The following is a 288358-nucleotide window of genomic DNA, read 5'->3' on the forward strand; positions in this document are numbered from 1 at the left end:
GGATAAGGCTCTATGTTCAAGACTAAACTGATTTTCTTTTTCGATTTGTGATTGGAAAACCAGGGATTGTTCTCCTTTCCCTTGGCTTCCCGTTTTACTACCTCCTTTTAACTCTTGATAAGCTTTATCGATCCTGTCTCCAATACTTCCTTTATTAAAGTTCTCTTCTAAGGTCACTCTAGATTGTCCTGGCATTGCCTCCGTTAACCCCATCACATTGTTGGACTTGGTTCCATTAACTCCTCTTGAATGAGGTTAATTTCATGCTCCCGCTGTCTCCTCTTGCGCTCTAATTCTTTATCTAATTCTCTTCATTTTCTCACTTCCCATCTATCTCTCTCTTCTTCTTGTCTTATCTCTTCTCTCTTTATCCCTGCTCTCCTTACTTCCTCTTCCTTTCCTCTCTGTATTCTTTGATCCATTCATTTCTGTGCTTCCTCCTCTTCTCTTTTCTTTTCTTGTCTGTATCGTTCTTCCATTGCTCTCTGCCTATTGTCATGCTTTCTTTGCTCCTCTGCCTGTTCTTTCTTTTGTTGTCTACTCTTTCTTTTGCTTTCATCTTCCTTCAATCACTTTTCTCGTTCTCTGTCCTTTCTATCTTGCTTGTCCTTGTCTTCCTTTTGCCTTACTTCTGCGAGGCTTTTCCCATCTAGCTTAAGTAATATCTATCCTCCAATCAATTTGTTCTGTACAAGCGTTACCTCGTAATTGTTATCCTTCTCTCCCTTCCATCTTGTGATTTCTCTTTCTAATTCTGTCATTATGTTTGATCGCTCGCTCTTCTCTTCTTTGTCTTTTATGATCTAAAAGATCTCTTCCCTTCTCCTACTCTCATTTGGACTATCATCACTGCGATAAGCGGGTGTTTCGTATATCAGATTCCTATACCTATTCCTATACAGATTCTGTCCTACCTATTGACGAGGAGTGTTCAAACAAAGATCGTCAAGAAAAGGAGTATATACGCTCTACGCTGAGTGTCCCGTTGAATTTCAAAGTGTCTATTGTTGTGAATAACTGATGGGAGCAAGGGGTGAAGAGTTGCAGAGCCGGAGGAATGAGTGGTTTATCAGAAGGGGGGGCACAGATCAACAAGGATTGCGGAAATGTCTGGAATAATTATCTGAAATGTCTGACATGGCTCCAGGAGCCAGAGAGACCTGTTAAAATCCAGTTACTTTCAGGTTTTTCTCTGTTTTTAAGGGTGATGGCACTATGGGTGTTGGCACAAATGGGAACTGGAGCTGTGCACTTCGCATTGCTGATCTGGCTCGAGGTACATCAGCACTCTTATTGACAACTACCTCCAGCCTGGTGAGGTGTGTGCCATCTCACTACACTGCATGTGCCTGTTTTCATTGTTCCCCAGAGAAATGTGATAATTGCAGCCCAACACCTGAAGCCACATCTCTGCCAATTGTGTCCTCTGTGCCCCTTGTGTCCCTTGTTTCATCAAATGTGGACAACCTATTGACTCTGCCTGGACGTGAAGAAGTGGAATAGTTGAATCAGACTAAAAGGTCAAACTACAAATCTTCAGCATGTACAGAAGCCCCGATTAACTTTTCAGAATATAGATTGTTCAGTGGAACCGAGATGGTGTTTTCTTCTCTTTTGGCCCCAATTGTTCAAGCTATTGCTAATGCAAAGTGGCTTCAGGTCACTCACTATGGGCTTTTACTGTTTATGAACTCTTCAGAATCAGCTTTCAGTGCCATAAAGGAAGAACTGCAGTGCTTGAGGCTCATGGCCCTGCAAAACAGGTACACCATTGGCCTCCTGACAGCTATGGAGAGGGGCGTTTGATAAAAGATAGGGGGCATGTGCTGCACCTTTGTGCCCTTAAAGATTCTGAAAATGGAACTCTGCCAAAGACAATCGCTGCATTGCATAAGCTTAAGGTGGTCATGGAGAAAGAAGCAGAAATCACAAAATACCCTTGGTTGGACTCTCCTTTCTCTTGGATACCTGTGAAGATCCTCATGCTAATTTTTGTCCTTCTGCTTATTATTTTTTGTACTTGGAAAATCCTCTTACAATGTTGTTCTGCTAATATACCTAAATCAGCTGCCATGATGATTGTGAAACTGTCCAAGGATAGGACCACTGCCATTTAATATCACATGGGTACTCAGAGTGAGTTAGAAGTGGATTCAGGGTTGGTTGGGATTTCTGGTGTTGTTCTATCTCTTCCACCAAATTGGGATGACTGCTTGGAACAGTGGGTAGATTGCAGAAATGGTGGGGGGACGAGTTGGGTTTGTTCAACTGAGCAGTATGTCCATTGTGTGACTAGCATGGGAGATGGTGGCAGGGTCTTGATTCGCAGAAGAAATGTTTTAGAAAGATTAGGAATTGGTTCATTAGTTAATGAATTTACTTAAGGGAAGAATGTAGGGGTGGTTGATAATGGTTTCAATGGGAAAGAAGGGTTTTGTGTTGAATGTGCCATATTGTTGACTGGGGTACACGTGATATTAGTGTGATGTTGCGATTTAGTATATATTTAGTGCAGTTGATAAGAATGGTATGAGTGTTACTATTAGTGTTATTTTGTGTGTAGTTGATACATTTTATATGTGCACACATGTAGCAGCATAATGACAAGTCTGCAGATACAGTGTGAATATAATGTAGCTATATTCAGTGCAAAATAGCACTTAAAGATGGGAAGCAAGGAGCTTCATATGAGACTCAGTAGTCTTGCACACATATATATATATATATATATACATATATATATATATATATATAATTTTCTTTATTGTTATGTTTATAGCTCAAAAGAGCTTTATCATAACACTTACAATTAGAATGTATGATAAATGTAGTTATACAGAATAGCTAAAACAAATACAATACAAAAATACAAAAGTAGAGTACAATTATACAATTGATCAGGCATGTCAATAAGATACACACATTAATTCATTGTATTTACAAATTCAGATGCTAATGCAAGGAAAAAGAGGGCAGTCACCTTAATGGCTAAAGCAGTACCGTAACAGCGTAAAGTGCAAAAATACAATTAATGTGCAAAAATACAATTAAAATGCATAGTAGCAATTTAACAAAGTTTGCAATATACAGTTTAAGTTAGTAAACCAGACCACCTCTTCATCTTTGCCCAACTTTGCCTATCATAAGAATGGCCCTCCAGATTTTTAAAAAGAGCCATATGCATGATTTTATGCCCAGAATTCAGGCAGTAATGCCAGAAAGAATCAGTCTTAATGTTGTTATAATCGGACACAGAAGGACCAAGCATCTTAATTTATAAGGGTCCATGCTGCCTCCCAGTCAGAATATGCTGTGCAGTCTCAAGAGTGCCCATACCACCACACAAACGGCAGATCATTTTTTCTTTAGGAATGCCAAGTTCAGATCCAATGGAACATAGTACTGGCAATTTGCCAATACATAGCAAAAGAACATACCTTTGCAACTCTGGAGAGGGGGAGAGTTTGACATATCCTTGGGCTTTCATGAAGCTATGTGACAAAGAGTTGATAATGGGACCATAACTATTGAGTGTAGAGAGATGAATGCAATTGGCACACCAATCCCATTGGGCCAACTTAACTGATAATTTCTTTGTCAAACATATAAATGATCATCCCAATGTGGGCTCCAGCCATTTGAATTAAAACTAGCTAGACTCAAGGCTGCCATGGTCATACAAGTACTACCAAGTGGCAGCTGTCCCAACAGATTTAAGAGGGGACAGATTTGAGATTTAGGAGCCTTAAGTAATAGCAAGTTTCTTCGGGGGGGCGTGGCTACGAGGGCCATGTAGGAGGACGTGATCTGGAGGAGCTCCCGAGATCCTGAAATGATCCGGGCGTAAAAGTGCGCAACGATGGGCCGACGACTGCTGAAAATACACATGTCGGTGTGTGAATGATTGGGCCACGCTTAGTGAACTTTTGAAAGGTGTAGGAAGAACGGCGGCAGAGATCTGTGCGGAAAGGATAAGGAGCGCCGGAGACAAAAGACGACACAAAAGGGCCGACCAATGTCCGGAACAAAGGAAGGAGCAGGCCGCACGGTGATCGAGTGAAAGAGGTGTACTGGGTGCGCAGTTGTCATTTGTGCAGAACATAGGTTCTCTGGGTCATGTCGAATAGAACGGTGAGGCCGAAGGCGAAACAGCCCACCCTGGACGACTTTGCTAAGAATTCCCCTGGTCAAGACAATACCACGAGCAAGGATAAGCCGCCTGCAGGCAGCATGACGACAACGGGCGCTAACCAAGAAGTCCTAGCTGCGATTGCAGACCTAAAGGCGGCCTGGGAATTTAAACTCGAATTAGCCGTCACTGAACTGAAAACGGCACTGGACCTTAAGGTCGGAGAGGTGCAGGAGGATGTTAATCTACTCCGACAGGACGTCAGGGCCTTGGCGGAGCGCACGGAGTCCCTTGAGAAGGAAGTTAGCCCGAATACCGCAGATTGTGCCTTCCATAAGGCCGAATTGCATGCCCTGATACAGAGTGTGGGCAACTTGGAGAGCAGAGCGGAGGAGGCGGAAGGACGCGCCCAACGAAACAACATCCGCATCGTGGGGCTGCCGGAGGGATTGGAGGGCCACGATCCCACAGAGTTTATTGAGTCCATGCTACTGCAAGAGATACCCGGAGGAGCCCTATCTCAAGGGTTTGCGGTGGAAAGGGCACATAGAGCTCTAACAAGGAGGGCGCCGCCAGGAAACCCGCCTAGGCCGGTGATAGCCAAAATTCTTAATTACCGGGACCGGGAGAGGATATTGGAACACTTCCGCAAGGGAGGAACGGTTACACGAGGAGCGGCAAACATCACGGCCTACCCGGACTATACCCTGTCTGTGCAGTGTAGCCGCATGAACTTTGGGACGGTAAAGAGGAGACTGAGAGAGGCGGGCCACAAATACATGTTACTGGATCCGGCAAAATTGAAAGTTATACATAAACACAAAACTTTGTTTTTTGAGACCCCGGAGGATGCCATGGGATGGCTCGATGCGCAGGGATGTCCCCAGGAGTCAGAAGTTCGGACGGAGAGAGAGCACGGAAGAGATAAATAATGCACGAGGAAGGTGCCACAAGATGGCGCGGCACGGACCCGTGGGACTTGAATATAGTCATTTGCACAGCCTTCAGTAGAGAAGGTCAGACTATTGCACTAGATGTTATGAGCACTGTAATTATTATTGAAGTAATGGGAGCCTTACAGAGCGGATCTCTTTACCCCACAATAATCTTAGCTAAGTGGCCATTAGGGCGACTTCACCCTACTGAGCTCTGTGCATTGTTTGGTGCTTGCAGGGCTAGATGTGGGGGTGCCTGAGTTCCGAGTACGGAGCTGGGCAGCAGTTGGGGTGTGTGGTGTTGGGGAAGGGACGGGTGGAGGGAGGGGAGGGAAGTTGGGAATTTGTTGTGTACATAGTTATGGATAGTTTGAGCTGGTACAAGAAGCTACAAGTAAAGATGGAGAGCTGTATCTGTATCACGTGGGCAAGGGGGATTCGCTACACAGAAGGCAAGAAGACACTCAGGAGCCATGGGGGACCTTAAGATCGTAACATGGAATGTCAGGGGACTCAACAGTTACTTAAAGAGAAACAAAATCATGATGTACTTGAAAAGACAGAAGATTGATATTGCGCTGTTGCAGGAAACACAATTGACCCGGCAAAAACTGGAACTGGTGGGGAAGAAGTGGAGAGGTACTGTAGTAGGCTCTCCGTATTCTGCCTATGCTAGGGGAGTGCTGGTCTGGGTGGCACCGCACGTTCCGCTCCAACTTACACAAGAAGTGGTGGACACGGAGGGGAGGTTGGTCATATTAAAGGCTTTGGTGGAGAATAGAGAGGTGTGCATTATAAATACGTATGCCTCCAACCAAAATACTGCAGCATATTTTAGAACCCTGTGTACTCATCTGGGCGCGTGTATGGGAGGAGCGGTTATCTGGGGAGGGGATTTCAACTGCGTGCTCAACCCAAAGGCAGACAGGTCTGATGATAAGATTGATAGGCCCACCCCAGCAGCCAGGGTATTGCAGACATTACTAGACGACTTCGGGTTGGCAGACGTTTGGAGGCTGAAACACCCTAATGAAACACAGTACTCGCATTACTCAGCTCCGCAACAACTGCACACGAGACTTGATTACTTTTTTGCCACGGCAGATGTGGTGATAGAGACCACCCAAATAGACTATAGAGCGAGGGTCCTGTCAGACCACTCGCCTCTGGTTCTGAGTTGGCAGTACCGCCGCCCCAGGGCGCGGATATCGACATGGCGCCTCCGGGCGGAGGCGCTCCGGGACCCGGTCTTCAGGGAAGATATCAGGGATGCAATCACACAGTACTTTGAGATAAACACAGGCAGCGTGGACTCAGCATGCACGCTCTGGGAAGCCTTTAAGGTGGTATTGCGGGGTGCTGCTATTGCTAAATCAAAAGGCCTACAGGGTGGGGTCCTAACGGAGCTAGAGGAAGCGGAAGAGAAACTGGAACGGGAAAGCAACAGGGCTGGAGGGGATGCAGAACTTGTACTCAAACTACAGCAGAGGTGTGAAGAGCTTTGGGAAAGGCTCTGCAACCTTAACTATAAGAAGTATGTTGAGAGGCAACATGCAGGTGGGGATAAAACTGGCCGCTTGTTGGCGTGGTTATATAAGAGCGAAACCCCCAGGCCCCCGATTAGGACAATAACTAGAGAAGACGGGGAGGTGGTTGACACCCAAGAGGGAGTCAACGAGGCATTCTTAGACTATTATAGGACATTATATGAGGACAGAAGAGGGAACAATCGAGAGGAGATTAGATAAACTCTAAAAGACATGGAATTACCTAAGATTAGTGCTGAAGAAAGGGAGGAGCTGGATGCACCGATTACCTTAGTGGAATTGGAGGAGGTAGTAAAGCAGCTACCCACCTGTAAAACCCCGGGCGTGGACGGATTCCCTGGCGAGTTTTATAAAACATATAGAGAGGAAGTACTCCCCCCTATGCTAGAGATGCTCAATGAGTCTTTTGAGATGGGCCGACTGCCGGAATCGCTTAGAGAAGCGTTAATTGTGCCGCTCCTATAGGCCTTTGTCAATGTTGAACCAGGATAGCAAGATATTGACGGCGGTCCTGGCCAATAGGCTGCGTAGAGTTATTAGCAAACTGATACACCCGGACCAGACAGGTTATGTCCCCAGCAGAAATATAACCCACAACCATAGGCAACTCCACCGGGTGATTGAAGAGGGAAACAGGAGCAAGGGGGAAATGGTGGTGGTGTCCCTAGATGCAGTCAAAGCTTTTGACTCAGTGAGGTGGCCATGGTTGCTGGAGGCCCTGGAAGAATACGGGATGGGGCCGGGCTATGTTAGGTGGGCAGAATTACTATACAGTGAACCACTGGCCAGGGTGCGCACAGGATCGGTGATATCTGAGAGATGGCAACTCAGTAGGAGCACCAGACAAGGGTGCCCCTGGTCCCTGATGTTATACATTCTAGCCCTGGAGCCCCTGGCAGTGTACCTCAGACAACAATATGACATGGTTGGTATTGAGGTGGGGGGAGAGAAACATCTAATATCCTTGTATGCTGATGATTTACTACTATACTTGAAATATCCGGAGGAAAATCTTCAATATATTCTAGAGGTTATGGAAAGGTATGCAGAACTGTCCGCAATAGCGGTGAACCCCCAAAAATAGAGCATGTTCCCATTGGGGAGCTACAGAGGAGCCCCTCTGGAGCGGTTGCCGGTGTTGTCCATACCATGGGCGGTTGATTCCTTCCGCTACCTTGGAATAGATGTATACCATACGGTGGAGGAGGAGCACTTGCATAATACCGTGGTGGCTGTGTGAAAAATCCGAACAAGTATGAAGTTTTGGGAGAAGTGACTGCTGGCGATGATGGGACGGGGGGCGATGCTCAAAATGGTGGTCCTGCCCAGGCTGTTACATTTCTTCAGTAATATAGCATACTTGATACCCAAAAAGTTTTTTGTCAAACTGAATAGCATGTGCAGAGACTTCCTATGCCATTGCACTCGCAATAGAGTGGCGCTATGGAAGCTGCAGAACTTCCATGATAGAGGGGGCATTAAGCTGCCATATTTTGAGGCCTATTATGTAGCTGGTCAGTTGCAATATGTAACTAAATGGCTTTCTGATGAGGTAACTCCTGAATTTAGGCTGTTTGGACAGGACTGCACTCCATTTTACTTAAAGGAGATTATCTGGGTGCCTAAACTTGAAATGAAAGAATGCCCGGGTATGCTGTTGCTTGGGTGGAAGATGTGGCATAGAGTATGCCGACTGATGGAGAACCCGTACCCGTGTTCCCCACAGGTACCGCTAGTCGCCTTGGCTGGGGGAGACAACCAACTCAGAATGATAATCAGGACCTATTGGGAATCGGTCGGGCTGGTCACATTGGGAGATGTATGGCAAGAGGGGATCTTTAAGGATTTCGAAGAACTGGGAGAAGAGGCAGGCTTGCACAGAGGCCAATATGTCACGTATCTTAGGCTAGTGCAGATTATTCGTAAAACCTGGCCAGAGACTGCACTGGCGGAGGAGCCAGACGTCATAATGGGAACAATATATGACATATCAGAAGGAGGGCACAAGATCTCTAGATTGTATGAGATGGTGATGACCCGGGTGGGGAAGGATTTGACTCATTTGAGGCTTGCCTGGGAAGCGGAGGTGGGGGCACAGATGACCGATGGGATGTGGGAGCGTGCTATGGGATACCACAAGAGGGTGTCCAGAAACGCCAGATTGCAGCAGATACAGTTATACATAACGCATAGAGCCTATATGACCCCAAAGAGAATATCTAAGTTTGTAAACGCAGGAAGGCAAGCATGCCCAAAATGCGATGAAGAAGACGCTGACATGACACACATGTTCTGGTCTTGCCCAGTGATTGAAGGTTTTTGGGGGGAGGTGGCACAAAAACTAGCAGATAAAGGGTTCACGCTCAACATAGATACGGCCTGGGCCTGCCTGTTGGGAGGGTTTCCCAGACCACGGAATACTAAACATGTTGGGAAATTGAGGGACCTGGCGTATGTGCTTGCAAAAAGAAGGATTGCCATGGGCTGGAAGCAGTGCCACAGGCCACCGGTTGAGGTATGGTGGCGGGATTTGCAGAAATGGGCAGAGGCTGAAACGGCAGTATGGCAGGAGGCATGTAGCAAGTGCGGGGAAGAAGAAGTGGGTAACCTGATGGCATGGAGAGTGTTAATAACAGGACTGTTTGGCACAATAATGGATTCTGCAGCTTCGGAAGGAAGCGATACCCGGCCACACGCAGCAGATACAGAACGAGAAACGCAAACAAGCTCTTGAGGGGGGAGGGATTTGGGGAGCAGTAATGTGCATTAATTGATGTTCACGAGTCTGTTGTAAATAATGCTGCAAGTTTGGTTTGTATTGTTTATTTGTTTTCAAAATAATAAAAACTTAAAAAAGAAAAAAGTAATAGCAAGTTTCTTCTTTTACAGGCCATAGTAGCCAGCAAAATGAGCCCCAATTCTAGTCGCATCATTCCGACCGGGACCCCATGTGCAAGCCCCAACATTTTGCTCCAGAATCTACCCTCAACAACATTTAGCCAGCAGTAGTCCTGCATGCCTATAGCATCCAGACCATACAACACAGATGTGCCAAATCATTGTTTGCATAGTGTCAGAATCCCTTGAAAACTGAAACCAGATGACGCTTTAACACATCTATGGAGCATGTTCATCTTAGTCATAGCCTTCCTTTTCCTGGCTTCAACAAGACCAGAATAGTGATGTGTGGTTGTAAATTTGATAAAACTGTTGACTTTTTCTATAACATTCCCATTGATAACCAGAGCGGGTACCTTGACCCGATTATGAGGAAAGAACATGACCCTAGCTTTGTCATAGTTCAAAACCAGGTCATGTTCATTAGAGAAATTCAACAGTGCCTCCCTATATCTTTTCATATATATATATATATATATATATATATATATATATATATATATATATATATATATTCAGTGAAAAAACTTTGTTAAAGGGACGTTATGGTTCAAAGTAAAACCGAAAGACCCCTGAAATTCGGCAGTTATGGTAAGATAAGCAACCATAACTCGCGCCACCGTGCACTGCTAACACTAACACCCAGGACATCAAAGATGACATTACAAATGTCATTGATGACATCACTGATTTCCCCTCCACAATGAATTACAATTATGTCTGGATGTTCCTCTATCTTCAAAGTTGCACAGAGAGGTAGCAAGTCCAGCCACTTCATTCCACGTACTACATGCCAGTGCACTTCCACATGTGGGAACCCAAGATCTATAGATACTCCACAGCTTTCTGCATGCACCTTCAACCAATGTATCCACGAGTCTCCCAAAATCTGCACAATCTGTTTTTTGAAACACTCAGCCATAGCTATCTGTTCTTCTCTCACCAAAAAGAATATCAGAGAAAACATCTCCTAGCACAACACACTCACTAAACTTTACTGACCAATCCCTTGCTACATTCAATCTCATTTGCATGCCTCCCCACCCCAAATTCCCCGGATGTAATACGTGTTGTCCTGGAACTACCGCCATGTCTGCGAACGTATCGTAACATGGACAGCCCTTCTACCATTTCCACTTCACTCTCTGTGCCATTCCCTCATTGGATGTAGCTAAGAAATCACATGACCATCCACCAATCAAATCCACGACCTCTACATGTAACTGCATCATCATAGATCAGCACTGCAAATGTACGGTGAATCTCTCGGACTATAAGTCTCATACCATTGGCAAGCACGATCTACGAGAAATACTAGACAAATCTCCAAGATTTCTACTTGCAGCTTCGTCCATATCCATATGCATGAACACAAACTACAGGTATGCATATTTTCTATACAGTACATGAACACATTTTCTAACCAACTTATACCTTGTATAATCTGTAAAATGAATCTACAATCATTTTTTCATTATCCTAAAATGAGCTGTGACTTACAAACCTTTATACCGTTTAATTTCTTCGGACACACACACACACACGCAAATAATGTTAAACTAATCTTTTTCAAATAAAATATATAGACTACATATAATCAAACAAAATTACATGCACACTCTATGATCAAATCTCAAAGAATAATATTTGTATAAACACATATTTGGTTTTACTTTTTTTAGTTTATATAATTACTTACATTTATATAGGACAAGCAGGCTATGACATTCACTCACTATTACATGGAAAAGCAGGCTATGACATGGACTCACTATTACATGGAAAAGCTTAGTTGCAGGAATAGTGGTATACAGTGGTACATTATGAATTTAACAAGCCATAGTGAAGATATTTTCTTTCCTACAGTTAGTCATAAAATAGTTTTTAAGGAAGGCGCTGAGCATTTCAATTTAAAAAATCTATGTCTAAATTGAAAAGAGTGCTATATACAAACCAAATTACTAATTTCCTTCTTTTACAATTGCAGTGAAGACCATTCTCCTGAAAAGAAGCAGCCGAATTGGAACTACAAAGAACAACTAAGAAGCAAAATGCTCATTTTAGAAAAAAAGTAAGTAGAATGTTACCATAATATTTGAATTATTACTCACACTGTAAGGTTAATTCATGCTATTTCTGTGCCTAAAAATAGAGATTCTGCACCATTCGGACCAAAAATCCCCCCGTCTTAAACAGTGATTTACTGGCAGAATGGCCCACAAATTCCTATTTTTCGACACACAAATTACGCAACTCAGCCGCTAGAATTTAGATGTTGTAGAAAAAACAACTGTTTTAATTGTATAGCTTTAGATAGACTATTTATACTTCTCCACACCACTAGCTTACTTTTTTCTGTCATCTGAACCCCAGTTTAGTAACACATTAATTCAAGAATAGCCATCCCTACTAGTTGTACTTCCCAATGCACAATCACACACCATTAGATACATCTTTATCACCTTACTCAAACACTCATGCACACACCACACATGCATTGCAGAACACCCCAACCCATACCTTCTGTATTTTTTTCAACAGACCTTAAAGAATGCCCACCAAAAAGCAACTCCGTAGAAAGGGACGCAGAAGTAGAGCAAATGAAAAGAAAAGTCTCCAACATAAACATCCATCTATAGCAGAATTTGTAAAAAAAAGTTGAAACACAACAGCTAATACAGTCATGTAGTGAAACAGAAGAAGTTTCTAGTACAAAAACATTCCCTCCTCTATCAAAAAGTAAAACAACCCAAAAAACAATTAACAGAAAATCAACTATCACTACAAATAAAACTTCTTCTATAAATCTTGATATAGTACAAAGTAAGCGTACCAAGAAAAGTATTTTAGCCAAAATGTTCCGTCACAAAGTCCTTCAAAATCTTATGAAAACAGGAGAGAAACCAGGTTCAAGACTTCAAACCTATCGTAGGAAAGTAAACTTAGAAGCGTTGATAGACAGTGCACTTCTTCTCAAAACAAAGTTATTTATTTTAGTGTTAAACATAATGAAACCACTAACAAAACTAATAACTAAATTACAAAAAAGACTTCTCAATAAACGAAATGTCAAAAGAAATAACTTCTTAAATATCTGTGGAGGTGAATGGAGTCACACTACAACCACAGAACCATACTTTAAGGAAGAAGCCTACAAACAAAAGCAAACAAATACAATTGCCATAGATAGCAGTGGTCGTGGTTATGAAAAAGTTAATAATACCATAATGGAACAAGAAGAACTCCTTACAAAAATATGCCCTGAAAATGTAGATTTACCCCTCCATTCAATTGAATCAGAACATCTAGTGTACAAATGGCCATGCACGTCAATGTATAACATTCCCAAAAAAAAAAAAAATTCAAGTCTTTACGCCAATTCCTCAATCAATATGTGAAAAGCAAAGACAAAATCAAAATTAAACTACTGCAAAATATGGATGCTTGTCCAATACGCAAGTACACAGGACTACAAGGACATTCCTTGGCCTGCATTACAGGACCTACTTGCAAAACACCCTTCCATGATATCAAAAGGATATCAACACATCATGCAAGTATAAGAAATCTAGTTTATAAACTGTACTATGCTAAAAGTCCTTCTTTAGTACTAGCCAATTTAAATAACATTCTTCTACATGGTACAGCAAAAGACCTCCTAGAAGAAATCGACTATATCCAGACAAAATATTTTGGAAGTGAAACCCACTTACAAGATGAATTAGCTGTCAACCAACTTCGTAACAATTCTGCACATGGCAACCTTTCACTACAGACATACAAAAAAGAAATACTAAAATTTGAAAGTACTTCAGCTGAAGTACCAAACCACGTGTGTGTATGTTGCAGCAGAACGTTATATAAAAGTAGCACAAAAACTATAGACCTATCATACAAAATAGAAGACAATGAAGATTCTAAATGGTTTTAATTAGCTCTCGACCTTATAGCAGAAAACAAATACGAAATAACTGACCCCATAATACTTTGTAGTTACTGCACTACAAAACTTGACAACAACCAAACTCCTTCACGTGCTATCACAAATAACTTGGAATTGTATCCACTACCAAAACCCCTTCAACAACTTAATTTATATGAGAGCATCATAATTCAAACAGTGCACCCATTTCAAGCAATAATACGCCTTCAACCAAAAACTGCAAAATTACCTCCCTCTGAATTAGTGAAAGGTATTCGTGGAAAAGTACTGTATTTACCATTAGATCTAAAAGAAAATGTGCACACTCTTGGAGTGCAACGTCTAATGCAGCAATCTTTAATTATCTTGGTAAATGGAGTACCTACAAAAGACAAAAAAAATTGGCAACAACTGGTAGATTTAAATAAAGTTAGAGAAGCCCTGCAATATCTTAAAGAGAACAATGAATATTACAAAGAAGTTAATATTGAAGAAAACGTGCAAGATACAAGTGAAATAATTGAACATACACAAGAAGCTGGTCAATTTGAGCTCCTAGATCCTGCTACAATATCAAACACTTTAGACCATTATACAATTCATCCATTGCACTCCAATGACACCATAGATTTACCAAATGCGTCAAACAAAAGGATCACCAATCAGCATATGGGAAAAAAGTATACAAGCACATGCTTTTCCTCTACTCTTTCCTACTGGCAAAGGAGGAAGATACGATGATAGACCTATTCAAATAGCAGCATCAGAATATCGCTCATTACGAATGTATTCTGAAGATCCCAGATTTCGACAAAATGTGGAATACATATTCCGCCTACTCTCTGAAAGTGAACTAGCAACTTTATGTTACGGAGTTGCACACATTAAAATCAGGATCAAACTTTCAAAATATGACAGCTACACAATTATTACAAAAACTTCAACAAAAAGATGAGGCTTTACAAGCAAATCTTACAAATCTATTAGCAAATATGCGTGGTATTAAAGAGTACTGGTTTTGACGTCATGGAAATGTACGTTGTATGATCAGAAACCTTGGCCCACCCACTTGGTTTGTTACATTAAGTTGCGCAGAATATGCATGGGAAGATTTACATGCTTTCCTACGCATATCAAACGAAAACAAAACAAACATAGATATACTAACACCTGGAGAACTTTGTTCACAGGATCCTGTTAATGTTTCACGATATTTTCACCATCGCTTCATTGCTATGCTAAATTTTATTTGTAACAAAACTGTTCCTCCCCTTGGAGAAGTGCAACACTTCTTTTGGAGAAAAGAATACCAAGCCAGAGGAGCACCACATATCCACATGCTTTTATGCATTAAAGATGCTCCTAAATTTGGTCAAGACAGTGATGCCACTGTTTTACAGTTTATTGAAAAATATGTCACTTGTGAAATTCCATCAGAATCCACAAATAGTGATCTTCATGCAAAAATGTTACAATTCCAAAGACACAAATGTGGCAAATATTGTCGTTGCAAATACAAAAACAAAGGGAAATACTACACCAAATGCCGATTTGGTTTCCCTAGACCAGTCACAAATACAGGTCAAGTGAACAACCTCATGTCTTCAGTTAGACATAGGGCCTCATTACACGGATGGCGGTATTAGCACATGGAGCAAGGTGCTATTAGCACCTTGGTCTGTGCCGGTAAAATACCGGCACCGCCTTGGTGGAAGGGGGAATTACCGCCCCATTCCAAGGTTGGCAGGGCGGTAATTCCCCCTTCCACCACTGCCCTTCCCCATTCCCATTTTTGCCCCATAGGGCATAATGGGAATGGGGAAGGTGCTAATTACGGCACCGCAATTTTACGACGCCGTAATTAGCACCAAGGTCCCTTAGCGGGTTGGTTTTTAACGCCTGCAAAAAGCAGGCGTTAAAGCACCAACCCGCTAAGGGACCTCGTAGTAAGGCGGTAATGGTTAACGGTTACCGTTACCATTAACGGTGACCGGTGACCATTACCGCCATCCGTGTAATGAGGCCCATAGTGTTAAAGGTAAGTCACCTAAAAATACATATTGCATAAAAAGAAAAGAAGAAAAATATATCAATGATTACAATGCAATCATTGCCTACTTATGGAATGCAAACATAGACGTGCAGTACATTGCAGACAATTCTACTGCAGTTGCACGATATGTCACAGCATACTTAACCAAATCAGAAAAGACAGAGCTCCAAGACCTCTGGAATGACCTGTCATCAGATAAAACAGTGTCTCAGAAATTATACAGCTTGGGCATAAAAATGCTGTCCCATAGAGAATGTGGATCCTATGAAGCAGCTGATTGCATTGTATGGTAAATCTGCAAATATAGTATGGCTAAGTCTTGGTCCAGCTAAATCTAGAAAAAGAGTTCTAAAATCATACGAAGATATAGAAACAATAGCCAAACATGATGCCACTTTAAAAAACAATTTATTGGACACATACTACCCAAACAGGAGTACCACTTTGGAAACCATGAGTCTATACCACATAGCCCAAAACTACACATACAAAAATAATATAAAACCTGATGAACAAAACTGTAAATACAAAGTGACAAACTGTGAAGGCAGCTTAGTAAAACTCACCAAACCAAATTTAATGAATCATATAAAATTGTCATTAAAAACTCAACATAAAGAAGTATATTACATGTCCCTGCTACAACTCTTTAAACCATGGAGAAAAGAAGAAGAAATACTAGATAACTATGACTCATATGAAGACACTTTCAAAGCAAATGAAAGCATTATAACTGATGTAAACTTTGCACAGTACAAAACAATGTTGCACAATGAACAGCAACACGAAGAAGAACTCCAGGCCCAACTAGATAAGGACACTCCTGACAGTAGTCAACCATCTGTCACAGGAAGCCAAGAACCACTGGGAGACCCACTAATAACAAATGAGGCAGAATTAGCTGTGATAGAAGTACAAAACACCATGTGTCAGTATGAAGATAAAGAAGACTTAACTATACTAGAATCAAAGCTAAACAATGAGCAACATAGCATTTTTCAAGAAGTAACAAAAGAAATTGCACATGGTGTACAACATGAAAACAAAGAATGCACCTGTCAAAATTACAAACCTATACTATTGTATGTCAGTGGTGAAGCTGGTTCTGGCAAAACATTCCTAATCAAAATCATCAGTAAGTTCCTTCAACAATTCTCAAACAACAACCTGTCAGCTATTGTCACTGCCCCCACAGGTTTAGCTGCCTACAACATAGGTGGTGTCACTTTACACAGATTACTACTCCTGCCAGTAGAACACCAAAACAAATTAGATTATTACAAACTTTCTGCAGAATCTGCAATGGAACTACGCAGAGTATTAAAACAAATGAAAATGCTACTAATAGATGAAGTAAGCATGGTGTCCAACCTAATGTTGGCTTTGATTCACCTCAGATTACAGGAAGTACTCAAAACAAACTATGAAGAGCTCTTTGCAGGAAAACACATTATTGTTTTCGGAGATCTTCTTCAATTGACACCTGTAAAAGGTGAGCCTATTTTTAAAACATTAGGACACAAACTCTGCCGTAAAACTGTTGGCAGCATTGGAAATGTCAACCTTTGGCAACATTTCCAATACAGAGAATTAACACAAAACATGCGCCAATCTGCAAATCTCACTTATGCCAACATCTTAAAAAGTATCAGAGTTGGTATACTTTCTAGATAAGCAGAAGCAATATTGAAAACCTGGCACATTCATGCACTTTATGGTGATAATACATGTGCTACCGATGTTATGGAACAATTAGCCCACAACAATGTCAATTGTATGGCCTTAATGGCAACTCTTGCAAGCTGTTTCAAATTCAATGAAATCATGTTAAGCAAAGAAATGCAACCAATAATGGAAATTAGCGCCACAGACAAACTAGATGTACATGGAATGACACTACCCATGTGTGACCAAGCCACAGCAAGACTAAACAGTTTAGAAAAATCAATCTCAAACACAGCAGGCTTGGAAAAGATATTAAAATGATCCTTAAACTGCAGAGTAATGCTGAAACATAACCTTGACGTAGACCAAGGACTAGTTAATGGAGCACTGGGTACAGTTGTTGGCTTTCAAACATACCCACGTGACAAAAAAATTCAGTTTGTCAATATTCTCTTTGACAAACTTTCAGAAGTTAAAAGGATAGGACGCTCAGCAGCTCGATTCCTTCTCTTCAAAGACATGTATGTATGCAGAGAACAATTTTCTCTAACTCTTGCATACGCAGTCACCATTCATAAATCACAAGGTCTTACCTTAGACAAAGCAATGATAGACATTGGTAACACAGTCTTTAAAGAAGGCATGAGCTACGTAGCACTATCACGCTTACGTACACTTGAAGGTCTATTTCTAATCAACTTTGATGCAAGTAAAATAAACGCTGATATTCCTTGCATTTTAGAATACAATAGACTTCATTCACTATACTCCCCCCCATCTACAAACATATCCTGTTCCACAAAAAGGAACATGTTTTAAAAGAAAACTAAATCAAACAGAAATCCAACAGGATGTCACTGCAAATCCTCCAAAAAGAGTAAAAGAAACTAAAACTTCATCAAGTACCACAATCATAAAAGAATCAATTAGGGAAAGTAAACCAGGTACTTCTTCAAAGAAGGAAGACAAACTCCAAAAAAAGCAGTCAGATACAGAACTACATGGTCCATTTAAACTCTCAAATATAGTTGGTATAAGTTGCTACGCAAATGTAGCAATGAATATTCTATTTCAATTACCACCAATTGTTGAGAACATTTACTTACACAGTGCAGACCCATTGTGTTTGCAAATGTTATTACTTCACAGAAATGCAGCAAACAATCCTGACAACATGTATAGGGCCTCATTACACGGATGGCGGTAGGTATTTAACGTTCCCGGTAATGGAATACCGGTAACGTTAAATGCCCATGCGGATTACGACCCGGCTCACCGCCATTAGCGGCACCGCTAATTATGGTGCCACTAATAGCGGTCAGTCCGCGTGCGCGCGACCCTCCAACCCGTAAATACCGACATGCCGCTAATAGCACACCATCACAAGGCTAGTGCACACGGCAATAGCGCTATGGTAAATACCCCAAAACCCCTTACCGGCATGGCGGCAATACCGCCATCGCGAACCACCCGTTAAAAGAACTAAGCAGTGTCAACACCTGCCACAGGTGGCCAAAATCAGCACAGGTGGAGGCAATGGAGACTGTGGCTGCTCAAAAGAAGCACACCAGACCCCTTCCCACACCCCTTCCCACACCAAGATGGTTCCAATACTGGCAGCATTACATGGCCTGGAGGACCTGATTGCAGCGCTGCAGCTACAACAACAGGCTGCACAGAGGAGAGGCAGGAAGAGGAGGAGGGCCAGACATGCACAGCAAGCACCACCACGCCACCTAATCATACCACAGAGGCACCCACCAATTCCCCGGATCAGAGCCAGTCCAGTTAACCTAACACCTGAGCAGATACACACCCTGTACTTTCTGGACCGGGACACCATCACCAGTATCGTGGACATGATACACAACGACATTGTGAGCCTCATAGATATCCAAACTGCCATCCCCCCTCTACTCAAGGTGGTGACAGTGCTGCACTTCCTGGCCACAGGAACCTACCAGCATACAGTGGGGCAGATGCATGGCATCTCCCAACCAGTATTCTCACGCATACTGAACCAGGTACTCGATGCCCTCCTGAAGCATGCACCCGAACACATATCCATGCCACGGACTGCCCAGGAGATTGCAAACACCAAAGTTGGCTTCTATTCACTGGCAGGCATCCCAAGTTGCATTGGGGTCATCGACATGTGGAATTGGTTGTCCCACATCACAATGAAGTAGTCTACCGAAACAGGAAGCAATTCCACTCCATCAATGTCCAAATGGTATGTGACGCAAACAAGATAATCACACATTGATGTGCCCGATTTCCAGGATCTACCCATGATTCCATGGTCCTGCGGAACTCAACTATCCCCCGCTACATGGAGCGACAAATGGGACAACGTTCATGGCTACTTGGTGAGTTCCAGGCCAAGCACATGGCAGTGTGATTGGAGGGGATAGATAGATACTCCAACTGGGTGTGCATGGGGGGGGGATAGATACTCCAACTGGGTGTGCATGGGGGGATAGATACTCCAACTGGGTGTGCATGGGGGGGGGGTAGATACTCCAACTGGGTGTGCATGGGGGGGGGGATAGATACTCCAACTGGGTGTGCATGGGGGGGGGAGATAGATACTCCAACTGGGTGTGCATGGGGGGAGATAGATACTCCAACTGGGTGTGCATGGGGGGGAGATAGATACTCCAACTGGTTGTAGCCTGTAGTCCGTCGCCCAAATGCACATACAGATGTACGCTAATGGGCATGTGTGAGGGCAGCAACGTCCTTGGGATGAACTGACATGCAAGTATATGCCACACGACACAGCTGACAATCCAAATCTAGTCACATCAAACATCAATCCTCATCCACATTGCACGACACTCCACGCCATGAAATACACAAACATCATCCATGCCATCAACATATTCATGCAGCATTCCTACAGCACAACATCAACAATGCATTGTGCCCTTGGATGCATGCAAAGGGATACCCCCTAGCTATGGCAATGCACCACAAACCCATGCCACCACTGAAGTGTTGCCTCTCAGCATGGCAAAAGCAATGTCGGAAGGACATACACCACCAGTGTGGTACCAAATGTGCCTGCCCACAGGGACACCAATGACCTGGCCTCACCCAGGACATGGCAGTCACTGTTGGAGGCATCAATGGGACATGTCTACTTGCATGCTTGCGCTCACCTTTGCACAAAGCAGTCACACAGACCATATTCATTGATGCAGTTGAATGTGTACATGAATCACAATGATAGGCCAAAGTATGTGACATGAACAGGCCACACATGTGTCAAAAAGTAACAGGAACCCATTCCTCCCCCCATGTAGGTGATGAAGGCTATCCCCTGAAGAGGTGGCTCCTCACACCTGTACAGAACCCACAGAACAGGCACGAAGAAGAATACAATCATGCACATACCCGTACCTGCCTCGTCATCGAGCAGACTTTTGGACTTCTGAAGTCACGGTTTAGGTGCATTAGCAGGTCTGGTGGCGCCCTCCTGTATGGCCATGAGAAGGTGGCAAAGATCACCACGGCATGTGTCATGCTGCACAATATGTGTATGAGACGGAATGTGCCACTGCCCCCTGATGTGATGTTGAAATGGAGGCACCTGATGAGGATGATGACGGGGATGAGGATGGAGGTGAAGGGGATGCAGGTCATGCAAGAGGGGATGGCCAGGAGGGACGTGCTGTGATACAGCATTTGATCAACCAAATATTCTGAGTAACATGTAGTCATACTGTCACCTGTATATGGCTGGTGATGCACTGGTGTCTGTTTGTTAGCTCACAATGGACCTTGGCATCAATAAATTGATCATACTCAATGAAGGAGTCAAGGCCTGTGTTTTGCTCAAACAACAGTGTATTAACAGAAACAGAAAAATGTGCAAGTCCCCAACCATCCCGCCACCCTTCCCCCCACCCCCCACAACTGTCCCATCACACCCTTCCCCCCACCCCCCACAACTGTCCCATCACACCCTTCCCCCCACCCCCCACAACTGTCCCTCATGAGTCTCCAACAATGTATGTGTCCAGGCATGCACAGAGGTCAATGGACATTCACGCCCTATTGTACATTGCCAGGGCCAGCATTTGGGGGCTGGCTGGAGGTGCGCCTGGTGGTGCGCGAAGAGAGTCTGATTGGGCTTGTCTGCCGCAAACTGGTGGTCGAAGAGGTGGCAGACTGTCCTGGTGGAAATTGGCGCTCCATTGCATCTGCGATGCGTGTTAGCACCTCCCGGACGCGTATCAGCTCCCCACACAGCCTGTCTGTGCACGACTCCATTCCCTCCCTGGAGTGCCTGGATGTCTCCCCGAGGTCAGCCCTGAGACGGACAACCTCCTCCACATGTTGACCTACGAGGTCTGTGAGAGCCTGCTGGCGCTGGATGACGCTGGCCAGGTCATGGGCAGTGGCGGCCTGTGGTGGTGTGCCTGCTGCGCATCCTGATGCTGGCTGGTGTGCAGATGCCACCTCTGGGGGGCTACTGAAGGCCTCCATGGACTCGTGAACAGTGACGTGCGAGCCAGGTGTGTGTAGGGGTGATTGCTCGGGGGTTACAGCAGGGCTTGTTGTGTGAATAGGCAGATCGAGATCTGTGGGCTCATCCCCGTCGGACAATGGGGCAATGGCTGCCGCCTCCCCTGCCGAACTGGCAGCAGCTGAGGGTGGACCCTCGGTGGCAGTGATTTGGGGGGGGAGTGGACCTCCAGAGGCGGGGCAGTAGGGTTTTGCTTGGCACTGGCAGTGGCGCACAGGAGTTGTTTTGGACGCTGCAATAGGGGCCTTGGCCTTTTTCCACTTGATGTTGTTGGTGCATCCTCGCTGGGCTGTGGCCTTTTCTTCTTTTGCACAGGGGGTGCCTGGGATGCTCCCTCGCTGTCTGTATGCGACCCTGTCGGGGACAAGAAAGGGGATGTCATTGGTTATGGTCGCATGTACTCAATGCAGGCTACATCATGAATTAATTTGGGGCCGTTTGAACTTCATTGTGGAGGAAGCAGGTGAGGTGTCATTTCAGTGCCTCATCCATGCAGTGTTGTGTGTGGCACTTGGCTCTGTTGATGTATGCATGTGTGTGTGTTGGGGTCTGGCGCTGACATGCGCAGGGTGGGATGCATGTGTGGATGCCGGGCCATTCATGCAGTGATCCAGGGCTGCCATATGTGGGGACTTGTACATTCACATTGCATGCTTGCATCAGTGCACTTACCTCCATCAGAAGTGTCTGGCACGCCGTGCTCCATCCTCCCGACTCCCTCAATACATTCTACCCCGATGAGGTTTGCGCATGTCTCCTCCCACTCCTTCAACTTGATTGGTGACCCTGATCCTCCAGCGGTGGCAGTCTTGTGGCTCTCGGCCAGGATCATCCTGACCCAGAGTCTCAGGTCGTCCCATCGTTTTCTGGACTCGCGTACAGTGCGCGTGCTGGTGCCTACAGCACTCACTTTTGTTGCCACTTCGGCCCAGATTGCTTTCTTCTTTAGGAGGGTCTCCCGCCGCATGTCATTTGCGAAGACCACTTCTGCATTGTCCGCTAAGGTCTGAGTCAGCATCACTAACTCCTCAGTGGAGAACTTCTCCTTTCACTGGCGGTCTGTGTTTTTTTTTAGTGCCTTGGGCATGGCAACAATGTAGCAATGGATCTCAGGCAGCAAGGTAACACAAACAGGTCCAGGGGGCAGAGGATGGCAATGGATTGTGTTTTTAAAGATGGCCGCTGTGCTCTTTCCCGTTCCTGTGCGATGATGCTATTTCCGGTTCCGGTATTTAACGGTCACCGCTATTAGCGGTGGCCGCTATTTGCACGATGCGTCAAGGCGGAGTTGCTATCTGCACTGTCGTGGATGGCGGTAAGTTACTTTTGGGGGAGATTAGCGGAAAGGCTGGAGGGGCATTACCGGCATGGCGCAAAGCTTGTGTCCGCGTACTCGTAATGGTACGCTATTAGCGCCCTCCTACGAGGGCGGACACGTTAAGGCCGCCATGCCGGTAATTTGCGGATTTTACCGCACAACGTGTAATGAGGCCCATAGTGTTTATGGGATAAGACAAGAATTGGACTACTGTGCTGGAATGGTGAAATTCACTATAAACTCACAGGAAGATCCACAAGAATTTCTAATGTACTTACTACAAGTACTGGAAAACAAAAACATGCCTATAAATGAAATCTTCCAGATTTCAAACATGTGGAAACATACATGCACTCTCTGCAACAATGTGACACAAGAACAAATCCCCAATGAGTGCTTTGTGTATATATCAATACCTAATTGTGAATCCGTTCCATTTCAGCAACTTGTAAAAAATGCAAACCACAGTAGATTATGTTCCACCTGCAATTCAGATAATCGCTCCACGTTAGTAATACAAACACATAGTAAATACGTAATACTAATGCTTCTACGTTACAATGTAGATGGTACCAAAAACAACTGCAAGCTGACTGGATTCACACATGGTCAAATATCACTTGGTAGGAAAACCTTCACAACAATAGGTATCATCTACCACGCAGGAGCCACAACCAACTCAGGACACTAGACTGCATATATAAAAAAGAAATGTGGATGGTTTAAATGTAATGATAGTACCGTTACTCTAAAGCAGAGATTACCAGCAAATCTTACAAACGCTTATTTAATGTTCTTAAAACCAAAATTTGATAACTAAACTGTACTTAAACCTTAAGTACACTTGTAGTAAAAAAAATATAAACTGTCACAATATTCCAAAAGCTATCTAACTGCCCAAAGATGCTACAACAACTAAACAGATAAATTAGGACTACTCAAATAAATAAAAAAATAGACAGTTAGAATACGCCAATTGGTATCTAACTGTCCCAAAATTTAGAAATATTCAAACAGATAAATCAATACCACGAAATTATATAAAATAAATAAACAGTTAGAATACGCCTACTGGTATCTAACTGCTCCAAAACTGTACAATATCCAAACAAATACCTAATATCTTACTGCTCCCAAAAACTGGAACAATCCAATGTATAAAGCATTAGCCAGAAACAACAAGTAAACACAACAAGTAAACACTGAAAACAAACAAACAACTAAAGTGTAGCATAACAGAAAAAGTTTTTTTTTTTTAATCCAACATGGATTTTTTTTCTCCCACAGACCCAATGATTTTAGCAACAAACACAGAAACTGAGCAAATTGCACAGTACCCTCGTTTGTCATCGAATAAATATGAGGGTAAAAAAAAAAGAAAAAATGTTGATTGTACAATGTAATAACTCTTTATAAAATACTAATACTAACATGCTAGTTTCTTTTATCACAGAAATGAACAAGAAAAACATGGACTCCCGTTACTAAACCAAATAGTAAGTATAACATCATAAATACAACCATCGCAGCATATCACACCCATACTGGCTTATAACATTGTTCCTTATAAATTTGTTTTTGACCCAAAGTTATAAGCCACTCTGAGTGTGATATGCTGCGGTGCTTCTGGCCAGGGCATGCGCTCTTGGGTGCATGGCATATGACTGTGATATGCTGCAGAGCTTCTGGCCAGGGCATAGACTCTTGGGTGCATGGCATTTGACTATGTCACACCCATAGATTCAAGCATTGCAACCATTTTAATGTCCGCGGACACAAGGAAGGTCCTAGAACACATTCAACTTGCCAGAGGACAATACGGACAGCGTCCTCAAGACACCCCCATTTTCTTTGTGTACAAACATTTCAGGACAACACGAGTGTTCTTAGAACACTTTCAGCTTGCCAACGACCAATACACACAACGTCTCCAGGACACCCCCTGCTAACATTCCAAGACCCCACAAGTGTTCTTAGAACACTTTCAACTTCACACCGAATACATTCTGTTTATTTACGAACATTCCAGAACAGCCGTGTTGTCCACAGACAAATCGAACACAACAAAAGCGTCTAGCACATAAAAAAAAATACATTGAACTCATACTCCCCCACCCTCCTGAAACACTCTTACACACCAACACACGCCACTAAATACAATTTTTAATTCAAGTTTCACCTCGCTGTCCGCGGTCGTCCGCGAATGCAAGATGGCGGGTGCCACCGAAAATCTGACGCGCTCCACGCCGTTCAATCAACAAAAACACGTCGGATGTCCGCGGACATCACGCAAGCCGCTTGGCCAATCGGGGTGCTGTCTGCGGAGCGAACAGGGAAGTCCGTCCACAAAGCGAACACAGATATCACTAATTTTTGTGCCTTACATTTTGGTCATTTTTTTAAAAACCGCTGGACGGATTTACACCAAATTTGCAAAAGCACGCTTTCTGGACCAAGCCGCCGCTCCTGCCGCAAATTTGGTGTAAATCCGTCCAGCGGTTCGGGCTGTTGTCATGCGCAAAGTTTTTTTCCCATTATGTCTATAGGAAAAAACAAAAGTTTTGGGACCCCACTATAACTTTGCCCCCCCTGGACCAAACCTCTCCAAACTTTGCAAAAAAATTCAGAGTGGGCCATATACTTTTTTTGCAAATTTTGGTGAGGATTCGTCCAGAGGGAGCGAAGTTATAAGCAACCCAAAAAGTGCTCTTCCTATGGAAACACCAACTTAACCATAACTACATAACTACACTGTAGTGGCTGTGTAGTTATGGTTAAGTTGCTGTTTCTATAGGAAGAGCACTTCTTTGAGATTTTATGTTTTACCACATCGCTTTCTATATCATTTTGCACATTCTTTTGGTCTTTTTTGAAATCAAGAGATGTAATTTTTTCCTTACTTGCCCCTTCACTTTGGTTTCATAACTGAATTACCATCTTTCTGTATAGTTGTCTTTTTTTTAACCTTAAGGCGGGTGCAAATTCTCGGCGTTTGTATGCTGTCACTAGATTGACCCATGGTCAACGCTAATATTTCCTTAAAATGTCATGTAATGACCACTTCGATTTGTGTATTACTTTCCACATTCTATTGTCTTTTTTGAAATTGTTTGCTAAAGGTTGGATATTGACAATCATTTTCTCTTACATTTTCCAACTAACTACATCCTCCCGTACTGTGCGTGCCATGGATTCCAGATGCCGAGTGATGGCTTCTTTGGACGGCAGATGCTACTGCTCGTGACCGGCTGCCTGTCCGTCACAATTGTGTGGGATGATCGCCCAGGCCCCCTTTGTCCATACGCTGAACTGGCCATTAGGGGTAACATAACATCTTTTATGGTGGTGTAGGCCGAAGGTCATGGCAACGTCTTGTAAATCACTGTACGAACAAAGCGGGTGCTTAAACGCATACGCATACTTTGTGTATGGGAAGAAAACAACGTGTGCCTCACCATTAACATTTTCAATGACGCTCATAGAAACATTATTACAATTTCATTGCAAATGGGATTAGTCTGATGGTCTCGGACAGTTTATTGTGAAATAAAACTACTTTACAAATTCTACAATGTTAACATTTTCTTTTAAAAATCAATGTATCATTTTGAAATTTAAGGTGCTACATTGTACGTTGCTGTATGTTCATTTTCAGGTTCTGCGTCATGGCACGTAGGTGCTTATGGGCACATTTGGCTACGGTGGAGAGGAACGTCATCCAAAAAAGGTGTACAATATCATTAGGGTTGGTTATGTGCCAAGATATGGGAGTGTTTCCGTATTACACAAGTGTTGTGATGTCGTTAAAAAACCTAGTAGTACATGCTTATTGACTGCAGGGTTGGCTGCAGCTATGGGGAGTGGGCAGAATCTCGGGGTCATGGTATACGCACATGATCCGCACAATGTGGCTACTGGCCTTGACCAGAAGGGGGATAAGATAGGATTACAGTGGCCATGTCCACCTGGGACTGGCTTTGTGATAAAGTTGTTCAACATTACGATACAATTGAAAGGGAAGAAAAAAAAATCTTGTGGTAATATGTTAACAGGGTTTCCTTTTTGCATTTTGCAGGCTGCCATGGAAAGCGAAGAGGGGCCCTGAATGGAAGCACTGTTTTCCCTTTCTATGGTGGCCATCTTGGAAAGGGATTTTTTTTGGCGTCCCGGATTGGAACCAAAAATCCTCCTTTTTCAGCAGCGCACATTACTCCTTTGCAACTCTACATTGTTAATGCCAATCAATATCCATTTTAGGGGTGGAAGTGTCCTTTACAGAGAAATATAAAGTACATGGAGTCTATGGCTTTTTAAAAAAAAAATGTTTAAACTGTGAAAGGTGGTTCTTAAAGTAACGTTTAATTTGTGTACGGATGGCTTTTTTCTTTGGCAGCACAGCTCAGAAGGAAAGATGCGGACGGAAATGAGCAAAGAGGCACCAAACAGTAATATGGGTGGTTAGGTGGACGGGCCAAAATGTTGTGCGTGTGTTATTTATAAGCTAGGGGCACTGTTTCTCATGCTCCCTCAGTATAGCAGCGATGCTGTTTCTTGGGGAGGAGAGATGGCCTTAGCTCATGTCGTTTTCAGATGAATAGTATTTTGCTAAAAATATTCACTGTGTACTGCATTGGTAATGGCTGCACACAAATAGGTGTTGGAGCTGTGCAAGGGAAATGTTGAAGGTGAAAGTTCCTACATCACTAAAAAATGTCTTTCCACACTATCCACGAGCCATCCATCTCATTGTTAAGTGTGTACAGATTCTCGGACACGTCACTATGTGTTACGCTCACCTGGTATCCATGGGGACGCCACCCAGCCAGTTGGTCGTTGGTGCCCTTCCCAATGATTCCCTGGTGTGGTCTCGGTGTCGATGGGATTCCGCCTGGAAATGAAGACTATATTAGGACTGGGCTACCAAGGTAAGTTTTCCCCCACCTCCCTTGTGTTTCCAGCCCCTCCAGGCTCTCTTCTTACCTGGTTGTGGGCTCCGCATCCTGCTCTCTGGGCAGGGGCGCGTTGTCTTTTGTGGGCACGGGCGGTCCAGTTACTTCACTGACTGCTGCCCTTGTAGTGGCTTTCAGGTAGGTCTTATTGCGATCGATGGTGTCGTATTTCTTGCATGCCTTTTCTCTGTTCTAAATGTCTCTTTTTTTAACTCCCTAGGAGCGCAGAGTGTCCGCTTGGAGAACTGGATATGCTGGTTCTCACTGGGAGATGATGGCACGCTATAGCGCTATGATGCGGTAAGGAGGCGCTTTGCGTAGCGCAGCAATGTCTTGTCCTCATTGACCTGTGCTTTTCTCTTTTCTTAGGTCGCAGTGAGTTCCCAGTGCAGATGGAATTCCGGAGCTATGCTGGCCAAAAAGCAACCATCCAGGTAAGTCTTTAAGCGCTTTGTGGTTGTAATGTCTCCACTACCTCCTTTAATGATGTCTTTCTCCTTTTCTCAGGTCCTTCGATCCGGGCGGTGAACTCCACCAACAGAGCTCTCCAAGAGCTGCGAGCAGTGAAGGATGATGAATGCAGGTAAGATTCTGCTGCTAACGATGTTCTTGGTTTTTCTACAGGTCCGGAATTCACCAGGCTCGTGAGAAAGCTGGACACGGTGAGCGTCACGTTGCTTGTAGCAAAGTAACGCAAAGCGTGTTGTCTTGTTCGGGTGTGGTTTAAATAGCCACTGTAAAGTAGTCCAGGTAAAGTAGTCCCTAGGCCACCACACCCAAAACACTAGACCGCATAGCTTGGTTCTAGGAATCAAGCTATGTGGATGCCTCCATGTTGGCTGAAAGCCTAAATAAAGTAGTTCATCAAGCAAATGTCTTTCCTTACTGATGAGCCTGGTGCCAAAGGCACCAGTACTGGCCCCAAGAGGGCCTGAGAAGTGGATGCCAGGCCTTATTAGTGATCCGAGCCCTGATTCCACCTGGCCAATGGGCTTGCCAGTGGGGATCAGGGCTGAGGGTCGTGACACCATGCTGTGCGCCATCATGTGGTCATGTGGCATTGTCCACAAGGTGTGCAATGAAGTCAGATGTTCGTTTACATTATGGTTACGTGGCACTACTAGACACTTATAAAATTCTGTAAAAAAGTGTTGTTGCAGGGATGTAACGGTTAATGGGCGCTACCACCTTGCACTGCTAAGACTAACACCCAGGTCATCAAACATGACATCACAAATGTCATTGATGACATCACTGATGACATCACATGTGTAGCTCCCTCTTTTTTCTTTTACTGACATATCTGTACTAACTGTTACATGTAAGTTTGATGTTACAAACTTATATGATGTTTACTGCCTCCATTGTAGTTGGCCAAGTCAGACAGCAATGTATTTGCACCAAAGAATCTTCGTGAACTGATATTTCATGTGCCTTACAAACGGTTTTTGAAACATAACCTTATCAAATGGTATATTTTGCAAACTTTCACTCCCTGCATTATTACTGAATGTTCCCTTTAGCTCAAGGGCAAAAAACAATTGACCCTTATGGTTCAGTTGGATGTGTGGGCCTACTGAGCTTGCAACCAAAAAAGCAAAGCAAGTGACCTTCACTCAGAATGCAAATACATTCTTACTTTGCAACAACATATGAGAATCCATTCACGAGAACCGCTACTCCCATACACTTGCAGAACCGCTGTTTCCATCAAACAGTGCAGGTGGCTGGCTCAGATTGTGGCCAAGTCAGACAGCAATGTATTTGCACCAAAGAATCTTCGTGAACTGATATTTCATGTGCCTTACAAACGGTTTTTGAAACATAACCTTATCAAATGGTATATTTTGCAAACTTTCACTCCCTGCATTATTACTGAATTTTCCCTTTAGCTCAAGGGCAAAAAACAATTGACCCTTATGGTTCAGTTGGATGTGTGGGCCTACTGAGCTTGCAACCAAAAAAGCAAAGCAAGTGACCTTCACTCAGAATGCAAATACATTCTTACTTTGCAACAACATATGAGAATCCATTCACGAGAACCGCTACTCCCATACACTTGCAGAACCGCTGTTTCCATCAAACAGTGCAGGTGGCTGGCTCAGATTTCAAACTCTAGGACGCCAGTCTGACTGCAATATTATTCTAAATACATTGTAACACAGACGCGGTAATTCTTCGCTGCATATTGAGCACCAACTTCCAATTTACCGTATGACTTTGGTGACAAGAAAACACCACTTTTTGACTTCCTGCTGCCACATCCCATCCCAGCCTCATTAACGCTCACCTTTCGAAACAGTACTTCACAGGTGTAACAAGTGCAATGGTGTCTTGTTTTATATGTGTTACCGGCGATGTCCACATACACCAAAACACGAACGAAAGATGGCGGGCACATCGAAACAATCTGACGGACTTCACGCTGTTCCACAACCAATCAGTGAAGGCAATCCACTACGGATTAGCCAATCGATTTCTTGTCCGCAGAGCGAACAGGGTAGTGTGACCGCGGTGTGGACATAGATATCACTAATTTTTAGAGACATACTTTTTGGTCATTTCAAAGAAAACGACTGGACGTATTGTCACCAAATTTACAAAAGCACACTTTCGGGACCAAGCTCTTGCCCCTGCCGCATATTGGGTGAAAATTCGTCCAGCGGCTTGGGCTGTAGGCGTGCGCAAAGTTTCCCCCATTCAGTCTATGGAACAAAAGACGTTTTGGGACCCCCCCCCCTATAACTTTTCCCCCACTGGACCAAACATCACCAAACTTTACAAATTTTGGTGATGATTCATCCAAAATCGCCCAAAAAGTGCTCTTCCTATCAAAACAGAAACTTAACCATAACTACACAGCCACTACGGTGGCTGTGTAACATATTTATACCAAAAATATATTGCACCATCCACTACAGTCAAACACTTCCACTGACTGATTAGTTTGATAGCAGAATAAATGCCCAAGCACACTAGACCAAACTTGGTTATAAAACATGTAAGTCGTTCATTTGTTATAACACAAGCATCCTATAGACAGTAAAAATCATTGCATTAGTCTTCATACAGACCAGGTCAAACATAAAACTCACCCCACTGGGTGGAGACTGCCACGCGTTCCGCTCTGCTAATGAGCTTCGTCAGGCTTGTTCTCATCCATATTGCTGCTGTCTCGCGTTTGTTTTAAAGGAAGTAGGTGCAAATGCGCGACCGCGTACGCCCATTCACTCCATATGGGTCATGTGACCAACTGTCAGCTACTCAAGCCATCCTGCCTGAACTCTATGATCCGATGAACTTGGAGTTCCGCCATCTTTACAGAGTAAATTCTGGATAATATATTCACAAATTTAAATGGTGAACAGGGCCAGTTACGGTCGTGCGATCCGCACCTCTTCCTTAATGTCAAACAATATTTTTTTGCGAGAGAACTGCACTAATGTGCAAAATACAATTCATACTGGGCTACGTGGAATCGAATTAAAATTCGGATCCATGTGCCAAGTCGCTGCCAGATGACACAAGTTCTATAAGCAGATAAAGAACTGCAGCAGTTTCTCCTGAATTGTCATAATAGACTCCAAAGCACTTCTCTATTGTTTTTCACACTGCCAGTGCAGTTATGTACAACAATTACTAGTTCATCTAATCCACATCCTTAAAATGCTAGTGCCTGTTTGATAATATTCAAACACTTCCTATGGCCATACATATATTCTGAAAAGTGACAGAGCTCTATACATGTTAAATCTTATTTATCAAAAAGTGCACACTTGTCTTATTTAAAGTGTTATTACCTGATATCATGTTATGTATGCTTGTTGGATCAGATGATGAGCTAAAACCAATTCAGGGAATTACATCCTCAACCATTCCAGACAAGTTTGTGTGCTGCAACCCACAGTCCCAACTATAATAACTGGGATTTTAGGATTCAGCAACTATTCTTCACCTTTTATCGCCAAAGCCAACATTTGTACAAATACACAAAATTCATGTTGTTGAAAGTGAATAGAGTTAAAACCAAATAGTTAGACTATACATATGTTGTATTGAAAAACATTCAAAAGTTCTTCGGTCAAAATAGTTTTTTCTCAGTTTCTTAAAATTCAAATCCTTGACAGTTACTAACTAAATCTTATTCATGTAGGAAAACGTACATTTCAGAATCCATGTTGAGTCCATCAGGTTTTAGTGAGTCTAATTTGCATATTAATTTAGCTTCTAGCTTCTAGCTTCTGGCTTCTAGCTGACACAACCTGAGTTCTCTATTGCCTATCCTTTGATGTTGGGGAACATGTGCCAACCCAACAAAAGACATCTCTTTGACATTGTTCTTATGTTTTTCTTCAAAATTCAGGGGCAATGAATATGTTTGGTCTTTAATTTTGATCGCCCTGTAGTTTTGTAAAATATGCAGTTTTAAGGGTCCTATTGTGGGTCCAATATAGTGCAACCCGCAACTACATGTGACTGCATATACCATATATTTCGTAATGCATGTAATCCTGTTTATACTTCCAAGTTAAGCCTTTGCAATTTACAAAAGGTGTCTTAGAGACATGATCGCACATTTTGCAATTGCCACACTTGCTAAAGCCTACGTTTGGGCTCTTACCTTGAAACCAGCTTGGTACATTTATTTCAGTTCCAACTGCGCTGGGTGGCAAAATATTTTTAAGGTAGGTGCTCTACGAAACATTACACAAGATCTTTCACTCAACACTTACTGAAGTCATTATCAGTAGTTAGTACTTTCCAATGCTTTTGCATTATGGACTTGATCTGGTTTGCCTGATGATTAAATCCTGTAATGAACCTGATTACCACATCTTTAGGTTTTTTAACTGGGTTAAACAGGTCCATTCTGTTCACTTTTTCTGCCTTGTCAAAGCATTCTGCTACTGTATTTTTGGCATAGCCCCAGTAGTAAATATTCTACCAATCAGTTTGGCTTCAGTCTGGAAATCATTTTCTGAGCTACATATAAGTTTTGCTCTTAAAAACTCTCCATATGCTATCGATTTTTAAGGGACATGGGATGGTGGCTATTAGCATGTAGCATGGAGTTGGAGCTGGTTTTCTTTCTATAAAGACTTGATATGAGGGTGTTGTTTTCCACTTGAAATTGAATATCTAGAAAGAATAATTCTTGTTTACTGATGGTACTGGTTAGTTCCAGATTGAGCATATTGTTGTTAAGAACTGTAATGTATTGTAACAGTAATTGCTCAGTATCATCCCATATTATGAATATATCATCAATAAACCTGTGCCAAACTATTCTATGTTTGGTAAAAGATTCCAACTCCTCTCTCCAGGCTATATTAATTTCCCACCAACCCATGCATAAGTTTGCATAGGTGGGTGCCATGCTCGAGCCCATGGCTTTCCCCTGGGTTTGCCTAAATAAGTTATCCTCATATAGAAAATAATTATTCTCAAGACAGAATTGAAGCATGTCGAGGAGCATTTGATTATGCTTTCGATAACTAACAGATCTACCTTCAAGGATGTGCTTACAAGCTTTCACACCATAATGATGTCCTATAGATGTGTAAAGTGAGGTAACATCCAAGGAAACCAAGAAATAGTTTGGTTTCCAATTAATGTTTCTTAACTTGGTTAGTAGATCAGAAGTGTCCCAAATATAGGAATTGAGACTGAGAACAAATGGCTGAAAAAAATTATCTAGAAATGTTGACGTATTTTCGAGTCTACTTCCAATGGACAAGACTATTGTACACCCTGGCGGATCCACTAGCCTCTTGTGGTTCTTAGGATTAAAGTATATAATAGGTGTAATAGGATATTCTTATCTACTTTTTCATAACATAATGTGTTATACGCAAACTAAAAACAATAAAACAAAACATTTACTTACAGAGTTAATTTTCTCCAAAAGTATTTTCTAGGCACATGTTGGGGCATTAGGGAAACAGTATCATTTTTTCTGGAAAAATATATTTTTCTGTGGTGTGACGTCACGTGTCACATTGCTGGTCAGCTCTCACCCTCCTTTGTGGTCTGTTCACCTCTTTTTCTGGCCTCTCTTTGTCCGACATGGGGGCCATGCCTCTAAGTCTTTTACATCACATATATGCACACATGCCTTTTTTCCTCGTACTTTTACAGAGGAGTGGGTTGCATACAGGACAGAGCATGGGCAATCAAATCGTGGTGTATGCCACTTGTGGATAAAGTTCTGCACATACCCAAATGCATATTTTGGGTATGCATATGCCAAATCCCAGGGAAAGGTTGTAGGGGTGGTATTACAGCATTTACATCTCCAATTCCCTCTCTGCTGCAGTTGGTTGCTTCTTGCCCCACCACCGCTCCTGGATCTGTCAAGATATTAATTTCAAACATTTATTCATGGCAGTTAGGTAATCATGCATCTCATTTCTGAACACTGTCCCAGAACTAACTTCACCCAATCGAGCATGTGTGGGAGGAGCAATGGGGACATGCATTCTTCTACCTGTCACTATTTCGTGAGGCGTGAGGTGGTGATCTGAACCTGGCTGATTGTGTAAGTCAAAGAGAGCCGGGGGAAGGCAGTACAGCCACCATTTATTTAAAATGTCTCACAATTTTGCAATGGGTTCCTTCAAAACGCTGTTCATATGTTCCACAATGCTGTTGGCCTGAAGATGATAGGGACAGCAATGCAGTTCATCTGCAAAGTGTGGTCTGTTATCTGACCGCAGCACTTCACATACTTCACATCAGGGAAACACCTCATGTACAAGGAACTTAGCAGCCGACTTGGCGTCTGCATTGAACATGTTGTTGTTTCTGTCCAGCATGAAAAGGGGCATGCCACCACTATCAAGTATTGGTATCAATTACAACTTTGAAGCATATTGACATATATATACAGATATTTTTTGGCATGCTGAGCAATTTATGATGACATTCACAATGTGCCCATGAAGGTTAGGAACAAACCATTCCTCAGAAAGGGTTGCTGGAAGACACTCCTTGTGGTGTGTGCTGGGTAGGGCATCTGTTCTAACGCTAATGCAAGTAACCGAGAGGCATTAGCGGCTTTCCCGTACTGTATTGTCACCACACCTGGTCAGTGGGGGACAATGAACACCCTCTATTTATCAACACGTTTTGTTCATCTGGTGGTGTGCGTCCCTGTAGCTCAATTAATTGTGTCACTAGTAATGCATTATAGCTCTCATCATCATGTTGTGCTCTATTTTATGTGTAGTAGGTTCGTTCTAGAATTTGTAAAACATATGCTGCCCTTGTTGCTTCTGTATCTGTTGCTTTGTTACCACAGGAAATCAAAACTGTGCCATTAGTATTGGCGGCACATTTCACCACAGCAGCCACCGTTGGGTATACCAGCACCTCGATCAATCTTTCTAATAATGCAGCATGCTGTAATGGAGTGCCATCTGCGTGCTGAAAACCCCTCCTTTTCCACTGTGACAATCCTGAATGTACTTTAGATGTCACATAGACCAAATCTGAATAAATCATCACTGCTTGGTTCTCATGTTGTTCAAATGCAATTATCATTTGCACTAACTCTGCCGCTTGTTCTGGAAAATGTCCTGGGAACCTAGCTCTTTCCAATGCCTCAAAATCATCACCTTTCTTTTTTATCACTGATGCACCTGTATGCCTCAAACCTGTGCTCTGATCTATAGTTAATGACCCGTCAACGAAGAACACCTCTCCCCCTCTAGTGAAATCTCCTTAATTTGGGGATGTGATCGTATTTGTCAATGTGGTGCAATCATGGACCCACTCTCCTTCCTGAACTAGTTCAGCAATAAATGTCACAGGGTTCACTATGCAGCCCCTAATAATTTTAATCGCTGGGTTGGACAATATAACCTCACATCCAGATGTCAGCTGGGTGTTGAGTGGGGATTTTGACTTGTCAAGAATGGCAAAAAGAGCATTTTTGCATACATTGTGACAGAACAGCCTATTGTTACTGTGGGACACTTTTCTATTGCAAACGCCGCTGCAGCTAGCGCTTGCTCACATGGGTCATGTCCTCCCATCACGGGATCCAGAATCCCACAGTAATATACTAATAGTTTGTGTCCCATTGAAGTCTTTGGCATGAGCATTGCTGTCATCACATAACCATTTGAATTGGGGGAACAAATAACATTCTTCTTTGCAATCTGGTACTCCCAACACGGGAGCTTTACTTATTGCTTTTTTCAATTTGTCAAATGCATCTACGCTCTCACTTGTTCACAATATGGACCTGCTTTCTTTCTGTGCTTCTTTTAGTCCTTTCAAGTGGGGCCGAACATATGTGCTATAATCAAAGCTGCAGACACAGCAGTAGTTACATAGCCCCAAAAATTGCTGCAATTCTTTTACTGTCTCTGTTCGGAGCATAACACTTATTGCCTCTGCTCTTTCAGGTGTCATATTTCTCCCTTCTTTTGATATTAATTGGCCAAAATAAAGTATAATACTGCAATTTCTCCTCGTCCACTTTGTATCCCTTTTCAGCAAAGGGTCAATGATGTTAGAGTCTGTCCTGCACTTGTCTATTGTGGAGCTACACATTTTCAAGTCATCTACATATTGTATAATGGCAATGGGGGTCTGCAAGTTACCCAAGTCCATTTGCAGCACCCTATTAAACACACTAGAAGATTCACAGTACCCCGTTGGAGTCTTGTGTGTTGTAGTCTGGTCGATAAACAGGTAGACACTGTCAAATACTTTGAGTCTTTGTGGAAGGGGATGGAAAAGAAAGTGTTCTTCAAATCAATCACTGTAAAATGTTTGGCAGTAGGTGGTATGTTACACAAAATGGTTGCCAGAATGGGCACAACTGGAAATTCTGCCTCCATTATGTTATTTAAATGGTGCAGATCATAAATAAGTCTCCATGACCAAACCTTTCAGTTTTATCACAGGGTACACAGTCATGTTACATGGGGATTCAGACAGTACCTTTTCATCAGGGCGACAATGGTTTCGTAGATGCCTTTGTCTGCCTCTCTAAACTTTGGATACTGTTTTACTCAGCACAAAAACCTTCCTTTATTCAATGTTTTGTTTTCTGCTCCAATACCTTTCAACAATGCTTTCAACAATCCTACATCAAAAAGGCTGCTTGTCCGTAATTCACTGGGTACTTTTTCCAAGTTTTCTTGTAAAAAGGATGATACCCTTTTTACCAATGATGTTATCTGGCATGTTTCCTTGTATTGTACCTGCAACTAGCATGGAATGCAGATGTCTAAAAATAATGTCATCATCTGTGTCACTGTCTTCAAATAAGTAATCATGCGTCACGTCACTTAGTCGCCGTGCTGAGTCAATTGCTATCACTGTGTGCCAACAAACACCTTTGTCATCCGTCCCATGTATTACTCTGTCCTCTCGCACCACTGCTGCTTCTAGCTATATCATAATAACCTCTCCTTCTGCTTGTCAGGTACTGTCAGGTGGGAGTGACATATTCTTTACATACAGTATCATATACTCATTTACATTGGGTCAGGGGAGACACATATTTAGTATAGAAAGGTTTTAGGAAGTTATTATGGGTTATATTTTTAAACAGCCAATTTTGCCCTTAACCCTCATTGCAGTCTATGGAGATTGCCCCAAGCCAAGATGGAGGTTCTCAGTCTAAATTCTGATTGGCTGGAGATTGTTTATAGGGAGGACAATGAACATTCTAAACTGCCTTTCATCGTCCTTGCCCAGCTGAGAGGTTGTGCGCCTTGTAGCTCCTGCTTACTTTGTCAAGGGTGACAAGTTTCTAGCAGTTGAGCGGAAGATCTGAAAGTACAACAGGAGTCGTGTTTGGATTTTGGTGGAGACACAGGACAGGAGTCAGAAATCTACCAATTTTCTGAGAAAAGAAGTTTTCAAGTCTCATTCACAAGATAAGTGACTTTTCAGTTTTGTTGAACTCTGTTAAAAGGTTATATTTATCTAAGGGATTGAAATCGCAAATCTGTAACTAAAAAGATTGAAGCGCGTACGTTTGTTTTTATCGCTATGTGTCAAATCAAACTAGCGCGTGAGTTTTTTGTCTGTTACTTTGAGCCCGCGCGTGTGTCTCTGCGCGTGAGAGTGAAGCGCAAGCGTGTACTTTGGACTCGCGTTTACTGTTCGTTTACGCAAGGGTTTTTTTTGCGTGATAAAATAAGCGCGTGTGTTATTTGCGCGTGTACTTATTTATTCGTGAGTTGGACTTTAGCGCGAGTGCGTTTTACCCGCGAATTGAATTGTCAGCGCGTGTAATTTTTATTGGGTCTTGGACTTTAGCGCGAGTGCGTTTTACCCGCGAATTGAATTGTCAGCGCGTGTGCATATTTCCCGCGATCTGGAGGAAAGCGTGTGTAATTTTTATCCCGTCTTGGACTTTAACGCAAGTGCGTTTTACCCGCGAATTGAATTGTCAGCGCGTGTGAGTATTTCCCGCGACTTGGAGGAAAGCGCGTGTAATTTTTATCGCTTCTTGGACTTTAGCGCAAGTGCGTTTTTTCCCGCAAACTTGATTGTTAGCGCGTGTGCGTATTTCCCGCGATTTGGAGAAAAATCGCGTGTGATTTTTCTTCCCGCGGTTTCTGGCTTTCCACGTGAAGATTCCATCGCAAGTAAAATTCGTTCCTGAGAAAAAGACACTCTACAGAGAAAATATTAAAAACAAATACAAGAACTTAAAAGAACTTCCTAAATCTTACTTGAAGACCTTGTTCAAGAATCTTAGAGTTGAGCAGACTAACTACAACAACGTTAAATTACATTCATGGACCTACTGAGAAGGCTGAATTATCTATAAGATTCTGGTCCACAAGTAAGGAAGTCTTGTCTGCTTTTCACTTCTCTGGGCATTCTGAAGAGAAGTACCAGGTATGGTTTTTAAACTATTTTGGTAAAGGATTTAGAGTTTAAGGTTAGTATAGTAACCCATGAGTAATGAGGTATATTGCATGTTTATGTTTTAACTACAGGTGAAGAACCAGCGGGTTGATAGCTTCCAGCCTGGTGTTTGTTTCTTTGTCCCTTCCCCCTTTCCCCTGAAAGTGAGGTAAACTGAGCAGTTATATTTATGTCAGCTCAGAGTGCCACATTTTGGGTGGATTGTCGGGGGTTCAGCAGCTTCTGCAGACACCAGGTTCTCAGCATGACACTGCTGCATCCGTGGGCACAAAGCTCTTACTCTATCCCTAATGTCGCATCACCTGTATGATAGCAGCTTGTCTCCCCACTCATCTTTTTTGTCCTCCCTCTCCCCCACAGCACTATCTGAAATGTCATCAGGCCTAGTAGGATATTTGATTGTTTTGTTCTTCTTCCTGTCCACCCCCCTCCTGTTGTTAAATTCCGGCACTAACAAAATTGTCGTCAGGCCTAGGACGGTAGCCGCGTGTCTGTTCCAATTGTCCTTCCGACCCCCCTCCGCTCCTTATCAGGTCAAAAGCTCTTGCACTATCTGAAATGTCGCCAGGATGAGTACAATTGTTAATTTCACATTCTGAATGTATCAAGGACTAGTAAGAATGTCACTGTATGTTCCTTTGTTCCCTCCCTGCCTTGAAGTGCTTTGAACACATTGTGTATAGGTGCTATATAAATAAACAATCAATCAATCATCACCTCTGCTCTGAATAGAAACTCTGCAGGCAAGTGCAACAATATGTCTCTTATGAGCCCATCTAACAACACCTGTACTCCATTAAAGAATACTTCTGCAGTCAACTGTGCTCCTCTCAGTTCCCTTTGGCCATAAAATGCTTGTATGAATTCCTTTGCATTTATATAATGACTATTTGGTGTCAAATACATTATTTATTTCTCAATAAATTAATTTGTCATATTCAGTTTGCTCCTTAAATCCCTCCCATATATTCACTGGTGTCTTTCAGGAATATAACAATAGTGCAGCCAACATATGCTCACCTACTGTTATGGGAAGTTGTTTTGTAAATGGAAACCTTCTCATAGCCCCTGAGAATTCTTGCATGTCCGTCACATTTTCCGACAGTGGAAACCTCCCTTCCTTGACACAAGATATTGTTCCCCTAGTAGCTACTAAATAGTAAAATGTTCTGTCTCCTATTCTCACACCGACCTGGGGTTCCCCATCCAGACAGGGAGTTTCTAATAGTACTGGGTGCATTAAGCCACTCTCTGGGCTGTCCCATTGTGTGCACATGCTCATCTCCGCCCCGTAAAATGATTCCCTCCCACAAATGTCACTCCCCCGACTCTGGACACTAGTATTTGTGGCACAATGTTCCTGTCCCACTGTGCAAACTGCTGTGTTTGCTTTTGTGATGCGTTAGATGGCTGTTTTGTTTGTGGTTGCTGTATCTGGGATATAGATACTTGTGGCTGTTGCTACGATATCTGCTGCTGTGGCTTTGTTGTGTATTGCGGTACTTGTTGTGCCTGTGGCTGCTCATTATCCATTAGGAAATTATTGTAGTTATCTGTAATCAAATGTGCTGTGCTCTTGCTGCAATTTTGTTGTGTCATAGGTGTTGCATACTGGAGGGTATATAGGTCCCCCTTGTGGGCCATACTGCTGCATTATTGTTCTGCAACTGCATGTCTGTGAATAATGCCCCATTCTTCCACATGTCCCGCATTGCTTCCCAAATCCTATGGGACCCCCACATCATGGTCTCATGCCATCAAATCCACTTCTGAATCCAGTACCAAACCCATACCTTCTTTCTTTCTGCACATACCTCCTCCCCCTGGGGGTAATAATTACTATCCCCTGTTGCTTCAAAATATACACTGGTACCTGGCTGCGGTACCATAGACCTTCTTGCCCATGCTACTTGTGATGCTGGAAATGCATTGGAGGGACATGGCCTCCCTGTCCCTGTCCTGTAGTCCTTTTTCATTTGTGTTCTGTATTGTTATCTGGCCAGGAGTTCATGTGGGACTCCTAGCAGTGCAGCTCTTCCTGTTTTTGGTTTGGCTTACTGACCCATGGGATACCCTTATGGCCCTGTTCACCTAGTGTATGTTTTTGGGCATCTGTGTGTGGCTCACAGAGCAAGGTATGGGCTGGTGGCAGCTCCATGCTGAATTTGATGGTGCTCTGACTATCCCCAATTTTGGGATACCCAGGCCCTGCCATTGGAATCAGTTGATTCCTGATAGGAAACAAGATGGCCCCTGTGGCCCCTTGCTTTCTATTGCCTATTACCTTGTTTCCCAAAGTCCTGGGAATCCCTGACGCTGTCCCTTACCCCTGACTGGCTGTTGAGTGGAAGTTCCATATATGGTGTTGTTGTGAAGTCCAGGCCAGACTGGAAGGAGCCTTCCCAGTGACTGTATGTTGTGGGTACACCCTCTGGGTGGGACCTGGGTGCATGGAGTGTGTGACCATCCCATCCTCCTCTCTCGCCTGGCACAGATCGGGATATCTGGCTCTGTTCTTACCTGGTTTACCTCTTTTCTTTCAGATCGCACACAGACCCTTGCTATGCCACCATTTCTTTCTTCCTCTTGTCCCCTCACTTGTGGTGTCCTTCAGGGATGCTCTCTTTCGCTGATTTTGTTTAATATTTACATTTGGACTTTGGTTTGTCTCATCCGCTCTTATGGGCTTAATTGTTACTCTTATATGGATGATACGCAAATCCTGATCCGTTTGGAACAGGATCAAACTGAGGTTTCAGCCTGCCTCCATGACTGCCTAGAAGCAGTCGGGATTTGGACGGACCAGAATTGGCTTAAGTTAAATGGTGATAAGACGGAGGTACTGTTGGTGGGTTGTCCCCCCAACCCCTTACTGTGGATTCCCGCCTTCTGGCCCTCCTCCCTCGGTCCTTTACCTGATCCAGTTAGCAAAGTACAGAACCTTGGGGTTATTCTTTCTGCCTCCTTATCTATGTCTAACCAGGTGACGGCCGTCTGGCAGTCCGCCTATCATCAGATCAGGGTCCTTAAGAGGATCCTGCCTATGATCCCGGAAGCCGCCCGCCCTTCTGTGGTGGCTGCGCTAGTCCTCCCATGGTTGGATTATTGTAACTCTCTGTATTTGTCACAACCAATCGGTCTTATACACCGACTCCAGCGCATGCAGAACCTCGCAGTTAGGTTAGCCACTGGCTCTCCCTATGGTGCCCACATTTCACCAGTGCTTCGCCAACTTCACTGGCTTCCAGTGGCTCAGCGAATTCACTTTAAGTCTTTGTGTATCGTCCATCGGGCAATCCACGGCCAAGGAGCTGAATTTCTTCAGTCTATGTTTTCCCGATACACGCCGGTTCGGGATCTCTGCTCTGCCACCACCAATCTACTCATCGTTCCAAGATTCAACTGGGAAAGGGTTGGTGGCAGAGCCTTCTCCATTGCCGCGGCCCAACTTTGGAACAATCTCCCTCTGCTACTTAAAGCCACTTCTAACCATTTGAGCTTCAGAAGAGCTTTGAAAACTAATCTTTTCTAGTCCCTAGCTCCTTCACTAGCTTCTCCCTGACCTAGCAGTCTTCCTCTCCAGCGACATGATGCCTTTGGGCGACTGTGCGCTTTATAAGTTGAAATAACATAACAAACATAACCAATATGCACTTCTTATTGTGGATGTCTGGTTTCTAGTATGAAACACAATGACTGAGACAGCCCTGCCGGAAACTGGTATAAATGCAGTGTGTAGTGTTGAATGGCTGGGTACTTGTCCCAATACACATTCCTTGTTGTGAGTTTCTGAGAGGGAGGATAATTGCCTGAATGCAATATATGCCTTAATTGGCTGACTGACTGCTGAATGCCCTTCTGAGTGATTGCTTGCCTGAGTGTGACTCAGCAGAATGAATGAGAGATAAACTAGTATATCTGGGGGCCTCTCACTACTAGAATTTGTTCAGTAGCTGAAGTTGAAACTGATGCTTGATCTCGACAACCAAGCCTGAAGAAGAAGGTTGACTGCCGTCTCCCTTCACAGAAATCTGAAAGCCGCTGTGACATTGAGACTGATCCAAGAGAGGACCTGGTTAGACGCCCTCTTCCCATGCTCCAAGGGACCATCGAGCACCGCTAACCTTCGCCGAAGCTCCCTGGAAGTCAGAACCACGACAGGCTTCTGACCGGAGACAGGGACCGCCGAGGAGAACGAAGATAAGCACCGGACATTCCGTCCACTGTCTTCGACCAAGGTTCCCAAGTTTGCTATAACCGCTGGAGGCCCGTCGAAGCCGTGTTGCCCAGAAGCGGGGACCGCTTGACGCTGTGCCATCGACGACTGGAGCCGCAACACTCCATTTGCTTAAGACTTTTGATTCACGGACGCGCTCGCCCGCACCGCCACCGGCCTTATCCCGCCAGAGAAGGCCAGGCTGTCAACGCGCCGAGGAGCATCTGCCGGTGGGTTTCCTGCCACCCAAAGGCAGTAGAGACGCAGGATGACTCGATGCCCTTGCTGGACCACAGTTCTTCACAAACTCTTTACGGTCCTGAACTATCGACATAGAGGTGCCCAGCACGCCTCTTCCTTGCAGGACGTCTTAGCTCTATCGTCGACGAGCACCGATGGGACCGAAGCCGCCGCCTTGATGCCGAGTTCACTTTCTTCTAGCGATCTTGACGATCCGTGGCTCCTGCTTTAAAGGGAGCCGCTCAAGAAGGATCATCAAACTCTGCTATTCCAAGTTCATTGGGGTGGTAGAAACATTGTGGAAGGTAATAAGACTCACTGAACAATATATGGACTGGGCTTGTGATATATCTTTATTTTTACAGGTTGCGCAGGTGGGAAGATCGCTACACAGGACTGTGTCTAGTGGTAGGGGCCAGTATTCTGCCAATTGTTCTAACCAACTGCTTTCCTCTTATATCTATTATTGGTTACCTTTATTAAGTGATTTGTGTGACATTTAACCAGAGTACAGTTAATGCACTTTAATGAAATCTGATAATAATTGTGGTACCACTTAGAACTGTATACATTTGCCATTGTAGATTTACCGAGCACAAAGTGAGTTATTGTGATTGTGTATATAACCTTGAACCTTAATTACATAAAGGCTGTGTTTTAACTAATACAGTGTGTGGCCATTCCTTTGTGGGGGCTTGGGGACTATACTATACTTAAGAACCAGCCTGCATCACCTCCTGAGAAGCTAGGCTGGAGAACCTTGGCAGGGGTCCTCTGTGCCTCTCCTCTACCAAATAGAGAGGAGTACAGACACCCCCCTCCAGTCTTTACACTACTCCCCCAACATTTGTGAACATTGCCCACTCTAACAATATCATTGAAAATTTATTTTGCACTAATGTTGCTTACTCCTTCTGCCTCAACTTAATTCCTTTCCTTTTCCTGTTTCATTCAGCAACAATGAACTATGTTCAGTTAAATTTCAGGCCATGGTTTTACCACAATCCCCACTATCTTCTTTAAGTGTTGTTTTTTCATGTCTTTGAGGATACCCTGACATAAGAGGTGATAAAACACAGGTATATTTTTGTCTCAGTTCTCCTTTATCTCCTGTAGATTGTCTGGGTCCTCATTTATCCCCATTTTGTGTGGCACTTGAAATGTTTCATAGTGAAAGGAATGCAATGTGTTTTGTGAATATGTGTGTGTTTAATGACATTTGTAGAATGCATGTTCAATGCACGGTTTTATATTGCTGATGTTTTGGTTGCTGTTTACATTTCTATTATTTAAATATTGTTATGTGCAGCAGACATACCACATGATTGCAGTTATTTTTGTATAGTATTGTGATTATTGTACTCGTGGTGTGAACGTCTGAAGTGTATGGCCCCTTGCGGAGGAAACCATTCAATAGCAGATATGAACAGTTAAGACATTACAGAGGTGAATCTATGAGCTGTCCCGCTATTCCAAAAGCCTCTTCCTATGCCTGAGGAAGTAATTACAAAAGTTTCAAAATTAAGGACTTTGTTGTTTTTTTTTGGAGCAACACGTTTCATACTGCCATTGGTGAATACAGTAAAAGAAAACTGAATGTGTACTTTAAATATAAACAAATGTTTTTATTACAATGGTAATGTTATTGTAAGTACCAGTACATAAGATATGTTGATGTAATCTGTTGAAATACATGTTAGCAATTATGTTTTACTGTGTTTGAGAGTGTTAAAGTGTTTGTTTGATGTAATAATAAAATATTTTGTGCACATTACATGTTTGCGCTTATTAAATGTAGGACATTACTACTTACATTTTATGTATTATATTAATTTCCTTTGTAACTGTTTACAGTTTGTTATACACTTTTTTGGCTGTATGGGTTCAAGTGTTATATTGAATGTTTTTATGTTTTTGGGTGAGGTATGGTTACCATGATATTTTATTTTAATACAACATATTTGTAATTTTCTTCCCAAAAAACACTATGTTGTTACCTTGATGTTTTTATTTCTACTGGTTGTAGACGTTACATTTTTTGTTGGCTTAATCTTGACACTTGTAATTTTTTAATAATTTGAAGATTTTTTTAAAGGGTTAAATGGTATTTTTGAACATAGTTACAGTATTGTTTATAAGAATTAACTGGATTGGTTGTGACATTATGAATATGTTCAATTTATTTTATGTGCAACAGATTAGGCACTGACTAACCATGTGGTCACAATTAGTCTGTGTAGTGAGGAATTAGATTTGTTCAAACATTACAGAAGAAATGTGAAGGTCTGCAAGTTGATATTTATGAAGAAAGGGTTTTGATGTTTTAAATGTTTTGTGAACATAATAAAAGTGATGATGGCTAGAAACAAGTGTTGAATCTGTAAAGAAAGTTGCAATGAAAAACGAAGTTTAACATGCCCCGAGACAACAGAATGTTGATATCTTGAAGAAAAATGATATGACAATACAATGCTCCTCCTGAGTGCAATTATTTTGATATGTATTGAATCCCAGTGTAAGACAGCAGTGTATCAGACCCCAGTGTTTGATGATTTTGGCATATATTTTTATTGCCATTACTGTACAATATAAATGTTTTACATTCATGTGTGTGGTATCATACAAAAGATTATCTTTTAAATATGACATGTTGTTATTTAATTTGTATGACGGCCTCCTCATCACCCCTTACAGCGTCTCTGACCCCCAATGTTAATAAGATCATTTAAAAAGTAATTAAAAGAGTGACATTTTATTTTGATAAAATTTCAATTGTGCATATTTAATGTTCTTGAACATTTAAAAATATACCAATTAAACTTTATTGTTATAACGCAAATACTTTTTTCTACTTGTTCATAATTGCTCTGGGTATGATATGAACATTTCTGAAATTGAGCAAGTATTGTTACATTTATAATTACAGTAACATGAACTTTGAAATTAAATTTAGTCAACGGTTTAGTGTTATTTTGTGTTTTTAACTGTGGGCCTTGTGAATCTTTTTTTATGGTAATTCCATTAAAATGACATTTAAACCATGAATAATTTTGCCTTATATATGTTATATAATGGCCACTGGTTGTGTTTCCACTGTGATAAATTGTTTCTGTTTTGTAATGAGTTCCACAAATAGACACTTGAGAATGGGTATCATTTGTTTATCTCCAGTAATATAAGAACAAGCCAGTTTGAGCAATGTGTAACTTGAAGAATATTGTCATTATTAATATGTTGAAGCTGGCAAGACATTACAAGACATGCACTCCCAGTGTAAGACAGCGGTGTACCTGAATGGTACCGTTCTGGTCCAAGGCCCTCAGGTCAACCTCCTCCTCTTTGATAGACGCTTCCCACGCCTTCCCTGCCTTCTTCTGTGTCCTTGGCTTCCCCCTCTGCCACCTCTCTGGTGCCCTAATCCTCCTCCTTGGCTAACTTTCCCTCCTCCTCTGGCCACCCTCAGGCTCCTTCTACACTTCCACAGGGAGTACCTCTGATTTGTACACCTCCCCAGAAGTCTTTCAAGGGTGGCAAACTTCTCCACATTGCCACTCTCTTCCGTCTCCTAGAAGAACTCGACCTTGATGTCCTTGGTCTCACTGAGACATGGTTCACGGCCATCTCTGTCACAAGCTTTGACACTCTTCTCCCTGATGGCTACAAGATCCTCTCTGCGTCCAGATCCAACTGTTCTGGTTGGAGTGTAGCCTTGATCTTCCTGGAGTGGATTTCTGCCTCTATCATTCCTGTGCAGGCCTACTCATCCTTCAAATGCCTTGTCTGCAGGCTTTCTCGCTCTCCTGGCCACTCTCTCTCCGTGTCTACTATCAATTGACCACCATGTCCTATCACCTCCTTTCTCTCCGATTGGGCGGACCTCTCCTCCTCCCTCCTGGCCTTGACCGCTAAACACCTCCTCTTTGGAGACTTCAACATGCACCTGGATGCTTCCAGCCCCTCCACTGGACTCTTTCGCAACCTCTGCAACTCTCTCTTTCGATCTATTCTTCCCTCTGGCCCAACACACCCTGCAGGGCACGCTCTGGATGTTCTGATCTCCTTAGACCTCCCCCTCTCAATCCCTTACACCACTCCTCTCTCCTGGAGTGACCACTTTCTCCTCTCATCTCTCTCTCTCTCTCTACCCCTCAAGCCAGGCCTACCCCCACACTGCCACCTACCTTCTCGGTCATCGACCCATGTAGCGTGTGTCAGTTGAGACTTTCGCCGCCACTTTCTCTCCCCACCTGCACCTCTGTCTGACTCACATCCTGACACAGCCCTTTCCATGCTTCACTTTGCTATCTTTGATACTCTTGATGTACATGCCCCTGTCACGAGGATTCGCTTGAAGCCCATAGCCAAGTGCAACTCCTGGTATGACTAAGACCTCGTCACCCTTAAACGCAAGTGTACGGTGGCTGAGAGGAAATGGCTGGCATCTTGTGCATCCTCTGACAAACTGGCCTGCCCCAAAGGCAATACCGACTCTCTGTCCTCACTAAGAAGAGAGCTCACATGCAAGCCCGCATCTCTGTAGAATCTAACAACTCGGCCAAACTCTTTCAAATCTGCAAGGAGCTGGCCAATCCTGCTGCAGTCTCTACCTCTCCTGTCCCCTTCCAGGCCATCTGCATGGCCCTGGCTTCCCACTTGATCTAAAAAACCCAGGACATCCTGTCCACCCTCTCGTCCTCTCCTCCTCCCTCTACTCTCTTCTCTACATCCTGAAATCCCCATGACATGGTTTCTAGACAAGTTCAATCTATTAAAGTCTCATCAAAACAGGTTCTTCCCTGTTCTTCTGAAACTATCAAGGACCATATTGACACCCTCGCTCCAGCCTTGGCGGACTTCTGCAATCACTCTTTCACCACTGGAATGTTCCCTTCCCCCTGAAGCACTCTCTTGTGCACCCTCTTCAAGAAACGATCAGCTGAACCCTCTTGTCCAGCTACCTATCGCCCGATCTCCATCACTCCTTTCCTGGGCAAACTCTTGGAAAGGCTGGCCCTCTCCAAGCTTAATCTTCACACTGAATCTGTTGGTCGTTTCCATGACTATCAGTCTGGCTTCAGAGCAGCCAGAAGCATCCGTGAAGACCTGCTCTCTAACCTTGATGCTAATCACCCTCTGTCCTCATCTTACTTGATCTCCCTTCTGCCTTTGACATGGTCAACCATGCCATCCTGCTCAACCAGCTCCATGATAACCTGGGTATCCCTGATCAGGCTCTGGCCTGGCTGACCTTTTTCCTCACAGACCAACTTTCCCAAGTCCAACTTGGGTCCTTCCTCTCCTCTGTCTCATTCTCTACCTGTGGTGTTCACCGGGGTCTAACCATTCTCACTGGCTGTTCAACCAATACCTGGCACCTCTCGCCCACCGCATTGCTGCTCTCTGCTCCAACTATCAATGCTATGCGGATGACATTCAGCTCACTTTCAGGCTCCCCTCTCCCTCCTCTTCTCCCTCTCTCATCCTGGATTGTATTTCTGCAATCCAGGAGTGATGTGCCACCAATGAACTCTGCCTTAATGCCAATAAGACTGTGATACTCCTAATGGGTACACCTGCACCTTCCTTTCCTGTCACTCTCTGGCAGGACTCCCTTGGCCCTCTTCCTGCTCCCACCTGTGAGGCTAAGGATCTCGGGGTCAACTTTGAATCCACCCTCTCCTTCTCACTTCACATCTCTGACATCTCTAAGAAGTCAAATTACCAACTGCACCTCCCCAAAGGTATTCTTGCTTTCCTCACCTTCCCCCAGAAACTCTAGAGCTCTGGTTCTCTCTAGGCTGGACTATTGCAGGAGCCTGTTTTTAAATCTGCCTGCCTCTACTCGCTGTCCTCTACAACTCATCCAGACCAGGACTGCAAGACTTGTCCTTGGCCTCAAGCCCAGGGATCGTATCTCTCCAGCCCTGAATTGTCTCCATTGTTTCCCAGTGGCTGCAAGGATCATGTTCAAAACCCTCTGCATTGCCCACAAGGACTTCTGGGGCCTGGGACCGAAATACCTCCAACTCTCTTGAGAAATATCTTCCCACTCAAGCTCTTTTCTCCTCCAGCTCCAACTCCATGAGGGTCAGCCGCTTCTCCAAGCAACGAGTTGGGGGCAGATCTCTTTCTTTGAATGGCTCCTCCCTGTGGAACAGCATTCCTGCCTCTCTGAAACTTGAGCAGAACCATCTCCATTTCCAGAAGCACCTCTAGTCCTTCCTCTTTGCTTCTTCCTTCCCTATTCCTCTCCCCTGCTGATCTCCTGTCTGATAATGCACTGGTCAACTGGCTATCCTCTGAATTACGGCCCAGGTCCCTGCCCACCCAGTTGCACACCTGCACTGCCTCCTTCCAGCCCCTGCACTTGGGCCTGTATCTGCAAATCCTACAGTCCCCTTACCTGCATTAATGAACATCTGTTGTCTGCACTTTTATCCCTCGCACTTGCCTCCTGCTGGCCTCACTACTTGATATTTCGAAGCAATGTCTGGCACTTGCCCTTCTTCCCCTGCCCCAGGCACATTTCCCCTCCCCTCTCCCATGTACTTGAGCAACCTCAATGTCACTTGGCCTAGTAAGATCATTGTCTTTGTCCTCCCTCTGTTTCCCGAGCCTTTCCTTGTTGTGCCTTGAAACACTTGTGTATAGGCGCGTTATAAATGTCATATCACATCACTAATTTCTATATACAAGACAGCCACCTTATATCATCAAGGAAACCATGTGGAAATCCAACCTTACAGATAATACTGAAGAGGTTGATTCTATCGAACGATGGCCTAATCCTGAAAAGGGCGAATGTCATACGGTTGTTTCATCATATACCAGCCCTGAGACTCCTGACCTCGGACGATCAAACCACAATTGAATTCCCGGAAGAAGACAGAACGGACCGGGTGATTTTACACCTGTCAAGTCAACTCATCAAACATCTATTAATAAAAAATTAGACCTATGAGATTCAACATAAGAGTCCCTAGTGGGAGGAGTCAAACAACTAGAGAATCTGCCTCAAGAAAACTGGACCTACCCCACAATAGGAAAGGGGAGTTAAACATACGGAGAGAGAGGACAACCACCAAAATCTCTGAGGAGAGAGCTGGTCAGGAGTGTGACCGTAAGGACTCGCCAATTGATGCCCCAAGGAAACAGACAAAAGAGGCGGAAGGTTCAGAACAAAACTGGAAATGGTTAGCGGGGTTACTAGCTCTGAAAATGAACAAAAATTAACAACAAGAGTATAACGAAACCCCTCTTGTATTAGCTAGTTGAAACACAAGGGGGTTCTCCCACCTTTTTCTTAAGGAAGATCTACTAACAAGGAAATATGACATAATTTGTTTGCAAGAAACATGGTTGAGAGAGCCACCCATACTGGAGGGATACACTGTTCATCTAAATCCAGCGCCAAAAGGCACTCGGGGAAGACCCATGTCGGGCCTCCTAATTGCAATAAGGAACACCTTCCATCTATCATTCCTGGAGATGAGTAACATCCACCACACTTAAAGGCTTTGATCGGCAGGATAAGTGTTGGACCGCTTAACGATTCAAAAACACTAGCCATCATGAACATATATTGGAGCCCCGCTAACAAGAAGCCGAACGATCTCCCAGAACAGGTGGTTGACTGGGTGGATATTTCGAAGGAGAAATGGAAAGATCCCCACTTTCTAATATGCAGCGATTTAAATGCCCATTGTTGTCTAGCTGATGGCTACGAGACTGAAGAAGAGCCATTAAGAACTTCAGCCACAAGGAAAAGGGGTCTTCAATGGAGAAAAGCCATCTCATCGAGAAACATCTATATCTTAACTGATAACATCAGCGGTACAAGGACATCCAGCAACACATGGAGGCGTAAGAAGGGGAGGTCAGACCATTGATTATATCTGTGCATCTGAAAACCTGAAGAAGGTAGTCCAGAGCCTGGTCATTGAAGTAAAGCTGCAAAGTGATCACAACCTGTTGAAACTAAGCAGTTTTTTCTCAACGCAAATGCCTGAACGTAGTTATACCACGGACCATGAGGTAACCCTGGGCAGGAATCGACGAAGGATCTGCAACGCTCAATTGGTAGCCCTAACAGGCAAACTAAATGAAGCAACACGGGCCTCGCAGACCAACAGAGCATCAGAAACCCTGCACTCCACCACCCTTTTTAAATAATTCAAATGCAAGAAGGCGACCAGAAACAAACCGGGATTTAAACATCAGCACACCTTCGACTTGGCTACTTGGGAGAAAAAGAAAATCATCATCCACCAGATATATGCGTTAAAAAAAGAAGGTATCGCCTTATCATCAATTAAAATAGCAAAACTAAGGCAACACTACAAGAACTGGCGGAAGCATCGGGTAAAGGATATTCTGAGGCAAGATGCCAAAACCATGCTACACCTGATCAGATCCAAGAACACGTCTGAGATCTGGTCTATCATCAATACCCTGGACACTCCTTCAGGAGGCATTAGTTTCCAACACGATTGCCGCAGCAACCTGGATTTCATACTTTTCTAAATTCTTTGGCCCAGACACGCCTCAACGTCCACTTCTCCAAGGGGCAAACAGTTCATGGGTTGAATTAGGCATAGATTTTGAGTCAATCAAGGATGCAATCAAGAAATTAAACAACTCAAGAGTGCCCGGGCCAGATGGGCTAACCAACGCCATGCTGAAGTCTAACCCAGCACTATGGTCCAAGTTTCTAATGTCCCTTTTCATGCACATCATGGGAAGATGAGAACTACCATTATCCTCAAAAAAAGCTGCAACCATACCGATCTATAAAAAAGGAAAGAGTACAGATCCTAGAAACTACCATCCCATAGCATTGCTTGACGTTGTAGGAAAGGCATTCTCCTCTCTGGTCTTGAAGACTTTGGGGAAATGGAGCACTGAAACCAACCACAGGGATCCATGGCAGGCCGGGTTTATCAAGGGAGTCGGAACACCTCTGAACATCTTCCTCATGAATATCCTTAAAGCCCAGGCAGAAAGAAACAAAGGACAGAACATCTACATGGACTTTATTGATCTGACGGCAGCTTTTGATACAGTTGATCGCCCATGATTATGGACAAAATTGCATCAGTGGGGTTGCCCGTCTAACACACTAGAAGTGATACAGGATTTCCACTCAGGAACCTCAACGAGAATAAGAATAGACAGATCTGGCATGTTGACAAAGGAGATCCAAACCAACAGAGGGCTGAAACAGGGCTGCCCACTAGCCCCTGATCTTTTCAACTTGTTAATCTTGGACGTTGGCGATGCCTTTATCAACATCAGGTGCTTCCTGCCAAAGATCAGAGGGGTGAAGATACGTCTGCTCTACACCAATGACGTGGTCTTGGTATGCCAGACCTCAATGTGTTTGCAGCGCCAATTGAAGGCCCTTCAAAATTATGTGGAGTCAAACGGCCTCAACATAAATCCAAATAAATCAAGGATCATGGCTTTGGTGTAGGCCCAGAAAGCCGATGCAGGAGAGGCAACATTTGGCCCCTAAGGGGCAAGAAAATCCCCCAGGTCACATCAGGCGTATGCCTGAATATGAGTAGAAGCGATTTACCAAGGTTAGATCTTCTCAAATCAAAGGCGAGAAACCTATCAAACCAAGGCAGATTGCTTTTGAAAAGTTTCTGCGGTTTCTCAATAAACCCGCTCATCGCTTTCTATCGTATGAAAGCACTTCCTATTTTAACATATGGAACAGAAACTGTTTTTTTGTTTGATGCTAAAAGCTGGTCTGCCATCTAGGGGACATTTTGGAAGTGAGTACTGCGGGTTCCAAAAATCACTCCCATTCAGGTGCTCCGAATGGAGCTAGACCTAACCTCAATGAAGACCACGGTAACGTGGAAAGTACTAGCACTGTACAGAAAATGTTTGGAAGCGCCACAGAAAGGAGGCTTTGCAGAAGTAAGGGAAGCACTGTCCTGCAACAGTGATGTTACTTTATCAGAGTGGCAAACAATTTGTCAAGCGATCATAGTTGACCTAGGGCAAACTGACCAGACCCTACGTGAGAATCCTGATAATATCAAAAAGACTGGATCGACACACAAGACGAGAGGCAGCAATTGAAATTCTACGGGAAACCATTTAATGAAGCAAGGAAGTTGAATGTCCTGCTGAAGTACCTTGTTCAATTCCCAAACTGGTTCTAAAGGAACCAATTTACTTACTCCAACTGCGGAAACATTGAGTCGCCACAGAAATAGTCTGTCCAACGCCATGTTCAGACTGTGTGAGAACCAGTCCTCAACTGAGTCACTAAAACACTTGGTCCTATTTTGTCCAGCTACGGAGGAGAAAAGAACTAGCCTAATGATATAGAATTTATGGACAAATATGGCTGGAGTTCAACAGAAGAATGGTGGCAGGAACTGTTGTCAGGAAACCAAATCCAACTGAATTGCCTTGGTGAAATTAGTTTTAGAAATGTTTAGAAGAATCGATGAACTTAACCCTAATGAACAAAACCCTAACTGAGTAACGATGTTGACATGAAAGAACGTATATCTCATATGAAGTGGTAAAAAGGTTTGCTATATTTTAGAACCAAATAAAGGCAATAAATAAATAAAAATATATATACATATTTATTTCCTTATAGTTTTATAAACATCTATTCCAGCTGCAATTAATATGTGAAATATTGACATTGATAATTCATAAGGATCTTGTTGATTTTTTAGTGATATAAGTTTTATTTAATCTTGTTTTGTATTTGTACATGTATTAAAGTACAACTATTTGCTCTGCAGTATTATTATTAATCTCTTCAATATTTGATTGTACTGATAAAGATTTTCCCTTCTATTTTTAGTTTGTTCTATTATTGGTCCAACCTTTAACAGCATATGTGAATTCATGAGAATGGTGTCACACTCGAATTATAGTTTTTTTAAAGCTACATTTGCATAGCTATTGTAGGAGTTAGGTAGGAGTTACAGACTCTGAATTTCAAGCAGGGCAGAATTTTATCATACACTCAAGACTCTTGCAAACAAGGTATGATAGTGTTCGAGTCTCTGGTGTGAGTCTAGTGTGAGACAGTGCTGTGAATTCATACAAAACATAAATGGGTTTGAATTCAGTATTACAAATGCTATAGCACCACACCATGGTATAACATGGACTGAGCTGCAATGAAGTTTATCACTAACAATTACTTACCACAAACACCCTAATCTAGTAATTTTTAACACATTACTAATATTAAAAGCATCTCAGTCCATAGTTCATTGGTTGAAATCATTGATGCAAACCAGTGATGCAAACTGGTCATCTTCATGGGAATGCAGGCACAGGCTGCTCAATGTTGCTTGGAAAAAAACTTTAAAAAGCTGCTTTGGCAATGGGGATGTAAGCGTGGAATTTGCTGTTTGAAATAGTTCATTGTTTTAAGCTTCTAGCGCAGGAAGGAAAATGTTTCAAACATACCATCCACTCGCTGAGCTGAATTCTGCGCAAAGGGGAAAGGAGCCAAACACGTGGTGGCATCTTGGAACTTTCCAGAAGGTGTGGCTTACATCTGAGGTGTCTGATTGGCAGGGGACCACTCGGATGGAGATAGTGCGCGGTAAAAATATCCTTTAACATTAACATTAACATAAACATTAACTTTAACATTAACATGTGACATCACTGTGAGAGGCATTGTGTGCCTTCTGTAGGGAGATAAACCTTGAAAGGAGGAATGTTGGAAGAGTTTAAAAAGGTGCAATCAGAGAAAGGCAGGGTCTTCTTTGCCTGCTGCGATAGAGGAAGGAGGGTGGAAGAGAGAGAGGACACAGACCAAACTGCCCGCGAATACCCCGCGCAGTGATATTCAAACTGTGGGGCGCGGCCCCACAGGGTCCACGGCTGCATCCCTGCAGAGCCGTGATAGGCCAGCATTAACTCTAATAAAAAAAAGAACAAGAAATTATCTTTTTTTTATTTAGATTGGAAGAAATGGCAGGGGCGGCTCACATGGTCGGGCAGAAGCATGAAACTGTCTCAGACACCAATTAAAAAGTGGCCCACAGTTGTAAATGGATATTCATTCTTTTAGTCACAGACTGTTTGAATAGTACCCAAGGGGGTGCTTTGTGTAAAAATGTAAGTAAATTGTGATATTTAAAGAATATTTATTCAGCAACAATGGTCAAAATTACTAACTGCTCAATGGTCAAAATCTAACTGCATAGTGAAGTAACTCATCAAACTGGCCCAGATTGGCCAAAAAGGTGGTCCATTTTAAATGGCCAACACTAGCATTTTGCATTTTTGATACATGCATTGCCCTATTGCCCTATAGGCCAGTCTGAGCCTGCCGGCTCATCCCTTATGGCAAGGGGGTGCAAACCCAGTGGCCCCCTCACCCATTATGGAGGTGTTAAGGAACCAGCCCAGTGAAACAATGAGCACTCCCTCAGCTTTCACTCCCTCAGCTGCTTTTTCCAGCTGAGGGAGTGCTCCTGGGCTGGCTAAACTGTCAAAGGGAAATACTATATCCCTTTGACAGTTCTGTTCAGTGCCTCAGCTGCACATGCTCACTGAGCCATGCAAGACTGGGGCGTTTTGCTTCGCCTGCATTGCATAGCTCATTGAAAATGCTGGCTGGGGCACTGCATGTCTGTATGTGCGAGGGGGAGCTCCTGCGCCTCCGCACACATACGGACATAACAGCCTTGTGCGGGGCGTTTCAGCACCCACGCGTATGTCCCTGCAGAGGGTATATTTATGTTCATTTTTTTAAATCTAAACATGTGTATGGATGCGTGTATGCTTGTGTTATGAATGAGTGTAGGGTGATGAATGCTTGTATGAATGATAGAGTGATTGCTGTATGAATGTGTATGTGTGTTAGTTTGTTTTGGTCCATTGATCTGATTTTGGCAAGTGGTGGATAGTGGGGGAATGAGGGTTGTACAACAAAGGCATTTTAAAAATGCCTAAATGACTGTGTTGCACAATCCCCCTACCCACCTGCCAAAATCTGCTCTCCTTATAGGGCACTGTGAAGCCCAGGGAACAGGGATGGTATTTTTTGATGGACATCTATCATAGATGTCCGGTAAAAATGTCATGCCTGCCCCCTGGGCACCCCAGCACCAATTGTAAACTGTTTAGCTATAAAAATCACGGCGGAATCCCCCCTCCTCCTGATTCCCCCTTGATTGGTTCAGGCTCCCTCACTGTGCTTGGTCGCTTAGGAAAATAGTTATGCCCCACCACTTCAAAAATTCAAAAGCCGCCACTGGCCCTCTGACTGTGTTGGGAACGAGATGGGGGAGCCCAAGGACTGTGGTGGGAACAGGATGGGCGGGAACCATGGGATAGTGGTGGGAGCAGGGTGGGGAAAGCGCATGGTGTGTGATGGGGTGGGGAGAGCCCAGGGACTGGTAGGAGTGGGATGAGGGAACCCAGCGACTGTGATGGGAGCAGGTGGGGGATCCCAGGGACTATACTGGGAGTAGGGTGTGGAGACAGCACGCAATAGTGATGACAGACTGGGGGGATAGCTCAGCGGCAACGTGCTCGCCTTAGAAGCAAAACAACACGAAGCAACACCGGTTCGATCCCTGGGTTCACGCTTAGAAACCTCTGGGTATTTAGCATGTTATAAATAACCTGTCATACCATACATACTGTCCATTTGGCATTTTGGGGGGTCCTGACCTGCCCAAAGTTTGCTCCGGGGTCCCAGCCAAAAAAGTTTAAAGACCACTGCTCTAGTGCATGTAGCGCGTGTGTCACGTTGCTTCCTGCGCAAAAGGGAGCGTCCCAGTACACGCTGCAGACCCTCCCCAAAAAACTGTGCCTCCACATTTACAAGCATTATCTCAGCCAATAGAGAGATATTTCTCAATTGATAAATAAGGAAATGAAGGATTAGTGATACGAGGATGACAAGAGAAGGAATGATCCCCAACAGATCTTAAAGTACATACAGAAAAAATGGGATAAGGAACTCACAGCCAGCAACAGAGTCCTTATAGTAGCAACATCCAGTGTACCCTGCACGGGACAATGGCGGGAGTAGGTGTTCCTCCTCCTCCACCATTCTTGGCTGAACCTGGCACATCCCCAATTAGGTGGGACAGGTGTAAAAGAACATTTGAAAAGTACATGCTCGCAATGGGTGGAGACAAATGTGTGCCAGCAAGGAAGCAAGCCTTGTTACTTCACAACCTGGGAACCGAATTGCACAGTGTGTTTGATGGGTTGCCAGACCTGGAGGGCATAGGTGCTGGTGACATCAATGACTTCACTGTGGCAATTAAGAAGTTGCAAGATCACTATGAGCTGGAAAAGAATGTGACTTTTGAATGCCACACATTTTTCCAGCGGCATCAAGAGCCACTGGAGCCAGTGACGAGCTACACAGTTCTCCTTCGCATGCGCAGTCACACTTACGAGTTTGGTTCTTTAATACATTCCCTGATCAGAGGCCTACTCGTGAGGTGCACCAGCAATATCAAGGTTCAGGAAAAGCTGTTAACAAAAGACCTCTCTCTAGAACAGGTGGTAGAACTGACCCGCAGTACGGAACACACAGCTCATTATAAGAGAAATATGAAGATCAAGCTACCCAACAATGAGCTGTGGGTTGTAAGGAATAGGAAAACTAATGAGCCCAGTAGGGAAGTAAGATGCGCGTCTAAGCAAGTGCTGTTTGGACAAGTGCTGTTGTGGCTGTTGGACCGCCCCACTGTTCGTGCTGGAATTTTTTTTTACTTTTGTGATCTGAATTGTATGGCTCCACCCACATTACCCGGCACCCCTATATCATCTGCAGATCGCGTCCATTTGCCTACGCGTGTTTGAGCAAGTACCGTTTGGACAAGTGCTGTTGTGGCGGTTGGACCGTCCTGCTGTCCGTGCTGGAAAATAATGACCTTTTGTGACCTTAATTGTATGGCTCTGCCCACATTACCCGAAACCCCTATATCATCTCCAGGCCGTACGCATTTGCAAGCGTGTGTCTGATCAAGTGCTGTTTGGACAAGTCCTGTTGTGGCTTTTGGACCGCCCCATTGTTCGTGCTGGAATAAATGTACTTTGGTGACCTGAATTGTTTGGCTGCACCCACATTACCCAGCACCTCTATATCATCTTCAGATTTCGCGCATTTAAAAGTGCGCGTTTGAGCAAGTGCTGTTTCGACAAATGCTGTTGTGGCTGTTGGAACTCAAACTTTCAGATCAGACATTTGTAATTACTGGCCGAACAAAATAACCGTCCCTCAGTAGTGGAACCGCCCACAGCTATCGTTTTGTTAGCCTCAGAATCCAGGACAGCTGAAGTTCACACCTTAGCTCAGACTATCACTGATCTTTCCACTCCTCCCAACTCAACAATTGAAGTGGGTTACATTGAACGTTCCTCACGTGAGGTAGGTGAATGCATAGAAATTCTTTGTCAGTCTCAGACGATATTATCATCACAAACCTGTCATGGCGCAAGCCTATCCCTTCCATATTGCTACTTACTCATCTCGACCCTCTTAATGCCTTGCATGTTTGACTCTCATCACTCGCCCCCTGATGACAATTACACTCTGTGCCTCACCCATTGGTGCAGCTGCATTGTCACAGTCTCCAATTATGTTCCAGCAGTCTGAACACAATCCCTCTACACTTTCCATTTCATTTGCCAATCCAACCCCCAGAAAACAGTTCCCTCCAAGGCATCCAATGCATTCTTGTGAAAACAGAATCATGCATGTGGAACAAACTCTTGCGGCCATGTTGATGTCGATTACAAAGTTATCCGAAATCTTGGATAACAAGATATGCTTGCAACCACACCTGCTCGTGCAACTTCTACAATCTAAGACAACACAACTAAATATTGGAGTAGGAAACCTTTTAAATACTATTTCCTCACATCTGACGAGCACAAACCCTTCCCTCATAAGCGAACAAGTTGCACCTTCAAACCCAATAGAAGCCGACCTCATTATCATTGAGGAGTAATCCCACAGTGGAAAATACTATATAGCCCCTATATGCCCGGCTGAGATAATAACAGAAATCTCCACTGACTAACTACTTCAGCTGGAGGCAAACACTAAACCTACTTTTAATATATTTGCCCAACCAAGGAAAATAAAAGTGGGTAACGCTAATAAATATGCCAAAAAACAAAGAATTTGAAGACGGTGACTCTTCAAGTGGAACCATCTTCTAAACAGTTCATAAAAGCATTATCATTGCCTAAAAAGGCTTCACAAGCAGCGTCCTTATGGTCATCAAAAAATATGCTACAATATCTAAACATGTGATGACTACATCTACTCCCAGTCAAGATCTAAACTATGAACTGAAAGTATGAGTCCCCAAATATGTAAATCAATACTCCCCACTGGAGTCAATAATGGACACACCCCAGGAGGGAATGAGACCAAGACCAAGTGCGGCCGAAAGTGAAAGTAAAGTTTATCTAAAACCAAAATTGGGCAAGCAGAGAACTCTGCAAACTCTGAGAGCGCTCTGCCCAAACATCAGAAAATGCACATTATATTCCAAATCACGTCATCTATGACGTGTGCTATAGGGGATACATAGAAGTGTGGTCTTTGGATGAAGGGGACTGCACTGTATCCATGCTGTAGGGGTGGTGCATCTGGATTGGCTGGCATAGAACTGGTTACTTTGTGGGGCACGTGGGTCAGCTGGGCTCATCTGGGTGCGGTGCAGGGTCAGGAGACATCCAACTCGTGATGATGTAGACTATCTGACATTTGCCCTTGTGGCCACACATACTTTGACCATTATTTATACATCTTGACATATAAGAATTGTATTACTGGATGTTTGACCTGGACGATAAAAGTGAGACTACATAGGTCCAGGTGCTTAAGCTATTCACAATATTTAATTGACACATTTATCAAACACTCTCTTAGATCCCATGAGAGGATGGTTTATTGTTTGTTAGTGTAAAGAGAATATATTGCCACACATGGGATTAAAAGTTTGGGGTGGGCTGGGGTGGCACACAGGTGAGGGGCATGCAACTGTTACATCTAAAGGCTTTTGGGTGAAGGGGCTTGTAGTCTACATTTCTTCAAACAGAGATTGTGGGTGTAAGGCAGGTTTGTGGAGATATCGTGTGTCAGGGGCAGGGGGGTGGATACTCAATGCGGGCTCAGCCGAAGCGTGAGAGGTTACATTTGTTTAATCCGGTCATCAGTAAGACAAGGACCTTTGACCATCATACCATCATGAGGGGGATAATGGTGGGGGCTGAGTGTGCACTTTTGTGCGCAGCGCTGCTGGAGAGGGGAGAGGAGGCCTTGTGGCTTGTTGAGTTTGGCCCAGTTTGATTAGTGGGATTATAGGTGGACCATTGGAATAAAGTAAAAATATGTTATTGCCACTTCATTTACAACTAGTAATAAGCAGGCTCTGATTACATTGTGGGCTATGCCTTCACATTTACCGTGGTCATTGTGCTGCAGAATGGCTCCATTTACATTAGCCTTGTGGTTTCACTGTTTATATATACGCATGAGAATCTTATACTATTTTTATACATTTTGCGAGTATACATAATATTGAAAAACCGGTGAGCATGCAGACCAGACAATTTGCACCATAACAAACGAGTATCCTAGTGTTTCATACATTTGCGAGGATCTTGGGTAGGGAACTATGTGTATAGGACACCAACATGTAGATCATAATATCCTTTTAATTGCAATTGAGTTAGACACGTTAGTTAATGATCGTTCTGTTATATCTCATAGAAACAGCCCCTTATACACTAACACAGGAGGGGATTTATAGCTTTTGCAGGGGGGATTAACATTCTGGTTGAACTAACAACTAAGAACTCGGCCAAACTCTTTAAAATCTGCAAGGAGCTGGCCAATCCTGCTGCAGTCTCTACCTCTCCTGCCCTTCCCCAGGCCATCCTGTTCGCACTTCATCTCGAAACCCAGGACATCCTGTCCAGGGATGCCATTTAGGGTCGCCAGAGGTCGCAACTGCGACCTCTGAGGTCTCCCTTGCGACCTCTAAAGAAAATGAAAAAAAACGTTTTTGTTTTTTTAATGCAAGCTCCTGGGCTGTGGCCAGCACCATGTGGCTCTTTACTTCTGGAGTGGCAGGCTTTCTTGTTTAGGCCCCTTAAAATAAGAACAGGAGTGCCACAAGTCTAACACTTTCAGCACTGACCCTCAATAAGAAAGAATAGGAATACCAAATAACGTGTCTTTCTGGAATTCTATACAATAATTGCTACAGTAATTATAAAGATTTATTTCAGGCACACTTCAGGGGTGAGTCACTGATTTAGTCTGTTCTTAAATGCCTCAACTCAGCCTTTCATCCTTCTGAGGTTGATAAATGAGTACCAATACAGGTTGGGTGATATTGGGTGGATATTTTTTCTATATAAAGCGCTTAAGCGTAAGTGCTATATAATAACACATCATTATCATTTGGTCATGGACGTCTGCTTGCATTCACAGTTATTTGGTAATATGGGCCTATACGCACTGATATTACCGATACATTTAGCGATCCATTTTTATATGAAATGTACATCACAATATAGTGATATCGTAACCATATTTTCTGTAGTGTACAATGCTATCTGATGCCACTTCCTGTTTTATCAACGGGTGAAAGGTTGTGTTCCATCGCTTCCCGCGATATCACTTGGGGGTGGGGTCAAATGACATCACTTTCTGTGATGTTATTAGGGGGCCAAGAGTCGTGTGATGTCACTAACGCTACCACTGGCATTTTGGTGAAGTGACATCCCTGATCCTGTCCACCCTCTCGTCCTCTCCTCCTCCCTCTATCTCTTCTCTACCCCTGGCCTCCCTGCAGCCACCTCATCTCCTCCCTTCTCTGCCTTTCTTCTGTTTACCCATGACAAGGTTTCTAGACAAGTCCAATCTATTAAAGTCTCTTCAAAACAGGTTCTTCCCTGTTCCTCCAAGCCTATCAAGAACCATATTGACACTCTCGCTATAGCCTAGGCCGACTTCTGCAATCACTCTTTCACCACTGGTGTGTTCCCTTCCCCCTGAAGCACTCTCTTGTGCATCCTCTTCTCAAGAAACCCTCAGCTGACCCCTCCTGTCCAGCTAACTATCGCCCGATCTCCATCACTCCTTTCCTGCACAAACTCTTGGAAAGGCCGTCCCTCTCCAAACGTAATCTACACACTGAATCTGTTGGTTGTCTCCATGACCATCAGTCTGGCTTCAGAGCAGCCAGAAGCACGGAAACTGCTTTCCTGAGCATCCTTGAAGACCTGCTCTCTAACCTTGATGCTAATCACCCCTCTGTCCTCATTTACTTGATCTCTCTTCTGCCTTTGACATGGTCAACCATACCATCCTGCTCAACCAGTTCCGTGATAACCTGGGTATCACTAATCAGGCTCTGGCCTGGCTGACCTCTTTCCTCTCAGACGGACTTTACCAAGTCCAACTTGGGTCCTTCCTCTCCTCTGTCTCATTCTCTACTTGTGATGTTCCCCAGGGGTCTAACCTTTCTCCCTGGCTGTTCAACCAATACCTGGCACCTCTCGCCCACCGCATTGCTGCTCTCTGCTCCAACTTTCAATGCTATGCAGATGACTCTCAGTTCAATTTCATGCTCCCCTCTGCCTCCTCTTCTCCCTATCTTATCCCAGATTGTCTGTCTGCAATCCAGAAGTGGTGTGCCGCCAATGAACTCTACCTTAATGCCAGTACGACTGAGATCCTCCTCATGGGCACACCTGCACCTTCCTTTCCTGTCACTCTATGGCTGGCCTCCCTTGGCCCTCTTCCTGCTCCCACCAGTGAGGCTAAGAATCTTGGGGTCATCTTTGACTCCACACTCTCCTTCTCTCTTCATATCTCTGATATCTCTAAGAAGTCAAATTACCAACTGCACGTCGCCAGAGGTATTCTTCCTTTCCTCACCTTCCCCCAGAAACTCACTGTCTCCAGAGCTCTGGTTCTCTCTAGACTGGACTACTGCAAAGGCCTCTTTTTAAATCTGCCTGCCTCTACTCTCCGTCCTCTACAACTCATTCAGAACAGTACTGCAAGACGAGTCCTTGGCCTCAAGCCTAGGGATCGTATCTCTCCAGCCTTGAATTCTCTCCTTTGGCTCCCAGTGGCTGCAAGGATCAAGTTCAAGACCCTCTACATTGTACACAAAGCCTTCTGGGGCCTGGGACCAAGATACCTACAACTCTCTCTTGAGAAATACCTTCTTACTCAAGCTCTTCACTCCTCCACCTCCAACACATTGAGGGTCAGCCGCTTCTCCAAGCAATTAGTTGGGTGCTGATCTCTTTCTTTAGCTGGCTCCCCCCTCTGGAACAGCATCCCTGCCTCTCTGAAACTTGAGCTGAACCATCTCCGGTTCCTGAAGCACCACAAGTCCTTCCTCTTTGCTTCTGCCTTCTCTCTTTCTCTCTCCTGCTGATCTCCTGTCTGATACTGCACTGGTCAACTGGCTACCCTATGAATTCGGGTCCAGGTCCCTGCCCGCCCAGTTGCACACCTGCACTGCCTCCTGGCAACCCTGCACTTGGGTCTGTATCTGCAAACCCTACAGTACCCTTACCTGCACTTATCGACACCTGTTGTCTGCATTTTAACCCTCACACTTGCCACCTGCTGGCTGCACAACTTGATGTTTTGAAGTCATGTCTGGCACTTGCCCTTCCTCCCCCTCCCCTGGCACTTTTCCCCTACCCTCTCCCATGTACTTGTGCGACCTCAATGTCACTTGGCCTAGTAAGATCATTGTCTTTGTCCTCCCTCTTTTTCCCCTCCCTTTACTCGTCGTGCCTTGAAATACTTGTGTATAGGCGCGTTATAAATGTCATATCATATCACTAATTTATATATACATATTTATTTCCTTATAGTTTTATAAACATTTATTCCAGCTGCAATTAATATTTGATCTATTGCCATTGATAATTCACAAGGATCTTATTAATTTTTATTGAAATAAGTGTGATTTAATCTTTTTTGTATTTGTAAAAGTATTTAAGTACAACAATGTGCTCTGCAGTATTATTATTAATCTCTTCAATAATTCACTACACTGATAAAAATGTTCACTTCCATTTTTAATTTGTTCTATTATTGGTCCAACCTTTAACAGCATATGTGAATTCATGAGAATGGTGTCACACTCGAATTATAGTTTTTTAAAGCTACATTTGCATAGCTATTGTAGGAGTTATGTAGGATTTACAGACTCTGAATTTCAAGCAGGGCAGAATTTTATCAAACACTCAAGACTCTTGCAAACAAGGTATGATAGTGTGCGAGTCTCTGGTGTGAGTCTGGTGTGAAACAGTGCTGTGAATTCATACAAAACAAAAATGGGTTTGAATTCAGCATTACAAATGCTGTTTGAAAAAGTTAATTGTTTAAAGCATTTAGCGCAGGAAAGAAAATGTTTCAATTAGCCCATCCGCTCACTGAGCTGAATTCTGTGCAAAGGTGAAAGGAGCCAAACACGTGGTGGCATCCACTAACTTTCCAGAAGGTTTGGCTTCCAGGGGAGGTGTCTGATTGGCATATGACATCACTGTGAGAGGCAGGGACATTGTGTGCCTTCTGTAGGGAGATATACCTTGAAAGGAGGAGTGTTTGAAGAGTTTAAAAAAAGGTGCAATCAGAGAAAGGCAGGGTCTTCTTTGCCTGCTGCGATAGAGGAAGGAGGGTGGAAGAGAGAGAGGACACAGACCAAACTGCCTGTGACTGAGGCCTTTCCTGCTGAAAAAGAAAGAGGATGCGCTGAGGGCGAGACATCTGAGCCTATCCTTTGATGGTTTTGCAAACTCTTCAGACATTTTTAGGTGAGCATCCAGTACTAAGAGAGGGGGGTGCACGTGTGACTGCCAAAAATGACACTGATCATTCAGAAAGGGTCAGATAGGCATCATGGAAGCTATTTCATGTTCCGCATTTTTCTGTGCTAAGTCAGCTGTCTGTAAAAAGAAATAAGCTGGCAAGAGCAGTGGCTATCTCAAGCTTCTGATATATAAATGTGTGTGTTCTGCCAAGATTAGAATAGGAAAGAGCCGCAATAGTCTCACTAGGCAGACAGAGGGACTTGTGATGTGAGAGGCAAGGGAAAATCATTACTTCGATGTTTTCATCTCACTTTCTCGGTTATAACAATTACATATTGTATGTATTTATGTGCACATTATTCTGATATGCAGACAGTTTAAAGTATCTTATAAAACAACTAAGAATGTGCATGGCTGTTTATTGGTGAAATGTTTATTTTGGAATGTGTAGATACCAGTGCTTGGTAGAACTGTTATAAATCTAGCGCTATGTCAAAATCTGAGTTTTCTCTCCATGAGGTCCCAGACAAGGTAAGGGTTATTGTAGACTGTTTCCCCATGTTGTAAACACATCATTTTTCAGATGGCCTGGTAAGTCTTTTCTGAATCTTTAAATTGAACCACCAATGCAATGCAGATAAGGTAGAACAAAGAACACCTAGCATAACACTAAGCCTGGTTTTTGTTTTCAGTTTACGATCCCAGTATAAGAATAACATTGGGTGGTCCTTTGTCCTTAGGGCTCACAAAATATACCTGACACTATTCACTGCAAATTTGGGATTACTTAAAGTATGTGTTTTTGAACGTTTATTGGTGTCTTTACTTTTGGTTTCCAGTTTAGTATGAATAGTTTTTCTACTTTTAAGACAATGAAGTTTACTTTGATGTAAAAGTGTTCAGGTTGGTACGTCAATTGTCGGTAAATGGTTTCCATACAATAAACACTGTCTGTCATATCTTTTCTATATGGACAATCAGCAGTTATTTTTACTATATCCAAGTTTATTAAAAATAAGCCTTTTTAAAGTTTTTGCACTATCTAAAGCTAAATTGTTTTTTCCATCTGTATAAACTTTGGATCTATATCGACTATTTTAGTATCTAAACTTAGTCCTTAAAATATGTGTATTGATAATGCATATGATGGAGCTATTGGAATTTTTTTAGGCATTTTAAAATTTTAAAAGATGAAATCACACTGTAACTATTTCTATTTGTTGATGTTCAATAACTAGGTTCTTGCAAGGTTTTGTAAATTGCACTATTTAGCCCATAGCTTCATTAACTAATCCTTCTTCTACATTCACTTTCTTTTTTAAAAATAATTATTAGATTTAAATAAAACAAACATTTAAACAACTTTCAAGGCTAGGATTTTTGGAAACATAATGCTGTAACATTTTTAATATTTTAGTGGCATTGTGTTGGATCGTTTTAGCTAATGCAAACTGTTCTACTTTGTTCACTGCTTATAGTGAAATAACTTACATTTTCTTTACATATCGTCACATATCATTGAGAATTAGATGTATTACAGTCTGCAAAAGTGGACATACGACATACATGTTCTTCCTTCTTATAATTTTTCTGCACTAACTTGATTTCCCTACAGTTGTTGAATTGGTCATTTTTGCAAAGGTTTACAGACTTTTCAGTTAGTTAAAAATTCCTGCACATTCATCCACTAAAAATATTGGTAATTCGACCAAGGCAAAAGAGAAACTGTTCAGATTTGACTGGATCCAAACGAGAATGAGGTGTTTGTCATACAAAGACTTTGAAATGTTAGTCTTTGAACATAAAAGTCGTGGAGTATTAGCTCCATACTTAAATCAATCCCCTTCTCCGCAATTAAGATCAACTATTTTACGGCTGCGATTTAATCTTTTTGCAACTCAAGATGTTTTGGCTAGAAAGAAGTTGTTGCCGGTAAATAAAAATTATTGCACTTTCTGTGAGATTGTGGGGGTTAAAGAAACACTCCAACACATCTCTGATTGTCCAGCGCTAACTGAACTTAGAATGAAATACTTTGAATCTCATTTATCCTATTTCAGTGAACCCCTGAAACTCGGTGGTCGATATTACTATCCACCAATTCAATAAGCATTCACATTGCCACTCATAATTATTTGGAGGCTATTATGTTAAAACTTAAGTGTGTGTCGCCCATGATATAGAGCTACAAATATGACGACTATTAAATCCTGCAGTTGTCTGTAAGCATTGGAAAAGTTAACTTGTGATGGGCCTACCTTCAATTTATGAAAGATTGTCATGCCAAAGAATGATGAGACATATTTTATGCATTAATGTCAAAATGGCATTGTGAGTCTGAATTATATTTATGTTTTCAGTTCTGTACCTGATATTTTAAAACCTGCCTTTAGTTAAGTCTCTCATATGTTAGGCCCTTCCAAATCATTCCTAACTGATTTAGATATTTTATGGTTTTATTTTACTTATTTGAATTAATTGTTAATCTTATTATACTTTTAAGAAAATGTACTTGAACCTTGTTTGATTTTTTGTTTATACATCTTTATAATTGAATTTGTTTGAATATTGAAAAAGTTGTTTATTCAACTACATTCAATAAAGAATAATAAAAATAAAAATATTATTTATTTCCATTACAAATGGCTCTAAGGGAGAGAAGTGCCTATGTTTATCAGAACCACCCTTGCTAGTTCCGAGAGTCATCTTCACCCATTACACCATTGACAGCTATGTGAAAATGCTCGAAACAGTATTGCCTGGAAGGAGATCCCCTAGCTGAGTGTTTAGAGCATGGCTTTACAAGTGGAAAGACTGCTGGTTTAATTCCACACATTGGCATGAACACACTCCAATGTCTACAGAGGACTGTACCATGGAAAATAAAAAGTTTTGTTTATTATTGTTATAAAACATTGGGCTTCATTATAAGTATGCCGGTCTGGAAACAACGGTGCCGGTAAGCTTACCAGGAACATTGTTTCTGGACTGGCATACTACAGGTCTGCCTGTCGGAGCCGCTGTGCCTGACAGGTTGGCCACAGCAGCCACGTTAGGCAGACCGTCACGGATATAACAGCACTGTTAACAACAGTGCCAGTGCTTTTGTGTTCCCCATTCCCATAGAGTTCTATGGGAATGGGGAATTACAATTTACCGGCTCCTGACGTTCCGGGCTGCCGTGGTTGTAAACCCCCGGTGGCACCGGGAAGTCAGGTGCCTGTAACTCATTCTGAGTCTAGCAGCAACCCGACGGTAGCACCGGCAGGGTTACCGCTGGACTCAAAATAAGGCCTGTTGCTCTGTATATTTACTTCCATTACAAATGGCTCTGTGAGAGAAGCACCTATGTTAATCTGAACCACCATTGCTAGTTACCAGTGCCATCTTCACCCATTACACCTTTGACAGCTATGTAATAATGTTAAAGCAGTGCTTCCTGAAGAGAGAAGCCCCGACTGAGTGGTTAGAACATGGGTTGAAGAAAGAATGTAAATGTTGCAGATTCAAGTCCACCCACTGGTTTGGAAATATTCAAATGTTTACATAGCTCTGTACAAGGTGAGTAAAAAGGGAACATTTTTGATTGTTATAAAATATTGTTTTGTATACTTAATTCTATTACAAATGGCTCTGATTGAGAGAAGTCACAATGCTCAAAGCAGTGTTTTATGAAAGGAGACCTCTTAGCTGAGTAGTTAGAGCATGGTTTTATAAGTGTAAAAGGTAACAACTCCAAGACCATATATTGGCTTGAAAATACTTAGAGGGTTAAACAATATAAACAATACTGTACACTTGGAGGGAAAAGGCAATGTCTAGTTTTTAATGTTATTTACTGTTATAAAATATTGTTTTATACTTTTATTGCCATTACAAATGGCTCTGAGTGAGCAAAGTGCCTATGTTTATCTGAACCACCATTGCTAGTTCCCAGAGGAACCTTCACCCATTACACCTTTGATAGCTATGTCATAATGCTTGTAGCCGTGGTCTCTAAAGGGAGACCCACACGCTGAGTGGCTAGAGGATCGGCGTACAGGTGCGAAGGTTGTAGATTCAAATTCACAAATTGGTTAGAAAATAGGCAAAAGGTTCAATAGCCCTGGACACTGGGAGGGAAAAGGTAGCATGTTTAGCTTTTACTGGTATAAAATATTGTTTTATACATTTATTTACATTACAAAAAGCTCTGAAAGAGAGAATCGCCTATGTTGAACTAAACCACCATTGCTAGTTCCCAGAGGCATCTTCACCCATTACACCTTTGACAGCTATGTCGTAACCCTAATAGCAGTGCTTTCTGAGAACTGCCCCCTGCTCTAGCAGAGTGGTAGAGCATGGGTTTACAAATGAAAAGGTTGCAGGTTTGCATCCGCACATTGGCTTGACATATTCAAATGGTTAAACAGCACTGTACAAAAGGAGGGTAAAGGTCACATTTTTAGTTCAATGTTTTTACCTGTTATAAAATATTGTTCATTTACTTCCATTACTAATGGCTCTGAGTGAGGGAAGTACCCGTGTATCTGAACCGCCATTGCTAGTTCCCAGAGGCATCTTCACCCATTACGCCTGTAATAGCTATGTCATAATGTCAAAGCAACACTCTTAAGTGGAAGATTGACTAGCCTAGTGGTTAGAACATGGGTTTGTAAGTGTAAAGATTGCAAGTTCAAAACCACATATTGGTTTGAGAATACTCAAACAGTTAAACAGCACTGTACAAGAGAAGGGGAGTGTGATGTTTTTAATGGTTTATACTGTTAAAAAATATTGTTTTATTTATTTATTTCCATTAGAAATGCCTCTGAGTGAGAGAAATGTCTATGTTTATCTAAACCACCAATGCTAGTCCCAAGTGGTATCTTCACTCCCGCCCCTACAGGCCCCCCTCCCACTGTTCAGGCTCTCAATCTATGGAGTCCTCAGCTGGCAAGATCAGCCAATCATGTTGGACCCAAGAAAGCGGCATCAAAGATTAATCTCATCTGAGTTTTAAAGTATGTATTACTTGCATCATGTCTGTGGACACAGGCCGCAGGCACGGCCACCCATCCATGCACTATAGAATGCAGCTATGGCTATGCAAATCCAATCTAGCATATCACATCGCCGTCACAATGGCTCAGCGGGAGAGAAGCCACAATGCTGAAAGCAATGCTTTCTGAAGAAAGAGACCTTAGCTGACTGGTCAGAGCATGGGTTAACAAACATAAAGGTGCACGTCCAAGACTACACATTGGCTGAAAACTCTCATATGGTTAAATAGCACTGTACAGTGGGAACAAAAGGGTAACATTTCTATTTGTATTTGTTTTTACTGTTATAAAACATTGTTTGATACATTTATTTCCATTGTGAGTGGCTCTGAGTGAGAGAAGTGCCTAGATTTATCTGATCCCCCTTGCCAATTCCCAAGCATCTTCACCCATTAGACCTTTCACAGCTGTGTCATACTGCTCGAAGCTGTAGCTTTTGAAGAGTAACCCCCTAGCTGAGTGGGTAGAGCATGGCTTTACAAGTGGAAAACTTGAAGGTTCGGTTTCTTGCATTTGCTGGAAAATGCTCATATGACCAGTGTGTAGTTTTAATGTTTATTTACTGTATTCTTTTATATATGTACTTCCATCACAAATGGCTCTGAGAGAGAGGAGCGGCTATGTTTATCTAAACAGCTACTGCTAGTTCCCAGAGACTTCTTCACCTAATACTCCTTTGACAGCAATGTCATAATGCTTAAAGCAGTGATTTCTGGCGAGATACCTCCTGGCAGAATGGTTAGAGCATGGATTTACCAGTCGAATAGGTGTAGGTGCAAGTTGGTATGTCTGTATTCTGTAATGTGTGACCATGTCTATTTCAGTTCTTGAATTGTACTTGTTTGAATTATAGCCAGTTGTAATGTGAGCCAGCAGCTGGAGTGCTGCACTCTTTGGGCTGCTAATAACATTCTTTTCTTACCCCACTGTGGCTTCTTATCAATGGTGATAAGGATCCAAGCTCCATGAAAGGGGGAGGCAGAGAACGTAGAGCAGCCCACAGAGTCCCCTTCTTGTTACTGGCATCAGCAGCTGCTGGTGTCTGCTGTCCCGGGACTTCGTAGCAGGGAAGACGGTGTCCCTGAGCCCACCTCAAAGTGAGAGGGGCCAGAAGAGGGCCTAAGAGTGGTCTGAACCGGGTGGCAAGGAGCGGCACCTGCCCCGTGGGACTTGTCCCAGCGATGACCATTCTGCGCTGCTTCCCAAAATACAGTAGAGGAAAGGACCCTCTAGTGCATGTATCTCGTGTGTCACGTTGCTTCCTGCGCAAAAGGGAGCCCCCCAGTAAACGCTGCAGACCTTCTCCAAACAACAGTGCCTCCACATTTACAAGAATTATCTCAGCCAATAGAGAGATATTTCTCAATTGATAAATAAGGAAATGAACGTTAGTGATACGAGGATGACAAGAAAAGGAATGATCCTCGACAGATTTTAAAGTACATACAGAAATAAAAGGGATTAGGAACTCACGGCCAGCAAGAGAGTCCTTATAGTAGCAACATCCAGTGTACCCTGCACGGGACAATGGCGGGAGTAGGTGTTCCTCCTCCTCCACCATTCTTGGCTGAACCTGGCACATCCCCAATTAGGTGGGACAGGTGTAAAAGAACATTTGAAAGTATATGCTCGCAATGGGTGGAGACAAATGTGTGCCAGCAAGGAAGCAAGCCTTGTTACTTCACAACCTGGGAACCGAATTGCACAGTGTGTTTGATGGGTTGCCAGACCTGGAGGGCATAGGTGCTCGTCACATCAATGACTTCACTGTGGCAATTAAGAAGTTGCAAGATCACTATGAGCTGAAAAAGAATGTGACTTTTGAATGCCACACATTTTTCCAGCGGCGTCAAGATCCACTGGAGCCAGTGACGAGCTACACAGTTCTCCTTCGCATGCGCAGTCACACTTGCGAGTTTGGTTCTTTAGTACATTCCCTGATCAGAGGCCAACTCGTGAGGTGCACCAGCAATATCAAGGTTCAGGAAAAGCTGTTAACAAAAGACCTCTCTCTAGAACAGGTGGTAGAACTGACCCGCAGTACGGAACACACAGCTTATTATAAGAGAAATGTGAAGATCAAGCTACCCAACAATGAGGTGTGGGTTGTGAGGAATAGGAAAACTAATGAGCCCAGTAGGGAAGTAAGATGCGCGTCTGAGCAAGTGCTGTTTGGACAAGTGCTGTTGTGGCTGTTGGACGGACCCGCTGTACGTGCTGGAAAATAATGACCTTTTGTTACCTTAATTGTATGGTTCTGCCCACATTACCCAGCAGCCCTATATTATGTGCGGGCAGCACGCATTTGCAATTGCGTGTCTGAGCAAGTGCTGTTTGGACAAGTCCAGTTGTGGCTTTTCGACCGCCCCACTGTTCGTGCTGGAAATTTTTTTACTTTTGTGACCTGAATTGTATGGCTTCACCCACATTACCCAGCACCCCTATATCATCTGCAGATCGCGTGCATTTGCCTACGCGTGTTTGAGCAAGTGCTGTTTGGAAAAGTGCTGTTGTGGCTGTTGGACCGCCCCACTGTTCGTGCTGGAAATTTTTTTACTTTTGTGACCTGAATTGTATGGCTCCACCCACATTACCCGGCACCCCTATATCATCTGCAGATCGCGTGCATTTGCCTACGCGTGTTTGAGCAAGTGCCGTTTGGACAAGTGCTGTTGTGGCGGTTGGACCGTCCTGCTGTCCGTGCTGGAAAATAATGACCTTTTGGTATGAACTCACAAAAAGACTTTTAAAGGACTTCATTACCAAACAGACAGGAGTCTCTATATAATATTGCTCATCACGCTAATATCATTTATTTTATTTTAGTGACCTTAATTGTATGCTCCACCCACATTACCCAGAACCCCTATATCATCTGCAGTCTGCGCACATTTGCACGTGCACGTTTGAGAAAGTGCTGTTTGGACAAGTGCTGTTGTGGCTGTTGGACCATCCCGCTGTCCATGCTGGAAAGAATTACCTTTTCGTATGAGCGCACAAATAGACTTTTAAAGGACTTTATTACCAAGTAGACAGGAGTCTCTATATAATAACGCTCATCACGCTAATATCATTTATTTTATTTTTATTTTAGTGACCTTAATTGTATGGCTCCACCCACATTACCCAGAACCCCTATATCATCTGCAGGCCGCGCGCATTTGCGCGTGCGCCTTTGAGCAAGTGCTGTTTGGACAAGTGCTGTTGTGACTGTTGCGCGGGTAAGCGTGATGTGAGAAACCGGAGTGGTACTTGATGTTTTATGTTTTATGTTTAATGATTAATGTTCCACTTTTATTTATGAATTCATTTTTAGTTCCAATCTTCCTTGTGTGCTCTGGATACTCTTTTCCTGGATTTTATAGCAGACTGTACACAATTTCCAATACTGTCTTCATTGTGCACACTATGGTTGGCTCCCGGGCATCGTGACTAACTTTATAGCTCCGCGATAGCATGGCTATGGCTGCAAATATCTATACGTTAAAGATCTTGATGCCAGCCAAAAAGGGTTATGTGTTGCTGCCTGAACAGCCTAAATGCACGCCCGTCAGAACTCCAGACAATCGGGGCGCATTAAAAAACAGAGCTGTTACGTCGCGCTGTCGAACTCAAACTTTCACAGCCTGTAACTACTGTGTGGTCCAACAAAATAACCGTCCCTCCGTAGTGGAACCGCCCACAGCTATCGTTTTGTTAGCCTTAGAATCCACGACAGCTGAAGATCACAACTTTAATCAAACTATCACTGATCTTTCCACTCCTCCCAACTCTATAATTGAAGTGGGTTAGAGTGAACCTTCCTCACATGAGGTAGGTGAATGCATAGACATTCGTTGCGACTCTCAGCCATTATTATCACCACAAACCTGTACTGGCGCAAACCCATCCCTTCCCATATTGCTACTTATTGATCCCGACCCTCATAATGAAGCAGTTCCCTGCATGTTTGACTCTCATCACTCTCTCCCTGATCACAATTACACCCTGTCGCTCACCCACTGGTACAGCTGCGTTGCCACAGTCTCCAATCATGTTCCAGCAGTCGGAACACAATTTCTCTACACTTTCCATTTCATTTGCCAATCCAACTCCCAGAAAACAGTTCCCTCCAAGGCATCCAATGCATTCTTGAGAAAACAGAATCATGCGTTTGGAGCAAACTCTTGCGGCCATGTTGATGTCGATTACAAAGTTATATGAAATCCTGGATAACAAGATCAACTCACAACCACACCTGCTCGTGTAACTTCTACAATCTAAGACAACACAACTAAATATTGTTGGGGGAAACCTTTTAAATACGACTTCCTGACATCTGACGAGTACAAACTCTTCCCTCATAAGTGAACAAGTTTCACCTTCAAATCCAATATAAACCGACCTCATTATCGTTGAGGAGTGTGCCACAGTGGAAAATACTATATAGCCCCTATATGATATGATATGATATGATATGATATGGTATTTGTAACGCGCCTATACACAGGTGTTTCAAGGCGCGACGAGGCAGGGAGGGGAGGAACAAGGGGAGACAGACAACGATCCTACTAGGCCAGGTGTCATTCAGATCGCGCAAGTGCAGGGGTGGGGGAGGGGGAAAAGTGCAAGGGGAAGGGGAGGGGGGGAAGTGCAGTACAAGGTAAGTGGCGTAAAGTAATAAGTAAATAGGGCCAGCTGGTGGCAAGTGCAAGGTAAGTGCAGAACAAGTGCTGGGGAGGGGGGGGCTGTAGGGATACAGAGACAGTCCCGCAGTGCAGAGGGGTTCCAGGCACCAGTGCAAGTGGAGAGTGGCTGGGCCCAGGGCCGAGGCCCTTTAGAGAGGTCCAGTTGCAGGATCAGTGCAGTTTCAGTGAAGAATATTAGCTGTTTAGCAGGGGAGAGGGAGAGAGAAAGCAGAAGCAAAGAGGAAGGTTTTGAGGTGCTTCCGGAACCGGAGATGGTTCTCCTCGAGTTTCAGGGAGGCAGGAAGGCTGTTCCAGAGGGAGGCCCCTGCCGCGGAGAGAGATCTACCCCCAGCTCGTTGCTTCGAGAAGCGGCTGACCCTGAGGGAGTTGGAGGCGGATGAGCGAAGGGCTCGGGAAGGAAGATATTTGGGAAGAGAGAGTTGAAGGTATTTAGGACCCCGGCCCCAGAAGGCCTTGTGGACAATGCAGAGGGTTTTGAACTTTATCCTCGCAGCCAATGGGAGCCCGGCTGAGATAATAACAGAAATCTCCATGGACTAACTACTTCAGCTGGAGGCAAACACTAAACCTACTTTTAATATATTTGCCCAACCAGGGAAAATAAAAGTGGCTAACGCTAAAAAATATGCCAAAAAACAAAGAATATGAAGACTGCGAATCTTCAAGTGGGAACATCTTCTAAACAGTTCATAAAAGCATGATCATTGCCTAAAAAGGCTTCACAAGCAGCGTCCTTATCGGTCATCCAAAAATATGCTACAATATCTAAAAATGTGATGACGACACTTACTCCCAGTCAAAATCTAAGCTATGAACCATTAGATCAGCTGTTACAGGAAGTCAATATCCAAAATAACTTGATGATGAAGCCGGATGCTCATGTGGTCAGCTCCTCTGTGATTATGCAGCCATTATCCATTGAAGCTGGCAACGATCAACAAGACGCGATGCTCACTTTAGAACAACGCAGACTTTCTAGCATCAAATCAAATGAAAGAGGGCCCACTATGTCGCTACTTACATCTTCCTTAGCATCATCCAATGAAATTATAGACTTTCACAACTTTCCTCCTATGACCGTAGACCAATGAAGGGAAGAAATTGATAAATATGTAAGAATCTTCTTTAAATCCACTTCAACTGGTCAGCAGCAGAGGCAAATGAAAAATATTGTTCAGGAATCCTGAATTGCAAAGTCTCAGCCCTTGTCTGCACCGATTGTTCATACACCCAGAATATCAATGGACCCTAAATTGACTTTTCATGACTCTAAGCTTGATGTCAAATCAGTCTGCCCTCTACATTGCCATCAACTGATTATCGAATGCAGATCCAGCCCTTATCCAACATATGACCTGAATAGGTCTTGTATACTCAACATCTTTGGGGACATACCTACAGTGGAGGATCTCACCACGACAGACATTTATCTAGTGGGATTTCTGCATGATATAGACCTTTCGGAATCCAGAATATGGATTCCATCCGGAATTGTATTGAATGCCATCTGGCAGCCAAAGATGGCACTATATGATTTGGGCTTCCAAGTAAGGCAAGAAAAGCCAGTCCCAAAACCAGTGGAAGGCATTACAGATAAAAAGATAGCAACGCTCTATGTCCCCAAACAAAGATCACATGCTCACAGAATCAGCCAAGAGTAATGTACTCTTTATATCCTACCTTGAAGAAGACCCGTCTCCATGCCCCTTGACTTACTGCAAACAGTTAGCAATACCAGAAATGTGCAATCATGCTCTATAGTCTTGCCTCTTCGAACACCCAAGGACTTAACTTTTTTGTATTTGTATGATGCAACAATGGACCCGGAGTCATGATGGCGTGGACATGACATTGAATGAACAAACAAACAAACAAACAAACATGTAAACACATAGGCAAAAGGTCAAAAACCAGCAGGGGATCAGGAGCAGGTCAGTGCAAAGATTAAACAGACATCCAAGTTTTTAACTTTTTTTTTAAAAGGCTTGAGTTTCAGTTCGAGTCTGAGGTCGAGTTCGAGGCTGTGCCAGGCCGCAGGAGCTGCTGCAGCAAAGGCTCCCTTTTGTGCCTTTTTTGATCTACTCCGAGGGATGACCAGCATTTTAGCCATATTAGATCTGAGAGTTCCGGTGGGGGGTTTAAACATGATCAGTTATCTCAGATGGCAAGGCAGGGTCCCTTGTAAACACTTGAAGGTGATCATAAGGTGGCAATAACAAATTCTCGCCTCTATGGGAGCCAGTGCAGGGCTCTTCTCGCAGCTGAGACATGATCATGTCTTGCTAGGCCAATTACCACCCTTACGGCCCCATTTTGAATCACCTGAAGGTGGTTGGTATTGGCTTGGCTAATGCCTGTCAAAAGACTACAGCAGTAGACCATTTTAGCACCTACTATGGCTCTCGCTAGGGTTTCTGCATTGGCCTGAGAGAAAAGAGGACGCATCCAAGTGAAGAGTCTAAGATAGTAATTGCTCCAGAAACCACCCTCCCCACACGGGCCTTCATGGAAAGGTGCTGGTCTAGGGTAACCCTGAGGGATTTCACCTTCTTGAGTGTGTTAAACTTCACATCACCAAGTTGAAAGCTCCCATATGCTGGATCTAACTCAGAGAGTGAGCTAGAGGACCCTACAATCATGAGCTTGGTCTTAGACCTTTTAAGAGCCAGACCGTTCGCAGCCATCCAATTGTCTATGCATGTATAGGCTTTGTTCAGCCTGGCTTCATCTACTGCGTGGGAGCCTCCCAGCGGGATGATACACTGATTATTATCCAATCCACAAATTTGGTGAACAAAATCCCTTCCTGCTCCAACATGGCATATAACGGGGCAGTGAAAATGTTGTGGAAACAGGGAGAGAGAATAGCTCCCTGTGGAACTTCATATTTAATCGGCATTACAGCTGCTTCTGCAGTTTCTGAGCAAACACAGCTTACCCTGTTATGGAGGAATGAGGCAAACCAACGAGAAGCTGCTCAAGAGAAGAAGGCTACTTCTTCGAGCCTGGAGACCAACCGAGTGTGGTCTACCAGGTCGAAATCGGTAGAAGGATCTAGAAGCATGAGCATGGAGGCAAGGCCTTTATCAATGCATGAGAGAAGCCTGGATTTAAGCTCCAGCAGTGCTGTGACCGGCTCTGAAACCCCATTGTTGGCAGTTGAGAAAAGAAGAATTGTTGAGATGAAGGGATACCTGTTTATAAGCGACCCTGTCCAGGAGCTTCAACAAAAATGCGGTATTCGTGATGGGCCTAATATTCAATGGGTTTTCCTCCGGTAGGTCGGGTTTTTTTTGTAGCGGAGTCGCCCAAGATCATCCAACGACATCTATTGGGAACATCTGGTGCAGAACTGAATAAATACGATATTGTCAGTTTACAAGAAACTTTGCTTTCAACTCAGCCAGTTTGGGATGGCTACGATATGGTGGTTACCAGCTGTAACACAGGCTAAGGGAAGACCCATGCCAGGACTTTTAACTGCAACCAGAAAAGCTGTAGAGCTACATTTGGAGAGTTGGGCTGGACCAACTATATTTACACAACTTGTAAAGATTAAGTAGCAAACTCAAATCTTTGCTTTGGTCATCATTTACTGGAAACGTCCAGCCATTAAGGATAACATCTTTTTTTGAAACATGAGTGATATCTTGGACTTGATTGCATCTGGCATTACAGTCACCTACGTGGTATTAGTGGGTGAATTAAATATCCACTGCTTTCCAAAGAAGGGGACTTTACCTTCCCCATTGGTCAAACGCTGGATTAAACTAATGAAATAACGCTCCTTGGTTATGGCTAATGGCTCCCTGTTAGGAGATATACCCCCTCTATGCAACTGGAGACGGGCGAATTAAGAAGCGAAAATTGATTGCATGTTCATTGATGGTGCTCTGTTTGCAGCTAGCTGCTGAAACTTTTTGAATTATTCCACAAAAGGACAGTGATCATGAGCTTACAACACTTACATGGTCATGTGATTCTAAATCCTCTATTCCACTGCCCCCTCTTCACTGCAATCTGAGGATTCATGGTGGCAGAAATGGCTTCCATTGGTCACCGCAACAATATCCGAGGAAAAGAGACTCCATGTTGCAGCCTTACAACTTTTTGAGGAACGTTCCTCCCACATATTCAAGCCAATACACAAGCATAGACATGTCCATTACGCTGTGTTGCAAAATAGGAAGACAGCGCATCGTAAAGCAAAAAGACAAGCCTCGTGCCTATCACCTGAGTCGAAGGTCCAGATGATAAGGTCTCTAAATACACAATATAAGAATTGGCTGATTGCTCACAAGGCTATTCTCCTTCAGAAAGATGGAAAACTCATGTTGAGAACGTTCGAATCCAAAAATTCAACACAAACCTGGAAACTACTGCATGAAGCAAACCACGTTAAATAGGTGCCAATACAGATTAATGCAGTTTCGGAGTGTACAAGGAATGAATACTACTCAGATCTCTATGCACCTGTGGATTACGAGGTGTCTTCCATCAGCAGCTATGCGAAAATAACTTTCAACATTTATTTTGATCTTGACGATATTAAGAACTATATTGCCAAATTAAGTTCGTCAAGAGCACCAGGGCCAGATGGTGATCAAAGCACAAGCTACCCCTCCTTCCTGTGGAAATGAATTATAATCCTGATGTTTAGAAAGGGGGATTGTCTTCAGCCTAGCAACTATCGCCCCATGAAGCTCTTGGATGCCACCAGTGAGTTATTTGCCTGCTCATCCTCAGAGAGTTTAACTCGTGGATACGAGAACAAAACCTTCAAGATCCATTCCAGACAGGCTTTACTTCTGGATTGGGTGCATCTATACATCTCACAGCCATGAGTGCCATAAAGGCCCATTATAATCCGACCAATCAGCCACTTTACATGGCCTTTGTAGGTTTCAAGTCAGCTTTTGTCTTGATATCTAAACATTTATTAAAAAGCAAACTTTCACAAGCTGCCTGTCCATCATCATTTTTGACTCTGATAGCACACTTGCATTCAGAAACCACAGTCCAAATCCATTTGACATTGGCTGGTGATTTGTCTCAACCAATAAGGACTTATAGAGGACTAAGCAAGGTTGTGTCCAGAAATCGTCCCTTTTTAATTGCTATATTTCAGATATAGGATCACATTTCCAAAAAGTAATATCTGACCCCCCAAAGCTAGGCACATATCCGGTACCATGGCTATTTTATGCCGACAATCTCGTCCTTCTAACCAAGACCCCAAAGGACTTCAGAATCTGTTATCTGCACTTGAACTTTACACTTTTGACAATCTTCTCACAATGAACACTGAAAAGACCAACATTTTGCAATGTAATATGAAACGGCTGAATTGTAGATATATACGACATTGGGTTCTGCATGGTACTAGAGTTGAGGTAACTAATACATACCTTTATCTGGGTCTCAATATTAACAACCATAGTACTGACCATCCATACAATGTGGAACTCGAGAGTAAAATGCTCTGGAGTACATCGCAGGCACGCATAATCCACAGTAGATATGGTAAACACTTATTCAGCCGTAATTATCTTCTATAAACAGAAGGTTGTGCCAACGACCCTGTACGGTGCAGCATCCAAATCTGAACTGTACTAGACCCGAATAGAGGGTTCCTTTTGGAAGACTGTATTAATACTACAGGCACAACCAATGTGTATCATTAGACATGAGCTGGGCTTATAGCACATATGCATGGAAGCTTTGTTGCCTTTATAGAAAATGACAGATTGACTTCAAGTCAAGAACTACATTGAACATCTTATCATCATATTTGGCCACTTCAGATCATCACTTTGTAACCAAATGGAAAAAATGTATAACGGATATCTGTAACGCTCACCTGATTCCCGCAAAGGCGCCGGTCTTGACTGGGTGAATGCCGTATCTTCAAAGGTGATGTGTAACACACGGCTGGCTCTTTAGGCTGGACCTCTGTGCACTGTATGTATGACTCGAAGAGTAAGATGTCTGCAGATAGAAAATATGGGATTAATGAACTGGGGTTATTGGGTGCCTCTCTCCTCTTCCCTTTCTCTTCTCCTGTAGAACCCCAAAGGTTAACACCCTCACCTTAGGTAAGTGAACGCCGAGCTCTCCATCTGCCTCGGGGCAAGGTGCCGTAACCAGTTTCTTCACTGGATAAGGGTGCAGGCCTCTTGACCTCAGAGGACTGCTGTCCGTCGTTAACTGCACGAACGGTAAGTTCTGGGCACTTCAAATGTCTTAAAAGTCTTTTGTAATGATATCTCTTGTTTTGCAGGGTTCCGGCAATGGCAGATGGCGGGCTGATGAGAGTTGAGGATCGAACCCGCGTGAGGAATAGAAGCGCCTGGAAGCACGTAAGTAAGCGCTTGTAGCCTGCTTCACGATGCGCACTAACTGTCCCTTTTATCTTGCAGGTACAAGTTCAGAGCTTTAGAGAAGCTGAAGGGTTCTGGAATACCCACTGGATTCGGCGTGGGAAGGAGTAATGGCACGTGAGTAATAAAGTTGCCCAATGTCTTTAAACGCACCTTCTTTTGTCTTTCAGATGCGGGATGCAGCGCCGAAGGCCTCCGGAGCGTGCGAAGAGCTGGTAAGCTTTTGTCTTTCAGATGCCGGAATGCAGTGCGAAGACCTCCGGAGCATGCGAAGAGTAGGTAAGCCTTTGTCTTTCAGATGCCGGAATGCAGCGTGAGGCGTTGGTGACAGCTGATGGACCAGGTAAGAGATGCGCTGCCACTGAAGACCTTAGTGCTAACCTGTTCTTTCTTTGTCTTTACAGGTGCTGCTGAAGACTGGATTCCAGGATGGTAAGCCTTTGTTCCCTTAGGCCCAGGATCAGAAGACACGATGAGCGTTCTGCTGCAGAGAATGCAGAATAACGCAAAGCAAGATTCATCCATCGGGTGTGGTTTAAATAGCCTCCTGTAGTGCTTAGGTGTCTCCTTCCACAGCCACGCCTAGGTAAGAAAAGAGTTCCTGCTTTCCAGAAGAGTTCCAGTGTTCTGAACCTAGGGAGTGGCTCCTGCCCCATCCAACAGGAAAAGTAGTCCCAAACAGAAGAGGATCAGGGGTTCAACTGGCAGGTAAGTAAGCAGCATGGTCTGCTGCAGGTAAGTCCACCCAAGCATTATGAGCCCGGCGCTTCCAGCGCTGGGACTGGGCATCTTTATGAGCCTGGTGCCACTGGCGCCAGGACAGGGTCCAAAAGGTCCCAATTGGGACTGGCTGGCACTCGGAACCGGGGTTATGGGTCTGCTTCCAAGGGAGTCGGGCAAGTCCTGATCTTTTGGAAGCAGAGATCATGACAGCACCCCCCCTCAAGGCCCCTCCCAAACCGGGCTTCTCTGGGGGTTTTGGCTTGTTAGGAAATGTTCGATGAAATCTTTTGATTAGATGAGGCGCGTGGACATATTCTGCAGGTTCCCAGGATCTTTCTTGGGGACCGTAGCCTTTCTAGTCAATCAGGTAAAATAGTTTAGATTTGGAGATCTTGGAATCCAGGATGCTTTTAACTTCAAATTCGAGTTCTCCATCAACTAGAATAGGTTTTGGAGATGTAGTTAGTCGGGTTTGAGGTTGCACAGGTTTTAATAGAGAGACGTGGAAGACCGGATGTATCTTCATGTGAGGGGGCAAGTCCAACTTGACCGCTACTGGATTTACTATGGTAGTGATGGAATAGGGACCAAGGTATCTTGGGTTGAATGTGCGTGGTCCTTTTAGAGGTAGAAATTTGGTGGATAACCAGACTTGATCTCCTACTTGATATTGGGGTGCTTCCTTCCGATGTTGGTCGGCTCATTTCTTGTATTGTTCTTTAGCCCTTTGAAGGTGAGAAACGGCTTCCTTCAAGGCTTGGGTGATTGTAGAATGCAGGTGGTCTACTGCTGGTGTTCCAAGATCTTGGAGTGGATCCAACTCTGAGGTTCGAGGGTGACTACCGTATAAAAGAAAAAACGGGGTCTTCCCAGTTCCCGAGTGGACAGAGTTATTGTAGGCATATTCGGCTATCCAAAGGACATCTTTCCAAGTTTTTTCAGTTTGTTGTAGCATGCAGCGCAAATACTGTTCCAGAGTTTGATTGGTCCTCTCGGTTTGTCCGTCGGTTTGAGGGTGGTGGCTGGTCGAAAGTCCCACATCAATTTGAGCCGACCGACAGCAACTTCGCCAAAAATGAGAAATAAATTGACTACCTCGATCCGAAATTAGAACTGAAGGAAAACCGTGCAGTCGGACGATGTTTTTGAGAAATCCTCGGGCCAGAGTTGCTGCTGTTGGTAAGCCTTTGAGTGGAATGAAATGCGCCATCTTGGAGAATAGGTCCACGATTACTAGGATTGTATTGTATCCGGAGCATGGGGGTAGATCGGTGATGAAGTCCATAGAAAGCGTATGCCAAGGGCGAGGCGGGATGTCAATAGGGCGTAAGAGGCCGGCTGGTTTTTCCTTTTGACTCTTGTTTTGGGCGCATACTCCACAGGACATTATAAAGTCTCTGATATCTTTTTTCCAAGACGGCCACCAGAAGTAGCGCTTGATCTTTTCCGAGGTCTTGGTCATACCAGGATGTCCTTCCATTAAAGAATCGTGCTAACAAGAGATTACCTTTTTCTGTAAATCTGTGCTGGGCAGGTATAACCGTTCTTGGAAATATAATAGGTTGTCCTTCACCGTAAAGTCCTTTCCCTGCAGATGCCAATTCTGTATGTCTGCTGGAGTTACCAGTAGCCTGGCTTTATCCTTAACTTCCTCTATGGATTGTGTGGCGATTACACTTAGAATTCTTTGTTCGGAAATGATAGGTACAGGTTTAGGATTGATCAAATGTTCTTCCACTCCCATCCGAGAAAGGGCATCAGCTTTACCGTTTTTTGTACCAGGTCGATAGGTAATTATGAAGTCAAACTCGGCAAAGAATAGTGCCCAACGGAGTTGCCTAGAGGAGTGAGCTTTTGCGGTTTTCAAATATTGCAGGTTTCGGTGATCTGTAATCACAGTAACGGTGTGTCGGACCCCCAGAAGATAATGCCGCCAAGCCTTAAAGGCAGACTTGATAGCTAGAAGTTCCTTATCAGTAATAGTGTAATTGATTTCAGGAGGCGAGAATTTGCGGGACCAAAATGCCACGGGATGCAACTGATTGGTTACTGGGTCCTTTTGTGATAGAACTGCCCCCATGGCAAGGCTCGAAGCATCAGTTTCAACGATGTAGGGGAGTTCTGGCCGAGGATGTTTTAAGATCGGTGCAGAGATAAATCTAGATCGGTGTTTTAAGATCGGTGCAGAGATAAATCTATGTCTGCTGGAGTTACCAGTTGCCTGGCTTTATCCTTAACTTCCTCTATGGATTGTGTGGCGATTACACTTAGAATTCTTTGTTCGGGAATGATAGGTACAGGTTTAGGATTGATCAAATGTTCTTCCACTCCCATCCGAGAAAGGGCATCAGCTTTACCGTTTTTTGTACCAGGTCGATAGGTAATTATGAAGTCAAACTCGGCAAAGAATAGTGCCCAACGGAGTTGCCTAGAGGATTGAGCTTTTGCGGTTTTCAAATATTGCAGGTTTCGGTGATCTGTAATCACAGTAACGGTGTGTCAGGCCCCCAGAAGATAATGCCGCCAAGCCTTAAAGGCGGACTTGATAGCTAGAAGTTCCTTATCAGTAAAAGTGTAATTGATTTCAGGAGGCGAGAATTTGCAGGACCAAAATGCCACGGGATGCAACTGATTGGTTACTGGGTCCTTTTGTGATAGAACTGCCCCCATGGCAAGGCTCGAAGCATCAGTTTCAACGATGTAGGGGAGTTCTGGGCGAGGATATTTTAAGATCGGTGCAGAGATAAATCTAGTCTTCAAATTCTGGAAAGATTGTTCCGCCTCGGGAGACCATTGAAAACGTTTGTTTTTCTTTAACAAGGCGGTGATGGGCTGGACTATTCGAGAGAATTCGGGGATAAACCTGCGGTAAAAGTTAGCGAAGCCTAACATGCTTTGAACACCTTTTACGGAGGATGGCGATGGCCATTTGAGAATTGCATCGACCTTCTTTGAATCCATACGCACTCCGCTAGGTGATAATATGAATCCCAATAATTCAACTTACACAAAAACACATTTTTCCAACTTAGCGAAAAGTTTGTGTTGACGCAATCTCTCGAGGACCATTTTCACGTGTTTCCGATGTTCAGTTTCCGATGAAGAATAAACGAGGATGTCATTAATGTAAACACACACATCTATGAGCTCTCTGAGGACATCGTTCATAAAATATTGATGCCGGGGCATTGCAAAGTCCGAAGGGCATGACCTGATATTCAAATAGCCCATACTTGGTGCGGAAGGCCGTCTTCCATTCATCGCCCTCTTTTACTCGTACCAAGTGGTAGGCTCCTCTAAGATCCAGCTTTGTATATATGCATGCTTTTCTGACTTGGTCCAGGAGTTCAGGGATCAAAGGTAACGGATATCAATTCTTAACGGTGATCTGGTTCAGGGCGCGATAATCTATACAAGTTCTAAGGTCCCCTTCTTTTTTTGGAACGAAGAACAAAGCTGAGGAAGCAGGGGACTTGGAAGGACGAATAAACCCATTTGCTAGGTATTGATCCAGGTATTGTCGGAGGTGAAGATTCTCAGGCTCGGTGAGGGCATAAATTCTTCTACAAGGAGGAGTAGATCCAGGTATCAGGTCTATCTGGCAGTCATAAGACCTATGAGGAGGTAGAGAGTTAGCCTGATCCTTCCGGAAAACATCTTGGAATTCTAGGTATTCAGGAGGTAACTGAGGAGCCTCCGAGGAAATTGCTGCCAGTGCAACACCAGGTCGAGGGTGACAAGTAGAGACACATTCTGGAAACTGAACCGTTCTTGCTCGCCAATCGATCTGAGGATTGTGCTTCTCTAACCAAGGAATTCCTAGAATAATCTGGAACTGAGGGGCCTTTATCACATCGAACACGATCTTCTCATGGTGTCCATCTTGACTTACTAGCGTCACTTCTTGGGTAGTATGCGTTACTGGTCCGGAGGCTATCTCCGTACCATCAACCGTAGTAATGACGTCCTTTACAGCCTTTGGACAAAGAGTCAGATTCATCCTCAAAACCATTTCATGATCCACATAATTGCCAATGGCACCGCTGTCGACGTAAGCTTCAATCGCATGTAATCGATCCGGATGTTCAGGGCTAATGAGGACCATAGGTATCACGAAATGCGAGGTCACGGAACTGGTTTTAACGCTCGGCAAGAGGACCTCTATTCTTGTCGGGCGAGGTCGTTTCCCTGCTCAGAGTTTGTGACCCTGGTAACTGCAGCTCCTACTGCCTTCTTGGCTGGTTTCACCGGACAGTCTCGAAGAAAGTGCCCCGAGTTTCTGCAATAGAGGCATAATTGCAGCTGTTTTCTCCTTTCCCGCTCCTTTTGTGTTAGTGGTCCTTTCAGGCCCCCTATTTGCATGGGTTCCCTGGAGTCTACTCCTTTGGTAGGAGTTGGTGGTTTGGAAAATACTCGAGCATCAAACTTGGAACGATCGGCCTTCCTGTTCTGCAGTCTGTGGTCAATTTGAACGACTAAGTCAATATAGTCCGAACAGTCTTGCGGGGGATTCACTACTTGGGCTAACACATCTTTGAGCTCTCCACGTAGACCTCTATAAAACAGCGTAATCCTTTTGTCTTCAGGCCATCGAGTTTCCACTATCAGTCTGTTGAAAGACGCAATATAAGCCAAAAGGTCTTGATTACCCTGTCGCAATGAAAGGAGCTCATTGTCCAAGGCCTGCCCCTGTGAATGTCTTGCAAACAGTTTTTCCATACTGAGCTGAAAAGCTTGAAAATCATGGAGAACCGGATCATCTTGATTAACTAGAGGGATCGACCAGTCTGCCGCATTGCCACTAAGGTACGAAAGCACGAAAGCTACCTTAGCTTGATCAGTTGGAAAGGCTGCTGGCCGGCATAAGAAGTGCAACCGGCACTGATTAATAAATACTGCAAACCTCTTTGGGTCACCAGAAAATCGTTCGGGCGGAACCAGAGGTACATTCCCAGGTAGGTTGATCTGCACTCGGTTCGTAGAGGATGTTGAAGGAAGATTTGCCCCTGATGTGGGTAACGGAGTTTGTCCGGCTTGTGACTGTAGCAATTGTCTAGCGAGATCGTCTGTTCGCTCCTTGGAAATAATCAGTTCCCTTCTTAGAGCATTCGTTTCCTGACGGGCTGCATGCACTTCTGCTCTTAGTTCCCCAAGTAACTGGGCTAGCTGGTCGGTATCCGAGGTTTCCATAGCGCCTGGGTGGGAGTTTTGCGATAGGCTTTGCGTTCTGTAACGCTCACTTGATTCCCGCAGAGGCGCCGGTCTTGACTGGGTGAATGCCGTATCTTCAAAGGTGATGTGTAACACACGGTTGGCTCTTTGGGCTGGACCTCTGTGCACTGTATGTCTGACTCGAAGAGTAAGATGTCTGCAGATAGAAAATATGGGATTAATGAACTGGGGTTATTGGGTGCCTCTCTCCTCTTCCCTTTCTCTTCTCCTGTAGAACCCCAAAGGTTAACACCCTCACCTTAGGTAAGTGAACGCCGAGCTCTCCATCTGCCTCGGGGCAGGGTGCCGTAACCAGTTTCTTCACTGGATAAGGGTGCAGGCCTCTTGACCTCAGAGGACTGCTGTCCGTCGTTAACTGCACGAACGGTAAGTTCTGGGCACTTCAAATGTCTTAAAAGTCTTTTGTAATGATATCTCTTGTTTTGCAGGGTTCCGGCGATGGCAGATGGCGGGCTGATGAGAGTTGAGGATCGAACCCGCGTGAGGAATAGAAGCGCCTGGAAGCACGTGAGTAAGCGCTTGTAGCCTGCTTCACGATGCGCACTAACTGTCCCTTTTATCTTGCAGGTACAAGTTCGGAGCTTTAGAGAAGCTGAAGGGTGCTGGAATACCCACTGGATTCGGCGTGGGAAGAAGTAATGGCACGTGAGTAATAAAGTTGCCCAATGTCTTTAAACGCACCTTCTTTTGTCTTTCAGATGCGGGATGCAGCGCCGAAGGCCTCCGCAGCGTGCGAAGAGCTGGTAAGCTTTTGTCTTTCAGATGCCGGAATGCAGTGCGAAGACCTCCGGAGCATGCGAAGAGTAGGTAAGCCTTTGTCTTTCAGATGCCGGAATGCAGCGCGAGGCGTTGGTGACAGCCGATGGACCAGGTAAGAGATGCGCTGCCACTGAAGACCGTAGTGCTAACCTGTTCTTTCTTTGTCTTTACAGGTGCTGCTGAAGACTGGATTCCAGGATGGTAAGCCTTTGTTCCCTTAGGCCCAGGATCAGAAGACACGATGAGCGTTCTGCTGCAGAGAATGCAGAATAACGCAAAGCAAGATTCATCCATCGGGTGTGGTTTAAATAGCCTCCTGTAGTGCTTAGGTGTCTCCTTCCACAGCCACGCCTAGGTAAGAATCCCAAGAATTCAACTTCAGTCACGTTGAAAACACATTTTTCCAACTTAGCGAAAAGTTTGTGTTGACGCAATCTCTCGAGGACCATTTTCACGTGTTTCCGATGTTCAGTTTCCGATGAAGAATAAACGAGGATGTCGTCAATGTAAACAACAACACACACATCTATGAGCTCTCTGAGGACATCGTTCATAAAATATTGAAAGGCGGCCGGGGCATTGCAAAGTCCGAAGGGCATGACCTGATATTCCAATAGCCCATACTTGGTGCGGAAGGCCGTCTTCCATTCATCGCCTTCTTTTACTCGTACCAAGTGGTAGGCTCCTCTAAGATCCAGCTTTGTATATATGCATGCTTTTCTGACTTGGTCCAGGAGTTCAGGGATCAAAGGTAACGGATATCTATTCTTAACGGTGATCTGGTTCAGGGCGCGATAATCTATACAAGTTCTAAGGTCCCCTTCTTTTTTTGGAACGAAGAACAAAGCTGAGGAAGCAGGGGACTTGGAAGGACGAATAAACCCATTCGCTAGGTATTGATCCAGGTATTGTCGGAGGTGAAGATTCTCAGGCTCGGTGAGGGCATAAAATCTACTACAAGGAGGAGTAGATCCAGGTATCAGGTCTATCTGGCAGTCATAAGACCTATGAGGAGGTAGAGAGTTAGCCTGATCCTTCCGGAAAACATCTTGGAATTCTAGGTATTCAGGAGGTAACTGAGGAGCCTCCGAGGAAATTGCTGCCAGTGCAACACCAGGTCGAGGGTGACAAGTAGAGACACATTCTGGAAACTGAACCGTTCTTGCTCGCCAATCGATCTGAGGATTGTGCTTCTCTAACCAAGGAATTCCTAGAATAATCTGGAACTGAGGGGCCTTGATCACATCGAACACGATCTTCTCATGGTGTCCATCTTGACTTACTAGCGTCACTTCTTGGGTAGTATGCGTTAATGGTCCGGAGGCTATCTCCGTACCATCCACCGTAGTAATGACATCCTTTACAGCCTTTGGACAAAGAGTCAGATTCATCCTCAAAACCATTTCATGATCCACATAATTGCCGATGGCACCGCTGTCGACGTAAGCTTCAATCGCATGTAATCGATCCGGATGTTCAGGGCTAATGAGGACCATAGGTATCACGAAATGCGAGGTCACGGAACTGGTTTTAACGCTCGGCAAGAGGACCTCTATTCTTGTCAGGCGAGGTCGTTTCCCTGCTCAGAGTTTGTGACCCTGGTAACTGCAGCTCCTACTGCCTTCTTCGCTGGTTTCACCGGACAGTCTCGAAGAAAGTGCCCCGAGTTTCCGCAATAGAGGCATAATTGCAGCTGTTTTCTCCTTTCCCGCTCCTTTTGTGTTAGTGGTCCTTTCAGGCCCCCTATTTGCATGGGTTCCCCGGAGTCTACTCCTTTGGTAGGAGTTGGTGGTTTGGAAAATACTCGAGCATCAAACTTGGAACGATCGGCCTTCCTGTTCTGCAGTCTGTGGTCAATTTGAACGACTAAATCAATATAGTCCGAACAGTCTTGTGGGGGATTCACTACTTGGGCTAACACATCTTTGAGCTCTCCACGTAGACCTCTATAAAACAGCGTAATCCTTTTGTCTTCAGGCCATCGAGTTTCCACTATCAGTCTGTTGAAAGACGCAATATAAGCCAAAAGGTCTTGATTACCCTGTCGCAATGAAAGGAGCTCATTGTCCAAGGCCTGCCCCTGTGAATGTCTTGCAAACAGTTTTTCCATACTGAGCTGAAAAGCTTGAAAATCATGGAGAACCGGATCATCTTGACTAACTAGAGGGAGCGACCAGTCTGCCGCATTGCCACTAAGGTACGAAAGCACGAAAGCTACCTTAGCTTGATCAGTTGGAAAGGCTGCTGGCCGGCATAAGAAGTGCAACCGGCACTGATTAATAAATACTGCAAACCTCTTTGGGTCACCAGAAAATCGTTCGGGCGGAGCCAGAGGTACATTCCCAGGTAGGTTGATCTGCACTGGGTTCGTAGAGGATGTTGAAGGAAGATTTGCCCCTGATGCGGGTAACGGAGTTTGTCCGGCTTGTGACTGTAGCAATTGTCTAGCGAGATCGTCTGTTCGCTCCTTGGAAATAATCAGTTCCCTTCTTAGAGCATTCGTTTCCTGACGGGCTGCATGCACTTCTGCTCTTAGTTCCCCAAGTAACTGGGCTAGCTGGTCGGTATCCGAGGTTTCCATAGCGCCTGGGTGGGAGTTTTGCGATAGGCTTTGCGTTCTGTAACGCTCACCTGATTCCCGCAGAGGCGCCGGTCTTGACTGGGTGAATGCCGTATCTTCAAAGGTGATGTGTAACACACGGTTGGCTCTTTGGGCTGGACCTCTGTGCACTGTATGTCTGACTCGAAGAGTGAGATGTCTGCAGATAGAAAATATGGGATTAATGAACTGGGGTTATTGGGTGCCTCTCTCCTCTTCCCTTTCTCTTCTCCTGTAGAACCCCAAAGGTTAACACCCTCACCTTAGGTAAGTGAACGCTGAGCTCTCCATCTGCCTCGGGCAGGGTGCCGTAACCAGTTTCTTCACTGGATAAGGGTGCAGGCCTCTTGACCTCAGAGGACTGCTGTCCGTCGTTAACTGCACGAACGGTAAGTTCTGGGCACTTCAAATGTCTTAAAAGTCTTTTGTAATGATATCTCTTGTTTTGCAGGGTTCCGGCGATGGCAGATGGCGGGCTGATGAGAGTTGAGGATCCAACCCGCGTGAGGAATAGAAGCGCCTGGAAGCACGTAAGTAAGCGCTTGTAGCCTGCTTCACGATGCGCACTAACTGTCCCTTTTATCTTGCAGGTACAAGTTCGGAGCTTTAGAGAAGCTGAAGGGTGCTGGAATACCCACTGGATTCGGCGTGGGAAGGAGTAATGGCACGTGAGTAATAAAGTTGCCCAATGTCTTTAAACGCACCTTCTTTTGTCTTTCAGATGCGGGATGCAGCGCCGAAGGCCTCCGGAGCGTGCGAAGAGCTGGTAAGCTTTTGTCTTTCAGATGCCGGAATGCAGTGCGAAGACCTCCGGAGCATGCGAAGAGTAGGTAAGCCTTTGTTTTTCAGATGCCGGAATGCAGCGCGAGGCGTTGGTGACAGCCGATGGACCAGGTAAGAGATGCGCTGCCACTGAAGACCGTAGTGCTAACCTGTTCTTTCTTTGTCTTTACAGGTGCTGCTGAAGACTGGATTCCAGGATGGTAAGCCTTTGTTCCCTTAGGCCCAGGATCAGAAGACACGATGAGCGTTCTGCTGCAGAGAATGCAGAATAACGCAAAGCAAGATTCATCCATCGGGTGTGGTTTAAATAGCCTCCTGTAGTGCTTAGGTGTCTCCTTCCACAGCCACGCCTAGGTAAGAAAAGAGTTCCTGCTTTCCAGAAGAGTTCCAGTGTTCTGAACCTAGGGAGTTCTGGAGGCTCCTGCCCCATCCAACAGGAAAAGTAGTCCCAAACAGAAGAGGATCAGGGGTTCAACTGGCAGGTAAGTAAGCAGCATGGTCTGCTGCAGGTAAGTCCACCCAAGCATTATGAGCCCGGCGCTTCCAGCGCTGGGACTGGGCATCTTTATGAGCCTGGTGCCACTGGCGCCAGGACAGGGTCCAAAAGGTCCCAATTGGGACTGGCTGGCACTCGGAACCGGGGTTATGGGTCTGCTTCCAAGGGAGTCGGGCAAGTCCTGATCTTTTGGAAGCAGAGATCATGACAATATCATAACAAATGCAAATTTTGTCCCCAAACCTTTGGTCGGCAATCCAACCCGAGAAAAGAAAAAAATATTGCAAAGTGATTGGATACCCACCAGAAAACTGTGTCTTACTTACGCATAATTTGCCAATAATTGTCATAGGTTAAAAAAAAACATGGAGTTCCAGAATCTTATTTAGTTAAACTTCCTTCTCCAAAATTGAGAATGGCTTATTTGCGCTTTCGCTTAAATTTATGCCACACAAAAGGGAACTAAGAATATTTTCTCATAACATAATGTGGAATGAATTATTCATCACCACTCAGAATGCCTTGAGAACTGCAATTGTCAGATTTTTGAACTCATTGAATCTTTGTTGACTTGATTGAATTGGTAACTCAATTACCTCTTTATAACTTATATTGTAAAAACGTAATGGTCTTCAGTTGAAGAATTGTGTTCATGAGGATAGGGCAAATGCACTTAATCATTTTTATTAATCAATTTTATTTGATATGTTCTTTAAATTATCCTTTTATTTTTTATATGAATTTGTTACTTGGATTTCGTATTAATATAATTGTTGAAAGGTTGATGATTTTGTTTCTTGTTACTCAACCAAATCAATAAAAAAATAAAAAAAGATGCTTCAAGTGTGGCACTAACAGACATCTTTCCTCACACATATTCTGTCTGGCCCGGAATGTTATCTGTGCAAAATGCAAGCATAAGAGTCACTTTGCTCGAGTTTGTAAGGAACGAGCAGTGAAAGCTATGGAGCAAGCCCCCCCATCCACCAGAGTAGAACAAGAGGTGGCACAGCCGTCCCAGGCAGAGGCTAGGGGAAATAACGCTCAACAAGAAGTATCACAGCTATCTCAAACAGAGAGCAAGGGAAGCTGTGTCAGACATGTGTTCGAAATCTCCACACTTAATTGAGGAAAGATAGGATCTTTGGTTAGTTAACCGACAATAGGAGAAAGATCACAATGAAAGTAGATGGTGGGCCTCATTACGACCCAGGCGGTAAGTTACCGCCTGGGCCGTGACTTTACCACCATGGCGTAAACTACGTTTACGCCATGGTGGTTGGCGGACTTACCGCCCCATTCCGACCTTGGCGGGGCGGTAAGTCCCCAATCCCCATTTACCCTTCCCCATTCCCATTTTTGCCCCATAGGGCATAATGGGAGTGGGGAAGGCGTTAATTACGCCACCGTAAATTACCGTGGCGTAATTAACTCCATGGTCCCTTAGCGCCATGGATTTTAACACCTGCTAAAAGCAGGTGTTAAATCCGCCATGGCGCTAAGGGACCTCGTACTCAGGCGGTAAGGGTCGGCGCTGTTTACGCCGTCGTAAAACCCTTACCGCCTGAGTCGTAATGAGGCCCAGTGTCTCCCCTTGGACCATTACCTCTGGTGAGACATTCACGAATATTCTTGGTGGCAGAGTACAGGATCCTTTGGAACACAACATTCATCCTCATGGTTATGGGCAAGTAGAAATAGAGATGCTGGGGAAATTGTGCACTGCCGTAGAGTACAAAGGGAGGTGCTCTACAGCTGAAGTGATTCTGGCAAGGAAAGGTTTGTCCCTGGTGGGTTGGGACAAACAGGCAAGTCTAGGAATTCACATCCAAGCTAATTTGGAGGAGCTGGTATCTATCACACAGGTTCAAGATGAAATGGCCGTTACATTTCCGAAAGTATTCTCTGAGGAACTGGGAAATTTAAGGGATTTTGAACATCTTATTAGGCTGAAACAGAATGCCACTCCAGTGGTACACAAAGTTTGCCTGGTTCCCCACAACCTACAAGAGCAGTTGAGGGATGAACTTGATGGGCTTCTTCAGATAGTTGTGATTGAATGAGTGGAGGGAACAGAGTGGTTGTTTCCAGTGGTATTGTTTTCAAAAGCAAATGGCAATCTGAGGCTCAGCATAGAAATCAGGGATCTCAACAGAAATAACCTAGTGAACCCTTATCCCCTACCAGTTATCTCAGGGGTTTTGCCTCTGTTGGGAGATTCCATACTTTTACAATAATTGACCTTTTTTTGGCTTGCCATCAAGTTCCCTTGGCGCAAGAATGCCAAAAACTGACATCCTTTGTCAGACCCGAAGGAACTTTTGAATGCCGTAGAATGCCTTTCGGACTGGCACCGGCAGCTGCCGTGTTTCATCGAGTGATGGGAAAAGTTCTCAAAGGCATGAAGAAAGTCATAGTGTTCCAAGATGACGTGGTAATTCATGCTAGTTCTTAGTTTTGTTGAGGAGCATGACATGGTACTAAGAGAGGTGTTGTGCAGGTTGAAATGAGCTTGCTTTACCATCGAGAGGAGCGAATCTAAAATGGGTGTGCAAAGTTTGGAGTAGTTGGGTCGTTGTGTTTCTGCTGAAGGTAATGTACCGAAGCATAGTTTGTTTGAGGAGATTAGCTTAGCCCCTGATCCCAAAGATCAAGAGCAATTGCGTTCATTCTTGGGATTAGACAAAAACTGTCATACATTTGTGGAGAATGTTGCTGTGCTGTTGACACCTCTTAGATCATTAGTGAAAAGTGGTGCGAGGTGCATGTGGTTAAATACATGCAAGGAGGCCTTTGAGAAGATTAAGAAAAGTATTGCCAATGCCCCGGTTCAGGGAAATCTTTGCCCCATGAGTATAACCTTCCTTGCTGTTGATGCCAGGATTTTAGGTCAAGGTGCCTCCTTGACTCAGAGTGACAGCAAGGGGGAAGAACAGGTTTTGATGTTTGCCTCCAGACAGTTAAGGGGTGCAGTGGGAAACTATACTGTAGTTGAGAGAAAGGTAACGCCTGTTAATTGGGCAATTTTACATTTTAAATTCTTTTTGTGGGGCCAGCACTTTATTGTAAGGTCAGACCACACACCACATGTGCAGATGATGGCTAGTATGGGGTGGAGAAATGGCTCTCCCAGGATTTCAAAATGGTTGTTGGGTCTTCAAGGATATGCTGTTTGTGTGTGCTATTTGCCTGGCATAAGGAATTTTCGAGCAGATTGTTTATCTAGGTTGCCTGTTGGTTCTTCTGATCAATGAGAATGCAACAAGGGAGAAGTTTTTGTTGTGGCAAGCATTGAGAGAGGAGCAATAAGTAAGGAAGAATGGGAACCTGCAGTTGTACAGGATGAAGTGTTCAGTGTGATTGTTGAATGGATTGTTATTGGATGTCCCAACTGAGATGTGTTGGACAAGAAGTTCGAATTTTACTTTGAGATAAAAAATGAACTATCCTTAGTGGGAACGAGGGTGAGAAGAGGTACCAAATGTGTCCCTCCAGAGGATGTTCGAGGGAAGCTAATATAGCTGGCCTATTAAGGTCACTAGGTTGTTAACAGCACAAAAAGGAGGTTGTGCCAGAACTATTGATGGCCTACCATGTATGGGGCTAGTGGGAGAGTGCGTAAAAGGTTTGATGAGCGACAAAAGCAAGATGGTGCGTGATGCGCCTCTAATTCCTGTGACGATTCCGGATCAACCATGCCAGAAAATTGCTGTGGATGTGATGGGGCCAATTCAAGGACTAGGTGATGATTTTAAGTACTTGCTTGTTCTTGTAGACTACCATTCGAAATGGGTGGCGTGGGAAGTCGCAAGAGAGGCAACAACCCCTGAATTGATTAGGTTTTTGGAGAATGTTTTCCGAGAGAGATTTCCCAAACTGCTAGTTACTACCAGTAGAGTCCAGTTCGTTTCTGAGTTGATGAAGACGTTTTTGAAGGAATATTCTATCACATGTGCACACAGCCTTGTACCATCCTAGGACACATGGATTAGTGGAACGGGTCAACAGGTTTATTAAGGGTGGTATGCAATTGGTCCTGAGGTCTGCTTACCCTGGCGGACTGTCTTGAGGCAGATGGTTTGAGGGTACTGCACTATGCCTCACATAGCAACGAAGGTGTCCCTTTTTGTTTTTTTGAAGGGTCATGAGATGGGGAACATATTATGCCCTTGGTGGCTGGTATCAGCCATAGCAGTTTGTGTGCACTATGAAGAGATCATGAGAGTGGTGGAAAAGGGGCAAGAGTACTGTAAGAGCATTTCTGATGATTGTCATGGAGTGAAAGGATGTGCATGGGCTGTTGGTGATATGTTGTTGTTAAATAATCTCAGCTTGGGACAGAAATGTCTTGAAAGCAGGTTTTTGGGCCAAAATGATTACTGTGGTGAGGGGTGGACTAATGGTAAACAACATGGGTGTAATTCTAGGGGGGACAGGGGTGTTTGGCCCCTAACTTTCATTGCACACCATCTTTCCCCCATTCATTTGTCTGGGGCACCTTTCCTTCCTATGTCTTGTCCCCCCCAACATTTTCAGCAAAGTTACTCCACTGTTATACAATTACTGGACTTAGTACACACTTATCTGCTCACAGTGTCTTATGTACAATACCACTCTTATCCCCTTTTGCTGTGTCTCAAAATACATTGATGATTTCACATCACAAAATAGTTGTACTCACACACACGCATTGCACTTCTGAAAAACTCAACTCCCATGAGTAATTTACCTTATGTTTTGCCGCACATGGTAATATGAATTACTGCCTATAGTAAAATCAGCTTACTCCCCCTGCCCCCATTTGTACCTCAGTCTATGTGCCAACACAATAATTGAAACACATAATATGAACACTGAATCTAACTTGTTTTTCGGGTTTGTGGCTTTATAAAATGTTAACATTCAGAAAATTACCAAACAGTTGCATTATGCTGTTCTCCTTTACAGTGGCTTATACTTGAAAATTCACTTCATTAGAGAACTTTTACCCATTAATTAGCTTTTCTAATAATAAACTTCAATTACACATTTATTACTGCCTGGCTAATGCACTGTCTGATGTAACCTTGAATGTTTCTCTCTCAATTCTTGGCAGCTATGAGTTTCTTGTCTTGACAAAAAACTGCTTTATAAATAGGAATCCAGGTAAAATATAGATTGTGAATTACTTTAAGAAAACAAATGTATTCTATCTTACAAGAGCCAGTACAATATTTCTCTCATACAATTCGCTCTCCTCAATTTACTGCATAATTACCTAGATCTGTTGGCGATTTTCCCTGATGCAGCTTGGCAGTGACCCAGGGTAATTTACAGATAAGGTCGCTTGAGACTTTGCATCCCTTCTAAGGATTGCTAACCCAGGAGAGAGACAGCCTCAGCCCACCAACAGTCAGCCCAGAAACCATCCTTTTGCTCCCTCCATCAGTGGGTGCAAGAATGCCAGCCCTCTCTGCCTCAAACCTTTTTCACAAAACCCTGTGTCACTAAAAGAAAACACCTCCCCTTGACAAGATCATAACACTAAAATTGCATGTGATTTCCTCTGTGCCTTTCTCATTGTGCAAACTGCATTGCTGAAGAGAAAATGAAACATCTTTCCTACGTTTCGTGCTCCAATACAATGGGCCTCATTACGACCCTGGCGCTCCCGGAATGAAGGGGGCCGGTCCGGTACCGGTCCCCTTCATTACGGGAGCGCCGATTACAAGGTTTCCTTTGCGGGACCCGGATCAGACGCCTGGTAAAACCAGGCGTCCTTTCCGGGTCCTGCAAGGGGAAGAGGGAGGTAATAACGGGCCCGATGTAATCTGCCTGTTATTACCTCCCTCCCCATTCCCATTGAGCCCTATGGGGGCTAAAATGGGAATGGGGAATGGTTCCTGCAAGGAGGAATTACTGGGTCCTCCTATGTCAGAATGACCCGGTTATTCCTCATTGCAGGAACCCGATATTGGAGCCCGGTTTGGAGGCAGCCATGGTGCTAATAGCACCATAGCTACCTCCAAACTCGCAATGAGGCCCAATGCCATGCCTTGAGGAGAACGGATCTCACCTTCCACATCTTACAACAGAGCTCAGATTCAGCCTGCATGTTTAAAGTTTATTTTTCTTTCCAGACCATCATACATTTCCATCAACCTGCATCCATTTTTATATAATGGACCAATTTGCACTAAATGTTATTATGGGAATCTGTTACATGTTACATGGGTAGGGTAAATTAGTATTTAGTTTCAGGTTAGTTCCATTTTTTTAGTGAAACTCAGCCTATTACAATAGCATCGTGGATTTTCTAGCATGTGTTCTGTGCCTTGGCATCTATTTAGATTCAGCCTGATTCTTATACCTTGGTCCGTCTATGTGTCCCACACCCTTGGCCCTATTCAAACCCTGTCTAAAATGTGGATGTTGAAATGCGGAGCTCACATCCCTCCTACAGGCCAGAACAAGCTCAAGGGTGAGAAGGTTTGTGGGTCACTTTTGAGGATTTTGTGCAATGTTAATGTGGTATTGAGTTTCGATTTTGACTATGCAATTTGATTTTGCTGAACAATGTTCCATTTCAATTGTTATGCACTATTGGTCACTGTTTTGTGTGTTTTTATTGTTTTCGTGTGTGCCAATCGTTACAGCCTCTGTACCTTGATTATTTGTTTTTTCTCATACCAGTTTCTTCCTTACATTTTTGGGTTTCTTCTATGTGGTTTCTCATTTAGGTGGGAGGATATGTTATGCCTGTATTCTGTACTGTGTGACCGTGTCTAATTTGAGTTCTGGAATTCTGCCTTTTCTGAATTTCGAGCCAGGTGTAATGTGAGCCAGCAGCTGAAATGCTGCGCTCTGCGGGCTGCTAAAAGGCATTCTTCCTACCCCACTGTGGCCTCTTGTCACAAGTCCATACATTGACTTGAAATTACCTAAATCACTACAGAGCACTGTACACTGGGAGGTAAAATGTTTTGTTTTTGATTGTTATAAAATATTGTTTTATATACGTATATTTACATTACAAATGACTCTGAGTAAGAGATGATAATAAACACATTTTATTACAATACCTTCATTTAATAGGTTGCTGGTATGGGGTTTAAAATCCACTATTCAGCCGAAAGCACCATTAACTAATCATTATTCTACATTAACATTTGTTTTAAAAATAATTCTTCCATTAATAAACATTAAACAACTATCAAGGCCAGTATTTCTGTACAAAGAATGTTGTAACTCTTCTAATCATTAAGGGCTTGATTCATGGAAGTGTTTTATAATGGTGCAATCCCATAGGAACATGTTCTGTGAATTAGTGTGATTTTGCTGTATCGTTTGTTAATGCATACTGTTCTACTTTGTCCACTGCTTGTAGCGAAATAATGTTATTTGTTTTGCCTAGTGTTTGATAATTTGCATGTGTCACAGTCTGATAAAGTGGACATTACATTTTTTTTTTCTTTTTGTACTAATACACTATACAATTCATCTGCACGTACATCTTTCCCATACAAATGTTGAATTTGCCATTTTTGTCATTTTTTTACAACCTTTTCTGTTAGTTTTCCAATTCTTATTTAAGTAGATTTCCGAATTCAACATCTTCACTTTGTTCCATATATTCTATTAAAGTGTTTGGTAATGTTAAGTATTCTGTTAAAGTATTCTTTAAAGTGTCTTAGAAAAACTCCATGAATTTATATGACCTATACTTCCAATTGTTTCTTAAACACACTTGTAATTCCCTGGTATAATTTATACTCTCAGTGCTTTTCTTCATGTGGGCTCTGCACCCACTTTCAAACGTAATATCTTCTTGGGTCTGCTTTATCTAATTCTGTATCTGCCTGGTAGACTATCCTGCCAGGGATTTTATTAAATGTCTACTGCGTACACTGACATTTATGAAAGTTTCTTACTTTTCCTCTGTTTTTCCATTAAATGAAATGTTCATAGATTCTTTCTCTTTCAAATGCCTTATTTGCTTTCCTTACAATTATTTGTCTTTGGCACGTCTATCAATAGGCCCCGGTGTCCCCAGTTCCCTTCTGGGGAATCACTGGTTCTGCTGGCATGCATCGTTCCTCTTGCGGTAAGCTGGAGGCAGTCATTTGGCGTTTCTCCCTCTCTCGCCACCTTTGTCCAGCAGCTTCTTCCTCTCCCGTAGTTCCTGCTGGGACCTCCTGCTTCATGTCAGGCTCTAGTAAGGTCAAATCTGCCGCTCTGCACCTGCAGATACCCAGGATCACTTTGTTGGCTTCTGGCATTCTGGCAACGTGTATTTTCCCATGGTCAGCTTTCCTCTGCTTCCACTCTGAGCTGCACGGCTCCACAGAACACTTTGTAGCCCCACGGTCTTCCGGTCTCCACTCAAAGAAGCAGCTTTCTCACTTCAGCAGTATGCTCCAGTCAACTGTTGCTGCTTTTTAAATCTCCTGACTATAGGTACCTGCTCTCAACAACTAGAGCACAGCTTGTGTTCTTGGTCTTTTCCGCTCTGCATCACTCGATTCATCTTCTTCATCCCAGTATTCTCGCAGTTATGGGACTGAAATTCCATTATTGATTTTTTACATGGAAAGTCTGGGTAAGTGTTTCAGAAGTCTTTAAGTGCAAGTTAGTTCTGAATAACTTGCAGGCAGAGTCCGCGGAGATATCATCATGAGTTTTGGGGGGTAAGTCAGATCATGATGGTTCACATACAGATGTCTTTAGTACCTTTCCTAGGGGGATGAGGGGATGTGTACAATATGCAGTTAAGGCATGGGGTACGCATGGGCTATCCTCAAGAGAGCAAGGGGAATACCATGCCTTGTCCAATGGTGTGCTGCTACTACCCCAGAGGTTGTCCCCACATGTGATCCCCCATCAAATAGCCACCCCCAAATTCAGGATCAGGTAGCTGCTCCTATCTCCTGGCCAAATGGGGAGAGGCTACGACTGGGGAAGAAGTGATGACACCATTAAATTCATCACCGTAGGTTTAAACACTCATAAAGATGAATTTCATGTAAAGGCTGGTGGTCATAACAAAATCATGTTATACTCTGTGTTGGCCATTTCATTTTGAAACTAGTTATTCTATACTATGTTATCTTGTTTCATTGCATCAAGTACATCGTGGATTGTTCATTGTGGTTCATTCTCTTGTAGCGCTTGCCAAGAGGAGTCGATTGCATTTGTATTTGTATATTAGGTTGGTTCTTGACTATCTTTTGATATGATATGATGGGTTATTTAGAACATCCTTAAACCCAGAGGTTTCGAAGTGCAGACCCGGGATCGAACCTGTGTTGCTCCGTGTCGTCTTGCTTCCAAGGCAAGCAAGCACGTTGCCCCTGAGCTATAGCTAGCTCGGTTTCAAATACACACACCCTGGATGCTCTCATCTAAACGGACCTCCCACTCTCCAACCCTCTTGCTACCCTTCTCTCCTTGTCCGATCACTCTCTCCTTTCTTCCCACATTGACCTCCCCAGTCCCCTGATGATGCCTTTGGCCACACTGCCAGCCTCCTTCTACTTCATTTGACTGATAAAGTGTGTGTCAGTCACTGAATTTTCCTCTCCCCCCCTGCTTCTTTTGACTCTCCTTCTGACACTGTTCTAGCCAATCTCCACCTTTCTATCTCTAACACTCTGTACATCCTTGCCCCTGTCATGAGGATCTGCATGAAGCCAGCCTCCAAATGCAACTATTGATATGACTCTGGCTTTGCAGCTTAGAAATGAAAGTGCAAAGCTCCAGAATGGAAATGGCAGGCATCTAGCTCATCCTCTTATAAACTGACTTGCCGCCTACTCCAAAGGCAATACGGTCTCGCCATCTGCTCCAAGATGAGGGCTCATTTCCAAGCCTGCATTTCTAAGTGTCACCAATAACACGGCTGTATTTTTTAAAATCTGCAAGGAACTCGCCAATACTACTGTAGTCTCCTCCGCTCTTCCTCCTCCCGCTGCAGTGCACTGGCTGCCCACTTCTCCTCAAACGCTGGACATCCTGTCCTCTATGTTATCAGTTTACTCCTCCACCCCCACTTTCTCTTGACTCACTCCGCCCCCTTAATCTCCTCTTTCTCTCCCATTGCTCTAGATTCAATCTCTAGAGTTGTCTGCTTGATCAAAGTCTCCTCTAAACTGGTGTTTCCCTGCTCCTCAGAACCATCAAGGACAACTTTGCTACTCTCCCCCAGCCTTCACTGACCTCCGCAATCACTTCCTTGCCACTGGCACTTTGCCACAATCCCTTAGGCACTCTCTTGTGCACCCCCTCCTAAAAAAGCCATCTGCTGACCCTTCTTGCCTGTCTATCGCCCTATCTCTATCACCCCTTTCTTGGGCAAACTCATGGAGAATCTGGTCATCTCCCAATTGACCCTTCACAACAAAATGGCTGGCTGCCTCCATGACCACCTGTCTGGTTTCATGGCATCCAGAGGCATGGAAACTGATCTCCTGAACACCTGCGATGGCCTTCTCTCTAACCTGGACTAAAACACTCCTTCTGTTCTGATCCTCCTCGATCTTTCTTCTGCCTTTGACACAGTCAACCACTCCATCCCAATAAAGTGTCTCCATGATACCCTAGGCATCACTGAACGGACACTGGTATGGCTGACATCCTTCCTTTTAAATAGGACCTCCAAAGTGCAACTCGGTCCCTTTCTCTCCTCCACTTCTCTCTACTGTAAGGAAGACATAAGGAAGACATAAGAGACACTAGTGATCACACTTCAAGGGTGTTTATTGAACTGTATAAGTGGGTGATATAAACACCTAATCTAAGCCTAAGGGCCTCATTACACGTTAACCCTTACCACCTGATTAAGAGGTCCCTTTGCGGGTTGGAGGCTTTTTGCAGGCGTTAAAACCCAAACCGCAAAGGGACCAGGGAGCTAATTACGGTACCGCAATTTGCGGTGCCGTAATTAGCACCTTCCCCATTCCCATTATGCACTATGGGGCAAAAATGGGAATGGGGAAGGGCAATGGGGGAAGGGGGAATTACTGCCCCACCAACCTGGGAATAGAGCGGTAATTCCCCTTTCGTCCAAGGCGGTGCCGGTATTTTACCGGCATGGACCAAGGTGCTAATAGCACCTTGGTCCACCGCTGTCCGTGTAATGACGCCCTAAATCTAAGATGGGAGCAAGCTATGAACATCAAACAATAATACAGTCCTAGTGGAGTCTAGTAAAACATAAAGGGCCTATACTAAAAAACTGATTGCCAATCCTTACTACAAAAGTGTGGATAATGTTCACAAGAAAATTACGAGTGTTCACAAAATTATAGGTCGGGATGCTAAGGCCAGGGTCTCCCTTCCCCATGTTTTTAGAATTGGACAAGGCGAGACTCTTGAGCACAACACACTCCTGGGCTTATCTGGCACAAGATTACAGTTCTTTTCCCAATATCAGGGCCTTCTGTGTCCAAGTCTCTTTCATGCAAAGTCTCTTGTTTTAGAGGGCCTGATATGCTATAAACAATAAAACAAAAAGGCCCTTCTTTTAATCTTCACATCGGGTGACTACTCTTTGCCCTTGAATCCCCCTCAGCTGGTCTCTGATCCCACTCTCATCGATAGCCTCCCCTAGTATTGTTCAGAGCAACAACTTCACTGTGGCCATCCCCCAGTCGGGTTCACGCTTATCATCCCAAGATTTATGGGTTTGTCACTATTCACCCCATTACGTAGGCATTTCTCAGCTGGGTTCACCTTTGCCCTATCATACTGTACACTTTGTTTTCTTACAAATGCAGGATTCACTTTCTCCTGGCATGTCTTCATCGGGTTCACACTTTCCATGGTTCACAATTTCACAAGCTCATCAGAAAGCTGGTGTTCCCTTCCCCTAGCTTTCTCTCGCATCCCTCTGTCGGGTTCACACTTGCCACATTTCCCAGTTCAACAAAAAGTCATTCAAGACCCCTTAGGTTATTTCCTTTTACCTAAGTCTGGGTCTCAGCCCCCAGTCAGGCTTTCCCATGAGCCCCAGTCAGGCTTCAATTTACTTCCACTACATGTCAAAGACTTTCGACTGTACAGGGGATTTCACTTGACCCTTGTATGACCACTTTGACACCTAACGTCTACCTCCCCTAAGGCCTCTTGGTAATTTGTTGTTTCCACAATTTTAGCCTTACGTCATTCTCCTTGTTCAGGAGAGGGTTGCCAGTCAGAGTCCTTCGAATGAGCACCCACGCGGCACTCGACAACTCTATTTCTGGTACCAATTTCACTCACAAAAGACCTCTGCCTATTATCTTCTTTCTTCACATACAATGTTGCCACTGCAACCTTCAGTCTAACACAGTACGGTCCACTATCAGTTTCTTCCGACTCATCGGCTGTGCTGAACTCATTGGTGTTTCTGTTGCCGCTGGAGTCAAGGACGGTACCACAATGGCATCCGCTTCTCCCCACCCTGGCTATCAGTGGGGAGGGTCCCATGTACCGCTGACATTCGTCACACCACTCGCCTGCTGTGATTCCTGTTCTTATGTTTCTTTTCTCAGAGGCTTTGAGGGTTTGGGTTGAAAAGGGCAAATTAATTCCCTCTCAGTCATCCTTTCAGATCTCTCCGCCTTTCTCCTCTGTTTGAACTACAGTCCCAGAATGGCTGCTTTCTTGTGTCTTTGGCCACTCAATGGGTGCTCTCGTGCTCCGCCTTTTATCCCTGTGGGGTCTGGTATGTGTGGTTATCGGCAATTGCGTGACACTGCCTGACCCTTGGGTTGGGACATGTCAGGTAAACGGCTCTGGTGTTAGTCCATTGTCATTCACAATGCAAGAATGTATTCAATTCGGAAAAAGGGGGGTAGAGTTTCTAAATATCCTACAGGGTTGGATGGGGAAAAGGTGTCATAAGGAAGGGGATATCACGTCTCACCCTTTGGTGTCCCACTTACACTCCCCAAACACCCCTCATCCAGGTGATCGTCCCGCACTGGTCCACCCCCAGGAACAGGATCCAATAGCGATGTCTGTGTCCTGGCCACCTGGATGACAGATCCCCAGAGACTAGCAAGTGAGGCGGCTTCATGTTTCTCACACTACCTGTGGCATCCCTCAGGGCTGTATCCTATTGCCATGGCTCTTAGACATTGAACTGGCCCCTTTGGAAGGCCATGGGCCTCATTACGAGATTGGTGGTAGTCATGGCGCTATTTGCGCCATGACTGCCACCAATAACGGGACCGAGTCCAGTGTGGGGCAATGGGGACTTACCGGTCTAGTCTGACCCTGGCGGGACCGGTAAGTCCCCATTGCACCAACCATTCCCCATTCCCATTCGAGCCGCCATAGGGCTCAATGAGAATGGGGAGGGTGCAAATAATGGGCTCGCGAATGTCAAGCCCGTTATTTGCACCCTGGTCCCTTAGCGGGACACATAAGAGACGTGTGGTCTGACCACAGGTTCCTTACGGTCCCCGCCAAGGGACCTCGGAATAGGGTGGTAGGGGATTACCGGCACCAGTCTCCTTTCCGGTGCCCAGTATCCCCTACCACCTGACTCGTAATGAGGCCTCATATATCCACTTTCTCTCCTCACTTCCAATGTTATGCAGACAACACACAACTATACTTCAAGGTGCCATACTCTACCTCATGCTCTTCTCTCATAACTTACTGACTGCTATTCAGACATGGTGCTCAGCCAATGATCTCTGCCTTAATGCCAGTAAGACAGAGATCCTTCTCATTCAGATTACTCCCCCCCCCCACTCGATTGCTCCTTGCCCCCTGCCCCCTACTCTCTGGACAGCCTCCTTGGGTGTCTTGCCCTATCCCACTTCTAAGGCAAAAAACCTTTGGATCATCTTTGATTCCTCTCTCTCTTGCTCCCCACACATTATGATCCTTGCCAAGAAGTCCAACTTTCAGCTCCACCGCCACAGGGGCATTCTTCCTTTCCTCACCTCCCACAAACTCAATGTGTCCAGAGCCCTGGTTCTCTCTATGCCGGGCTACTGCTACAGCCTCTTCCTCGATCTACTTCTTTCCTCCCTTTGACCCCTTCATCTAATCCAGAATAGGAGATCAAGATTTATCCTTGGACTCAAACCCAAGGACTGCATCCCTCCAGCCCTGAAATCGCTCTTCTGGCTCCTGGTGACCACACAGATCAAATGCAAGACCCTCTGCATCATCCACAAGGCTGTCTGGGGCATGGGACCTCTCTGCATCCTGCTTTCCCTCCCTAAATACATCCTTGCCAGAGTCCTTTGGTCCTCTGGCTCCAACTCTCTGCAGGTCAAACGTTTCTCCAAGCAGAGTGGTAGGTAGACTGTGTTCCTCTGTGGGTTGCTCTCTCTGGAGCAGCCTCCCTGCCCCCCCAGTATTTAGCCGGATCTTCTTCGGTTCCGGAAACTTCTCAAGACTTTCCTTTTCTCATCTTCCTTCCCGCTAATGTTTCCCTCTGCCACTGCAACTAGGGCCTGGTCCATTCAGAGTCACACAGGGACCAGACCACCCCCTACCAGTACCCCCACCATCCCTCGCCGCACTGGCCTTTGGGCTCCCTTTCCCGAACTAGCCCTGAACCTGGTCCACCCTGTCCACTGCCCTCATCCTCTCTTCCCCCTCTCTCCCCTCGCAGTTGCTGTCCTGGTCCCCCCAGCAGTTTCTCACCCCTGCACTTCTCCCTCTACTCCCCCCTGCATTTACCACCTTGCCTTGCACTTGCACGGTAGGATTGACACAAGGCCAATATAATCATTTTTTGTTGTTCTACTTTCCTCCTTTTAAACAGAGCAAAGCTTTACTTTAAAACAAATGTGCTTAACTTAATACCACGCACACCCTCACTTCAGCGGATGACATGAAAATAGCCCTGGCACACGGAAAGCCTTGTTGTGTGGCAAGGTGCCATTAGTGGGACTGACTCGGGTTTTTGCAGAGTACATTATTGTTTAGGATTTCCAACTGGTTCAGCTGAAAGTACTGTTGGTAAGATCCCCCAGAATGTTATGCACTTCCCAACTGGGGCTCTGATCAATGACATCAAGAGATGCCTGTAATTACCCCTAACCTATCAAAGTGAGAATTGCATTCACTTCCTACTTCTGACCCCTCATACCACGACCGTGTGTGCAGATGAGATGAAATGTCCTAGTCCCCCTGACATGAGTAAATGAATGTTAAATTGGCCTGATGTTTTATAATTTACGTACAAAGGTATACGTATGATTTATGATTTATGAACCTGTGTTGCTCTGTGTTGTCTTGGTTGCCCCTGATCAATCCTTCTGAGACAAAGATCAAAGATTGATCAAATTACATGTGGATGGTAAAGTAAGTACTCAAGATCATGATATAGAAAATTATACACAACTAGAAAAGTTTGGTTTTCCATTCTCCTCTCCGAAGGAGCAATCATGAAGGCTGTCCCTGGGTATTGTGAAGCTGAAGGTAACAAGGACCTTATTTTCTGATATCCACCTAATAAAGAATGACCCTTCTACTGCATGGTTATGATCGCATTACCTCAGACTCACATGTTGAATGCTCCCACTTTGTGATGGAGTACTATTCCAGTGCTCCCGCTCTCAGATTTTGAAGGTGACATACTTTCAGAGCCTACCACTACTATAGCAGCCCAACACTTGCTTTATATATCTCCAACCAAGCACTCTATCATTGGGTATGGATGAACCATACTGAATTCGTTGCTAAGAGCTGTTACCTTCTCTCTACCCTTGACATGATTCCAGATAACCTCTCATTTCCCTGTATGCTTAAAGGGTGCTGATGTGTGTCTAACCGAACAGAGAAGTTCCCTTCTACAAGGAGAAGGGATTTAGACGGGCCAATGTGGGAAGGTGTTACTACTGTTGTTGCCATGTGGCATGTCGATAAAGGTCAATTAGAAAAGGCAACAGGTCTTAATAGTAGAGCACAACTGACTGGTGTAAAAGGAAGTCTTGGAGGCTTTTACATTGCCTCTGATCTGAGCACGACGAGAAAGTACCTATAAATGAACCTGGTTCTAAATATCAGATCTGCAAGTCAATAGATCAAGTGGGGCCTAGTAGCTGCTGAGGTACAAGACTTTATGAATGAGCAGCTACAGGCAGGGGTGACACCAAGCGCAGATGAGTCTGGAATTCTGCCTGTTCTTTGGCCATAGGGAGCACTCTGGGGATACTCTGGTTGGCAGTGCATACTTACAATACTCAATCGAAGCATGCAAGGCAATTCAACCAGTGTGCCACCTTTCCCCCCCAAATATCAGCAGGACGCCGGGAGGGGTGCTTATGAATTGTGTCACTCCCTGTGATGTCTTGGAGGCTTGAAGACTCCTGAAGGGGCCATGCCAGTCAGTCCTAAGTGACCCAGGGATCATGTGTATAGGAAAGGTCAGTAAAGTCAAGTCCCCCTTGGCCCAGCTGGGGATGGAGAACCAATTCTGTCAAATATTGAAAACAAAGCCACAATGTATTTGTATCAATGATTCTACATAAAGCACGAAAAGGGGGTTGGGGGGCGTGAAGACAGAATTTTAAATGTACCATGCACCGTCATCAACAGAGTTGGTCCCCAGGCGCTCTGGCTGATCTGCAAACAGTGAATATGAATTCCATGATGTAAGGCATTGGAACATAGGGAAATGGGAGGCGCTGTAATTGGAAATCAGCAGGGTCCTTTAGGCGCTGAGGGAGACTGGAGTGCAGAAGGACGCATCACGTGACCAGGTGGAGCGAGGTTATGTAAGTGAGAAATTAGAAAAGTGGAGATGTGCCCGCGTAGGATGGCGCGAGATGGGACAGCTGTAACATGTGACTTTAGAACCTTCCTGCACACAGTATGATGACACAACCTAGAGAGGGTGTATTCCGTTTGTTCAGGGGTTACGTTTTTTTGGCAGAGATGTATAGTCTGAGGGTTGCAATGAAACTAAACCAGCTGTTACTGACTGCAAACCGGAATTGCAGTGTAGGGTTCTTCTGTTTCGACATTACGTATCACAGGTGGGTTTATCTTTGAAATTATCTGACTTTTGGTCTTTGCCCTGTAAAGCACTCAGCTGCCCCTGAGCTAAGCTCACACTGTAAAAGTATTTGATAACCACCGAGCGTTATCATTGCACATGTAATGGCGCTTCTATTATGCTGTGTGTTGCATGTTTTGCAACAGTGATTACTTCATCGTTTCCTTTGGTGTTCGCAGGGGCTTTCGTTCTGTTTGTATTCGTTCGCACGTGGGTGTAATCAGGTTATGACTGTTTCCAGTTTCCAGTGACTGACCCCGCGGGTCACTCTGATCCCTTCCGTGTCACAATGGTAACCTTTCGCGCGTGCGTGCGTGTCTCTCTCTCAGGCCTGGCCAGTGTGGTGCGTGGGTTGACAATGTATGCTTTTATCTCATCCATTTCATTGCACTATACTAATGTTAGAGTTGTTTTTATTTTGCAGATGTCAGGTTGTTGCAATATTTTTTTTCTTTTTTTTCCAGAAGGTTGTTTTGATGTCTGCAAGTGAGCAGCACGTCTGCCTAAGTTCTGTTGCCATTCGGGTTTCAGTTCCGTCTGCTCACCTGTGCTAATCAGCGTATACACGGAGCCATTGCCGACCTCTCTACGAAGTTTGATTATTCTGGTATTTAATATGGTGCTAGCATGATTCTGACGGTATTGCGACTTTGCATCATTCTGCATTGCCACGAAAACAAGCAATGCTCAGGTAACTGCAGTAAACAGCAAGACAATGGCCCTCATTACGATACTGGCGCTAAACCATGGCGCTATTAGCACCATGGTTGGTGCCGGTATCGTAACGGGTCCGCCAATGTTCAATGGGGAATTACCACCCCATTTCAAGGTTGGCGGGGCGGTAATTCCCCATTGAACATTGGTCCTTCCCCATTCCCATGTTTGCCCCATAGGGCTCAATGGGACTGGGGAAGGCGCTAAGTACGGTACTGCAAATTGCGGTACCGTACATAGCACCAAGGTCCCTTTGCGGGTCCCTTCTTTAACGGCTGGTCTAGACCAGCCGTTCAGGTCGGATCCCACAAAGGGACCTCTTAGTAAGGCGCTAATGGGTTAACGGCGCCGCAGCCTTTTACGGCGCCGTTAACTCATTATCGCCAGGGTCATAATGAGGCCCAATTAGTGCACCACAAGCTCTGGGTGGTGTCCTGCACTGCTGGCAGCCTTTAGGGGTCACGGGGGGTCGCAATTGCGACCATTGAGTTCTCCCTTGCTACCCCTGTGGTCTCCATTGCTAACCCTAAAATAAAAAAATTAAAATACTTTTTTTTAATTTAATTTTTTTATGCAAGGTCCCAGGCTGTGGCCAGCACCATGTGGCTCTGCTTCGGGAGTGGCTGGCTTTCTTGTTCAGGCCTCTTAAAAAATATATATACATATATTAAAAAGAACAGGGGTTCCACAAGTCTAACACTTTCAGCAGTGACCCTCAATAAGAAAGAATGGGAATACCAAATAATGTGTCTTTCTGGAATTCTATACACTAATTGCCAGACTCATTAAAGGTTTCTTTCAGGCACACTTCAGGGGGTGTGTCACTGATTTAGTCTGTTCTTAAACACCTCAACTCAGCCTTTCATCCTTCTGAGGTCGATAATTGAGTACCAACACAGGTTGGGTGATATTGTATAGTGGAGTCAGGGCAGAGTCTGAGGAGCTGTTGGAGTGGAGAGTCTGTCTACCCTGTCTATTTCCTGCTGTGGGTGTGCCTGTTTCACCTAACCTACAAAGACTCATTCCCCCCGCGGAGCGGGCGCGGAGTCAGGGCAGAGTCTGAGGAGTCAGAGGATCGGAGGAGTGGAGGAGTGCAGTCCCTGGTTTGACGTTTGTGTCCTCGCAGACTTCCGCCCTATAGTTACAGCTTCAATGCAGCAATGCGCGAAACCCACGCTCAACGCAAGTTGGTTTCTCCATCAAGAACTATATCTGGCGACAAACATTGGGACCCTGTCGCATGTGTAACGGCGTTGCACACATCGCCGTCCAACGTTTCACATCCAAATGACTGCACTAGTGTGGCATCAGCCTCACCACCATCCGTATCACCCTCATCCGCAAAGGAAACATCTATTCCACAGGTGAGTGCCTCCTTGAACAAACAATGTGTCACACACAGCAACTGTAACGGCAACCGCACAAAGACGCCTACAAGTACTGTTACCTGTAACGCAAGTACTGTTACCTGCGTGTCCTCGTCTGTGCTCATTGCCTTGCCGAGTGTTGAGGAGATTGGCAGGTCATGTGGACTCGCGGCGTGTGCTGGTGGTGTTGGCGGCGGAGGTGTGGGGGGTGGGCCTGGCCCCGCTGCTCCGGGGGTCCCTGCCATCGCTGACTGCCTGGAGCCGCGCGGCGTTGGAACGAGCTCCCTGCGGGATGACGGACCTGCTGGGTGGGTTGAGGGGCGGAGCCTACCTGGCTTGGAGGGTGCGGACGCACGGCAGTCTTGCCTGTGCAGCGCCCTCTGTGAATCAGGCGAGGACTGTGCTGTGGACGCCGAGTTCGTCACAAGCGGCACGCAGCTACACCCTGCTAAACCGACAAAGCTACCTGCAAATACAACTACAACTGTAAATGCACATATAAATACAAACCTGGAGTCACCACAATCTAGGTTTTATAGTGCCCTTGATTCATCTGGCAATCTTGAAATCACATCAGTGCGCACTTGCAAAGAGGTTTTTCCCTATGAAGATGCAGCAGTATTCTCCAGCGGTCCCACGAGTGGTAACAAGGTGCCTGTGTGTCCTGCCCCACGACAAGGCGAGTGGAGGGGGCGGTCCCACGTCTGGATGGCGCCATGAGTGGTGCTCTGCCCCATCTGGCTTTGAACTCTTCCATTCATAAGCTCACATCAGGGTCTGAGAGAAGAAATTCACTTGAGGCGGCCAATAAACTGTTACTTGACCTCACTCGTCTTAACAAAGAAAGAGCCGCTAAAAGTGCACCAAACGGAGAGCTGGTCGTGCAGGCTCCCGTAAAAGACCCTTCTGATTCGGGGCTCTGTCCTTCAACAACGCAGCCCCCTGTGCTCACTTTGAGGACAAGTTCCCTATACAAACGCAGGAGGATTGATGGGAGCATATCTCCCAGTCTGAGTTGCTCTCAGAACAAAAAACCCAAAATGAGCAACTTAGATCCCAGCAACCTAATGGGTTCGCCAGCTAGATCTTCATCTCTAAGGCAAGCTACTGAAGCTACCTCATGCACAACTGACTCCTCATCTGATCAAGCTTCAAGGGATTCGTCCATAATGGAACACCCTTACCCAAAGATCCGTCGACCGGCATACCGTGGTAGGAGATTGCCACCACTCGATCTCAAAAACTTGGAAGCACCAAGAACAGTTCAGTACACCAAAGATTTACAGGCAACTATTATTTCTTCCATGGCCATTTCCACCGCGCCTTTTATCAAAATGTACGAGAACCTCAATGATAACATAAAAGAGCTTTCCTCGGTGGTCATTGCCATGAACAACAAACTACAGAACATGGAAAATAAAAACTTCCACTGTAAGGAAGTCCTACAAGAGTTACACAAAAAAACAGACTGGGCTCTTGAAACATTGTCAGAACACATTAAAAACGCAAATCTAGACAAAAAACTTCTAGCTGAAGTAGCCAAAGAAGCGTTGGGTATCTTTCAACAGCAAAAAAAGAACACGCCTACCTAGGTGAAGCTACCCCTAGTGTTGCACTCCAGTCAAAACGGCCACGCGATACGCTAGTTTCCTCAACTAGTTCCGGGATGGGCGCTCCAACCAATCTACTTGAGAGTGATTCTAGCAGAAGCATCATCACAGCCGCTCTTAATACATCAAGTGGACCCGTCCATGCGCAAAAGGATCGTATATTGAGCAACATGGGAATCCCAGAGCCAATAGTGTTTCACCCAGTCATCTCAAACCCTGTAGATTTCACCTTGACACTTGAGACTACGGAGAGAGATAGAAGACCCCCCACCCAACCGCATGATGTTGTTATTATCGTGGATGGATGTCAGCCCAGTACTGTTTGCTGCTGTACTAAAGGAGAGTCAGGCTGTTACGAACTTGGCACTACAAAATCCCCAACCGGCTTCAACTTCAAAGTCAATCCCTAATCAAGATCCGTCCTGCTCCCAATCGCAACCGACCTCACCACCTGCGAGGGTAAATCCTCCGCCTGCTGTATATGAGATCTTTAAGGAGCCTGTTGTTGCACAAAAGACCTCTTCAGCTAAACAACAAACCACAGGTGGCCTACCCAAAAAATCTAAAAATCAACCTGCAAGGAAAGCGAGACGAGGAATCGACTCCCGAATATTCTTACGCAACATCAAAACAGTTAATGTAACTGTCAATGGCTCCATCACTAAAGATAACACCATTGAAAAAAAGCAGGCTGCAAGCACGGCAAAACCTGTATCACCAGAACCCAAGGAGACATCTAACTTTATCAGTGACGGACCCGACGACCTGATGAATGTATCTGTGTATGATGATGAAGAACTAACCGTTAGAGACACGTCAGTGGCATCTTTGCAGGGTGTACCCAAGTCTTGCCCTGCTGCGCCTGCTCAGACTGCTTCAGATGCGCCTGACAGTTCAACACAGGAAGCTGTTAAGAGCCCTCCTACCATAACTCTGAAGTCCAATCAACATGAGACTATTAATGTGAGCCTGCCTAAGGGAGCATCCAGAATTTGCCAACTGATTAAACCATCGCCTCTGCCGGACATAGATGAAGGTTCGCAGGCTCCCTGCTTTGTGACCTTGGACGCTAAAAGACAGATGCTTGCTGCCAAGATCCGCACAAAGGGTCTTCCACTAGGCCCGCAGGTCGCGACTGAATCATCGCCAGTGAACACTGTGATGCAAGTTTCAAAGCGTGTGACACAGGCTGCAATCAATGGTGTCCACACGGAGAGTAAAACTGAGAATAAGCGGCTTTCTACTGCAGCCAACTCCTGTAAAAATCAAACAGAGTGGGTAAACTGCTCAAATAAACAACCCGAAAAAATAATGGCAAAAGAGAGAAAACAACAATCATTGACGCGGCAAGCACCCCATCGTCTGATTTTAGAACGCATCGAATCCTCCGACGATCTAATACTAAACCGCCACAACGTGCTTTGGCTGTGTCAGCTGATTCCCAGCCTATGTGCGATAACTTCTGAAGACCTCAAAATCGTGGAATTCCCGAACGAAAAGAAAACTGATGCTGTGATTCTACACCTACAGTCTAAGATCATAGCAGACGCACTACTGGATGCTGGACCCGTGCTGATGTCTCTAGGGTTTGACATAACTAACGCGGAAGGAGGGGCTCGGCCTGTTTCCCCCAAAGAGAGGCCACGCAGTATATCGACGCATGTAGCGAGTCAAAGAACCTCTCAAGACCACGAGAACATCACAGCTTCAGAACAAAAGGAAAGTCATGTGTCTAACTCTCCTAGAAACTGGGATTTGGCGGACTCTGCCCATAGAGGTGATCTGATAAGAATAACAGTTAACGGAATGGCGAGTCCTTCTACCACACGAGACATCGTGAAGACCCCTGCCACAACAACCGACAAAGTCGACGACTGGTCCTGGCTGGCCAAAACCTTAAACACGGACCCGATGAAGTAATGCCAGGAACCGGGAGGAAACAACATCTGCACCATAGGTTCTTGGAACACTAAAGGCTTCATGCATTTGTTTGAAACAACATGTGCTTCGGAACTAGACATTCTGTGTTTACAAGAAACGTGGCTCACACAAAATCCAATGTTGGAAGGATTCGAAGTAGTCATCAACCCAGCTATAAAGCAGACAAAGGGCAGGCCGATGGCTGGCCTTCTTTTGGCCGTAAGGAAAGGCTCTGGCCTTCAGATTTTGAACTCTTGTAATCCATCAGCATTAATTCAGGTTACTACCGTTGGTGTCCATTTGAAAGACACCAACAAGGAAGCTCGCCTGTATATTATCAACCTATACTGGAACCACAGGTCTAACGAAGAGCTTACCTTTATCGACCAAGTAACAGTTTTGATCGGCGACTTACTTACAAAGGAGCAACCGTTGGACCTAATTGTATGCGGAGACCTGAACATTGTCTGTATTCCAGGTGCTGCTCCAAATGGGGAAAACAACAGAGGCGACAGCAAATGCGAACAAGCTGCGGCCCAATGGTGTCTGGAATTGGATCTCCGAGGCTTGTATATGCTTAACGGACAAACGGTAGGTGACATACCGGCCTGCCCTACGTGGAGAAGATCTGACCAAAAATCGGTAATTGATTACATATTTGTGACAGAAAACATTCACAAGCGAACGAGGAAACTTGAAGTTATTAAAATGCAACACAGCGACCATGACATGGTAAAACTGGGAATTGACCACCCCACTTCGGGTGGTCAGACCTGCTGGCCGTTTGCGGTGTGCACTTGGACCGGCAGGATCCGTCTAAATCTCTTGGATACAGAAGTAGCAGCCATCTCAAACGTCTTTCAACACACTTCAAAATCTTTCGAATATCAACATCTTTTGTCCTGCTTTGAGGAACATAAACGCAATCTAAAACACGGCGAGTTTTCTCCAAAACATAAATTCGACGTGAACATTCTTCAACGAAAAAGAGCGATGAGACAAGAATTAAGAAAACTCAAAGGCCCCTACACCGCCACTTTGAGAGAGAGCAAAAGAGCGATCAAGGCCATATATCGAAACTGGCTTAAATCACATGCAGTGATTATGCTGCAAAATGACTCAGAAGACATGCTGCAAAAAATGGCTGGTAAAAATTCAGCGGCCTATTGGAGACTGATAAACAACACTATGGCTCTGCAACAAGCGCTTCAGGCCATTGCAGTTACTGAAGCTGATTGGGCCAAGTTCTACACCAACCTTTCCCGTAGAGACAAACCAGCACCTATCTGGGAACCTGTGATGTCAAAAAAGTGGGACTTGTCGTTTGAGAGAAGTGATATATTGGATGCAATTAAGAAGGTGCATGACTCTAGAGCTCCCGGGCCCGATGGTTTAACAAACTATACGCTAAAAAAAAAAACAGATCAATGGACAGATTTCTGCGTAACCTTGTTTGACCGAGTCATTACGAGTCGATCAACCCCAAAGTCTTGGAAAAGCGCTGTGGTGGTCCCAATTTTTAAAAAAGGAGACCGTTCAAACCCAAAAAACTACAGGCCCATAGCACTTCTCGATGTGCTGGGGAAGATTTACACTACCCTTTTGCAACAGAAACTGTCAAAAATGGGCTATAGAATCTAACCATGTAGACCCTAGAAAAGCGGGGTTTGTTAAAGGGGTTGGATGCGGTATAAACCTGTTGGTGCTGAACCTCCTAAAGATGGAAGCAATTAGAACCAACACTAAGATCTATCTGGCTCTGATAGACCTGTCTTATGCATTTGACAGCATAAACAGGGAGCTGTTGTGGGACAAACTCACCAAATAGAACTGTCCTCCCAGTCTAGTGGAAGCAATTCGTGAATTACACATGGACACTTCTATCAAGATCCGTTTGGACACTAAAGGCACATTATCCGCTCCTATTAGCACACATAAGGGAGTGAAACAAGGCTGCCCTTTGGCAGCCATCATTTTCAATCTTTTTATATCTGATGTAAACAAAACATTCACTGGTGCAACTATGTTTCCTCCGAAACTACACTGTGTGCCCATTGACTATCTGGTCTACGCAGATGACCTTATTTTGGTAGATTTGACTCCTATAGGCCTTCAGCGTAAACTGAACTGTCTTGACATATATACCACAGTTAATGGACTCCAAACCAACAAACAAACATTTGAAATCTTAATTTTTGAGAAATTACAAGGCTGCAGCACACGAGGAAAGAAGTTCAGATGGTGTCCTGCTAATGAGCAACTGCAGACCGTAAACACTCTACATACCTGGGCATGAAGATCAGTGCCAGCAGAAATTACGCACCATGGGTTGAAGTTGTGAAAAGCAAATGCCGACAGTTGGCTTGCCAAGCGATGCTAATCGATAAAAAATTTGGAAAATTTTCTTTAAAACCAACAATTGAATTTTTCCAACAAAAAGTAGTACCCGCCCTAATTTATGGCGGTGAAAACGCGTTTGGCTGCACAAGTGACTTGTGGAACTCACTTGAAAATATATTCTGGACGCGAGTACTAAAGATCCCTAAAGGCACCTCGACGGTCTGCCTTCGATATTTATCTCAATAAACGCAAGAGTTACCTGGAACCTACTGAGCCTGTTTAGAAAAACAATGATGAAAGATCCAGTGGTCCAAATCCAAATTTTACACAAGCCGGATACCGCCAAAGAATATACCATTCTCTTCAAATGGAATCTCCTTTGTCAAACACTCTTAAAGGAGTTTGATATTTCCATTATAATGTAAATAGAGAATCCCGAGCTGGCAAAGACCAAAATTTGGAGAGTAGACTGGATTAAAACCTGCGAATTAAGAGCAACATCAAAACTAATGCAAGAGGTCCCAGGAGAAGCCAAAGCGTTTGGTCAGAGGCACACTTATCTAACCCTCCTTCCGGACCAACATGCAAGATTTCTATACATGCGCTTTAGGCTAAACATGCTAGAAACGAAAGAGCGATTGAGCAGTTGGGTGAAGTGTGATGCCATTGATCTTACCTGCAGATTTTGCAGTCAGAACAAGGAGACCTTAAAACATCTTATGATGTTTTGTCAAGCATTCCAACAACAAAGAGAAATCCACTTTGTAGCCCTGATTAACGAGCACCAGTGTATGTCTGCTGACGATTGGTGGATAGCCGTATTTGAGCGGTATAACAGAGCAGTTCTATTTGCACTAATAAACTTTCTTCGCGTAGTAAAAGGACGTCTGGATGACCAAAAAGTAAATTTGGGTGTAAACAAAGATGAGAAACTTAAACTAGTTGTCATTGGACCTATCTTCTAATATGACACGATGGCTGTGACCATAGAGCTGTTAATGATGACGATGGTGGAGGGAGGGATGGAGGGAGGGATGGATGGAGGGGAACAAAATTATATGTGATGTATCTTTTTGTTTTGATTTTTTTTTTTAAAGGTTGAATAAACCAATAAAAAAAAATATATATATATACATTTGCTCTATATAAAGCGGTTAAGCGTAAGTGCTACATAATAACACATCATTATCATTTGGCCATGGACGTCTGCTTGCATTCACAGTAATTTGGTAATATGGGTCTATGCCAGGGACGTCATTTGGGGGTCGCCAGAGGTCGCAAGTGCGACCTCTGAGGTCTCCCTTGCGACCTCTGTGGTCTCCCTTGTGACCTCTAAAAAAACAAAACTGTATTTCTTTATTTATGTATTTATTTATTTATTTATTTATGTATTTATTTATTTTTGCAATGCAAGCTCCTGGGCTGTGGCCAGCACCATGTGGTTCTTTAATTCTGGAGTTGCTAGCTTTCTTGTTCAGGCCCCTTAAAAAAGAAGAAAAATAAGAACATGAGAGCCACAAGTCTAACAATTTCAGCACTGAACCTAAATAAGAAAGAATAGGAATGCCAAAAAATGTGTCTTTCTGGAATTCTATACAATAATTGCTAGACTCATTAAAGGTTTATTTCAGGCACACTTCAGGGGGTGAGTCACTGATTTAGTCTGTTCTCAAACGCCTCAACTCAGCCTTTCATCCTTCTGAGGTCGATAAATGGGTACCAACACAGGTTGGGTGATATTGGGTGTATATTTCTTCTATGTAAAGCGGTTAAGCTTAATTGCTATATAATAACACACCATTATCATTTGATCATGGATGTCTGCTTGCAATCACAGTAATTTGGTAATATGGGCCTATACACACTGAGCTTAACGATACATATGGCGATCCATTCAGTTATGAAATGTACATCACATTATACTGATATCATAACCATATTTTTCGTAGTGTACAATGCTATGTGATGCGGCTTCCTGTTTTGTCAACAGGTGAAAGGTCGTGTTCCATCGCTTCCCGCGATATCACTTTGTGGTGGGGTCAAATTCCTGTAATGTCATCAGGGGTCAAGGGTCGTGTGATGTCACTTCCGCTACCACTGGCATTTTGGTGAAATGACGTCCCTGGCCTATGCACCCTGATATCAAAGATACATATGGCGATCCTTTCTTGTATGAAATGTATATCACATTATAGTGATATAGTAACCATATTTTTCGTGGTGTCGTTAGGAACAATGCTATGTGATGTCACTTCCTGTTTTGAAGGGTGAAAGGTTGTGTTCCATCGCTTCCTGTAATATCACTTCGGGGTGGGGCCAAATTACATCACTTCCCGTAATGTCATCAGAGGTCAAGGGTTGTTTGATGTCACTTCCGCTACCCCTGGCTTTTTGGTGAAATGACGTCCCTGCCTTTCACCTGCACACCTTATCCTTTTTTGGTTTTGCCGGTGTTGTGAAGATAGGGTCTTTATTAAGCCAGTGCTATCTTCTGGAAACACTAATTCTAAAAACCCTTCCCTATTATGTGGTTACCTCCTTGCACGTGGACACTGGGAAGTGGTTTTGGGCTCAGTTAGAATGACTTTGAAGAGATGGGTCCTAGAGTTTCTAGAAGAGTTGCATTCCAAAGAGGTGAGACGGACCCAAATCTCCTGGAGGCAAAACGGACACAAGCAGAGCTATGTAAATAGTATTTCATAAGCATCCGAGAACATTGGTACATGGCTGCAATTCAGCTGTAATTGCACCTATCAAATATTTCAAACAATGTCCATCTGAATTACTGCCTCAACATGATGCCCCAAAATTACAGGATGGGGCAAGCTACTTATTGAAACTAAGCACCAACATATTGCCCTTTCCGCACCCCTGTCATGTCCTTCAGTGCAAAGCAGGTCCAACCATTGGTCCAGAAAAATCAAACAGCTTTGAATGATTTGATATCAAATGCCAGTAATAACTATGATACCTGCATTTTCTGAATATGAAGCATAAACGTCTTGACCCATTGCTTGCGGGCAAGCATCAGTGCTTTTCTGAAATGCGCCCTTTTCCTCCACAAATGTTCAGGAGGTTTTCTGACTCCAACACAAATCATTTGAGTTGGACCATGGGTACACATGCCCTTAGAATTGGCTGTTGTTTTCTTGGCTTGATAAACTTCGAAGCAACATACATCCAGCATGAATACAACCTGGTTATCCGCACACCTCTGGAAGAGCAGGAATGCAAGGCATTCTTCCAGGCCTTTATCTCATAGAGGGAGATATTGAACTGACAAAATGTTCATTCAGTGTCTTTATTGAATAATTGTTACAAAAGAGTGAAATGAAGGCGGTCTGAAGGTTTGTATATATTTAATGAAATACAAGGAGTGCTTTAATTATGCCGTATATCTTTCATAGCCCCTTAAGCAGCAGCAATTCACTAAGAATAAATCTGGAATTTGCTACACAGTTGGGCCATGACAGCAGCACAGAAGAATCTAATGATCAAAACAGGGGTCCATCTTGAAAAGAACTTAAAAGATACGATAGGGAGCCGGCGTCGAACCCCAATTTGAGATTACGCTGAAGAAGCATCACCTCTGGGAGGCCCTGAAGCAGACACTGGAAGAGATACAGTCCACGAGTAGTAACTTGTTTAGATTTTATCAAACTGTGGGGAACGGAAGTACTCTATGAAAACTCTACCTCCAATGAGATAACTTTAGGGTAGAGGCAAAACATGCACTCTCGAAGTGAACAAAAACATAAAAGATAAGAATGTTCAATAACTAGTGAACAGAGAGAACACACAACTGAACGAAAAGGGAACTCGCAAAACAGGTAATGAAATGGAATAGGGATATTTTAAAAGACTTTCCTTTGAATACAGACATGCACAGATGAAGGAAATAGTTGTCAGAATAGATTTACACAACAAATAGGCCAAAACAAATTTGAAATGCCTAATTTAAATTAACAGACGTTGAGTAAGGCAGTGAAAAGCTAAAAGAAAATAGAGACCTATGCTGAAATTAAGAAGAGTTTGGAAACATTCCTTTAAAAGGAGTACCTTTCCTTTGCAAATACGAGGAAACCGTCTAATTTAACAGATTGGGCATCACAACGTATTTAAAGATTAAACAGCAAAAAGAAAAGCAAGCTGCAAATAAAGACATTTTCATTAAGTGAAAGTTAAAAGAGAAAGCATTGAATTACATCAGCCAGCTGCAGTGTTTCTGTGTGCACAAGAAAATAAAGCACGCGGGAGATGATTGAGTCCAGGCAAACTCAGAGTACAAGGAACTAAAAATTGATGGAAAATGGGTCCAGGCACCCCCAAATACAAGGAAACAAATAAAAGCTAAAATAATGGACAAAGAGACATTGAAATAAATAAAGTAGCATGTGCAATGTGTTTCAGCTGCAGCACTTTCTTATGTACAATAAAGTAAATAAAACTGGGGATGGGGGGGAAGGTGGAGTCCAGGCACACTCCAAATACAAGGAAATAAACATTGGGATACAATGGGGCCAGGCAACCCCAACTACAAGGAAACAAATACAAGCTAACATAAAAGAATTTTGGGAAATTTAAATAATAAATAAAACATAAAATAAAAATGAAAATAACATTTAGGAAATTAAAAATAAGCATGGAGTTTTAGAATATAGCAGCCAGCTGCAGTGTTTCCTTGCACAGTGCGCCATCACAGGCAAAACACATGTATTGTGCCATGCAATACATGACCGCTGAAAGGCACTAAAGAAGAATTCAAACTTTGATTAGTAGCCCTCCATCTTATACGGGCAAGTGCTGCAGCCCAAGAGCAGGAAGTAGCACATTCTTAGGTAAAGAAATAAAAAAGCGGGGAGAAGGAGTCCAGGCAAACCCCAAATACAAGGAAAGAAACAGTGTGGCAAAAATGGGCCCAGGCAATCCCAAATACAAGGAAACAAATACAAGCTAAAACAAATGATAAATTAAAAACAAATAAGCAAACTGCAAATGAAATGGCAAACTAAACAGGAGACTACATCAGTGGACTGGGGTGTCTCATTGTGCACAATAAAATAAAACAGGAAGCAGATGGAATCCAGGCAACCTCAAGTACTAGGAAAAACAATAGGAAATCATATTGGTGAAGGACCACCTCTGCAGTAGACACACCACGTGGTAACAGTCAAAGGTTTACAATAATGAATCCAATTGCAGCATTTCCTTCAGTAGTGAGGGTGTTCACCACATGGGCACAACAGGGCACATGGAGTCATATGGCCACCGGCCACCTCAAGGCAGAAACTGAGGCATTGTTGAATAGTCCACCATGTTAGAATGGCAAAAGCTGCATGCCAACCAGAGGAAAATAAATGAGAATGAAACAACCAGGAAATAGGCGGAGTAGTTAAGACAAAAGAAACACTATGGTAGATTTTGATCTGGCAATTTCAAGTTCAAGCTCAATAAACACGCTAATTAAAGGATAAGAACTTCAAATAAAGAACTAACTAAAAGTTGAGACTAAACACATGGAACATGAGTTGGGATGTTTAAGAGAAAGACGCCAGCTCCATTGTTGAGTGCAATGCTGGAGCACAGACAAGGTTGAAGGAGACTACACAAACACTTGTGTACCAAAAAGCACCAAACAACTCTGGAGCAATGCTCATTGACTCACCATGTTATGATGGAAAACTATTTGACCAAAGAGCAAGTAGAGTAGTATTTCATCCAGAGAAAATGTTGGAAAATCTGCTGCTGGTTGAGGGCATGGAGGGCACTTCTAGGGCACATGGCTTTGGGCAGCTCTACTGGAATATGGTCTATGATATCAGGGCCTCCTCAAAGATGGCATGTGCTGAACACAAGAAGGGTTGGGACACCTTCTTGAGGCCCTGCTATGGAAGAATACGAAGCAGATAACCTACATGCTGAAATAAACTACATACAGTAAAAAGAGGAATGAGGGCCTTTAGCACACCACAGCGACCTAAACGAAAGGGAAAAATTATCCCCACAGAGGCAAGACAAAACCTAAAAAGACACAGAGGATTGAAAGACATCAAGAACTTATTTGTCTAAAGATCTGCATCCATATAGGGCTGTTCTGAAAAATGCGCCAGTTTTAAGACTCCAAAGTTCCATGGTCTTCTTTTTGAGATGATGCTTTCCTATATTGCTTAATGCCTGCCTGATTTACCACACAACTGAACAGTACTACTCATTTTTGTTTTAAAAGCAGCACTTTTAGAATAGGAAAGCTAACCCCTTAATACTAGATTATTCTGGACCACTGAATAATCAATTGACTTAAAACCTGGTTTATACCAAACAGTCAAGCCTTTCTCTTCAATGATAGTGGTGTTCACGTTTCCTTGCAGTACATGCACTTGAACATGCACCTTTTGTTTTGTATGAGTTAGTTGCAATGTCCTACAAGTGTCAGGAAAGTGTTGCCTCGGCCACGTGATTTTGACACTGCCAGAACCTTTGTAATGTCATGATTTACCATCATGATAGTGAGGCTATCTGATGTCTGGGATTGCCCTAACTCTGCAGTTTGAAAAGGCTTGCATACCTTCTTCTCCCAATTTAGCATGGTTCCTGGGTAGTCGCAAGTTGGGAGTTTGTTCTTAGAACGTTGGTTCATATTCCATTCACATTTTCAGTAACTAAAACTTTGCTTTGCCTTTGCAGACACTTAGCATCGGAAGAGAGTGTTCACACATCTGTGTGATCTGTGTGAAGTGGTAGTGTTTAAATGTTCTGCCTTCTAAGCTTGCTGTGCCAATGTGAGTGTGCTCCTTCCTACAAATGTAATTCAAAAGCAACACAATCTTATAAGATCAGACATGTTCCTTTAATAGTGTTACAGCTCGAGGCCTATTTTTCTGTTGCAACTAGCCACACAGCCTTTTGCAATGTGCACATGGAGAACAATGAAATCAATTTCCGCTTTATTACTAGGCTCTGAAAGTGGAAGGCTATGAGGTTAACACGTGAGACCCAATTCTGGAGAACACTTGATCGCCTATCCATGTTTACTGCTTTGTGATTTTGCAGCAAGGGTAATTATGTAGTTAGACCTCTGTGGGTTGCCTTGTCTTCTGAAACCTTCACATTGCTCCATTTGGGTGTTAGGATGATCTGGTTCCGACATCCGCTATCCCATTGATCTCTTGGACAAATGTCTGCTCAGTCTTCACGCCCCTCCGATTCATGTGCATTTTCAAGCTGTACACTCAGGGTAGATCAAATACTGATGTCCCATGCCTCTACTGTGTATACTCATTTGAGACTCTAGCCTCATTTGTATGCATTTCTAGACTGCAGATTATCTAGCAGTGCTGCAAATTCTGGTGTAAACAGTATTGAGTTGCAAGTCTTGTGTTGTGTATTTGCAGTCAGCGTTAGTATATAAAGAGGAAGAAATTAACTAACCCAAAGTTATGCTGTAATATGTGTGTGATCTGCAGGTCTCAGGTCTGGATCCCGGCATGTTCGACTCAGCCTTTCATCCATAAAATGGTCAATAAAATGAGCACCAATTTCTATTGGGTTATAATCATTGTATATACAAATGTTCTCTGTAAAGTGCTTTGGATAAAAGATCTATATAAATAACAAGTTATTATGATTATGTCTCCCAACTCAGTAGATAGGAACCCATATTAGGCAATGCTCTTATACCATGGCTGCAAGCAGAATCCAACCATCTGTATATGGCTAGCAGATCCAATGACCATGAGGGCTTGTAAGAGGACAGTGGAGCTGTGGCTGTCTGTATTGAGGGGTGATGCAACGAAAGTGAGCATATTGTTTTTAGATGAGTGATGCTATGAACACAATCCCATGTAGGATCTCCTCAGCTTCTCCCCTTCCCTAATGGAACAGAGAGAATTCAATCACATAATATCAGGAAAACTCCTATTATGTGGGTCAAGCCATACGCACGGTGATCCCTGGATAGGGTGTAACTCATGTGCTTAGACATGGGTGAGACACCACGAAAAGGTATCAGACATCATTATGGATTGGTGACAGACAGACTGACCAGGAGGGCGTGAGGTCAAAGGAGATCTAAACTATGTGCTCTGACAGTTATGTGGTTGCAAAAACCCTATAACCAGCAGAGTTCCCATGCTTCTCCAAAGCGGTTTAGGACAGAAACATGATGTATTTCGTGGTTTGTGTATTCATTTAGAGCACACGCCATTGCATATATCGTATGTTCCTGTGAAGCCTAGGTATCTTCCGTGGCCATCTATGGTGCTGGCGTGTCGGGCTTCAATATGGCTTCAATAGTGGAAACCCCTTCAAATTGTTTACATTTGTTTTTGTAGATGCTTTCTGGGCTTGCCCAAATAGTCCCCAAACTTTTCAAGTCCTAAGGGATCGACCCACATAGGTGATTGATTTTTAGAAGCACCCACTGGGCTGTTTTTGAATATTTCAAATGCAAAACTTTCCAAGCTAATTCTGAATGGCATTTGGCGCAGTGTGAGAGACGGCTGGTTTCCTGTTAAGTTTTACTTCTCTTTTTTTCCCTGGCCCACATGGACAACCTTGTTGGATCTGGAGAAACAAGTTACATTCAGAATAAAGAGGCTAATGTTAAGAACATTTCAAATCTTGTGAGAAACCATGAAAATGTGTAGCCAAACTAAGAGACCTCCTTAATTAATTTCTCTAATGGGTAGTAAACCGTACCCCTTTCATGATCAACCTGCTTAAGATAATGTGTGTCACTAAGGTGCATTTTATTTGTCTACACTTGAACTCCATGATGGGTAAATGTTGCCTTGATAATAAAAATGGCATGAGCACTACTCTACTTTATGATCAATACTCTTCTATTACTGATTCTCAGATCTCGGTTAATATTACTTGTACTTTTTGTCACCTAGTTCTTGAAGAAATAATGCACTTTTGATATTTTGCCCTAATTATAAGCTGATAAGGAATCAGGCCCTTAAACCTCTATGTAAGCCACTATGTATGACGCAAAGCAACACATGTTCGATCCCCGGTTCCTCTCTTAAAAACCTCTGGCGCGTTATAAATAACCAATTGCAATGTTGACTGGCCTTGCTCTTCAAGTATTTTGGGATTCACCTTATGGTACCAGAGCCTTGTTACTTTTTACAAAGCATGCGTGGGTGATCAGACACAGGAAACTGAGGAGGGTGGAAGATAGTTGCTAGAGAAATTGATAATTTTACTATATTTATAAATGTTTTGAGTATTATGCTTTAATATCAGAATTTTACATTTGTTTAGGCTGACTGGTTTTTAAAGTGTTATTTTAAAGTACTTTTCAGCCATTGTTTGCTGAAATAGTTATCATTGATGCTGACAGAAACAGGATGGCGAGGTGAAGATGAGGAGTATTAGCCATTGTTGGCCACTTACCACCAGGTTCCCCTCTACTCATGGTGCGGATCTAGAAGCCGTGCTGCCCACCAGGGACCAAAGGTAGAAAGCCACTATGTACTTACCTAGTCCTTCATCGGAAAAGGAGAGGGTGTGAAAGAGTTTCCCCTGGTGGGATGTTCAGGTCACAGGAAAGGGTGCATGAGAGCAAGACTTTTATTGCACCAGAACATGTTGGGTATCCCACCAGGGACCAGGTGCAAAGTCTGATGGGAGAGGATGCATGTTAAGGTCCTCCCATAAGAGGGCACTGCTTTTCTACAACCCAGTAAAGTGTAGGCCAGATGGTGGGCAGCGTGGTGGGCTCCAGGGTCAGTGCCATGATAATCCTGCGGAGCAGAGGAAAAGCACAGGAATCTCCATAGTGATATCATTCCCAGCTGCCAAACTGTTAATGTACCCATCATAGTCCAAACCTGCTTACTGTATGTACATATGTTGCCGGCATCTATTACTTTGGATTGTGTAATCAATATTTCTGACTTAATAATAAAGTAAACCATACACATTCTGGCGTACATTGTAATTGATTGAATCTAAATGCTTGGGAGAGTGTGTCTACTTGCTCCAACCACAAAGGTCAGAGTCCCTGTACCTCTAATCAGTAGCAGGAGCTCAATCAGGAAATATATATATATATATAGATATATATATGTATACACGCACAGACACACACACACACACACACATAGTGAAAAAAACTTTAGTTAAAAAAGAGATAAGGTGACGAAATTTAACACAACAAAACCTTTGAAATTCAGCAGATATGGGAAGAGATGTCCATCTTAACTCGGCGTCCCTGTCAATGTCCTCCATGATGTAATTTTATGTCATTGGGACTCTCTTCTGTTTCAATCTGATGTATGTGCGCATGGGCTTGGCAATGAGGGGTGCCGAGTTAAGATGGTCATCACTTACCACATCTGCTGAATTTCAATCTGATTACCTTCACTCTCTCTTAACTAAAGTTTTGTTCACTGAATACTATAGTTTGATCTGTGCCCACTAGCCATGGCCTTCGACTGTGGCCCCTTTGCATGTTGCACCAATAGGTTTTTTTGGGTCCCACTAGCCAAGGACCTTTGACCCTGGCCACTGTGCATGATGTCTACTACGTTTTTGTTAAGGCCCACTAGGTATGCCCTTAGCCATGGCCAATGTACATGTTGTACAAGTTTCACTGGGGCACACTAGCTAAGGGCTTTGGCCATTGCCAGTGGCCACAGCCTTCACCAGTGGCCATGGTACATGTTGCACCAATGTGTTTCTTTGAGGCCCAATAGACATAGTTGTTGGCCTTTTGTGGTGGTCATTGTAAATGTTGCACTGACAGGTTGATTTTGGGGCCACTAGCCATGTCCTCCTTTGACCATGGCCACTGTACATGTTGAACCAATAGTTGTTTTTTGTTGCCCACTAGCCATGTCCACTGCACATGTTGAACCAGTAGTTTTTTTGTTGTTGCCTACTAGCCATGGCCATCGGCTATGGCCAATGACACAAAGACCCATTGCTGTCTGCTAGTAGATGTGATCACTGTAGGTGTAAACAACTCAATTCTGATTATGCTGATTCCCACAGTAATATAATGGTCTTCCAATTCTCGTGAGATTGCACCGGTATTCCCACAATAGCGGTAACACATTTAAAAACTCTTCCCCCATCCTCACAGGCAATCACCATGTGCCGTCCTCCTCCTCTTTCATTGGTCACCTCACTCCCGTCAATTATTTTTTCCCTCCCTGACCTTCTCCTAAGACACCTTATCACTATTGCGTTCATGGGATGCAGCTGCTTTTCCGAGTGTGTCTTGCAGCATTGCTGCTGCAATATAGCAAGATTCTCTTGTTCCCCAAATAAGCCAGAAAAGACCAACCCCAACTCCCAACTTTACATGGTGTCCTCTTTCACCTCCCCACCTCTACCCAGATGTTATTGCATCCTTTTTCCTCCTCCAAATTAGCTTTTTGAGCACTTTTTGGGTTTGACTTCCCAGTATATCAATGGATTCACTTGTATCGAGTAAAAACGAAATGGCGACTTTTCATTTCTGAAAAGCCACCCTACTACAAATCACCAAGGGGGATATAAACAAGTTATGGGGAGCAGGTGACACCCCTTCTCCGTGCAATATTTTAAAAACTATGGGACGGATTTACAACCAACAATGAAATTAAGTCAACACTTTGTGCGTGCGTTGTTTCTTAAAGGATACAAATTCATCCAGGGGTTATAGCACTACAACCTAACACAAATTGCACTTTTTCTTTATGGGAAAATGATTGGTAGTAGGCAGAAAACAGGTTTTTCATGTTTTCTTAATAACCTTTTCATTTATTAACACATCTTTCCTAGAATTTCCAGCTTGCAGAAGCGAGGGTCAGATTTTTTGGGAAAAAATGTCATCCAAATCTGTCGAGATAGTCAATTGTTATTAGGAGTAGAATTTTCCGAAAAGTCTATGCATAAATCTTTCACCTAACTAAAGGGTGGAGATCGCCGCCCTATAATATAGCTAAAGCAAAGCTTTGGGCACTATTGTCTCAGTAACATGATCTAACCCAGTCATAACATCTAACATCTACCTCCTGTAGCCATCGTATATTTCCAGGCTGAGATGGGGGATCAGGAGGGAGATACCAGTATTCATTGAGTATATTTTGTTGCGTATAGCACGCTGAATACATTGGGTAACATAGGCTATCAGGGCCATTTGAATGATTATTTGTTCACTAGTTTTCTTCTACTAACCCACTTCCCTCCAACTGACTTACATGTATCTTTGTATTCAATATTTGTCTGTCATGGAGCTGGCTGAAGTAGTGACATGCTATGTTCTGTTAAGGTATATCTATACAGCAGTCATCACCACTGTAGTGGTTTTATGGCGGCTAGCCTCTTCTTTGTATCAGCGTATTGTGACCCCACCATGGTGTGTGCATTGACGTTGATGAATTGTGGGGGGGGGTTGTATTTGTTTTGTGCTATATACAGCAGTAACATGCTTTTTGGGATTTACTTCCTAGTGCTATGAGGCACTGTAGTTTATTGAAAGTTTGGGAAAGAAATACATTAAAACCAGGATTTACAGCACTGCAATACTGTGTCAGGGCATTAGAGCACATTGTTTGAGGAAGGAGAACTCCCCAAGTAAGAAGAGATGGCCCCTATCACATGCAGCATGTAATGCCATTTAGAGTAATGTAAAGGGGCAGTGAATAAAGCACTTCTGTCATTTTGGTGGCATCTAGGACCATGCTTTAGGAATAAAAATAGATGAGGGATGCACAAAGGTATAGTGAAGGCTAAGGCGGTGTTGAGTGGTGCAGGCTGGAAGCACGCGTGGGCATTGTGCCTGTATGATCATATGTGGTTTTACATGGGGACACTTGGGTGTATGTTTTATTTTTCAGTGCAGAAAGTCACTGGTTTGGGTGGCCATAGCTATCCAATAGAGCTAACATTGTTGCTGGCCTTGCACTGAGCTTTAAGTGCCCCCATCATGGTTAATGTGATGGTAGTACTAATTGAAGTCAGGTAGTGTGAGTGGGAGTCAGTGATCTACTTTAAAGGTGATAGTAGATTAAAAGCTGAGTAGGTTTCTTGAATAGGGAGAGGTAGTTAGAGAGAACATTGAGGAGGCTTGTTGTTTGGACACCAGAATCCTAAAGTACTATTAAGGAATGTCAAAAATGTACAGTTTGATCTCTTATGTTGTTTTTGGGGACCCACCCAGTGGTTGAAGTGGGCAGGCACATTTGGGAGCGGTGCTCATCTTCTTTTTTTATATTAAGTTTGACTATTCTTATTCTTTTATTTGAAAAGGAAACCGTTCAGGAACAAGTTGAAACATGACATTCACTGTCACTGCACTGAACGTTCCCTTAAATAGCAGGCGCATTTGTATTGTGCGTGGAAAGGGGCTTGGCAATGGGGTGTGTGGGGAGCAGGGACAGGCCAGCAGGGAACATAGTTCCACTACTTCTTTTCGTACACTTCGACCACTGGACACACCCTTCAAAACTGTAGAAGATCATTTGTTAAAATGCCCTAACACTTACTGGAGGAGCCAATTTCTTAGAGCCCCTTTTAACTTGTTCCCCACTTATGAAATTCTGGGAGCTCGAGCTAAAATTGCAAGGTGCAATAGGATATGCAGATTTTGCAATATATCTACTCATGTGGAAACGCTTGAAAACTTCGTAGTGGAAAGTAGCAGCCTAACAACAACTAGATGCCTGCATTTTGGTATATTTTTGAAGTATGTTAAATCTTCCACCAGAGGAACTTAGAGATGGATATTTGTGGGTCCGCAAGTATCCCTGAAACATGCGCTAGTTAGAAATGACCAGCACATTTTTCCAAATGGCTTTTAACTATGTTCTAAAAAGGATCATTGTGTTGCAAACTTAATGCTAAAGTCTTATGATGATTTTTTTATAGTTGCAGATTTGTTGTTTTGTTCCTATGCTGAAACTTTTCATGAGTAGAATGAATACGGATTCCATCAAAATGAGATGCAATTGTCATTTTATGGCCATTATTTATGTTTTGTATGATACAACAGTTCTCTTTTCTACTAGTATTTTAACCTCTAGATGAGATTTACTTAATGTATCTTCTTTTTTTCTTTCAGTTCTGGTTTGCTAGTGATCCTGAAAGCATAGGTCGTGAAATGGTGGTATTAGCTGGTGTAGTGAGTTCTTTCTGTTCTTTTTTTATTTCATGATGTTAATGTGGTACTGTTAAAAATAATATCTTAAGAGATTAACAGAACATACAACGTGTGCCCTCAGTTTATTAATATTGGCTTGGCTAGAGATTAAAATTAAAAATGACGCAGACATGTTTTAAACCCACTTGTTTTAAACCCACTTCCCACTTGGGAAATTCGGGACATTAAAGGGACGTGCAAAATACGTTGATGGCATCTACATAGGCATGTCTATATTGACTGAATAAGGTTCAGACATGGTGGAATTTGGAGAAAGCCACTCGGGAGAGTTTCAGGTATGAGTCATCTAATGGAATTCTGTGGAAAGGAGTGCCTTTATTCAGGTCTCTTTTAGGTGGGCGATTTCAGAATAACTTAAAGCAAAGTTGCCTGTATAGATGCAGAGAACAAAAGCTGATTATTATGGTTTGCCAGGCATGGGAGAGATGTTATTTTAAATTCTGCATTGGTATCTCCTACTGAATTCAGGAGGCCAGTTGTCAAAATATTGAGCTTTTTGAAAGCTTGAGTTTCTCTCAAGAAAAGTCCGATGTGCATATACAAATTTTCCTTCTTTCCCCAAAAATATAGAATTCTTCCAGGCATGTTATTAAAAGACCTTCCTGAATACAGCTGCTTTTCACACCCTAGTCTTAGTAGTGTGGGCAATGTGCACAGAAAGCCCCTGTGATGTGTTGTGGCCAACTTTCTGTGGACAGCCTGGAAATTTTAGAGCAGGATAGTGCAATGGAAGAAGTCAGTATTAAAACAGAAATGAGGACTGAGAGTAACTGATACTAGAAGACTTCTTTGATTGACTCTTCCTCAATTGTGTTAGACTGTAAACATTGTATGGCATGTGTAGGGAGATATAGCCTAAATTTCAACAAGGATGCCACATTTCACCAAGAGGGCCTCATTACACGGAAGGCGGTAAGGGTTAACAGTCACCGGTAATGGTACCGGTGACGGTTAACCCTTACCGCCTTATTACAAGGTCCCTTTGCGGGTAGGTACTTTAACGCCTGCTTTTTGCAGGCGTTAAAAACCAACCCGCAAAGAGACCTCGGTGCTAATTACGGCACCGCAAATTTGCGGTACCGTAATTAGCACCTTCCCCATTCCCATTATGCCCTATGGGGCAAAAATGGGAATGGTGAAGGGCAATGGTGGAAGGGGGAATTACCGCCCCGCCAACCTTGGAATAGGGCAGTAATTCCCCTTTCCACCAAGGTGGTGCCGGTATTTTAACGGCATGAACCATGGCGCTAATAGCGCCATGGTTCACCGCCTACTGTGTAATGAGGCCCTAAGACTTCCGTCCCAGTTGGGGTGAGCAAGAGTGTGAGACTCATGTGTGAGACCCAGGCTGAAACTAGTAGATGTCAATATTGGGAATGCAAAGAACACATGCTAAAAAAAAAGAAGATTTTGAATTGGGCATTGCATAACAGGGTGTTATCACCTTGCACCACAACACCACGGTAGTGGGCTGAGTTTCACTAAAATAAAAACATGAGACTAACTAACATATGCTAATTGACCTTATCCATCTAACACATAACATATTGCATACTTTCATAATAACAATCAGTGCAAATCAGTTCATGCATTTTAATCTTAATGCAGATTGATAAATCCAGTGTGCAAGGCATTTGGGCTGTGCAGGGTTAGCTTGGAAATGCAATAAATATGTGCAGAATTAAAGCTCTGCTGTGTTTGAATGAAGACCTGACAAATCAGAAGCGTGGATTGTGAGATCCGTTCTGCTAAAGATATTGTATTGTTTAAAAGACTTTCAGAGCAGGAAAACAGCGCTGAGATGTAGCTATTTGCTTCTGTTACTACCATGAACAATCAGGATGAACATGGTTAGGGCTTTCCAGAGTGCTGGCTGATTGACAAAAAGCTAGGTGGTTTTGAATGACACATGAGGTCACAGAATGGGGCAGGCCCTTCTACAGTTTATGTAGGTAGGATCTATATTCTGGGCCAGAGAGGGCTGGGGCTTTTTCTCTCACTCACTGGCTCGGAAGCTGGCAGCTGTCTCAGGACAGTTTGCAATCCCATGCACTCTTATCCTCTGGCTGACTTTGGGAGAAGTGTGTGGCAGAACGGCTGGTAAAGGGTTCATATCAGGTGAAAAAGGAGTGGACCAGCTAAAGAGTTCTTCTGTCTGACAACTAGACTGGGGTCGCAAGCAGTTCATGACACACACACAATTGAAGATTATTTTGGTAAGTTCAGTTAATTTGAGGAGTGTGCTAATGAGTGAATGCTTAATATTAGATAGTTTAGATTGGGTAAATCATTTCATTTTTAGGTACTGCACAGTGATATTTTACACATGCATAACTGTGTTCATTTTTCTCCATTAATGCGATAAAACTCCAAATGTGACATAAGCCCATGCTCTGCCACGTTTTGTTGTCAAGTTCTGTTGTCAATATTGGTGGTACTCTGGCCATTATCGAAAATAGAATATGTTGAAACCCATTGTAGGAAAGGCCTAGTTTATGTTTGAAATACAACGTGGATGTTGTGCATTGTACATGTCATTCTGTGTAACTTGCATATTTCTAACTTCTGATAAAGAATAACAATTCTAAAAGTAGAATTAGCTTCAGTGTACTTATTCTGTGCTCAGCTTTCTTGGGTTGGCATACAGATAGATGCAGAATGTGTGGTAAAATATAAAGCAGATTTAGTCACTGTAAATTGTATAAGACTCAGAGGCTCTGAATGAATGTTGGTGTTTCATTAACATAGTAAATGTATTCTGAGATGCAAGCCAAAAGGGCATAATGTGGTATTGTAAATAAGATACCACAAAAGGTATAAGTTCATTGCCTAGAGTGTACTAAGTCCAGCATTTGCTTACCATTAGTGATCCCGGTATAAGAATGATTAGCAGGCAGTACTCTAAAGTTAGGCTCACCACTATACCATGAAATACCAAAAATACCATGAGCCAAAAAACCACCAACCAAAAATGCAGCCAAAAATATCTTACCCATGTTATGAGTTTGAGTCTGTTCCTTAGAGGGCAATTCCATTTATTGGATAATGTTTTAGATATATTTTAATATTACCATTATTATGGCATTTATTGAGTGAGGACCTAGCTTTCTAATGCAACGGAGCACTTTACAAATCATAGAGGGAAGAAGCAGAGATACAAGGGAGTAGGTAGGTAACAACGGGGAGGGTGGACAATTTGACAGCGAGGGATCTACAAGCAACCAGGAGAGGAAACGAATCACCCAGTCTCAGGTAGGGTGGACAGTAGAGAGTGTGTGAATCTAGGTTTTAGGGAGGAGCCATTCCTTGAATAATAATTGGCTTGTTCGCGTAATGACAAAAGTCATGAAAATGCAGTTGACTATATGTTTTGGGTGTTGGTAGTTTGGGAGGCTCTTTATACAATCTCTGGTGGATGGTTGGAGAGTTGAGCTTCTCATTGCATGTACTACATTTGTTTCTGTCTGTCTAAATTAAGGTTGGGACAGCTTTAAAACTTAAAATGACTTACTCAGAAATCCTCCATGTTCATGTCTCTGAAAATGCCCAATCTCCCATGGCCATCATCCCCCATCTTATTTGGCAGACAAAAACAACAACTAGATCAAATAAAAGAGGATTTAAATGCTGGAGGTATGGATTTAAAAAATGTGAAGCAAATTGTATTTAGCATGAATAAGGTTTTACATGTCTGCTTACCATCTAGCAGCTCAACTCCATGTTAGTGAGTATGAAGGTCCCCTCACTTTCAGCCCTGTTGTTACTGCTATGGCTTGGGGATTCAGAGAGGGCTCTCCTCTTAGCCTCCATTAGGGGCATGAAGCAGGCTGTGTGGTAGTCAGGCTGCCAAGCCCAGCCAAGAGTTCCATGTATCCAAGGTCAGGGAGTGGGGAAGAGGGAAATGTGTAGGCCTACGCCACTGGCAGGTTTCAAGTTCCCTTTGCATTGTTCAAAGTCCAACACATAATCATTGGAGATGGACGGGCTGAGACATAGGGTCTCATTACAAGTTGGGCGCAAAGGGCACCGGTAAGAACACCAGTGCCGGTAATCCCTTTGTGCCCTATTCCGAGTTCCCTTAGCGGGTCCCTTCCTTAACGCCTGGTTTTACCAGGCGTTAAGGACGGGACCCATTAAGGGACTTTAGAGCTAACAACGGTACCGCAATTTTCGGTACCGTTATTAGTGCCTTCCCATTGAGCCCTATGGGGGCTCAAATGGGAATGGGGAATGGCTTTTTCAACGGGGACTTACCGGTCCCGCAAAGGTCGGAATAGACTGGTAAGTCCCCATTGAACAAGGGCAGACTTGGTACTGCCATTAGAGGTAGTCATGGCGCTAACAACGCCATGATTACCTCCATACTCGGAATGAGGCACATAGTCACAGCCTATCACACAAGGACTAAAACATTGCCCCGCATCAGAAACGCCATGGAGGGTACAACATCATGTTCATGATGTGGAGTCATGATTTTCATCATACCCTGCATGTTAGAGGCTAAGCTCCACCCAAATCTAAATACCCACCTAAGGATACAGCCAGTTTTGCCACAGAGAATAGTTCTGTACCTGACATAAGGTTCTGGAGAGATTTGGATCTATGCACCTAGGGAAACTACTCTATACAATATCACATCACAGCCTTATTACTGGACAGTGATATTATTGTGCTTCTACTTTTAGAGTTTGTTGGAGCCAATGATAATTACACTTGTGCGTATGAGTCTGTTATGCACATAAATATGAATATGCTAAGAATGCTCACTTGTGTAGCATCTGTGTATATGTGTTCTCTTGTAGAGATAATATATGAGCATTGAAAATAGTGTAGTCAAACAATATGCCGTTACATTAGTAGTTCGGTAGGAAACCAGCATCCCAGTCTTCTATTTGTTTATTCATTGAATGTTTATTCACAGTATTCATTGTTTATTCACTGAATGTGGTATAATGTTAGAACAACATTCAGTGAATAAACAATGTGTGTGCAGCCATTGTGGCACAGTAATCATTTTTACTGTGCCACAATGGCTGCACACACATTGTAAAGAAGATGACATGTGAGGATATCCAGACCAACCAATGCACTAAAAAACTCAAAGCAATCTAGAGCCTTGGATAAAATGACTGGTAAACATTTTAAATCTCCTTACAATGACTCTTATCATTGCTCTATACTTTGATGGATCCACATTTCCTGACCAAATGCAGGAGTGTCAGCAAAGGCTCTCATATGCTGTGATAAAATGAGTACCACATTAAACTCAGTGGGTTATCAGCACAGAGTTAACATAAAGGCTTACCTATCAAAATGCTTCATGGGGTCTCTTAATGGCATAGCCATGGAAAAAGAATATATGATGCAAACATGTGTAAAAATAGTTCTATGTCACCCCCAAAATATTGAAACTGTATTAGAATATACAAATATATACAAATATTGGCAACATGGGTGGTTTACTCAGCATGAACACATCTGAAATCATTGTCTCTTGTTTCCAAAGCAATACATTTTTTTATTTTATTGTGCATATTAGTCAACATTTTGGGCCTCATTACGACCCTTGCATAATGGGTTTACTGGCACCGGTAATGGTGCCGGTGCGGGAAACCCATTCCGCCCTATTACGAGGTTCCCTCGCGCGACCCGGAACAGACGTCTGGTAAAACCAGACATCCTTTCCGGGTCCCACGAGGGGACCAAGGAGCTAATAACGGGCCCGTTATGAGCTCCATCCCCATTCCCACTAAGCCCTATGGGGGCTCGAATGGGAATGGGGAATGGTTTTGTGAATGAGGAATTACCAGGTCCTCCAAGGATGGAATGACCCGGTAATTCCTCATTCACAGACCCGGACACGATTTTGGAGGCAGCCAATGGCGCTAATAGAACCATGGTTACCTCCAATCTCGTAATGAGGCCGTTTGACTTTTTACACAGAAATAAAAAACAACATAATACAACATTTTCACTTAAAACATTTAAAACAAGTAAGGGAGCAAGGAAAACAAAAGAGAGAGAAAAAAAGAAAAAATGTAAATCATTTCATCTTGAGCATCATTTTCGAAAATCATCCACATAATCATATTTCACTACATTGAATTGCCAAATAACTTTAGTTCTTTTAGCACAGCTACTACTTCCGCTGTAAGAAAAGTTTCCTGCCCCTGACACAGCCTTTGCCAAAACATCTTTGAGTTTAACATTCTCGGGTCATGAACACATCTTTTTAACCTCTTCAGTCTAATCAGCCAAGTCCCTGAGCATTCTGATAATAAATGAGCCACTGTTTGTTTTGCCCCCTCTTCTCATACATTACATAGATTTGATATGAAAGAGATCAGGTCTCTAATATGCAGAATTTCCTGGGGTAACACCAAGTTTAACCGAAATCTCAGGAACTCCGTTCTAACCCTAGGGTTAATACCTTTCTGCAGATAAGTTGGAATATTTGCTCTAGGCTTATCATGCTCAGACCAAGAAGAGGATCATTTTACCGCTCTCACCTTTGTTATCGTCCTGATCCACTCCATTTGTTTCAATAAATCTTTAGCTTTAACTGGATTTTGGATCAGGATCTCCGAAGAGCAATTGGATTGCTCTAAAGTTTTACTGCATTTATCAGATAGAATCATTAGGAATACATTGTTATTCAGTTTCAATTGGAGGGCTACCTCTTTATACAATGACTTCTTTGGTGGCTCTAGGATAAGCCCATATTGACTTAGCCATTTCCATTCCAATGTCTCTAACAGAGATCCCAGACCCAACTCATATCGAACACTTACAATGGGGATTGAGGAAGGGAGGACCAATACGTCCTTCCAAAGTTTACCTTCCAATGTACCCAATTAACATTGAAAGCCTGCAAGTATGTTTCTAAACCATATGTAACACGTGCAACACCTTTCCCACATAGGGGGTCATTACGACCCCAGCACTAAGTGGTTAACGGCGCCGTAAAAGGCTGCAGCGCCGTTAACCACTTAGCGCCTAATTACGAGGTCCCGTTACGGGACCCGATCTTGACGGCTGGTGTAGACCAGCCGTTAAAGTAGGGATCCACAAAGGGACCTTGGTGCTAATTACGGTACCGCAATTAGCGCCTTCCCCATTCCTATTATGCCCTGTGGGGCAAAAATGGGAATGGGGAAGGGCCATGGGGAAATGGGGAAATACCGCCCCGCCAACCTTGGAATGGGGCGGTATTTCCCCATTTCACCATGGCGGACACGTTACGATACCGGCACCAACCATGGTGCTAATAGCGCCATGGTTTAGCGCCGGTATCGTAATGAGGGCCATAGTGTTTTATTAGTGGCAACACTGAAAACCAACAGTGTTTGAGGTCGATTCTCTTCATGTGGGCACCCAGTTTTCTTAGCCTGGCCTCTACCATAGCTAAAAAGAGTATCTGGGTAGAGTAACCACAATTTGAGAGCCCAGATACGTCACTTCCCTAACAACTGGAATTGATAAATTATTCTGTGACCATACATATGGTTTAACTCGTTTTTGCGGATGTTTAAAACTCACAATAAACGATTTGTTCGGGTTGATTGTCAGATCATTCAAAACTGCATATTTAGCTAATGCACTTAATAATCTCTGTAGGCCGACCTGAGAGTGGTCCATGACCACAATGTCACCGGCATAGGTCAACCAATTAACTTTTCCACTTCCCAGTTTCGGTGCCACCAAGCCCTTGCCTGCCAACCACTCACCTAGATCTGCCATAAACAAAAGAAAAAGAAAAGGAGCCAATAGACAACATTGACGGACTACCTGCTCAGTGGCAATAGGACTGGAGAGTAGCCCCGATTTTCCCAGCCTTACTCTTAGCAATGAGCCTTGGTGGAGATGAATCAGTATATTTAGTAGACAATCTGGAAGACGCCACTTCTTTGGTTTACACCAAGGTTTATTCCTATTTATGGTGTTGAAAGCATGTGATAGATCCACCCAGGCACAAAAAAGGGGAGAGCCATCCTTTACACGAGTAGTTGCAGTAATACAGCCCAAGGTCAGAAGATTTAATATCATAGAAATTCCTTTTCTAAAACCTGTCTGTTCCTTCAGGAGAATATCCCTTTGGATTGCCCAGGCCTCCAGCTTCCCCAAAAGTAGACCAAAGAAAATGTTTCCATCAGTATTTTACAATGAGATGGGACGGTAGCTGTCCGACAAAAGGCGGTCTCTCTTTTTGTATAATGGAATAATAATTGTATTCCTCCAGGAGTCAGGAATCTTTTGTGACTCTAATATATTTTCAAAAAGGATCTTTAAAACTACTGCCCATATCATAGGATTCTTTTTTAAGATGGAATTAGAAAGGCCATTTGGCCCCGGGGCTCTAAAGCTAGAGGTTTTCCTTATTAGATGTATAATATCATCCAATTAAACCTTCATCAGCCAATTAGTGACAGTTAAAGAATACTGACTTGCGAAACTGGCCTGTGCATATAACTTAGTAAAATATTCCACTCAGACCTTTTCTTCTATACACAATGTTTGTACAGAGTCCGACATGGTATGTGCTGAGTTACCAATGGTCCATCAATTCCTAGAATTTCTCATGGAGACTGCTTTTAGCATTTGTTCCCCGTCCCCATGTGAAAGCATAAACCTATGCGATCTAGCCCAGTTTTTGTAGGAATTTGTTAACTGCTTCAGGATAGCACTGCATCTTTTGCTGTCCTTTATGGTTTCTTGATTCTGTATTTCTCAGCTCTCACCAGTTTCTTCTTTTCATAGATTTCAGTATCAAAGAATTGTTTATGGTTCTTGCGAGGGTCAACTTTCCCCACTATTGGGTTATTCAGGCCCCAAAGGAAATTGATATAGGTGTCTGGTTGGCAGTATTCCCTCAGTTGCTCATTACTGAGATCATTAACTGCCCCTTCCAGCAATTAACTTGTACTGCTTCCAAATTATTGAAATATTAAAACTCAGATGGTGCAAACATTGGCAAAGTGCAAATTTCAGGCCCATAGACTACAACTACAGCTATGGCCTTTCTATTAAGTTAGCAGCTTGCTGATTAGCCAAGCAGTATAGTCCTGTGGGATCAGCTGGGTCCTCCAAACACTGCCCCCATCTGGATCTGAAATGATGTGGTACTTGAAAGCATCTCTGAAGTCTATCCCTGATATCTTGTACAACTGGTTCATAAGGCATAGTAACTCCCCTGCAGGCTCGCCTGGCCCCCTCCTGTTTCTTAGGTAGCCAATTCATTCCTAACAAGTGGGATTCATCCATCTAATAAGCTGAACTCGTCCTGTTAGTTTCATTGAATTGGACCCAATTTTACTTTGTTAGCTCCATACATTTAATGTGGCGCACAGCCCAGAAATCTAGGCAGGCTGCTATTCCATCTTGAAAAACCCCAAACCAGTGCTGACCCTTCCTCAGCTGCTTCCAGCTTATCTCAAATGTTAATATTCACTTCTCATTAACTGACATGAATTACATTATATATTTACTTAAGCAACTTCAGATTAGGGCACCTACAACCCCTAATCATAATTACAGCCAATATAGCTCATTTCACATGTTACTGTAACATTGATCTGTTAAAGGGAGAATTATTTAAACTCACTATTTTACAATTTACAAAGCACTGATAAGCACAAGAATGTAAATGTTTCTAGTAGTGCGTAATGAAGCCTTTTAAAAAACACTTTGGGCCTCATTACAAGGTAGGCGGTAGGGGATTACCGGCACCGGTAAGGGCACCGCTGCCGGTAATCCCCTCCGCCCTACTATGAGGTCCCTCAGCGGGTCCCGTCCTTAACGTGTGGTCAGACTACACGTCAAGGAAGGGACCCGCTCAGGGACTTCAGAGCAAATAACGGTACCGCCATTGGCGGTACCGTTATTAGCTCTTTCCCCATTCCCATTGAGTCCTATGGGGGCTCGAATGGGAATGGGGAATGGCAATTGGCATGAGGACTTACCGGGTCCTCAAGGGTCTGAATGACCTGGTAAGTCCCCATACCGCCTACCCGGACCCAGAAGGCGGTAGGAGGTAGCCATGGCGCTCATTGCGCCATGGTTACCTCCTACCGTGTAATGAGGCCCTTTGTATTTAACAAATAGCCATGCTATATTTTGTGATCTTTGCATTCTTGCATTCTGTATTCATATTAAAGTGGGAGAAGTAACAGAATAGTCAACACACAGGCTCATTTGGGCAGAGCATTAAGTAATGAGATTACAGGATAACTTGTATTCAAATACAAGAAAGGACCCTGTTTGTACTTTCTCTATATCTTATGCTTTTTGCATAGTAAAAATGTATTTTAAATTTACATCACTCTTCTGGCTTTAAGACAGCTCCTGCTCATCTCCTTTGCAATGCAATGAACGCATTTTCATGTCATTCAAATGAAATTGCTCAATAATGGTCTGTGTATTTGACCTGTGCTTGAAAGGAAAGGCTGTCAACCCCCATAGCTCAAAATGCACATGTGTATATGCAGCTGTATGTGGTTTAACAAACCCTGTCAGTCAATAGTGAGTTTTCAGGCATATATGGCTTTCTTTGGATTGAGAGCTGTGCAAATCACAGGTATAGTTATTCAGTTAATGGCAGAATCCCCAGCTACCGGTGCATGCATGGATCTAGGAGTTTCCGGACAAGTGAGCAAAATGGAAGTTGCACTTTCCGTGATTAACACTACAAAATGGTCAAACTTTGCAGAAATATTCTGAGAGTTTGAGGTGCCAAGTAAGGCATTTCCAATGCCCTCAGATCAACCCCAGTCGGCATGAAAATGTAATGAACTTCCGTTGCAGTGTTAAAAAAGGCGAAAACTCAAATGTAAGATAAAATTACAAAATCATTATTATGATATGTAGAATATGCCAAATTAAACTAAAATAATTAACATTTTAGGAATTTCTCTATACTCCAACTCAAAATGTGGAGTAGTCAATACCCCAAATACTAATTAAGAATTGTTAGCTTTTTTAAAAAACGTTCTTTATTGAACCACTTGGAAACACATGATAGCACACAGCAGGGCAACAAAATAAAGTCAGCGGAGAGGTCGGTTCAGCAAGACATAGGAGTGGATATTACAAGGTACAGAAGGATTGATCATGAGTGCACAGGGGATTAGGTTTGCATGTTTCTAATACTAGAAGTTCATTGTCCTGGGGATAGTTCAATTCGATAGGGGGGACAAGTTTGTGTCCGGTATTGTTGTTGTGTGCAGAAGGTACATTTTAAGTGGGCTCCAGATGTCTCTTGGGCATAATTCAGGTGTTTGCATGTTTGCCCATTGTTCTCCCCTATCGTTAGCCCACACTACATCTCTCAGTCAATGGTCTTTGTTGGGTGCACTCACATTGGTCCAGCACGGAAGAAGACAGCATTTGGCTACTAGGAGGCATACACGTACAAATGTGCACATGTTGCCCAATGGTGGATCGGAAATGTGAAACAAGCAGAGCAATGATAGGGGGGCAACAATCTTACCAGTCATTTCGGCGAACGTCCCACACACATCTCTCCAGAAGGTCACAAGTTGCGGGCAGTCCCGTAGCATATGAAAGTATTTAGCGTTGGTGGAGTTACAACGTGGGCATGCTCCAGTCCCCTTGTTAGAAAACTTGTGCACCCTATCTGGAGTGTATTGATACCTGTGTAGCACTTCGAGTTGTATCATTTGGAATCAGGAATTATATGACAATTTCAAGTTTGTGTGCATATATCAGGCCAGAGATCATCAGTTATGTCCAATTTAGCTCGTACTTTGCGATGTAAGATTAGATGAGTTTGTTTGAATTTAGTGATATCAGGACGATACTCGGCTAAGACTGTCGCACGCTTTTAGGACAAACCCCAACAAAGCATTGTTTTCAGGCTTAACCGGGAAACAAACTCCATAGTTTCATACATGCCCTACGCAGGCTTTCATAATGCAGCAACTGTGAAGACATCCTGCACATAAGCACTGGGATATCGGCGGTTTGGGTGAAGTTTTCTCCCAGATACAGTGACCCCAATGTGTAAAACCCATTTTGTGTCCAAGCCCCGCACGATCCGGAATCGACCACTGGTAGGGATAGAACGCAATTTCAAAGGGCAAAGTCTTCATGGAATGGGACATGTATAGCTATCTCCTTCCATTGTCATGAACCGCCACTTGCGCCCCTTCTGGACGTCCTGGTCCATGATGGATCATGCCACCAGAGCAGTATTCCTCTCAACATGGCTGCCGCATCAATCATGCTGCGCTCCAGCGTTTACGCCGGAGCAATGCATTCTTACAAAAAGGGCATGCCCCCGCGTCGCTCTGCATCTCAACGCTTCTGTAGGAGTTTGCAGCTAGAGTGCCTAGCGTTCCTTCCTTGTATCGCTGTTCCGATACCTCTACCCCTTTTTTCCCTTAATTCCTGACCCTTGCAATGGTTACACGTCTTCCTGACCGCTCGCTCTTTCCTTCCTGGTTCCTTACCTTGCTCTGTGTCCACGCATGCTTGTTTAGCCTGCGGGCAACAAGTTCCTCCCTGGTACCGAGCTTATTCCTGGACATTGCAACCCTTTCTCCCTGGAAGTCTGAACTCTTCCTCTGTCTCCAATCACGGTTCACGCTGGATATAGAGGATCACCGGCCGTACCTGTTCAAGTCCAGGATATCCCCGAGACCTGCGAAACCCACAAAGAAGAAATTGGTGCAGGACAAACAGGTAGGATCGAGTGCTATGTGTGACAGTTTGAGATGCCAGAACTTGATACAGTGTTCAATATGGAGGCTGCTGTCCAGGACCTAATGAGAAGAATGCAGGAATTAACAACAGAGGTCCAGAACCTCAAAGCTGAAAATGCAGCCTTAAAACAACTTGTTCTTTCCCGGGATTTCACACTACAGGACAGTGCTCTAGCCAGGGGCATAGTGGACAAGTATGATGGTTCCAGCAAAACACTGCAGTCCTTCCTTTATTCTTGTTTGGTGCATTTCCCATTTAAACCCTACTATTTTTCTACACCCCGAGCTAAAGTGGGGTTTATGATTGCTCATCTCTCAGGCAATGCCCTAACCTGGGCAACTCCTTTAGTCAATTCTGTGGATCCGCTCCTGGATAATTATGACGGGTTTGTGGAAGCATTCAAAACCATGTTCGATCGTCCAGAACAGGTATACAGCGCTCAGGAAAGGCTGCTAGAATTCCATCAAGGGAGTCAAGACATGCTTTCTTATGTAACCCGTTTTAAGCAGTTGGCTAAGGAGGCAGATTGGTCCCAGGAAGCAAGCTTTACCCTGTTCCGCAGGGGATTAAACAATGAAATGAAGGACGAACTTGCTAGAGTGGCCCGTACAAGTTCCTTCCAGGCCCTGATTGATTTGTCTCTCCAAATAGACTTTCGAATCCAGGAAAGGAGAGCAGTAAAGAAAAAAAAACTGTTTCTCCAAGAGTCCCCTGGAATATCCTAGTCCTAAGGAAGCGGCCACATCACACTCTCCTGATCCTGAGCCTATGCCACTGGGCTCCATACGGGGTCCAATAACCACCCAAGAAAGGATGGGTAGAATCAATACAGGGCTCTGTATGTATTGTGCCTAAGATAAACATCTTGTAAGGAATTTCCCTATTGCTCCACCCCGGTGTTCGGGAAACGCCAGCTACCAATCTTGAGCGGAGCCCAGCTTCGGGAGAATGGTGTCTGCTCCGCCTCAGCTTCTTCCCTGCATTACCCTCGATTGAACACCTTGGTAGTCCTGCAAACATCCTTATCTACCGCCAATAAGGAAACCCATTCCGTTATGGCCCTAGTAGATTCCGGTGCAATGGGAATCTTCTTGGACCATGAATGGGCCTTGAAACACAGCATTCACCGGGAAGCTAAGGGAACTATTCAGGCTGTCGAAGGAATTAATGGAAAACCACTATCGTCGGGACCCATAACCCAACAGACCACGGAACTGTTACTTTCGATCAACAATCATCAGGAGATGCTTTGTTTTGACATTATCAAGGCAGCACATTACCCCTTGGTTCTGGGAATGCCCTGGCTACAAAAACACAACCCGTATATCAATTGGGCGGCAGGATCCTTGTTTCTAGGATCTGAATACTGCCTGTCCCATTGTTTACTCCAAAACATGGTTCTGAATGTGGATTTGGAACCCCAGAGCCCCCAACAACCGACTATCTGTGTCTCCAATGTTTCCCAGGTTCCGGAAATTTATCATCACTACTCTGACGTGTTTTCCACAGCTATAGTTCAATCACTACCACCTCATCGACCAGAAGATTGAGCTATTGACACAGAAGACTCTGCAGTGATACCATTTGGAAGAATGTTTATCCTCTCCGAGCCGAAAAAAAGGGCATTGCGGGAGTATCTGGATACCAATCTTGCCAATGGAACCATTCGACCTTCCAAATCTCCAGCCGGCGGCTCTTTGTTTTTTGTGCCCATGTAAGACACCAAGGAACTTCAACCCTGCCTGGACTATCGGGGACTCAACCAATGCACCCTCAAGGATCGCTATCCGCTTCCGCTCATATCCGACATATTGGAAGCAGTCAGAGGAGCCGTAATCTTTACCAAACTGGACCTAAGAGGCACGCACCATCTCATCCGGATATGGGAAGGCAACGAATGTAAAACTGCATTCCGAACTCCCTTTGGACATTTTGAAACCTGGTAATGCCATTTGGTCTTGCAAACGCCCCTTGCTGTCTTTCAACGATTCATGGATAGAGTCTTCTCAGATATGTTGTTCCTCTTTTTCATAGTGTATTTAGACGACATCTTGATTTATTCCAAGGATCCTCAGCTACATCAGAAACATGTGACAGCGGTATTACAATGTTTACGTGAGAATAAACTCCTGGCCAAACCTGAGAAATGCATATTCCTCAACCAAACAGTCCACTACCTCGGATTCATTCTAAGTGCAAGAGGAATCGAAATGGATCCCTCCAAGGTTCAGTCTATCCTTTCATGGCCAGTCCCTACCACAGTAAAACAGATTCAATCCTTCCTGGGACTCACCAACTTTTATCGGAAATTCATTCCCACCTTCTCCGATGTTGTACAGCCAATAGTTGCATTGTTGAAGAAATACACTCCCTTCATTTGGTCTGAAGCTCAAGAAACGGCCTTCCAGGAGCTAAAACGGAGATTCACTCAGGGTCCCATCCTGGCCCAACCGGATATCGACAGACCCTTCCTGGTAGAATCTGATGCCTCAGATCATGCAATTGGGGCCGGCCTAAAACAGGAATTCGAGGACAACTTGGAACACCCCATCGCTTACCTGTCTCGAACATTAACGCCCAGTGAAACCCACTAGTCAGTGCTGGAGAAAGAGTTGCTCGCCATCCGGCAAGCCTTTACTGATTGGTGCCATTTACTCCTGGGTGCCAAGTGTCCTGTCCAGGTACGAACCGATCATAAGAAATCTACAGATTCTACAATCCCTGGACTGCAGGAACAGTCGCCAAGCTCGTTGGGCTTATTTCTTTGAACAGTACCAGTTTCGCATTCATCACGTTCCAGGAACTTACAATGTGATTGCTGATGCCTTATCTAGGTGCCCAGATTACGAGCCAGTGGAGGCCCGCGACTTTCCAAAGATGTTTCCTAACACAGTGTTTGTGGCTCAAGCCGACTCCCTGCTGGAAAGGTTCCGAGCTGAGATCCCATCCTCTGAATTGTGGAAGGACTATGTTGGAAAGAACCAATGGTCTTTAGTCACAAAAGATGGTTACCTCTTTAAAGATAATAAATTGGCAGTACGCACAAACAACTTGAGAACCAAGATCTTACACCTTTGTCATGACACCTTCCATTCTGGGAATCGAGGCATTACTTCCACCCTTCATCATATTCCCAGACAATTCTGGTGGCCTAACATGAAAAATGATGTAAAGGCGTATGTCCATGCCTGCCCAATCTGCAGTCAGAATAAGCACGATAATAGGAAACCTGTTAGCCTTCTCCATCAACCTACATTACCAGACCATCCTTGGGATATAATAGCTACCGACTTTATTGTTGAGCTGCCCCCTTCCAAGGGATTTACCACCATAATGGTTACCATCGACCTGTTCACCCACATGGCTCATTTTACCCCATTGCACAAGTTGCCTTCAGCCCAGGAAATGGCAGGGATATTTCTGAAACACATCTTCAGATTACACGGCCTACCCTCTAAGATCATTTCAGACCGTAGTCCTCAATACATCTCACAGTTCTGGAAACATCTATGCCACATGCTGGGCATCCAACGTGCCTTGTCTTCAGGTTAACACCCTCAGACCAATGGGATTACAGAGCGAGTTAATCAGACCCTAGAACAATATTTGCATTGTTTTTCAGCTAAAGTCCAGGATGACTGGTTGATCTTGATTCCAGTGGCAGAATTTGCCTATAACAATTCTGATCACTCAGCCATTAAGACAAGCCCCTTCTTCTGTAGTCAAGGTTTCCACCCATCGGTCCTGCCAACAATCCTACCTCATACCACCCCAGTTTCATCGGTCGATTCCTGGATTGAAAGGTTGGTCACCACGCACAGGGAAGCTAAAGAACATTTGAAAAAGGCCAGGATGGATGTCAAAAGACATGCTGATGCAAGACAGAGACCTGCCCCTATCTATGGAATCGATGACAAGGTCTGGTTGTCATCAAAACTACTACCTCGACACCTACATCCTAATAAATTGGCCCCCAAATTCTATGGGCCATTCCCTATCAAAGAGGTCATCAATCAAGTAGCTTATCGACTCCGGTTGCCAGACTCCTGGAAAAGGATTCATCCTGTCTTTCACACTTCCCTGCTCAAACCTTATCTTTCATCCACTAGGTCAACTTACCAACCCAATCCTGTGCTAGTTGTTAGGAAAGATTTCATATTGTATGTAATTTTCCCTCCATGTGGCAACCCCAAACTTTTTGCTGTTGTTTTACACCCTGATCTAGACTTTGCCAGAGAAGATCAGCCTTCCGCAGCACTCCTATGGGCTTTCGCTCAATTCTTATGCAGAAACTGACATGCTCTTAAGACAGTCAGTACTGGGAGACTTCAGTTCCCTTAGTCCTTTCCTCATGTTGCAGCTTTTGTGCAACATGAAACAAGAGTGCACCGTAACTTACATTACCACGCTCTTGGGTCTCTAGTCATTCCAAAGGCCCTAGAAACTCTCACTGGACTTATTATGAACTGCGCAAGTGTGTCACGGACGGGACTGGTGGCAGCTATCGTTTCTCTTGTGTTTCGAACCCTTTTTTGCCATGTATTCGCGCTTACTGCGTTTGGCACGAATAGGTGGCCTGGCTCCCAAAATGGCCATGCCATGAGGTTCTTTGTCCTGTCCGCTGACCGTCTTGCCCCTTCACCTTCCCCCAGGTCAAGCCGACCTGGGGCAGTCCTTATTCGGTCACACACTTTCCCGCGAAACACAACGCTTTCGCTGGCTTCTGCATGCCTTGTGTGTGCCTCCAGGATGTGGGCTGGGATGTCTGTTCCCAATACACATCCTGGGTGCCAGAGAGTCTAGAGTGTCCTGAATGCCTGGGACCACTGTGGTCCGTGATAGGTCCACGTATGGTGTGAGTGTTTATGAGCAGATCTCCCATTGGGCCCTCTCCGTTTTGGCGCGATGGGAACTTTGGATAAGAGGAGGCTGAAAACACCACTACCATGTCGATCTCCTGAGTTCACACCGAACAAGGGATAAGGAGCCAAGTATCCTGCAACAAGAAGCTGAGTCGAGGAACCGCTGGTGACCCGCTGAAGGTTTGGCACCCTAAACTGCTGTCGTCCTGCGAGACCTCTCTGCATCTGATTGTCCTAGAAGGTCTGCAAAGGCGCTTCGACCCATTGGAATAGTGGGATCAACTATTCCCGGCACCTTCATCAAACCCTGCAAGTAAGCCTCTTTGGAAGTGTCCCTGGGCCAACCAGGGGGCTGACCAGCTTACGCAGGACGCTTTGCTCTGTCACTGCCGCTGTTTCGGGGAAGCCCTCAAAACCTGGTTTACTGCATGCTGTGTGTCCACGGCACCCTGACACCAAATTTCGTACACTTGGCATTCCCAGGTCTGAAGTTAGAAGAGTGCGCCCGGACCAGAGTAAACGCAGTTGCCGTGTTGCCCTGCTGTGGTAACAACCTGTGCACGTCCGCTGCATTTGGGACACCCTCTACCCTGCATCCTGCTATGCAGAATCTACATGGTGTCAAGACGTCCTGATCATCGCAGCTGTACCTGCCAGCAACGTGAACTGAACTTGAGAAGACTGGGTTTGCCTGCATCGGGGACCAGTAAGTAGTCCCTACCCCAACCGGTGGGCCCTCGCGCAGGAGCCCGTTTCTTTTCTACCGCTGTTGCGAAATAGCGACTCTATCCCACACTCTCACCCTGCTTCTGCCCACAGTGGAGGCCTTGCTTGAGTAGTGGGGACTTGTTCTGCATCGCTTCATTCACCTTCCTAAACTGCCTGATATCCTTGAAGAGGCCCTCTTTTGTCTATTGGCACCAGCGCGTGCAGGTACTTTTGAGCATAAGGCTCCTCTCTTCGTAGGGCTCGGACTTCCTCCTAGTTAGGTGTATTTCAGATGTCGAACTGGGTCTAATGATTACTTGCACTGCCTGTTTTCCTCCCCATCTAGGTGGTCTACATATTACGTGCTCCTAACTCCTTAGACCCCTCGGTCTTGTATATATATTGTATTGATTGTGATGTGTTGGTTTACTTATATTTTTAATATAACACCTGTCTGGAGTAATTTGTAAGTGTCCTTGCTTTGTGTGTTCATTGAGGTCTTTCCGTCACCCTCACCCCTCTTGAGACTTAGTCTTGACCGCCGCCATTGCTACCCTGATTGGTCTGGCTCGTCCAGAGGTTACCCTGTGCGAAGAAACTAGGCTGGCCTTCTGAACCTCTGCCCCTCCAGGTCCGAGTTCAGAAATCCATCTTAACACTAGTCAACGATCAAACGGAATTTGAGGTCTCCAGGATCTGCAACTCTAGATATAGAAGAGGTAGACTTCAGTACCTAGTGGAATGTAAAGGATATTCTCCCAGTGAACGAACATGGGAACCTGTCTCCAACATGAATGCCCCTCGCCTGGTGCGGAAATTCTACCTGACTCATCCAGGCAAGCCTGGTGGATCGGGTTTTAGAAGGGGGCATGCTGTCATGAACCACCACTTGCGCCCCTTCTGGACTTCCTGGTCCATGATGCAGCGTACCACCGGAGCAGTATTCCTCTCAACATGGCTGGCGCATCAATCATGCTGCATTCCAGCATTTACGCCGGAGCAATGGATTCTTACAAAAAGGGCACGCCCTGTGGCGCTCTGCGTCTCAACGCTCCTGTACGAGTTTGCAGCTAGAGTGTCTAGCGTTCCTTCCTCGTATCTCTGTTCCGATACCTCTCCCCCTTTTTTCCCTTAATTCATGGCCCTTGCAACGGTTACACGTCTTCCTGACCGCTCGCTCTTTCCTTCCTGGTTCCTTACCTTGCTCCGTGTCCACGCCCGCTTTTTTAGCCTGCGGGCAACAAGTTCCTTCCTGGTTCCGCGCTTATTCCTGGACATTGTCAACCCTTGCTCCCTGGAATTCTGAACTCTTCCTCTGTCTCCAATCACGGTTCATGCTGGATATAGAGGATCACCGGCCGTACCTGTTCAAGTCCAGGACATCCCGGAGACCTGAGAAACCCACAAAGAAGAAATCGGTGCAGGACAAACAGGTAGGATCGAGTGCTGTGTGTGACATCCATATTTTATACCAGGACTGCGCTGTAACGCTTGCAGGGTCAAAGCCACAGTCGTCAGCAAATTCGGCAGGGAGAACCAGTGACTGTAGGTCCTTTTCCCCCCACCGAGTGCCCTTCAAGCAGTGTGTGGGGGGGTGAGTTATCGCCAAACCAGAGGGCCACGAATTGTGCTTGTGCGCCATCCAGTACAGCCAGAAGTTGGGGGCCATCATATGGCCATTCTAATGCTACTGCCCCGGAGTGCCATACGAATTTACAAATTTCACCTTCCAACTCCTGAAAAAAATAATTGCCCATGCCACAACAGTACATTGAGGAAAAAATACAAGAGTTTAGGAAGAACAGTCATTTTGAGGAGCACTATCTTGCAGGCTATTGTGATGGGGAGATGGGCCCAGCTCGTGAGTTTAGCCTGTAATTGAGTCATATACGCATTATACTTGCAGTCGTAGATTTCCTCTCTTGCTGAACGGCCACTGAGAAATCAGGGTAGATGTGTATTCTGTTTGAACCCAACATCAGGTCTCCCTGTTTGGGGGCCCGCTCAAAGGAACATGACTGGATCCCGTTAACTGAGAATGTGGGCAATGATGGGCCACGGAGGTGCACCAGGTCTGAGTTTTAGAGCCAGGGATTGATTGATATTTTATTTCTATTGCGCTCGTACACAAGTGTTTCAGAGCGCGAAAAGGCAAGGGAGGGGAACAGGGGAGAAAAAAACAGCGATCTTACTAGGCCCAGTGACATTGAGAACACGCAAGTGCATGGGAGAGGGGGGAGGGGAAAAGTGCATGGAAGGGGGGAGAGGTGGAAAGTACGAAGCAGAGGAGAAACAGATAAATAACAATAAATAAATAATAAAGGCAACAAACAGTGGTAATGCAGCCAGCAATTTGCAAGTGCTAGGTTTAAGGCAGCAGACAGGGTAGGTCCGATAAGTGCAGGAAGAAAAAGCAGGGGCTGTATGGGTACAGATACAGACCCCAGTGCAAGGGGTGGCCCGGAGGCAGTGCGGGAGGGTGGCAGGGTGAGCAGGTACCTGGGCCCAAAAGACAGAGGGTGGCCAGGTACACGGTGCCAAGAGAGAATAGATCAGCAGGGGAGAGGGGGAGCAAAGGCAGAAGAAAAGAGGAAGGACTTGAGGTGCTTGCGGAACCGGAGATGGTTCTCCTCAAGTTTTAGAGTGGCAGGGAGGCTGTTCCAGAGGGAGGCCCCAGCCGAAGACGGAGATCTACCCCCAGCTTGTTTCTTAGAAAAACGACTGACCCTGAGTGAGTTGAGGTAGAGGAGCGAAGAGCTCGAGAGGGGAGGTATTTGCGGAGGGATGGCTAAAGGTATTTTGGACCCAGGCTTACTCTGTGGGCCTGCTCACCTGCAAACTCCGGCAATAATGTTGGATTACGCAGAAGTGGCAACAGGGTGGCGTCTATCCAAAGCTCCATGGATGTTTCTGTATTAATCTCAGGAACATCTATATTATGAATGTTATTGCGGCAGGACCGTGATTCCGAATCGTCATTCTTCTTCTCTACCTGAAGCACTCGAATGGAAAGTGTAGCGAGTTCACTTCTCATGGTGGACATATCATTTTCGCACCTTGAAACACTTGTGTATTGGCATGTTTTAAATGCCATATCATATCATTTCCACTGTGTCCACTCTTGTCTCGACCTCTGCTAGATGTTGATCGGTCTTAGCTATGCATGTTTTAATCGAGTCTATGGTGCTTGTTTAGCAAATCCTTCTTGCATGCATGCCATCATTCGTTGACTTTCAGTAAGTTCCATCGGTATTGCCTCCAATTCCATGTCTCCGAACGTTACGCTGGCTGTCGATGGTTTAGGAGTAGATTTGGTATTCTGGATCATAGAGCGTTGGATTTTTGCGCTCCCTTTTGTCATACTGTACAAAGTCAAGGATCACAGTCAAGGATTGAGTGCTCTCCTACGGTTTCAAGTACCCTGATCGGCACCCACAGAGCATCAGTGATAGCAGGCCGATAGTTTTCCAATTGCCATGAGGGCGCAGTCAATAAGGATAAACACAGCCCCGTACATGGTGGTTAGGGGTAACATGAACGCCTTAAGTCTCAGTTGAGCCCACCCGGCCCCCCGCATGATTGTGCAATCCTGGTGTAAAACAGTGCCAAAATCGCATGTAGTTCTGTCAAGCAGTCAATGAGACGGTGCTCCCCGCAGCTTAATCGATAACTGGAGGTACGTTACACTAAGTGCCTGGTTCCCACTCACTGCTGCAGGCTCCAATGGCTGGTTATAGTGGGTGGTCACCCCACTGACTCCAAGATGTCTGCCGAGGTTCACACAAGTAAGTTGTAGATTTGTAACTGAATTGTTGCTCAAAATGGAACATGTTGCTGGGTTAGCAATTCTTGTCAACATGATACTGCAGGGCTCAGATCGGTGGGGAAGATCCCCAATGCCCAATGGCACAATCTCCCAATCGTGGCTGGATATGTTGCAGTCCGGGGTATCCCGCAGGAACTCCAGTTTCAGGCCTCCGGGAGGCTGCTATGCAGTTTTGATGGATATCAGCCATGGCGTTTCTGCCGCGGCCCCAGGAGTTCAATATTAGGAGTCCTGTTCCGTCGGTGGAGGAGGTGCTTTGTGTGTCCTTATCGGACGCAGCCGCCAGTGAGCCAGGGAAGAGGTAAGGGTCTGCTGAGTTCTGACGATCAGCACAAGGATTCTTCCTGCCCTGGTGGCTTAAAGTAGCTGGCTCCTGTGGCGTGGTGGGAGGCACCGGCTGCATTATGCTCACTGTCCCTCACTGCCACCACAACGCAGATCACTCGTTCTCTGCTCCCAGGCCACCAATCGAGACCGGGCTAGGGTTTGCGTGTTGCCGGAGCTGTCTGTGGTTAGTTGCCTGCTCTGGAATGCTGTCTCATTAAGTAAAGAAGTCAGGGTTTGTCCGAATTGGCCTCCGGCATTGGAGATCTAGATGAGAGCCACCATCTTGGTCATCACACAACAGCGCCCAAGAATTGTTTGATTTTAAACTTTTTTAACAAATAAAGAATGGCTAAAGATAGTGACACATGGAGAAACATTGTTCATATTGCAAAATAAATTATCAACATGCACAGGAACAGCTTTACATTTCTATTTTTTAAATAGTGTATAAGGTTCTAAAAATGTTCATAATCTTTTGTGTGTGTTTATTGTACACATTATAATTTAGAATGATTTCAAATGCTTTCCTGTCTATGTGTGTGTGTGTTGTAAATGTAAAAATCATGATATACATTATAATGAGTAGAGTCAATAAAAACATAATTGAGAAAATGTTTAGAAAATAAATAACAAATCTTTTGAATCTCCCAAAATGTAAAATAATGTTCACAGGACTCGAACCACCCTACAATTCTGGTGGTTCAAATATTGGCTGAATCTATTTGCTCACCTTGACTTTCCAGCGCCAAATTCCATGTGCTTGTAGAGCCATAGTGATGACTGAAAGAACATTAGTCTCCAGCTTGGAAGCACTTAACGGTGGGGGATGGCCCAGAAATACATAATTCAAGTCCAACATTGTGCAGGTGATCTCTGTAACCCATAGAGATAGAACACAGGGCCTTGGACATGTTGGAAGTCAAAAGGGTTCAAATTAGCATCAAAGAGCACCTGGGGGCTGATTAGGCTGGCAGACCACCATGTCATCTCCTAGGCCTGACAATTCCCGAGAAGAAAGCAGCCAGCCTTTGAGCCCCAAGCTACTAGGACATGCCCAATTCTTCCATAGAGATGTGTTAGGTTCCCCCAGCCTTGTGCATGAGCAGGGACTGGAAAACATGAAATAGTTTTTGTAAATGTGCAGTGTTCGCTCTGTGTGCACCGTAGCTACTAATGTAGACCCAAAGCTTCAGCCCGAGATGAAGAATTAAGGTTGATGACAACTGGGGATGTTTTCAGATGTAGAGCGGGGTCTAGATTATGCTAGATGGGTTACACACAGCAAATAGTGTGCCTCAACCACTGTGATGTCAGCAGGATGTGGGTGTCTTAGCTGTTGGCATTGTACCTCATTGATGGACTGGATATCCTGTCAGTCATCAGGTGAAAGGGACCTGCTGCTTTGTGAGTGGAATCCCAGTCAGGTGGATGTTACTTGCTGGACGACATGAGGTAACACTGGACTTACTTTCTGGTCCCCTTCTGGAACAGCCTGGATAAACATGGAGTGCTGTCTAGACCATATACCAGTAAAGGTGTAATGGTCCTTTTGCTTGCCATTCAAATTGCTTTTCCCACTGGAGGCCAATCACACACTACTTCTTCCTCAATTTGCAATGTGAGGGATTAGTCAGACATACAGTGCTGACGACCAATGACATATTAAAAAGCACCAGCTTCTGCCTTTTTGTTCAGCCTTAGGAGCTTTCCCTGTGTTTCCAGTCAGCAGGTTGCCACCTGCTTGCTCAGTGCTCTTTCCATGCTCATAGATGGCTATTGGTGTATCAAGCTTAGCTGCTTAACTCAGCAGTAACTCTGACTTATTGGCCCTTGGCTGGAGGGGGGCGGGGGGTAACTTTGAGCAGAATAGCTGAACCAAACTAAAAAGAAGTCAAGGCTGTTTGAGCTGTTCAATATGGGCTGAACTACCTCTTGAGGGGATCAGTGCACCCACAGCTGTGTACCAGACTTCTTGGGGGGTTCTCACACATGTGAACCTTCCACCACTTCACACACCAGCAAATTATATAATTGCCACTGCCCACACCTGAAAATGAGGGGGGTATATTGAAGTTAATATTGTGAAACCATTTCTTAAAGTATGCCCTATTGTATTGGTACAACGCATTTAACATAGTTGAAAGTACTAAGCGGAAGGACAAAGAATTGGTAATTGCAATTTAGAAAGTCAATAAAGCCATATTTTCCATGAATACATTCGTCCACAGAGCATGTTTGCCAATGCATTGGCAACATACATGTTCAGATAATTAGCGAGGTAGTGTTGTTTTTCTTTGAATATTAATAATTATAGTCCTGTATTTGGATATGTCCTCAAATCTACAGGGATTTATTGGAGCAAATCACATAAAGGATCAGATACAGTGCTGAGAGTGACAGGAAGTGGTCTGCCGCGGTCCGCGGTGTGCGCTAGAGAGTTGAGGCCTTATAACTACCAAACAGTGCATTTCCAGCGCACTACAGCTATGGTGAGTCTATTTGAAAAGTCACAGGATTGCGAATGGGAGCGCGGACTAAGTGCACTCAAGCACTCAGTCACTGAAAGCACTCAAACACTTACTCAAGTACTAACAGCACAGCACTGCACAGCATAGTACAGCACAGTCCAGCCCATCACAGAGGAGCGCTGGATAGTTGCAAGTGGTGCCCTCTCTTCTCTTTGCCAGGATCTTGCCGCATCTAATTGCCCCCTCTCACCACCCTTACCACTGACCACCCACCTACCTACCACAATCCCTACAAGTGGAGCTGTACCAAGGACTGCGCCAACAAGGGTCAGGTCAGGGTCCCCCAGGATAGATATGAGCTGAGAAGTAAACTCTCCATAGACACTACGGACAGCAGCAATGCAGTAGTTCAAGGTGGCGTGAGAGTTGGAAGGGCTCCTCATCTGGAACACCACAAACTGGCATGGTGCGGGGGAGTGTGGGGGAATGGATGCACGCTCAGCCACAGCCGGGCTGAGCCTCCGTCCAGGTTAAGGTCCAGGTCCTGCAATTCTTACAGAGCATCAGACTGGCCATTCGAGTCTGGATGCAGACAAATCTGCTCCATAGGTGCCTGGGACAACTTTTTTCTTCAAGAACTACATTATACCTTAAGGGAATTGGATGTAAAACTGAGATAAACTGCTACTTAGATCTCAGCCCTGAACATGCTGCTGAGCTCATTTGCTTCCATATATGATAACATCAAATCAGAGCTGACTACCCACACTTTGCAGTTGAGTGAAATAAAATCAGGGCTTGAAGGTGCACAGGTGGATTGTAAAAAGGTGTTGGAGGTGCCCACCAACCTCATTACCCCTCCACCTACTGCGGGTATTGCCAGATATTACTGTTGTAGAGGAATCACGTCAATCAGCTATACATGCTGTACCTCTAGAGAGGTGTTCCGCTGACAGCTCTCTCAGGGAAGGTCCCTAATCAGAGCTTAAAGAAAAAAAAGAGGAAGAAAGACAGAAACTCAGGCTCTAGAACATTCCTAAGGAATCTACATTTGTCCAAGGAAGCAGGGTCTGCAGTCAGGGTTGAGAATAGGAATTGGGAGTGCGAGGAAGAGGAGGATCCGCAGAGGGTGACAAGGGTCAGTGTGGTGGATGTGCTCGAACCCCAGTCAAGTTCGGATAACGTATTATTGAATGTATTTTCTTAATGATGGATGTTGTGCAGTTAGAGCTTAAATCTATGTTGGCTGAAACTTTGTTTCTGGCAGAATTGGATTCAATATGGCAATTGGAGTTCAATTTGTACTCCTGAAGTAATATGCTGGTTAAAGAGCGGGAAGAAGATTATTCTGCTTACCACGAGGAGTATCAGCTAGGTCAGCAGATGCCTCTCACTATCACATGTAGCTTGGTATCTAATAGCAGGTCAGCAGTGGAGATGGGTAGAGGGAGCGACAAGACAGGGAAACGATGAGAACTAGTCTTGCATTGCGCAGGCCCTTGCAGGTGGTCAGAATAGGATGACGAACGAGGGACGGACCTCTAACCAAAGGGGCAACCATACAGGAGTTTACCGTAGCTAGCTGGAACATCAGGGCAACTCCTTTTTACATGGATATCAGAGGAAAATAATGCTTGGTTAGAGTCACATATAAAAGTGTTGCCAGTGATTGAAGTGAGCGGGAAGGGTCAGGAGGGGTGTTACACAAGTTTTATTTTTTTCTGTTTACTGTCCTACCTTTTACGACCATATTCTCCATCCTATATGTAAGGTGCAACTCCCTATGTTTATGCTAAGAAGGGGTGAGCAGCAACCTGTTGGGACACTTATACCTTACACTTATCCCTTACTGCACACATGTGAGAATGACAGCCCAGGTGGATGATGGCTGGGACCTCATATGAGGGCGTATGGCTGACGTCTATATGGGCAGGTCGCCCTGTGGGAGACTTGGCCCTCCCTATGGCCAGGTCAGCCCTGCTGGCCAACCATAATTAGTGTGAACATGGTTAAATAACAGTCACAGCCTTATTTCCTTTGACAAAGCTTGACAGCCTTCTTTATAAAACAGAATGTGTAAAACCAGATCATAGGTATTAAATAATTACATAACATCAGTCGGCCACTTGCGAGCAAGTGCATTCACTTTTGGTAGATACATAATATCATAGCATCATTGGGGTCACCTGGAAGCAAGTTGATTCACATTGAGTAAATAAACAACTAAATAGCATCAATGGGGTCAACTGGGAGCAAGTTGATTCACATTTGGTAAATACAAAATGAAATAGCATCAATGGGGTCACCTGGAAGCAAGTTGATTCACATTTGGTAAATAAATAATTAAATAGCATCAATGGGGTCACCTCAGAGCAAGTTGATTCACATTTGGTAAATAGATAAATAACATTCACAAGGTAACATGCGAGCAAGTTGATTCACATTTGGCAAATAAATAATTAAATAACATTCATTCTGTACTCTGGGAGTCTGGGTACACGAGGGGTAACCTAAGCCCAACTTGCGAAATTCTATACTCCTGGTAGCTGCAGACTACCACCTGAAAGCACAACCCCTAGAACACAAATTCACAGATCAACAAGCCAAAGCTCTGTCACACAACCAACCACTACATGTAGAACGGCGATCCCCCTGATATGTCTTAAAGGGAGTAGCCAATCTCCTGCCGGGCCGCTTATGTTGTAACATCCGGAATGAGTAAATAACTGTCCCTTGAGCTGCTATAACCTGAGCAGGGCAGCCAAGGTCCTATTTCACCCCGAAAACCAGTGTTGCTCTGGTGAACCGTCTTTCTCCCACATCAGTGTCCCCTCCCCAGACTGCTGCACTAGACACGTGCGTGCCCGGGAAATGCCACACTGGGCAGGCATGATCGGAAACAAAACCAACAGACCCTTTAACATACCATCCAGGACCAAATGCGGCCTCTGGAGAATGAAGGAGGGTGAGTAGCACCCTCTAGACACCACTGTGGCCTTCCACCTGGTACCCTGAGTGGGCACCCAATCCTTGCCTGAGGTAAGGTACTTCATTACCACACTCTGTGGGGGTAACTCTTAACGTTAGGCCTCTCCGAGCTCTCCACGATAGGCCTGTTACAACCTGCATGCAGGGCTGTCTGACAGAACCCACATATTCACGTATTTTGCACACACGATATGATGTGCCTTTTTCCCACTTTTTCCAACTATACCTGGCAGCTATCACACAGCGCAAAGCGATCGACTCTGCTCTGTCCCTCAACGAGAGGTGCCATGCTTAGTCCAGCACCCGTCAAGTTTCTCTTACTGATACCAACCCCAGCACACTCTCTCAACCCTGGGTAGGGGACGAGAAATGCTGGCCTGGACAGAGGATGGCCTCAGTGCCTGGCAGCCCTCTGAGATGCTCCAGAGCTCTCTTCCCTTTTCGGATCTCCCAGCGCTGTATCTCCCGACAAGGATCCACTCTGGGCTTTATGCTCTGCAGAGACTTTCCACCTGCAGTTGCCAGCAGGCGAGCTCCCGTCACCCTTGAGGTGAAAACACCTCACACACTTTCCTGCTCCCCCTGCTGGCAGAGCATACCATGTACTGCTGGAACGACTCTTCACGCTGGAAGCGCAAAGGAATATGACAGGAGAGGGCACAAACAGGGGTGGGGAAGAGCGAGAAAGAAAAAAAATGCCAGCCAACTGTGACACTCCCCATTCACACAAATAAAACCACAAGGAATATGGGTTTACACATACAAAGGATTTGTCCATTCATGTCCTTGTGCATATGTAAAGTTGTATTAGGACTCTTAGTTACTAGTCACCATTGCAATGCCCCGGCCGCAGCATCTTGTCACGTGCTTCTGCCTACCCTCTCCTCTACCGAGACAACATTTCTACTACTTTTTTCGGTACACTTCTACCACTGAGTGTTACAAGAAGTGTGGCTAGCCAAACCAGTCTGTTTTGATGTTATGCTATTTTTCACAACTCGTCGGAAAGGAGTTAGGTGGGCGGCACTCGGGCAGGCTAATTATAGCGGTTAGAAACTCCCTCCTTCTAGACTCCCAAGTAACTTCAGATGAGACCTATGGTATCTCATTGACTGAAGTGCAGCTGAAAGATATTGTAAAGGCATCCCTTCTGTTGCTGCTTAATATTTATAGCAACCCTTTGTGTTCCAACTTGTTCCCATTCTTATGGAAACCTTTGGAAATTCTGGAAGATTTCTATAGTGAAAATGCATGTTCCATCTTTTTCTGGGGGTGATATAAATGCTGTTTGTGTACAGACCAGCTCATTCAGTGTTTGCAAAAAGAGAGGTTTTGAGGATGGAAAGAGATGATGCTCTTTCTTTGATGATTGGCATCTTATCTTCTGCCAATGGAATTGTGGCTGGGGATATCCTGCCTAGCTGCACCTGGAAGAATGGATCTAGTTCATCCTGTATTGATTGTTTAGCTATGTCTGAGTGCCTAATAAAGGCATGTGTGGAATTCCAAATTCGCGTTACTTCTCTAAGCGACCATAATCTTCTAATTGCCAATTTCCATGTTAGTGTTAGCACAATAGACAGGCAAAATCATGAAATCTGATTTTGGTTGTAATCGGACAGGGAAAAGGATTGTGAAAGAACTGAAACGTATTGATTTTTTATTATTTTCGACCTCTATAAGCAAGAAAACAGAAGTATTGAACGTGGGTGGCTTTGGGCTCCTATTGATCAAATTCGAGGAGGTTACTGGACCACGGGCAAAAGGGAAAGGGGAGCGCACCAATCCATTTGACAAAGTAGTACAAGTGAGACAAAGATTTGCTTAAAGATACTCGCAAGCCATTAAGAGTGCTTTCTGATGAGGCTGCACATAGTGAACAAGCGCGCAAGTTGAAACAATCTTTCAAAAACTGGTGTAGATCCTACAGATATCTTCAGCAGCAAAAGGAGGGTGAAAGAAAGATGTAAATCAAGCTGATTAAGGACACACACAATTCTTGGGCATTGATTAATAATCTTGTGCAGTGCCAGGATGACAAACAGGACAATCTGATTGCCGAAGAGATGTGGGGCAAGGAGTATGAACAGATTTACAGGTGTGCAGATGTTACTCTACCATCTCCCAGCATTGATGGCCCATGGATTTTAAATTGATAGAAGAAGCAATCAGGAAAGCTTCAATTTGAAGAGCTGCAGTGCCTAATGGAATATAAAATATATTATTCAAGACTGATCCTGTGGCAGGTGCCATTGTTTTTTATTTTTTGTTTACATCCATCTTAATGGATGTCCACCCATTGTTCCTGGAAATGCTCAGTTGTAATCACAATTTTTAAGAAAGTAATCCTCTTAATTAGTGCCAAATCTCGCCACTGGATTGTGAAAGTTGTTTCGTTATGGCTCCAGGAATTGGCAAGTTTGGGCAAATAAAACTGGGTGTTTGACTAAGTACCAAACAGGATACCGAAAGGACCTTCTGAAAGTCTAAATGGCTTTATCTTACCCTGTATATAGGCACAAGCAAGCAGGTCTAGTCTTCGTGATGGTGATAGATTTTTCCCAGGCATTTCATTTAGTTAATCGCTCATGGCTGTGGCCTAAACTTTGGGATTGGGATATCCTGAAGTCGCTACTGGTGATTTTGCTTCATCTGCATGAAGACATTGTTACAGGTCAGAGTAAACAGGCAGGGGGCCTTGTTGCAAGATTGTAGGACATTGTGGGATATATTTAGTCACTCAGTAGTACGTCTCCACAGCACCATTGCCTCAAAACTGCATTTTGCAGCCACAAAAAGATGGCTGCACCATCTTGCCAAGCACAAATGGGGCAGGATGCAACAAGATGGCATGCTGAGGAAGCCTGCCAGTGTGTTCTTCCATATACAAAATAAATCGAGTGAAAAAGCAGCGCTGCTTTGCTGCCAGCCCAAAATCCCCATTGAAAAGGGGGTATTTTAACTTAAAATGATGCTGCTCTGCCGCTATTTTTATCTGTTCTTCCTCAAACTACTGTTAGTAACAAAACCAAGCATGACCCCTGAGAAAAATCAACTAAGAAACTGCATTTTCCGCCGCACGGGAAAAGGTTTTACTTTTAAGTTGCAAAGTGTCAAGGATCAGTTTTTCAAAGGAACTCCAGCTTGGGCTATGTCAATTCCAGTGCATAGGTGGTTCAAATAAACTACTGCCTAAAAGAAAATAACTATAGTTGCAAAACAGGGTGGGAATCCAGATGAAAAGCAAAAAAATGAATTTGAAAGCAAAGTGCTAGCAGCTTGCACCACATTTGTAAAAATGGGCTTTGCAAACTAAACGAGAACAATTCTTGTTTGAGAGTACTAGGTTGAATAAAAACTTCTTCTTGCCTAGCAATGTGAAAGGGGATTGTACTGTGAAAATACAATGTATGAAATGGTCATATTCTGTAGGTTTTCTCCCAATTCAGAGCAAAAATAAATGGAATTAAATCAAACTTCAGTGGCTGCATGGGGGGAGGAATCACAGGCTTCTGCTGAGAGGATGACAAAAGGGGCCCTTTCACTAGATACTAACAACCCACTGATAATTACTAGGTTGGACAGAATCTAGTCTGGGCTGAACACTCTGACAATGGAACTTCCAGGACAGGGATGTGCGATGTGGATAAAAGGCAATAAACCTTCAATCAAGCTGGGAAAACCCCATCCTCTCTCTGGGGGAAGTGACAGTTGGTGGTAGCTTAAAAGAAAAAAAATGGGCCAGTGTTGGACAAAGGATGACCATTTGTTTCAAAAAAACTATTTTATTAAGAAATTTTGAAGACAGTTATCTTTGCAACAGGACTTTGCAAAATGTAAACATTTAGTAGTTTAAATGTGGTTTTTGTGGCTTTCAAATAATAGGTCTTGGCTGTCAATAGCATGTATGGGTACAATCACCAGAAGAATGTTAATCATGGGGAAAGGACACATGATGGAATGTTATAAATTAACCGAAATAGGCCCCATGATAGTATGTACGCACGTGTAAAGTCCCAGAATTTTAGGCCGAAAATGACCAAAGATTATTAAATGTACAAAATAATGTCTAACAGATTGCAGAGTTGGACTGCAATGGTCTGCATAAAATATGTAACCGTTCCTGATCTGCTCCATTCATCTTGCTGATTCCAACTATAAGGCCAAAGCATTGCTGCCTCTTTACCCATGAGCCCACTGCAAAACCCAAGCATAGCTGATTCCTATCCCAGCAAGGCCATTGATCCGAATCAACCCACTAATCTCCCATTAAAAAGGGGAAAGTTGTGGTACCTTTTGCATCCTGAAATAAGACCTGCTTGCCGCCCACTAACTGCGTGCCCACTGACTGCATCCAGTGGTACCTGTGCCATCCAGTGACCCGAATTGCCCAGCTGTTTGCTACCTGGTGACCAGACCTTGCCCAGCTGACTTTGGCCAGGCGTGCCGCCATGTGGTGACCAGACCCTGTTGACTGCCCAAGAATCCCGAAACCAAAAGGTGTATCCCATAGAAACACATAGACTATCTTGTCTCGCCTTTGTCCTTATTCCATTCTCTAGTCATATTTATACCCTGGTAATTTGTTGAAACTGTTAGCATTATCCTTGAATCCTGTCCTTAATGTTTAAGTGCTAGCGCCATCTCTTTTCAATTTTGTCGGGTGTATATTATAAGCCCTTAGTTATATTTAGAATAATCAAACTCATTTCCATATATTTTATTGTTAGGGTTGAGCACTGGGGGGACAAGGTTGACCTCGCAAATAAACCTTGGAACTTACTGTGTTCCTCTTTAACAATATAGCCTAAATAATTTAGTGCAAGTAACATTTTCCTTTCTTTCAAAACCGTTTTTCTCACTTTTAACTGCTTGATTTTCCTAAAAACAAACCTCACTCTACCTTCCAAATCTCTCTGAATTCACCAGCTAGAGACCTATTTTCACCTCTATATCGTCCCTGTGATGTACCTCTAATCCCCAGCCCAAAAACTGCACTCCAAATCAGAGCATTTCACCCATTTTTCAAAGAAACCGTTTTTGACATTTTAAACAGGAATTGGGTAAATTCATTTGGCTGCAGCTGTTTTAACTTTCCTCTCATTTGCGAATTGTATGCTCCTTGTTGATACATTGCATTGTGATTGTTAGTGTCTATGCATTGTTTCCTTAGTGAGAAATCATATTTACTTCAAAATGTAATTATACATTAATTAATTATTTGTAAAATTTGAGTGTTATTTTAGGCCTTTGCTAAGGGTTTAAAGTTTTTGACTCTTATTCTGTGAGGCAAGGTCGGACTTTGATACTGTTTCCTGCCTCTTATCCCTGACTACCTGCTGCTTCTTTCTATTTACTCAGAATTCGATTATTTGTGGGTTGAGGGAACATTGCAGGGGGAAACCTTAACTTGGGTGCTATCTATCCTGATCCAAAAAGTGCTCCTATTCACGTGTGCTTTGTATATGTTCTGGGACAAGGTTAATTAAGTGCATTGCTTACATTTCTATGGATATTATCACCCCATTGGTAAGTGCTGCCCCATATTAAAATTGTCTGATTTCATTTGATTTTAGAAATAAATAAATATTGTAATTTTCACCAACCGGCCTGGTTCATTATTCAATGTGACCCGGGGTATTTAAAAAAAAAGTGGGGTGTGATACGAGTTGTGTGCCATCTCAAATTGAATCTGCATAAAATAAAGAGAAAGGCATCTCAGTTGTGCGCTACATACTAGGCTGAGACCACGGTGTGTTTCGGCGGATTGAAATCCTTAACAACACGCAGGGGGTTGAGGTAGGGTTGCGTGTTGGCCCACTGCCTGTTCAACCTGTACTTGTCTGATCTTGGTGAGTGAGAGACGCAAATTGTTTACCACCTAGGATTGACGATGTGCAGGTGTCGTATCTGACTTACGCTGATGATGTACTATTATTGGATAGGACAACTATATTGGTTTATAGAGGCTGGCGGGTGCCATTGAGTGTTCTGATGACCAGAATTAATTAGATAATTAGACAAAAAAAACGAATGTGATAAGATTTCATAAAAATGTTATAAAACCAGTGGTATTCACATGGTCAATCTGTAGTCCTCCTCTAGCTACAAAATGAAGCTTTACTTAACTTGGCTTAGTCATGGACGAACTCCAAACACAGGGAATGCTATATTTATGCTAAAGGCCAAAGCCGTAGAACTCACAGTCCAAATGTAGAGGATATATATACAATCGTATTATGATATGCCTGTCGCGCCTTCAAACACTTTGTGTATGGCGCGTTATGAATGCCATCATATCATATCATAATACTGCTGCTTCTCACTTGTCCTGGTCTTGGATTTTGTACAGATTAAACGTTATCCTGGCCTTAATGTATTTTGCAGAGATTGCAGCTGTATATTGGGTAATTGACCGAGACTGGCGGAAAGCAGTAGGCCTACCTGATTGCCTTCCTATTGTTGCACTGCGCCCAGAGTTGGGCCTTGCTTCTCTGTCCTTTACACCCAAATGGAAAATGCTTAGTCAGTACAGACTGTTAAACCCTAGCCAAGGATCCTTGTATACCAATCTGAGAAATGCGATGATTAGATCAAATTAAGCCCCCATGAACAATTTTAAGAGGGCAACCAATGTTATTTTATCTGAATGTTGTTTGTGGGATTGACCACTTGGTTTCCAAACCCTTGTGGGTAAAGAAAAAATTCCAGGAGCTGGATTGGCAATTGAATATAGAAAAGGTGAACTCCTCCAAACCTTATAGGGATAAACCATTGGGCTATTTACAACTGTATCTGAGGAAATACCCAGATCCATTCTGGCGTGGTCAATTCCTCAGACTAAGATTGAATTTGTTGTTGACCGGGAGAGAGGACAAGACAACGTGAGTCTGCAACTTTGGGTCAATGTACATTGTGTAATTCCCCTAATGTGGTGCAACCTACGGAGCATATACTTACTGATTGACTGTAGCTCACTGCAAGAAGCCCGGTTAGCACTGCTGAATAGGTTTGCATATAATCTGAAGTCTTCTAACTCAATGCATATGTTTTATAGACTAGTAAGTGGTAAGGAAACCCTCCTAACCATAGCATTGTTAAAATTGTTTAGTTTAGCGGGTGTGTTTAGGGTGTGATTATATTTCATAGATCTTTCAAGAAACCCCTTCAGGAAATGTGCCTATTTTGCACAGTATCTGCTCTCTTGCACAGTAATGATGGTTTTGCACAGCATTAGTCACTTTTTTACTGTATTCTGTATTATGAAATGAATGAATGTTACTCTAGGTAAGCCTTAATCACTGTTTTGTCTTGTTTTTATTAATGAAAAAGTGCAATGTGTGTTTTATCTCTTATTCTTATGCTTGTGTTTTTAGTGTCTATAACAATCTATTTATGTGCATTGATAAGATTGAACTTTGTGTAAGGTTGAGTTTCAGCCAGACTCACAATAAATAAAAAAAGGTTTTAATGTGTGCCCCTGCTTAAAACGCAAGCACACACAATGCCAGCAGGTGATGTTGCCATGCTGGCAATGCAAGTTACTGGATATCTGTTGCACATTCATGAAAAGCTAAGTAGAGGCATCACTAATTTCACTGCAAAAACACTTTGATAGCAGAGCAAGACAGAGGGTTGGAGCTCAGGGTTCCATTCACTGATGTAACCGACTTGGCCGCAGAGACTAAATTCAGCATCTCCTGACTGAGAAAAACAGGTTGCTGTGCTTATGGCACCATCAGAAGAGGGCCTGCGGTGGGCACTCTTTTGGCAAACAAAAGAAGAAGCTGGCCCAATTCTAAGGGGACACCACCAAGATGGGCTTTAAATTGAGGTAGCTTAAATCTTTGAACCTGCCCTGCTTAAGGGAGGAGTATCTGGCATACCACCTTCCTTAATTGAGTCATGCTAATATGGTTATTCATATGTATGTGTATTTATATGGCTAACAGTGATGTTGATTTCTATCAGAAATTACTTAAAATAACACAATTACAGATGGAAGAAGCATTTCCATGAAGGGTGACTGTAAAACAGCATACAGATAAGAACAAGCAGTGAACCAGTTTGCGAGGGTGCAAATAATGAAGGCCTATACCATGAACAAAACAAAACAGAAATAAAATGTATTTAAAAAAAAAACAGGTCACAAAGGTCACATTTACCTAACGGGGGAGAAAAGTGAGACAAATGGTGAAACCTTAGTGGTGGAATGTGGTGTGATACAATACCTCCACACCATTTCCCTCAACAACCTAGACCAATCAATACCCGAATTTAGTGCCAATTGAATGCCACCTTTAATGAATCTAGAACTAAGTAAATGCACACAATAACATTATTAAGCATCATTGGAGGCAGTGGTGTGGACAGGTAGGGAAGATGGGGGAGAGGGCAGGGGGAGCTACTGCTTCAGCAAGTAAGCCAAGTTTTTAACTTTTCAAGTTATCCAGAGTTGGGCTGGCTTTGATTTTTATGGGCAGTGGATTCCAGTGGAGTGGAGCGCGTAGGAAGCAAGAGCGGAAGTGAGAGGAGGCACAAGGAGGGTATGGGATGGTGTGGTTGAGTGTAGAAGAGGATTGAAGGGAACAAGATGGTGAGTAAACTGAGATACAATCATACAGGTACTGAAGAACTGAGAAGCAAGACCATTGATAGCTTTGTAGACTGCTAACATCCTGTTGGTAGTGTTACGATCTTTCAGATGGTCTCAGGGAGGTGAGGCTGCTAACCAATAGTCCCACTTAGGGAGGTAACATGCAGGAGGATCTCATGGGGAGGGACTCCTCACCTAAGGAAAATGACGCAGTTGGGAGGCACAACCCCTGTGAAATCCCACCCTGACGATAGTACATCATTTCTTATGAGAATAAGATTCCCTCCGAAACTGTGTGCTTTTGTGAAATATAAAACCCATCTGAAGACAAAAGTACTGATACAAAGAAGCACTTAAAAACACTGCAGTTGATCGTAACAAAGGCTAGAACAGCTGATGTCAAATGGAAGTATGTTATGCTGGGGCCATGCCAGCTATTTAAACGGAACAGCAAAGATGGATTGTGTTTGTCGTTATCCTCTGACCCGTCCGGCAATGGCCTGTCCGATTCTAGCAAGCTGGAAGCTGTGATACAATCAGAAGGAGAACCATTCAACCGAGGAGGCCACATTGAAGCCTGGAGAACTGGTGCAAGGCGTCAGGGCTTCAGGAGATGACCGGGAGGCTAATCTCCACTGCTGAAAAGCTGAAAAAAGAAATAGCGGCATGCCTGACATGTGTTTTGTGATTCAGATGGGACTGGTGCAATAAACTTGCAGAGACCAAGAGTTGGTGGCATGACCTGTAATGGGTGGACCGTCCGGTCCGACAACGGTACTGAGACCCCGTACCGTAGCCTACAGCAAAACCACATAGGTGAATACCAGGAGAGATCAAGAGTCTGCGGTGGAGGTGTTACCTATCATACAGGACTGAGAGGTCCGACTGCTATGCCGAGGTGGTCCACACTAACTTGAGGTGGTGAGGGGAGATGCACGTAACTACTAAAGAAAGAAGTTGCAATTAGTAAGTATGGACCCGCAACCCCTGGAAAAACTGATGAAGAGTTCCCCAGGGAGGAGGTAACAGGGACACATACAAGTCCGGGAGGGGGCCGGGGAAGTTATGAGACTGTAAACCATGACAGAGGAGAGAAAATCGTAAACAATTTTGTGATTGGTTCCCAGGCCAGTTCCACAAAAGTGTGGTACTGGAGAGTCACGACTCCATGAACAGATTCAAGATTTGTATACAAAATCTAAGGATTATGAAGCTACAAACCTTATTGAGAACTGTCAGAGACATTGGGAAACCAGCTAGGAGAAGGAACTGTAGGAATAAGCAGTGTGAATTTCAACCATGCAAGAATCTTAGCGTGCCCTCAAGCTCATATAGAAAGTGTATGCCAGTGTACAAATGATTATGGCATTGCAGCCCGTGTGTGTGGCGTAGCAATTATGAGAATTATACAAACCAAAGAAAGGAGTGTAGGATAACCAGGTTATCCAGGTTAACCAGGAATTTTAGCCAACAGGGAATTTTGGTCTCAACTCAGATTCCTGTAAAAGGTCTATGCGCAATTAGTGCTGGTGCGTACCTCGGCATGTGCGTGTGGCTTAGTGCTGATGTGAGACAGTGTTGTGAATTCACACAAACCAAAGAAAGGGTAGCTTGAATTGGTTACATTGCATTATATATCATAGCATAAGCATAGTGTACCATAAGACCGCATTGTAGTATGTTGACTAATGCATACTAACCCTAACCTCTAACATTCTAATAATTGATTGATTATTTATAATGCGCCTATCCACAAGTGCCTCAAGGCACAACCAGGTAGGGGAGGGGAGGCGAAACAAGGGGAAGACAAGACAAACGATCTGACTAGGCCTGGTGACATTTCGATCATGCAAGTTTGAGAAAGAAGTGTGGGGGAGGGATGAAGAAGAAGTGCAACCAGGGCGCAGGGCAATGGGTAAGTGCAAGGAGGCTGGGATTCCAACATGAGAACGGCATCCTGAAGTGCAGGGAGGTCAGCGGAAGTGCGGGAGTGCCAGATGGCAAGTGCGGGGATACTGGCGGGGTGGGGGGCTGAAGACCAGTATGCCTCAAAAGAACACCAGCAGCCAATCAATAGAGGAGGAGGAGCAAGGGGAGGTTAGCAGTGAGGTCAGCAGGGTAGAGGGAGAGAGAAGGAGTGAAAGAGGAAGGTCTTGTGGAGCTTCCGGAACTTATCCAGCTCAAGGTGTAGAGAGGCCAGAAGTCCATCCCAGAGGGAAGCACCTGCTGAAGAGAGAGATCTACCCCACATGCTCTGCTTGGAGAAGCAACTCACATGCAGAGAATTGCAGATAGACAAGCAGAGGGCTCTGAGAGTAAGGCCCTCAGGGAGAGTCCATTGGAGATAATACAGGCTCCGGCCCCAGAAAGCCTTGTAGACGATGGTCTTACACTGGATCCTCGTAGCCACAGCGGAGTCAGTGGAGAGATTTAAGGGCTGGAGAGATGCAGTCCCTGGGCTTGAGGCCAAGGATAAGATTGAGAAAGAGGCTGTTGCAGTAGTCCAGCCAAGAGAGAACCAGGGCTCTGGAGATGGGGAGCTTCTGGGGGAAGGTGAAGTAAGGCAGAATACCTCTGAGGAGGTGAAGCTGAAAGTGGGACTTCTTAGCAAGGTTCCTGATGTCCACAGAAAAGGAGAGAGTGGAGTCGAAGATGACCCCAAGGTTTTGACCCCACAGGAGAGTGAGGACAGAGAGAGAGAGAGAGAGAGACAGAGAGACAGAGAGACAGAGGTAAAGCAGGAGCAGGGGTCCCAATGAGAAGGATCTCAGTCTTACTGGCATTAAGAAAGAGGTTGTTAGAGGTGCCCCAAGTCTGAATAGCAGAGAGACAGTCAGGGATGAGAAGGGAGGAAGAAGAAGGAAGCTTGAAAGAGAGCTGTGTGTCATTGGCATAGCACTGGAATGTAGAGGGAAAGGTAGAGAACAAGAGGACCAAAGGGGCCTGTAGATATTGAAAAGCCACTGGGAGAGGATATAGCCACTGGGGAACAGCACATGTGGAGAGAGAAGTGGTGGAGAGAAGTGGTGGAGAGAAAAGACCCAAGCTGAACCTGGGAAGATGGGTCAAGGAGGAAGGAGGTCAGCCACACCAAAGCCTGGTCAGTAATACCAAGAGTTTAGCGGAGGCGAGTGATCAGGATGTTGTTGTTGACCGTGTTGAAGGCAGAGAGATCGAGGACAGAGGGAGAGTTGGAATCAAGATTTGAGAGCTGATCTTCACGGGTGTCCAGGAGAGAACTTTTCATGCCTTTGGCAGCTCTGAAACCAGACTGATGGTCATGAAGACAACCAACAGCTTCAGTGTGGAGGGTTAGCTGGGAGATGGGCAAAATCTCCAGCAGGTGGCCCAGGAAGGGAATGATAGAGATCAGGTGATAATTTGCCAGAATGGAGTGGTCAGCAGAGTTTTTTTCTTTTAGTAGAGTGTGCACAAAGGAGTGCTCGAGAAGAGAGGGGAAAAGAAGGAGTGATTGCAGAAATAGGCAAGGCTAGAGTGAGGGAACCATTGTTGTCCTTAATGGTTCAAGAGGAGCAGGGGACACTCTTTGGATGAGACTTCATATACCGGACTTGTCTGAAAACGTCTTCTGGTGTAACAGGGAAGAGGGAGGGGATAGGAGAGGAGGTGGAGAGGTGGCCAAGGGGGGCCTAAGAGAGGTAGAGGACAGCAGAGAGGGAGCAGAAAGTGAGGACAGGATGTCCTAATTTTTATTGGTGAAAGGAGAGGCCAGGGCGGAGCAGAGGGCCTGGGTTGGAGTAGGAGAGGAGGATAATGCAGTAGGGTTGGCCAGTTCCTTACAGATTTTGAATTGTTTGGCCATATTTTTAGAGGCCAGAGAGATGCAGGATTGAATATGGATTCTCTTCTTTGAGAGGATAGAAAGTCTGTAATGCCTTTGGAGCAGGCAGCAGGCCAGTTTGTCAGAGGGTGCACCTAAAGCCTCCCATTTCCTCTCTGCTGCTCTACACCTTCATTTAAGAGAGGCCAGATTGGAGTTGTACCAAGAGTTGCACTTTTTAACACCTAATCTCTAACACACTAATATCCTAGTGATTAGAATGGGTGCAAACTGGGGTGCAGAGCTGGACTGCAAACATAGACTCAGTGCTGCTTAGAAAATGAAATGCAGGAATTAAAACTACTTTTGCGATGTGTATATGAAGGCTGTGCAAGTAATTTGTGGAGATCATTCTGTTTAAAACAGGCCTTTGTGTTTAATTTGCTAACGCAGGAAGCTGGAAGGGAAATGTTTGAACTATTGATTCCGGACCATTGTGATAAACCCTGTATAACAGGGACAGGGTTGGAACACAATTTAACTTCTGGAAAATGACAGGCAGTTGACCCCAATCAAAGTTTGATTGATGTATGATGTCACTGACAGGGGCTGGGAGATCATATACCTTCTGTGGGAAGATATAGCCTGAATGGACTGGCAGAGAGAGGACTTAAAACGGTGGAGAGAGAAAGGAGAGGCTTTTTGCTGCAGAGAAGGTAGAAGAAGGAGAGACTGGAAAGAAAAGTAGGGACTCCGGTGCCTAGCTGGGATGAGTATCAGGCAATATTATCCCCATATATATGGTCGCCGTAAATAATATCACCGGGAAAAGGTTGCAGCAATATTATATGGGTGACCATATATATGGGGACAGGGGCAAAAAAAACAAAAAATTAAAAACAATTCAAAAAAATGTGGGGTTGCGGGGGTGTCCCCTGCATGTTCCATGCAATAATGTTGCCACAAGAAAGGGCAATTTTTCGGCGATATTTTTGCATGCCGAGTTTTTTGTGGCGACATTATTACATGGAACCCTGGGATGCTGTGCAGAGAGCTGCAGTGTCGATAGCACAACCGGATAGAGTGGAGGCATGAGAGAGAAGCTGCTCCAGTGAGGCAGACAGAGAGACAGGCTGCTGAAGTGGGCACAGCAACTCCCATGCAAGCTGACTTCCTTTAGTGCATGAGGTGAGCATGACCCTTCCGTAATGATAGTATTGTACAAAGTGACGTATTAGAAGGACTCCGGCCCTGACTTGGGAAAGTGTAGAAGTATAACAAATAGACAGGCAATACAAACTTAATTAGCTATTTTCAATGTGTTGTCTTCCATGTGCAAGGGGCCAGTTTCATATGCAAACTGAAATCTTGCACCCTGCCAAAATAGCAGATACTTTTCAAGGCAACAGATAGCAGTGTATTTCCAGTCAAACGGGAAAGTGCAAGTAAGGTTTGCTATGAGAGAAAGGAGGAGGGCAGTGGCCATGAAGTATACTCGCATCCCTGTCTTGGTCTTAAAAATAGAGAATGATTTCGAACCAATGAAAATTGTAAGTTTAAAATGTGCATTTTCCTTTTAATATCATTGAACATGTCATGCTGAGTTTATTACATTGTGTTTGTTATTTTTCATCATGAACACTGTGTGCTGAGCTGGGAATGTCAACTGTGAATAAAGTACATGAAAGAATTAGCTCAGGGCTGGTCTGTTTCTTGTGTATTTGCGTTATTCGTGGTGATGCATAGACAGGTGCAAAGCTATGGAGCATTTAATAACGCCCACAGTAAATTTAAGGTGCACCACAACACTAGGCCTGGCAGTGACGTTCGTCAAAGGCCCAGATAAAAGATAACATTTTGCAGTGGAATAAACCCCATGTTAGAAATCAGAGAAACACAGAGAAACAGCACAAGAGGTTACGGCCTGGAGGTAAGAAATATCCTACATGAGTGAGCATAGCATATCACGGCAGTGTAGTGTGGCGCAAGGACTAACAATTAATTTTACTAACATACCTAACACATTTTAACAAAACTAATGTTAGAGAATATTAGTAATTAGAATGGGTTTGCCTAGCTCATAGCTCAGCTGTTGGACCAGGCAAAAAAATGCAAATTAAAAGCTTTTTGCTGTTTGCTGAACCTGAGGTATAGAGCAAGGAGACAGAAAATGTGGTGGCAAGAACAGCCTTTTGTTTATACAGGAAAGTGCAGAGGAAGAATGTTGCATGTTCATCTGGGCCTGGAGAATCAATGCTGTATAAAGGCGATTGCTAAGAAGCTGAAAGGCTTCTGGAAACTTACTGAAGGGCTGGCCATACTATGGGAGGTGTGTGATTGAGGGGTGACGTCACAGCATGGGGTGGTGAAATCATATACTTTCTTTATGAAGGTATAAGCAAAGACGGACAGAGGAAAAAGACTTTAAAAGGAAGAGGGGTAAACGGAAAGGAGGCTGCTGACAGAAAGAGGGGGATTTGAGAAAGAAGAAGAACATTGGAGGGATTTGGTAGATTGCTTAGCCAGGCTGTGTGTGCTTTGCAGTGCCTGAGCTGAGACAGGGTGCTGCTGAGAGAGAGAGTGAGCAGGAGGAGGGAGTTGGGTGGCCTTCGCTGGGCTGCAGTAGCTGAGTGGCAGAGAGAGAGCCTGTCTGCTCCATGGAAGGGATCTCGTTGTCAGCAACAGATACAGGATATCCCTAAGCTCTTGGTAAGCATAAGTAACACAATTAGAAACATATCTAAATAAAAAGACTTCATGCTCTTTACATGCAATAGAATATATAGGTTTGTGTTCTGTGCATGGTTAGTCATTTGAAGGCTTGCGAAAGTATCCAATAGTTCAAAGTTACACATATAACTTCATATTCGCCTGCTAGGTTTCTCTTGTGGGAGGTTTGGTACTAAACAAAAGGGCTTCAGAGTGTCTTGGCATTACTGGGCTGTCTAGATAGAATGTGAAATTCTTCATTTTCTTTTCGGTACAAAAGAGACATCCACGTTTGAATTTCACTAATGTCTATTTTTTTCGATATGAGTGTTTCTTCATGTACTAAGATTTTCCAACTGCAATTTGATAAGCCGTATTGGGGCTCTGCCTTATTTTTGACAAATTCAGATAAAAGCCAAAGAGCGTGACTGTAAAAATACCTGTGTGGCCTGTCATTGTCTGCTCTGTTTATTTTTGTGATGCATAGAATTTGAAGCCTGGTGCATCTGATACCGTTAGTGGTGAAATGCATGTGCCTGGCACCTCACTAAGTCTGGTAATTGTAGCCAAACACGACCCAAATAAGGGGAAATAACAGCAAGCTAATGTTAGATGCAGGCTTTTGCAAGTGGTGGAATCTTACTATTAGGAATCATTCTACTAGTTCAACAAGAACTTTGTGTGACTGTTTATTTTCCATTGGGGTACGAAGAGAACTTTTGCAGAACTTTTGTTTTTAACAACCTGAGAGTCGTTTGGATGCTTTATATCCTGGAGAAGGCAGTCATTCTCCTGCATTAGCAGCACTGGATGGACTTTATGGTGTTTTGTTGTAGTGACAGAGATAGAGTACTGGGACGGTGCCTTTTTGTTTTGACTCACACGTACTTCCTGATGAGCATCCAAGTTTCTTTAGTTTAGGTAGGGAAATCCCCTTAGAATTATGGATATGTTTTTAATCATGTTGTATCATTTGGAGAGAGCATTGAGTAGACTTCTGGTCACATGACCAGGCCCTGACACTCATTGCTCCACCCACCTCCCATTTTCATGCCTTCCAAGCCTCTACTTAAGAACTCTAGGCCAGCTCCAGGCAGACAGCATTGAGAAGGCGACTCTACTTAAGGAATCTAGGTCAGCTCCAGGCAGACTGCATTAAGTGGGCTGCTCGTCACATGACCAGGCTCTGCCACTCAGTTGCTCCACCCAACACCTATTTAATCAGTCGTCGTTAGGCGGCACCTTCCTCAGGAATGGACAGGCAAACACAAGGACCTCACCCGTTTGTGCCTGTTCAGGCCTGAAAGGGCCACGGGCATGGTTCTCTAAACTGCATTTCACCTACAAACTAATCACTACTACTGCTACTTTACTTGCCAAAATACATTGCAACTGTGTCTCCTCCCCCCACAGCCAATCCCCACTCTCACTAGGGTTTGAACGGCCAAGTGCCTTGGGCATCCCCAGCAGACTACCCCAGTGAACTTCATCAATATTGCCCTTGCCCCCACCCAACTCACACGGACCACATGCACACACCCTCTCATGTTGAGCAATGCACGCTGAGCAGTCACTCATGCTGCATAGATCGCTGACCTCATCTAGTTCAACAATCTTGATGCCCTGTTCATCACTGAAAGATGGTTTACTCCATCATCCACCTCACATGTTTTCGGTTTCCTCCTACCCAGGGCTACTGAATCCAACATGTCGAGTGGCCAGGAAGGGCAAGAGGCGGAGTGTCAATCCTCCGCAGGAATGATCGGCCATGCTCCATCCTCTCCTCTCCCAGAACTCGCTCATTTAAATCCCTCACCTGCCAGTTCCCTCTATCACATAAGGATTCCATCATCTTCCACCTCATCTACCTCATCTACAGACAACCTGACAGGAACTCACAGGAGTGACTCTTTCATTGCAGCTATCTGCAACCTGCTCTCCCCTGCTAAATTAGCACATTTAAGTAATGTCATTCTTTGATTATTTTAGCATCTCCGAGTCACAGGCTGGCAAGCACACTAACAGCATGCTTTTCACTCTGACCACTTCCATGGACCTTAGGCAAATTGTCCTCTCCCCGATGCACAACAAAGGCAGCACTCAATGTGCTCCTCAGCATCATCAATGCCTCCCTCACAGAAGAATCATTCTGGACACCCTCAAAACTGTTCTCGGATGACCTCTTTTGAAAAAAACAACCGTAGATCCAGACAACTTAGCCAACTAATGGCCCATTACGAACCTCCCATTTATTGGCAAAATCTTGGAAAATGTTGTTGCTTCAAAACTACTTGCCAGAATCTAACAACTCCACCTCCTAAATGACTATAATAATAATAATTCTTCATTGTGATATAGTTCAATCAAGAACTTTACACAAAATAAATCAGTCAGTACAATCAATCAATAATCACATTTACAATTCATACTATATACAAACAATTCATGCTTCAAATTCAAATTTTAAATTAATTCTAAAAGGAACATAATAAACCAAAATATAAGTCAGATTATCAGATGAATTCGATAAATTCATAAAATCAGTCTCATAAAATGTACAGGATCTAAAAATCTATTAAACCTATGCAGTCCTAAGGTATAAAATGCCATCCATTGCTGTCCAGTCCTGCCTTCACCCCAAAACTCATTTCTTAGAAGCATCGCCCCTGGATTACAGCAATGCAGACCCAGGAATAGTGGAGCACACCGTCCTTACTGCAATCGTAGGGTCGCCATGAACATTTAGATACATACACCTAGGGAATAGACCTCCTCAATCAACCAACAAAGGTTGAACATGCCACCATACGCGATATAAAGCCAATTGCACACAAATAGTGTCTGCATTGAAGCAATAATCCCAGGAGGAATATATACAACGGTCCCAATTTGATACACTGAGTGAGGACATGCCTAGCAGATTCCAACTTGTCTTTTAAGCCACATATACGACAGTGTCTATTCTCAGTAGCAATACCCAGCTGAGGACCCTTGACAGACCGTACAGGCAATTGGTTGGTAGGTAGCTTCAGCAGGCAAAGTCTTATAACCGGATCAGGAAAAAAGAGCAAATAGGGTTACGTTTTCCTGTAGTGATGAATCACATGGGATACTGCTCCATAACCGTTCAGTTTAGATAAATGGCTGTAATTCCTACACCAATCCCACTTGTTAAATTTTCTCTCTTAAGATTTTTTCAAGTGGATATAGGCCGTGTTTTTACTGAAGTCAGGAGTCCAACTTATATCTGTAAAGAGTTGCTCATCTAGAGTTAAAGTCGGAACCCCTGTGGACTTTTCCCACTTTATAGTTCTTGCCTAATGCTGCTAGTAACTTACAAGCAGGGCCTGATCGAGATTTTAGGTAAAAGCACCCCCTGGCCCGGAGTGCCATACCACCTAGAGATTTAAGGCCCAATTCAAGGCGCAAGTATTCCATAGAGCAGGAGTGGCCAAAGCCCGATGTGGAGCGTCAAAAGGGTCCTTCAATCTGTTTAACCATGAGAAATCCTGCATAGCAAGCACCCCGAGGCCATACAGTATGGAGTGAACAAAGCATTGCCCATAAAGCATGATAATCCCGGCCATAGAGAAACCTGCACAACCTCTGGCAAACTTGCACACCTGAAGCATAATGTGTTGGGCTCTTCTAGTTTTGTTGTTGACTAAAGGGCTATAATCTGCACAAGCATTGGAATCTAGGCCCAAGTAGGAGTAGGATGGTACATAATAAATTGCACCGATCAAGGTGTTCATCTTGGCCCTGTTAACCCTGTTCCAAGATACCAGCATGACACTGGTCTTCTCCAGATTGAGCGTAAGTCCTTGTTGACAGGCATAGTTTGACAATTGATTGAGCAAGGTCTTCATATCTTTGTAGGTTCAAACAGGACCAAGTCGTCGGCGTACAGCATGCCCACTACAGGTAGATAGATTTCCTATCCGGGCGGGGGGGGGCGTGGGAGCAGTTAGCCTTCAGGAACAATCGGGGGAGAAGGTCAGCTATGTACAAATTGTACAATATTGTGGCCTCGAGGCTCCCTTGTTTGACTCCCATATTGATAGAAATGGGGTCAGGCAACCCCCCCCTTTGTTGAGCCATACTCTGGCGCAGTTGTTACTCTGCAAAAGAATCAAAATATGCACCAGCCAGTCAGGCCATTTTAAGGCCCTGAGCTTGATTCAGAGAGTGTCCCTGTTGACCTGGTCAAATGCACCTTTGTAGTCCACGAAGGGGATGTACAACGTAATATCCCATCCACTCCAGGTCATCTGCATAAGTTGGTACAGGACTCTAATATTATGCGAAGTGCCAGAACCAGACCGAAAACCGGTCTGTGTAAGATTAAGGACGTTGTTGTTGAATGCCCATTTATGGAGTTCACTCAGTACCTGAAAGGTGAAGATTTTTGCCTTGACATCCAACAAAGACCGCAGTCGGTAGTTGTAATTATTAGTCCGATCTCCATTTTTATGTACCGGTATAAGCACCGACTGCTGCCATGAAGCTGGTATCACGCGAGGTCTGCAGACTCGTGGAAATAAGATCAGCAAAACCTAAGCCCAAATAACAGGATCTTTCTCCAGAGCTATGTTGGCCAAACCATTCGGGCCAGGCGCTTTGGAGGGCTTAAGCTTCAAAATGGCTTCTATCAGGATCTGATGGCTCATAGGCAAGGGCCACGGTCCATGGTAGTCAGCCGATGGAGTAACGATTTTAGAATTAAAATTGTGTGCAGCGACATGCACAACCCATTCAGTACTGGATATAGAATTTAAAGTCTTGTTCAATCTATCGCCCCTAGCTGTCACCAAAATCTTCCAGATTTCACGACTGTGTCGGGTTATTATTACTTGCACAAAACGCTGCCAACCTCTGTTCAACAGGCGGTAGTATTTTAACCAGGAGCACAATTTTGCCCTTACAGATATAATGGTGCGGTGCACAAGGGAAATGGAGCCAAGGCTGAACTGGGAGACTCCCTTTAAGAGGAGGTAGCAATACCCTTGAGATAACTGGGGATGCAGAAGTTACTCAAACATCAACAATCGCAATGACTCAGGTAGTTGGCAAAAAGATAACTGTTTTGACATTAATTATCTAAAACAGGGAGTACAACGGACATCAACGGACGTCTCAGCGCATAGTTTCTCAACGCATCTTGAAAACAAGCTTTCTTTAATAACACAAAATCATCATTGATGACGTCAACCTACGTATTTACTAACGCCATCCAACGTGGCAAACATCAAAAACGTAGTGGCTATTGTGATTGGTTCTTAAGGAACATCTAAGTATATGATCCTTACTAGTCTAACAAAGTGAAAGAAGGTGATTGGTTTCTTAACATGAGGTGGGACAACTAAGCCCACCCCTCAAAGAGGTCACTATGAACATCACTAAATACACAACGTCCCATTGGTTACACAAACTATAGGACCCTTAATCACGCGGCACCCTACAATTGGTTGGCACTATAGCCTCTGTCAGTACTTTTCCACCTATGTTAGCAGCACTCAGGCTGGGCCTCCAGGTGCTGGTGAGCTAATCTAAACCATAGCTTCTCACCAATTAGCATATCATCTATCATCACCTCAGTGGTCTGCTGACAATTAAGGCTTTGAACTTGTCCTTAGAAGTGTTCTTTTGCTCTGGAGAATTCAGGGAGTGAAGGCATGCTCTGCCCTCATGCATAGGTGTAGTCCTCATGTTCATCCAACTTCTTCCTTCCATGTGACTGAAGACCACAAAATCGAACTCTACTGTATTTAAAATACTGTTTTCTAATAGACCTTTGATGTCATCCTTGTTTTTGTCCATGTCTTCCTAACAGGAGTTTCGTTCTTTCAGATGATTTGCATCCGATGTCTGCTCACCCCAGCATGATAAGACCTTGGATTCTTTGGGCTCATCCAGCCTAGCCTTTCTGAGTTTCACTCCTGTTAATTTGTTCTATTGTTTTTAACTGCGACACAGTGGAAAAGAGGCCTTCCTTTTTTAGTCCAGCTCTGCTATAATACGTAGTGGAAACATCCATTCTTTACTTGCTCCAATTTATGTATACATTGGTGCATGTCGCAATCTATTCAGCTAGCCTCAAGAATACTTTGTCTGCTTGCGTTTCTTTGCATATGTACACGTGTCAAATGACTTGATATCTTAATCGTTTCTGTAGCATACGTTTCTTCATCTTGATCCCAAGATATCACTTATCTTTGATACTTTCTTGATGCCTTATAGAATATCTTAATCCTCTTGTCTCTGCATCTCTTCTATGTACGTCAGCTTGCTTCATGTGGTGGTGACGTAACCATGTTTCTCTTCCATTCAGCTTCCCTGTTTCTTCTGGGATTTCATTCAAATGGCCATCATACTGTCTCGTATGAAAGTATGGTTTTCTCAATGGAAACATTGCTTCCGGGATTCTCCTTCGTTTCTGTATGTTCAATGGTACTGCACGTGTCTCACATTCTGGTTCCCAACATATAGGCAATACGGGCGAAGTGGTTGAGATGGGGGTACTTGGCTCCATCTCTACAAGGTGATGTCCTTGCGCTGTAAGAGCTCTAATCTCCCGGCGCATCCTGCGCTTGCTATCTCGTATGTTTATATCAAAGGGTTTATTAGCCCTAGTTTTACCAACCATAGCCAGTTTTCCACTATGCATACGTTGGAATGGGCTAACCCGTGGATCCAAAGTTCAATGGCCTCTGGGTCCTTACCTCTAAGGCTACTACGATCAACAAACCCCAAGGGGAAAGCAGTGGCACACATCCTGGCGATTCTATTCTGACTGCAGCTGATCCGATTTCCTGCATGGTTTGACAGAACCTCCCAAAACATATGGACCTCCGTGGAGTAACCCAAGGACTTAATAACCAACATGAGAATTGCATGGTCACTATTTTCATTAGGGTTTACTTTTAGGGAAACCACATGATCCTGCAGTCTGTCATTGACAGCCATGTAGTCCAAAGTGGCCTCTTTTAAAACCGCTGACCAGGTTGCAAAACCAGGCTGAACCCTGGTTCTACGTCCATTCAGCAGAGTAAAATCCCACTCCCTTAGGAAACCCAGCCACTGCCTACCCTTCTCGCTGGATTTTCCATTCCCCATATCACAATGTTCAAACACATTTTCATGCACACCACTCCCATCTGTGTCAACACATTTAGCGATCCAATCTCCACAAAGAACCACCAGATTATCAGTTGAGGCAGTGCACGAGGCCCTCTGGGACGCGTGCACCAGGCCTATCGTAGATATTTATTACCAGCATACTTTGTCACGTCCCTCCCCGAGCAGGCACTGATACTTCCACTGCCAGAATAGTAAAACCCAGAGCACCCAAAAGAATAGGTCTTGGATTGAGATCAGTCAGGGTTCAGCCCCAAGTGTAGCATTGAGACAGCTGCCATACAGGTGGTGAATGATGCCCTCCAAAACATAGAAAAAGGATGACTCATGCCTCCTCGTCCGCCTTGATCTCTCAGCTGCATTCAACACTGCTGACCATCACATACTTCTATCCCTCATTGCTGACAGGATGGGATCCTCCTACCTCTCTGGCAGACACCAGGCTGTTCAAATGAACTTGGAACATTCTAACCTAACCTACCCTAGGCCTCCTGCGGAATCCCCCAAGGCTCCACCCTTCCACCAATCCTTCTTTTAACCTTTACATGAAGCCTTTGGGCACTCTCCCCAAAGATTCCAATATAGCCATCCACTGATATGTGGCAATACCCAGTTGTACATGAGTAAATAGTGCACAGGACATCATTTGTCTGCATGATTAGCTATCCATTATCCAGTCATGGATGTCGGCTGCCTACATCAAACTAAACCCAACCAAGTCTGAATTCATCCTCATTGGTCTGCCCGCTAAAAAACAACATGTGCAACAACGGCTCTATCCCGTTGCATAACCTTTAATTAGCTCTAATTTGCTAGTCATGCCCTAGAACAATATCCTACCTACGTGTATCCTGACTGCATTTAGGGCAGTAGTGTTGATCACTTTGCTCATACATGCTGCAGTCGCCACTGCCAAAGAAGAGAGGTTTGATACCGTGCAACCTATCAATGCCCACTTCTCATCACCAAATAAACATAGGGTCTCACTTACTATATCCACATCACTAACACTCTAATACCATAGCACCCATGAAATTCCTACCACCTTGGCCATTACAGGTCACAACATATTACTCTAGTTTCATGACACCAGCAAATAACCCTAATTTGCTTACACCCATCCAATGGATCCAATGCTACGCCTCACAGCCTGTTCCTAACCAACCATGCCCTACGAAAATTCAGAACCATATACTTGGATCTAGACTTAGCCATACCCATCTACTTCTACCTAACCGTAGAAGAAAAACTATCATTAAGACTACACCCACCAAGACTAAAACAACAAGTCGCCCTAATAACACTTCTATACCCATTAAAGGAGCACTTATCAATGCAAGGTCCTTGACAGCACATGCCCTAGACATATCTGACGTCATTACTTCAAACAGGCTTGACCTCCGAGCTATAGCAGAGACGTGCCTACACGCTGACACTCTCTATTGCCATTCCAGATAACTACACCATCATCGGACTAGATAGAGAATCTTCTAGAGGCGGCAGAGTCGCCATCACTGCCAAAACCGAACTTGGCTTAAGAGCCGTACCTAATCTTCCCTACCCATCAGCTGAACTCTTAACTATTAAGTTGCCGCTTTCCACCACACGGACGTTAAAAATCTACCCACTACAATTATCAAAGCGACAGTGAGCGAGCTTGCACCCTTCATTACCACATTTATAAACACATCATTTGAAACCAGTACGGTCCCTCCCAACATGAAGGACGCTTGGGTCCTACCAATATTACAGACCCCCAGGCCCAATATCTACCTTTGAGGAAGATATCTCACAACTCCTTTCGGCCAATACCAAACAAGGTTCACAAACCCTGTTGCTTGGTGACTTTAATTTAGGCCTCTCAGACTTATCTGATGACAATGCTACGGACCTAGCCAACACAATTACAGAACTAGGATTCACTCATCACATTACCAAGCCCACGCACAATAAAGGGAGAATTTTAGATTGGATTTGCAGACCTCAATAGTGATACCAACATTCTTTCTAATGTAACTTGCGCATGGTCGGACCATCATATTGTATCTTTCACCTTACAGAACAGTACTCAACCAAACCGAAACATTGCCCCTGCACAGCCGGCTCTCACCAGAAATAACAGGAATATTACTGTTGAGAGACTACTGCCCCTATTACAGCCCATTATCAATCATCCAACTAATAACTCAGACCCCTCAAAATTAGCAGAGCTATACAACTTAACACTTCATCAAGCTATTAATACTGTAGCACCACTGAAAATGCACAAAGCCAAGCTACATGCTCACCTTGGAACTCTTAGTTCACCTCTAGTCTGAAAACATTACGCAACAACAAAAGAAGAGCTGAAACCATTTGGAAAAAACACCCTTCAGCATCAAACAAAGAAATATTCTTAACCTTCTAGTTGCTATAAATCCACCATTCTCCAAACCAAAGTGATACTTATAACAATAGAATCTATAATGCTAAATCAGGCACAAAAGAACTTTTAACTATCCTTAGAGAGCTAGAGTCTCCTATACCTCCACCTGAAATGGGCACCAAAGACAAGATATGGTGTACCAATGTACAAAAAGCTTTGATCGATAAAATAACACTCCTTCAAGCTAAAATCGTAAAACAAAAAACTTAGCATTTCCAAAGAACGATATCATCCGCAGACTCAACATGCCTCTGGAAATCAAAACCCATGCTGCCCATTCAAGTTCTCCCCTCTCTCTATTAAAGAATTAGAAAGTATAATAACTAGCCTCAAACCTTCTAGATGTCGGGGGGACATCTGCCCCGCTACAATTATCAAAGAGGCAGTGAGCGAGCTTGCACCCTTCATTACAACATTTATAAACATATTATTTGAAACTAGTATGGTCCCTTCCAACCCGAAGGACGCTTGGGTCCGACCAATATTTTTTTTTAAAAACTTGATCTGGATATTCCTACAAACTACAGACCAATTACTACAGTAACGTTCCTGCTGAGAATCTTAGAGAGGGCTGCCTATTTACAGTTACAGGCATGCCTAGAAGCCCACAATCTTCTTGGTCTGCGTCAATCAGGGTTCAGACCAAGACATGGCACTGAAACTGCCCTACTAGACTTGAAAACACAGATGGACGACAAAAAAGACAAAGGAAACTTAGCCCTCCTGCTCTTGCTAGACTTATAGGCCGCCTTCGATCTAGTCATTCACAAAATCTTATGTAATCACCTAACCTCATCAGCTCATTTCTCAGATAAAGCAACTACCTGGATACAATCCTTCCTTGACAACAGGACCATGAGAGTCTTCGCACCCACTGCATCGGCTGACCCAGCACCGGTCACCTGGGGAGTACCACAGGGGTCTTGCGTTTCACCAACGCTGTATAATATTTTCACAAAGCCCTTGTTTGATTAACTTGACTATTTGGGTGTCATGACACCTATACTAACTACGCAGAAAACACCCAAATCCTCCTACCCATCATGGGGGACTTTGACTCGAACACATAACTGCTGAATAAAATGTACCTTATCATCCGGGCATGTATGGCAACACATGGCCTCTGCATCAATGATAAGACTGAACTACTTCTCATTGGCTCCCAAGCTAGAATAAATAAACTAGACAAACAGTTTAAATCCTTTAACATTGATGGCATTAACATATTGGTGTCCAAAGAAGTCAAAACACTAGGGTTCTATCTTGACTCATCTCTAACCTTGACCAGACAACTTAAGCAACACCGTCTGCCACAGCTTATACCTGCAAACTAATAAATGCTTGCAGACCTTTCTTGTCAACAGCAAGTTGCATTACGCTAGCCAGAGCGCTCATCTTATTGAAACTAAACTACTGTAATGTACTTTACCTAGGAACCAACAAGCAAAACCTTCAAAAAACTACAAATACTTCAAAATAATGCACTAAGGTCTGCCCTTAACATACCCAGTACTCGCCATATATCAGCAGACAGACGCAACTCCCAATGGTTGCCAGTCAAGGACCGAATTTGCTCAAAACCCTTGCTGTCACCCATAAATGCCTTTCTAACTTAGCACACAAATACCTGACCTGTACATTTACTAGACACCAATCAGACCGACCTACTAGGTCCTCCCAACTGCACCGTTTTAGGATCCCTAGATTCAAGCTACAGAAATCAAGGGGCAGTAGCTTCCCCATGCTAGAACTCCATGCCTGTAGCTTGAAGAGCAGAACCATGATTCCCCCGCTTCAGGAAAAAAGTAAAAAAATGGCTCCTCACCTAGGAGATGCCAAAAATGCATGTCACTTCCGTAACCAACTGTAATAATATATGCAACCTGTATATATGATGTAATCAACATATACATTGATTTCTCATGTTTGTAGGTAACTCATCTGTAACCTTACGCAATGTGCCCAGATACCTGATGGTTAGGTGTGCTATATAAATAAATGAAATAAATAAATGTATGAGTGCAGTCTCAATGGAGTGTTTTCTACGGAAGCCAGATTGAAGTGGATCACCAAGGCTAGTGACTCGGTCGAAGACCACCCTCTGAAGGACTATTGAATAATGGGGAGAGAAACAGTGTGATAGGTTAAAGAGCTTTGAGAGTTCTCTGATTTCATGGTAGCTGGATGTCCACCAGTATTTCCTTATAATGTTTATCTATAGTTCTAGGGTATGTGAAGATCGACCACACATTTATTTTGTCTGTAGTCAAATTAATATTTTATTATCGTAGAATTACCATGATTTCCCTTTCCAAGGTCAATATATGGTGATGTTTTTGATGAGTTAGGGTTGACCTCTTGTTTGTCCACACTCCTGCTCATAATAACAATGGCTCCATCATTCATTCATCCTCCAGAAATCAAATCGCTAACACTTGGCGTACCTAAACATTTTCTGTAGATGCAGAGTCAATAAAGAGCCAGAACAGTGAGAAGTAGGAGGGAGGAGTTCAATAGTGGCATATTAAAAAATAGAAAAGTTGACGCTAGAGGGGGTAGCGAGGCAATGTTGAAGGCCTTATTGATAAGGAACCCAACATCGCCGCCCTTGCCAACCAGTTGGGAGAGTCGAAGAAGGTAGCAGAGTCAGTGTGGAGGGCTACTATTGTTGAAGAGTCATGAGGGGTATCCAGGTTTCTGTGATAGCAAGAAGTGAAACTTGCATGTGATAAGAGTCGCAGTGGCCGGTGATATAGAAAGACTTCTGGCAGAGTATTTGTGCATTCAAGAGGACAAGTGAAAGATTGATAAGAGGTAGGGGAGAGGAGCAGTAGGCAAGGCAGATAGATGAGGTTGTTGATCCTGGGTGCACAAGTTGTTACAGAATCAGTAATGACCACTCACTGTTCACCTCATTGGACATACTTTCGAGCAAAAAGAGTCACGTCACATGTTATATTTTCAGCAAGTTGCAAAGTATAGACATGCTGGCCTTTTTTACATATCCCTGACTGGAGTTGAGTAGTGTTCCCATCATTGATTGGTTAGTGTGCAATTCCAGTGCGACAGCCAAAGGTGTTGCTGAGGGGGGGAGGGCTGAGGAAGCTATAGCCTCGGGTCTTTTGGTCGTAGCCCTGGATAGAAGCTTAGGTGCTACAACCAATACGCTAGCTAGCCACGAGTCCCGCCAGTGCTGACATTAGCTTAGCACCTGATCTTTTCCAGACCGAACAACACCCCTGGCGACAGCTTAAAACATTGACCACGTTGTCAAACCCCTATTCAACAATTAGGATCTTAACACAAATTGATTGAACTAAAACACTGACCTCATTAGCAAAAGCGTGTGCAACACTTAGGATCTTATCACTGTTTGGGATAATCCAAAACGCATTCTACAACAGCAAAAGCCCAATCAACTACCTGGGTAGGATCTTATCACTGTTTGGTGTAATTTCAAATACTGATCAAATGAGCAGAATCTTGTGCACTAGAAAGGTCGTTAGAAAGAGTTTATGCAATAATTATGAACTCATAACTGTCTGACCAAATTAGGAAACGTGTATTCAATCATTAGGATCTAATCAGTGTCTGGCTACATTAGAAAAGGCGTATGCAATCATTAGGATCTAATAAGTGTCTGGCTACATTAGAAATAGTGTATGCAATCATTAGGATCTAATCAGTGTCTGGCTACATTAGAAATAGTGTATGCAATCATTAGGATCTAATCAGTGTCTGGCTACATTAGAAGAAGCTTATACAATCATTAGGATCTAATCAGTGTCTGGCTACATTAGAAAAAGCTTATACAATCATTAGGATCCAATAAATGCCCGGCTACATTAGAAAAAGTGTATGCAATCATTAGGATCTAATCAGTGCCTGGCTACATTAGAAATAGTGTATGCAATCATTAGGATCTAATCAGTGCCCGGCTACATTAGAAGAAGCTTATACAATCATTAGGATCTAATCAGTGCCTGGCTACATTAGAAATATTGTATGCAATCATTAGGATCTAATCAGTGTCTAGCTACATTAGAAGAAGCGTATACAATCATTAGGATCTAATCAGTGTCTGGCTACATTAGAAGAAGCTTATACAATCATTAGGATCTAATCAGTGCCTGGCTACATTAGAAGAAGTTTATACAATCATTAGGATCTAATCATTGTTTGGGATAATCTACACCACTGCCCACATTAGACAACACATGCAGCAATTAGGATCCTATCACTGTTTGCAATAATATAAAACACTGAGCTCTTTAGAAAGAGTGTATGCAACAATTAGCATCATGTGACTTTTGGGGGGGTGTTGATGTGTCTTTTATAAATACGAAATCACATTGAACCAATTCACACTCACAACTTCCTTGTGGATGGCAATTCCCCACAGCTGTATTACAATACCCACTAAATATATAATAAATCAATAGGTTGTCCAGCACCGAGGCTGGCCTACCGTTCTGCTTCTTGTCACTTTCTCCATACATATCTTCTCTGTTGACTTTTCCAGATTTTCAATACTGATAGAAGATGACAAGATGTTAAAAACGGCCACACATTATCTCCAGCCAGGGGTCTGTGTGCTACATGTGTATAGTTTCTCCATTTTCCCACCCTGACCTGCTCCCTTACATCATCCCATTAGTGCTCCATTCATTGACTGATAGACCGGGGCATCTGTGTGCTTCTCTGCACTGTCTCGCACAAGGCCACCTCTTCACTCTGGTCTATCCATCACCTACCACCAAGGCACACTACTCACAATGATATGAACACTTTCACCAAACCACTACACATGCTGTACACTTTACATACAATTATCACCCAACCACAGTTATTACTCATTTATCGACCTCCGGAGAATGAAAGGCTGAGTTGGCGGTAGCAAGATTCGAACCGGCAATCAAATGCACATCTCAGCAGCGAGCATGCAACCCACCGAGCAATCTGACCTGCCATTATCTGTCTGCTTCACTTGTTCTTGATCTGTTCCAAATCTTCCAGACACTTTCAAACAATGGGGTAGTGATCGCAGAGCACAAGCAATTAGTACCTTTAATTAGCAGCCCCAACACTCAAACATGTCTGGCTCCATTTGTTACAACACTGTATGTGCCGACAGCCATAACTGACTCAAATCATAACCCCAAATGGTCCACTCTTCTCCACTAACAATGATTGGCAACTGGGAGCACCTGACTGTATGACCCCAGCAAGTGTGCAATAGTGGGGCACGGTTTGTGTAGAGAGCAACACCAAACAAAATGACAAACTCCCATTTTTCCACACAGGACCACCTGCCACATTCCATATGGAAGGTGCTAGCGCAGTCTTTGCTTTACCTTTGCATTCTGGGTCTTTGTCCTAGATTTGCACATTGTAAACCCAGAATGCAAAGTCCACTCTCCTAGCATTTGCCGAATGGAATGGGGCATGTTGGCCAGCATCTTTCCATGGAGACTGAGCACCTGCATTTCCTGTACCCCAGTTTCTTTTGGGTCGGGGCATTGCTGCCCTTACCCTGTTGAAGCCACTAGCAGCGGCCTCAGCACATGACTCCAATCACCATTGTGACATCACACTCTTTACTTCTGGGCTGGAATGTAGCAGATGTGGGGGTTCTCATTGCATCCTTTCATTAATCTCCGGCACTGCGCCCTGCAAAGTGGCCAGCTCCGCGGGTCTCGTGGGTCATGGAAGGAGGTACTTTCTTCAGAGGACTGTCAATGTATTGAGGACTAAATTCAATGCGAGGTAAACAAAAGAAGACCCCTATGGTCTTACGGACATATTAGCAAACTACACTTTATATTATGATTGCATTTTCCCATAGGGAGTTTTCTTTTAATGGCAATGTGGGTGAAAGAGGTCAGGGATTCTAGGCTTCCATTAGAAACAGTATGGCTTTATCAATTAGATCTCCAGATAAAGACTTTAACAAAAATCACAATGGAGAATAGAATTTAGAGCCACACTCAAACCTTACCACAGGCCGTCGGACAGATAGCTCAGGGGCAACACGCTCGTCTTGCAAGCAAGACGGCGTGGAGCAACACAGGTTCCATCCCTGGGTCTGCAATTAGAAATCTCTGGATATTAAGTGCATTATAATTACCCTATTGTTATGGGCCCTTTCCTTTTATGTTTTCGCAGCACTTTGTGTGTAATGGCTGCCTAATATATCTAATTTTAACCTCTAAGCTGCTTCACCTCATGGAAATGTAGCGAAAGACTGTGGATATGGGCGGTATGAACAGGAAATGTAGAACTTCAGGTCACTTACCAGCTCCTGGCTGTTGTCAATACCAGGCTGTCTTCTCCTGCATCAAATGTGTGCGACGGGGGCTTCCCGTTTACACCAACTGCATGTACAGGGTTTATGGCCTAGCCAATGTATTCAAACACAAACAGCTCACAGCTCACGGCATCATGTGACACCAGACAATCACCAGGATGGGCTGATGCCCTGCCCTCAAACAATCACCAGGATGGGCTGATGCCCTGCCCTCAAACAATCACCAGGATGGGCTGATGCCCTGCCCTCAAACAATCAGCAGGATGGGCTGATGCCCTGCCCTCAAACAATCAGCAGGATGGGCTGATGCCCTGCCCTCAAACAATCACCAGCATGGGCTGATGCCCTGCCCTCAAACAATCACCAGGATGGGCTGATGCCCTGCCATCAAACAATCACCAGGATGGGCTGATGCCCTGCCCTCAAACAATCACCAGGATGGGCTGATGCCCTGCCCTCAAACAATCACCAGGATGGCCTGATGCCCTGCCCTCAAACAATCATCAGGATGGGCTGATGCCCTGCCCTCAAACAATCAGCAGGATGGGCTGATGCTCTGCCCTCAAACAATCACCAGGATGGACTGATGCGCTACCCTCAAACAATCACCAGGATGGGCTGATGCCCTGCCCTCAAACAATCATCAGGATGGGCTGATGCCCTGCCCTCAAACAATCAGCAGGATGGGCTGATGCTCTGCCCTCAAACAATCACCAGGATGGGCTGATGCCCTGCACTCAAACAATCACCAGGATGGGCTGAAGCCCTGCCCTCAAACAATCACCAGGATGGGCTGATGCCCTGCCCTCAAACAATCATCAGGATGGGCTGATGCCCTGCCCCCAAATGTAAAACCTGCAAATTAGGAGGCAGTGGAGGTGAAGGCAGGAGAATTTGGAAAGATGGGTAGATGTAGTATCATGGAGAGTGGAAGGTCGATTGGAATACGATTCTCCAAAGCATCTCAATGCTGTTAGCCTTGGAACGTGGGGCCAGATGGGGTCGGCCACTTAGATCCAGCTGAATAAGAATGTCCTCCTTTTGACTGTCAATTCTTTGGATCCCACTACTTCCCACATTCTATTAATCCAGTGCTGATTCATAACATTGTCTGCATGAATGCTGGCAAAACAGAATATCTTATGGCAGCCAGACTCCGGCCCATTCCTATGACTTTCTGCCCTGGGGACCCTTCGTACTCTTGCGCTCTTAGCTAAAATCCTCTGCCTTATTCTGGATCTGGATCCTGCCCACTGACCTCACATCCCAATATACTCATTGCCAAGTTCATGTCCTCATGGAAATGAGGCTCTATATGAAATATCCACAGAAAACCAGATTGGTGCAAGCCCTTGTCATGTCACTGCTTCATCACTGCATTTACATGGACCTCCACGGGGCCTCACTCCTCAAGTGCTAGTGCTTCAAAATAAAGCTGCTAGCAGGGTCGCCTCCATATGACCTTAGGATTCCCAGGTATACCCTGTGCTCAAAGGCATTCGCTGCCTCTCGAGTGTACCATGGTCCCACCCCAAGTCACTGTGAAACATCCACAAGATTCTGCCACCCTCATGCCCCTGCTTCCTCAATGCTAACATCAACAAATAAGCTCCACAGGGACTGCTTTGCTGAAGAGTGTACACAATGCTCTGCCTTGTACTGTGACTATGGAACGCTCTATGTACTGCTCTTGCGTTCCTTCAACTTTTCCATGTCCCCTTTCTCTAAGTGCTGAGAAGGAGCTTGCTGCAATGTTGGCACTATACAACACAAGAAACCTGTATCAGTTTCCAGAGAAGTGATAGGTTGTGCTCTGTTCTCCAACAATTGCTGTCACTAAGGAAGCAATCGAACAGATTCCTGGTTGTCCATGAGTCAAGGGTCACACTCGGGGGTTTACACGCATTATCTTTGCTCTTCCTTCTTTTTACCTCTCCCCAGTATTTGAAGGAATACACTTTAGAGCTTCAGAAGCATGTCCACATTTGTGGAATGTGGCATTGGTTCATTTTATTAGAAGTACCTGAAAATGCCATCAGATGTACCTATGTTTGAAAATCAAAAAGAAATTCTTGGCACCATGGAATGTTCCCATACCCTCCACCCCCATCTCCTCTGCCCCCACTCAGAAAACAAGCATTTACATTTTGTTTTTTATGAATTTGTGTGTGAATGTCCGATTATAAGGTGGGATATGGCAAGAGGTGGATTCCTCGCCCGCAATGCATAGGGAATTCAGTTGCATCTGTCAAAGGAGGACCAAGGCTGGAACACGCCTGCTTTTGCTTGTATTTCCCAAACAGAGGGTGTGTGGCCAGCCTCATCCAATTGGTGGCAGGACAAAGATGGATTGACAAAGGACAGCGGCAGAGCACAACTAGAATGCTCGGATCCGGTACTGTACACAGAGACACGAATAGCAAGAATGTCTTTCAGACATTTATTTACATACAATACCACGTATGGAGCAATATGTTTGAAAATAGACATAAGAACAAAATACATATTCATCTGCAATAAAAATGCGCTAAACGCGGTGCAAAATAGGACCGAGCAGGACCCAGCTCGAAGATGCCAATGGAAGCAGAGAAAAAAGAAATCACCACCAAAGTGCTAACAGAGGCCTGTACACTGAGAAGACGGGCTGAAACAAGTTGTGTACAGAAAAAGAGAAGTCCCCTTCAACAGCCCCTAGCAGAGAGTACACCTTAGGCCACCCATGTGTGTTGACTCAGCTCCTATGCAGGTGCCTAAAATACAACATCAAAACTTAAACCACAAAATTAGAAGGATGCCAAGAAACAAATGCCAACTCGAGTTTCGGCTTAAAACGTCCAGATGTATTTCAGGGGCTTGAGCCTTCCTCAGGGCACAAAAAGAGAATGATGCACACCTGGGTGGGTGCTGAACTCCTCTCAGGAATACAGAAACATATATGTTGGTTGGATTGACAGATACAAACACATCTCGTGAAATATAGCTATACTTAATTAAGCAGTATGTTTCTTTTCTCAAAAGGTATCCAAGAATGTATGCAACCACACATCTAACGCGAGGCTTGGGCCCCCATCTCTGATCATGTTGTGTCTATGCTAAATAAAAAGGGAATAGAACAAATCCCGGATTAACTGTAACCAAACCCAAATTAACACAAATAAGCAGAAAGAATTGCAAAAGAGAAGAAAGCATGCCAGAGAGGAAACTCCAATATCAAAAAATGGGGTGAATTTTATTACCTAAAGTGGGCACCATAAATCAGATTTAAGCAAAGGAATCATCATCGCGGGTCCCTCAGCGAACATAATACGCGGCTCATGAAGCTCTCAATGAAGCTTTTTTCGTGTTACATACTGCTTTGAAGGAGCGTTTTCCTGCTTAAACTCTTGTGCTCCACGGCTGCTACTCCAGCATACTTTGCTCCCTCGGCACTGCGAGCGAGGCTCTTGCCGAGGTCCCTAATGCTTCCTGGAGGAGGCGGACCTGACTGCGGTCACGTGACGGACCACGTGACTTTGAAGGTCCTTTTATTCACGGACTGACCGCCCGTGCGCGGTGTTACATACTGCTTTGAAGGAGCGTTTTCCTGCTTAAACGCTTGTGCTCCACGGCTGCTACTCCAGCATACTTTGCTCCCTCGGCACTGCGAGCGAGGCTCTTGCCGAGGTCCCTACTGCTTCCTGGAGGAGGCGGACCTGACTGCGGTCACGTGACAGACCACGTGACTTTGAAGGTCCTTTTATTCACGGACTAACCACCCTTGCGGCGTTAAGCCCGGCGGGGACAAACCCTTTGGCTGTTGTGCGGCTGTTAGGCGGATGGTCACAAGTGAGAATCCCTCACCTAAGGTACTGTTCAATACCAACGTCATCAATTATTTTAGGTTTCCAAACCAAGCACTGTGGCGAATTTTGGAATTCTCTAGACATCAAGGTCATCAATATATTAGGTTGTCGGTTCATATTTTAAAGACAACATAGTGTTTTAACTCAAGAAAGAAAGTGTTTTTATATAACATTCTATGTTCACCCTAAAAACAGGCATGCCATCAGAGATAACTAGAGACCCGATGATCACGCCATCATCTATCATGCCTAATATACCAGACTCAGCTCTGCTTCCTCAAACTCCCATTAATCAAAACATTCCTTAATCACAGGAAAAGACCAAAAGTCGCACTCGCACATCAAAAAAAAACATCACTTTAACTCCAATTAACAAAAATCCAAATGACATTCGTAATTTTTATGTAAAAAAATCACATGTCTCAATAATCTCCAATTTGACTGATTTGGCTTCTTCTGTATCGATCCCTGCAGAGCCTTTACTACCTAACGGTGATGTAAATGTTTTGATCCCAATACAAAATCCCAATTTAAATAATGAGGCATCTGCTCCTCTTTTGAGCTCTTCCATCTCAGATCAAACTTTATTAACTGTACCTAATTCGCCTATTAAAATTATTAAACCTATGCAAATTTTCTCCACCATTTTAGAAGAGTCATTTCTAGACTCTGATGCGATGACAAATGAAAACCAAAAAACAGCACAAAATTCACAGTCTGGGAATGTTACATTGGCTTCAGTAATTATTGAAGACGTGGGACAAGTCTCTAATAACAAGTCTCTTCATCCCACTCACAAAATCCCCCTGAATGTAGAGACTTTGAAAGCTCAAGAGTTTCAATCATGTCTGATTATGCACAAGCTTGTTCCATGGATTCAACAAGACAAGATGAGGAGATCTCTTTTTTGCAACCTACCCCTCGTCGCTGTCAAACCTCTGATAAGAAACGACAATCAACTGTAACTTTACCAAATCCTGTCCTATTAGAAGTCACCTTGGGGGCTATTAACACTACTATGTCTACTCTATTCAAGCTTTTTAACTCTTTGGATCAGAAGCTAGCTGTTCAAACCGACAAGATAAATCATATAAGTGACTGGATGAGAGATCCCTCACTTAAATGTTCTAAAGAGCTTTCTTTAGTAAATCTGGAGCAATGAATTGTACAGCTTGAATCCAATTTGTCAGCTTATCAAGGTTCCAACGTACACTCAGGACCATCTATTATTCAGCGTCTCTCACACTTAGAGAGTATGATCCAAGATCCTCTAACAATTACGCCAGCTTTACCAATGTTTGCTAAAATTATTCGACCTATTAAATGTGTTGAGGAAGATGACACAGTAAAAAATAACAAATCTTGGATTAGTGTTGATTCTCCTCTGAGAACTGTGGGTCAATCTATACCCTGTCAATCTCGTGGGGGTGTGTGAGAATGGCCTTTAAGACATGAATGATACTCAGAGCCAATACGTAGGTTGTTTGGATTACAACAAGAATCCAATTCTTTTATTATCTTAACATGTACTTTCTTTCTCTTTCTCTCTATGTACTGAAAAGGATACAATTTCTTTTGAGGACTTCAAGCTTCAGGTAGATGGAGGTTTTGTCAACAGATCAGGTAAGAGTTTATAGTTTTCTTCTTTATATAGTTTCAAACTTCAGCTGAAAACATATAAGTCTCCTTCTCAACGTTTCCCTTTTCTTATTTCTCTTTATTTTGTCTTTATGATCTCCACTCGGGAAAATATAATATATATTTCTTTTCTATTATCTCCTCCTTTGTGTTGTTCTTTTTTCCTTTCTTTGTCTCGGTTTCTAACTCTTCATCTTTCCTTTTCTCTCTCTTGCTCAGCTCTTTTTGTTTGGATACCTGGCTTCCTGTTAAAGAGTACTGAGGCCGCCTTTGACAGTAGTGATATTCAGCTTCCTTTTTTTTCCTTTCCCTAACAGTTGATTGCGCAACGGCGCGTATTTAACTTCTATAAATCTTTCAACTTGGTTGACCGTACTAATGTCTCTAGCAAAAGCGCAACGGCGCCAACTTCATTACAGTCTATCGAGCGACAATGGTCGCCTATTCTGTACTCAATCTGCATACGAGTAAAGCGGTAGAGTTTTCCTCTCTCTCTCTCTGTCGCTCACTCACCTCCGACTGCGTGATATCAGACAGACTTGGTTGCAACAGCTGACGGCTGAAACTGACTTCGCATCGGGTTCGGCAAGATGTTCACTTTGTCAGTTTCCCTTTCCTCTTAATCATACGGCTTTGTTTGTCGGGGAGTAGCGCTCCGGAATCAAACGGTGATATCTCGCTTCGACCAGCTTCACACTCCTGGGCGTTTTCACCCACACGCAGGCCCGCTTCCCACTCAGCTGTTCATGTTTTTTTCTCCTCGCCCTTCAGTACGCCCAAGATAAATCGTCCGTCTCGCTCTCTTCCTCACGCGCTCTCGTCTCCTAAGCGACCAACAAGAAAATGTGCAGGCATTAGAGGAAAGGCCATACAGTAGGGACTTCCTGGATATGAATTTCTATAAAACGTACATCAGAACGTCACACCCCCTCTACTAAACCCTTACGTTCGGGAAGGGTTTGTGCCCTGGATAAATAATCGGCTTGTGACAGCAACTTCCCAGGATTGTGAACAGTTTTGAAAGAGAAGGGCTGGAGGGAAAGGAACCACCTTAGTACTCTTTGATTTGAGTCCTTGTTACGTGCTAACCATACCAACGGTGCATGATCCGTTATTAGAGTAAATTCACGTCCCAGCAGATAGTATCTAAGAGCATCAATGGCCCACTTAACAGCTAAACATTCTTTTTCTATTGTTGGATAGTTGAGTTCGTGAGGTAATAACTTACGACTGATGAACAGGACAGGTCTTTCGCTGTTCCCTTGATTCTGGAGAAGGACTGCCCCAAGTCCCGTTCCTGAAGCATCCGTCTGAAGAACAAATGGGGATTTAAAATCAGGGCATTGTAACATTGCCTTACTGGTGAGAGCTTCTTTTAAAGCATTAAAGGCTTCCATAGCTTCAGTATTCTGCCACTCCTTTTTTGGTAAGGAGGGTTTCCTCAACAGATTTGTTAGTGGAGTAGCCAAAGTAGAAAAGTGTGGAATAAATCTTCTGTAATACCCCACAAAACCAAGGAAGGCCCGTATTTGTTTTGGATTTTCCGGGAACTTCAACTCTTTGATGGCCTTTACTTTCTCCTCTTGGGGTTTAATTATCCCTTGTCCAACATAATACCCTAAATACTTCGTATGGAACTCAGCTATATGGGTTTTCTTAGGGTTTACATGTAAACCAGCACCTTTTAGTGTTACGAGCAGCTTTCTTAGATGAATCATATGTTCTTGCCAGGTGTTACTATATATAATGATGTCGTCCAGATATGCACCAACATATCCTTCATGTCCTTTTATCAAATGATTGATCAACCTTTGAAAGGTTGCTGGTGCGCCATGTAGGCCAAAGGGTAATACCGTAAACTGGTAGAGTCCGGTCGGTGTAGCGAAGGCTGTTTTCTCTTTGTCGGCTGCTGATAATGGTACCTGCCAATAGCCCTTGGTCAGATCGATGGTAGTCAGGAACTTGGCCTTCCCTAGATTATTCAAGAGATCATCGATGCGTGGCATCGGATAAGCGTCAAATTTAGAAATTTCATTCAATTTCCGAAAGTCCATGCAGAATCTTACACTACCATCTGGCTTCGGGACCAGGACTACTGGGGAACTCCAGTCGCTAAATGATGGTTCGATGATTCCTAAATCTAGCATTTCTTGAACTTCCTGGTTGATGGCTTTTACTTTTGACTCAGGTATCCGATAAGGTCTGAGTCTTACTACAGACCCTGGTTTAGTTTCTATACGATGGTAGGTTAGACTAGTTCTTCCTGGAAGGGAAGAGAATATGTCATCAAAATCTTGTAAAAGATGAGACAGCTCAGATTTCTGTAGTACCGTTAACTCCATGTTGATATTTAACCCTTCGACACATATTTTCTCTTTTATCTGGGGAAAGTTTCCTTCTAACGGTACATCGTTAGTGATCATAGCAACGTTCCGTATTGGTGGAATCCACTTCTTAAGCAAATTCACATGATACGTCTGACACAGGAGTCTACTACCGGGTTGCTTCACTTTATATGTTAAGGGTCCCAGAACTTCTTGGATCTCGAAAGGCCCCTTCCAACTGGCTAACATCTTGTTATCTGATGTGGGCATTAAGATTAGAACCTGATCTCCTTTCTTAAAGGTACGAAGTTGGGCTTTCTGGTTGTAATACTTCTCTTGGTTCAACTGAGCTTGGAGAAGATTGTCTCTTGCTACAACCCGTAGTTTTTCTATTCGTTCCTGCAGCTGTGAGGCATATTCAGTTAGGGACAACTCCTGTTCTGGTTGTTCCTCCCAATTGTCTTTCAACACGTCTAACAAACTCCTTACGGGTCTTCCAAACAATAATTCGAAGGGTGAGAAGCCTGTGGAAGATTGTGGAGTATTTCTGAGGGTCATTAGTATCCACAGTAATACTCGGTCCCAGTCTTTGTCTTCTGGTGAGGTTGTTTTCCGAATCATCTGCTTGATAGTCTGGTTATAGCGTCCTACTAACCCATCCGTTTGTGGATGGTATACTGCTGTCTTCAGATGTTCTATCTTTAATGAATTGCAGACTTGTTTCATCACACTGGACATAAAGTTTGTTCCTCGGTCTGTAACAATTTCTCGTGGAATCCCTACTCGACCTATAAAAGGGATTAATACGTCACATATCTGTTGTATATTAGTGGCCTTTAAGGGGAAAGCTTCTGGGTAGCGAGTGGCATAGTTTACCACGACAAGGATGTATTTATGACCTCTTCTCGTAGGATCAATAGGTCCGACAATATCGATACCAATTCTGCTGAATGGTTCTTGTACCAGGGGCATTGGTTGTAGTGGAGCTTTCTTTACGTTGGCCCTATTCTTCTTCTGACAGTCCTCACAGGCTTGACAAAATCTAAATACTTGTTGATAAACCCCTGGCCAGTAAAATCTGTCCAAAATGTTCTTAGTAGTTTTCTCTGTTCCGAGGTGTCCCTCCCCAACTTGTACGTGAGCGACTTCTAGTACTGTTAGATAATATTTCTGAGGAACTACAAGTTGCTTCAACTCATCCCCAGTCCGGGATTTACTCACTCTGTATAACAACCCTTTCTCTTTGATGAAATGTGGACCTTGACCCTTGCGATCTTCCAAAGCTCGTTCCTGTCAGGCTTTCTCAAATCTGATGTTGTCCCCGGAAGCTGCTGAACCCCCGCAGTCCCCTTTGGATGCTAACCTCTTAACTGGTATCAAACAGTTCAGTTGAGAGCACCCCCAAGGGAAAGGGGGAAAATGGGACAAAATAATAAACTTCAGGTTTTGCTCGGCTTCTTTATCTGTCAACCTGTTGGTGAAAATAACAACAAATTCACTTTAGTCACTAACCTTTGAATTCCTTGGCTCTGACTTCTCGTTATAATATTAAGTAAATAAACACGCCACCATACCTGATTATCCTCTGTGAATAACTTAGAGGACGTGTAAATTCAAATGAAGAAAACAGAAAAATAGAGTCTCAGATGCTCTTACTAATTTCTTCAATTCGGTTGTGAAAAAGCTGCTAATCTCTCTCAGTTTAATGAGTTAATCTTCAAGCAGTTCCAATGTCATTTACCCAAACAACCCGCTGGAAATATTATACATGTAGTTTGTATTGATGATTTCTCGCTGCTTCAATACCAATTCCAAAAATGACACTCTGGCTATTCAAGTCAAAATGGTTTGTTTCCTGAATATATAAAAGTGTTCATTAATTGGATCTTTTGCTGGCAAAGATGATCGCTCATAAAAGAAGCGTTCTTTTAACCAGAATATGCGCATGCGTGAAGATATTGTTTACTCCTTCTAAAATGGAAGCGCACAAAAACAAGGAAAAGAGTTCAAAAATGAAACTGGCATGGGCGCATGCGTAAATGAATAGTATACCACTCTTCTTAATATGAAGTGTTCAAACAGGAAGGAGAAAGTCCTCAGTTCCGGACACTAATCCTTGAAGAGGCAGCCCAGTGATGATCACGCGCCAGGTTAGAATGTTAGTAAATTAAACATAACGCTTCAGAGTCGCATGGCTACCACACTGTCACTTGCGCAGACAGTGTAAGATTTCTAACGCTAGTCCGACGCTAATAAAAGCACTGTTACCAAAAAAGGGTACAATACTCAATATTTTATACGGCCGAAAAAACACACGACGCTAAAATGATAAACAGACCTCCACACTCCAACTAGCCAATTGCAAAAAATGTGACGCAGTTCAGTAAATTTAAATACAGTTCTAGAAGTTCAAAAATAGATTCATGAAAGAACGAAATGAACTACTATTTTAACAAAAACTAATAAAAACAGGAACAAGTTAATTAATGGAATTAATATTTAACTCCTGCTTGAAAATCACAAAGATCCATAAGAGATAATGAATTCACTTAGCTTGCTTCTTTCTTTCACCGGAACGTATTCTAAGTTTCTTCTTAAATCTCCAACACTTTCCAGAACCAAAATAACTAATTTTAGGCACAAGGGCCTAACTAAAGTTTTCTAAATCTTAAGAGCTTCAAACATAGGACCTTCCAGCTGGGCTTCTGACAATGAAAGGCGGTTTAGAATGTTCCAACAATGCCTTTCTGTTACTTCTGACCAATCACTGATCCTTTTGGAAGTCTCCATTTTGACTTGGGAAGCTCTCCACACTCTGCACAGAAAGTTAAGGCCCAAACCATACTTTATGTTAATCATATCCTCATTCTACCACATTCAACCAAATCCCACGAAACCTGACAGTACCCCCCCCTTAATGCCCTGTCCCAGGGCCAATTTTAGAAGGATACTTTCTATGAAATTTTGAGACTAATTGTGGTGCATGCACATTCACCTCGTCTTCCCATGTACGTTCCTCAGGTCCGAAACCTTCCCAGTCTATTAAATATTGTAGTTTCCCTCTTAACCTCCTGGAATCTACAATTCTTTTCACCACAAACTCTTCGGATGAATTCTCTAACTGAACTGGTGAAGGTGGATGTACAACTCTAGTCCCCGGAATCACAGGTTTTAATAGACTAATGTGAAAAGTTGGATGTATTTTCAAGGAAGTAGGTAGTTTTAACCGTACTGACACTGGATTGATTATCTTTTCTACTTTAAATGGACCTACAAAACGTGGAGTAAATTTGTTTTTGCCCTTAATTCTCAAATGTCTCGTCGAAAGCCAAACCAAGTCACCAACCTTATATTTAGGACCCAACCTCCTTTTTTGATCTGCAAATCTTTTGTACTTCTGTTTACTATCGAAAAGTACCCTTTTTGCTCTTTCCAAATTTTTTCTCATAGTTTTTAATCGAACCTCAACTCCAGGATTTTCTGACTCTTCAGTAATTTCAAAACTTAAAAACCGTGGGTGAAAACCTCTTCCAAGATAAAATGGAGACATGTTAGTTGAATCTTTAGCACAATTATTATAAGCAAATTCGGCAAGCCAAATCAAATCCACCCATTCTTCCCCTGCCTGTAGATAACACCTCAAATACTTCTCCAGTTCTTGATTTACTCTTTCTACTTGTCCATTGGTCTCGGGATGATAACCTGATGATAAACTGACTTCCACACCCAAATCCTTACAAAAAACCCTCCAAAATCTAGAAATAAATTGAGGACCTCTATCTGAGATAATTTGATTAGGCAGACCATGCAGTCTAACTATTTCTCGCAAAAAGACTTTGGCCAAATTGTCTGCAGTAACCTCTCCCTCCATTGGAACAAAGTGAGCCTCTTTTGACAAGAGGTCCACCACAACTAGAATAGATGTACAACCCTTGTCACAAGGAAGATCTGTAATGAAGTCCAGGGAAATTGTATGCCAAGGACGAGGTGGAATAGGCAACGGCTCCAACAACCCGACTGGTTTTCCGGTTTGACTCTTCATTTGAGCGCAAATAGCACAAGTTTTTACAAAATTTAAGATGTCCTGACGCATTTTTTTCCACCAGAAGCTCCTCCTGACCAATTCTAGCGTCTTTCTAAAACCTGGGTGTCCGGACAGCATAGATTCATGACAGTCTCTTATTACTCTCTCTCTCAATTCCAAAATAGGTAAGTAAAGTTTATTTTCAAAGAACGGCAATCCTTTCTCAATTTTTCGAACCGGATCCTTTCGGACCCATTCCTCCATTTGTGCAATTGACATGGACTTTCGAACTTCTTCCTCAACATCCTCAATTTTCTGTATTCCGGCAGAAATAAAACAGCATGGATCGATAATGGATATCATCTCCTTTTCTGATTCCATCTCACTTCCAGGAAATTGACGTGATAAAGCATCAGCCTTTCCATTAAGCCTACCTGGCTTAAATGTCACTACAAAATCGTAATCAGCAAAGAACAATGACCATCTTAACTGCCTTGGTGTGAGAGTCTTGGCTGATTTCAGAAAAAGCAAATTTCTATGGTCTGTTAACACAGTCACTGTATGTCTTGCTCCTTTTAAAAAATGCCTCCACTCTTCAAAAGCAAACTTGATTGCCAATAATTCTCGATCTGAGATCGTATAATTTTGTTCTGCCATAGAGAATTTTTTAGAATAGTAAGCCACTGGATGAAGTTGTCCGGTCTCTCGATGTCTCTGAGAAAGAACAGCCCCCATGGCAAGATTCGATGCATCCGCTTCTACATAAAAAGGCTGAGATGGATCTGGATGAATTAAAATAGGGGCCGAACTGAACCTTTTCTTTAATTCTTGAAATGCCTCCTCTGCCTCTGTCGACCACACAAATTTGGCACCTTTCTTTAAAAGTTTTGTTATGGGAGTAATCAATCGAGAAAATCCTTCAATAAATCTTCTATAAAAATTCGCAAAACCTAAAAAGCTTTGAATTTCTTTTACTTTCGTTGGTGTTGGCCAATCCGTGATGGCTTGAACTTTGTTCGGATTCATCTCCAATCCCTTGGGAGAAACAATGTATCCTAAAAATTCCACTGAATTAGTATGAAACTGAGATTTTTCTAATTTAGCAAACAAATGATTCTCTTTGAGTCTTTGTAGAACCTTTCCCACATGAATTTTATGCGACTCTAAATCCTGAGAATAAATCAAAATATCATCAATGTATACTACTACGAATATATCTAAAAAATCTCTTAAAATTTCATCCATAAAGAATTGAAAGGCAGCTGGAGCATTGCATAAACCAAAAGGCATCACCAAGTACTCATAAAGCCCAAATCGGGTTTTGAATGCCGTCTTCCACTCATCACCCTCCTGGACTCTCACCAGATGATAGGCACCACGTAAATCTAGTTTGGAAAAAATTGTGGCTCCCTGGACCTGATTCAAGATTTCCGAAATTAGAGGGAGAGGATACTTGTTTTTGATTGTAATTCTATTCACAGCTCTATAATCAATGCATGTTCTGAGAGACCCATCTGGCTTTGGTACAAAAAATAATGGAGATGCGGCTGGAGATTGAGAATGACGAATAAAACCTTTAGCCAAATTTTCTGCAAGGTACTCTTTAAGATAATCATTCTCCTTTTCAGTTAATGCATACACTCGACTACTTGGTAAAACCGCCCCGGGCTCCAAATCAATTTTACAGTCAAAACTCCTATGTGGAGGTAATTCTCCTGCCTCCTTTTCATCAAACACCTCCTTGTAACCTTGATAACACTCCGGAAGATGTCCTAACACCGCTCCTATATTATGTCCTGTAATACCTGCATCAGTCAGAAAAGAGGAAACTAAACCTTGTGTTTCTTCCCTCCCAGGATTACCTTTCAAAAGGCAATTTTCTAAACAGAAACTAGACTGTAATTCTACCACTCGTCTACTCCAATCAATGTGAGGATTATGCAAGGTTAGCCATGGCATGCCTAAAATTATTTTCAAAATTGGTGTATCAATTAAATCAAATGAGATTTCTTCTCTATGACCTCCAAATAATTCCATAACCAAGACACCAGTTTCATGAGTTATAGGACCTGATGAAAGAGAAGTTCCATCTACAGCCCGAACTTGTTCCACAACTTCCTTCCTCACTAGTGGTATTCCCAATGCCTTAGCTACTCCCCAATCCATAAAGTTCCCGGTGGCTCCTGAATCAATCACTACCGGTCCATACCCTTTCTTTTCCTCCTTCAAATACAAGGATACATTTACAGTTATATGTGGAACCGCTGACTGAACTGTATTTGCAACCTGCTGTGCTTTTCCTCCGGCTGATGAAAATTTTTTGGGTGTAAAGGGACAATTTCCTAAAAAATGACCGCCCCTACCACAATATAAACACAAATTATTCTCACGCCTCCTAGTTTTTTCCTCTTTTGATAAAGGACCTTTTATTCTAATTTGTTGATCATTCACCCTTGGTTTCACTTCTTTACTACCCACCTCAAGCTTTGAACGCTCTCCTCTAATGACTGACCTCACCTCCCCCTGAGTACAACGACGCCTTTCTGCTTTCCTTTCACTTATACGATAGTCCAACTGAACTACTAAATCAATCAATTCCTCACAAGAAGAAGGGCGTTGGACTACACTGGACAAGGCATCCTTCAACTCCTCCTTGAGGCCTCTATAAAAAAGAGAAGACCTCTTCTCTGCTGGCCACTGGGATTCTAAAACCAAAGACCTAAACTGTGTGATATATGTAACCAAGTCTCTGTTTCCTTGACGCAAATCTAATAATTCACCATCAATTTCTAAGGACAGTTGTCTTTTATCAAACATTTTCTTAAATTCTTCCATAAAAAGAGAAACATTTTTTAAAGATAAACTCTTCTGCCTAACCAATAAACCTGCCCAAGTAGAAGCCTCTCCAGATAAATAAGACATCATAAAAGTAACTTTGGAAGCATCAGAAGGAAATAGTTCAGGCCTACTAAGAAAGTGCAACTCACATTGGGTTACAAATGTCTGAAATTTACTTGAATCTCCGTAGTAACGCTCTGGAGCTGCCAAAGGTACTGGCATAACTAATGCCCTAAAACCTCCCTCTGCCCCATCACCTCTACCCACACCTCTCTCCTCACCAACCCTTACCAATTCCGGGGGAAATTCTTCTCTCCCAATTCCCTGCGTCTGTGCCATCTTTTCACTTAACTCATCTACTCTTTGTCCTAATTTTTTATTCTCTTGATATGCCACCTTTAATTCTTCCTGTAATTCCCTCACTAAAACACTTAACGCTTCCATTGAGAACTCGGGGTTCATGACAGCTTAGGAGGACTATTTTTTCTGGCCTTTCATTCTGTCAGGCTTTCTCAAATCTGATGTTGTCCCCGGAAGCTGCTGAACCCCCGCAGTCCCCTTTGGATGCTAACCTCTTAACTGGTATCAAACAGTTCAGTTGAGAGCACCCCCAAGGGAAAGGGGGAAAATGGGACAAAATAATAAACTTCAGGTTTTGCTCGGCTTCTTTATCTGTCAACCTGTTGGTGAAAATAACAACAAATTCACTTTAGTCACTAACCTTTGAATTCCTTGGCTCTGACTTCTCGTTATAATATTAAGTAAATAAACACGCCACCATACCTGATTATCCTCTGTGAATAACTTAGAGGACGTGTAAATTCAAATGAAGAAAACAGAAAAATAGAGTCTCAGATGCTCTTACTAATTTCTTCAATTCGGTTGTGAAAAAGCTGCTAATCTCTCTCAGTTTAATGAGTTAATCTTCAAGCAGTTCCAATGTCATTTACCCAAACAACCCGCTGGAAATATTATACATGTAGTTTGTATTGATGATTTCTCGCTGCTTCAATACCAATTCCAAAAATGACACTCTGGCTATTCAAGTCAAAATGGTTTGTTTCCTGAATATATAAAAGTGTTCATTAATTGGATCTTTTGCTGGCAAAGATGATCGCTCATAAAAGAAGCGTTCTTTTAACCAGAATATGCGCATGCGTGAAGATATTGTTTACTCCTTCTAAAATGGAAGCGCACAAAAACAAGGAAAAGAGTTCAAAAATGAAACTGGCATGGGCGCATGCGTAAATGAATAGTATACCACTCTTCTTAATATGAAGTGTTCAAACAGGAAGGAGAAAGTCCTCAGTTCCGGACACTAATCCTTGAAGAGGCAGCCCAGTGATGATCACGCGCCAGGTTAGAATGTTAGTAAATTAAACATAACGCTTCAGAGTCGCATGGCTACCACACTGTCACTTGCGCAGACAGTGTAAGATTTCTAACGCTAGTCCGACGCTAATAAAAGCACTGTTACCAAAAAAGGGTACAATACTCAATATTTTATACGGCCGAAAAAACACACGACGCTAAAATGATAAACAGACCTCCACACTCCAACTAGCCAATTGCAAAAAATGTGACGCAGTTCAGTAAATTTAAATACAGTTCTAGAAGTTCAAAAATAGATTCATGAAAGAACGAAATGAACTACTATTTTAACAAAAACTAATAAAAACAGGAACAAGTTAATTAATGGAATTAATATTTAACTCCTGCTTGAAAATCACAAAGATCCATAAGAGATAATGAATTCACTTAGCTTGCTTCTTTCTTTCACCGGAACGTATTCTAAGTTTCTTCTTAAATCTCCAACACTTTCCAGAACCAAAATAACTAATTTTAGGCACAAGGGCCTAACTAAAGTTTTCTAAATCTTAAGAGCTTCAAACATAGGACCTTCCAGCTGGGCTTCTGACAATGAAAGGCGGTTTAGAATGTTCCAACAATGCCTTTCTGTTACTTCTGACCAATCACTGATCCTTTTGGAAGTCTCCATTTTGACTTGGGAAGCTCTCCACACTCTGCACAGAAAGTTAAGGCCCAAACCATACTTTATGTTAATCATATCCTCATTCTACCACATTCAACCAAATCCCACGAAACCTGACAGTTCCCTGGCATACTGAAGTAAGGGGTCTAGATCTTGAGCAGTCCTGAAACTATCACCATCTTCCTCTCTCTTCCAGTCCACTGCTACAGGAAGTACATTCTTACTCTTCCATTCTTCTTTCTGAAGTTTCTTTAACTTTTTACTCTTGAATGCTTTATTGGTTGGTGGGTCGATTTCTTCGTCAAAGAAAGGGGCACTTTCCCACCAGCTCTTCTCAATTTTATGTATTAATTTAGGTAACTCAGGTATATCGGACCCAACTAATAATGGCTTTGGTAGATTGGGGAGAATTGCTGCTTTCACCCCCATGGTCTCCCCGCCTAGCTTAATCTGGATATTCTTTGACGGGTAAGATTTTACATCCCCATGTACACATCGTATTGGAATTTCCCCAGAAGAACGATAAGCTTCACCTACCAACTCTTGTGTTATAGCGGTCTGTAGACTCCCAGAGTCGATCAATGCAGTTGTCGGCTTTCCATCCACTTCCGCATCACAAGTATACAGGTACTGAGGTTGTTTTCCAGGTAGATGTTCCAAATATTCACTTTCTTTCAAGGAGTCGAAGGCCCCCACATCCATTGGTTCCGTTTTTGCTTTCTTTGGACAAAACCTAGCAAGATGACCCCATTCACCGCAATCAAAACATTGAGGGCCTCGAACTGTGGATGTAAAAGGACGATAATTGCTAGGGCCCTCACTGTTTGGTCGAGACCGTAAAACTTCTCCTTCAGGTTTCTTCAACATAGAATTTGGCCATCTCGATTGGGGCATAGCTTTGGTCACAGGGTGATGTAACTTGTTAGCTGTCGGATATGTCATTAACCGACCCTGTCCAGCTTTTTGATAGGCTGAAGCCACATCTACTGCTTCCCTTAAAGATAGTCTATGGTGTTGTTTAACCCATCTCTGAACAGGTCCGGGAAGAGCCTCAATAAATTGTTCTAATATCACTTTCTCCGTTATTTCATTTGGAGAGGACACAGTGGGCTGTAACCATTTCTCTGCCAGTTCTTTAACTCGGTAGTACAACTGTCTAGGAGTTTCCTCTCCACCCAACTTGATGTCTCTGAATTTGATGCGATACGTTTCTTCATAGTGCCCCATCCTCTCTAACACTACTTTCTTCATATCTCCATACGTGGTGTCTCCTGTTGGGTTGGCGGTTTGATAAGCTGACTGCATTTCCCCGGTCATCAATGGTGTGATGTAATGGCACCATCTCTCGGCTGGCCACTGTGCATTTCGAGCAACTCTTTCAAAATTCACAAAAAAATGTGCACGGTCTTCTCCTGTTGAATATTTTTGTAACACAGAGGTAGGCACTGGAGTGTTGTTCCTGGTATTGGTAACCTCAAGTAGTTGTGCTTGCTGCATTTGTAAGGCTTGTTGAAATGCTAGTCTGTCTGCTTGGGCCTGCTGAGTCTGTAATTGCAAGGCCTGTTGTCATAATTGTTGTCCCTCACTTAGGGTTTTAATAAGGTCCTCCACAGCGTTCTCCTATCCCACTTCTGACACCAATTGTGAGAATGGCCTTTAAGACATGAATATTACTCAGAGCCAATACGTAGGTTGTTTGGATTACAACAAGAATCCAATTCTTTTATTATCTTAACATGTACTTTCTTTCTCTTTCTCTCTATGTACTGAAAAGGATACAATTTCTTTTGAGGACTTCAAGCTTCAGGTAGATGGAGGTTTTGTCAACAGATCAGGTAAGAGTTTATAGTTTTCTTCTTTATATAGTTTCAAACTTCAGCTGAAAACATATAATTCTCCTTCTCAACGTTTCCCTTTTCTTATTTCTCTTTATTTTGTCTTTATGATCTCCACTCGGGAAAATATAATATATATTTCTTTTCTATTATCTCCTCCTTTGTGTTGTTCTTTTTTCCTTTCTTTGTCTTGGTTTCTAACTCTTCCTCTTTCCTTTTCTCTCTCTTGCTCAGCTCTTTTTGTTTGGATACCTGGCTTCCTGTTAAAGAGTACTGAGGCCTCCTTTGACAGTAGTGATATTCAGCTTCCTTTTTTTTCCTTTCCCTAACAGTTGATTGCGCAACGGCGCGTATTTAACTTCTATAAATCTTTCAACTTGGTTGACCGTACTAATGTCTCTAGCAAAAGCGCAACAGCGCCAACTTCATTACAGTCTATCGAGCGACAACGGTCGCCTATTCTGTACTCAATCTGCATACGAGTAAAGCGGTAGAGTTTTCCTCTCTCTCTCTCTCTCTCTCTCTCAGTCGCTCACTCACCTCCGACTGCGTGATATCAGACAGACTTGGTTGCAACAGCTGACGGCTGAAACTGACTTCGCATCGGGTTCGGCGAGATGTTCACTTTGTCAGTTTCCCTTTCCTCGTAATCATACGGCTTTGTTTGTCGGGGAGTAGCGCTCCGGAATCAAACAGTGATATCTCGCTTCGACCAGCTTCACACTCCTGTGCGTTTTCACCCACACGCAGGCCCGCTTCCCACTCAGCTGTTAATGTTTTTTTCTCCTCGCCCTTCAGTACGCCCAAGATAAACCGTCCGTCTCGCTCTCTTCCTCACGCGCTCTCATCTCCTAAGCGACCAACAAGAAAATGTGCAGGCATTAGAGGAAAGGCCATACAGTAGGGACTTCCTGGTTATGAGTTTCTATAAAACGTACATCAGAACGTCACAGGGTGTCAACCAAAATGTACAAAAGATAGGAGGATCTTTGTTAAATAATAGAAAAATAAAATTACTGTCATCTAAAGTTATACAAAGAAATAAAAAAGCTCTGTCAGATTAAAAAAAAATTACCTCAAATACATCTTTCTTCAGATGTCACGAAATCTCTCACTCACAGTGCTGTTGGTTCACCAGTTATAGGCGATGAGATAACTAATACCGACCTAGTCGATATAGCCAGCAATTTGTGTGTAGATGAAGCTTTGCAAGACATCTCTCCTCCCTCTCAGGTTGTTCCCCCTCAAGGTATCCCAAAAGAAGTTCTCAAGTCATCCCCTAATTATGATCCTTTGAATGAGCTGGTACTTCTCTTAACATCCAAACCTGATAATATACATACAAAACAATCTTTCCCGATTGTACAAACGACATTAGCTGTTCAAAATGGTGCCGTTTCGACAGGTGCGGGCAAGTTATCTCCTCCTCTCGCTCCGATGGCGAAAGTTGAAGAACGTTTAAGTGCTTTAAGAACTGCGGTGGATTCCTATTTACTTAATAGAATATCAGAAGTGCTACCTGAAGCTCCACATGTCCTTGAACATGCCCCTCATATACATCATTTTAATGAAAACTTGCAAAATGATGCCCGAGCTTTCAAAAACAGATCAGATAATTGCACGAAAATCATGCCTCTTTCTTCTAATAGTCAGCGCCTTCAAGATCCACCTAGAGATAGAAACAGGAGTAACATGAATATACGCAATGGCAGTAGTAATACTACATAAATGACGACAGTGCTGCATTTTCAAAGAAACTTAACCAGTATCATACTCTGATCCTGAAATGTCGCGATGGGTCCTTCCCAAAGTACGATTTATGTCATGCCAGTGTCTTCAATATATTTGGAGATATAGAGGGACTGGAAGCCATTTCTTCATCAGATGTGGATCAAGTTGAGTTTCTCTGCGACAAGAATCTTTCCATCGTTAGGCTTTGGATAAAGTCTGGTATTGTTCGTAATACACTATGGCACGCCAGAATGGAATTGTTTAATCTTGGTTTCTTGTTAGCTCAAGATCCAGCACGACAGCAGTCTGAGGAGATCGATGGTAATAAGTCTATTGGTGGCAATAATCTCGAACCCTCATGTGCCTACAATTATTGCATCAACCAATCGTCGTCAGATCCCAATGTGTGACCCAACATCCGTTCGTAACCACGAGCAACCATCTCCACCAACAAACTTTCACTTGCTAGTTGGAATACCAGAGGCTACTCTCATTTGCAGTGGAATTTAGATAATGGTTTGAATAGTTATGATATTGTAGCCCTACAAGAAACTTGGTTTTAAATCCCCCTATATGGGACGATCATGAGATTAGTTTACTGCCAGCAGCCCATGGTGGTAAAGGTAGACCCACAGCTGGTTTGTTAGTAGCAGTGAAAGTGAGCAGGGGTTTGAAAATCTCCCCCTGGCAAACACCAAATAAATTCATGCAATTGGTTAAGATCCTTTTCAACTCACAGACATACGCACTTATTAATCTTTATAGAAACCCAGTAGGCATTACCAATAACAGCTTTTATGATGCTCCTTCCTGTATTTTCGAACATATCTCAAATCAAAATAATGTCTCAGGAACATTGTTAATGGGTGATTTGAACTTTTCTTGTTTTCATTCGAACAAGAGGAACTGGATTCGGGAAGGTGCAAGATGGAATTCCTTTATGGAAGATCATGGTTTAAAGTTGGTAAATGGTGCAATCATAGGTGATATTCCACCTATGAATACCTGGGAAAGAGGCTCCTCCAAATCTACCATCGATTATATCTTTGTATCTAATTCCATCTTTACGAACGCTAGCAAATTTGTTATAATCAAACAGATATCCAGTGATCACCACCTCTTAGCCTTATTTTGGGCGGTGGAAAGTGGTGATCACCTGAAAACTGCACTGTACTACAAACATAATGTATCTGTTAACAATGTCAGAAATCGATTCAAATGGTCTGCCAATAAATTACTAGCCTTGAATGATGCTATTCTAAAAAATCAAAGCTCACACAAGCCTAGTTCTTATATAGATATCTTAAGCACCTTCGCAAATCTTTATCCTGTTTGTAGTAAACCAGTTAAAAGACATGTTCATGGCTTTGATCTAGCTCTCTGTGAACTAAAGAAAGCCTACAGAAGAGAGATCAGAAATTATCAGAAATTACCCATAATTGATCGAATTAAGGGAGTTAAAGTTGCTTCTTCGAGATATCGAATTTGGGTTCGAGCAAGGAGATCTACCTTGTATCAACTAGATAGTGAATGCTTTCTATCAGCTTGCCGTTCTAAAAATTCAGCCTTGATCTGGGAGCTGTTGAATAAATGTAACATCTCATCCCAAGATCATGTGCAGCTCAATGGCGTACCTGAATCGATGTGGGTTACACATTTTTCGTCCTTATACGACGATCCTATGATGAATTACTATAATTACAATAGTAACGTTGTAAACAGTTGGTCTTTACATTGTACAAGATTTGCTATTCAAGCCTTTATCAAAGCTTCTTCATCATCTAGAGCGGCAGGCCTGGATGGGCTGACCAATGTAATGCTCAAACAAAACATAACAGAGTGGGCATTCATCTTGAATAATACTTTTCATCATATATTACAAACTAAAAATATTCCGCAATCATGGCGTTCTTCTGTAATCATTCCGGTCTATAAAAAAGGTGATCGAATGCATCCTAAAAATTATCGTCCAATGACGTTACTAGACGTGCCGGGGAACATTTTTTGTAGACTGGTGCTAAGAGATTTTAATGCTTGGTCGAATAAAGTAAATCAACGTGACCCAGCACAAACTGGTTTCGTGGCAGGTCTAGGCACGGGCGTTAATTTAATTACTTTAAATGCTATAAAACTACAAGCAATTCATAAGAAGCAAGCCAGATATTTTGCGTTCGTAGATCTTCATTCCGCTTTTGATTCGGTCTCAAGACCAAAACGTATAGATAAGTTAATCAAAGTGGACTGCCCATCCACTCTTATTGACATTATTTTTGCCCTCCACTCACAAACCAAGGTCTATGTAAGGCTAAACTCTGAGGGGCTTCTATCAGCCCCAATTCCAACATATAGAGGGCTGAAACAGGGGTGCATTTTAGCAGCTGCCTTATTCAATTTCTTCATTAATGATGTACGTGACATTTTTTGCAAAGTAATCGCTGATGCTCCTAAATTGAACAATGTAAAAATGTGTGCCTTATGGTATGCGGACGATCTTGTGTCGGTATCAAAAACTTCAAGTGGTTTACGCAATCTTCTGTCAGCCCTATGCTCTTATTTAAAAGAAAATGAATTGGTAGTAAACACGAGTAAAACACAAATTGTCGCGTATGTTCCTAAAGGCTCACGCAAACACTTAATGAACTGGCAGATCGAGGGGACTCTCTTAAATACGGTACCAAATTATGTTTATTTGGGCCTTATCTTTGAGGGCAGCCCAACGTTAGACTCACATCTAAATAAAATTAAGCAGAAGTTAACCACGGCAATCTGTCAGACACGAGTAATCACTTCTAAATATGGTAAATTTTCCATCAAAGCTGCCATTACTTATTGGAGCCAGAATGTCGTAGCAACCATCCTTTATGGTCTGGAAACACTAATTGTCCCCTCAGGGTTTCTTAATCTATTAGAAGCCAAGTTTTGGCGTGCAATTTTAAATTTACCTCAATGTATTCCCGGTGTGTTAATAAGATATGAATTGGGAATAATTTCTCTAAGTGCATTATATAACTGGCGCCTATGTGCCTTATTTCGCAAATGTCTATTATCTACATATGGTAACTCCACATTATCCACCATTTCAAGCTATCTGCTCAATTCTACAGAAATATTTCCAAAATACTGGTCTACGAAAATATTAACAATCATGGTGCATGCCGACATATCACTTGAACTCCTTTCTGCTCATCCAGAGCAAGCAAAGAAGAAGGTGTATATGATGGACTGGATTGACACCAGAACTCAGTGTCTAACTTATAAAGACTTTGATTCTACAATCTTTGGCCCAAAACGTTTTAAAAACATTGCTTCTTATTTATGCTTAGCACCATCTGCTGCCTTAAGAACTGCCATTCTTCATTTGAGGTTTAACATCTGGCCCACCCGTGAGGTTAAAACAAGAAGGAAACAAATCTCCTCTGACCTTAACTGGTGTCGGTTCTGTAAAAATGTTATGATTGTAGAATCTCTTCAACACTTAATATTGGAATGTCCGGCACTTAGTACTTTAAGAAAATTGCACTTTGTTAATCATTTTGCATACTTTGCACAACTTGATCCAAAAAATAGATGGGTCGCCTTTGCAGCCACTGAATGTATGAGTATAAGAATTGCAACAATTAATTTTTTTACACGCCTTGAACCTAGAATGATGATGATTGTATAGCAAGTTATGAATTTATATGGTTTTCTTAACTGGATTTTATGCTTATGAATTTGAGTGGAAGGGGTGGTAGACAGGAGAGAGCAGACCAGATGTTGTAGGCCTTGGGCAAGCATAGTTTAAGGTCTGCTTGTTGAACACAAAATATATTTTCAGTCAAAGGTTTTTCTGCACATTTATGAATGACAATTTCACAAGCCATTGTTTTGGAAGTATTTAAGCTTAAGAGCACAAAACACATGCCTATATTAAATCTGTTAAATCATGATTGGTATGCTGGTACTTACATACTTCCATTGATGATGGAGAGAATGAAGCTAGAATCATTCCCATTTTTCATAACAACCTTCTGTAATATTTTGGTTTTAAAATGTGTCAGGTTTGGAAATGTGATTTGTGTACTTTGCAAGTCAGTTTTTATAAAATGAGATTGTTTTAGTACATGGTAAGAGCTGGAAAAGAAATTGTTCAAATGCAGAAATTGCATAGTTGGCACAAATCCCAGATTCACCCCTTAAGCAATGTGTGATCCTGGGCATCTCATTTAATCTTTTATTGCCTAAACTCGAAGAATTGCCAGTCCCTAAACCTTTCAAAATTGTCAGCCCCTCAGAGTGATTTCCTTCTCAGAGTATGATCTTCATAAAAGCCTCACTCATGGTTTCACTGGCTATAGGGTTGCGTCCACTATAATAGTGAGCATGGATATACTGAACCCCACAGGCACTTGATCTCTAATGGCAACACTATTTGAAAACAATGTCCCACTTCTAATCTCAGTCTGTCTGGATAGAGACACTTCCCGGTAGCTTCTAATCTGCATTCAGTATATATGTTATGTGTAGCTTTCTCATTCATTACAATTGTCTCCTCTATCCATGCTTGAACACTGTTGCATTCTCTGAGGCAGCTAATGTGAGTTCTCTGCCTATTCTGGGTTACACATACCTTTTCTATACAGTCATGCATTAATACTACAGGCTGCATGCCTTCCTGGATGCTATTGATAAAAAGTATCCTGTTTCTATACTAGAAGAGAAGTAACCTCTTCGTAGGTTACTAATATTGGCCTCCAAATGCTACTTGTTCATTCTGATTAGAGCAAGAATAAAGAGGATAAGGGGACTTAAAGGGAGTAAACATGCTTATTTTGAATGCTGCCAGACAGCATATCAACCTATGGGTTGTGATCACGATGGGGCCTGGGGGGTGGGGGGTGCCACCAGATATTCTTGATCACTTAATTCCTTTGGTTTGGTGGAGGGGGGCCCCAAAGATGTCCATGCCCAGGGCCCCAAAAATGCTTAAGATGGCCCTGCTGTATTCCATTATTCCAATTCCCATCCCACTACCCTCCCTGCCCCTCACCTCACCACTACGTTTTCCTATGCACTCCAACTCCATGACCACCGAGTTAACCGTACTCCATTCCTCCCATCATAAACAGGTTGATCAGTCTGACAGGTCGACCACCTTTACCAGTCGGCCTGTCTAGCTTGACGACCAGTTTATGACGACCAAATTGACCCATCTATCTTATTGTGGGGTCAGTCATGTGACCCAAGACCAATATAAAGGAGGGGAAACTAATAACATTGGTGCATGCTGCTTCCTCCCAAAAAAAGCACCTCTGCCCACGTGGAGTGGTAGTGTAAGCGCATTAGAAGGCGCATGTAAGGCTCTGTGCCACTCTGGAGCCCACAGCCTGCAGGCTGCAACACTGGCACAGAAAAAGGACACACACGCTGCACACAAAGGCACTGCGCAGCAGGCTCATACACACACAGGGCTATCCAAAGCAAGAACACATGTGTACTTCTTTTATTCTACTTGGAGCATTTGATCAAAAGTGACTGTGACCTTGGGTCATAAGGATTGTTATACAACAAACACAATGCACAATTCCTATGAAATACACAAACACAGCAACCCTCCCTCTTTTTGATCAATATCATGTGGTCTGTCTGGGTCCTTTGTTTCTCTCCCCCCTCCATCACCCCCGCTGAATGTACGTCCATCAGGCACCTGTCCAGCGGGTAAGTACAGTGTAGTAATTAATACGACATGCTTCTTTGGAGGCACAGGTAAGTTCAAATGATGGCCCAGCGCGCTCCCTGCATCCGCCTCACTCACTTCTCACTCACAACAACCCTAACGCTCTCCGCCCGCTCGAGCCTTCACACATCCAAACGTAAACATTCACCAACACGCGGATGCGAGCGACACCTAATAGAACATGAAAGAAAGACCACGAGCCTGCAGTCCCTGACATCAATAAACAGACTGATGAATACAACATACAGCTAAGGCAGGCAAGCGGAACAATCGCTTCTTGGCAACCGACTGGCACCCTCCCTTGAGACAAAACCAAGAGCTTTGTGGGTGAAAGGTTAACGCCAGCTTTGCAAATCAGGGAGCCCTTTGTTGCTCGGAGATAAATGTTTAAGTTTCTCGTGTAACATGAGCTTGCCAGGGACTGATGGCAGCAAAATGATGCAGACTTTCAACCCTGGGTGGTAAACTGATTGCTCAAGGGCTTCCAGCCATTTGATTGGCCGGGGAACAGCGATGTTGATATAAAAGCTTGAATATCATGTGCGAATATCAGGGGAAGCTGGCAGGCTGCAGAAAACTGCACCAATGAAGAAAGACCATGTGGACAGCTCCGCACCACACAGTCGCCCTGCAAACGGGACAATGCCGTGCGACGCCAGCCCTCTATCCTCTGGGGCAGAGCGGGCAAGAGGTATGGGCAGTCGGCTCTTGAGGGTCCCCATAGCTACCTGCTGCCAGGAGTATAAGAAGTAACGAGGGCTGCGCTGCATCCAGCCAGACCGACTGCTCCCCGCTGCCCATCACGGCGAAGACCCTGTGAAACCAGCCCTACTGTGACAAGACCACACAGACCAAGAAGAATCCTAACCCACAACCACATACTCAACCCGAGAAGATGGAGTAATGAGGTACAAGCCTCGGTATCCAAAATCACCGCTGATGGATAAAATCTATCGCCAAGAAGAAGACAGACAGACACTGCATCCAGCCACACGGCTCTTAGCAAGGCCGTGTTGTCAACTCCTAACCCCCTGTGACGCGCTTCTAGAGACAAATACCTCCTGCCCAACAGACACGTGGGGCCACACAGTTAGGGTGTATCATGCTCTTTGTTTAAAGTAATGGTCCATTTAAGAACCTTTATTTTGGAAAAGGGCCATTTTATTCTGCAAGCAAATACAGAAAAACTAGTTGCTACCCAAATCTGCCTTCTTTGAAGACAATTAAAACATGTTGACAAAAAAGAGCTGTTCACTATCTCAATACTCTACATATATCCGCATTTGGTGTGTTAAATACTTTTTGGGGGGGTGAGAATGTCACATTTCATTTTGTTTTTTTTTTCCTAAATCTAGTCTGATTGACTATATTAAGGTAAATATTGAATCCTGGCACCATCTGCAGGACTTTATGGTGACGAAGAGGACGGAAAGTGATCATAACCCAATAGAGGCTATAGTGGCAGGGATACTGTTTGGCTTGATCAGGGGTGGGGGGTGCAAAAAAGAAAAAAAATATGAAACGTATGAGATAAAAGGTCGTGATAGACGAGCAATTAAATGGTAGCTGTTTTGCCTTTTTATAAATTGGGTTATTGACCTATTGCTGGCTGAGAAGTCCGATGCCTCATTGTTGACCGACGAGGACACCCCAATCCTTTTATTTGCTGACGATGCGGTTCTTGAGAGCTTCTGTGAAAGTAATGAACTTTCAATAAATGTGAAAAAAAACAAGACAATGGTGTTCAGCAGAAAAAGGGTTGGGTATACTCCAAGGCTAACAATCAGCTCAGACAGTGGGGTGATCAAGCAGGTCACAAGCTACGATTGTCTGGGGGTCCGGTTGACTGCAAATTGCGTCTGGAAGGACCAGTTGAATAGGGCAGGCTTGAAGCTGACCAGGCACTGTGGAGTTATGTCTGGGTGTATGCAGGGCCATGGGACAGGCCCGTTAAGCGTTGTTTTACAGATTTACAAGTGTCAGGCCAGACAGGCTGCCCTTTATGTAGCTGAACTGTGAGGTACCTACAATTCAGACACACTCCAGGTAATTGAGCAGAAATGTCTTAAAGAATCTCTGGGCCTACCGGCAAACACCCCGAATCCCCCAGTCTTCTGGGAGCTAGGTTTGTAAAGCATCGGCTTCTTAAGTTGCTCGATGCCGGCGTATTATCGGGCGAGACTCTGGACTAACGTCAATCTGAGCCAGTATAGAGATGCCGTCAAAGATGTTTTCTCTCAGCTAGGTGGAGCTAACTTACCCTGGTACTCCGCTATCAAACAAGAGTTGAACACTCTGGAGCTGGAGAATTATTGGTCTTGCCTGGTCACAATTCCTGAGAGCACCAAACACTAGTAATAAATGCCTACGAAAGAAAATGGTTGAGAGAAATCTGAGCAAAACTCACAAGGTCTGCCATCCTGGCTCTTTATCGGTCCAGGAAAGAATACCCTGGTCTCAGAGATTATCGGGACAGAATGAGTTTGAAACCAATGAAAGTACTGTACATGAGCTGCGCATTGGCCCTCTTCCCCTAGCTGAAGTCAGGCATCATTGGAATATGAGTATCTCAGCCGCTTGCCCTTTCTGCCACATGAGATTGAAAGTGCAGTGCATTTTATTTTGTTTGGTCCAAAGTATTCTCATATTAGGAAAAGATTTTTAACACTGTTATTTAAACAGATTAAATGTGAATACTCTTGAGAGATGCGCCAAAACAGATTATCTCTTTGCCGATATATTGTTTACATTTTGTGTTTTAGCCCTTCTCAGTTAACACCTGTTTCGGCTCCTGAGCCTTTCTCACAACCGGGCTATATTTCAAACTTTGCTTCCATACATTTCTGTGTCTGATTGGCTCGTTTGCCCTTTAGTTTGCGTCCTCTCTGTAATTCATGGGATAATCCCTCCTGTTACTGGAACGGCTCGTCACCCGCTCAATGTGCTCGCATCGGCCTTCTTAGTTTTGCATTGGAAGAATTGATGTAGCGCTTGATCTTTGCTTGGCGGGGGATTGTGAGCTGGCAACTAACGGTTTGGGGAATTTCTTGCTCCAGTCTTGGAGAGTGAGATGTAAACACGTCAACTAATTCTGGTGTTTTTACATTTTTGCTTTTAAACCTGTGGCCACTGGTTTTTGGTATAACAGTGCCGCATTTTACAGAGTTTTACCTATATTTTAATCATTTATTGCACTGTATTGTGTGATTTGCCGGGCTGTAAAAACTATATTTGACTTCTATGATCTATTTATTGGTTCAAAATAAAGTATTCGATTTGATTTCACTCGCATCCTATATAGCATGCCTTTGTCAAACGATTCAAATGGTAACATTTTGCATTATCTTTTGTTAGGATTAAGTCTTGAAAGAAAAGCCTGCGAGCCATATTTGATACATTTGTGGAATTGCATTCTGGTATTTGTAGTCTTCAAGATGTGGTGAAAATAACACAACATTTCTATGCTTTTTGTTTAACATATTTCTATAAGGATTCCTATATTGCCGGAGTACTTTAATTATGATGGGTGTACTTGTCAAGTCCGATTTATAAAACAGAGTATTGTTGAAAGCCAAACGTGTTGTGGTGAGGAGGGGAAAGGATCAGAGGGCACATGTGTTGTGATGATTTACCAGGTGCATGGATATGGGAAGAGAGATTGCTGGACTGAAGATGTTCTATATGGCCCTTTGCTGATTTTCAGGGTACAAATTGAGGTTACATGTGGGTGGACAGCATACACCCACATTTTTAACAGTGCCGACTCCATCCCCCCTGGGTGATTACCACGCAGTACGCCTGCCGATTTTCAGAGGAAAAGTGGAGGAATCACCCTCAGCTTGTTGCTGGTGCTAAATTCTCCACTTTACCTCTGATAATTGCCAGATTTACTGTGTGGTAATTCCACCAGCGGTAAATCATCAAAAATACCCCAAAATGAAGATTACCCAGGCTATTAGCGCCAGGAGTCTTGATTCTATTAAAGACACGGAGACAAGTATTATGCTTTAACTCTTTAATGCTACTCCTCATAGCAGCTTCTTCAAATCTTAACTTTTTTCTATTTAACACATTCTTTATTTTTTTTAAACAGTCAAAACATTCAAACCAAATCTTCTTACACCTGGGACTACCAATCCCTGTAAATGTAAATCCATCCCCCCTGGGTGATTTTGAGGCAGGCATGCAAAAAAGTATGTTTGCTCAAGTTTTTGCCTACCAGGATTTGAACCCACTGACCCACAAAACCACATGAAAGTGTATTCAAACACACATCTTGTATTGGTATTTTTCTTTCCATAGAATATTTCAATATAGATTTTTGGGTTAAAAGGAGCACACCTTTTATACTTTCCCAGCACTGTTCTGGGAATATCTCCTCTAGCTGATTTTTTCCAGGTATAGATAATTCATTTTGTGAAAGACAATGCTCATTTCTATTCTGAATGTTCTTCTATTAGAAAAGGCCAGTTGAATGAAATTTGTGTTTTCACTTTCGGATATGTTCAGTCCCTGTGCGTATGTTAGTCATCCCCCACACTTATTTGTGGACTTGGGCCCTATTGATGACATTTGCGTTTAGTCACATTAGTATGTTTGACTTACTTACTGGTGCTCTTCATTACTCTTTTTTATGCTCTTCCTCATTGTAGTACTTTGTTTTGAGGTACCCATCTCTACAAATGATTCAGCCGTAATAAAAACAGTTAAAATTCAGATATTGAACGTCAGTTTATTTGATCCCCATGGATATTAATGACTAGCTATGTGACTTCATTTTCTGCTATGCAAATAATGGGACCCCACACATCTTTTGTCGCCTGGGACTCTGCAAATCCTAGTGCCGTCCTCCTGGGGTTAAAAAATTGAGTTCCACCAGTGAGCAATAAATGTGACTCTAATTATTACAGGGCATTGAAACTGGAAAAATCTGGCATGAAGTACTTTATGAATAACCTTATACAGTATTGTTTTAAAGATATGTATATGAGGAAAGCTGTGTATTTGCCCACTGGGCAAAGCAGTGACCAACCTATCGCCATTCCCCAACACGCTTACATACGCAATCTCGAACAATACAATCCTAAATTCTTATAGTGAATTTGCCAGCAATCAGATGCCTGCAGCAGGTTTCCTGTTATTTTTCTGCATATGGGTGGGATTAGGGATGAGAGGGAAGTGAAAGTGGGTGGAGTACAGGGAGTTACTTCCTGTATAAAAATCAAAACACTGAAATGGCGATGACCCCTACCCGTCAGCCATCACGGAGAAGAACCTGTGAAAAAAGCCTTTCTGTGACAAGTCCACACAGACCATGAAGAAATCCAATCCATGACTATTCACTCAACCCGAGAGGATGGAATAATGAGGCTCAAACATCAGCATCCAATAATCGCTGCTGATGGATAAAATCTGACAGCAAGAAGAAGAAGGCTTGTTCGACTCCTGCATTTTTACTGACAACAATCCAGTGTCGGTAAAGTATCTTTCCTAAATCAGCCCAAGAAAACCTTGGTAAAGGGCAACCTCAGTGGAATCCTCATCTGTTTATTCCACTGCTATTTTTGGGGTTCTGCATATTTTGGAACCCCCTGTAGGAATTCCTATGCAAATGCACTGCAGTGAATCACTTTCATGTGGGGCCCTCATTACTGTCAATCAGTACAAATAAATCAATGAATAAATTATTAAATAAAAAGTAAACCCTTATAGAAAAATGTTAGGTTTCTTTATAGAAAGAAGTCACTTCATTTTCTTAACTGTCTATAACTTATCTATATTTCCTCGTGCTGGCAAAAAAAAATATTTTTTCCCACACCCCCAAAATATAATTTTTGGCAGATTTACCAATCGGCATTACCACGCAGTACGCCTGCCGATTTTCAGAGGAAAAGTGGAGGAATCACCCTCAGCTTGTTGCTGGAGATAAATTCTCCACTTTACCTCTGAAAATTGCCAGATTTACTGTGTGGTAATTCCACCAGCGGTAAATCACCAAAAATACCCCAAAATGAAGATTACCCAGGCTATTAGCGCCAGGAGTCTTGATTCTATTAAAGACACGGAGACAAGTATTATGCTTTAACTCTTTAATGCTACTCCTCATAGCAGCATCTTCAAATCTTAACTTTTTTCTATTTAACACATTCTTTATTTTTTTTAAACAGTCAAAACATTCAAACCAAATCTTCTTACACCTGGGACTACCAATCCCTGTAAATCCCTAGTATCTCTGTAATTCTGTGTCCTGTACAACAACCAATCCTGGGCCAGCACAGCCCTTGCATCACGTCCTGCCTGTACATCATCCTCGTTCTTTGATGAACTTGCAGTAACAGTACAACTGAAAATGTCCAACATCGACATCCTTAACATGAAACTTCACCAAATCTGGGTCTTCCTTCCGATTTTCAGACGACCCGTCTCTCCAGACACCTCACGCTATCTGCCATCACTCGGCTCAGTTGCTTTTGGTCTCGTCACCTAGGAGCCAATCAAAACACAGAATTAGGGTGGGAACACACAGATACTAAAAATGTAGTGACATCACAGCAGAAATAGCAATATGCATGACAAAAAGAATACATCAACAGTATGCCATGCAATTATCCCACCTTGTGTATACGGCTGGGATAATTCTCGCCTCTGTATCTTTAATAGAATCAAGACTCCCGGCGCTAATTGCCTGGGTAATCTTCATCCTATGTCAAGACCAGAGGCAATGATTATGCTTGTTCAAAGTTTGCAACACCACATTAGCTACAGTAGAGACTGTCTTAAAATAAAAGGTCGTAAACGTAGCTTAAACCAATCTGCGGACTTTAATATATCGTGTAAAGAAGCCCCTTCTGCAAATGCATTGGACGCCATCGCTCCCCTGACCGAGTGGGCCCCAAAGATGTTCAAGTCTATGCCTGCCCAGCACATGACCTCTCTAGCCCACCTGGCTATGGTGGCTGAAGCTACTGCATGAAAAGTTGTCCTACGCGCGATCAGAAACTGCTGCAATCCCTCTGGCATAAACTCTTCTGTCACTCTATCATACTCCTTGATGCAATGAGCCACGCACAGCTTGGGCTCATCCGGGAAGTAAGGATGCACAATGACTGTGGCCGCACTCTTCGTCCACTGAACAATCTGGAATGCTACCACTTTTGGGTAAAATACTTTCCTGTTCATCTCCAAAGCCTTCCCGTCAGATACTCTTGTGCATGAAACTAAACACAATGGCATAACTAACTTGCTGGACAGCCGCTGTACTGATGACTGCTCGTTCTCAGGCCACTGTTTATAGAGGACGGAAAACTACCTCGACATCCCACAATACAGAATACTTAAGAGTTGGCGGCTTGCACACTTTCACCCCTCAAGGGAAGGTAGGAGTTTGTCAGAAGGTTCGACCCCTGTGCTGATCTGCTTGATGAGTCAACGTAGTGTTATTCTTCCTGCAGCCGTTTCCAAGGTTCCTGCGGTGCAGAACTCCTGAAGTCCTTATATTCATGCAAAATGAAAAACTGGGGTTGGAACCCTGGCTGTAAAGCCAACAACTTCACTGTGTCGAGTAGGGCCTGATAGGTAAGCCAACTCAGACATCCCTGTCCCACACCCCGGACCACACTGTCGTGCCATTTCCCACTCCACTGGGTACCGAGGGCTTGCATGTTATTTTCATTCCCCACACAGCTGCACACCCATCTCACCATTCCATGCGCCACACCTTCCAACCAGCAGGGAGCAACTCAACCCATCCCAATACTCTTTCTGCCTGATGCACTGCCCACTGCGACCATTTGCATTACACTCTACTCACCTCACACTAGATGCACGCACCGCACACCACTCCACTCACCACGGGAGTGGTGTACTCGCAAACACAGGTGGCCATCTCCTCCTCAGCTGAGCCGGCATGCTTCTACGCACTCCACACACTGGAGACATTGCTCTACCCTTTGCATTTGCAAGCCTCATTTCTGGCCTACTCCTTACCATACCCTGCAGACAGGGGCCGAATCCATGGACAGGTTCTGTCACCCTCCACCACTCCCATTTCCACCTTCTTGCGCCTATCAGCAGGACGCACATTCCACATTTCCCCGGGCCGATTTGCACGCTGCCAACCTGGTAGTCATATGGCGGTCTCACTCCCTACTCGGATATCATCCCACTCAGCATTATTACAGCAGCACTCACCACTTATACGCCGTCAACCTTTAATTACAGCCTGATTTTCACATCGTGGACCTACTCGCTTCTCTGGGGTCAGCCCACCCAGCATAGTGACAACAGCACTCACCAGAAACCTGCCATCAACCCATGATTACACTATGCATTCCTTCATATGCACCTCACTACCCAGCCCTCTCCACTGGGATATTAACCAGATCATTCTTCCTCATCAACAGAGCTACTCAGCCATTACACACGGGACCCACCGTCCTGCATTTCCACAGTAAGAACCACCCATCTCTACACCAATGACAAATGTCCCCAGGCAATAGGGACAAATATCTAACCTGTACTCTTGTTCTTCTCCTCCCCTCCTTATGCAACCTCAATTTCACAACTTTGTGATTGTACTGAAAATGTTTGTATATGGTCGATCGTGTCACCACACTACCACCAATCACCACTAAACTGGCAAACACTGGATACTCATGATATGCATTTTAAATGCACACAATAACATGTTATCATATGTGTCTTCCCTTAAACTACTAATTATGGCAACTACTATGCATCTATGAAATACTATATGCAATGCATGTAATGCTACGTTACCATATGCTGCATACACAACCTGCAACTAACGACTATTCACCACGTAACCATCACGCATTGTCACCCTTAAACCTTGTCACAGCCTTGATAAAGGCCCATGGCCAAAACATGTGTTGGTTCCTTCTCGTCATGCAAGTGTACCAACAATTGCTTACAACAACTGGGCAAACCATTTCCCTTGAACAACCAATAAAAGCAAGCCTCATTAAAACCCAACTGTGTCCCGCAGTGTTTGCTTGAGTCTACACAAAGGCACTACTTTTAATACACAACACTTTCACCCCTCACAATAATCTCACTACTGCCGGGTGTTCCCCGACTGGTTGGCCTTCACACCTCTCGTGACCTGCAGAAATTGCTGCTCTATACACTCCGAGCATGCAAAACGTTCACCCATTCTCAGAGAGATCTGCTAAGAAATTCAAAACTTGCACTACAGGTGCCGAAATGGGATGAACACGCTGCTGGGCATACCATTCTTCCCATTTGACCCATGCAGCGCCATAGCTCCTAAGGGTGAAAGGCACCCAGGAGTCTCTTATACAACTGGCTTCTGCTCCCGAAAGGCCTGGCAAGTTCCATCATTGCCAGAAATCCTGCATGCCAATAGCTGCAGGGACCCTGCTTGCACTAGAGGATACACCTGTCCCTTCGGATCGCATAGTAGGTCCATAGTAGGTCCGCTTCCTATGGAATCACTCTCGGAAAATCCGAAGAAAGTTCCATCAGAATCGGAAACCATGCCTGCAATTTCCATAAGGGCACGACCATCACTACCTCTGCTTGTTCCCGGTGGACTTTCGCTAGGAACCTTCCTAGCATGATGAATGAGGTAAAAGCACGGTGCAGCGTTCCTGCCCAGCGGTGGAGAAATACGTCTGTCCCTTTCGCTTCTGGGTCCCCTCTCCAGCTGTAATAACTGGGAACCTGCAAGTTCAACCTGGAGGCAAAGAGATCTATCTCTACCGGGACCTAGACTCTCTGTAACTGTAAGAAAACTGGCTTGCTCAATCTCCAATCGCTGGAATCCTCCAGGTACCTGGCGTGCCAGCACGCTACTAGGTTTTGCTTCCCTACTAGGTATTCCGCTGCTATCACTAGCCTCTTCTGTAGGCAATAGTGCCAGAAGTCCTTTGTTATCTCCGCTAACATTCTTTACTTTTTCCTCTTAGCTTGTTTATGTAACGCACAGCTGAGAAGTTGTCCATCCTCAGCAGAATGCAGCAATTCACTCTCTCTTTGGTGAAAGCCTCCACTGCAAAGGACCCCGCTAGAAGCTCTAGGCAGTTTATGTGTAGCACTAGTTCTTCTTCTGACCACTTTCCCCCAATCTGTAGCAAGCCGCATTTGGTGCCCTACCCGGACCTGCTTTCGTCTGATTATAGCACTAACTCTGGCACATCTCCAAAGATGGCCCTGCTGTACCAGGCCTCCATGTTTTCTGCAGACACGATTGCAGCTCTACCTTCCCTTCTATGTCCTATGGCACCATCTGATGATACCTCACACCTCCTTGTAGGGGTCTGATCTTCAAACTCTGGAGTGCTCTGTAGTGCACGGGTCCTGGAGAAATTGCCTGCATCGATGCTACTAGCAGCTCTACTATCCTCACTAGACACCGAAGCGAAATATGCGTCTTCTGAACTGCTATTCTCAGTTCCTTCTTTATCCCTTTCTGCTGGTCTAACTCTAGTGTGGCCTTCCTGGTGTCTGCCACACATCCCAGGAACTCTATCCGCTGTTTCGGGATGGGCTCCGGGTGACAGCAGTGCACTGACCCAGAGCACCAGCTCTGTCAAGAGATTCTGCGCTAGCAGTAAGATATCGTCTAGATAAATAATAATTCTGATGCCTCTGTCTCTGCTGGCCTCTGCTACTGGTCTCGTCACTTTTGTGAATGCCCAGAGGGTATGCTAGGCTTAAAGCCAGGCATGCGAAACGCCAGCTTTGTCCTTTCCAGAAAAAATGTAGACAATTCCTGTGTTCTCATGCTACTGGAATGGTCAGGTAGGCATCTCTTAAATGTAACCATGCTAACCAGTCTCCCTTGCGAAGGATGTCCCTGAGGAGGTGAAGTCCCTCCTCTTGCAGTGTCTGTATGCTAGCCAGCTGTTCAACTCCTTCAGGTTGATAACTGGCCTCGACTTTGGCCACCTGTGCACCAGCGACATATTGCTGTAAAATCCGGCACCCCTGCAGAGGCACTGTTCTATCGCCCCCTTTTCTGCTAGCGCTTGTAACTCTCTTTAGCTCTAGAGGAAAATCTCCTCCTCCCTTGTCATCCTGATTCGTATTGGGACGTGGGTCTGCTGCGGGGAGCCTACCCATTCTAGATTTAAACCTGCTACTGCCTGTAAAACCCAAGCATTGTTTGATATCTCGCGCCATTTGTCTAAATGCAATACAGTTTGCACCCCAACTTTGGGGTAGCTCTCGCTCTGCGCACTTACCGCCAGCAACGCTTTGTTGTCTGAATCCCCTCAACCTCTACGTCCACGGAAACCTCTTCCTCTGGAGGGGAAAAGGCATCCTACTGCCTGGTATCCCAGTACTGTGCCCTCGGGCCCTGAGGCCTTCTTGAATTGAACCGACCGGCCGAGCGGCCTCTATGGAGACGGTCCCTGCCAAAACCCATCCTGGAAATATTTTGCGAATGGAGGTTTGGGCTTTCTCCAGAGCCATGTAGGTCCCTACAAATCGGGACATCTCCTTTGTGAAAGCTTCCCCGAAGAGCATGCCCTGGGCTGCCTCTCCTGTTTCAGATTTAGGGAGGTCTCCTAACTTACTGTCAATCTTGAGTAAGAGACTGCAGCGTCTCTCAGAGGAAGCCGCGCAGCTGGCGTTACCCAGAAAGCATACTACTCTCTGTGCCCAGCTTGCTAGGGTGGACGCATCTTCTGGCTCGCTGATGTCTTTAGCTTTCTCTGCCAAATCCATTATTTTTGCGAGGGGCCCTGCCATATCTAGCACCTTATCCTGGCAGGCTTCCCAGGCTCGGTCCCAGGCCTTTCCTACATCCTTCACGGCCTTAGTTACGAATGTGACCATCTTGGCGTCAAGTTCCGGAGTGTCCATTACCTTACTAGGGATCTCTGGCCTGGGGCATTCTGCCCTCATGCTGAATTGCACCTCTCTCCAGGGGTTTACGGACACGCTGCACCATATACTGTGACACTCTCGGGGATGGTAGCCACTCTGTTGATTTTGGGTGCCTAATACCATCGGCATCGAACATGTCATCCATGTCGTCCCCATCCTCTGGACCCTGGGATCGCTTTCCGCTACTGTCCACATTGTTGTCTTCTATGAGGACTCCCTCGTCCTCCTCCACCTCCTCCTCCTCCTCTTCTTCTTCAGAGGTTATCTTGCCTTCATCGGCTGCCCCTGTGTTTAATGCCCTTGAGGTAGGGGTTAAGAGGTTTGGCACTGCCAATCTCCCCAGAAAGGCAATTTTTAGTTTGCCAAAGGGGTCGGCTACCACCTGGGCATCTTTTGGGTACCTGCTTTCTGACCCAGGGGTAGAAGAGTGGGGGCATTTCCGGGTTTTATCCACCCCCTTATGCACCGCCTGTCTTGTGCGCAGGCTCTGCGAAGTGTCCTAGCCGGGGCTGAGCTCTCTCGTCCTCTTTTTAGGGGCTGTTGATGGATTCCAGAGCTGTTAGGAACCCCTGGAGGGGCTGCACTCCTTGAGATACAGCTACTGCTAGAGTCCCCTACAACCCTTTTAAAACTGAGGGATAGGTCCCTGTCTCCCTCCATCTCCTTCTCGCTATATTCTGGAGTGGTGATCTCTTCCTCCATATTCAGCCTTGGAGTAGAAAGAAAAAATACCCCTTTTTTCGTTTTTTGTGTTAGTGTCTTCTGTGCCTGTAGTCTGCAGAGGGCAGTGTGGGAGAGAGGCTCTACTCACCACTATGTGTGCTTCCAGGTGGACTGTAGCTGGTTTGCTGATGCAATTACATTAATTGTACCCCCTCCATGCCCGGGTAAACCTGCGCACATGGGCCACTGCTCCTCCTAAGGTAGGGAAAATAGAAAGAAAAGTGACGGTTGCTGCTACCCAATGAAAGATCGCTTGAACGACAAACTTGCTAAATTGACAGTGTGTGAGTGGGAAAAAGCGGTGCTAGCCGTTTACATATGTTGCTGTGAACACAACACTGGATCCCAAAGGATTACCTCATATAATACCTTATAGACTTATACTCTAGCAATCAATCTAACACAATGTTCCCACATTAGCCCCATTATCTGCCTTCCCTTTCTCCATAGAATAAACAGAGCAAATAAAGGGTGACTTATCTGCTTGAAGACCAGCAAAGAAGGAGGAGGAAGTACAGGCAGGACATGATGCAAGGGCCCTGCTGGCCTAAGATTGGTGGTTGGACAGGATACAAAACTACAGAGACACTGTGGATTTAAGGGGATTGGTAGTCCCAGGTGTTAGAAGTTTTGGTTTGAATGTTTTTACTGTTTTAAAAAAATATATGTTAAACTGAAAAAAGGTGAGATTTGAAGAAGCTGCTATGAGGAGTAGCATTAAAGAGTCAAAGCATAATGCCCGCCGTCGGTCTTGGCATATAAAGGGCAATTACCACCACTTGTAATCCCATGGTAGTCATTTGGCTCATTTACCCCCAAATTACCACCAAACTCGTAATGTGCCCATATTGCTGTACCTTTAAGATGTAGAAACATGTAAAACAAATGCTTTATTTTTTTTATTGTTTTAAGAAAAGCATCGTTAGCAAATATGAAAGTGAAATGCATTTTGGGTTGTTTTGAAAATCACGACCATTGATTAGTGCAATGAAAAACGTCTGGCACTATGTATTATTATTATCATTATTATTTTTATTATGCGAGTCCAGTTTCAGAATCACACCAAATGCAGGTTTTGCAACCTTTGATTGGAGTAAGTGGAAATATTCAGAGATTAAAGGCTGCATCTGCTTTCAAAGTCCTATAGATATCTGAAGATGCAGAATTAAATCACTGAAGAAGAAACACCCACTGGTAAGCCAGTTCTCAAAGCGACATTGACATTGCATTCTTGCTTTAGAGTTCATTGGATGAAGCAATAGTATTTTGGAATGCAGTTCTGGAACGGCTGCCTCATCAGAAGGACAATAAACCAGCTGCAATCCAAGCATTGCATAACAGTTTCCTCTGAAGACATGCTTAGCTGAAAGCTGCATTTTATTGTATTTCAAAAAATTCTCACATGCTGTTTGTTCAGAACATTTTGTTCTGAAAGTTTCGCAATGTCTGTCATAATGTAGGCCCCAGTAATGTCCTCAAATTACTGATGTTCTTGAACAAACATATTCAAGTGAAAATGTAAAAGCACACAACTGGAAAGTGGGGTAGGTTTTGCATTTTCCTCGCATAGGGCCTCATTCTTACTATGCCGGTATCTGGCAGTAGAGCCCCCAAGATACTGGCAAAAGTTGTATCTGTTTCCGGCACCCGGTCCGGCAACACTGACACAGGATTACAGGTGCCTGAGAGACAGTGTTAATCCCCATTCATGGAGTACCATAGGACTCTATTAGGGGATTTGCCGTCATTACCGGCGCCGGCAATGAATCAGCGTCCATGAATACCGGCACTTTTTTTTACCAGACCAGCCTACTCAGAATGTGTAAAATAGTGTTTTACAGTTTCTTTGTAGTGTACGTAGTGTGTATACTGCAGCTGCTAAGGTTTCCAGACTGGTGTACAATGTGACAATGCAAATTATTTTCTGCAGTTTAAGCTAGGCCAGTCTCCAATGTTACTTGTTAATGTTAAAGTTAAAGGATATTTGTACCACGCACTATCACTACCGGAGTATTCCCCAGGCGCTCTGGCGGCTCTGAAAGAGGGAGAGTGGGGGTGGGTTAGTGGGAATGAGCTGGAAAAGTGCTAGATAGCAGAGATGTGCTGTTAGCAGCCTCAGCCCGGTGAGTCCGCTGGCTGTGCTTGGGGTGTTATACGGTCGATAGTCGTCGTGAGCTGTTGTTTGTTTGTTTGTTTGTTTATTTGATATAGCGCGAAACCAAACCCGAGGGTAGCTGGCCGCAAACATTACATGGATACTTGAGAACTTGGTTACAGAGTAGTACAGGTATACAGTAGGTTGAAACATATATTTACATAGTGTGGGTAAGGAGAAAAATAGTAGAGGCATGGTGAAATAAACAAGGTGGCTTACGGGTAATCATCAGTTGGCATAGTCAAGAGAAGCAATTGTACAGGGTGACGTAGTGAGACGGTCTGGTTCAGTGTCATTAGATCTTATCCAGGTAAGGACCTTGCGCCTGAAACTCGGGTAGGGTAGGTCATTTCTGAGATGTAAGAGGAGTCTGTTCCAGGTTTGGGCTGCTATGACCGGAAAGCTGGAGCCGCTGGCTGTGCTTTTTTTGTATCTGGGCACCATTAAGGTGTATGCGTTGGACATTCTAGTGGGACGGTTTGAAGTTCTTTTGATGATTCTATCTGTCAGGTAAGGAGGAGATTTATTGTTAAGACATTAAGAGGTGAGAGGGAGGGTTTTTAGGGTAATACTGTCCTTAATTTTTAGCCAGTGGATATTTCTTCTGGCGGCTGATATATGATTTCTGGTCGGGATGTTTAGGGCTGCTCTTAGAGCGTTATTTTGGAGGGTTTGCAGTTTATCGAGAATGTATTTGTTAGAACCTGCATATAGAGCATTGCAATAATCCAATCTGGATATGATCAGTGCATTCGCCAGAGTGATGCAGCTGGTCTCAGATAAGAATGGTCTACAAGCTCAGATCAATTTTCAGGTATATGCTGTGGAGGATGCTAGGGTATTGATTTGCTTCTTGAAGGTGAGTGCTGAGTCAAGATAAACCCCTAGGGTTTTAACTGCAGGCATCACTTTGATGACATTGTTGTCAATGTTGAATGAGGTATAGTTGGGGTCAAGTTTTTTAATTGCTGTCTCTGTGCCAAGGATCAGTAGCTCTGTTTTGTCGTCATTCAAGCAGAGGTCGTGGGATGCCATCCATGCTTGAATGAGGAGATATATCTTGTTTACCAAGGCCGAGTCTTCCACAAAGTTGCCCGAAAGGGGGATGATGATCTGAGTCTCATCTGCGTAGTTAGTGTAGATGACACCCAGTCTGTCCAACTTGTCGAATAAGGGCTCGGTAAAGATGTTATACATCGTAGGAGATACACAGGATCCTATGGGGACGCCGCAGGAAACTTGTTGAGGTCGGCGGCTGCTAGGGGGGAGAAGACTCTCATTGTGCGGCTCGCGAGGAAGGATTGCACCCAGGCTATGGCATCACTTGAGAAATGGGAGGCTGAGCTCAGATGATTGCATAAGACTGCATGATCTACCAAGTCAAAAGCCGCCGAAAGGTCAAGGAGGAGTAGCATAGCTGATTTTCCATTTTCCTTCAATTCGTCAATTTTAGTCTTGAGGTCAATCAAGGCTGTTTCGGTGCCATGAAGGGGGCGGAAGCCAGATTGACGTGAGCCTAATAGGTTGTTGGTTTCTAGATAATCCTGGATTTGCAAATAGGCTACTCTGTCAATGATTTTGAGTAGGAAGTGGACGGTGGCGATGGGTCTGTAGTTTGTCGGTATAGAGGGGTCAAGTGTTTGTTTTTTGAGCAGGGGAAGTACCCAAGATTGTTTTAGGTTGTTGGGTTCTAGGTTTGACCTGAAGGAGGCTTTGATGAGCTTGGAGATAAAGGAGGCAAGATCTCTAGCTGCATCCTTGATAATTTGGGGTGGGCAATTGTCTCCTTTACAGTTAGAGGGTTTTAGCGAAAGTATAATTTTTCCTGTCTCTGGTATACTTATTTGTTTGAAGGTGAAGGGCTGGGGGGTATTTTTCGGTGGGTTGAGTGGTGGCTGTGATTGGGGAGGGGGCTCTGGCGGCAAGGGTAGCGAGGCTTTCTTGTTGGCAATTTTAATTTGGAGAGAGCTAATTTTACCTGCGAGGGAGTTTTGTATATTGGTACACCATGTCTTATCTTTGGGAGTATTGTCGATCTGAGGTATAGGTGATTCTTTTTCGCGAAGGATGGAGAATAGGTCCTTGGTGTCTGATAAGGCCTTAGATATTCTGTCATTATAGGTATTCTTTTTAGTGCTAATGATTTCCTTTTTGTACAGTTTAGAGTGATTGGTTAGCTTAATTTCGTTCTCTTCGGTTGGCGAATGGCGACAGATTGATTGCAGCTTTCTTTTTTGAATTCTTAATTCTTTCAGTTGTGGTGCGAACCAGTTATTCAGATGAGATAATTGTCTGCCTTTGCGGTTTTTGAGCAGGGCGATGGTGTCCAGTGCTTTAGTCATAGTGCTATTGTAGACTTCCACGAGTAAGGTGGGGTCTGTGTTGTTGTCTAGATTGTCAAGAGTGGGGAGAAGGTGTGGTGAGAGAAGTTCTGCTGTAATGTCTTTTTTACCCCTGGTAGAGTGTGGCGGGCCATAAGTATGGGTTTAAGGCGGATAAGATCAAGTGTGGCAGAGAATGAGATTAAGTGGTGGTCCGTCCATGATTGCAGTGTTATGTTGGTGATACTGATGTTACAATTCAGGTCAGCAATCCAGTCTAAGGTCCTTCCTTTAGAGTGTGTGGGAGTAGCGACTTTTTGTGTCAGGCCATGGTCATTCAGTAAGGAGGCTATGGCGAGGGCATGTTTATCGTTACAGTCATTGAAGCCGAGGTTAAAGTCTCCCAGTAGGAGGGTTTGTGTGTGGTCTTTGGTATTGTTAGACAGGATGCTAGTTAAGTCCTCCTCAAGGGAGCCTAGTGGTCCAGGTGGTCTATAGATTGTGTGGATAGTAAGGGTCTGGTTGCATGATAGGTGGAGTTTGGCTGTCAGGAGTTCACAGGACTGATATGGCAGGGTGGTGGTTAGCCTGATTGGTAGGTTGGATTTGTGGATGATGGCTAGGCCACCTCCTCTAGAAATGGGGCTGTCAGCTCTTAATAGTTGGTAATCCTGTGGTACCGCTAGCATGATCGCAGGGCCTGCAGCCTCGTGGAGCCAGGTTTCTGTTATGACCAGTAGGTCCAAGTTCTCATTGATTAAGGTGTCTGAGATCTCTGTGGCATGGGCTACCATAGATCTGGCATTAATGACGGACCCCATTAGTGATAAGGTGCTGGTAGGTATGGTAGTAGTGAGTTGTTTATTTTTAGTTAGGGTTGCTCTTTGTGGAGTTGTCTGGTTGGTTGCCGGGAGGGTGGGAGGCAGATGGGTAGAGTTGGGGTATTGTGAGCGTTTGTTGGTTGAGTCGATATAGCCTCTGAAGGTAAGGTGGGATGAGGGTTCATGGAGACGGGATAGTCTTGCCCTCAGTCTCATATTTATATCCTTGGGGGGGGGCATGAGACAATAGAAGCAAGTGCCATGGTGGTGAGGAGGCTTAATACAATGTGTGAAGACTGAGTAGTATTGGTTTTCAGCATCGTCGTGGGCCTGGGGGGGGCAGATAAGCCGGTTCAGGTTGGGGCTATGGTCTAATCTGGTGCTACCTTATAGGCGTATGGCTGTATGTAAGTTGTTGGGCAAATCTAAGCAAATACAGATGTACTGAGGCTAGTTCGGTGAGGGCAGCACGTCGAGTATCGAAATGTGCACAAGTGGGCTAGGAGGTGGCTAGGTGGTGGCTAGTCAAAGGTGGGTAGCAGTTGGAGAGGCACAGTGTCTAAGTTATTTGATTATTAGCAGTTAGAAGGCACAGTGACTAAAATCAGGTGTCTGCAGTTAGAAGGCACAGTGGATAGAATTACGTTTTAACAGTTAGAAGGCACAATGTCTAGATTCGGATTTCAGCAGTTAGGAGGCACAGTGACTAAAATCAGGTGTCTGCAGTTAGAAGGCACAGTGGATAAAATTACATTTCAGCAGTTAGAAGGCACAATGTCTAGATTCGAATTTCAGCAGTTAGGAGGCACAGTGACTAAAATCAGGTGCACGTCTATGTGCAGTTTGTTTTGTTGTTGCAGTGTAGTGAAGTTTGTGCGGTTTTCTGCGTTTTAGGCTTGTGGTTGTGTTTGGTTAGAGTTTGAGAGGAGGTGCAAAGGGATGAAATTGTTAGTGGCTTGGTTAGTTGGCATTGCTGTCCTTGCAATTGTGTCTAGGTGTGATGCCTACTATCATTCACTATTACGTCCGAGGGTGGCACAGGCTAATTTTCAATATTCTGTCTAGATGTGAGACAGGCTAGTGATCACGATTCCATTCTAGTGTTGCACTTGTCATCATTCACAGTTTCATTGAAGTGTTCTAACATTCACGTTTTGTATAGTTGCGACGCAAGCTAAGGCTAAGAATTTTGTCTAAGTGTGGCAATTGCTAACATTCACATTTCTATCTAGATGTAACACAAGCTAAGGCTGAGGACTACTTCACTGTAATTCAAGCTTTACAATGGCTTCATGGTTAGCACACATTGTGGCAAATAAAACCATGTTTTCCATTTTTAAATTGTGCAACGTCTGCTCTAATTTTAGTGGACCTCATGCTCCATAATGGGCACCTACCATTTGAGCGTAGACATCAAAGATCTCCATTGTTGATGCACAGGGCCCAATTCATAAAAAACTTGCAAAAATCCTGCAAAGTCCCTCGTGCCTAATATGACTTTGCGCATTGCTATACAAAAAGGTTTCTCTGCACGCTCTACGTATTCATGAAATTTGAGGGGCAAAGTAACCTGATGCGCAAACAAAATCGAGTTGCGGCCGGAACACCCAAAACACAACCCCCACGCAAACCGAAACCAGCAACAAATAACTACCTTCATGTCCACCTTTGCCCCACCATCCAGCACCATGGCAAAACTGCATGTGATGCCCCCATAAGTCAAGGCTGCACCCAGATGAAACTAAGCGCGGTCTCCCTTAAGTCACGGCTGCACCCTGGGGAAACTGCGCACCGTCCCCCGTAAGTGAAGGCTGCACTCCAGCGATACTGTGCACGGTGCCCCTATAAGTAAAGTCTGCACACTGGCGAAACTACACGCGATCCCCCAGAAGTCAAAGCTGCAGCTCAGAAATACTGTGTGAGGTCCCCCCTTAAGTGAAGACTGGACCCGGCAAAAACTGCACGTGGTAGCCCCGTAAGTGAAGGCCGCAACTCGGGAAACTGAAATGGCGTGTGATTCCCCATAAAACAAGGCTGCACTCCGGCGATACTGCGCACGGTCCCCCATAAGTCAAGGCTGCACTCCGGTGATACTGCACGCAGTGCCCCTATAATTGAAGTCTGCACAATAGCGAAACAGCACACAACCCCCATAAGTCAAAGCTGCAGCTCAGCAATACTGCATGAGGTCCCCCTTAAGTGAAGGCTGGACCCGGGCAAAAACTGCATGTGGTACCCCAATAAGTGAAGGCTGCACCTCGGGAAAATGAAATGGCGCACAATCCCCTGTAAGACAATGCTGCACCCCGGCGATACCATGCACAGTTCCCCGTAAGTCAAGGCTGCATCCGGCGAAACTGGGAACTGTCACCCCTACCCTCAACACACCCAAACTGCTGGCCTACAACCCTAAGGGCCTCATCACGAGTTGGGCGGTAACGCCGGCGCTAATAGCACTGGCGCTATCTGCCCTACCGCCAAATCCACCGGCGCTATTAGCGCCGGATCACAGGTTTGGCGGATTTGGAAATCCCCATTCCCCATTGGGCTCAATGGGGAAATTTCATGCTCATACCGCCGGCGGATTTCCCGCCGGCGTTATGAGTGCAAATTTTATGCGGATTTCCCCCCAGCTCAGAGCTGGGGAGAAATCCACCAAGGCCATGATCTGGCGGACCCTTAAATGCAGCAGTAATAGTACTACTGCCGCATTTAAGGGTTACCCCCAGACTCGTGATGAGGCCCTTCTTAACAGCCTCCCTCAAATCCCAACACTACCCACCAGACCCCATCACTTCCAACACTACCCCCAGGCAGCTCCCTCAAGTCCATAAAGCACCCACCAGTCCCCCTCACTTCCGACACTACCCTCAGGGTTCCCCCTGACAGTACACCCCCCCACACATCCTGACCTCTGCACTACCCCTAGACAGCCCCCTCAAGTCCAGACACCACCCACTAGCCCCCTCACCTCCACCTCTACCCCCAGACAGCCCCTAAAATCCAGACATCACCCACCAGTCCCCCTCACCTCCAACACTACCCCCGGGAAACCCCCTCAAGTGCAGACACCATCCACCTGCCCCCCTCACCTTCGCCACTACCCTCAGGCATCCCTCTGACAGTACACCCCCTCCTGACATGCCCCTGACCTCAGACACTTCCCTGGGCATCCCCCTGACAGTCCACCCCCCCCGGCACTCTCTGCTATTACCCCAGATAGCCCCCACAAGTCCAGACACCAACCATCACCCCCTCCCCTCCACCACTACCCCAGGCAGCCTCCTCAAATCCAGACACCACCCACCAGTTCCCTCACCTCCGACAACACCGCCAGGTATCCCTGTGACTGTACACCCCCCATCCCCCTGACACCACCCTAGCCACCCACCCCCTGACAGTACATTACCCTCACCTCACCCCCTGACCTCTGCCACTACCTGCATGCTGCCCTCAAGTCCCGACACCACCCACCAGACACTCTAACATCCACCACTACCCCCAGGCACCCCCCTCAAGTCCACACACCACCCACCAGTCCCCTTCACCTCCGGCAAAACCCCCCTGGCAGTCCTCTCAAGTCCAGACACCACCCACCAGACCCCCTAACCTCCTACACTACCCCCAGGCACCCACCTCAAGTCCACACACCATCCACCAGTCCCCTTCACCTCCAGCACAACCCCCAGGCAGCCCCCTCAAGTGCAGACACCACCCACTAGCCCCACTTATCTCTGACACTACTCCCAGACATCCCACTTAGAGTACGACCCCTCTCCCCACACCTCCCTCACGTCTGCCACTACCCCAGGCAGCACCCTGACAGCCTGGCAACCTACCAGTACAATGTGAAGCTGCAACTTACCTTAGCTTCTCTGTTCTGCCTCCACCAGGAAGTATAGCTGCAGCATATCCTCCACCAACATGATCAACTGTGATCACTGCTGTCAAACCCAGGACTGGAAAATCTCCTATCACCCCCAGGTAAACCAGAATCTGCAGCAACTAAACTGGACAGGACACTGTTGCACCACTTTCACTGTGGCCACACCATGTACATGTAACAGGAAAATGTATTGCAAAGAGGCATGTGTATAGTGCCCATGTGCCATTGCAATGTCCTCAAAGCACTGCAAGTGAATCCCTGTGGAGGACAGAAGTACATGGCATCATAGAATGGACATCTACACATAGAATGACTGGGTGCATTTCAGCCTGTGCGAAATTAACCAGGATGGTTGGTAGGGGTGACAAAGTCCCTGCCAGGCACACAATCCTCACAGTCCTGTATATGGGTGATGGGAAGCCAGTCAGAGAGTGTGTGGCTCAGGAGATAGGAAACGTGTGCTGCCACACTGAAACATCAATCATGGAGCTCAGCTACATTCCAATGGCAGAAGTGATGCATGACATGAGAGCAGGTAGCGACTGACTGCATTTATGTGTGGCTGGGTGACCATGTCATGGGAGTGACACAGCTATCTACTGTAAAATGCACAAGTGATGTGTCCATGCCACCCATTCACAGTGAGGCCACTTCTCACTACAGCACTCGCAATGCAAAAAGCACACAACATTGAATGAAGTGTGGGCACATACGTATTCCCATGAAAATGCCACAGGAACACCGAAACAACAGTGGACCACGAATTAAATCAACACACAATAAATACCACCTCCAGCAGCAAATGTGCAGAGGCAAAAGAGATGACACCAGATGCAACACACAACCAAAACATGTGGAACATGTGCCAATACACACGATCAAGTGGCAATCCATCCACAGTGAGAGACTGCAAAAACCATCATCAGACATCCACACATCATCACAAACATATGATACGATGTGATTTGATATGGCATTTATAGCACACCTGCACACAAGTGTTTCTACCCGTATGTACATCCACTCACACACAACTGAAGCCTTCACTCCAACAACATCAAAACCTGGATGCCAAACATGCAGTGCACCTGCACATGGAACGGAACCTGAAAATCATCCAGTGAACCACCAAGCTGTCTGATGTCCACACTCCTACATATCAGGGACATGCACACCCCTCCCCCAGCAAATATCACAGCATCAACATGGCATACACGGTGAGGCCACACTACGCTTGACTGGCAATTATCAGATGCTCTGTTAGAATATGAAATAAGTAAATGTGTACACAGACAAATAGACAGCACAAAGCGTGGAATGAACTAATGCAAAACATGTAATAAAATAGAACTATATACACACAATAAAATGGGTGGAATGTCAAAATAGTCAAGGGAAACAAAACAAAGAAAAGTCAAAAATGAAACCTAATCCTAATGAACTATGTACACAGCCAGTGAGCTAGTCCTCTCCGACAAAGTCTCGACCACGGCTAAGTCCCAAGCAACATCCTCCTCCCTGAGGCGGGCCTCTTTTGTTACCTGGAGGGCTCACAGGGTGGCCAAAATCTGCTGCGTTGGCTCCTCTGCCGACCTGCACTGCCTTGAGGGGCCTGCTGACCATCCACTGCCTGTGCCTGTCTTAGTGTCTGTGTCGGCACAGTGACCATCTCATCTGCCTTCTGCAGGACTCCCACCTTGGGCAGGGACGAAAGCTCAACCAGACAGGGCGGCGGTGGTGGGACAGGTGCCCGAAAGGTACCATGGAGTATGACTGGTGCACAGAGGGTGAAGTGGAGGAGGGGGTCAATACATGGAACAGCCCATAGTGCCCACCCAAGAACAGTGCTGTTGCTAACATGGAAATGAGGTGGCAAAGCTCACTGTGATGACATACAAGCTCCCTGCGAGTAGCCTGTACACCATCACAAATTACTGTGGTTTGCCTCGTGAGACCAGCGAGCAGGGGCAGCACATGATCCCGGATGGACACATCAGCTGATATCGGGATACTGGTCTGAGTCGAGGCATCTTGGAAGGTGGGCATTGCTGCAGCAGATGGCCCAGGGACAGGATATTGTGCAGGAAACTCTATGTTGGCCTGTACATCCTCATGTTCTTGGGACAGGGTTGCAGCATGAACACCCTCCTCGATGCCCTCACCTGACCTCATTGGCTGACCTGCAGTAGCCCCCTCCTCTACCTCCACCACCATCAACCTGGATGACTCCAGGGTATCTTCCCCCCCTGGTTGGACCCTGTGTGGCATCACCATGTCCCACCACTGCTGAAGAGTGCCATGAATCCTTTGTATCCTGGTGCTTACCCCAGCAGTCACACCTGATGGTCTAGGTGCTGACTCAGCCACATCACTCTATGAAGAGGAGGTGTCACAGGGGTATGGCTGGGGGATGGGCCTTGGTCTGGAGGCCTGATCCCTGCATCCTTGCTCAACAGCAAGGCTCCCGCCGTCTTCACCAGTTGCAGCAATTGAGGGAAATCAGACAAAGAACATTGATATCAGTCAACAGTTTTAAATCATGTGTGGCATATACAACATGTCCAGTAACATCGAGTCACGGTGGGTCAACCATCTATATATATATATATATATATATACACACACACACACACACACACACACACACACACACACACACACACACACACACACTCTCCATGTAAAAAGACAGACAAGTGTAGATCCAATGATGAGTAACAGTCATGACACTTTCACATTCCACAAAAACATTGGAATAAACATGAATGACATGGAACAATAGCAATACAAAGTGACCCATCTTCAACCTGCTGTGTTGCCTAGGGAGTCATGGCGAGGGGCGGGCAGGGAGTCACTTGGTAGGTTGGCCAACTACGAATGCATGTATGCATATATGGCCTGGGACTCTGCTGGGAACACATTGTTCGCAAGACACCCATTAGAATCCTGGATCTCACAAGACACCCATGAACGTACTATGCACAGCATGGCCATGAAAACACCTGCTTGGGCATCTGTCCACACAGTTTCATGAAGCAACATGCCTCCCTAATGCTGACCTGTAAGCGTGCAACACATACATGCACACATTGCAGAGGTACAAGCGTGTATGCTGTTGCCCAAGCATATACAGATTGCATGTTTACACGTCAACTCAGACCTCACATGGAGTGGGATGACAGATCACATCAACATCCCTGAGAGTTAAATGCAACAACATGACAATCACTGGCATCCATACCTGTGTCACTTACAGATGTTTAGTGTAGATGGCTACACTTTGAGATTTACTACATAAAAATGAGTTCTTCATGGATACCCCTCAACATCGTAATCCAGCATCCTTACTGTACAAGCATGTGTTACCATCAGCTGACATAGCGTGGGCACGAGTGGCACAAGTCACCAACAAACTACACTGCACATACCAACGCATGTACAATCAACAAATGTCTGACATCACACATAGCGAAAATTAATTGGTGGCTGCATGCTACTCTGGCACACTGAAACGCTGCATACTAAAGGGAGTAACTGCAATTATGCGTGCCCATGTACAACACACATACACCGGGGGCAATGTTCCACATGGCTACTCACCAGCAGCATCCAGATTGCATTGCCAATTACAGATCTGGGGACTAATCTCCGCGTAGAACCTCTCCAGGGCCCACATATTGGCTGAAGAAAACTTGTAGCAGCCTCCACGGTGGCACCTGCCTCGAGGGCTGCTAAGGCATTTGAGTGGGTCCAGGTTTTGAAGTCCTTCCATTGCTTATGTACGGTCTTTGGGCAATGGTCTGCCACCCTCTCCATGTTGATGGCAATGTGATGGTCACCCAGATCTGTTTCTGTCCTTCCATTCCCAGCTGCGATCCTGGGTTGAAGAGGGCATCATGATTCTCCGGGACCTCGTCCACAAGAATGCCAACTTCGGTGGAGGTGAAGTTGCAAGCCCTCTGCCTCGCTGCCGTGGGGGTGCCAGTTGGTGATGTGGAAGATGGACCAGACATGGCAACCATTGAGGCAGGTGTGGGCGGGCTAACAGGGTCCTGCAAATGGGCTGTGGAGCTGTTGTGATGGAATGAAGAGGTAGGAGTCCAAGACAGCAGATGAGGTGGTCACAGTGCCTTACAGGCCAGACACAGAAAAGGAGCACAGGCAATGGTGGGTCAGCAGGCACTCTAATGCAGTTCAGGTAGTCAGCAGGCACACACTCTCAGCAGGCAGCAGCAGATGGCAAGGTGGGAGGCAGTACAGGGCAGGAAGTGGCAATTGTATTGGCACTGGAAGCAGAAGAAGGGGTGTCACTGTGTGTCACTTCCCAGGCAGCTGAATACAGAGTAAAGGCATTTAGCGCGTAATACATGCTATGCGCTGCACGCCTACGCGGTACACAGCAATAACAATGATATTTAAGAGGTGCGACGTGCATCACTGGTTGTGCGGGAGAAGGTACGAAGACAGACGAGTTTCGCAGAAATGCATTTGAGGGTGCTACGCAAGACGTTTCCTTCAAGTAATGCGTAACAACTTTTTCTTTTTGGGGGTTGTCTTCGTATAAACGCATGCATTATTTTCCATTTTGAGTGTATCAAGTAGGCATTTTATTGTTTCGTGGTGCCTCTGCGTATCGTGTACCACTTTTTTTCTCCTTTTAGAAGCTTAACGGGTATCGCCTATGCAATATATTTTCGTGGAGTGCCTCTGCGTTTTGCATACTGCTTTTTCGCTCCATTTGGAAGCTTTCCAGGTATTGTATATGCAATAAAGATTTTTTCTTTGGGGTGTATCTGCGTATTGCGTACCAAATTTTTATTTTTGCTTTTGGTGTGCAATGGACTAAACATATATGTGATACATAACGTACACTGTTCGCTTTCTTATTTTTCCCTAAACAATATAGTGATGTGCATTTCATTCATCCATTTTGCCTGCACCATGAGTGGAGAGGCCCCAAAGGGGAAAGGGAGGAGACATTGGAGTGGTAAGGACACATCAGCCCCAGCCCCAGGAGATTGTGGTGTGCCTCAGCCCACAGGTGACCCGGCACCTGTACGTAGACATGGTGGAGGTCCGACAGGTGAACCAACACCAGCAAAGGCCACTAGGTCCAAGAGGGGATGCCTGCAGAGCAGGAAGAGGCTCCACCCCATGACCCGGCACAAAATAAGGGTATGCAGAGGAAGAGGCACTTCCAATCACTCACTGATCTCCATTTGGGAGTCCTCTCAGTATCATTCTGACTCCACTCTGGCCGCCCGCCTTGGGCCCTCTTCCTTTGCCTACCTGTGGGGCTAAAAACCTTGGTGTCATCTCCGACTCTACTCTCTCGTTCTCTCCTCACATAACGGACACTGCCAAGAAGGCCCCCTACCAGCTGCACTTCCTCAGAGGTATTCTACCTTTCTCACATTCCCCAGAAGCTCACTGTCTCCAGAGCCCTGGTTCTCTCTAGGCTGGACTATTGTGACAGCATCTTTCTCAATCTGCCTTCCTTTACTCTCATCCGCTGCAACTAATTCAGAACAGGACTGCAAGACTTGTCTTTGGCTTCAAGCCCAGGGAACGTATCTCTCCAGCCCTGAAATCTCTACACTCGCTCCTGGTGGCTGCAAGGATCAAGTTCAAGACCCTCTGCATCGTCCACAAGGCTTTCTGGGGCCGGGGCATGCACTACATCCAACTCTTTCTTCCTAAACACCTTCCTTCTCGAGCCCTTCCCTCAGCCACCTTCAACTCTCTGAGGGCCATTCGCTTCTCCAGGCAGAGAGTGGGGGTAAATCTCTCTCCTCTGCAGGTTCCTCCCTATGGAATGGCCTCCCTGCCCCTCTGAAACTTGATCCAGAGCACCTGATGTTCCTGAAGCAGCTCAATATCTTCCTTTTCAATTCTGCTATCTCTCTCTCCCCTGCTGACCATCTTGTCTGCTGCACTGACTGGTTGCCTGGCTACCTTCAGAGTCTCACTTGTACCAGGCTCCCTATGACCAGTAGCCCCGGCACTGCCTCCGGGCCGACTGCGCACTTAGAGGCTGTATCTGGAGCCCTACAGTCCCCTGCCTCCTTGCACTTACCCAGAGCTGCGCTGCCCTGGCTGCACTTACTCAGAGAATTGCAGCCCTGACTGCACTCCCCATCCCTGCCCTTGGCACTTCCCCTCTCCCCCACTGCACCTTTGCATATCACACTTGCATGATCTGACTGACACAAGGCCTAGTAAAATCGTTTGTTTTGTCCTCCCTGTGTCTTCCCTCCCTGTCTTGTCGCACCTATAAACACTTGTGTACAGGCACATTAGAAATGACTTATCATATCATATCATATAATTGACCCCTCACCAGAACAAGGGGACCTTCATTGCATTATCCTCAGGGGGGCAGGAAGTGTAGGTGTTGTGGGTGAGGAAGGTGTCACTATGTGGGGTATTTTTAACTGCATTAGCCTGAGATGCGCGGGGCAGCTTCATCAGTCTGGTGACACACAGTGATGGGAGGCTGGTGAGTCATTGCTTGCTGTTTTTGCATAGCACTCAGGGGGGCACTGGTAGAGCGGTCATTGGTGTGAGAGAGATTGTCACAGTGTGGGTGGTTTTTTATTGCATTGGCTTGAGGTTAGCGTGTCTGGCTGCATGGGTGCAGGGACACATGGTGATGTGAGGCTGGAGAGTTATTGCTTCAGTTGTTGCAGGGCACCCACAGGGGCACATGTTGCGGTGTCATTGGGTGCACGGATGTGTTACCTGCTCTGACTCTGTGTGGTTTTTCTCTACTGAGGCATTCTACAAGGGAAGATTGTTGCTGATATTCAAGGAAACAGTGCTGTTGGATGCCTGCACATGCCACTTCGGGATAGTAGGCTGATTTGAATGCCTAAAGATGGGAGGAAGGATACAATCCAGGGTACAGCTTGAGCAGGCTCCAAGGGGGAAAGGTGTGAGATGAAATGTGCATCTTTCTTGAAGTGAACTTGCAATTTTCTCAGTCTGTATGACTATTGTTGTGTAGATGTGTATTGTGAGCATAATTGTTGTGAGGGAATGGAGTGTCCACTCAAACTGTGTATTGGTGTGCGTCACGCATAGGGTGGTCAGGGCAGTCCTCACAAGTGTTAGTTGCTGTTTTAATTGTATGCTGTGCCTTCCTATCTGGGCTCTCCTATGTGTTGTTTGGGGTCTGCGTGCGCCATTGTTGGTGTTGGCCATGTGAAAGTGGCTGGGGATTTTGTTGCTTGTGCTGTGTACGTTGGTGTGTGCAACATGGACACTGTTGTTTCCACCTGCTATGACTGTGTCAGTGTCTGGTGGAGTTGATTGTATGGCTGTGGCCATGCACAGTTTGCTTCTCAGAGATACATATTCTCAGGGTGTTATTATGGGATCCGAGGACTGGCCCCAATGCATCATTCAATTGCACCAGGGATCTGGCTTCACTGTGTGTGCTCCACAGGGACTGATTGTCATGAGCAGTATGTTTGCACAAGCTGATTGCATGCAGCCTCTTCCTGTGCCCTTTGGCTGACCACGGGAAGAGTGAAGCCTGTTGCTGATGGCGATGTCCCTCCTGCAGATCGACTGGTATGCCATGCTTAGTGGCAACATTGTGCAGGACACAGGACGCCCCAATGATTTTATATACTAGTGGTGGGGCATATAGCAATACCCTACCAGAGTGGTGAAGGGAGAGGAAACATAACTTGACCACCCTGAATGTGCGCTCCACTATGCCCATAAGGGCTAAATGTGATGCATTGTACCTTATCTGGGCTTGTGTGGCAGGATTCCTGAATGGCGTAAGCAGGAATGTTAATAGCGGGTAGGCACTGTTCCCTGCGAATGGGTAAATTGTTATTTCTTTTTTGTGTTTTTCTTGCATATGATTATAAAACAAACCTTTCAGAGAAATAAATAACAATTTAACAGCATACACAATAAAAAATTCATCAAACTATATACCATATTACAAATTCATATTACAAGTTGATTCTAAAGTTAAAAGAAGTACCTTAACACAAACAAGCCTAAGATACTATATTGGTTTAATAGACCATTATACCTTGTCTATTATTGTTATTGGCATTGATTGTCATGGTCTGTGGTTCAGTGTGTCATGTGAATGCATGCATGTGCGTGACAATTGATACTCACTGATGAGCCACGTGGTGCCAAAGGTTCCCGATGCCAGCACCATGTAGAGTGGTGACTAGCGATAAATGAAGCTGTCATGTGTGCTTCCAGGAAAATTGGGATTGACTTGCATGATCACTGTGTTTGCATCACAGATGAACTGTACATTGATGGAATGCCAATGCTTGTGATTGCGGTAAATGTGCTCCGACAATTGGTGAGGCCGTAGCAGAACATGTGTACAATCAATGGCTCCAAGTACACGTGGAAAGTGTGCAACAGCATAGAACTCCTGGTACACTCTCTGCCTTTTCTGCAGTGTGCACAGCATGCATATGTGTCTATGCACACATGCACATGATCTTAATCAGGCCAACACCTGGTGGAGACAGTGGGATTGTGTGGCCTGAGATATGCCACCAACAATGGCAGTGGTGCATTGAAAGAAGCCTCTGGCTATGAAATGGAGTGCTGTCAATACCTTTTCCAGGGGTATGAGGGCATGGGAGCAGATGGTGGGGAACGCAAGGTCTTTTTCCCACTCCCTGACCAGGTCAAGTAAAACATGGGGTGGGAACCTGTACTTTACTTACACTTGGTCTTCTGGAATCCCAAACAGCATGGTGCATGTTTCGAAAATCCGTTCCCTCTACCTCCACCTCCTCCTTCTATGTCCATGTATGATGGCTCTCCGCATACCTGCATTCATCGTGGCTGAGCAACGTTGGAATGGTGTGCATTGCATGCTTTATGTGTGCTGGTTCCATTGAGCGATGGATTTTGCATTTCCTATCATGTGACAGTGAGATCACAAGGTTTGCATGTGACTTTTCCCAACGTGAGGTTACGCTTTGAATTCCATGAATTCGGTTGTGTTTGCTCTTGACTGGGCATGTGATTTCTTTGCATGGCCCGTCGCTCAACAAGCCTACGTTATTCCTCATTCTTCCTCATTTCACAGGGAGAATGGGGAATATGCATGTTCCTCCCTCTATTTATTTCTTTGCTTAGGCCCGTCCCACACTTTTCAAGGAGTGTCGTGCAAAGCGCTCGACTGCACGCAAAGACGTGATGGACTCGCACAAAGACCCTGCAAGGTCGGTCCCGGAAATGCACGAAAAGTCATATCCATGAATCATTGTAAGGAGATTTGCGCATTGAAAAGTGTGGCAAGTCACTTTTCAGTGTGCAAAAAATTCTATAAATTGGGCCCTCTGTGTCCTCATCTATGAAGGGTCCCAACCAATTGTGATCAACTGCTCTTGGTGGCAAGTCATACAATAGGGTTTCATTCTGGCTTTGGTCACGTGATTGCCTTGCTATTGCTGGGCTCAAAGTGTTATAAAATCTATGTCTATGTTCATACATCTGTCTTTTAGGTTAAGTTGATCTGTCTATATCTTTGGGATACCACGAGGTATTTTATTGATCAATTTTTGGGTAGTATGGTTTATCACTATTTAGTAGATTCAAGAGAATGTTGGTTGCAGAGTGAAGATTAAAATAGACGGTGGACCTGACGACTCCAGAGATAAGAAGTACAAAGGTTTAAACGTTGTATCATCTATGTGTGCCAGTTTCACTCCAGAGGTCCTTCCAACAATGAATAGTTTCAAAAGAAGAAAAACTGTAAATTCAGTCGGTTTAGTTGTTATTTTTTTTATATGCAAGGATAGTGGTATGTCTTATGTTTCATTATTTAAAAGGATGAACAAGTCCATAGATTAAGTTAAGCCGAAACCCACTTTACACAAACAACCACAATTCCCATGGCACAAAACAAACGTTTGAAGTTTTTTGATGTAAAGGAAAAACAATATATAATTACCTTTGATTAAGATGCTTATAATTCTGAGTAGTTACACATCTTAAATTAACCCATATTTAACATAATGATGTGTTATTTATATAGCACCTTAATTCAAAGCGCTTTACAGAGCACATATTTACATACAATATCACCCAACCGAAATTGGCACTCATTTTTCGACCTCGGAAGGAGGAAAGGCTGAGTTGACCTTGCTGGGATTCAAAACTGCGACCTGCAGATCACGCGCAGATCGCAGCAGCAAGTGCTCAACCCGCTGAGCTATCTTACCGGCTTACATGAAACATTGCATGCCAATTCACATGAAATACGCCAACCCGACACATGGCCAGTGTTTCACGCTGAAGGCGCTTTCTCGAGGCTTTTTTCTATACATTCTATTTTAGTAAAAGCCACAACATAGGAGGAGCACAAAGGATTTGGAAGCAAGGGCTTGAGGAGGTGCCAATAGTCATTGAAATTCATGTACATACCTCACCCCAATGTTCATTAGCAAACAGTTGATGAGAATCTGATCGCACTCTATTAGGCCGATTCATGGAATTAATGTGCGCTGAAAATTTCGGCGCAAGCCTGTGAAAACGTGCGAATCGCAGTGCAAGTGCGAATATCCCAGGGAAACCAGCGCACATCAATTCATGGAAGTCCGTGTGCGAGTAAAACCAGGGATGTGCGCTGAAAAAGTGCGCGGCGCACGACGGCACACAGGTCATCTAACGGTGTGTGCTAAGGCCACAGCGAAAGCGCAGATAGCGCGGCGCACATAACAAAAGTAGGCGGAACACGGGGCGTAACACTCGGAATGGGGAACAACTCGTGAAAATGTGGGCGTCACGGGGGAAGTACAGGAGGCAAGTGCGTGGAATGCCCACACGCTCGCCTACAACACGTATTCATGGAATCGAATAGGGCAAACCAGCGCACGGGCAAAGACGCGCACAGACCCAAACCCGTCCGCCACATAAAGGCAGGCGGTAGCGTCCCTGCGCTGGAAAAAAATGTGCGCCAAAATGTGCGCTAACAAACAGCACGAATATTCAGCTCTGATGAATGTCCCAATCTGTGGCCCCCTAGGACAAATGACGTGCAAAGGGGTACGTGACAAACAGCGACACCCGCTGTGTGTGAAAAATAGCAAGTGCATATATTCCGTGTGTGTGTGGGAAGTTTTACACGCGACCGGGCCTGGGGGAGCGGGGTACGTGTATTTCAGGGGTGCGCGTGAAGTTCTACCTGCCATCGGGCCTGGGTGAGCGGGGTACGTGTATTACTGGGGTGCGCGGGAAGTGTCACACGCGATTGGCCTGGGTACGTGTATTTCAGGGGTTCGCGTGAAGTTTCACACGCGATCGGGCCTGGGTGAGCGGGGTACGTGTATTCCAGGGGTGTGCGGGAAGTTTCACACGCGATCGGGCCTGGGTGAGCGGGGTACGTGTATTACTGGGGTGCGCGGGTAGTGTCACACGCGATTGGCCTGGGTACGTGTATTTCAGGGGTTCGCGTGAAGTTCCACACGCGATTGGGCCTGGCGGAGCGGGGTACGTGTATTACTGGGGTGTGCGGGAAGTGTCACACGCGGTTGGCCTGGGTACGTGTATTTCAGGGGTTCGCGTGAAGTTTCACACGCAATCGGGCCTGGGTGAGCAGAGTACGTGTATTACTGGGGTGCGCGGGAAGTTTCACACGCTCGCCTACAACACGTATTCATGCAATCGAGCGTGGCTAAGGCATGCGCCCAAAAAGACGGGCCAATCCGGAAACACGTACGCCAGCAGAAAGCAGGCGTACGTCAACCCGTGCATCATAAAAGTGCGCGCAAACAACAAACAAGCTCAGACGCCAGGATGAATATACCGTTCCTAGCAGCAGTGGCCGTGGGATACCGCAGGAGGAGGAGGATAGTCAGGGCCAGAATTTTTACACCCAGAACCAGCCTTTTTGGGATGCCTGATGACCACGTGTATGTGAGGTACAGGTTTCCACCTCACATAATACTCGACCTGGTCAGTGAGTGGGAGGATGACCTCACATCAACCACCCTGAACTCCCAAGCACTCAGCCCCCTGGAGAAGGTCCTTAATGTGCTGGACTTCTTGGCCACTGGATCATTTCAGCGGACAAGTGCCATAGTGGGGGGGTGTCACAGGCCACGCAGTCACACTGCCTACACCAGGTCTTGGCCATCATCACTACACGCCCATCAGTCTGCAGGCACATATACCTGCCCAGAACACCTGCAGAAAGGCAGGCTGCTGCTCAGGATTTCTACGGGGTGACACAATTCCCCAAAGTGCTAGGTGCCATTGATTGCACCCATGTGGCACTACGTCCCCCCAGGGCATCTGAGCACATCTATAGAAGCCGCAAGCAGTGGCATTCCATCAACTTGCAGGTAGTATGTGATGCCAAGGGAATCATCACCTCAGTATATGCCAACTATCCAGGGTCCACCCACGACAGTTTCATTTACAGAATGTCAACCCTAAACCAAGACCTAGAAGCTGGGCGGCATGGCGATACATGGCTGCTTGGCGAGTATAAATGCCACTGCACATGCATGCATGTCAGATACTGAGTAATGTCACAACCCCACTAATGATACCCATCACCACCTCCCCAGGGGACAGTGCCTACCCTCTGAGCACCCACATGTTGACGCCAATTCGGAACCCCACCACGCCACCCCAGGCAAGATACAACACAGCCCACATTGCAACCCGGGGCATAGTGGAGCACACATTCGGAGTGCTCAAGTCACGCTTTCGCTCCCTTGACCGTTCTGGAGGGCAGCTGTCATAAGCTCCCCCAGTAGTGTGCAGGATCATAGTGGCAGCATGTGTCCTGCACAACGTTGCAACACGCCGGGGCCTGGCAATGGACATGGTGGTGCCCCCACATCCCCAACCACATGCACGCCCACTGCGCATGGGAGGGGAAAGGGCACGGGGTGAGGCAGCCCGTACGCAGCTGGTGGATAATTACTTCACCTAAAATCACACCCCTGTGGAGTGCACACATCCCTGGCACATACCAGCTGACTATCAATGATGATGAGTCAAGTGACCGTCAACTGTCACAACCATACCAGCCTGAGATTGTTCACCTGGAAGTGTTCCATTGTGTGCATCCCTACCTACACAAACACCACCAATGCTGTGTCATCAAAAGACACACTTCTATGCTGCTAAAATCATTACCCCCTTGCAAGATACAACATGACAACAGTGCCATGTCACCCAACACCTCCCCAGCACCGCCACCCAACACACCATGGCATGTCATGCTATGTGAGAGCAAACAAAGGAATCCCCAAAACATGACACAAGTGTCACAAAGTACAGTTGGAAACTGGCCACACACAATATGCTCCCATTAATGTAGAACTGACAACACACATGACCACACATGTAAATACTCACCACACTACAATGCAGCTAACCAACCCCAAACATAGCATTCACATGACAGTACTAAGTTAAAGGATACGTAGTCTTACAACCTGGTGACGCTAGCACATCGACCACTTCCAACTGTACAGTGTTGGTGCCACGCAAATCTGGAAGTGCACTGCTACAACATGAACTCCATCTCCAAAGTAGACGGCCTTGTGAAGACATGAGGAATGAACCTGCAAATTAGGAGGGAGACATGGATGCACAAGCACACATCAATACACCATGCAGTGTACAATACAACAATATGCACTAGGAATGTATACACAGTATTGACTACAGACTGCCCACACATGTCATGGGAGTAAAACATCACTGTGTAAGTCACTGTCACTTGGGCACACCCTTTGCAAGCCCATGGAAACAGGAAGCAGGAGGGGTGTGTGTCTCACAAACCCAAGCATCTAACCCAAACTCAGGACAAGCCTGCATGAGCCCAGCCAGAATACAGTGGATGCCCACGGGAGCCACACAAGGCAACACACTGTAACGTAAAAATCAAAAATCAAAAATCAAAAATGGCCATGTGAGGGCCAAGGGGGGTAGGGGAGGCCACCCAGGAGGTACGAGGACAGGGTGCACACCAACAGAGATTCTGAATCGCTGTGGTCGCTCTCATCACTCTGTGCTGCTGCCGCCACAGGAGGTGGTGGTGCTATGGGAGGCAGCCCACGCAAAGCCCTAGTCTGGTCATCCATGGCAGCAAGCATGCGGGTGTGGAAGGTCTCGTTCTGGAGGAATATGGTGCGGAGATCCCCATGCACCACCTGAGGTGATGCCCGGACCTCCTCCCGAGTTGCCTGCATCTCTGCTGAGAGCGTACATGTGACCCGCTCCAGCAGCTGTTCTGTCCTCGTGACAGTGGAAGCCTCAAGGTCCACAAGAGTCTGCCTGAGGTGATGGATTTCTAACCTCAGGGCTTCCCTCTGGCCCTGAGACTCTAAAGAAATGGCTTCCCGCAGAGTGTCCAGGGCCGCCCGTCTGTCCCAGTTGGACGCCAACATGTCCTCCCTGAGTGATTTGCAAATGGAGTCTGTTGCCTGCTGTAGTTGCTCCATCTGCCTTTCTGGGAGGACAATGGAAGTGGCCACCCTCTCCATTGCTTGAGCCATCATCTCAGATGATGCTGCCTGTTGGTTTGCCATACCGTATATGGATTGCTCCCATGCGGTATTGCCTGGTGGCGTACGGCCACCATGTCGACGGGCACCACACCTGTCTGGGCCAAGGCGAACTGTGCCTTGCTGTGTCGGCACTGCCTGAGGCTGCAGGACTGCATTCCCCATCTGATCTGCTGGCCCAGGAACAGGATCAGATGTTGCGGAGTGTGGCCCTGCATCCGTAACCACCAAAGGCGGACCTACCAACACTGACATCCCCATAGTGGGCTGTACCCCTGGTGCAGGTGGGTCGTACAGAACAGAATCCCTTCCAGAAACACCTACCTGCAAAGCCACATAGGTCTCATCATCCGAATCAACACCTGAATAGAGGTCTGGGGAGGTGCATCCAGAGACACCCCTGGAGAGAACGGTCTGCAGCAAGAGTGGGTTCTCACCCACCACCACACTCCGTCCCCCATTGGTGCCCGGTCGTGCCTGAGATCCCTCCTGGGTCTGCACCATCTCCTCACCCTCAACAGCATCAAGTGCGGCATCCCATGCAAAAACATGAAAGACAAAAAATGGAAACAGACATTAGCACCATGGCACACCATTAGGCCTGACAAGCTACAGAACCAGTACTTGATTGACACATGCCCCACATGACTATAACACTCCCATGCATGCACTGTCACTGAGTTTGAAGGGGAGGAAAATGTCAGACACTGATGACACCAAGATGGAAGAACAATACATTAGCTGCATGCTGGCTAGCAGTGCCATCACACATTGGCCTGTGAGTGGCATGTCCAATCCACATACATGACACATGCCATCACACAGATGGCATGTACCATAGGCATGTCACATATTGTTTAAAAACAGTGCTGAGAAATGCGTAGTGAAAGTGTGGGAATTGAAACAATCAGTCTGAATGAACACTGAAAAATACGGAGCAATGTTGTTGCAAGATGCCACTTCAGGGGCAACTGGCGTGATGTTGCACAAAATGTCTACTGTGGGCAGAAGGGATACTGTAATACCCAAATACAGGGGCGTAGAATGTTTTGGATGAAGCACATGGGTGACCCAAACCACTCAGGCACACACACCCTCACCGGGCACTCAATCAGAACCCCTCACACACACAACATACACATGGATCACACACACATGCATGTGCACACCGGACAATGCCTCGTAATCTGGCAGTTCTCCCACACCTTGGATCTGTTCCTCTGTGACGTAGGTCCCAGCAACAGACTCATGTACAGTGAGTTCAATGACCTCTTGTGGAGACCCACCTCCAGTCACCAGAGTAGCGGCATGACTTGAGGCCAGCTTTTTCTTTGCCCTGCGCTTAAGGTCATTCCAGCGCTTGTAGCACTCACCAGCTGTGTGCCTCACAAATCCAAGGGAACTTATGATGTCCACGACGGTCTGCCAATGTGCCTGACGTCGAGCAGGTGTGGTCTTGCACCCTGAAGTGATCAACATTTCGCTGTCATGTGCGGACACATACTGCACAAGTGCATCACGTTCGGCATCATTGAAGCTAGGCTTCCTTGGCGTGCCGGACTGCGTAGCCGTGTCTGGGGTATCAGCCTGTACTGGAGGAGCACTCTTCCTCTTTATTTTGGAAGGTGGTGGGGATCCTGAGTGGCCTACGCCGCTCTGGCCACTATGGGCAGGAGCACCGGTGGACTAGGTAGTTGGAGTGTGGGAATGCACACTGAGCATGGGACTTGGTGCAGGCATTGGCTGAAGTATGACATAGTCAGGGGGAACGTTAGCAAGATGGACTGGGACCAACACTGCCCTGGCTGGGAGAGTCAGGGGTGGATGGAGCTGCAGCTGCCCCTGCAGCCTCCCTACGCTGCCTACTCGGGGCAGCAGATGATCCACATGGCCTGGTGATACCAACTTGCACTGCCACACGTGGCCTAGACTTGGCGACCTGGAAGTCAGCCTGGCAGTCTCCCTGTGCCAGGTCAGGTGCCACAATGGGCCGGTCCAACAAGGGCTGAGCAGAGATGGTGTCAGCCCGTTTCCCTCAACCATGGGGGGGGCATGGGTGTCCCTGACTGGTCCTCCTCACATGGGGGGCTAGGAGTACCCTGCAAATCTCGGCCATGTCCCCTACTGCGCCCACCACGCCCACCACGCCCACCTCTTGAGGCTCGGCCACCTTTGCCACCCTTACCGCTTGGTCGCCTCCCAACCATGGCACTGATGTTGTTGTGCGTATGGGAGTTGCAGTAAACTATTGTCCTGGGCGATTGGGGGTCAAAGGGGTAGGGTACTAGATGGAATTCGTACCCTAGTGCTCTAGCAAGGCTGTATGTGACCCCTTGGGAAAGATGACGGGTCATGCAACGCACAGGCACCCCAAAAACAGAAAATAACGTGCACGCAACCCCTCGTAGACCACGTGCGTGGAAAAATGAACCTGCACTACGTTGTGGCACCCAGAAACACAAAAATGAACGTACGCGTGTTACACGCAGCCTAAAATGACCTCTGAAGGGGTACGCGACACACAGGGCAAGCACAGTTGGTAAATACGTGCATGACTCACCGTCTGCCTGCAAAAAGAGCGTGAAAAATACCCGCGTGTGCGCGTTGGCAACACCCCCGCCAAAAGAAGAATTGTACGCTGTCTGAGGAGACAGGACAAAAGAAGAAGTGAACGCTGTTTGAGGAAACAGGCCCAACAGAAAATCAGAAAAAAGCTGTCAGAGGGAACAGGGAGTACGAACTAGAAATGCTGTTAAGTAAATCGCGTGTGAACCGACAAGAAGTACAGAATTCACCCACTCGCTCTCCACGAAAAGCACGTATAAGGAAATGATGTCCTACACGTACCTTTTGAACCGGCCCACACGTCCAATGTCACTTCCGCATATACGCGCTAAGGCCCTATCCTCCAATTACACGAGCTGACACTCGGACGTGCAATTCTTGGACGTGTAACATGCACCTGGGTTCAGGGAAACGCCCGCGTGCGCACGTCACAGACACGCTTACGCGCTAAGGGCCTTTGGTCCAATGAAATTGCGTACGCGTGCTGATGCGCTTACGCGCTAAGGGCCTTTCCTCGAATTACACGCTGACGTGCAAGATTTACACGTGCCAAATCACTCCGTATCAAGCTGGCCATGCGTTCGCACACGTAAGACCATGCTCCTGCCCAGAAGGCTGAATAACTGCCCCCCAGAGCCCCAAGCACACTCCCACCTGCCATCTGCTGCTGCCTGATTGCCTGCTGCCCACATGCCCTGCCATTTGCTGCCTGCACGTCAGCCCAGGGTGCTGTTGCTGTGACCACCCCTGCTGGAACCGAAGACTCCCAACTGCTATTCCATTGCTCCACAGCCCAGCCCCAGGACCCAGTTGCCCACCCACACCTGCCTCTGGGGTTGCCATGTCGGGCACTACACCATCTGGCACCACTGGCAACCCCCAGCTAGAGAGGCAGAGGGCCACCAGCTTCACTGCCACCGAAGTTGGTGTCCTGGTGGAGCAAGTCCTGGGGCAGTATGATGCCCTCTTCGGAAGGTCAGCCGCCGACAAGGAAGGACGGACTCGGATCTGGACGGACATCATGACTGCCCTCAACGCGGAGGGGGTGGCAGTCCGCGACTTCCAACATGTCAAGAAACGCTGGGAGGACTTCAGGTCAAGGACCCTCAACAAGGCCCGGCGCCTCTTGAAGGCAGCGGATGCTAAGGGGCGCCGGGGCCACCTGTCGGAACATCAGATGAGGGCCCTGGAACGCATATGCGCAGCGCTCCACGTCCAGGTCCTTGAGAGGCAGACCCGTATGGAGTCGAGCGGTAAGTGTACATGCATACTGATTGGAAGCTGTGCGTGTGGTGGTGTGCCAGTAGTGTGCAGGTTGTACATGTGGTTTTGTAGGGCCATGTATGGATGTGTATGTACAGGGCTGTGAGGCTGACACATGCAAGTCCTTTCATGTGTGAGACACATGGATGGTGTAAGCATGCAGGCCAAATGCAGATGTGTGAGCACACATGTTGGATTACTGTGTATGTAAGTTGGCATGGGTGTGGTGTCACACATGGATGTTGGTTCCAGCTGCATGTATCTGCACTGTGTATATGTGCATGTGTGTGTATTTGACATGGGTGCAACAGTGATGCAACGTGGATGCATGTGAGACTGATATGTAGAAGACTGATTGCCAGATGGGACATGGATGCCAATCTCATCACTGCGACAGTTGGCGGAGGTGTACACATGCATGTAATTGTGGTAGCGTGTGTGCATGTCTAGTGCACTCCTTGTGTTTCATGTGATGTCTGGCTCACCTTTGGCTGCTCATGCTGTTGTATGTGTATGGATGGTGCTGGCTGTTGCAATATGGCTGTGGAATAGCTCATTTGTGTGAGTTGCAATGACGTGTGTTGGGGATTGTGATGCCATGTCTGAAGTTTGACAATGCCACTCATGTACAACTGTCATGTGTGTATGAGTCCATTGTACAGTGCCCTGATGCCTGTCTCCTATCTCTCCCTGTCTGCAGCGTCAACTGATGAAGAGGGCGTAGAAGGTGCTGTGGAGCACAGCGGCAGGGATCGCACCGCCAGCCGCAGACGCAAGGCCCGGCTCCGCTCCCAGGTTGTCATCTCTTCGGGGAGTGAGGAGTCCGGTGCCGCATCCCAGGTCACAGCTGCCGAGGGGAGGTCCAAGAGGCGGAGGTTGGAGTTGGACTCCTCGTCAGCCGAAGGGGCAGCTGAGACCCTACAGGGCCCGACGGAGGAAGATGGCACAGAGTCATCCAGGTTGGTGGGGGGTTTGGTGGAGGAGGAGGCCGTGCAAGGGACAGAGACGGGGTCTGGAGGTGGGGATTCCACTGGTGCTAGTGGTGCAGTGCAGGGGCAGGGACAGGAGGCAGCACAGGCCACCGCGGAGGTGCCTGTGTGTAATCCTGTCCCCGATCCTGTAACTGCATCATCTTGCACCAGCAGGGATACCTACCTCCAGACCCGTTCTCAGGGAGGGGATTGGCTTACACCAACTGGCCTTCCTCTCCCTGCGGATGTGGCTATCCGGCACCGGTTGAGCCTGTCCTGGGTGGGGTGGCGTTGCGTCAATGTGCCATGCGAGCTGACCGGCAGTCTTTTCATGAGGAGAGTGCACGTCTTCTCGCATGGCTCGTTGACCGCGTTGACCCACTGGGACAGCTCACCAGGGCCGGATTCCTCCGTTTTCTAGACCTTGGTCCGACCCCCTCCTCAACTGAACCCCATATGCACCAGTCGTCCTCCGTGCCATCTTCCCACCCATGTGTCACCTGGGTACCCTGTGGAGCTGCCTCAGACCCTGCGGCCAGGCTGGTGGAGGACACATCCCTGCCACAGTCGGGAGTCGGACGTCCAGCAGGGGTGGCCACCTCAACAACTGCACCCCAGCTGGAGGAGGATGTGCAGGCAGCAGGAGCCAGGGCACAGGCAGTGGCACAGCAGCAGCAACAAGGTGGGAGCCATGATGGCTCGGGGCCTTCATCATCGGAGGGCCAGGCATCGGCCGGAGGGCAGGAGGACCCTGGACGGGAAGTGTCTTCCGTGTGGCAGCGGTTGGGCCATGCGATAGATGCGGAGCGGCAGCGGGCGGAAGAGACACGGCTCACGATGGTCAGGGCGGACAACTCCATGCGTAGGGCACTGAGGCGGGGTGAGTGCCTCAAGGCCATTCGCAGGGACCTGGAGTTCCAGATGTCATCGTCCCTGTGAACCCTCGGGGCCATGGAAGAGGACCGCCTCCGGGACATCGAGCAGGAGTTCGATGATGCCCTGGCCCGGGACATCAACATGTGAGCCGTTGGACTTGCCCGCTGCCCTTGTAAATAGTTAGATAGTGTTAGGTTTCCTTTGGTTTTTCCTTTTTTTTGGTTGCGCTTGGACAATGCACCACATTTCTGTATATAGTTTTTCATTAGGTAGTATTTTTTATAGGTTTCATTTCTTCAGTTGGGATCATCGACCCTGGATTGTTCATCTGTATATAGTTCACTATTGGATTTATCTTTTTTTTTTGGTTTTCCCATGGAGCAATGGTTTTCACTTTGGACACCTTTCCTTTGGATTATGATTTCTTGTTTTTCATTATTTTACGGACATGCAGCTTTTCTTTTTTTATTCCCATTGTTGTTTGTTTGATTTTAATTCCATTTATGTTGCTTTTAATACATTTTTCTCTTCATACTTCCATGTGTGGTATTATCTCATTGGTTTCATGCATGTCATGATATGGGTTTTCACATTCACTTGCAACTCTTGTGTGTGTGTGATGGACATGTGTTCATTTACCTACTTGCCAGTGGGGTTGTATCATGTAATTGCCTTTTCTATGTGGGTGGGTGCAATACTTGGTAGAGTCTTTGGTCTGGGGAGGCTGGCCATAAGGGCCATGATTGAGGATCGTCATGACCTGGGGGCAGGGGGACATGAGTGGGGGCCTGCTGGTAGGTGCCCCGCACTGCTGGGGGGTGGGTGTGCAAGAGGACATAAGTGGGACATGAGTGGGGGCCTGCTGGCAGGTGCCCCGCACTGCTGGGGGGTGGGTGTGCAAGGGGACATGAGTGGGGGCCTGCTGGCAGTTGCCCCTCAGTGCTGGGGGGTGGGGGTGCAAGGGGACATGAGTGGGGGCCTGCTGGCAGGTGCCCTGCACTGCTGTGGGGTGGAGGTGCAAGGGGGTAATGCGTTGGTGATCACTAGTGCAAGGTGACATGTGGCTTGGCTGCGGGGGCATGCCCATGGTGGATGGGCTGCCTGCGGGACATGACCAGGGGTGCAGGGTAGTCCCCTGTGGTGTGGTCTGCCTGCAGGGGACATGGAGGGTGTAGAGGGAACACCTGGGAGGACCCACACTGCCAATTCACGTGTAGGACTCCCCTGCACCCCCGAAATACACGTACCCCACTCGCACAGAGCCTATCGCGTGTGAAACTTGCCCGCACCCCAGTAATACACGTATCCTGCTGGAATCGCATGTGGAACTTCCCGCGCACCCCAGTAATACACGTACCCTGCTGAAATCGCTTGTGGACCTTCCCGCGCACCCCAGTAATACATGTACCATGCTGAAATCGCTTGTGAAACTTCCCACGCACCCCTGTAATACACGTACCCTGTGAAATCGTGTGTAAAACTTCCCCGCACCCCAGAAATACACGTACCCTGCTGAAATCGCGTGTGGAACTTCCCACGCACCCCTGTAATACACATACCCTGCTGAAATTGCGTGTTAGACTTCCCCGCACCCCCGAAATACACATACCCTGCTGAAATCGCATGTGGAACTTCCTGTGCACCCCTGTAATACACGTGCCCTGCTGAAATGGCGTGTTAAACTTCCCCGCACCCCAGAAATACACATACCCTGCTGAAATCGCGTGTTAAACTTCCCCGCACCCCAGAAATACACGTACCCTGCTGAAATCGCGTGTGGAACTTCACGCACACCCCTGTAATACACGTACTCTGCTGGAATCGCGTGTTAAACTTCCCTGCACCCCCAAAATACATGTAACCTGCTGAAATCGCGTGTGGAACTTCCCGCGCACCCCTGTAATACATGTACCCTGCTGGAATCGCGTGTAAAACTTCCCTGCACCCCAGAAATACACGTACCCTGCTGAAATCGCATGTGGAACTTTCCGCGCACCCCTGTAATACACGTACCCTGCTGAAATCGCGTGTAAAACTTCCCCGCACCCCAGAAATACACGTACCCTGCTGAAATCGCATGTGGAACTTCCCGCGCACCCCTGTAATTCACGTACCCTGCTGAAATCGCATGTAAAACTTCCCCGCACCCCAGAAATAAACGTACCCTGCTGAAATCGCGTGTGGAACTTCCCGCACACCCCTGTAATACACGTACCCTGCTGAAAATGTGTGTAAAACTTCCCCGCACCCCAGAAATACACGTATCCTGCTGAAATTGCGTGTGGAACTTCCCGCGCACCCCAGTAATACACGTTCCCCGCTCAGCGTTTGCTGTTTGCCAGCCCTGTATGCTGGTCCTGGGTTAGCGCAGCCCTTTGCGCTGAATTGGGAATTTTGATGGCTTTTCCTTGCGTGAGGGCGTTCTTGGGGGCGTAACTGGCGCTGCTGCAGGGTCACTGCGCCACTCTGCGCCACGGCTGGTTTTGGAGGGTAAAATCCATGAATACGCTGTGCCCGGATATCGATTTTAGCGCACGCGGCTGGCGCAGACATTCGCACGCGCACACTGCGCCAGCCGCGTGCGCCACTTTTGTGCAAAATTCTATGAATTACCCTGCATATCTGTTTCTCGACATCTCCAGCATGATGCGCCGGTCCTGCAGTCCAATGTAGCGCTGAGAACTGTTTATGATTGACAAAGCCACAGGGCCTACCAGAGTTTAGACCTTGGAAGCTTTACAATAGAGCACTCCATTCTTGTGCTGTCAATGTCTATCACGGTTCTTGCTCCCAATCTTACATATTCTCTGTTTTGTGCCTCTATTTTTATTGATTTATTTATTGCATTTGTTATGCGCCCAAACCCAGAGGTATCACAGCGTAGGTTACGTAAACTTAGGTCTGATTACGTGATTAAGAAGCGACACAATGTTATGGTACAGTACATATTAGGATAAACTCTGTACACAAGCGAGCTCACTGCCTGAGCATGTTAAGGACTAAGCCAGTGTTTCATATTAATACTTTTGTGGATCGGGAGTTCGAGGTGCATCAGTGCCATACTTGTCCCCTCTGAGGAAGGGCTGCAAATATGAGTTTATGCCCCAGAGAAAAGACAGCCATCTTCTGTCTCTCTACCAGACCTTATCCCACTTCTCACTATCAACACCCGGGTCAGAATGTCAAGGTTTGCCTAGTCAGAGTCCAGCAAGCGGTATCTATATTTGAACTCTAGGAAGGTCATTGTACGGCCCTGTTAAGCCTATGCATTGTTCTGAGGTAATGCCTTTAGCCTATATGATCAGAGTTCAAAGACCCTGTGCTGCAGGACAGAAAAAGAGGAGAAGCAGAAAAGCCCACCTAATATACAGTGTTCAGCTGCTGGATGGTCACCATATGGCCAGCATTCCAAATCTGTTCTTCAAGGATGACTCCTCTTTTGGTCCATTGTATCCACAGCCATGTCTTGCCATTAATGCTGATTTCTTCATTCACTCATAGGGGTGCTCCATTAAAAAGACTGCGATCGACCCCATTCCTTCTCGACCAATCTCTGAACACATATATTGCCATCTTGACAGACTCTGACTGAGGAGACAATCTGGCTTGCCCCAAATACCACATGAAGAGATTGCTGACATTATGTTTTGCCCCAGCTCTCCCCAATTTTGGAATCTATGCACATTGCAGACTTCAGTGACTGCAGTAGCGGAGTGTTTAGACCATGTTGCATTTCGTCAGGTCCTAGAGATCACGGCCTCCTCTCCATTTTAGCACCTTTATTCTGCAATGAAAATCTGAGGTCTGTGACCTGATCACCAGAGAAACCTTAACAGGATTCCTCTTATTATATTTTGCATTGATTGTCTTGCTGCTGTTTAATCCTTTGCAATGTGATTGTTTTTGTTTTATTTTACAGTAACTAGCTTTTTAGTATGTTGGCATCTTGTTCTCGTTTATGAAGATGTTTCTATTCTCCGGAATGTAGATTATTTGAGTTTGCCAATCAGTACTCTTGGAGTTCCTGGAAGAAAGGTTTCTTGGAAGATCATCCTGCACAGCAACTGGAAAAGATGGGCTCATGGCCCACCACTAAACAGGTTCCTCAAATCCTGGCTCAGCAGGACTGTGGCCCTAATGCTGTTCTTAGATTCATCTTACCAACGAAACTCATATGGGACTCATTACAAGGTTGCCAGTAGGCTGCCGATACTACTGGCGGCCTACCGGCAACCTTGGCTTACCGTTTATGCCACCCGATATCCTGGTAATACCGGCAGGTCAGGCCTGCTGATAGTTCACAGCCCATACTGGCAAACACGGAGTGAGCCATTCCGTGAAAAACTCTGGACCGGCTCACTTGTAATGAGTGCTATAGTACGGACATGTGGTATTGTGCAGTAGCAATGCAAATACCACCATTTTGACACTACTTTTTGCCAATCCACCACACTCGTAATGAGGCCCACTACCTTCTGAAACACAGTACACCCATGCCACAGGATCAGTGCTGAATATGTACCGCTGGGAAGCTGTCTCTTTGCTTCTAGTCCTAAAGATGGATGCCGACCTTCTCCGAATTCTACTTATGTGTCTTCAAAATGCAAGTGTTTGTTTTAAACAGTGATTTCATTTTAGAAACAATTACTGGAAAGTGTGGGAAGGCCGTCTGAGAACAGAAGCTCCACTTTAAACTGCACTGGCTGTTTCAATAGCGAAGAGATGTGTTAAAAGACCAGGGTAGTGTCTTGTCTTTTAGTGGTCAAGGAAGTGGCTTTCAATGTACTTGCGCTGTTCCTAACTTAGGAATTAATAGAGGCTTTTAAAAAGAATCGATGGCAGAATATTAAAGTGACAGCTATTCATATCAGCAAAAAACATGTGATTATTAATTCATTAGAAACTAATCATAGCAGCTTCCTTTGCCTTTTAAAGAGACCACCGTATCCTAAGAAATTTTACTGTAATTAGGCAATTTAGGCCAATAATTAAGAGACATGTAACACAGTCAAATAAAGACTTCTTAAGAGTTATGATCATGGTACCAGCATGTGTCTATTCCCTTAACAAAGCGAAATATCAAGTTCTAGTGCCAACAGATGTTTAAATACTTGTCCCCAGTGGCCAAATGCCCTCCTGCTCTGTGTACATTTCAGCTACACCAGCTGTGTAAGGGATCCAGTCTTTTCATCGAAAACATTTTCATCTAAACATTTTTCATCGAATATTTTGTAACGAAAAAATGTTCATCGAATGCATTTTTGTGTGGAGTAAAAGGTTAATTTTGTTTGCAAAATGTTTGGGGTGAGTTTTTAAGGATCCTAAACGGGGGGGGGGGTTGCGGGGACCAATTTTCGATGAAAAGACATGGAACCCTTTATAATTATCGACACACTAAACTGAAACTGTGGGTCTGAAATACTGTCTCATAATCACAGTATCAATTGGTTTGCTGATAAAATGCACTCTTTATGCAACTAGATTGCAAAAATATTGCTTTCAGGGTGGAGCCGCCATTCAACACCACTAGATGTTTCCACGAGACATACCACTTCTCTACAGTAAATTTGGTGCCCGGGAAAGCACGCTAAGCCAATCAGGTAGCCGGAAACACAATGTATACCGCCCGCTCATTCCAGCCACCCAAGCACCTTTTCCGGGTCATGCCATCTTGATTGCAGGGGGACAATACTCTGGGTGGAAACTTTCAAGCACTCGCCACAATGCCAGCCAGGCATGTGGCACAGAAGGTCTCTAGCATTGCAAAGATTTTGGGCCTCATTAGGACCCTGGCATTAAGGGCTTAACGGCGCCGTAAAAGGTGTCGGCGCCGTTAAACCCTTGACGCCTGATTACGAGGTCCCTTCGCGGGACCCGACCTTAACGGCTGGTTTTTCCAGCCGTTAAAGTAGGGACCCGCAAAGGGACTTTGGTGCTAATAACGGTACCGCAATTTGCGGTACCGTTATTAGCGCCTTCCCCATTCCCATTGAGCCCTATGGGGCAAAAATGGGAATGGGGAAGGGCCATGGTGGGATGGGGAATTACCGCCCTGCCAACCTCGAAATGGGGTGGTAATTTCCCATTCTGCCATGGCGGACACCGGCATGGACCATGGTGCTAATAGCACCATGGTCCTCCGCCTGGGTCGTAATGAGGCCCATTGACTTCCAGCACACCTGAGTTAGTTATCAAAATTCAAATTCTTAATGCAAACCTCTTTTAAAGACATTCTCTCACGTTGAGGGTGCATGGGAAGGTAAGGCCATCCCTGACACATGGAATTAGAGTGAGACAAGTAAGAAATAGTACCTAAAGTACGGATACTCCAGTCCCATGCACACCTATAATACTGGTATCAGTCAGTGACTGAAGATACATTTGAACAATTGGTTAAACGGTCGATGTACATCAAATTTTAATATAGGTACATATAAATATATCACCTATGCTTTGAAATCAAGTAATTCAAGAAAATAAATACAATAACATTCTTCTGAATAAGGTTCCATCATGTGCCGTGTTGGGTAGAAAACACACAACAAGGCTTGGTTCTATGTGGCTTGGTCGAAAAGAATCCATCAAATCCATTTTCATCTATTTTTCTTTTCTTTTCTTTTGGTAGATTGTGCTGCAAAGATATGCGGGGGAGACCCCCACCCCCCACAACCCTTCCACATTAGTTATTATTGGGGCAAAATTCAATCAAAAGAATTTGTTGAATATTAATTTGATGGATTCTCCCATGATAAATTCTCCCTATCGCCAAGGCTTCCTTTCATGAGCTCCACCCTATTTAATAAAATGCTGCTCAACGCGTTCCAGGGGTCTCTTCTCTTCTTCAGGAGCGATCATTTTCTTGTGCTGTTTAAATATTAATGTCTTTGTGACTTACTGACCGTATGTTTTGGGGGTGTAGGAGTTAAGGGTTTGAAGGATGTAATGGAAGAGGTTGAATTGAGGAGTTGTGGGCTTCGTTTAAGATTGAAAGATTATGAGGTCAGGAGGATCAATAGAGACTATAATAGCCAAGTGCTGATGGATCCCGGGAATATGGACTATATTTATTTATTTATTTGGATTTGTATAGCGCACATCTGCCCAGGGGCATCGTGGCGCTGAAAGCAATCTTACTTGTTACAGGTGTACATGGAGTATATATAGATACATTGCAGAGCATTTATGCATATTTACTTACATTTGTGCTTATTTACATATAGTTGTGAAGATACAGTAGGATGGGTAAGGTGGGGTGGAGTTAATTAAACAGCGTGGTTCTGAGTACTTTGCGGAAGGCGTGGTATGAGTTTTCCTGGGTCTCCTCAAAGAGTTCTCTAAGCCAGGTGTACGGAAAGGGGATTTGCCATGGTCAAAAAAGCATGTATATGACCAGGATCTAGTTACAAAAAGAAAAGGTAGGCACAGAGCATTGAAACAGATAAGGGTGACTCTGGTTCTGGGAAAAAAGAAAGGATAAGAAAAATGTGTCAGACCTATAAAAGTTGGTGTTGAAGCACACATCATTTGCATCTCCAGCAAGACGCTGAGTGTATGCTTCAAGCGGTCTGTAAGAAAGACTCCAGATCTGCATGGGAGTTAATCAACAATGGTGGTGTATTCCGCCACAAGACGTCCTTGGTGATGGTGGCTGACAGAGACTGGATCAGCCACTACTAATCCCTGTTCTCTTATCCGGGTGAGGGTCTGGCTCTCCCAAAGACATGGGTAGGGATAGATGGAATTTTGCTTTAGATGACCATGATGTAAGCCTTATGATTGGAAAACTGAGTGTTTCCCACGCAGCGGGACCCGATGGGATCTCGAATTATGAATTAAAAAAGAACAAAGACCATTGGGCAAGTGTTGTGCTAATGATGTTTAGACAAATCATGATTAATGGATCCATACCTGAGTCTTGGAAGGAGGCCTTAATTGTGCCCATTTTCAAAAAGGGCGATAGGTCTGATCTCAGAAACTATCGGCCTATCGCCCTTTTGGATGCGATGGGAAAGCTTTTTGCAATGCTTCTTCTACGCGACCTGAAAAAATGGGTGGAAGGGGATGGAATTTTGGACCGTAGGCAAACAGGTTTTGTAAGGGGAGTGGGCACCTCCTTAAACCTCTTCCTATTGAATTTACTAAAAGAAAAGAGCTTGGAGAAGTGATCAACACTGTTCTTGGCCTTTATGGACCTCGAACAGACGTTTGATAGTGTATTGAGGAATCATCTGTGGGCAAAACTGCGTATGTGGGGCTGTCCGGTAGATCTGGTAGAAGCTGTTGAAGCGCTTTATACCAACACTTCAGTCCAAATTAGGCTGTGTGCAAGAGGAACGTTATCTAGTAACATTTTCACCTATCGAGGCTTGAAACAGGGCTGTGCCCTTGCGCCACTCCTGTTTTGCCTATATATTTCTGATTTGGGATTGTCTCAGGTGAATGTTCGTGCCTTTCCGACAACAGTTAACGGAGCCCAGGTACCGTGGATTCTTTTCCCAGATGACCTGGTCTTCTTTGATTGTACCCCCATAGGACTTCAGCGTTGTCTCCATGCTTTTGAATTGTACCTCAAAAGTAATGGCATGAAAATGAATGCAAGGAAATCTAAGATTCTGCCGATGAAGAACGCAAGACGGGTAAAGAAAGAGAAATTTACCTGGATTGTGGGAAGAATCCCCTTAGAGACGGTGGATTCAATAGTTTACTTGTTTACTTAGGGGTTACTGTCAATAGAAATGCTAATGAGGTTGCTCACTATGAATACCTATGGCAGAGAATGATTCCTTTGGTCAATCAGGGCAGGTTACTCCACCGGAAATTTGGTAAATTCACGTTAATACCGATCGTTACTTTTTACAAGCAGAAGGTGGCACAGATCCTAACCTATGGAGCTGAGGCAATTTTCCACCTCTCATATGATTGTTGGGAGAAATTGGAGGGTCATTTTTGGCGCAAGATATTACATCTGCCAAATTATTTCCCAATGTGTACAATTAGGTTTGAATTGAGACTCCAGTCTTTGGATCATTGGTAGTTTGGAAGACGGTATCACTATACAGGAAATGTTCCTTGGACAGGGCTGAAAACCCATTTAATATCTTGGCATTGGATAATAGGGTGGTAAAAAGACCATTTGAAGAAGGAGTAACAAGGTGGAAGCTCTTCTGTGGGATAAGGATGTGTCCGTAAATATGTTACTGTGTAATCCAATGAGTGTGAGAAAGAAGTTGTTGCTCAGAGATTGGATTACCACTTTAGATCATTGTGGTGGTCGGGGGTTCAGACAATCTCTGTCCGTTGAGTGGGGAAGAGTTAATAAACTTCCGAAGTTCATGATCAAATTCTCTTCGTCAAAATATCGTGACCTTCTTCTCAGATGTCGTCTAAACATCTTACACACAAGAGAGGTTTTGTTTAAGAGGAAAATGGCAGGGGTGGAAAATGCAAACTGCCGTACTGTATTGTAAGAGTATCTGCCAGGTGGAAATCTCGGAGCATCTGGTAATGAACTGTGAAGCTCTGATTGAGACCCGAGCATTCTTTCTAGATGAACTCTTATGGACAAAATCAACTCTTACAAGTGGGGAATGGTGGAACTGGATGTTAATTGGTGATCAGCCCCGCTTGGTTATTGCTGCGATGAAAATGCTTGATGCTGTGCTATCTGATCAGGGGGAAGAGGGAGGAGGGGGGGTGTTAATGGAATGTTGGACGGATGTTGCTGATTTTAACTGTCTAATGGTCTGTTTTTTGGGGAATTAGTGGGATGGATTTTGCTTTAGCTCAGGGATGATTTTTGGAATCGAAAGGCTAAAGGTTTATTTTTTGGTGGAGTGGATTTTGCTGTAGTTTGTGGATGTTCTTTTTGGAACAGAAATGTTAAAGGTTTATTTTAAGTTAATTATTGTTTTATACATATTTGACTTTTAACCAATAAAACATATTTAAAATATATATATATATATATATATATATTTACAGTTAATAACCTACAGGGTCATATCATATGTACATCATTCAGAACCATACTTCATGATGAATATTTATGGAGAAAATTGATACAACTTCCCATTCATTTAATGAGCACCTGATAAAACCTGCAGGTTCTACTAATGAGGATTCACAATATGATAATTTTGCCACTTGTTCTTATCCAGTGGATCATTTTCCAAACGGTTCTAGGTGAGGGATAAAAGTAAAGCCAAAAATGGAGGGCCTATACCTTCAAAGTATGTTATAATATAGTCTCTCAACAGAGTGAAAAGATGTCCTCTTAGTACGATAAAATGCATATAATGTGATTGGAGAGGCAAGTACGAACTCTTGTTAGAAAATAGTATACTGAAATTCATGTCAAATTGAATAAAGTACTTCAAGAAACTAGTTATTACAGAAGTTCTCTAGCACCCAGTCAATGAATGTCAGAGATCTGACCAGTCCTTACGGTCGTGGGACTGGAGTATCAGTGCTTTAGGATTTATTTATTTATATGTTTATTTCTATAGTGCTGCAGCCCACAGGCATCAGAGCCCATTACACAAAGACAGGGGATATGGTATGGTAACGGGACAGACAGCACAGAAAAAAGGATTTCTAGGTTTGGGTAGTCATATTAGTGAAGGATTATTTGAATAGGAATGTTTTCAGTTTTTTAAAAACATTTAGCTCGTTTGTTTCAGTTCTTAGGATTTCTGGTAGTGTATTCCATTTTTCGATGGCTTTGGCGGGGAATGCTCCGCCTAATCCATTTACTTTTTTAGATAACTTGGCCTCTAGTAGCCCTTTGTTGAAAGATCTTAGATTTCTTGTGGGTTCATATTTCTTAAGTTGTTTTTGGAGGTATTTCCATTTGTGGAGCGGTGAACTAGCATCAGTGATTTAAATGTTATTTTTTCTTCTATGGCTAGCCAATGTAGGTCTCTCCTTTCTCCTGTGATGTGATCCCTTTTGGTTTTGCCGGTGATGGTTCTAACCGCGTTGTTTTGGATCACTTGGCATTGATTTATGCATTTTTTGCTGGCACCTAGCATAAGTGCATTACCATTGTAAAATCTCGATAGTATCGTGGCTCTGGCTATGGTTGTGGTGGTTTGTTTATTTAAGAGAAATGTAATCTTCTCTAGGAGTTTTTGGTAGTATTGACAATTTCTTTTTAAATATGCTACCTGAGCTTCAGCCCCAAGTGATGTTTGAATATAAATTTCTAGTGTCTTGACCTTTTCCGCCACTGTGATAGGCGTATCCTTAATGTAAAAAGTTGTGTTGCCTGAGCTTCATCTTTTTCTGGCTAGAGGTGAACCGAAGATCATAAGTTCGGTTTTTGTGCCGTTGAGGCACATCCAATTTACCTTCATCCAGGCTTCAATGGTATTGTAGATGGATGTTAGTGTATTACTGTCTTTGCTATAGTCCCCACTGAGTTAAAAAACCAGCTGTGTGTCATCAGCAAAATTTATGAAAAATATGCCCAGTTGGGTTAGTAGTGTACAAAGGCATCGAAGATACAAGTTAAATAACAAATGGGGAGAACCTTGCTCCCTGCGGGACACCGCAATCCACTGGCCTAGTTGTTGATTGTTGATTTACGCATATTATTTTGGATTGTCAATCTTGGAGAAATAAAGATATCCAGTCGATAGCTCCTTGGGAGCACTTTCGAACACAGTCTAGGGCCTCTCTGACCGTTTGATGGTCTAGCAAATCGAATGCCGCCGAGAGGTCCAATAAAATAAGCATTCCTGCTTTTCCTTTGTCTAGGAGTCCTAACATTTCTGTTTGCAAGTCCAACAGAGCGGATTCAGTGCTGTGCGCTTTTCTGAACCCTGACTGCTGTGGATGAAGGAGATTATTGTTGTCTACGTATTCTTGTAGTTGTTCAGTAGCGCTTTTATCCAATACTCCAATACTTTTAACAAGAAATTGCAATTCATATTGAGACAAAGGTTTGATGGGTCTTGTTGGTTTAATTCTGTTTTTTTGGGCAAGGGTGTGACTGTGACTGTTTTTATTAAAGTAGGTACAGTCGAGTCTCTGAAGGAGGCATTTGCCATGTGCGTGAGAAATGGAATGAATATCTCTGGATTGGCAAGGCTCAGTTTAGGTGGAAGTATGCTTTCTTTTCAAGATGTACAATTTATTTTACTGAAGCACTCTCGTGTGCACCCTCTTCTTAAGAAACCCTCTGCCGACCCCTCCTGTCCGGCTAACTATCGCCCAATCACCATCACTCCCTTCCTGGGCAAGCTCCTGGAGAAACTGGCCATCTCCCAGCTTAATCTCCCCACCAAATCTGTTGGTTGTCTTCATGACCATCAGTCTGGCTTCAGAGCGGCCAGAAGCACGGAAACTGCTCTCCTGAACATCCGTGAAGACCTGCTTTCCAACCTTGACTCTAACACCCCATGCGTCCTCATCTTGCTTGATCTCTCTGCTGCCTTTGACACTGTCAACCATGCCATCCTACTCAACCATCTCCTTGATAACCTGAGTATCACTGGTCAGGCTCTGGCGTGGCTGACTACTTTCCTCTCCGACCGACCCTCCCAGGCCCAACTTGGGTCCTTCCTCTCCGATATATATCTACCTGTGGTGTCCCCCAGGGATCTAACCTCTCACCCTGGCTGTTCAACCAATACCTGGCACTCCTTGCCCACTGCATCGCCGTTCTCTGTCCCAATTTTCAGTGCTATGCGGATGTTACCGAGCTCATTTTCAGGATAACCTCGGCCTCCTCCTCTCCCTCTCTCATCTCTGATTGTCTGTCTGCTATCCAGGAGTGGTGTGCCGCCAATGACCCTGCCTTAATGCCAGTAAGACTGAGATTCTACTCATCGGCAGACCCACTCCATCCTTCCCTGCAACTCTCTGGCTAGCCTCTCTTGGCCCTCTTCCTGCTCCCACCTGTAAGGCTAAAAACCTTGGGGTCATCTTCGGCTCCACACTCTCCTTCTCTCCTCACATCTCTGATGTCTCTAAGAAGTCACACTACCAGCTGCACCTCCGCAGAGGTATTCTTTCTTTCCTCTCCTTCCCCCAGAAGCTCACTGTCTCCAGAGCCCTGGTTCTCTCTAGGCTGGACTACTGTAACAGCCTCTATCTAAAACTGCCTGCCTCTACTCTCCGCCCTCTGCATCTTATCCAGAACAGGACTGCGAGACTTGTCCTTGGCCTCAAGCCCAGGGATCATATCTCTCCAGGACTGAAATCCCTGCACTGGCTCGCAGTGGCTGCAAAGATTAAGTTCAAAACCCTCTGCATCGTCCACAAGGCCTTCTGTGGCCTGGGGCTGCAATACCTTCAACTCTCTCTTCCTAAATATCTTCCTTCTCAAGCTCTTTGCTCATCCACCTCCAACTCCCTCGGGGCCAGTCGCTTCTCCAAGCAACAAGTTGGTGGTAGATCTCTCTCTTCGGCAGGGACCTCCCTCTGGAACAACCTTCCTGCCTCCCTTAACTTGAGGAGAACCATCTGCGGTTCTGGAAGCACCTCAAAACCTTCCTCTTTGCTTCTGTTTTCTCTCGCCTCTCCCCTGCTGAATTCCTGGCTGATACTGCACTGGTTACCTGGCCACCCTTCTTATCTCGGGACCAGGCCCCGCCAGTTGCACACCTGCACTGCCTCCCTGGCAACCCTTGCACCTGGGGACTGTTTTCTGTATCCCTACAGTCCCCCTACCAGCACTTATGTCTGCACTTACCTTGCACTTGCCACCATCTGGCCATTTTACTATCTTATTTATTCTACTATCCCATGTACTGCACTTTCCCATCTCCCTTCCCCCTCACACTTTTCCCTTTCCCCCTTCCCATGCACTTGAGCAATCTTAATGACACTGGGCCTAGTAAGATTGCTGTCTGTCTTCCCTTCTTCCCCCTCCTTTGCCTCGTCGTGCCTTGAAACACTTGTGTATAGGCGTGTTATAAATGCCATATCATTTCATTTCATATCATATCATTTTCGAAAGTGTTTTTCTCATAGTGTCCTTTATGAGTTGTTTGAATTGGAATTTAGGTTGTTCTGTCAATTTAGTTTCTTTATGTATGTAATTTGATTGGGGTAAATTATTGGATTTGCACTTGGTTATAGTCTCTCTGGCTTTGAGAATTTTGTTGTGAAATGCTGCCTGTACATTTTCCGAATCAATCTTAGTGGGTTGGAATGTTAGCGAAAGAGCTTTAGGTTTTTCTATAGATTTTAAGATTTGGAAAAGTTTACCTGTGGAATTTGTTGCCGAATCTAGTTGATCATTATAGTGGTTTTATTTTAGTGTAGTCTGCTTTTGTTTGTATTCAGTATCTGCTTTCTTTCAATTGGTTTTGTTTGTTTTTCGGTGGGATCTTTTAACCATTTCCTTTCAAGTTTTCTTGTTTCTTGTTTGAGTGTAGTGGATTCTTCATTGAACCATTTCTGGTGATTTACATTGGGTCTTACTTGTTTGTCTTTTTCAGGGGCATGTGTATCTAAGAGTTCCTGGAAGTGATTATTATATGCTTGTATAATCTTGTCATAAGGAATCGCTGTCAGTTGTATTACTCATAACATGCTCTATTCCTTGAGAGAGTATAGCAGGGGTCATTTTCTTGAGGTTTCTCCTTTTGGTTTTATTTGGGATGTTTACTGGTTTTTCAATTGGTTGCATGGGTTTAAGTGTAAATTCAATTTTATGCTGGTCGGACCAGATACATGGGTAAATTGTCGGTGCTGTTTTCTCTATATTCTGGCAGATTATCCAGTCTAGTTGGTTACCTGTAATAGAGGTGGGGTCCTTGTTTATTACAGAGTAGGAGCAGTTTAGTAGGTCTTCTTCTAGCTGTATAGGTCTTTGGTATTTCCTCGCCATTTATTTAGGTCCCCAAGGAGTATGGTACCTGTGTTAGGGGATTTCAGATATTTTAGCAATAGTGTAATTTCGTCATTAAAGTCCGAAATTAATGAGGGTGGTCAGTAAATGATGATGATATGTAAGCAGCTTTTTGGAGTGGAGGTTAATTTAATATGTAGGACTTTGCAGCCCGTGCATTGTATTGGAAAAGGGAAGAATTTTAGGCTTTGTTTGGCAATTATTGCTACTCCGCCGCCTTTTCCTGTTTCTCTGTTTTTCAAGTAGATTGTGTAGTCTGTAGGTACGGCTACTTTAATGGTTGGGCCTATAGGCTCTTGAAGCCATGTTTCTGTGAGACACAGGATGTCAAGTTCTTCGTCTAGAATGTAGGCATGAATTTCTTGGGCGTGCTTATTGAGCGGCCTCGTGTTCAGTAGTCCAATTTTCTGTTGAGGTGGATCTGGTTTGTTTGTAACTGTGTTAGTTTTTGTGGGTGTGTTTTTTTGGGTATTTGTTCGGGGTTGATATTGTTTGTGCGGGAGGTAGGTTTGTTAGGAGATGTGTCCTTTATATGTTTTTGAGTATTTACTAGAGGGGAGGTGCTATTTGTTGCATCTCTGGAGTCAAAATAGGCTTTGACTTTTTGTTGGTTTTGTAAACATAATGTTTGTGTCATCAGTTGGTGGATTTTGGAATAGCAAATACCTGTGGTTAAGCTTCAATGCAAGGAGAAGATTTGGGCAGCGTTTTCTGCCGATACGGCGATGGACGCCGTGGACCGGCGTAGAGCCGCTTCGTCACGGAAGCGCCGGCGCTGAAGCGCCTGATGTTTCCATAAGGCGACGTTTGCCACTCTCAGAACTGTAGTTCCCTGATGTAAGTGCACGCGTGTAGCCCCAAGAGGCTGGGTTTTATAGAAGTGCACAAAGATAGATGGTCAAGGAATCAGGAAAAGAGCACTGGGTACTGGAGTTTAAATCTTTTCCAGCAACCTCAGTGAAAACAGGAGTCTAAGCAAAATGGAATCTACTTAGGAAATACAAACAAAATGGTTTCGTTTTGTAAAGTTTCAATATTACAATAGGTAGTTTCAAAGTGTCACACAATTCACAATGAGGATGTTACTGGTAATGTTTCAAGTAGTATCTGAAAAAACTAGTTGGATATTCAATTCTCTGCAAGTTCAAGATGAAAATGTATACCTTTTGCAATGGTGCGCTGCGAGTCAGCGCATGCTCATTCACTCGTGCTGACTAACAGCAGGCTAACCCAGGATACTAGTTCTTACAGAAGTTCTCTAGCACCCAGTCAATGGCTGTCAAAGATCTGACCAGTCCTTACGGTCGTGGGACTGGAGTATCAGTACTTTAGGATACTAGTTCTTACAGAGGTTCTCTAGCACCCAGTCAATGGATGACAGAGTTCTGACCAGTCCTTATGGTCGTGGGACTGGACTATCAGTGCTTTAGAATACTAGTTCAGAAGTTCTCTAAAACCCTTTCAATGGATGTCAGAGATCTGACCAGTCCTTACGGTCGTGGGACTAGAGTATCAGTACTTTAGGATACTAGTTCTTACAGAGGTTCTCTAGCACCCAGTCAATGGATGTCAGAGATCTGACCAGTCCTTACAGTCGTGGAACTGGAATATCAGTACTTTAGGATACTAGTTCTTACAGAGGTTCTCTAGCACCGAGTCAATGGATGTCAGAGATCTGATCAGTCCTTACGGTCATGGGACTGGAGTATCAGTGCTTTAGGATACTAGTTCTTACAGAGGTTCTCTAGAACCCAGTCAATGGATGTCAGAGATCTGACCAGTTCTTACAGTCGTGGGACTGGAGTATCAGTGCTTTAGGATACTATTTCTTACTGATGTTCTCTAGCACCCAGTCAATGGATGTCAGAGATCTGACCAGTCCTTACGGTCGTGGGACTGGAGTATCAGCACTTTAGGATACTAGTTCTCACAGAGGTTCTCTAGCACCCAGTCAATGGTTGTCATAGATCTGACCAGTCCTTACGGTCGTGGGACTGGAGTATCAGCGTTTTAGGATACTAGTTCTCACAGAAGTTCTCTAGCACCCAGTCAATGGATGTCAGAGATCTGACCAATCGTTACGGTCGAGGGACTGGTGTATCAGTGCTTTAGGATACTAGTTCTCACAAAGGTTCTCTAGTACCAAGTCAATGGGTGTCAGGGATCTGACCAGTCCAAGTCAATGGGTGTCAGAGATCTGACCAGTCCAAGTCAATGGGTGTCAGAGATCTGACCAGTCCTTACGGCAGTGGGACTGGAGTATCTGTGCTTTAGGATACTAGTTCTTACAGAAGTTCTCTAGCACCCTGTCAATGGATGTCAGAGATCTGACCAGTCCTTACGGTCGAGGGACTGGAGTATCAGTGCTTTAGGATACTAGTTCTCACAAAGGTTCTCTAGTACCAAGTCAATGGGTGTCAGAGATCTGACCAGTCCAAGTCAATGGGTGTCAGAGATCTGACCAGTCCAAGTCAATGGGTGTCAGAGATATGACCAGTCCTTACGGTCGAGGGACTGGAGTATCAGTGCTTTAGGATACTAGTTCTCACAAAGGTTCTCTAGTACCAAGTCAATGGGTGTCAGAGATCTGACCAGTCCAAGTCAATGGATGTCAGAGATCTGACCAGTCCTTACGGTCGAGGGACTGGAGTATCAGTGCTTTAGGATACTAGTTCTCACAAAGGTTCTCTAGTACCAAGTCAATGGGTGTCAGAGATCTGACCAGTCCAAGTCAATGGGTGTCAGAGATCTGACCAGTCCAAGTCAATGGGTGTCAGAGATATGACCAGTCCTTACGGCCATGGGACTGGAGTATCTGTGCTTTAGGATACCAGTTCTTACAGAAGTTCTCTAGCACCCAGTCAATGGATGTTAGAATTCTGACAGGCCTTACGGCTCGTGGGACTGGAGTATCAGTACATTGGTCGCCATCCCACAAGGTGCATTTCAGTCTTTCCACCTCTTCTTCCGAAAACCCCACAGGCACCTTGAAATAATTTATTGCAAAAGGGATTATGGAGTTACAGAGGTCCAGATTGTATTAGGTCCAATGCTTTCTTTATAAATAATAGAAAACTAAGTAGGAATATTTTTGTAATGGCACTGAGGAATTTGTATGGAGCATCCCCAGTATGCATCCATAGGCTTAACGTCAGTGAAGAGTGAACAGATGTCAGTGCCACTCCTCTGGGGCTCAAGTCAGGTCACCTCACTCCTCCACTAAAGGGAGCATGTACCTAACAGCACACACCCAGAGGGAGTTCAAAGGTGAGTTGTGAGGATCAAGGAGAAAAGGGGGGGGGGGAAGAGGGGCAGCGAAAGAAAGCAAGAGAGAGAAAGAGTAAAATATGCGCATGCTTCTGAGAGGGGGAGAATAATACAGAAGGGGGGAAAGAGGGTGTGGGAGAGTGAACCTTGCATAGTTCGGACTGCGTGGTCCCAGAGGGTGCGGGAAATAGAAAGGGAGGCAAGAGAATGTGAGGAAGACTACCTCACACACTACTGATGAGCAGCTTTAGAGTGAAAGAGAGGAAGAGAGAAGAGAATGAGAGAGAGAGGAGAGAGGGAGAGAGATAGACGGAGAATGAGAGAGAGAGAGACCTCTTCGTCGTGCCTAGGCTCCAGGAGGTAGTGGTGCCCCAGACACAGGGGTGGCCTGATGAGGTCACTGGAAATCTTGGGGTGGCACACCAAAACAAACACCGGCAGGTGGGCCGGTGCGGTGGCCAGCGTTTTCATAAGAGTGGCCGTGGCCCCCCATTCACTCTCTCCTTGGTGGCACACCTGCCAGGAGGAGGGTGAGAGAGAGTGGATGAGAGGTAGAGAAAACACTTAATGCACTCTCTACATTGTGGGTCCATTGGAAGATGGGAGCAAATATGGTGGAGCACGGGGTGTGGAAGAGAAAGGGAGAGAGTGTTTGTGAGAGAGAGAGAGAGAGAGAGAGAGAGAGAGAGAGAGAGAGGTGATACATAGACAAAGAGACAAAGACACATAAACAGAGGGACAGAGAGAGATAGAGAGAGAGATAGAGTGAGATAGAGAGAGAAAGAGAGAGACAGACAGAGGGTGACACATTGCCAGAGAGACAGAGACACTAACAGAGGAACAGAGAGTGAGTGAGAGTGAGAGAGAAAGAGAGAAAGTGAAAGAGAGAGAGGGAGAGAGAGAGAGAAAGAGAGAGAGAGAGAGAAGCGGACAGAGGGTGATACATAGACAAAGAGACACATAAACAGAGGGACGGAGAGGGAGTGAGAGAGAGAGAGAGAGAGAGAGAAAGAGAAAGAGAGAGAGAGAGAGAGAGAGAGAGAGAGAGATAGAGATAGAGAGAAAGAGTGAGATAGAGAGAAAGAGAGAGACAGACAGAGGGTGATACATTGCCAGAGAGACAGAGACACTAACAGAGGAACAGAGAGGGAGTGAGAGTGAGAGAGAAAGAGAGAAAGTGAGAGAGAGGGAGAGAGAGAGAGAGAGAGAGAGAGAGAGAGAGAGAGAGGGAGAGAGAGAGAGAGAGAGAGAGAGAGAGAGAGAGAGAGAGAGAGAGAGAGAGAGAGAGAGAGAGAAGCAGACAGAGGGTGATACATAGACAAAGAGATACATAAACAGAGGGACGGAGAGGGAGTGAGAGAGAGAGAAAGAGAAAGAGAGAGAGAGGTGATACATAGACAAAGAGACAAAGACACATAAACAGAGGGACATAGAGAGATATAGATAGAGAGAAAGAGTGAGATAGAGAAAGAGAGAGACAGACAGAGGGTGATACATTGCCAGAGAGACAGAGACACTAACAGAGGAACAGAGAGGGAGTGAGAGTGAGAGAGAAAGTGAAAGAGAGAGAGAGAGAGAGAGAGAGAGAGAGAGAGAGAGAGAGAGAGAGAGAGAGAGAGAGAAGCAGACAGAGGGTGATACATAGACAAAGAGACACATAAACAGAGGGACGGAGAGGGAGTGAGAGAGAGAGAGAGAGAGAGAGAGAGAGAGAGAAAGAGAAAGAGAGAGAGAGAGAAGTAGACAGAGGGTTATACATAGACAAAGAGACAGAGGGCCTCATTACGAGTCCGGCGGTAACCGCAGCGGTAAAATCGCCTGGTTACTGCGGGACTCGTATTACCATTCCGCCTCCGTGATTCCCGGAATTACCGGGGCATTACAACCCTGGTTTTCCGGGAATCACGGAGGCGGAATGGTGTTAATCCCCATTCCCATCGAGTCCTATGGGACTCGATGGGAATGGGGATCATGGAAACACCGGCAGCATCTCGTAATGCTGCCGGTGTTTCCTCGGCCGCTTGCAGGCGGGCGGTGTTAAACCCGCCAGGTCAGACCTGGCGGGAACATCACCTCCCGCCTGCAGGAGTTGGGATCAGGCGTTCCGGAAACAACGGTGGCGGCGGGTTTACCGCCACAGTTATTTCCGGACCGCCTGAGTTATAATGAGGCCCAGAGACACATAAACAGTAGGGACGGAGAGAGAGACGGAGAGAGTGAGAAATAGAGAGAGAGAGAGCGAGAGAGAGAGAAAAAGAATGAGACAGAGGCATAGAGGCATAGAGATATGAAGCAACAGAGGAGTGAGAGAGACACAGATACTTCACACAAAAGCCACGATACCTTTACTCTGTGCATTTTCCACTTGTCAAATCTTCATATGGGCATTTGTTGCACCTGGTGCATCAAGCTGAACATAAACTCCATACTCTGACTTGTTTCTAGTTAGAGGTGTGTAATACAGTGCTTTCTATGCCATTCTTTTTGATCAGAAGGAGCTGACATGTCAAGTCTCTTCATAGTGCAGGTAGTTGGCATGGGTCTATCATGCCAACCACCCACACCTCTCTTCTGCGCTGGTTCCATTAGGAGCTACACACATCCTTAATGGGCGTGGTGATCGCTCGGGCATTAGTCGCTGACCATACTGTAATATCCTCAATCAGCCCATGTTCCATCGACAACGGTGCACAAACCTTTCCGGAGCATTTACAGTGGCCACCAGTGAGCCATTAGTGTCTTTAGTGAATTCAGCAGGAGTGACTGAGTGTTATTGTACTGTGATTGGCTGAATCCAGATCTTGCCTTGCTGTACGGGAGCTCTGATGACCTGGGTGGGAAGATTGCACCTCCAGGAGAGGAGTTGAGTGTCTGTGCACTCTCTGTTTGAAGCTCATATTATATAAATCTCTATGTTATTACAACTCTTAAAAGCTATTCATTAAACGCTCTCTCACAGCTTCTCCAATGCAGAGAATTTACAATGAGTAGCTAATTAGGGATTGGCAACAGTTGAGCTTCACAGGAGTCACGTTGCTATATGAGTCCTGTTAGCCTCGTTATGTGGGAGGGACCTAGTTGGGGTTTGAGGTGGAAAGGGGAAGTGATGAGCAAGGAGAGAAAGTGATCAGTTGCATGTTAATAAATGCTGGTGATCAATCGCATGTCTCCGACGTCCTTTATTGTGCTCGACCCAATTTATGGGCGGCGGGCCTCAAGTTAATGGGCCTCATTACAACGATGGTGGCCGCGGTATGAACGGTGCCGGTAATGGACCGGATCCATTCATACCGGGCCGCCCCATAACGAGTTCTGCAGCAGGTCCTGCTCTTCACGCCTGGTCAGACCAGACGAGCAGAGCGGGACCCGCTAGCAGACCAGAATGCTAACAACGGGCCCGTCATTAACGGAGGCTCAAATGGGAATGGGGATGTGTTAGGCGGAAACCTGTGCAGTTCCCTCTGGGACCACTGCAAAAGATTTAGGACCACAGGCGTTTGGCGGTGAACCCACTTGTTAGCAGTCTGTACCACACAGATTCACTTGGTAGCTGTGGCTGAGCAGTCAGATTTCCCTCAAGAAGAGTTGAGCAGTATGTGGAGTATACAAAATAGGGCAATTCTTCACAGCAAGACAAGCAAACACGCAACGAGGCTTAGTGTAAAGATATTAAGGTATTTATTTATAACAGAACATCTATGCAAAACACTATGGCACTATCACGGCAAACAAATCAAACACAATTACTCTACGAAGAAGAAAACGATCAATCCCCCTAGCTATATTTCGACAAGTCTAGGTTCTGGGGAGAAAAAGGTAGGCAGGTTATGAAATCAACACAGTTCAATCCTTCGCGAATAAAATGCAAGGCAGGAAGGCAAGAAGCACAATAGATCATTAAGTTCAGAGGCCAGGCCCACTCCGAGAGAGGCAAGGCGATATGTCCCAAAAAGTCTCTAGTGGAGATGCATTCAAGTCTTTGTAGCAAATTGTTATTGGCAGATTGAACCAGTTCAGAACAATAAACGAGAAAAGCTTGGAGGTGACCCAACGGAACGGAGAGGATTAAGACACCTCACTCGAACCGATCGAAAGGGAAGCCAGGCGGACACGGTACCTTGTTGTGGAGGTGCAGCTCCGGCGGGGGCAGTTGTTCCTGGTGGTGGATGCACATCGGGTGTTTGCCAAGAGTAGAGATGATCTCGTCGTCGAAGAAAAGTGAAGTCTGGTGCACCACCAGGGAAGAGACCAGCCGCGGAGTGCTCCGTCACAAGGCACCACCTTTTGGTCGCGGTACAGGGGTAGTGGCTATCCGGTTGCCGAGGTGCTCTGCACGGGCAATTCGACCACTGCGTCCTGAGGCGAATAAAAAGCAAAGGGGACTGGTTGTTCCCAACAGTCAGGGGAAGAGACTCTCCGGCAGGGAGATCTCCTCTGTCATCGGGAAGTGGTGAGTCGGATCCGCAGGGCTCCACCGGAGGTGTCGTCGTGCAGGTCGGCTCAGCGTTACCCTCGTCGGATTCTTAGGTCCTGTGGCGACTTCTGAAGCTCCAGTCCCAAAAGCCCTGCTTTTATGCAGAAAACCCCCATTCATTCAGCCTAGCTGTCAATCAACACATGCTAAGTGGTGAGCGGGAAGGCTCACCACTTGGGCCAATCACTCCCCCTCCCACACCCCTGTGGTAACCCAGACAGAATGGCACAACTTTTGGAGGGTCTCTGTACAGAGCCCGCCAAAAGTGGAACAAAGGGCTCGACCTTTGGTTTAGGAGTCACAGAGACGAACACAGACGCCATTTTACAAACCGAGTTCTGGCAGAAAATACCATCCGATAACTTATTTAAGATAAGTAGACCGGTGGTACGTTAGAGATTAACGAGAAAAAAGGATCAATCTCCAACAATGGGACGAATCCCATAGGGTTATGTTCGGGGTCGAACATAACAAGTAGTTTCCACTGCCACCAGCCAAAACTCGACGAAGGGGGGCGGGACAGTGCCCCCTCGAGTAACAGATCCAGGAGTAATCGAATTACCCCTACTAGTACGTCCACAATAAGATGGTTTGCACTAGTTCTGTTAGTAAATTTAGGTCTAGTAAAGCCAATGGTGACTTTACATGCCCGGGGAGACAGTAGTCAGTCCCCGGGTATGGAGTCTATGGTGGAGGTCCGCTAGGACGCCCCAGTGCTACGGCACGTAGGGTGCAGTGTAACACACATAGCAAAACATATGAGACCCAATGGAGCAAAAGACCCCATAGCCCATAGAACACATTGACATTCAAAGGAATTACACACATTCATGTCCAAGAGTGGGGGGAAAAGAGTCCCACTCTTGGCAGGATGGAAAAAACAAACTCCAGAAATCCAGCAAAACTGCTGGGGGACTCACTAGGTTAGGAAATTCAGCCTAAACAGAGAATTCTCCCTAACAGGATGTACCGGGTCCGGGTCCCGTGAAAGGGAATTACCAGGCCCTCCAAGGTCGGGATGGTCTGGTAAGTCCCCTTTTGCGGGACTCGGACCCAAGTTTGGAGGTAGCCATGCCGCTAAAAACAGCATGGCTACCTCCAAACTCGTAATGAGGCCCAATGTGTTAAGAGATGCGAGCAAAGTGCTTCTACAACAGGTAACACACATGATGAGCTTTGATCGTTCCCCGTTCCCATAAAGTTTGAACAATGATTTGTGAAACAGAGGTCTGAGTTACTAATGCTGCTTGAGTTTTAATTGTTCCTTCTGTTTAATGGTCATTTCTCTGCAGATAAAAGAGCTGTCAGATCTGTGGATTGGTTTTTGATCTGAGTGTACAGCGCTCCTTTGCTCCGGATCTGCTTCTGCTTGTTATGAAGTGAGTAACTCCTGCAGTTAACTGTTTTTTGCAGTCCTAATTTGTCAGATATGTAAACTGGTGTCAGGGAAAGGCAGAGACCTTTGGATGTTTGTCTATGACCCCATGCCATCTCTCAACAACCTAATAGCACCACATTAAGCAGGCAGCTAGGCAAAGAGTGCGACCCCGTCTTAATGGAACAACTGTTGCCAGATCCAGTATGGAGGACATTGTGTGTTGCTTGTGTCAACCTGTGAGAGAAGCCTTAGCATTCAACGTCTCATGAATTTCTAACACTAACAGTCTATTGCTCCTGCAGCAATGCTTCAGAAAAGGAGAGAAAAAAGTGAGGGAGGAAGGGAGGAATCAAGTAAGGCTTGGTAGGCGGGTTGCAAGAGGAAATATGGTCTTGTGCATTGTACACAACGGGTGCATTAAACAGGAAATAAGGAAAAAGTGCTCTGACCCTCCACCTCACACTCACCCACTCCCCCTACCCCCTCACCCCATAACTCCCCCACACACTCCTTCCCCCTTCTCCATCCCCCACAACTCCCATACACACCCCCTCCCCCCCTCCCTCCACAACTCCCCCACACATGGTGTGCAATGGTATGCTACTTGAGTCTGCATATGTCTGCACATGCAAGCTGACCCTGCTACTTCTGTCCTCTGTTGGACTCCAGGGACGGCAAGTCGGGGCGCTGCATGGTGTGCACAGACCTGCGCAGGGGGCTTGTCTGTGTGGAGCTGGACGAATACCCCGTGGCCACATGCTCCACTGTCGGGGCAGGACGCTGAGCCTCCATGGCATCCGCAATCCTGGCAAGGACCTGCCTCACTGCTGACAGCTCCTCACAGATGCATATGGTGCTAGCCTCAATGGCGCCTTTCACGGCCACAGTATTCTCTCGGGCCTCCTTCCTTGTCAGGTCACCATCTGAGATGTATTGTTTTACAACCCCAGTCAGCTCCTGCTGCCGCCCCTCCATTTGTGCCATTCTCAACTCCCCGTCCCGGACCCCTGTGGAGGTGGATGGTACATATGGCAAGGGGCCCAACTCAGGTGGGTCCTCTCTGGGGCTCCAGGCCTCTGGTTCTGCCTCTCCTCCAGACTGGACGTGCGTGGTGCCATTGGGTGTGCTTATTGGGGTGTACTGCGGTGTGTGGGCCACCAACTTCCATTGAGTGGTTGTCCCCCTCAGGGACACATACCTCACCTTGGGATTGTTCTTCATCGCCACTCTGGGGCGCTGTGGGAGCTGCCTCCCCTACCGAGCTGTTAGCAGCAGACAGGGTCCCATCTGCCACTGGCTCAACTGCAGTTGATTCCACATGTTTTGGCACTGTTGGTATAGCGGCTGTCCTTTGACGACCCTGTTCCTTGCCTTCCTGTGCTGCCTTTGCCCTCAGTGGCTGATGTGGCTTGCCTGTGCCCTTGGACGTGGAAGGCCTGTTGCTGTCTTCCCTGGCCCTGGCCCTCTTTGATGGAGTGGTGGCCTGTGCAGCAGAGTCCTGTGCATCGCTGTGAGGATCAGGGCCTGTGGGGGACCGAAAGAGGGACGGCATCAGTGATGGTTGTACATGCATCATGCATACAATGGTATTAGTGCAGTTGTACATATTTGATGACTTGCTGTCTTACAGTTGTGGGATAAAGGTTGCTTGCCATGTGGTGAGGTTATTCAGGCATACATCTGGTTCACACATGTGTGAGGTGGTGTATGCTGTGTGACATGCCTTTGTGTTGTGGACTGCGTGCAGTGTGACACATGCCGTTTCCCTGTTTGTGGGGTGTGTCTCAGGTATGGTATTGGCATGCTGAATGCATGTGAATGTGATGGTGCTTGGGACAGCATCTAGGCAGGGATGTGTCCATGTGTGTGTGATGGCCAATGCATTGCCTCATGTCACAGTCACATTGGTGAACCATCATCATACTTTTCATTACAGTGTTTTGTTTGGACACTCACTTCCATCTGCGAATGACGACGCTCCACATTCCATATCTCCCACTCCCTCTATGGACTCCATTCCAATGGTGCTGGCACAGGTTTCTTCCCATTGGGTGAGTTCAGTGGTTGGGTTGGACCCGCCGCCTGTAGCCAGACCCTGGCTACGATTTGCTGACAAGATATTGCGCACATGGAGGCGTTGGTCATCCCTGCCTGCGTTTTTTTACGTCCTTTGCGGTGGGGGGAGCGGTGCCAAACCCACTGACCTTCTGGGCCACTATCTCCACTACATCTTTCTTTTTCAGCTGTGCAGCTCTGTTGAGGTCTGAGGCAAAGACCTTGGGCCTCATTCCGAGTGCGGCAGTAAGGGGTTAACTGCACCAGTAAGGATGCCGGTGCCGTTAACCCCCTACCGCCGCATTCCGAGGTCCCTTAGCGGGTCACACTAGGGCCGGCTGGTTTTACCAGCCGCCCTTAGCGGGACCCATTAAGGGACCAGGGAGCTAATAACAGGCCCGCTATTTGCGGGCCCGTTATTAGCTCCTTCCCCATTCCCATTCAGCCCTATGGGGGCTCGAATGGGGAATGGTTTTCGGAATGGGGATTTATCGGGTCCGCAAAGGTCGGAATGTACCGGTAAGTCCCCATTCCGACATCATGGACCCGGACACAGGTTTGGAGGCAGCCATGGTGCTATCAGCACCATGGCTGCCTCCAAACTCGTAATGACCCCCCTTGTCTGCATTTTCTGCCAGTGTGTCGGCCAGCATGTTTAGTTCATCCTCTGAGAATCTCTCCTTTCTCTGGCGGGATGCACCTTTTTTTATGGCCTTTGGCATTGTGCCGAGGTGTGGGGGCAGATGTGGCTGGTGGTGTGAGGCTCCAGGTCCTGTATCTCGAGGATTGCAATGGATTGTGTTTTTTAAGATGGCCGCCGTGCCATTTCCTGTTCCGGCGCAATGACGTTACTTCTGGTTCCGGTATTGCCGGGCCCATTATTTGCAGGCCCGTTATTGCTGGGCCTGTTATTGCCGGTGCCCGTTATTTAGGAGTGGACGAAGGCGGAGGAGGTGTCAGCGCTTTCCATGATGCCGCTAACGGGGGTTTTGGGGTCTTTACGGCATGCCAGTACAGACGATAACGGCATGGTGCTACACGCATGTACGCATTCTCGTAATCGGCCGCTGTTAGCGGCGTCAATGCTACCCGGACCCGGTATTACCTCCAGCCCGGTAAAGTTTGGTTTTTACCGCAAATCTCATAATGAGGCCCATGGACCTTTGAAAAGCCAATAAGTAGTACTGATGTTATTACTGTATTGATAGAGAGAGTCCATGGCTACAAGTCAATGTCCTGTGAAAGGATATGGGTTGTTCGGCCTAAAACACCTGACCTACTGCCCATTTGACCTAATTTTTTTTACCTCATTTTTTTGACCTACTGTGGAGGGAAACCCGCCGCCCCCTGACTTCTCCCCACCTCCACCTATTACCTTAACCCACCCCACAACTATTTTTTTATTAAAGTGTACCATTTGACCAACCAAATTAGGTCAAAAAGATGCGGTCAAATGGCAGTAGGTCAAATTGGACAATACCCTCTGAAAGGCCAGTAGGGAAGAAGCAGAGTTAGTCACGTGTCAAGCATCCATGTGGCAGATTCTGTAATTCCTAAAAGGAATTCCATTGAGTCAGCAGGCTTGCAATGTTATGAGCTTTGTATCCGGGAAAGTACACCTAACATATATATATATACAGTAAGAGGCGAATGGGTGCAGAGAGCGTCATATATGCTCCCAACACTAATGTAAGCAAAGGGGCTGGCCAGAACAGCCAGGGCATTCATCAAAGTCATGCAAATAAAAAAATGCATCCTCTGTGCATTGTTTTTATTTGCATTAACGTTTTTGTTGAATTTGACACTGACTGATTTCTTATTAAAAAGATTACAAATTGTTGTCAGCTTCAAACAAATAGTTAATTTTGATTTCTGCATTAAAGAAACAGATCAAGAAACAGACGGGTGCAAGGCAATTAGTTATTTAGACACTTTGCTTTCTTTGAGCATCCGTGGCAGGAAGGGTTCTGAACTTCTGACCTGTTCCATCAACTTTTTTGCTTTGTTGGCTTTGAGCATGTGCTGGCATGAGAGAGGTCTGCGCCCTTTAACCCAATATTTACAACAACATTTCATGGTCATGACATTTTATAAGCTTCTCCTGAATCTGTCACCTCAATCTCATAAGAGCTCACGTGACCCCGAGTCACCTGAATGCAGGGAAGATGTGGGGTATTCAGTGTTCAGCCACATGTACCCATGACTTTGTCCTCTTCCTCCTCCGGGTAACTTTCCTATATTCTGCTTCTCCGTGTTTGTTGTTGGCTTCTACTGCTGTGGGCTTGTGACCCATGCCTGGGCAGTCTTCCCTTGACATCCTGCCATGCCCTGTGCCTGGCCTGTATCCCCTGCACAGAGTGCCTGCTGCAGCTGGATGGGCGTGGGTGTTCAGTGCAGCAGGTGCCTGGGCTGCTAACAGCACTCTGTTTTGGCCTGTGTCACTTTCTTCTCCTGTGGGGTATAGCACAGGGCAGAGTGTGCGCCTGCCGCGCACCGCCATTGGTAATGACAGCCCGCTGACCAACACGTTCAGTACTTTCTGTGATGCCGGGTGCCATGTCTGTCAGGGCCTACTCCACTAACGCAAACACTGCAGGGTGGAGAAGTTCCAGCACAAAAAAGATTTTTGCTGAATATGTTTAACTTCTTCACACACACTGCCACTGGCCGCTGAGGGTATTGCTTGTATGCCAAGTGTTGTCATTTACACCACTTCTGCCAAGTTTACTGGGGCATTCGGTGTATTTTACCATTTTTGCCGGTCTTCCAACATTTCTGTAATATGGGCCTTTAATCCCAATTAATATACTTTAGTTGACATCCTCCTGAATTATTATTATTTATTTTTTTTAAGTAGGGAGCCTCTTTTGACATCACAAGAGTGGGGTTGCTGTTGTTGGACATGATGACAGTAGACACTATCCGGGAGGTTGGTTTAAGGGGGCTAACATTATATGACACATTGGCCCTCATTAGGACTCCGGCGCTAAACCATGGTCCATGCCGGAGTCCGCCATGGAGAAAGGGGGAATTACCACCCCATTCCAAGGTTGGCGGAGCGATAATTCCCCCTTTCTCCATGGCCCTTCCCCATTCCCATTTTTGCCCCATAGGGCTCAATGGGAATGGGGAAGGCGGCAATTACGGTACCGCAAATTGCGGTAGTGTAATTGCCATCAAGGTCCCTTTGCGGGTCCCTACTGGTCTGGACCAGCCGTTAAGGTCGGGAGCCGCAAAGGGACCTCGTAGTAAGGCGTTAAGGGGTTAACGGCGCCGCAGCCTTTTACGGCGCCGTTAACCCCTTAACGCTGGGTTCGTAATGACCGCCATTGTTGCTCTCCGTCCAAATGGTCTAACGTGTCTGATTTGCATTGTAAGAAGGAAGGCTCCAGAAAGAGGAAGCAAGTAGGAGGTTTCAATGTGTGCTCACATCTCCATCTCTTCTCTGAACTTAGTATCCCATCAGACGCTAAACTTCCACTTCAGGTGGCAGCGCACAGGTCAGCTGCCACCTGCAGGTCACGGTGAAGAAGAATCCATGTCCAAGGAACTCCATCTAACAGCAACCTCATGAAAACACGTTATCTGCATTGATAACACTAAAGCCAAACCAATGCATTGTTTAACTATCTGCATTGTCAATATTTGAAAGAAATATTCCACTAAATATTGGTTTCAAACAAATGTAAATCTTTTTGCTCTGCGAACATGTTTGTAATGACAGAAACATTGTTGTAGTCAAATTTCTTTTTGGCTCCCAAAATTCGATAAAGGAGCCACACAGCCTGTGACCCTAAATGAACCAACACGTAGAGTGTTCTCTCTCTCTCTCTCTCTCTCTCTCTCTCTCTCTCTCTCTCTCTCTCTCTCTCTCTCTCTCTCTCTCTCTGTTCCTCTCTCTCTCTCTGTTCCTCTCTTTCTCTCTCTGTCTCCCCCTCTAACTCGCTGCCTCTCTCTGTCCCTCTCTTTCTCTCTCTCTGCCTCTCTCTCTCTTTCTCTCCCTCTCTCTCTCCCCCTCTATGCCTCTCTCTCTCTCCCTTTCTCTTTTTCTGTCCCCCCAATCTCTCTGCCCCTCTCTTTCTCTCTCTTTCTCTCTCTCTGCCCCCTCTCTCTTTCTCTCCTCTCTCTCTGTCTCCCCCTCTCTGCCTCTCTCACTCCCTCTGTCCCTCTCTTTCTCTCTCTCTCTCTCTCTCTGCCCCTCTCTCTCTCTCTGTCCCTCTCGTTCTCTCTCTATCTCTGTCCCCCTCTCTCTCTTTCCATCTCTCTGCCCCCTCTCTCTTTCTCTCCCTCTCTCTCTGTCTCCCCCTCTCTCCCTCTCTCTGTCCCTCTCTTTCTCTCTCTCTCGCTCTCTCTCTGTCTCCCCCTCTCTGCTCTCTCTGACTCTCTGTCTCTCCACCTCTCTCTCTTTCGCTCGCTCTCTGTCTCTCTCTTTCTCTCTGTCTCCCTCTCTCTATCTCTGCCTCTCTACCTCTCTGGCTCTCTCTCTCCCTCCCACTCTCTCTCTGTCACTCTCACTGATCTTTTTGTTGTATATTTAGTGCCCTCTGTCTTTCTCTATGCTTCTATCTTTCCATGAGCTCGAGTCCCGTAGTCAAGTACATGTTTCCTGACGTGGTTG

Source organism: Ambystoma mexicanum, chromosome 13, assembly GCF_040938575.1.
Source record: "Ambystoma mexicanum isolate Mex_15411 chromosome 13, UKY_AmexF1_1, whole genome shotgun sequence".
Taxonomy (NCBI): Eukaryota; Metazoa; Chordata; class Amphibia; order Caudata; family Ambystomatidae; genus Ambystoma; species Ambystoma mexicanum.